This window comes from Myxocyprinus asiaticus, chromosome 8, assembly GCF_019703515.2.
Source record: "Myxocyprinus asiaticus isolate MX2 ecotype Aquarium Trade chromosome 8, UBuf_Myxa_2, whole genome shotgun sequence".
Lineage (NCBI taxonomy): Eukaryota > Metazoa > Chordata > Actinopteri > Cypriniformes > Catostomidae > Myxocyprinus > Myxocyprinus asiaticus.
This window is the reverse complement of record NC_059351.1, coordinates 48,310,788-48,592,500: the sequence shown is the minus strand read 5'-3', so window position 1 is coordinate 48,592,500 and position 281,713 is coordinate 48,310,788. Positions and strand designations below refer to the sequence as shown.

At 37.8% G+C, this 281,713-nt stretch overlaps 8 protein-coding genes across 13 annotated transcripts; 3 read left to right on the top strand and 5 right to left on the bottom strand.

The window, feature by feature from the left end:
• Positions 1-43,058: 43,058 nt before the first annotated feature.
• On the top strand, positions 43,059-100,893 carry LOC127445254 (protein jagged-1a-like). 3 transcript variants are annotated; one of them, XM_051705176.1, is made up of 26 exons: positions 43,059-43,353; positions 43,789-44,097; positions 52,232-52,289; positions 58,643-58,900; positions 59,440-59,500; positions 59,862-59,992; positions 60,808-60,927; positions 68,234-68,347; positions 68,462-68,575; positions 69,117-69,230; positions 70,451-70,497; positions 72,657-72,830; positions 73,033-73,183; positions 80,036-80,200; positions 80,539-80,652; positions 81,157-81,270; positions 81,965-82,078; positions 82,165-82,281; positions 83,960-83,987; positions 84,110-84,195; positions 84,364-84,477; positions 84,587-84,690; positions 86,649-86,873; positions 87,019-87,150; positions 88,212-88,365; positions 92,563-100,893. In XM_051705176.1, the coding sequence occupies exons 1-26, from the start codon at positions 43,282-43,284 to the stop codon at positions 93,120-93,122; spliced, it is 3,750 nt and encodes a 1,249-aa protein (XP_051561136.1). In that variant the 5' UTR covers positions 43,059-43,281; the 3' UTR covers positions 93,123-100,893. The 3 variants fall into 3 exon arrangements, with proteins under 3 accessions (XP_051561136.1, XP_051561135.1, XP_051561134.1); XM_051705175.1 differs by having other exon boundaries at positions 84,581-84,690; positions 92,566-100,893; XM_051705174.1 differs by having other exon boundaries at positions 84,581-84,690.
• A 17,272-nt stretch (positions 100,894-118,165) lies between these two features.
• Positions 118,166-130,040, bottom strand: LOC127445399 (3-oxo-5-alpha-steroid 4-dehydrogenase 2-like). The gene is made up of 5 exons (XM_051705448.1): positions 129,661-130,040; positions 122,336-122,499; positions 121,666-121,767; positions 120,126-120,276; positions 118,166-118,413 (listed from the first exon to the last, which is right to left on the bottom strand). Exons 1-5 carry the CDS (start codon positions 129,933-129,935, stop codon positions 118,347-118,349), a joined length of 759 nt encoding a protein of 252 aa, XP_051561408.1. The 5' UTR covers positions 129,936-130,040; the 3' UTR covers positions 118,166-118,346.
• Positions 130,041-135,921: 5,881 nt separating this feature from the next.
• On the top strand, positions 135,922-145,485 carry LOC127445261 (presenilin-2). 2 transcript variants are annotated; one of them, XM_051705187.1, is made up of 11 exons: positions 135,922-136,043; positions 138,131-138,303; positions 138,584-138,792; positions 139,412-139,553; positions 141,136-141,203; positions 141,876-142,096; positions 142,192-142,290; positions 142,747-142,797; positions 142,899-143,018; positions 143,253-143,368; positions 144,842-145,485. In XM_051705187.1, the coding sequence occupies exons 2-11, from the start codon at positions 138,172-138,174 to the stop codon at positions 144,995-144,997; spliced, it is 1,314 nt and encodes a 437-aa protein (XP_051561147.1). In that variant the 5' UTR covers positions 135,922-136,043; positions 138,131-138,171; the 3' UTR covers positions 144,998-145,485. The 2 variants fall into 2 exon arrangements, with proteins under 2 accessions (XP_051561147.1, XP_051561148.1); XM_051705188.1 differs by having other exon boundaries at positions 135,965-136,021.
• Positions 145,486-148,156: 2,671 nt separating this feature from the next.
• Positions 148,157-150,384, bottom strand: LOC127445262 (protein dpy-30 homolog). The gene is made up of 5 exons (XM_051705189.1): positions 150,330-150,384; positions 149,172-149,212; positions 149,025-149,072; positions 148,681-148,832; positions 148,157-148,371 (listed from the first exon to the last, which is right to left on the bottom strand). The coding sequence occupies exons 1-5, from the start codon at positions 150,337-150,339 to the stop codon at positions 148,299-148,301; spliced, it is 324 nt and encodes a 107-aa protein (XP_051561149.1). The 5' UTR covers positions 150,340-150,384; the 3' UTR covers positions 148,157-148,298.
• Positions 150,385-151,834: 1,450 nt separating this feature from the next.
• On the top strand, positions 151,835-172,507 carry LOC127445335 (spastin-like). Of its 3 annotated transcripts, XM_051705335.1 has the most exons (17): positions 151,835-152,329; positions 156,764-156,847; positions 158,851-158,934; positions 159,824-159,904; positions 160,716-160,873; positions 162,477-162,622; positions 162,730-162,823; positions 163,318-163,392; positions 163,479-163,550; positions 168,748-168,823; positions 168,905-168,996; positions 169,297-169,376; positions 169,466-169,508; positions 169,603-169,682; positions 169,773-169,843; positions 169,947-169,987; positions 171,411-172,507. In XM_051705335.1, exons 1-17 carry the CDS (start codon positions 152,002-152,004, stop codon positions 171,534-171,536), a joined length of 1,731 nt encoding a protein of 576 aa, XP_051561295.1. In that variant the 5' UTR covers positions 151,835-152,001; the 3' UTR covers positions 171,537-172,507. The 3 variants fall into 3 exon arrangements, with proteins under 3 accessions (XP_051561295.1, XP_051561297.1, XP_051561298.1); XM_051705337.1 differs by lacking the exon at positions 159,824-159,904; XM_051705338.1 differs by lacking the exon at positions 159,824-159,904 and having other exon boundaries at positions 152,080-152,329; positions 158,851-158,947.
• Positions 172,508-173,671: 1,164 nt separating this feature from the next.
• Positions 173,672-192,319, bottom strand: LOC127445334 (UTP--glucose-1-phosphate uridylyltransferase-like). Its single transcript, XM_051705334.1, has 10 exons — positions 191,943-192,319; positions 190,322-190,449; positions 185,604-185,711; positions 181,796-181,981; positions 180,222-180,355; positions 179,847-180,144; positions 179,216-179,413; positions 175,656-175,898; positions 175,431-175,535; positions 173,672-175,299 (listed from the first exon to the last, which is right to left on the bottom strand). Exons 1-10 carry the CDS (start codon positions 191,956-191,958, stop codon positions 175,192-175,194), a joined length of 1,524 nt encoding a protein of 507 aa, XP_051561294.1. The 5' UTR covers positions 191,959-192,319; the 3' UTR covers positions 173,672-175,191.
• Positions 192,320-197,166: 4,847 nt separating this feature from the next.
• On the bottom strand, positions 197,167-215,643 carry LOC127445258 (malate dehydrogenase, cytoplasmic-like). The gene is made up of 9 exons (XM_051705182.1): positions 215,437-215,643; positions 209,376-209,474; positions 207,558-207,654; positions 202,733-202,908; positions 202,411-202,533; positions 201,240-201,416; positions 199,740-199,853; positions 199,380-199,469; positions 197,167-197,621 (listed from the first exon to the last, which is right to left on the bottom strand). Exons 1-9 carry the CDS (start codon positions 215,488-215,490, stop codon positions 197,499-197,501), a joined length of 1,053 nt encoding a protein of 350 aa, XP_051561142.1. The 5' UTR covers positions 215,491-215,643; the 3' UTR covers positions 197,167-197,498.
• Positions 215,644-238,017: 22,374 nt separating this feature from the next.
• Positions 238,018-242,528, bottom strand: LOC127445101 (homeobox protein OTX1 A-like). The gene is made up of 4 exons (XM_051704893.1): positions 242,155-242,528; positions 240,060-240,226; positions 239,601-239,752; positions 238,018-239,359 (listed from the first exon to the last, which is right to left on the bottom strand). Exons 2-4 carry the CDS (start codon positions 240,154-240,156, stop codon positions 238,556-238,558), a joined length of 1,053 nt encoding a protein of 350 aa, XP_051560853.1. The 5' UTR covers positions 240,157-240,226; positions 242,155-242,528; the 3' UTR covers positions 238,018-238,555.
• Between the last annotated feature and the right edge of the window lie 39,185 nt (positions 242,529-281,713).

Below are 281,713 nucleotides of genomic sequence, written 5' to 3'. Positions count from 1 at the left end.
AGTCTGAGAAAACAATTAAAATCTGGATTTTCGTTTTCACTTAAACCTGGAAATAAACAGAACATTTTAGAATATACAAAACGTTAAACAAAGAAAATATATGATGTAAAATGAAGAGGAAATATTCATGCCAGCTCGAGTGCATGCTGTCATTTTAAATACTAAGAGATTCTGGAATGTATATTAAAAAGGTGCTCTCAGATTTTTGGATCCTACTGTTTTTAGTTAATACTTGATAACCACAGACAAAAAGATGCAGTTAACAATTGCAGTTTCTTATATATAAATATAAGCATTTTCTTTTTAAAGGTCACACAGCTTTGTTCTCTGTGCATATTAAATATAGCCTAATATTACATCTCAAATATAGGTTATGTACAAAGTTTATATGTAAGCTATGTTATCTTCTCATGAACTCATGTTCTCCCGTTTCTTTGAGGTGAGCAGCAGTGATTTATGCATCAACTGTATTGTGAGATATCACAGTCCCTAAACATAAGACTTTTCCTACTCCACATTGATTTACATTTGGCCTTTGTGTAATTTTTCCTTCCTCTGTTAATACCTGTCACATTGCAAAGTTGATGTTGTTCTTTGTACTTGAAATATTGAGTTATTATCATTCAAGTTGCAGTGGAGTAGAAGTATTTTATATTGTGATTAGAGTAAGAGAACAATTCAAAGGAAATTCGATCATTTGTTTCTGTCCATGGATGTTTGTCCACACGATATTTTTCATTGCCACATTTAAAATACAAAATTAAAACACTTCAATCAATTTACAAAATTGGATTTTCAAACCTAATTAAATGCCAGTATATTTACATCGAAAGATCATGTTATACATTGACAAAACCAAATAAATCATACCTTATTGGTGTGCGATTGTATGTAATATATCATATGAGTAAAGGATGAATTAAGGGCAAAATTCATCTGAAGCAAATCAGCACCTGTACTTTTAACAACCTCGTCTCACTGAATGAATGTCTTTATAACTACACTTTTGCAAACTGACTTTTACGTGCCGCATTCTTTTTTTTTTTGTTGCAGTTTCCTGGTGAAATTAATACTAGAGGTGCTACAACAATTGCGTTTTATCATTTTTACACAAATCACAACTACAATGGCTGATTATGACTTTATAAACACTTATTTTCACACTATTACTTACACACTATGTTATGATATCGAAACATTTTTACTATAACGCATCATTTGAAAAACGATACAGTTTAACACGTGTATTACAGACCCACTTACATTTACACACTTATTCCAATCTGATTAGCTTCTAAGGAAGCTCACCTGATAGAGTGTTGGACTTTACAATCGGAAGACCGCGATTTGAGCCCAGTCAAACACGCAAGCTGACATGTGAGGCAAGAGTATCATAGAAGCGACATGAAATGACGTGGTTGCTTCAGAAAATGTGCTTTTAATGTCGCATTTTCTTTTACAACACTATTAGTTAGGTTTAGGTGTTAGTTTAGGGTGGATGTCGGTTTTGTGTCTACCTCTCATTTGCTTTTAGGACATTATCGATTAGGTTTAGGTGTTGGTTTAGGGTGGATGTCGGTTTTGTGTCTACCTCTCATTTGCTTTTAGGACATTATCGATTAGGTTTAGGTGTTGGTTTAGGGTGGATGTCGGTTTTGTGTCTACCTCTCATTTGCTTTTAGGACATTATCGATTAGGTTTAGGTGTTGGTTTAGGGTGGATGTCAGTTTTGTGTCTACCTCTCATTTGCTTTTATTACACAATTGGTTAGGTTTAGGTGTTGGTTAAGTGTAAGGATGTCAGTTTTGTGTCTACCTCTTATTTGCTTTTATGACACTATTGGATAAGTTTAGGTGTTGGTTTAGGGTATGTCTGTTTTGTTTACCTCTTACTTGCTTTTACGACACTATCGGTTAGGTTTAGGTGTTGGTTTAGGGTATGTCTGTTTTGTTGACCTCTTACTTGCTTTTACGACACTATCGGTTAGGTTTAGGTGTTGGTTAAGTGTAAGGATGTCGGTTTTGTGTCTACCTCTCATTTGCTTCAAGGACACTATCGGTTAGGGTTAGGTGTTGGTTTAGGGTGGATGTCAGTTTTGTGTCTACCTCTCATTTGCTTTAAGGACACTATCGGTTAGGGTTAGGTGTTGGTTTAGGGTGGATGTCAGTTTTGTGTCTACCTCTCATTTGCTTTAAGGACACTATCGGTTAGCTTTAGGTGTTGGTTTAGGGTAAGGATGTCAGTTTTGTGTCTGCCTCATTTGCTTTTAGGACACTATCGGTTAGCTTTAGGTGTTGGTTTAGGGTAAGGATGTCAGTTTTGTTTACCTCTTATTTGCTACTATGATACTATCGTTTAGGTTTAGGTGTCGGTTAAGGGTAAGGATGTCTGTTTTGTGTCTACCTCTTATTTGCTTTTAGGACACTATTGGTTAGGTTTAAGTGTTGGTTTAGGGTAAGTATGTCTGTTTTGTTTACCTCTTATTTGCTTTTACAACACTATCGGTTCGGTTTAGGTGTTGGTTAAGGGTAAAGATGTCTGTTTTGTGTCTACCTGTAATTTGCTTTTACGATACTATCGGTTAGGTTTAGGTATTGGTTTAGGGTCAGTATGTCTGTTTTGCTTACCTCTTATTTGCTTTTACAACACTATCAGTTAGGTTTAGGTTAAAGTTTTGGGTTTGGGAGGTACGTTTTACTCATTAAAACATCCATATAATAATAAAAAAAACTTTACTCCAGTCAGGCTTCCTAAGCAACCAATCGGCCCGGTTGCTAGTGTGGGTAGAGTCACATGGGGTAACCTCCTCGTGGTCGCTATAATGTGGTTCTCGCTCTCGTTGGGGCACGTGGTGAGTTGTGTGTGGATGCCATGGAGAATAGCGTGAGCCTCCACACACGCTAGGTCTCCGCGGTAACACGCTCAACAAGCCACGTGATAAGATGCGTGGATTGACTGTCTCAGACACGGAGGCAACTGAGATTCGTCCTCCACCACCCGGATTGAGGCGAGTCACTACGCCACCATGAGGACTTAGGCGCATTGGGAATTGGGCATTCCAAATTGGGGAGAAAAGGGGAGAAAGTCCAAATAAAGAAAAAAAAAATATTTAAATCAAAATGCAACACCATTTCACTTGCTTTTAGCGCCCCCAGCTGGACAAAATTTGGTGGGAAACTGCAGCGGAATGTGTAATGATGCACATAATTTAGCTTTGCAAAAATGTTGCCATGGTCACGTAATGTTCCTCAAACATAACTCTGAATTTCAATAAATTAATGCCACCAACTTGAAAAACTTTGGCAGATCCATTGATAATTTTGCCTCAGTATTATTCACTAGTAAACACAAATTAGATTAATATCGGACTGGCTCTCCCCCAACATTTTATGATGTTTGACAATAGATTTATGACAATAATGCATACTAGATGGTGAAATCGTATGATATTGTAGGACTTGGCTCGTACAAAAAGAAATGACTTTTACACCAACCAATCAACAAAACTCATTTCAAATTGCTACAATACGTATAAAAACGCTTCTTCAAAACCCAGATTTTCCCTTTCTTCTGTGATTCACAATGATGGTGATTTACCAGTTAAAATCAAATGACCGTGACTTTCCTATTAAAATATTTTTGGGTTTGGGTTAGGGATTAAACGTAGGGAAATTTGTAATCATTGTTTGTTGCTTTGTTTATTTTTCTCTATATGGGAGTAAAAGTTGTACATTTTTTATTGAACAAACTTGTAATATTATTACAAGTCGACTTGTCATGAGACTGAGTTGGCACCTCCTGACCCTTGGAAAATGTTCAGCGCCAGGCAATCAGATTAAAACTGATGAGTCATTTAAATGATTTATTTGCATTAACACTCAAAAATGTGCATGGAAGTCTCCACATTGCATTTTACATGCTCTAAAACATTTAAATATAAATCCTATGTATTGTTATATTGGTCTAAATAAATTAAATTGATTACATTTAATTCTTCATTGTGGAAAATATGTGGAAAACATGCCTTGATTATTTTGTCTACATTTTCTGTATTTTACTTCTTGCATTGAATAATAATAATAATAATAAAATCACTCTTTTAAGCCAATTTGGAACAAATACATAGACAAAATATTCAGGTTAAAAGCCTGAAAAATGTTGAGCTATATATTTTTAGCTATATCGCCCAGCCCTGTTTTCTGTGTTTCTCTTTTTTGTGCAACAAATCTTCATACTATCCTAACAGTCCTGTCATGGTGTCACGATTGGGAGTTGTTTTGTTGTGAGTGACTGCAAATGCATTCAAACCCCAAAACCTCTAGGATCCTTTTCAAATCCCCCAGCGAGCAGATTGGCCAAAGTCAATTTGAAGTCTATTACAATGAAATGCTCTTTATTGAGATAAAGGATGAATTAGCCAAACTAACTCTTTTATTCACACCCTCTCTTTTTCTCGTTATCCATCAAGTGGCATTCATTGAACTGAATAGTAAGACTCACGCCTGGGAACCCTGGCGCTTTGAGTGAACACATGGCATGATAATAGGGGGTTCTGTATTCATAGGCTGGTCAGTTCCTGCCTCTTGGTATTGTACGAGGGCTTTTTCAGGGCTGCGTGTGTGTGTTGTGGTGAAGGAAAGGGTGGTAACAGTGTTTAGTGAAGGGTATTGTTGTATTTTTTTATTGAGAGCTTTTATTGTTAATTTCCCTGTAAGTGAGAAGCAGACAGCTTGGCTGCACATACCAGGTGCATTTTGTGATATAGACACTCCATAAAGTCTCTCGATGCAACCCTTCCTTTGCATGCCTCATTGTCACACTCTTAAGGAGTTTCTGTGTGTGTCTGTGTGTGGTGAGTGCATCTTATAAAAAGTCTTGGAACCACTGAGAACGTAGTAGTCAAATACTTTGCTCTCTTACATACCCCTTTTCCACCAACAGGGTGCCAGAACTAGTATCCAATCTGAAACCGTTCAGAGTAATTCCATAGAAGAAAAGGTGTTCACTGTGAATTCCATAACAGTAGGTTGAAAGTTCTTCAGCTGAAATCGGTCTCTACTTACCAAAATTCAAAGCACTGCCCCCAGTGGCCGAAGCTGGAAGTGTTGTTGAATGTATGGTCACATGTGAGCTCCAGTTTCCGGGTAAAATGTCCACAGAGTGGTGCCGAAAGTGAGTTTAAAAGTTGTAAATGATGCAATGCAGTCAACAGAAATGCATATTTTATTAACCAGACACCCTACCCAAACCCCAACTCTAAACCTAACCATCAGGGGAGTAAAAACATAAACTTAGATGGAAAATGCAACATCTTCCTCATCATTATGTGAACGCGATAACTTCCTATGGGACAATGGGATCTCTGAAGCTGCTTGGGCATCATCCTATTTTACAACATTGCATCCGGCCCTTTAGACAGCTTTGTTGGTTATGATTCAACCATTCAACATAGTTTTGTACCATCAAGTTTTGTGTTGCATTTTGAACTTTTATTAATTTAAAAACTTCACCTGATGCAGACATTATCCAGCACCTGGCTCCTGGTTCGAGACCAGCTTTTTTAAGGGGGCCAATGTGGAGCAATTTTTTTCCTGCCTTAAAAACATGATCACACAGGAACTCGACATGTTGCTACCGAATGTTCCAGTACCATGACATTGACCCCATTCTGTCAGGTCAGACCATTATAAAACAAGAGCTAACTAACAAAAAGACAGCCTGGATTTAGCTAAATCTAGCCCCGAATGTCTCTCTTTCAATTTCCCATCTACTTAACCTCTGTCTATCTCTCCTTCTCTAACCCTTTCTTTCTTTCTGACATCCACTGTTCATTCATACAACAGTAGTGACCTGTGTTCACCACCAGTGAATATCAATAAAGACCCCATCACTTTTCGCTGCATTTGCCTATAAGAAAAGCAGCTCAAAAAGTAGCTTTCTCCAGTCCGAACCCTCCCTGCCATCTGTGCTGCAGTTCTCCACCCTCTTGCGCATGGCTGAAAGGGATAATAGAGTCTTGAATACGTTTTGAATTTTTCAGAATAGCCCGTCCCTCAATATCTGCACCAGCATCTGTCCACCACTCCATTGATGTGCTCGCTGTATTTACTCTACTCAATTAAGCCATTATTAACTCCATTAGTAACAACAGAGCCAATCGGTGGTCATACTGTTGAAAACTGCCAAACAATAGAAACGGATGAGGGCTCTTCAGTCACATCTTCAAGGGGAGGAGGTCTCTATTCAGAGGAGTTGTGCCCAGCGCCCGAACAGCTGCTGATAATCTACTTTTGCACTGCTTGCCGTGTCTCTCTTATTGTTGTGTCAAGAGTTTCAAACAGGTGTTGCTTTAATTAATGTAGCATTCATGCATAAAGTCCTCCGACAGTGAAAAGAACAGCCGAACAGATATGCCATCACACTGGACAGATATTCTAGGAGCATCAATGACTTTAAATGAGGTTTAAATGAGACTGTATGCAAATGCGACCACCATTTGCACTGAAATGAGCGCGAACAAAAATGCAGTTGCCTTAAAGCCAGAGGTAAACCTTCTTGCTCAGATGTTTGTCTTTCATATCTCACAGGATTTACTGGAGTTCTAAGTCATGCCAGTTAAACTGGAACTTGCCATTTTGAGAACGTTCTTGCCATTTTTGTTAACTTGAATGGATTGTTGGCCTTCCGTGACTGAGACATATTTATGAGCTTAGAATCACAGAGACAATCAAATGTATATGGATAAAGAACATGTTTGTGACTGGAGCTGCTAAACAGAGAAAACAGACAAATGGATTCATGGACTGCAAAACCTCAAGTCCCCTTTCCGGCTAAATGTCCAGACCGCATCCACCCTCATTGAGATTTTTTATTTTGTTTTGCTCCTCTGTTTGTGTATTTGTTCATGGTTTGATTAGTGGTGTCTTTGAGGGTACTCTGCCTCCTCATTGGGCAGACAACATACTTTCAACATCATTTCAACATCAGTTGGAGCCTCAGAATTGGTTGACATGCTGGAAATGTTGAGTGTTCCTGTAGCTCTACCGAACATTTGCTAGGGAGCTGGTGAGCTGATAAAATGTATTCCTTGAGTGCATTGGAAGTAATTTTGGAATAAAGTGTCTGCCAAATGCACAAAGTCTAATTTTGGATATCCATATTTTGGAACTTTTTATCCATAAAGTGTTCCCATTCTAAATGTTTTTAACAGTTTACAACTTTGGAGAGCCTGAACTCCTTACAAAATATGTTTGACTCCTTAACCTGAGCACTAAAAATCCACTGGAAATGTAAATGTTCTGATATATGACACTTGAACTTATTTTCCTCTGGGAGTAGATACTAAAGGTGCAAGTGAAGAAAGAAAAATGAAATAAAGAATGAAAATGAAGAGGAGAACAATCACTCACCGGAGGACCTGAACTCTTGCCAATGTGTGGAGATGGTGCATGGCATATTGAGGGGAAACTGTGTATTCATTGCAGCTCTACATTAAGAAATTATTAACATAGCAAGCCACAGGAAAGACCTTCATCCAATATTCAATCAGTGTAGAGGATTAATTGATATTTTACCTTAATTGTCAGTTGAGTCATGTGGAAACCATTTTCCAATGTGCTTGTTTCTTCACCTTATCGAGAATCAGAGGTGATTTTTTTTTTGTAGAGGCTACAATGGGAAACAGGTTTGAATGGTTGTTGGACTTCACGAAATCCCGGACTTCATAGAGCATATTCACCTATGTACTTCCTGTGTTGCTTTGTGACTTCCTCTTATCTTGACATATTAATGTGGTTTTGGATTGGGCAGTCTAAACACATGCTATTGTTTTATACTGGTTGGAATGTTAGTGCTGGTTTTGCCTCTTATATTTCAATAAATCATTTTAATAATATCCTCAGAGGCTAATGCTATTATTAGACCAGAAACATACTTTTTGCAGACGCTAATGCTTTGCCAATGAGATGCAAACAGGCAGTTCATTGAACATACTTAACTCTTGCATTCTTCAAGAGGTAACAAACCTCAGTATTTAAGGGGGCGAATGAATTAACAATGAACAATATAAAATTGTTGTACCACCATGACAGTTTTGACCTGAAAGAGAAAATTTACTGTAGAAGAAGACAGTTTACGCTAATGCTGCTAGTGCCCCTGGTGGCACCACTGAGTGTAAAGTGTGCATGCAAAGTGTATTTGTATTGTGTTACAAACTGCATTCTGACAAATTTTGAAACGCAACAATGCAAAAATTTGTAAAGCTAGAAGCTTTTGCATTGACATACTTGTGTATAGTATGTAGAGTATGTGTCACTATTATTATTGCTCATACTTTGGGTTAGGGATTATTTAAAACCCCTAACCCTAAGGGCCAAAACATACTCTACACAAGTACATGAACACAGATCCATCTTGTAACGCAAACTCGATTTCACGCATCATTGTGTTCTGTAATGTGTCAGAGCACAATTCAAAACATAATGCAACTACGCATTGCATTCTTGCCACAAGGGCCGCTAAACTGATACAAGTGTGAACTGTCCGCTTCTATGGTGAGTTTTCACTTTCAAGTAAAATACTGTCATTGTGGAGCAACAATCTGAAGACAGTATTGCTTAGCAAGTATGTTGAAATTAAGATATTTACAGCAAATTACCTGAATAATAGTACATCCAGTTTAATGTCACAGTCTTTTGAAGGTAACTCTATCACTCTATTGAGTACTGAAGTTTGCTCCCGCCACAACAATGCAAGAATGCACGTTGAGCAACTAACTAAAGCTACCAGTAAGCTGTAAACAACCACCCAGAACACCCTAGCAACCACATAGAAACCCCTTGCAAAAATTGAGAGTTCATTGCAAATTTCCAGCAAACTCACCACAAATTCGCCTCTGATCATTTTAACATGCAAATGAGTTTGCTGCAAACCTGCGGTAAATTGCCCATTGTTGCCAAAGGTTTGCATGTTCGGTAAAGAGCAGCAAACTTCTGGCAAACATTTGCGGCGAATCACAAGCTCAATTGCATGTGAAAATAAAAAGTGCCAAATTTGCTGCAAATTTGTGGCAAGATGCGAGCTAGTTTGCCAGAACTCTAGATTTTTTGTAAGGGACGAGCTGAAAAAAAATGCTAAGCAACTAACCACAGGCTAACATCTAAAACCTCTCCTTGCTGACTCTACACACAGGAATCAATTTCCATTTCCATGAAAGTTGCAGTCTCACTCTGTCTCTCTCTCTCTTCCCTGAGGCCCATGTTGTCCTGAGCTCTTTCGGACAATAGGAGGAATGTCCAGTTCTTTCTCTGGCTCAAACAGAGCATCAGCAGAGGAAGTGGCCTCATTGCGTTCAGCCTCAGGCCACAGGCAGCAGCTTCCCCATCTAATCCCTCTCTCATCCTCCACTGTCTTCCTTTCTCAATCTCTTTTTCCATCAATCCCCCTCTCCCGTCCTCATTTGTTCATCTGCAGCCCTCTGTTTTGGTAGAGGTGGATTGTTTTGACAGCATTTTGCTTGCTACATTACAGAACCAATGATGGGCTCCCACTTTGTGTGTGTGTGTGTGTGTGTGTCTATTTCTCTAAATTTCTGTTTCTTTCTGAGTCATTAAAGGGGTGAATCTCACAAAACCTGTCAAGAACATGTCCAGATCATATTTAACACCAAAATCAAAAGAAATGAGAAAATTAATCATTACAATTTTTGTGACTTTATATAAATATACACTATGTGTGTGTTTCTGTGCAGAAGTGTAAAGTATTTATGCATCATGGTAGTATTTGTACATACATTCATGTATTTAACTATCATTAAAATCAGTGGTAGGCCTACTAAAAATGGGTTTCTTTACGCAAAAAAAATAAAATAATAAAAAAAAAAAAAATTCTTTCAACTTTGGGGTGAAATATGACCCCAAAATTCTTAATACCACAATGAGTCAGTACATTAAATCAATGGTGATTGCCATTACTTTAATTTTGCGTTATAATAAGAGTGAAGTGTACTTAATTGTCATAAAAATAATGTCACAATGCAGAAAATCCAATTGGATTATTTCCTTATTTTTATTTTGGGATGAAATGTGACCTAAATATGTTCTTGACAGGTTTCGTGAATGAATTTGAGATTCAGCCCTAAGGAGTAGCATGTTTACTTATTGAATTGCCCTGATGGCAGAAGAAAAACTCCCAAAACTCTGACATCGCTGGGAACAGCCTCACACCACTGGAAGGATTAAACACGCTTCATCGACTGCAAACAAGCCAGAGAAATATTTCACATTTGTGTTTTTCAGGGCCATGGTTGCTTTATTTTAGTCTAGATATTTGAGCTAAAGACAGTCAATTCATGACTCTATAAAGCCTGATAAGATGACTTTAATAATGATTAAGGTAAATATTATTCTGTTTGGTAAATTGCAGCATTCTGCATTTAAATATTTTTGTTTAATGACCATTAAACTGTAAAATTGATAATTTTCCCAGACAACTGATTTCCTATAAAGCTGTTTTAATTTAATGTCATTCAATTCATGATCTCTTCTCACCAAGTAATTTAGACTCGATATATACTGTAGTTCTAACAATAATACAGTTACATTTACAGTAGTGTGTTCTATTCATAATGCTAATAAACCAGAAACAGATCTTATTTTTAAAGCTAAACAATGCTTAGTAAATGTGCGTTAATTGCTGGAGTAAACTGAGCTGTTTTTAAAGGTGATTATTAGAAGAACATTCCTGTCTGGGGTCTGTGTAGATATTTTCAGAATGCAAACTGAAATCACACTCTGCAAACTCCGGCAACATTTCACAGTGTGCAAGGAAAATACACACAGGTATGTCTGCACAAACTAAGACCCTCTTTCACAGTGTGCAGAGAAAGACAGATATAGAGGTACACCTTGCTGAGCAGACAGAGACTCCCCTTCACAGTGTGCAGAGAAGATAAAACGCACACACATAGCCCATCCTGTCAAGTATACCACAGTTCATCATTTCTATTAGTTCAGATCTATTAGCATTCCGTTTAGTTTACTACAGTGCGAAGGTTATTATCAAAAATCTAAGATTTCGAGAATAAATTCATACTACTTGGTTTGTACAAAAAAGTACGACTTTTATTCCCATAGAGACCAACGAAACAACAAACAGAATTTCAAATCGATACAGTACAGGTATCAACTTTTAGCTAGCTCATTCCTTATTTATTCATGCAATACAAATTATTGATATACAGGGCTGGAATGGGATTCATTTTCAGACTGATATTGAACTGACATGAATGGCAAGTTAAAAAATGGCAATGCTTTCACTCTAGCACTATTGGTGCGAACCCGAGTTCGAATGAAAGTTTGGTTCATTTAGGTGGTGTGAACGCTGTTTTCTGAACTAGGGTGCACACCCATGAACCGCACCCGAATCCGCTTGAAAAGGTGGTCTGGGTTACGGTGTATGTGAACTCTGGTGCAGTTCGCTGCTAATATGTACGCAATCGTACCAAATCGTGGAAGTGAACCGCTATTGGTGACATATAATTTGTGTCTTTGCAGGCTCCCAATTGCAATTATTATGTTTTATTGAATTTCTCATATCTGCTTGTGTCCAAATAAATTACCTTCCAAGAGCAGCTCACATTCTTCACATCTCTTGCAATCCTTACAAAAAATCTAAACTTGCCGCAACTTTGCCGCTTGTTATTTTCACATACAAATGAGCTCATGATTCGACACAAATGTTTTCCATGTAGTGGTGAACCTCCGGCAAACATTTGGCAACAATGGACAATTTGCTGCAAGTTTTCCGCAAAGTTCATTTGCATGTGAAAATGATCTGTGGTGAATTTGTGGCAAGTTTGTGGCAAATTTGCAGTGAACTCTCAATTTTTGTAAGGGAATGCATCCGCAAGCTCGTGGCAGACAAACACTAATATTCTTCACATCATTGCACATTCAATGCATCCGTGGCAGACAAACATAATTGTCATTTTGTGCATGTAAAGTTTGATGGTAAATCCGAGTTGAATAACATATTAATAACATAGCGAAGTGAAATCTTCTTGAGTTGTTGCCTAGTTACAGTGGTAAACAGTGGTAAACTAGGCAACGACAATTTAAGAAGACATGGTTGTTATTAAAGTATTCATCTCTTTAGATTTACCACCAAACTTTTCATGCATAAAACGGCAATTATGTTTATGTGTTTTTATGCTTATTAGAGTAGACTATTGTATCATTAGCTTAGCAACATGCTAATGCTAAACCTAAATCAATTGTGAGTCAAGTCTTGTGTGCACTTCGCAAAAGAAGCGCCATTTGTATGACGCACTGCAGAGTTACAACTTTGAGTTTCTGCCTTCAGTATGTAGAGGTAGATCCTTCCAAATCAGTCACTTATAAGTTCTATTTTAGTTAGGATCAGTTGGGAAAGCTTAGCTTTCTAAGCTACAAGCTTGACTACTGGTAACTTAAAGTAATAAAACCTCACTCAAGCTAGTGTGGTAAATGTGAAATGAGGTCAGGTAGGCGGCGTCAGTAAACGTGACATTAGGTCAGCCGTCTATATAAGGTGACGTAATTTAGAGGGCGACTAGCCAATTGAGCGAGTTAGTACCACGTTTCAACAGTGCAGGGGAATTAAAATGCGGTAAGTTTGAATGTGTTATGCTGAAAGCATTTCCTCGATCATGAGATTGTGTGGTGTTTTAAAGACTGTGTTTTAATTAATCATTTGCAGAAGCACCATTGTTTGAAGCTGTCGGTACTTGAGACTGACATTTTGTGGAGACGCTAATTGTTTACAGAAACCTGGTATTTGGCCATTGCTGGGATACTTGATTCTAAATGAATCAATGCAGGTATAGAGTCTTACATGAGATGTATGTTTTAACTTATAGTGATTTTTGTATTTTGACTTGTTGCTTCTGTATAACAGTAAAGTGGCGTGAGATTGCGTTTTCAAGGACACAATTTTGCAAGCCTCATCCATGGTTCAGGTATGAATACTCTTGCGAATAGTAAATGTTTAAGTAGTTTGATCCCATGATTGTTCTTATTAATTTGTAGGGGAGTTTGTCAGCCACTGTTTGTCTTTTGCCTCTATATTTTTGGTTGATTAGACTTAGCGCCCAGCGGCGCATTGTAAGCTTTTGTGTTTTGTATTTTATTTTCTCTTGTATTTGTATTTTTATTTTATTTTGTGTATTTTTGCATTGTATATTATTTTTTGTAATTGTTTTTTTTTTTTGGTTTATTGTTGTGACTAATACGTTTGTACTCTTGTTTTTTTTTTTTTTTGTGCAATATTATTGGGCAGTGTGCAATAATTCCCATGACGATTATCACAGTAGTGTGCTGGTTGCAGTGTATCACGTTTAAGGTGATTGATTAATTTTGCGTGTGTACTTGTTTACGGTTGAAGTATTGTGTGTACCGGGTTTAACATTAACATTTATAGGGTTTACAACTTGCCTTGCCTATGTGTATTCCATTAGGCCTTTTTTTATATGTATATTGATGTGTAACAAGAAGAAATAAAGTGTTACCTATATTTTTTTTACACCAGCGCCCACTTTTGTCCTTTAATTAGGATATAGAGTAATTATTTTATTGACCTACGGCACATCTAGATATTATACCTGTAAATGGTACAGTACTGATACAACATATTTTACCCAATATTTGTGTGTGCTGTGTATTTTTATGCCTATTAGAGCAGGCTATTGCATCATTAGCTTAGCAACATGCTAACATTAAACTGTATTGAAATCAATTGTAAGTCAAGTCTCCCTGGTGTTTTACATGAGTGGTATTTGTATGGCACACCGAGGCCACCACCACACTAATCTGTTTTCATTTAAAAAATCAGTTTTCAATTACCTAATGTCATCATTTTCCCAAGTATGGTAATGGAGAGCGTTTTTTTAAATGCTCTATTTTTGGTGGAGGAAAAGTTGTTCTAGTGTTGATGAACGTAGCGAAAAATCAATGCATTAAAAAAACAAAAAACATTTAAGTGTGGACCAATGTAGAGCTTTCCAAATCAGTCCCTTATGAGTATCTATTTCATATAGAATGCTGCCTTAGAAGGTAGCTGCCTATGTAGGCTGTAGAGAGTAAGGTAGGTCACAAGATTTTGGAACAGATTACATACAGTATTCTTACAGTTCATCCACATGTGATTTTATAGCTGTTGGAAATATGTTCTTCAGGAAAATGATTTTGAGTTTGAATTCTGTGACATTTCAAATGATGATGTCAGTGCTCCAGTTTCCAGGGGTCAGGATACCATCCCATAGTGAGAATGCAAGAGGTTGCCATGGCGATCAATATTGCACAGCCCAGAGTCATGCTGAGCAGTTTCTTCCTTTGTGCCGCGTGCAGCGCGTTTTCCCTGCACCCGTAAACACAGTTGTATTCAATTAGCAAAGTTTGCTTTGCTCTTTGTCTGTCAGCCTCGATATTGCCCTCTATATTCTCTCATATTTTCCCTCGCTCTCAGACACATCCAAACACAAAACACAAAACACAATCACAATCGCATAAAACAATGTGAAAACTCAAAGCGTGACAGCTGTGGGCAGCAGAAGAGTTGTTTGATATGTGTGTAACGTTAAAAGCAATCTAAATCATGGTCATGTGGTTAGACATTCCTATAAGTGTGTGTATGTGTCAGTGAAGAAGGAAGAATTGTGGTTTTGAGGAAAAAAGACTAGACTTCCTAGGATGAATCAAATCAGGCAAAGCTCAGCGTCTTTCTAAACCTTTTTCCCTTTACCTCTTCTTTTTGTCTGTCTTTGTGTGTGTGTGTGTGTGTGTGTGTGTGTATGTATGTGTTTGTGTGTGTAAAACAGCCATCCTTTGTAATTAGTGTGTTATTAGTATGAGGAGTGTTTGAAGCTGAACCCTATGCCCTGGGCATCATCACAGTGGGACTCTAAAGCAGATATGTTTATACCAGAGTACAACCACAGTGTGTGTGTGACGGGATACTTTGTCGCCTTAAGAAACAAACAGACCAAGTAAAAGACGCTGAAAGCAAAAGAGAGAGAAAGACATGGATTTAAAAGAATAGTTCACCCAAATACGAAAATTCCAAACTTGTATGCCATTATTTTGTGATGAATCTCTATCCATCTCTTGTCCATTCGACAGTTTATAGTGACCATGTCTAACAGCATCCAAAAAGGCACATTAAAAGCACCATAAAAGTAGTCCATACGACTTTCGTGTTATATTTAAAGTTTTGGTGATGTGGGTGTGGCCAAGCGAGGTCTGTGGAGAGCGAGGCCGGGAGACGAAGAATGGTAAGGATTGACACCTGTGGGAAATTATCTCTAACAGCTGTTCTGTGTTACAGTAGCCTAGTTTCCATCCATTTTTCATGCTATTTTGTTATCGACAAAGTGAAAATGCCAAAAAAAATTTTTTTTTACATTTGCCGTCTTCTACCTGTTTCCATTCAAATGGCCTTTTATCAATAAAAATGGTGTGCGTGATGACGTCATGCCTAAAAAAAACCCACTTTGTCGCATAAGTTTTGGTTTATCGCAAAAGAAATCTGCCCTTAAGCCGTTTCCATACAGAAATGTGTGTTTATCGCTAATTGTGTACCTTTCGCCTCCCAGATGTCCCTAATTTTTTGGTAAAATGAGGAGAGTATTGAGACAATTCATTGAAATTAGACAGCTTACTGTCATTTTAATTCCACAAATAAATGCAATCAGAAGAGGAATTGCAATCAAAAGGGAGCTGTTGCCCTATCTCAGGTTGCCACCGGTTCCGACCCGAAAGCAAATCATCATGGCCCTGTTCAAGCTGGCATCCTGCACCAAGTAGTGGGGAAATTTTCGGTCTTAGTATAAGGACCATCCATCGATGTGTATATGCTGTGTGCACAGCTATTAAAGAAACATTTATGCGGTGTAATATCAGGGTTTACATATGATCCATTCCTGATATTCAATAGGCTATTTTGAACAATCATCTAATTTAAAGCATTGCAATCACAACTGCATTATGTCCCGCATATTTGCCCAGCAACTTTTAAAGATCAGCTGAACTTGATTGTCATCTAAAATTAATTTTAGCGTCATAATGCAGTTGACATTTTCTGAAGAAGCTCAGCAAATGCGATCCGAGGTAAAGTTTTCTGAAAGTGAACTCAGCACTGGACAAATAGATCCGATAGTTTATAGTCTTGAAAAAAGTGTAGAACATTCTGAGAATGTCATTCAGCCGACTTTTTTCATCTACAGAACAGGGTAAGGCTAATTTAAGTTTGTGTAAAGAAAAGGCATATATAGGTCTAAAAATATTATTTTATTCGTTTAGTAATTTATTTAATTTTATACAGGGAATTTTGCCGGCATTTTTTCAAAAGTAAGCTATAATTTAATAAAATTGGGCATATGTTAGTGTTCCAAAAAAGCACACTGAAGATTTTCTCCTAGTATTGTGTATTTATTTTTAATTTAAAACATCTTTGTGCACAGAAATATTTTTATTTTTATTTTTTTAATATTGTGGGCTAATAACTGCTGTCTATTATTTTGAATGATGTGGAAAAGCAACTTTAATAAATAAACGGATGGCTACCGTAATTAAATAAATCACACACAGTAGCCATTCATTTGTGCATGATATGAGATATTTGTGTTGGCACTCCTTGAAGTGTCATGTTTGCAGCATCGGATCTATATGCTGTTAAGATCAATCCATAATCACGTACAATATATTGGCTTTTAAGGATGTATACCTTGGCTGTGTCTCGTTTGGAAGGCTGCGTACTCTGGAGGTCGCATTTGTTGGCCGCATACGTCATCGAAGCTGTCTCGTTTCAGAAAAGCGAGTAGGACACTTTGAATGCAGCCTTCGAATGTGACCTTCTTTAACAGGAATTCGGAGGATGCATGAGGTGTATCCTTCGTGGGCTCTCACAACCCACAATTTTTTGCTTCAACGGAAATGTCTAAAAAAAATGACGCCAATTTGCCCATAAATATGATGTTCAAACGCAAGGAACGTTAATTCCCAAGTTGAAGTACCTCAGTAGATGGGTGCAGAGTATATAATATGCATAGTTATATTAATATATAATTAAAATAAAGTATTAGACTAAAAGTACACCTGTAAAATCTTTACATCATTATAACTCTCCTAAAATGTACCTCATGCATTCCCTTCCAGAGGGACTTTGTTCCCTTTTCACTCAAAGCGCTCCCGCTTGTTAAAGAGTGGCGTGCTGTCATAGCAACCATGTTACCTACGTTTCCGTTTGTCCTACGAAGGCCGTCTCATTAAAACGCGGCTTGTTTAAAGGAGGACACTCGGTATACTGCAGCCTTCAAAGGATGCGCCCTACCTAGCACGCAGCCTTCGAAATGAGACACAGCCTTTGTCATCATGATCAACACAGGCTAACCATTGGGGTAAATTCTGTCACGTGACACTACATTTTTGCGTTAATGCCAATTTTAGCAATAATTTGCTTTTCCATCAGATTTATTTTGATGCGCTAAAACTTTTTTGCAAAAAATCTTTGGATGGAAACGTAGTTGAGAGCTGGAGAGGTATAAAAAGGGAGTCCAGACCGCCGGAGGAGAGAGAGAGAGAGAGATGTACGCAGCCGAATTCTTATGTGTGTGTGCATTTGTTAAGTTGAAGACCAAAACCGTTTTTGTTACACTGAAAATTGTGTGAAAATAAACACTTACCCGGCCCTCACTTCCTCGTTGAGAAGAAAGTCAGAGACCTTGTCACAGTGGTGCCGAAACCTGGGAATTTGAAGGAAGTTACGCCGTCATGGAGTCCTCGCCCTTCGCCGATCTGATCAAGACCCTCGCCAGCGTCCACCAAGTCTTCTGAAGCCATGCAATAGCTTTGTGTGAGGAACAGATAAAAAGCTGTTAGGGGGGCCTGGGTAGCTCAGCAAGTAAAGACGCTGACTACCACCCCTGGAGTTCGTGAGTTCGAATCCCAGGGCATGCTGAGTGACTCCAGCCAGATCTCCTAAGCAACCAAATTGGCCCGGTTGCTAGGACGGGTAGAGTCACATGGGGTAACCTCCTCGTGGTCGCTATAATGTGGTATGGCGTGAAGCCTCCACACGCGGTATGTCTCCGTGGTAACGTGCTCAACAAGCCATGTGATAAGATGCGTGGGTTGACGGTCTCAGATGTGGAGGCAACTGAGGTTTGTCCTCTGCCACCCGGATTGAGGCGAGTCACTACGCCACCACGAGGACTTAGAGCACATTGGGAACAGGGCATTCCAAACTGGGGAGAAAAAGGGGAGAAAAAACAAAATTTAAGCTGTTATGTGCTGAAAATCTCGCCCTCTGCCATAGTGCTCAAGTCTCATTTGCGGTGTTGTGATGATGTCAATGTTTGATGTCAGTGACACAAAACGCTCTTGGTTCTTTAGTGTCTTATAATCATACAAGACTAGTTTCAGTGGAAAGATGTGTGGAGCCTGATCTCATGAAAATTATGTGACTGTGGTGACATTTTGTTCAAAATGAAATTATGCGGTTCCTTACACGTATCATTGGAGTGCCGAGGTGAAATGTCCACTGAGTGGCGCTAAAAGCGAGTTAAATTTTCTCCCAAACAGATGAGTTTTTTAAGGTTAATACTCTACCGAGTTTTAAATCAACAAAACCTAAACCTAACCGATGGTGTCATAAAAAGCAAATGTAAGATGAAAATGCAATTACTGAAGCAACGTGTCATTTTGTGGTGCTTATATGACATTTTCAGCTCATGTGTCGACTTCCTGCTGTATATGTTTTCACTGTATTCTTCATAATGTGTCCAATTGTATTTCATGAAAGAAAGTAAGTAATATGGGTTTGGAAAAACATGAGGATGAGTAAATGATGACTTATGATTTTTTTGTGTGTGTTTAACTTTCAGCACGTGTAGTGTGGAACTCACTCAAAACACACAATATCAGTAAGAGGAATGAGTTTTATGTCAGTATTTAGAACACATAGACAGTGGGATACATTATGTGAATCTTTACATGTTTTTTCTCTGAGCTTTAGCAGAACCATCTGCGGTGCAGACTCTCTATTTCTTTCTCCATTACACATGTAATTGATGCTGATGCCGGACCTAAAAAATGTCTCTGGCTTCTGCCACATCTCACCATTAAAAGTAATCTCATTTAGCTGCTCAACATATGCACATTGCTGTGTGAAAAGTGTAGAGATTTTATCAGTTTGACTAATAGGAGACATTGGTTTACCATGTTTAAAACATTATTGTATGAGATTTAAGCTAAGCCTAGAGAGTCTTTTCCGAATACAACCTAACTGTGCAAGATTTTATGATTAGTTGCATTTTATTTTTTTGCACTTAGCATGGTTTTTTCCTGCTGTCAGTGACCTTAGCAGAATAGACCTGTGTACCATTTATGTGAGAGAACCAGTTAAGAACCATTGCTTTAAAGGAATATTTTGCCCAAAAATGAAAATTGTCTCATCATTTACTCACCCTCATGCCATCCCAGATGTGTGACTTTCTTTCATCAGCTGAACTCAAATTAAGATTTTTAGAAGAATTTCTCAGCTCTTTTGGTCCATGCAATGCAAGTGAATGTGTGCCAAGATTTTGAAGCTCCAAAAATCATATGTCAGCATAAAAGTAATCCATAAGACTAGAGTGGTAAAATCTAAATCTTCAGAAGCGATAATATAGGTGTAGGTGAGAAACAGATCAATACTCAAGTCCTTTTTTACTATAAATTCTCCTCCCTGATCAGTCAATCTCCACTTTAACTTTTACTTTCATACTCTTCTTCTTGTGTTTTTGGTGATTCACATTATTCATGCATATCGCCCCCTTCTGGGCAGGGAGAAGAATTTCTAGCAAAAAAGGACTTAAATATTGATGTTAAATATTGTTTCTCACCCACACCTATCATATCACTTCTAAAGACATGGATTAAAACACTGGAGTCATATGAATACTTTTATGATGCCTTATATGATTTTTGGAGCTTCACAATTTTGGCACCCATTCACTTGCATTGTATGGACCAAAAGAGCTGAGAAATTCTTCTAAAAATCTTAATTTGAGTTCAGCAGATGAAAGAAATGTATTTTTTGGAGCGTCAAAATATTGGTACCCATTCACTTTCATTGTGAGGACCTACAGAGCTGAAATATTCTTCTAAAAAATATAATTTGTGTTCTTCAGAAGAAAGAAATTCATACACATCAGGGATAGCATGAGGGTGAGTAAATGATGAGAGAATTTTCATTTTTGGGTGAACTATCCCTTTAATGAATCCAAGGCAACATCCACACTAATCTGTTTAACTTTGAAGACTCTGTTTGTAGTTTTTCAAAATATTCTGAACCAGACTGATCACACTATGTATTCAGTGTCAGTAGGTTGAAAGTTCTGCTGCTGAAATTGTATAAATATAGCTGTAATTTATGTTATACAGTCAACAGGAATGAATATTTTATTAACCATATGCCCTAGCCCAAACCCCAACCCTAAACCTAATCATCAGTCAGTGTTGGGAGGGTTACTTTTGATATGTATTCCACTACAGATTACAGAATACATGCTGTAAAATGTAATTTGTAACATATTTCATTAGATTACTCAAGGTCAGTAACATATTCTAAATACTTTGGATTACTTCTTCAGCACTGGTAGATTTTTTCACTTGTTTTGACTATAAAAACTCTGCCAGTACAGTAAGACTAAATACACATGTTAAAAATACATTCTCTGAAAAACCAAAATATCTTATGCAGTGTTGTTTCTAAAACAAGATAAATAAAACTGATCTTGTTTTAAGGATTTTTGTATATTTTTACAGGAAAACAATACAAAATTATCATCAAGAATACGATTTTCAAAGGTCTTACTAGAAAAAAAGAAATTATGATCCAACGTGAATTTTCTTCATAATAAAATATGATCGTGCCTGGTAACATGTGCATGTAAAATGGCTAGAAATAGCATTTTAGCTTAGCGTAAATCTGACAGTTTACACAAGGTTTATTTCTATTTCTTCTGCTCCAAACTTACTTCAAACTTACTTCTCTGTCTGTTCGTATGAATGTAACACATAATAAGAAAGTGTTTCACCGCTGTTCAAATGCACTTTGGATCACATCATTTATATGTATAAATGTTTTCCATCTGAAAGGACTAAATATTAAATGAAACAAATGACAATAAAATGCAAAGTAATCTCTTCAGTAATCAAAATACTTTTTGAATGTAACTGTATTCTAAATACCAATGATTTAAATTGTAACTGTAGTGGAATACAGTTACTTATATATTGTATTTTAAATACGTTACATGTATTCCGTTACTCCCCAACCCTGTCATCAGTGTAGTAAAAATGTTATCTTACACCCTGTCTACACTGGGTGTGTTCGTTGATGCGGTTTGAAGCTCCGTTTCAAAAAATGAGAGTTCATGGCAAATTTGCCTCAAATTTGCCACTGATTATTTTCATATACAAATTAACTTTGCGGCAAACTTGTGGCAAATTGTTCATTGTTTCCAAAGGTTTGCTACAGGTTCAGCACTACCGGTGAAGAGCTGTAAACTTTTTTGCGAACATTTGTGGCGAATCTCAAGGTCATGCTGTATACACTGGATTCATCGGAGCAAGCTTTCTGAACCATTTATTTGTCTTGCTGGCAAGAGTAGCGCCAGCACGTGCAGCACAATATGGAACGGGACATTTACACCATTGTGCCGCAAAAGATGCTTTTAGTGTAGACATCTTTATTGATTATTATAGGAACTATTTGCTTTTAACATAACGCTCGTGTCCAGTGTAGACAGGGCGTTAGAGCGTAAATGCAACCTGTGAATCGCACTCACCATTGTTTATGTGAATGTGATTACTTTCTGGTTCTTATGGGACCAGAACCCAGTCATACATCAGTAGCGCCAGATGGGAATCTGATAGTAATTGAATTGGAGCAAAACTGTATGATGGTGGATGGTGCTTATCAGTAATTTTGCAGAATCTGGTTAATTTCAGAGTACATTAACTTTTAGAAGCAGCATGTCCACTTCCTGCATGATCATGTTGTCCGAACAAAGCCTCCACATTTATGGAAAAATAACTGGCTGCCACTTTCTTTATCACTTTCTTTTGACATTTACTGTCACAATAATTGTGCTGACTGTAATTTTATGATCAGTTTATCATATTCTCTTGAAATACTGGAAGGACACCACAAAACAGTGACATTTGACCTTTGTTATGTGACTGGAAGAGGGTTCCAGGGTCATTAGCCTGTAGTAGGGCTCTCCGCTCTGCTTAGTGCGTGTGTGTGTGTGTGTGTGTGTGTGTGTGTGTGTGTGTGAGAGAGAGAGAGAGAGAAAGAGAGAAAAAGAGAGTAAAGTGCACCGAAACGCCACCAAAAACCAACATTTACACTCTCGGATGAATCAGTGTGTGTTAGAAAACTGGTGAAAACTGCCCCATCATGTGTGTGTGTGTGTGTGTGTGTTAACTCCAATGAAGATACATCCATCCTTGCAAAATCAGACAAAAAAACAGCACTGAGCACAGCTGTTGGGAGTTACTCAGGCAAAGAGAGAAATGGCACAAAAGTAAGAGAGAGGGAGGTAAGATTAATTTGTCTTGGTAAATTGAACACATGGTGCACCAGATGTGTTTACAGTTCATGGGAGTTGCACAGTTGGAATTCAATTTGTGTGTGTGTATTTTTGATTTGCGCTACACCTTTCCAAAAGCCATTTCCTTAGTTGCATTCAAAGATGCACAATCTACAAAAGAATGCAAACACTTTTCTCTGCAGAACCCTCTGATCGAAGCTGATGTTTCAGTTAAAACAGAACATTGCATCGTCTGCAAAGAATATTTCTGACCTCAAAATCTTTTCAGGGAAATACACTTTAAAGACCCCATGAAACTGTCAACATGATCACACAGAAAATCGATATGCTGCTTCCAAATTTTTATGTACCCTAAAATAGACCCCATTCTGCCAAATTACTGACAAGTTCCATGGTCTGTGTACCTTCGGATAATTCGTTTTTTTGTTTTTGTCTTCAAAATGGAATAACCAATAAAGCGTCCATTTACTAGTTTTTCATCTAGAAAAAAATTAGCAAAATTGAGAAAACACTGATTGGTCAACCTGCAGTGTCATCTGCTCTTCCTCAGTCTTTCTTTCTTCAGAATAAAAGCCCTTTTACACGGGATGTGGCGAACACTAAATCACCACAAGTTTATCGCGTAGCCAACATTGAGGATAGCTTTTTGTTTTTTTTTTACAGTCAATTTGGGTACTGCCGGAAAGGACTTGATTTTGGCCAAAATGTCTATCTTTTATAGCCTAACGTTTTTAAGGGAAAACTTAAAACTTAACTTACTTATGTGTGTTAAACAGAACAGAGTAAGTAAAGAAGAACTGCGCACAACTCAACACCCCGACAATGATCTTGACACTTGCTGAATAAAGACTAGAAATCAAAAGGTTTCAAATTCATTCATTTCATTCATTCATTTCAAATGAATGAAAAAAAATAGAAAGAGAGAATAAAATAATAATACACGAATAATGAGGGCTGAGCCCCTACCCTCAAAACATCACATGGTCCAAAGCTTTTATATCCTCTGTACTCCTAAAAACAATGTCGATGCCCTGCGAGGCTTATTCACATTCAGTGAACATTTATATTTCCCTTGCAATTATTGGCTTGATTTAATTATCATTAATAATAATAACAACAACAACAATGACCAGATAACAAAGTCTATTTAGTTACAGTTAGGTCTGTGCACAGCATCCCAATTCATAGTCTTGCTAATTTTCCTTTTAAAAATAATAAAGCACTGCCACCCCATGCCGCGGTGACAAAAACGAGTTGGTGCGTCCAGTGGTTGTGGGATCCAGGTGTCCATTGCTTGATGAGATTTAAATAAACATGCAGCAGTCAGAAGTTTTTCTGAGAAATATTTATGTTCTTCATTAGAATGAATAGAATCAATCTGCAAAAACAATCGACAAACTTTAACTCTAGTAAACTCTGATTCTATAGTTGGGGTAGAGGAAGAACAGATGATGTGTGCATTGACCAATCAGTGGAAATAGGAGAGTCAGACTGGCCCACATGTGCAAAACAAATAATCAAATTATAATCTCAGTTTATATGCATGAATGAAAAATGTGTTTTCTCGTTATTGGCTTCGGCCACTGGGGGCAGTGGTTCGAATTTCAGTTAGCGCAGAACTTTTAATCTCCTGTCTGCGAATTTACTGTGTGATAAGTCTGGAAATCATTAGAAATTTGACGAGCACAGTTTTCTTTCCAGTGTTGACATATTTCCTATTGAAACGGCAAGTTTGGGCGGACCATACTGAAGGGCTTATTCTTTTTTTCTTTTTAAAGCCAATAGGCTTTAGGTAAAGTTGTGCTCAAAAGTTTGCATACCCTTGGAGAATTGGTAATATAGGTACCATTTTTAAAGAAAACATGAGTAAGCAGGCAAAACACATTTCTCTTATTTCTTATGGGATTCATATTCAACTGTAGGTTAAAACAGAATGGCACAATCATAAAACAAAACATGGCAACAATGAAAAAAATGAAATGACCCCTGTTCAAAAGTCTTCATACCCTTAGTTCTTAATACTATGTATTGCCCCCTTTAGCATTGATGACAGCGTGCAGTCTTTTGTAATAGTTGTCTATGAGGCCCCAAATTCTTGCAGGTGGTATAGCTGCCCATTCGTCTTGGCCAAATGCCTCTAGGTCATGCAAAGTCTTGGGTCGTCTTGCATGAACCACACGTTTGAGATCTCCCCAGAGTGGCTTGATGATATTAAGGTCTGTGATGGCCACTCCAGAACCTTCACCTTTTTCTGCTGTAACCACTGGAGGGTCAACTTGGCCTTGTGCTTAGGGTCATTGTCATGCTGGAAAGTCCAAGAGCATCCCATGCGCAGCTTCCGTGCAGAAGAATGCAAATTGTCTGCCAGTATTTTCTGACAACATGCTGCATTCATCTTGCCATCACTTTTTACAATTTTCCCCATGCCTTTAGAGCTCACACACCCCCAAAACATCAGTGAGCCACCACCATGCTTCACAGTGGGGATGGTATTCTTTTCATTATAGGCCTTGTTGACCCCTCTCCAAACATAGTGCTTATGGTTGTGACCATAAAGCTCTATTTTGGTCTCGTCACTCCAAATTACAGTGTGCCAGAAGCTGTGAGGCGTGTCAAGGTGTTGTCGGGCATATTGTAACCGGCCTTTTTTGTGGCATTGGTGCAGTAAAGGCTTCTTTCTGGCAACTCGACCATGCAGCTCATTTTTGTTCAAGTATCGTTGTATTGTGCTCCTTGAAACAACCACACCGTCTTTTTCCAGAGCAGCCTGTATTTCTGGCTGTAATTCTTCTGGCAGTTGTGGCTGAAATCTTTCTTGGTCTGCCTGACCTTGGCTTGGTATAAAGAGATCCCAGAATTTTCCACTTCTTAATAAGTGATTGAACAGAACTGACTGGCATTTTCAAGGCTTTGGATATCTTTTTATATCCTTTTCCATCTTTATAAAGTTCCATTACCTTGTTACGCTGGTCTTTTGACAGTTCTTTTCTGCTCCCCATGGCTCAGTATCTAGCCTGCTCAGTGCATCCATGTGAGAGCTAACAAAGTCATTGGCTATTTATACACAGACACTAATTGCAATTTAAAAAGCCACAGGTGTGGGAAATTAACCTTTAATTGCCATTTAAACCTGTGTGTGTCACCTTGTGTGTCTGTAACAAGGCCAAACATTCAAGGGTATGTAAACTTTTGATCAGGGCCATATGGGTGATTTCTGATATCATTATGATTTAAAAAGGAGCCAAACAACTATGTGATAATAAATGGCTTCATGTGATCACTATCCTTAAATAAAAATGCCATGATTAATCATATTTTCAAAATCAATGCCACAATTTCACAATTTCTGCCAGGGTATGCAAACTTGAGCACAACTGTATGTCACAGCCATGAATCTATTTGCTAGTCTGTTGCAAATCATATAAGGGGGAGGGACATTCTCATTCTAGAGATCATTTGATTGGACTAAAATCTAGTACAAGATGTTCCATCAGTACCCTTACGAAAGATCTAGAGTTGCCGCAAACTTGCAGCAAATTCGTTACTCATTATTTTCACATGCAAATGAGCTTTGCGGCAAACTCTTCATTGTCACCAAAGGTCTGCTGCAGGTTCACCACTACCAGTGAAGATATGCAAACTTCTGCCAAACAATTGCGGCGAATAGCAAGCTTATATTCTTGTGAAAATAATGAGTGCTGAATTTGCAGGAAGTTTGCCAGAACTCTACATTTTTTGTAAGGGTATTTTTAGTCTGTTTTACTCGTAAATTTTAAATGCTGCATAAGTCTGCAAAAAGTTCAATTTGTGGTGTTTTATGTGTACATTAGTATATAGATGGCTTTAAAGCATTAATATACATTAGTTTATAAGCTCTGTCATATATTACAATTTAATATTGAAATGCAGTGCTGAAACAGAAATAATTTCACAAAAGCATTCACTTACATTGTAGAGTTGCTGTCTGCTATCTTTAATGTCGACACACTATTTCCAGCGTCGCAACTCGGGTACAATTATCTGGAATTTACCTGGAGTTTATCAGTGGTAAATATGACTTTGTTTGGTCATTCTCCTTACAAAAAAATCTGATGCAAACTTGCCGCAAATTTACCACTCTGTTAGTGGTAGTGGTGAACCTGCAGCAAACATTTGGTGACAATGAAGAGTTTGCAGCAAGTTTGCCAGAACTCTGGATTTTTGTAAGGGTAATGTGCTCATGATGCAACTCATAATTACGATATTTCCTATTCTAGAAGGCCGCATAATTCAGTGGCTAAGTCTGGCAGAAGTTAGCAAAACAGCTAACGTTACTTACAGCACTTTTAGTATCTCAATTGATTTTCCTACACAGAATTAGGATTCATTTGAGAGCAAATGGAGACTTTTGCTGATGAGAAAAAGACACCAGTAGTCTCAGAGTTTCAGAAGAGAAAATCTACAATGTCTGTTTTGTAACGCACTCCTTTTTGTCAAGAGTAAATAAAGATCTTCAGTATGTGTGTGTGTGTGTGTGTGTGTGTGTGTGTGTGTGTGTGTGTGTGTGTAATCGAAAACAGCTTTGTCAATTCTCATGCAAACTGAATTATGGGGCTATTTACAGAAAACACAAAAAAACACAAATACACTCAATTAACAAAGTGGTGGCCTCAAACACATGATTTCAGGCCCATAAATACGTGTTTGTCACAGCTGTTGAGTCTGCTCATTCTGTCATATGGTAACAACTGATGTATCCACCAAGTCGAAATTAGTGCAACGATAGTTAGAACATCCATGGAATAACACAATTCCATTAAAAACGTGCATTTCACATTGTTAAGAGCCCTCTAAAAAAATCGGTTACTGAACTGAATTTTTTGCAATTTATATATTTCTTGCAAAAATTTACTTTGTTAGAATATTTGGCTATTTTTGAATAGGCATCAATGGGAAATTTTTTTGCATAAATGGTGTAGTTATGGCATTTACCAGAAGGGGCAAACTGCCTATGCTAATGATGTCTTTCCAAACTGAACTTTTCCTTTAATGCTAACAACTGAGGTCCAAAATCACATGGTTTCAAACGATCCTTGAATTTAATGGGCAATGGCATCTAGATTTCTGGCTAATTAAACTTCTTAGCCGATGTTTATATTTCCCTGAACGCCCGTTGATTTACCTGCACTGGGTGACTCACACCCAACAAACATGTTGGGCACAAGGAACGGAAACATCTGGAGTTGACAATGCAACACAGACAGGCTTGCAGATGCCCCTATGAAAAAATGGTACCCATCATCTCTGATATCTTCAAGAGCTTCATGATTAACCAATGAGTTTAGCCAGAAGGAGGATGATGCATCTAGGTTCTATTTCAATTATTAGGTTCCTTAGAAGGCAGCTGCCTCTAGGCAAAAGACAGCAAGGACGTTCACTAGGTTTTGGGACAGCCAAAGGATGAATTTGGTTCTCAGACTCAAGACACAATCTTGGGTATTTGAATGCAAACACTTGTAGCTATGCAAGTTCGATTTCCTGTGTCACTGCATTTCAAATACACATTGCATTCTCAGTGGTGCTACATTTAAATAGAACCTTGATGAGCAAGTTAGTTAAACCTCAGTGGCCCATTTCTTTACATTGATTTTCTTTTTTTCACCTTGAAAGTATTTTTAGGAAGCCACTGATTATAAAATCTAGATTTTTAAAGGAATATTCTGGGTTTAATACAAGTTAAGCTCAATCAACAGCATTAGTGGCATAATGTTGATCACCAAATAAATTCATTTGGATTTGTCCCTGCTTTTCTTAATAAAAAAGAAAGAAACAAAAATCTGGGTAACAGTGAGGCACTTACAATGGAAGTGAATGTGGCCAATTCACAAATGTTAAAATACTCACTGTTTCAAAAAGCCCAAGATGTAAACATTATGCATGTTAACTTGATTTTAGTGTGATTTTATCGCTTACTAAGCTTTCTGTGTAAAGTTATATTCAATTTTACAACTTCATTGCCATGACGATTTCACACCGTAAATTCTAAAGCCCTAAACCAACTATGAAAACAATTATTTAAACAACTTTATAGCTTGAAAAATACACCAGTATTAACAAGAATTCATGTAGGTGCTTCTAAAAAATTATAAGCTTCACATTTTTGCCTTTAAACCCTCCAGAAATTGGCCCCTTTCACTTCAACTGTGTCTCAATGTATCCTTGATTTTTGCTTTTATTTTATATATATATATATACACATATATATATATATATATATATATATATATATATATATATATATATATATATATATATATATATATATATAAAAAGGGACGAGTCAAAAAGATTTTTTCATGGTAATCAACATAATGCCAAAAATGCTGTCGTTTGAGCTTTACCTGGAATATACCTTTAAGCATATTTGTTTTGGGATGAATTTTGTGTGACGATAGCAAGCTGTGACATTCAATATACAATTATTTCCCCACTTAAACTATTATTATGATACATTTCAGGGTGTCATTTACTTTTATGTGTGAATTTTCTCATTTATTTATATTAAAACATATTTAATGTAAGATTTTATTAACAAAGGTATTAAATATTTGCTTTAAACATCTGTTGCAATTTTGACATTTCATTTTTAGCTAGCAACCTCAATAATAACAAATACGGTTTAATGGCACAGACTATTGAAGGCAACTCTACTTCCACCACCGTGCGTTTGCATACTTGCGTAAAGTAGCCTATGTTTCTAGCTAAAAATGCCCTTATCTGTTGGGAAAACACAGAAAGGCAAAACCTCAAGCAGATTTAAATCACTTTAATAAAAGGATGGCTACAGCAATTTGATAAAAAGACATCAGTGTTCAATTAATTATTATAACAAAAACTATGGTTACCATGGTAAATTTGATAAGGGTTAAGGTTGCGATCCATCCATTTTAAAAAGGATTGATTTTTCCTTGCATACGTAAACCTTCTAAGTAAATATATTCATGCATTTATGTATTGTTAATTTGAAGACCACGTGACAGGTCACATGATTATTCTCACTCTCATCCAGATGTGTGTTTTGAAGTTGCTGCAGTGCTGGCTCTGGCTTCAGAGTGCGAAATGTTTTCCTAAAACATCATGGAAGGAGAAGTTTAACTCTCTCACAGGCATGTGCAGCCTATATCTCTCTCTCTCCACCACCACACACACACACATTATTAATTTACACATTTTCTGGTAAATTAATAATGATTGCTATACCCTAAGCCAGAGCAGAAGATTAAAATTATTCAAAATAATGCATTTGGCAAACACTTTTACCCACATCTAACAATGCATCCAGGATATGCATTTTACCAGTATCATGCGTTCCATGGGACTCGAACCCATGACCTTGTCATTACAGTAAAGCAAAACAACATGTGAGGACAAGAGGGCCTCACAAATATAGCAAAAGAAGTGCACACACACACACACACACACACACACACACACACAATCAATAATGGCAAAAGCTCAAACCCTAAAAAAAAATTCACTCTCGTTAGGTTTACTGAATCTACCCTTGTTCATATTACTCAAATATGCATGTAGCCAAGTGAACTCAATTTTGCTGAGTTGTTTCAAAGTAAAAAGTATTACTTAAATCCATTTCTATTGAGACAACATGAATATTTTTTGTTTGCTCTGCATGGGACTCGATAGGGAGAGTAAATGCTAAATTAAGTTTTATTTTATGTGTTTTTATGCACAATGAATATAAAGAGGGATACTTGTTAGTGTTTAATGTTTTGTTATGTTGAGATTTAGAAGAGTTTCTTTTGTAATTTTGGGGGTTACCATTATGGTGAAGAGTGGAGCTAGAGCTTAGGCTGAGGACTGAGAAGATGGTGCATGATATTTAATGTGCTTTTTATTGAGCAAATACTGTGATAACCATAGCGTTGTCACCAAAATGCACTCTGCAATGCTTCCCACTGGTATATATTTAGCACGCGAACGTTCACCATCATTAGCTAGTATATAACAATTAATAGAATAATTTAAGTTACTTTGACATGTCAATTTAGTTGAGTTTACCCATTTCAATTAGGTTCCCTCTTCACAAAGTAACTGAGTTGAGATTGACTATAATTTTAAGTTATGAAAACTCACACATGTGGAACCACTGTCCTCGACTGAATCAAGTTCAGCCAAAGAGTTGTTTATTTGAGTGACAGATTCTATATTCATTCACAAATGTAATGCAAGGGTTGACTGTCCTGCAAGGATTGTGCCGAGTGTTAGTGAATCATAACGTCTCTGTTCTTTTATTTGCTCGTTACTGTGTAATAAGTCAAAGCATCCCACCGAGCACAGCTGCACAGCCCGCTGTGCGGGGTCTCAGCGCTGCTCTGGATTGAGCCAGTCCCATGTACCTCTTTGATGGGAACGTATGCAAGCTTTGCACCAAAACATCTTGAAACAAACCTTGGCCTTCGCGGCATGCTATCTTTTTACCAGGTCACAGATTCAGCAGAGTCTCATGGGAACAGCACCTGATGTGAAACAGACATTAACCTCATGTCCGACTAGTGGATAATGTTATTTGCTTGTTCAACACGATTTAGAGACAAGGATTTGAGCTTTTAGATCAACAACTGAAAAAAAATCTTGATGTTCAACAATAATCTACAGTATATACAGTATATATATTTATATATAAAGTACATATACTGTATATTAGATTCAAGTATTTGATCTGAAATGGCTTTAAAGGGGTCATGACATGCCCTTTTATTATTTTAATATGTTCCTTGAGGTTTACTTGTAATATTAGTAAAGCTTTTTGCACAAAAACAGTCATATATTGGTAAAACATGATTATTTTCCACCTTCATTCTGACCCTCTGTCAGAAACGCTTGTTTTATGTGCTGCTTCTCCTTTAAAACTTGACAGTAAACGTCCACTGTTATGATTGGCTCTCTGCTATTGACTGATCTGTTATCTCACTGCTCACTGCAACTGGGCGGGGCTATGGAGATGCTAAGGTAAAGTAGGTATTGAAGTGTTTGCTGGATTCCATCTCTCAGATAACGTTACCTAGTGTTGCAGTTTGTTGTTGCTGTTGAATAGCGGAAGAGAATCACTGAGGCAAGGCTCTCGAGATCGCGCATAAACGTCACATCCTTTGGATTTTCCCGGCAAAACCGACCCGCTCCTTTTGCATGAAAATCAGTCTACAGGCTTTAATAGGCAACCTAGGAAGTCCGAGAAGGGCTCATTTTTAGAGCTGCGTTACAAGCCGTTCACACATTGGCAAAAAAAAGGCGAATATTACATGAAAATTGTTACATATTGCACATTTAATCGTTTCGACCTCAGTCTGTGGGGCGCAGTGCCCCTTGATCATTTCACTGTCTGTCAGGCCGGGGTGTAAATTAATTGAGTAAAAATACTTAAGTATTTGTAGCACAGAGGAGGGCGGGGCCGGGCCGGGCCGGAATGACTGTCCGGATGCTGGGAACGGCCGCCGTAAACAAGGCAAGGAGGGACTGGACTCCCCGACCGCCTGGAACGATGGAGCCGCTGCCAGGAGCGGAGGAGTGCCCTGCTGGCCACAAGAAACACAGAGGAGTCGAGGGAAGACCACCGTCCGCGAGGGGAGGAGGGAACCGACTCCCCGACCGCCTGGAGCGGTAGGGCCGCTGCCAGGGGTGGAGGAATGTCCCCACGGGCCGCAAGAAATGCGGAGGGGTGTTCTGTCCGCTGGGGGTCAGAGGTTTGACTCCGGTCCGCCCGGGGAGGAGTGGCTGTCATCCGCCTAAGAGGGTGGAGGAGTGATTGAGGACCACGCGGAGGCGCATCAGAGAACCGGTGAATGAGTTTCTTTTTCTCTCTCTCCTCTCTCTCTCTCTCTCTCTCTCTCGCTGTTGCTCCGTGTTGGCCTTTTTTTTATGTATTTTTTTTTTCCTCTCCTGTCTCCTCCCAGGTCGAAGAAGGTGGGGATGAAGGCACGCCCCCCCGGAGGGGGGGGGGGGGGGTATACGTCATGCCAGGGGCAACACAGGGAGGAGTGTAGTGCGGACGAGGGCGGGGCTGGGCCGGAATGATGCATGCCCGGACCCCAATCAGCCTGATGAGGCGAGCGATGGATAAAGGCGACCAGAGACGGCAGTTCGAGAGAGAGAGAGAGAGAGCTACAGGCAGCTGTCCTGTGTGTCTGTTTGTTATTTGGCTTTTGCTTTAAATTCACTATTAAATTATGAGTTACACCTTCAAGCCAGTTCTCACCTCCTTTCCCTTTTAACCCCTTTACAGTATTATACTTAAGGATTATTTTTGGGGGGATTTGTACTTTTCTCGAGTGCAATTTAAACTTAATACTTGTAGTATTACTTAATTACATTTCCAAAGAAAAAAATTGTACTTTTTACTCCTTACAATTTTATTTAAACTTGAAAAGTAATCACTACATTTTTGCAGATCATTTTCTTACTGGACTGAAGCCGCCTTTTCACTGCATCTGACAAACAACAGATGACAGACTGACAGAGGTCAGTCATTTCAAATGGAGTGCAGCACAGCGGCTGTGTGGAGTTCCGACCATCTGCAGAGGCAGAATTTCGGATCTGATTTGAGCTTCGGAAACGTTGAAATGTTTGTGAGACTAGACCGTATGTGACCACCCGACGTAATGTGATGTATTCATTCAAAACTATGAGCATGAAGTGAGAAACACTGATGCTTTTTGTCCTTAGCTTTTTTCTAAATGCCTGCTACTTCTACAGATTGGACAGTTATGAAGTTAAAGATAATCATTCACATTGCAAATATATATATACAGTATATAAACAAAAGGCTTTTGTAATTAAATGTGTACATGCCATTTATTTCTACACTTGTTGTCATATTTAAATCATATCTATGAATTTCTATTCCCTATTTGCTGAATTATTATTGCTGTTGTTGTTAGGCAACTATTAATTATAATAATAACTATAAAACCAGCAATGATAATAATGATAATAATCATAATAAAAATTATGGAATCTGAGTACATATTAATTATACATTTTATTGAATTCATCCATCTGCTCAACAGCAAGGTTTATTAGCAAACCTCAGAAAACAAATCACAAAACCAACAAAATTACTAACTTTCTTCAAAGCTTATTTTGAATTTTTTTTATCTTTCTCTATGTCTCAAGGGGCTGGGTGCTCTGACATCACAATCCGTGAGTGCTTTCTCCCATACAACGAACATGTTGTAACTGTGGCAACATTTTTGCTAAATAAAATAATGTGGTTCGTTACACATCTCAGGGCAATTCCGGAGTGAAATGTCCACTGTGTGGCGCTAAAAGGGAGTGAAATATTATCCCGAACAAATGAGGTTTTTAAGGTTAATGTTCTATCGAGATTTAAATAAAAAAACCTAACTACCCTAAATCTTAAACCTAAACATAACTGATAGTTTCATAGCAAATGTGACATGAAAAACAATTTCTGAAATAAACACTTCATTTTGTGGTGCTACTATGATAATTTCAGCTCACGTGTCGACTTGTGTGCTCTTCAGGTCCTTTGTATCGCATATGCAATACTCTTATCAGTTGAGCTACCGTACAATTTGATCACACTCGAACAAGCTTGTAAATGTAGTTGTTTATTTAATGCAAACATTATAATTAGTCATGCATTATAGTAAATGTGTTTATATGTCATAAGATAGCATTGTGTGAGGAACAGAGCAAAAAAGAAGTGTTTATGAACTGATAATTTGCTGTTTTACTCATGATTTGAGTGAAAGGGGATAAAAGTAATTGTTGGTTTAGCGCCTCTAGTGTTCATTCCACTAGGAAATTGCTGTGTTAAATACAACAGGCCACATAAAAATCATTTCACAGAAATGTTGTTATTGTAACATGATTCTATGACCAGGTTTGGAATGCCACTGGGGGAGAAATATGACAGTCATCAGAGACTATAAAAAAGTGACTTAACAAACCAATTGAATTTAACAACATTCTCTCTCACACATCTCCTTTCTTCTTTTTATTCAAGCTAGGAAAAAATCCTAAAAAACAAAGTCCTTTTAATACTTCAGTACAATTTAATGTGAATACTTTTTACTTTCAATCAAGTATGTTTTTGGCTAGATACTTGGACTTTTAATTGAGTAAAATTTTCACTCAGTATCCATACTTTCACTTAAGTATAATTTCGGAGTACTTTTTACACCCTTGCGGGGTGGGGGCATCAGAAGTTTCAGGGGGAGCTTGAGGCAAAGAAATTCACAGTTCACACTAAGCCATGATTAATTAAATCTGTCAGTGAAAGTGTCCAATATCAGGGCAGTTACTGAGATTAAGCGAGTAGTTTTCAACTAGTCATGTGATTCCAACATGGCAGCCCCCATGAGGAGACCCTCTCCATGTAGAATACAGCATTTATAAGGTTACTGATTTGACACTTCATCTCATGTGAGTGGTCATGATTTTATACATAGGTTTTAAAATTATAATTAATTTATTTAGGACTAAAAATTAACACGTGCACATTTAATTATCTGAATTAATGCATTTATAATGTATATTATATTTATAATTATTTAATAATTATATGTATATGAATTATTATTATTACAGGGCCTTTTTAATTTGTTTAATTAATTAGCATATCATGTAATTAATTCAATTAAAATGTTAAATCGACTGACAGTCCTAGTGGTAAGAGAATAAATAGTGTCAATTTTGTGTCCATGCTGACTTTAAGGTTACTTTATAGTAAATATAAACAGAAGTCAATTAGAAAGCTAAGCAAATATGTGTTTGTGTGTGCCTGTCCACATTTTCAAAAAGAAAGGGCTTGTTGTCCAACTTGTCAACCATGTGAACTTGCCCCATCATACAGTATGTTGCATGTTAAGTGTCATAAACCATTATCTCTTATCATACAGGTATGTCATACTACTTGTTGTGTTTGTTTATTTATTCTGTGTTCTTTCGTATATTTATCTTGCATTGCACAGCATAACATTTTTAAGCTGTGTCTTTATCATTTCCTTTTGTTTGATAGGTAATCTGTCTTATCTTTTGTTTTTATTATAGGCTACCTGCATGTCTCTAACAAAGTTATGTGTAAGAATGCACCCAGCTAGTTAAAAAAAATTCAACCGTACACACTTTTTCTGTCATGGTTGGGAATTTCCTTTGACTGGACTTGACATTTTCTATCCCCTATTCTGCCAATATACACTATATTGCCAAAAGTATTCGCTCATCTGCCTTTAGACGCATATGAACTTAAGTGACATCCCATTCTTAATCCATAGGGTTTAATATGACGTCGGCCCACCCTTTGCAGCTATAACAGCTTCAGCTCTTCTGGGAAGGCTTTCCACAAGGTTTAGGAGTGTGTTTATGGGAATTTTTGACCATTCTTACAGAAGCGCATTTGTGAGGTCAGACACTGATGTTGGACGAGAAGACCTGGCTCGCAGTCTTCGCTCCCAAAGGTGCTCTATCGGGTTGAGGTCAGGACTCTGTGCAGGCCAGTCAAGTTCTTCCACACCAAACTCGTTCATCCATGTCTTTATGGACCTTGCTTTGTGCACTGGTGCGCAGTCATGTTGGAACAGGAAGGGGCCATCCCCAAACTGTTCCCACAAAGTTGGGAGCATGGAATTGTCCAAAATCTCTTGGTATGCTGAAGCATTCAGAGTTCCTTTCACTGGAACTAAGGGGCCAAGCTCAGCTCCTGAAAAACAACCCCACACCATAATCCCCCCTCCACCAAACTTCACAGTTGGCACAATGCAGTCAGACAAGTACCGTTCTCCTGGCAACCGCCAAACCCAGACTCGTCCATCAGATTGCCAGATGGAGAAGCGTGATTCGTCACTCCAGAGAACGCTTCTCCACTGCTCTAGAGTCCAGTGGCGGCGTGCTTTACACCACTGCATCCAACGCTTTGCATTGCACTTGGTGATGTATGGCTTGGATACAGCTGCTCGGCCATGGAAACCCATTCCATGAAGCTCTCTACTCACTGTTCTTGAGCTAATCTGAAGGCCACATGAACTTTGGAGGTCTGTAGCGATTGACTCTGCTGAAAGTTGGCGACCTCTGCGCACTATGCGCCTCAGCATCCGCTGACCCCGCTCTGTCATTTTACGTGGCCTACCACTTCGTGGCTGAGTTGCTGTCATTCCCAATCGCTTCCACTTTGTTATAATACCACTGACAGTTGACTGTGGAATATTTAGTAGCGAGGAAATTTCACGACTGGACTTGTTGCACAGGTGGCATCCTATCACAGTACCACGCTGGAATTCACTGAGCTCCTGAGAGCGGCCCATTCTTTCACAAATGTTTGTAGAAGCAGTCTGCATGCCTAGGTGCTTCATTTTATACACCTGTGGCCATGGAAGTGATTGGAACACCTGAATTCAATTATTTGGATGGGTGAGCGAATACTTTTGGCAATATAGTGTACTTTAAAACCTTCATGTACACACAAACACAATTATTTCACAATTAATTGTCAACAACAAGGACAACTTACACTACAGCTGCTTTTAAAGAGCAAAAGTGTTTCGTTACATGTTTTAAAGGGAATGACAAAGTCTGTGAAAGCTCACAGAGATTTGAAATGTGTTGCTCATATGGTCCTGTAAGTATTTACAGTGCCAGGCCTCTGTAAAGCTATTTAATCTTCAGAAAACAAAGATGGAGTTGCAATTAGTTGCGTTTTCCCTTCAAACAAACTCCAAAGTCTTCCTCTGCATGCACTCAAATGTTACTGATCATTTTTTTTTTTGGCCCAAGATAAAGAGGAGCTGAGTCAGCAGACCAGAGGAAGTTCATTTCCATCAGGTGGTGGTCCATTCGCAGATGCACAGGTGCTTATACAGAATTGATCTCTGATCAGTTCACCTGGATTGTAAATGTAAAGCATCATTAGACCACAGCAAACCTTGATCCATATGTAAAATGAAGAGTCTCAATATCTGAGAGCTGACTTGGGACCTGTGTAAAACCATAGAGTCTGCTCATTTTAGGTCAGTTTTTTGTGGCAGAACTGGCAGAATATCCAAATAAAAGATCATGCTTGGAATGCTCGTCATTCACAAAGTTCTACATACCCAACCCCTTTACATTTATTTTATAATTGACAAATATTTGTTATTGTCAATACAATAATTCTTAATTTAATAATTCACTTGCATTGCATGGACCCACAGAGCTGAGATATTCTTCTAAAAACCTTCATTTGTGTTCTGCAGAAGAAAGGAAGTCATACACATCTGGGATGGCATGAGGGTGAGTAAATGATGAGAAAATCTTCATTTTTTGGTGAACTAATTCTTTAAAGTAATAGCTCAGTCATAATTTAATATTCTGACATAATTTCCCAACCCTCATATTGTTCCAAACCCTTGTGACCTTCTGTATTCTGTGGAACACAAAAGATGTAAGACAGAATGTTAGACAGAATGTTAGGGACTGACAGTCTCGATCACCATTCACTTTCAAAATATATCGAAAAAAACACATTCACTGAAAGTAAATAGTGACTCAGGTAAACATTCTGTCTAAGTGTTGCATGGAAGACAGAAAGTCATATGGGTTTGGAACAACATGATGGTGAATGATGACAGAATTTCCATTAATAATAATAATAATAATAATTCTGTAGTACATGTTCAATGTGTATTATGTAATGGAATATAGGAGAGTTAACGTCCATTATGTCATTTGTGAAAGTAACGAGTTACTCACTACTTGAGTACTCTTTTAATTGGACACTTTCTTACTCTTACTCAAGTAATTATTTATGTTAGTACTTTTACTTCTACTTGAATAATTATTTTTTTAAAGTAATTGTACTTTTACTTCAGTACAGTTTTTGGCTAGTCTACCCACCTCTGGTTACAAGCTGCCAATAAGAGCATAGTACTTGCAGCTCCAATCAACAGATTTTACAATGTTAAAATCCATTCTGCAGATCCTTTGAAATGAGTTCTGGCTCAATACACACACTGAGAGAGGAGCACTTGCCTGGTCTAAAACAGTAATCTATTTATCCATTATATTTATCTAGAAAAGAGAAAAAGAAAAAGTAGTGGTTAAGGTCTAGTAGCCATTTTAGCACCCACACTAAAAAAAACAACTCTTTGGCTGAACTTGATTCAATCATGGGAAGTGGTTCCACATGTTTGAAAAAGTTTTCTTAAATTAAAATTATCGTGTAATTTAAACTTAAATGCTTCGAGTATAGGGAACCTAACTGAATCAAGTCAAATTTGATATGTCAAAATAACTCTTTTAGTGACATGCTAGTGACAGTAAATATTAGCATGATAAATACATGCTGGTGGGAAGCACTAATGAGTGAAACTTGGTCACTATGCTATGGTTAGCACAGCAGCTGCTCAATGGATAAAGCAATATGTGAAATACTCCACATTTATTGGTCCTCAACCTACACTAAAAAAAAAATTATGTGTTAGATTTACTTAAAATATGATGTAGCATTTTTACATCACACTTTTTAATTCAACTTATTTTCATTTATGTCAGCACAACAAGAAAACCTTTGTTAGATATACTCAAATGTATCAGTTCATTCACACATTACATCACTGTTTCTTCTTAATTTACCTGGATCTAAGGAAAGTAATAACCAAGGTCAGACATTAAACTTAGAAGTTTAAAAGCTAGACTTCAGCTATGCATATTCACATGCGCAAGGAAAAACTGCATGGATTGAACAGGATCCAAGTTGACCACTTATAGAACACTAATCACCCTAATGGTGACTACACAAAACAGCCATACACAGTAAAACAACATCAATAACACTAAAAAGAGCTAACATCTTTATGAATTCTTAATAACAACTAATTAAATGCCTACATAAGTTCATTTTGACCAAATAAACATGCTTAAATTATTCAAGCGCAAGAGCTTTTTGGTATTCACCACAAGTGAATCAGTTCTGTACTTGATTGTTTGAGTTCGTAGTACTTAAAATCTTAATTTTATGAATTTGGAAGCTAAAGAAGTTCAAGGAACTTACGATAATTCATTTACTTTATGTAACTTTCTAAGTTCACCTTAAAATGTAAATTTTGTGTTGTACACAATGAAAATTAAGTAAAGCTAAAAAATATTATAAATATGTGCATTTCTGAGTAGAAGCTATTTAATTTTAAATGTAATAGTTGTTGAGCTAACAAATAACCTTTTCAATGTAGGGTAAGGCTCCACTCTTCACCATGATTGTAACCCCCATAATTGCAGCATAACAGAAATTATTTTAAATCTCAACATAACAAAACATTTAACACTAACAAGTCTCCCCCCTTACATACATAATGCACAAAGATACATAAAATAACACTTAATTTTAACATTTACTTTCTCTTACATCAAGTCCCATGCAAAGCATGGTGGAAGTAGAAATTCTCTGCCCAGTTTCAGTTAACCAAGCAAAAAATATTAATGTTGTCCCAACACAAATGAATTAAGTAAAGCTGACAAGACACTTTTTTAGTTGAATCAACTCAGTTAGTTTAAATTCCCTTGGTTATGTTATGTTTTTGAGTAATATGAACAAAAGAGGATTGAGTAAAACTGAGAATAGTGAAAGTTCATTTTTTGAGTGCATACACATACAGTATTTACTGTAGTTATATGAGAGATCTGAAGGACAGTTGAGCCATTTCAGGTCTAATATGTGACGTTACTTGCTCATTAACTGTTCTTTTTTTCATCTCTCTCTCCCTCTCATTCTCACTGATGTGTTTCACAACACTGCTCCTGCAGGGAAATGACATGCAAGTCACAGCAAGAAAGTAGAGGAGAGACTGTGGGAACTTCTGCTCATACACAAACACACACACATGCACATAAACATTAAATGAGCGTGAGATTACTGTGAAACATCTCAGTTATGAATGATCAATCTCAAGAATGGAAAGGCAAATAGATGCATAAACAGACCAACAAGACAGACTGATAAAGTTTTTCTCACAAGGGGGAAAAACTAAGAAACCCTTCCCATCAGTCATGGATGAACAGATAAGACGAGATGATACAGGAAAGTAAAAGTGCATGCCTGATGAAGCATAAGGGGGAAAGAGTTACATACTAGTGACTAGCACAGCAATGCTGGCTGCTTGACAACATACTGCAAATCTGCCTGTGTCTTCGGGACCTATTATGTTGCAAATAACTGTTTCGAGAATGTGTGGGTAATACTTTATGATGTTGCCACATTTTTGAGTTCTGAGAAATTGGGAGAGTGTGATATTACTTGATAAAAATCCTTGATAATGCTGCTGAATAAACAGCTTGAATCAGACTAATCAGGCTTGTCTTAGCTTGTCTCCCAGCCTGATTTTGGGCACTTATCAGCTAGTCAAGATGTGAAATCAGCTGGCCGACCAGCTAGACCAGCTGAAGACCAGCTTAAACCATCTAAGACTACAAAACCAGCATCTTGGATGGTGTAGGATTGTGTAGTGTAGGATTGTGATTCCTTTCCTAGAAAATACACTGAATTTCTATGTATTTGATTAGCTACATACTGTAAAAGATCAGAAATGATAATTTGTTATATCTAATTATTTATTCATGAGATAAGCATCAATTATGTAAATGAAACAAATCTACTCTTTATTCTAGTCTTTATCTCTTTGCTCTAAGTCAGGACCCAATCTTTGCCTCACGGCTTCCTTTCCTTGTCTTCAGTTAATGAAATGCTGTTCATGCCATCCTGTAAAGGTTAAGGGGGCGTATCCCAAGGGGAGGAGGTGGGCGGCTCCCTATTAGGCCTGTACCATAATCTATTCATGACAGCTCTTAAAGGGGAGTGAGACCCAGCTGCTCTAATTTAAAAATAAAGCCCCTTCTTTTCCTCCATCTCTATTTCAAAGGAGATCCCCCTCCCATCTTTCTCTTCCATCCACTAACCCCCCCCCCCCCCCCCCCCATTTCTGTCATGTTCTTTTCATTAGGGACTTTTCTAAGACAGCCCAGCATGGACTGGGAAATGATTAACTGCTTCACGTTTGGAGCTGTAAAAAGAGAAGTTTGTCGTTCTGAGAAAGACTTCTCCGAGCAGCTGCCATTACAGGCCCATGAAAAGACGGGGGCTGTTTCTGTGCTGAAAACAATGGGGAACTACCAGGGGTCCTGTGTTGTGATATTCATGGTGTGTGCTCATGAATAATATATGCATATTAACAGGACTGTCACAATGGCAGCTTGTGCCAAAATGTGTTGCGAATGAACCTCATTAGAATGCAATCAAGCTAAGTGCTAAAATGCAATAAGGCAATGGCATTAGGTCAGAGAATGATGCTTAATGTGATTCGGCCTGACATTCTTCAGTGTGCAGACATTTTAAGATAATGTCTGTGCAGGCTAATGGGAAAAAATAACAGTAAGAGGTAATGTTTATGCTATTAGTGTTATATGGACCTTAGTCAAGGTAGGTACCATTTTTTATTTTAGCCGAATGGAAACAAGGCTGAAAGACAGACATATGCTGCATCAGAATATGCAAACTTCTCTACTATATAGTATGCCAAAAAAAGTATGCCAATGGAGTAGGTGTGTCAGAATCCTCAGTATTCATTAAAGAGTGGGCAAGAAATACCCGTATGACCTACTACATCCAATGAGATTCTGAAGCGCCCATCCACTGGACACTTTGCATAATCCCACAGTAGATGACGTCATTCAAAATGCTGAATTAAAAAAAAAAAAAAAAAAAAAAACAGTGGAGAACCGCTGTAAGTGTGATATATACCAAGAATGATGTTCCTTGTGCTTATATTGTGCTTGTTTAACAAAACCAGAGGAGATTATTTTCGCAGTTATTAATATAATAGCTATTCAGTCTATGCTATAGGTTGTATTGTTATGTACCAGGGTGTCTATCGTTCAACTAACTAAGCTTTCAGATATACTGTATGTCTTTCCAATGGACAAAAAACTTGGGGAAAACATGGACTTTGAAAAGTAGACATAGGACCTCACATCCCTACAGCCTTGTTTTCATTTACGTAAAATTAACTATGGTGTCTACTATGACTAAAGTTTATTAATACTTAGTCTTCCCAAGATATATTTATTTATTTATTTTCAATTTTATTTGGACTATTTTGAGGTGATCTTGTGCCCTTATACCTCTTAAATTTACAGTGGCACACATACTTCAAGAAAAGGAAACTACGTTAATTTTTATTATTGTTAATTTTGATGTCGTTGTTTGTTTTGGATTTAATATTCACCAGATATAAAAAAAAAAAAAAATTAGCCACAAAAATTGCTTTAGAAAACAAGGGGGGTGTCGTTTCCATCTATAATCCCGCCCGCTCATGAATATGCAAGTATCCCAAGTGTTGACCACGCCCCCTACCTCGGTGAACGCGCTGTATAGATGGAGCTTTCGTCCGATTGCATTCGCAGCTTTTCTCCAACCCGTGGTCATTGTTGTAAAACAGAAGGGCAATAAAAGAATAGAGTGGCGGATAACAGAGCCTCCGGAGGGGCATCAGGGAATCTCTTTATTGGATCTGAGCATTTCTGTCCTTGTGTATGTGGCACTATATGAGAGCCGTGTGTCGGCTGAAGTTGTAATTTCGCAGCGAACGGTCCGCACAGACAGAGGAGACATGATTCGGAGACGGAGTCCAAGTTTTGCGCTGCTGTCCGTTCATGTGCTTTTGCGGTGCCTGTGGATGAGGGTACGTGGGGTTTTGCTTTTCATATGATATGACATGACGACAAAACTGCTTATACAAAGCAATCAGAGCATTTAAAATGAAATAGATTTGAGATCAATGAACCTTTAGTTAAGTGGATGTTCCATCCAGAGAGACTGTCTGTTTGTCCTGTAGCTCTAAAATGGGTCTCTGAAATGTTTTCTTGGATTTTCTCCTTTTAAGAGTTTTAAACGGTTTTAGCAGGGTTTTAAAACTTGAAACAAATAACTGAATTTTGCATTAGCTAGATAGATAAATAGATAGATTGTAAAAATATACAAAACAACATAGTAGCCTACACATACGCAATTACACCGATTGAAATATTGCACTATTATATTCCAATAATATCATTCTTATTTATTTATTCCATAGGACAGAGACTTATTCACTTTTTTCCGTCTTTTGTTATTGCAGGTATGTGAGGCATCTGGACATTTCGAGTTGCAGGTCTTGTCAATGCAGAATGTGAACGGAGAGCTGCAGAACGGCGCGTGCTGTGACGGCGCGCGGAACGCGGCGGACCGCAGATGCATCGCGGATGAGTGCGATACGTTTTTCCGAGTGTGTTTGAAGGAGTATCAGTCACGGGTGTTCTCGGGAGGCCCGTGTAGCTACGGAAGCGGATCTACTCCCGTCATCGGTGGGAATAATTTTTCTGTCAAGCCGCTGGCCGACACGAAAGATAAATCGAGGATTGTGCTGCCCTTCAGCTTCGCGTGGCCGGTGAGTTGAACAGAACGCGCTGTTTTGTTTGCCAAGTAAAGTTGGGAAATCGTAATCTGATTAAACAGAACTCAGTAGGATTAAGAGACCAGAGTTAGTCCTCTCATTTAATGCTTCAGTGAATATTTCTCACGGTGGGTTTATTTTTGAACGTTAATTTCTGTAAGTTTTGTTTACAAAAAGCTGTTGGATATTTCCATTGTTTATGCAAACACATGTTGAACTTTTGTGACAACATGCCCCACCTGTAGGGGTAAGTAACAATGGGATCCTGCTGCTTGCTGAATTTACTTAAAATGAACTAAAGCAACGCAATTCCACAATATTTGGTCGATTTCATTGTGTTCTATCCATTTAAATTTGTAAAATGGAAGTTTACTTAATCCATTTGAGTTGCGACTACACAAATACTTTTTGTGGTGTTAATGTAGCATTGATGAAACTATGGATTCCCCTGCATGCTTTGCTTGGGACTGGATAGGGTAACACTTTATTTTAACGTGTCCTTGTTAACATATTACATGTATTTACTATAGTAATAACAGTCAGTTATGTGTAATTACAAGCAACTAACACTAAACCAAACCCTTACCCTACCCTAAACCTATAGTAAGTACATGTTAGTAATAATCAGTTATTACTTGTGTAATTACACTGTAACAAGGACACATTAAAATAAAGTGTAACCCTGGATGGGAAGAAAAAGTGTTGAAATTACGTGTTATTTTATGCATTGTTGAGCAAGATGAGAATAGGAAGTGGTTTGTTAATGTTAAAATTGGTATTTAAAAAGAGTGTCTGTTATGCTGAAGTTTTGAGGGTTACTACTGTGGTGAAGAATGGCGCTTGTGCATAGGTTGAGGATGCTTGTGTTCTGTAAGTTGGTCCAACATAAGAAAATGTATTAAATAAACCTTAATAAATTGAGTCTGACTAATCTAAGAAAGTTGAATTAAAACTACTATTGCACATTAATTTGACCTAATCCAACTAAATTATATTGGGTCAATGAAACTGACTTAATCTGAGTGAAATATATTAAATTACTTGTAAAAAAAAAAAATCTACAATAAAGTAAGGGTAATGACTTCAAAATGCATGAAACAGCAAAAATGGAAAAGGTAACGTAGCCTACCAAAATATCATACCATTGAAACTGTTATTAACTGTATAAAATTACAACATATAAAACACATGTGACAACTTGCCCTAATAAAAAAGGATAACTTGCACCATCTTGACATTTATGTCAAATCCCCTTGCCCTGCAACACAGTTGAACCTTTGGGTTAAAATCTAGTTAACCTTGACAGCTTTTAAAAAATCAGATGAAGCTGTACTTTAAGTTTGGAGGATAGAATTAACAAAAAAATTTTTTTAATTTAAGACAGTTTTGGATTGGATGTTTGAAACCAACACACAAAACCACTGCTAGAGACAGCAAAAAATGTGTAATTGTACTTTTGACCCAAAACCTTAGACCTTGCCTTTGATTAGCGCTACCTTCCATGAGGCATCACATTCTTTTTGTAAATACACAGTTGATATTTCAAAGGATGCTGGATTGCTAACAAGCCGTTGTTTTGTGAGAGCCGGTTCTGGCATCATTCATGCTCTCTGTACCATCGCATTCTTCTGTGATGACGTTCAGGTTGGACGGGGGTTGTGTTACCCCAGTCGGCCCACTTGGCCAATATCCTCTCAGAACAGCGGGGCAAAGCATTATAAAACACTTGTGTTTATCTCCAATGCCTACTGATGGACATTCAGAGGCTGTTTTACACACAATGGCAACAGGAAACTGCTCTCTCATAGGGCCACCATTGATCATTTTAGGGGGTTTTATCTCCCTATCTCTTAATAGCTTTGTCTCAAAACCTAATGAGCTGCCTACCTAGATAACATTTATGGGCATCATAAGCGTGTTCCGAGTCAGCAGCAGCATGCCTGTGATGCCCAGAAATGCTGTCTTGGTTGGCAGCTCACTAGCTTTTGAGGCAAAGCCAAGAATTTAACCTTCAAACCAAGAATTCGTTCAGATTAGGGTTTTTTCAATTGCTGATGCTGATAACTAATGCAGATATATACCGTGAGTGATATAGGCTAATACAATAGCAGATATACACATATTCTTTTTTTGTTACACAATATTTTCTTGAAATTCACAAAATGTTTGAAATAGAAATCGTGTATAATCCACTAACAGGGCTGTTGATTGAGTTTGGGACTGACACAATAAAGAACCGGAAGTGAATAAAGTTATTGACAGATGTAGATAAAGAGCACTTTTACATACATGATTTAACATCGATTATGCTAAATAAGCCGACAACATGTAAGGTCATGTAAATGCCTTAAACTGTTTTCCTTTATTGGGGTAAGGTCATAAAAGGTTTAAGCATAAACCGTTCGTCACATGTAGTTTTTTGCCCATTACCCTGCTTTCATGTTTCACGTTGAGGCCGACCAAAAGTGGATTTTGCCAATACCGATAACTATGGTGGAAAAGGCAGATAACCGATTAATCGGCTGATTTTAAAATCGATTTATTGAAAGTCAAAAAATTATTTAGTCTTTTCTTACTATGACAGGCACAGACAGAGGCTACAAGAGTCCAACATGGATTTAATCCCAGTTAAAGTTTATTGTTCAACCAAAATCACAACAATAATAAAACAAAAAATTAGATTTGGTCCATAATGCAGGACTTTTAACTGTAAACAAGCCTGAAATACACCGGGGACTCTTATTTTGAAAAATCTGTGCACCCAGCTCATACAGACACATAAGGGAAACAAAACATGCACTCTTATAAACACCTACAATATATTACAATATAAACACTATGAAGTAAAGGACAACATATAGGCTAATAAATATAGACTAACGTCATAGGCAAATGTAATATAGGCTAAGTATGAGCAGTATTTCTTTAACCGTAGATTATCAGCGGTCTGGTAATAAAAATCTAGGGTTAGGGTAAACATTTTTTACTTTTTTTTATAACCTCATAAAAAAGGAATACTAATAATAAAAAAAACCTATTGGTAACTGCTGGCTTTGATATTTGCTTTGATAACCGATAGTTCCAAAAAGCAGTTTTACCAGAACCGGTAGTTTCGGTAAAACCGATATATATTAGTCGATCTCTAGCACGTACGAATGTTTACGTTAGTTTTAAAAAGCAACTATAGGCGCCATTTTATCGGTAAAACCAACATATCAGTCGATCTCTAGTGTGCACAAATGTTTACGTTTTGATGTCAAAATCGAAAAAATAACCAGATGATTTCAAATCACATGTAAATTTGATTTTCTTACATTGTCGAATTATTTGAATAAGCTGATTTTTGGTAGTTATCAGCGTGTTGGTATACATGTAAATGTGCTCAGTGTCAAAATGGGCAAATATTGCCGATATATCGGCCAGGCCAAAAAATATTTTTCAAAAAACATTTTTGCATGATTAACAAAATGTATAATCCCTTATGTCATTTCCAAAATGTTGTGGTAAATTTCCATAAATATTGTGTAAAAACAATAATTTCAGCAAATTTAGTATATATCTCATTTGCTGTCATTAAAATGTGTTATGAATCAGCCATCAGCCACCCTGCTCTCTAGAAATCGGCATCATCCTTTGTAAAACCTATATTGGTCAACTTCTGCTTAGGACAGAACATCTTTGAATGCCAATGGTGGAAATGTTCCATGTTTACTTTCACAACTCATCAGACCGTGGTGTCAATAAGAGGTCAAACCAGTTAGTCTGATATTCCAATCAGGCAAGTTAGCTTGGCAGCTGGGCCTCAAACATTTAACCCCCTGCCCATGTCTATCAGAGCAGTCTAGACCTGTTTCAGAGCAGCTCTGAATGGAGATTAATTAGACATTGTCATCTTGCATGCTTTCTTTTGCGTCACAAGTCTACCTAGCAATTGAACTCTGCTCAGGCTGCGATGGTGGATTGTGGGACGATGGTTCAACAAAGCGAGTTTACAAAGAAGCTGAGGGGGACCTTTGCATGAGTTTGTGTGCTCAGATCCATTTGTTGTTCATTTTCGCATCATCAGCAGCAGTCGGGCCTTTATGAAGGAAATGCAGTGTGTGTGTGGATGTTTAGGGTGGTTTCTAGGTAACCAGCGTCCTTCTGTTAGTGAACTTGGAGCAGCTGAAGATTAGAGAACTTCTTTATTCTCACTGCTTGTAGATATTTCCAGTTTCTCTCTTATAAACAATTTTATAAAAAAAAATTCTTTACTGGTTCTTTGCAGGATCTTAGGTTTAACAAAGAAGCCTCGTCCCAGTAGGTTTAGCAAAGAAGCCCATTTTAGCAATGTGGGGTTCTTAAGTAAGCTATCAGGGTCTTTGGAGATTAATCAAGCTCTTGTTGTTTTATTATAGGTTCTTCAGATCAGCATATTGGTTTCTGGGTTCTGTATTGCATCAGTGCATAGTTGAAGTTCTTATGTGGCATTTTTCATTTATTAAAATGTTTTGCTAAAAAATACAGTATATGTAGGTAAATATTATAAGGTAAGTATTGTAACATATTATGGATGGGCATTTTCAAGTAAATTTGTAGTCGAGTACTCTAACACCCTCTTGCATTTTAATTTACTCACATATCAAGTATGACACATATATTTGGTTTTATTCACAAATGTTACCAAGAAAGGTTTCGAAATAAGATAACTTTAAAAAAGCTATGCTTTTCTTTTGGAAAAAATAATTAAATGAACAGTAGCTGGGGCTGAGTTGGATTTTACCAATACGATAACCAAGTTGGGCAGTACCTGCCGATAACCGATTAATCAATCGATAATTTTTAAAATTGATACTGAATGAGAAAATAACTATTCAGTAAAATAGTGCTGAACTTTATTACAAAAATAAACAGTACTGACTGAACCATGAAAATGTATTGTACTTTTTTAAATTAAATAAATATATAAATATGAATATTTATGAAGTAATATGAAATTTAAAGTCAATTTTAAAGTCAGCTGATTTTTAAATTGACGTTGTTTCCTTAGTCCACAAGAAGGCGCAATAAATACATAAACCATTCAGCACCGTTATATTATTGAATAGAACATTCCTATCTTGGCTGTTAAAAAAAGAGCATTTCATTTTCAACTAATGTGCATAAAATAAATAAATAAAAGGTTTTAATCGGTCCATATTCTCAAATGTTAAGTCAAATGTAAAATGAGGGGAAGAAACGCTTCAATTGACAGTTCACATGGTGTTACACTTGCACTGATTCCTACTACTCCAGACTCAAGCTTCATAATAACAGCGAAATACCACATTGTTTTTTTATTCAGTATAGTTGTATGTAGAGTAGCAATATTCACAGATAGCAGTGGTATTCGGTGGTGAAGCGGCTCAGACTATGAGCCCAGGCCAGGGGCTGTTCAATCAGACGAAACACAACAGAATGGAACCGTATGCGAGAATCTCGAGACACACATTTCCAAGTGGAACATCTTTCCTGACAAAGCATTTAAACAACTCATTGCTTAATCTGAGAAATGCTTATAAGAGAGCAAAACGCAACAGCCAGAGAGTTCCACCAACCGTAAGGGGCTGTTCACACCGAACGCTTTTGCAACCGTCCATTTGTTTTTCTTTGTAAACGCGCGCTAGACAAACGTCTTTGTTTCCCTTTGTTTTTGTTTATTCAGCGTCTCATGCAGGAGCGCTGTTTTTTAGATGATGTGTCTAATTAGAAAAAACTTTAAAAGCATATTGAGACACCTGCTTTCTGTTAAACTGTATTTGTTGCACTGTGTGTAGCCTTTTTTAGCGCAAGAATGTGATCGATCTGAAGTCATCGTATTACAGTGAGGATAAAAAAAGTTAATTGAAATCAGATGCGTTTCTGATTTGTTTATACGTTTCTCTCGGCTGCATGAACATATTAATTTGCTTTCTCACGTCACTAGTTTTAAATATGCAACTTAGCTGACTAACAAATGCATAAATGTGACCAGCTGGATATAAACTAATGCAAATAGATGCTAATATATGGTAACAATTGTGACATTTAAACATTTGGGTAGGACTTTTGGGTGTGTATTTTTGTCACATTGTTCTAACCGCTTGAGGTTAGCTTTGATGTTAGCATCCTCTCAGCCTTGTCGGCAAACATACTTCTGTTCTCTACTAACGCAGCATCTAGTCAACAAATTAATTACTTTATAATGATATGACAGCGTGTACTGTAGTGTACTGTATACATACCTTTTCGTTGTTGATGTTTTAAATCTGCATCTGAAGTGTTCCGCTCCATGCAGGGTGTAGTCTCACGTGTGAAAACAAACAGCACAAGGCATCAGTGAAGTGATAGTTTTTATTTCTCCTCTAGAGGCTGCTCTCATACTGTATAACAGTGGACCCTTCCCAGCCGCTCCAGCACCGGACACAACAGGGAAAAACTATTGGTGTGAATGTTTGCCGATAACCGATATATCTAGAAATCTGTTATTGGTGCCGATTAATCTGCAAAACCAATATATCGGTCGACCTCTAATCCACACAACTCCAGTAGATCAATTAATGTCTTCTGAAGCAAATCGATAGGTTGTTGTAAGAAACAAATAATTAAAACTTTATTAACTTTAAAAAATCACTTCCTGCCAGCAGTCGACGCATCACTGACGTAGGTGCTATGTCGTGTTCATGCGAGGAGTCGGAAGTGTGCGCTTTGTATACAACAGAGGAACGAACATCACGTGAGAGTTAGTTCATTTCAGACAGAAATACAGCACTGGGCGGAAGCAATGATTTACAGTTAAAAACGTTTTAATTATCAATTTGTTTCTTACACCAACCTATCGATTTGTTTCAGAAGACAATAATTGATCGACTGGAGTCATGTGGATTACTTTTATGCTACCTAAGTTTTGGACTGTCAAATAGCCAGCAGCATGATGGCACCCATTTACTTACATGATAAGGACCTACAGAGCTTCAACATTTTTGTAAAATATTAATTTATGTTTACCTGAAGAAAGACAGTCATAAGTGAATAATGAGAGAATTTTCCTTTTTGGGTGAACTATTCCTTTAAGAAAACTCGCCCATTTACACCATTTTAGGGCAAATACATAAAAGTCAAGATATACATTGAAAAAGAACATATCTTTCAGTGTGTGAAGTGTGTGTTGTCCAAGAGGTGCTTAATGACTTTTTCACTCTCTCTCTGCTTCAAAACTCCAATGTGTCACTTTCGAATGAATCTTGCAGTCTTGCTCTCTCTCTGTCTCTCTCTCTCTCTCTCTCTCTGTGCACAAGTTTGAACTTTTGATGGCCTGAGTGCAATACAGCCCAACCCTCAGCTTATGCCATATACACTCGCTTGACTTCACCTTCATCATTTGTGTGTGTCTGTGTGTGGATGGATTAAACCTCATAAAGAGCCACAGATCCCCCAGACTGCAGAGACAGGAGGAGCAGACATTATTTGTGTGTATGTGTGTGAGGTCAGCTCAATGAACATTAATACAGTAGATCTTTCTGATCCGTGTTCCTTGGTCTGCCTTCATCTTTTCTTCACTCTTTTGTCCCAGTGCTTAGAATTCTGTTTTCTTTCACATTGTTTTCCCCTCTTTCCCTAAAGGTATTTTTTTCTCAGACTTCATCTTACATCTTGTCGAGGTATTTTCTCATGCATTCTTTCTCTCTCCTGTCTGTCCTGTTTCTTATCTTCAGTGCTGACAGGGGGGAGAGAGAGAGATAGTAAAAATAGTTCAGTCTGTTGATAAAGAAGAGAGTGATGGGCTGAGAATCATTCACTCAGTTGATAAATGGTAAAGTATCGTGTCACAGTCACTCTTTAACTCAGTGACACCTTGAGTGTTTGATTTATAACATGATTGTGTTTTCATACTGAATATCAGCTGATCTGAGCACAGCAGCTCTGGGATGAGTGCTAAGAGAATATTATCTATAAAGCATTTCACTGCAGTAAACGTGCACATATATGTCTCTGTTACACCCTCCTATAAAGATATATTCTGTAACTGTAATTCTGTAAATTCTGTTCTAAAACTGGATGTTTGTGAATGAATATAAGATATTATGCAGATTGTGGCAAGTGTGTTTATGTGTCTGTCTTTGTCTTTCAGAGATCGTATACATTAATTGTGGAGGCCTTGGACTTCAACAATGACTCAAGCACTGGGAGTGAGTGTCACACACACACACACACACACACACACACATACACACACACTCATGCACGCACGCACACACACAAACACACACACACACACACATGCGTAAAAGTTGGAAACTTGGGGCATCGTTTAGTATGTTTTTGTTTTTTTTAAGCGATTTGAATTATGGGGACACTAGAAATGTCCTCATAAACCACATTTATAGCATAATACCCTTGTAATTACCAGTTTGTAACCTAAAAAAATGTCCTCGTAAACCACCCATACCCGTACACACACACACATACACACAGCTAAGTGGGGACATGCCATAGGCTTCTATTGTTTTTAAATAAAGCTACAGTGCTGTGAAAAAGTATTTGCCTCCATCTTGATTTCTTCTGTTTTTGTGTATATCTCATACTAAATTGTTTAAAAAATGCTAACACAATCTAACATAAAACAAAGGCAATCTGAGTAAACACAAAATACAATTTTAAATGATAATTTAATTTATTGAAGCAAAAAAGTTATCCAATACCAACTGGACCTGGATGAAAAATTATTTGCCCCCTTAGTTACTAAATCCCCAAATTTATGAAACTGCATTCATAATGGGGTTCAGCTGGACTAGACACACCCAGGCCTGATTACTACCAGCCCTGTTCAATAAAATCAACATCTAAACAGAACTTTTTCAGCAGCATGAAGTTGGCTAAAAGGTCTCACCCAATAGCACACTATGCCAAGGTCGAAAGAAATTCCAGAAATGATGAGGAAAAAGGTGATTGAAATACATCAGTCTGGGAAGGGTTACAAAGCTATTTCAAAGGCTCTGGGACTCCAAAGAACCACAGTGAGAGCCATTATCTCCAAATGGAGAAAACTTGGCACAGTAGTGTACCTTCCCAGAAGTGGCCGACCTTCCATAATTCCTCCAAGAGCACAGCAACAACTCATCCAGGAAGTCACAAAAAAGCCAAGGACAACATCCAAGGAACTGCAGGCCTCTCTCGCATCAATAAAGGTCACTGTTCATGACTAAAAATGCCATCCATGGAAGAGTGGCAAGGAGAAAACTGCTAACCCAGAAGAACATTAAGGCTCATCTGAATTTTGCCAAAACACACCTTGATCATCCTCAAACCTTTTGGGAGAATGTTCTGTGGACTGATGAGTCGAAAGTGGAACTAGAAGACAGGGGTCTCGTTACATCTGGCTTAAATCAAACACAAAATTCCACAAAAAGAACATCATACCTACGGTTAATCATGTTGTGTGATGGTGTGGGGATTCGTTGCTGCTTCAGGGCCAGGGACTTGCAATAATTGAAGGAAACATGAATTCTGCTCTCAACCAGAAAATCCTAAAGGAGTATGTCAGGTCATCAGTCTTGAGTTGAAGCTCAAGCGCAACTGGATTATGCAGCAAGACAATGATCCAAAGCATAGGAGTAAGTCCACCTCTGAATGGCTCAAAATAAGCAAAATTAAAGTTTTGGAGTGGCCTAGTCAATGTCCTGACTTGAATCCGATTGAGATGCTGTGGCAGGACCTTAAGCATGCAGTTCATGCTCGAAAACCCTCCAATGTGGCTGAACTAAAGCAGTTCTGCAAAGAAGAGTGGGACAAAATTCCACCACAGCATTGTGAAAGATTCTCCAGTTTTCAGAAGTGTTTGGTTGCAGTTGTTGCTGCTAAAGGTGGCACAACCAGTTATGAAGTTTAAGGGGGCAGTTACTATTTCACATGTGTGACATAGGTGTTGGATAACTTTTTTACTTCAATAAAAAAATATATATATTTGAAAACTGTATTTTGTGTTTACTCAGGTTGCCACTGTTTTATGTTATATCTCGTTTGAAGATCTAAAACTTTTTAGTATGAAAAATACACAAAAATAGAAGAAATTAGGATATTAACATTCTGAAAATTCTGAAAAGGAAGACTCACCATAATGCGTAGCAATGCCAAACAAAGCATTCTCACACTAAACGAAAGCTAAGCGTACATCGCGAGGCAAACGCCACACGATGCACGCAACAGGTGACAAAAACAAGACAGGACACCTGTGTGAGAGTTCGGCCACACACACACACCCTATACCTTAGACCGAAGTGACCGAACCTCAGCACAACATGAAGTCAGCTCGCGACCTGGCAGCGCAGTGCAAGCACGATGCGATACGCACCCGTGTGCTTGCTGCCAAGATGACATAAGAGCAAAAAACCACAATTATTATTATTATTAACTTTCCTCAAGAAACTTAACATCTTCTCAAAGCAATGCAACAAAGAAAATTACACATACATGAAAAATTATCCATAAATAAACTCCTAATTAGGCTCTTTGTGTTTTTAGTAATCTATATAAAGAAAATATAAAATATCTAATGGAAAACATGGCTGGTTTATTTCCTGATATCAAACATTGTTTGAACAGAATTTTAGATGTGTATTTTAAAAACCCTCATGACATCGCCAGAAACCAGAATGAGTAGCATCACTGGATTACAAATGAAGGGACTGGGATGCCTTCAAGATCCGCGCGCACTTGCGTGTTTCAGACTGCGTGCGCAACACTCACACAAAACACAGCTGATCGTGTTTGGATGGGAGGCATGTTTGGAGCGCAGGATGAATGTCATTGAATTTGCTTTGACGGTCGCTCAAGTGAAATTTCGAGACGCAGAAGTGCATTCAGTGACATTTTTTCTCACGTTCTAGACATGCTTTTCATCTAATAACATGTGCAGCTGTCAGTGAAAAACCATGTGTACCCAAATGTACCCAAAGGGAGGTTTTGTCCAATTTAGCTTACTTTTGGGTACAAATGTGTCCCCAAACTATAGCTAAGTAAGTGCACACACAAACACACTAGTTTATGAAACAGCAAAGCCTTACCAATTAAATTACTGTTTCGGCTGTTTTAAAACGTTTCCAACAACATACTAGGAAAAGCCTTCACATCAGGAATGCAACTATGATGCCTTAAAATTCTGTCCATGTAGACAGCTCACTAGGTTTTGGACACTATTAAAAAAAAATAACTGTCAGTATAGAGCGCAACAGTGCTGACCCACTTTGTCAGCCATCTTAGTTCCAGAAGTATTTTTACCATAAAGTTTTTCCATATTGATTCCATTCAATCCTCAATAAAAGAGTTCTAAGTCATGAACCAAACCAACCAGCTCCGAGGTGTATCACAACATTACACAATACAAAACAAAGTATTTTATCGGACAAAAAGATGAAGGTACAAGACGGTGTATTTAAAATCATAACATACTTAATAACCTGTAGTAAGGACTGTAAAGAGATGGACCAATGAAGCAGAGCTGGAACTACAAGCCTGCTTTGACTGCACCGATTGGAGTAATTTTGAGGCTGCAGACACCAATCTGGATGAGCTCATAGATACTGTGACATCATATATCAGTTTCTGTGAGTATTTGTGCATTCCTACTAGGACTTATTTAACATTCAACAATGACAAACCATGGTTTACAGCAAAACTCAGGCAGCTTCGTCAGGCCAAAGAGGATATTTACAGAAGTGGGGATAAAATCTTGTACAATCAGGCCAGAAACACACTGACAAAAGAGATTAGAGTGGCTAAAAGAAGCTACTCTGAGAAGCTGAAAAACAAGTTTTCAGCTAACAGCCCTGCATCAGTGTGGAGAGGCCTGAAAGACATTACTAATTACAAGACACCATCCCCCGACCCTGTAGGGAATCAACAACTGGCTGTTTTACTGTAGATTTGAAAAGCTCAGTCTAACACCCCACACCCACTCTGACATTCACCTCACACAAACATCAACATCTCCTGCAATCACACTCCTCCCCCCTCCTGCTACTCAATCTGCACTTAAGATCTGTGAAGAGGATATGTGCCAGGTATTCTGGAAACAAAAGACAAGGAAAGCACAGGGCCCAGACAGTGTTTCACCCATTTGTCTAAAATCCTGTCCTGACCAGCTGGCCCCCATCTTCACACAGATCTTCAACAGATCACTGGAGCAGTGAGAAGATCCCTGCTGCTTCAAATGCTCCACCATCATCCCTGTCCCAAAGAAACCTAAAATCACAGGACTTAATGACTACAGACCCATCACTCTGACGTCTGTGGTCATGAAGTAATTTGAGAGACTGGTGTTGGCCCACCTGAAGGACATAACTGGACCCTTTCTGGATCCGCTTCAATTTGCTTATCGAGCAAACAGGTCTGTGGATGATGCAGTCAACATGGGATTGCATCATATCCTGCTACATGTGGACAGACCAGGGACATATGCAAGGATCCTTTTTGTTGACTTCAGTTTGGCTTTCAACACCATCATCGCAGCTATTCTCCAGACTAAATTAAACCAACTCTCTGTTCTCACCACTATCTGTCAGTGGATCACCAGCTTTCTGACAGACAGGCAGCAGTTAGTGAGACTGGGAAAATTCACTTCCAGCACCTGTACGATCAGCACTGGTGCCCCCAGGGATGTGTGCTCTCCCCACTACTCTTCACCCTGTACACAAATGACTGCACCGCTAAGGACTCCTCTGTCAAGCTCCTGAAGTTTCAGATGACACTACTGTCATCGGCCTCATCCAGGATGACGATGAGCCTGCATACAGAAGGGAGGTTGAACAGCTGGCTGTCTGGCTGTGCATTCAAAACAATCTGGAGCTGAACACGCTCAAAACAGTGGAGATGACAGTGGACTTTAGGAGGAACACCCCAACATTGACCCCATTCACTATTCTGAAAAGTACTGTGGCGGCAGTGGAGTCATTCAGGTTCCTGGGCTCTATCGTCTCACAGGACCTGAAGTGGGAGACCCACATTGACTCCACTTTGAAAAAGGCCCAGCAGAGGTTGTACTTCCTTCGCCAGTTGAGGAAGTTCAACCTGCCACAGGCGCTGCTGATACAGTTCTACTCAGCAGTCATTGAGTCTGTCCTCTGCACTTCAATAACTGTCTGGTTTGGTTCAGCTATGAAATCGGACATCAAAAGATGGATTATTGTTTGCCCCCTGCCCTCCCTTCAAGAACTGTACAATAAAAGAGTGAGGAAAAGGGATGGAAAAATCACTCTGGACCCCACTCACCCTGCCCACTACCTCTTTGAACTGTTGCCTTCTGGTCGGCGCTACAGAGCACTGAGCACCAGAACCGTCAGGCACAAGAACAGTTTTTTCCCTCAGGCTATCCATTTCATGAACAGTTAAACCTGCCCCATTGATCAGTAATTATGTGCAATACACAGTTTAGTCTATTTATATTTATCCAACATATCCTAACTCTCCTGCCATTACATTCCCTTGCACTATCTGTATATAACAGATTTGTATTTGTACATACGTATATATACACCGATCAGCCACAACATTAAAACCTCTTAATATTGTATAGGCCCCCCTTGTGCCGCCAAAACATCGCCAACCCACATCTCAGAATAGCATTCTGAGATGCTATTCTTCTCACCACAATTGTACAGAGCAGTTATCTGAGTTACCGCAGACTTTGTCAGTTTGAACCAGTCTGGCCATTCTGTGTTAACCTCTCTCATCAACAAAGAGTTTCCATCTGTAGAACTGCCGCTCACTGGATGTTTTTTGTTTTTGGTACCATTCTGAGTAAATTCTAGAGACTGTTGTGTGTGAAAATCCCAGGAGATCAGCAGTAACAGAAGTACTCAAACCAGCCCGTCTGGCACCAACAATTATGTTTATAACTTATTGTTAATAATCAATTCCCCTATGGAAAAAATGTATGAGATTTTTACTTCTGGAACCAGACTGCCACACTGTATTGTAACTTAAAATGCTGCCTGCATAGTCAACTCACTAGGTTTTAGAACAGAGCCATTCATTTTTAAAAACAGCAGGCAATATTCATTGTAAGCTGTGCAGCATGCTGTAAGCAGTACATTAGCAGAAATCAAAAACATTACACTTGTCCACCTTTCTCTTTTGCACTGGGGTGTGATATTTCCAGCATCATACCGGTGTGTGAGGGTCTGTCTCTCTCTCAGGTAAACAGAGAGTTAAGCTAACAGTGGCATCTCAGGTTTGGCAGCCTGATGCCTGTCCTCCTGGATTTCTGAGTGACAGGTTTGGGTCAAGAGCGAAACCATGCGCCACACACACTTCACACACTCCTCTCACAATTTACAACTCTGCGGCCAAATACCTCACCACTGTGCTGGATTTTGGCCTGCCCTGAAAAATTACTATGGTACTCCTCTGCTCAAATGAATGATAGTAAACAAAGAATATTGTACACACTGTCCTTAAAGGGATAGTTCCCCCCCAAATTAAAATCATTTACTCACCCTCAGTGTTGTTCATAATGAAACCAATTATCTCACTCTCTCAACTGTAGGTATGAACGGACAAGTAATTGAGAAAGCAGTTCAGTCCGGCATGATCAACCCAAACGGTCAATGGCAGGTCTTGAAAAACAACGGACCGGTGGCTCAGTTCCAGTACCAGATTCGGGTCACCTGCGATGAACACTACTTTGGCTTTGGCTGTAATAAGTTCTGTCGGCCCAGAGATGACTTCTTCGGACACTATACCTGCGATCACAACGGCAACAAGACCTGTCTGGAGGGCTGGGCCGGACCAGAATGCAACACCGGTAAGGGAGCGGGACCTTGACAGAATATCACATCGATATGCTGCCTTGAAGTGCACCTGAGAAGCTGTATGTCCGAGATTATGAGTAAATTGTTCCTTGACAAGCCACAGTTTCAAAGTTTTCCACAACAATGTGTATAGGAGAGATTACAGAGATTATCGAGTTCATAAATGAGGTTGGTCTGTTTCCATTGAGCACACCAAAGTTTGCATTCGTTTATATAGCGAAAGTGATCAGATAAAGACTCCAGTATCACAGTTCCAAATAGTTGAATTTATATGAATGTTGTTATTTAAGATCATCGCTATCACAAAAAGGCTTTGACTTACACATCCCATCCCATCCATACTGTCTCGTGTATAAACAAACAAGAGGAGTGGAGGGGCAGGGAAATTACATCATGATCGCAGAGTGTGTGTATGTGTGATGACGTTCATAGTGACTGCAATAATGCAATGAGAGAGAAGGTCACAAAGATGGTACTGATAGCAGTAACAATATTCCTCTTTATCTTCTGTTGTTTTCTCTAATTTTCTCAGCAATCTGTAAGCAAGGCTGCAGCACTGAGCACGGCTCCTGTAAAGTGCCTGGAGACTGCAGGTAAAATACGGCATTTATTTACACACAAAATGGATTTTATGTCTCTAACGACAAACAAATAAAAAATCCATCTTCTCTATTCCAAAACCTAGTGAGTGACCTACATAGGTAACATTTTAATATTGTAATACCATTACTTAATACGTTTGTTTGTGTGCTGTGTACTTTATGCTGATTAGACTTTTAGCTTGTCTATATGGAGTTCTCTAAATCAGTCACTCTTTAGGTTAGGATGTTACCTTAAATATAGTTGCCTGTATAGGCAGTAGACAGTAAGGCAGCTTAATAGGTTTAATCTAGAACAGATTTCCTGTTATGCTTCACAAAACCGTGTATTTTAGGTGGTGTTATGTATTTACAGATGTTTGTATGGCTGGCAAGGAGAGTATTGTGATCAGTGTATTCCTCACCCTGGCTGTGTGCACGGCACCTGTGTGGAACCCTGGCAATGCCTTTGTGACACCAACTGGGGAGGGCAGCTCTGTGACAAAGGTATTCTATTCTATTCTATTTTGTGCTTACTATTCTATTCTGTTCTAATGTAATCTATTCTGTTTTGCTCTATTCTGCTTTGTCCCTTTTATTCTATTATGTTCTATTTTATTCTGCATCACCCTTACTATTCTGTTCTGTTCTTTCACATTGTGTTCTATTCAGTTCTATTATATTTGTCCTTTCTATTCTATTCTGTTCAATTCTATTCCATTCCATTCTATTTTATGTTCTGTTCCATTCTGTTTTGTCCTTTCTGTTCTGTTCTATTCTGTTCAATTCTATTCCATTCTATTCTGTTATGTTCCATACTATTCTATTCTGATTTGTCCTTATTATTCTGTTCTGTTCTATTCTGCTTTGTCCCTTTTATTCTGTTCTGTTTTGTCCTTTCTATTATTTTGTTCTGTTGTTATGCTTCGTTCTTTTCTGTTTTATTGCATTCTATTCTATTCTGATTTGTCCTTACTATTCTGTTTTGTTCTATTCCATTCTGCTTTGTCCCTTCTATTCTATTGTATTGTATTCTGTTCTATTATATTCTGCCTTGCCCTTACTATTACTGTTCTGTTCTGTTTTGTCTTTTCTATTCTATTCCGTAATGTTCCATTCTATTTTATTATTTTTGTCCTACTCCTTACTTTTCTGTTCCTTATATTATATTCTGTGTTGTCCTTTCTATTATTCTGTTCTGTTCCAGTCTATTGTATTGTATTGTATTTTATTGTATTGTTTTCTATTCTGTTCTGTTATGTACTGATCAGTTTGTCCACCTGGAGTATGGGTAATTTGTTTTAACTCTTTGTCTCATGTAGACTTGAATACCTGCCGCACACGACAGCCCTGTCTTAATGGAGGCACCTGTAGTAACACAGGACCAGACAAATACCACTGCGCTTGTCCTGACGGCTACTCTGGACAGAACTGTGAAAGAGGTAGGTCACACACACCTCACATTGGAGAGCCATAGACAGAAGGAGGGAGTCACTGAGAGATTGAAGGGGGAAAACCAAGACGTGACCCTGCCTGACTGTCTGACTATCTGTGAACTCGAAGACTAGACTATTTGATACAGATACAACAAATCTGATTTCACATTCGATTTAGGGCGCTTTATTGGCCAAAGAATTGCAGAACAAGTGTAAAAATATAGCTGCAAGCAGCAATGACGGGCCCAAGCACCATGGGTCCATTTCCACTCGGTGGCTTTCAGAAAACAATGCATAATTTAATAATAATTTAATTATAATAATTAATTTATCACACATTATACATTTGCACATATACAGTGAAATTCTTTTTTTCACATATCCCAGCTAAGCTGGGGTCAGAGTGCAGGGTCAGCCATGATACAGTGCCCCTGGAGCAGATAGGATCAAGGGCCTTGCTCAAGGGCCCAACAGTGGCATCTTGGCAGTGCTGGGGTTTGAATCCCTGACCTTCTGATCAGTAACTCAGAGCCTTAACCACTGAGCCACCACTGCATGATGGTAACTCAACAATAACTCAACATTAATGTAAACTTTGAACCTAATCATACAATGTGTAATAGATATATGCCACCATTCCAGTTTGACTACAACTTCATGTAATTTAACCCGTTGCCATGACAACACTATTGAAGCTATCAAGCATCCCTTCAAACTTTTCCATCAGCAGTGTCTAAACAATTTTGAAGCGATTTGGGTAAATGTAAGAGGACTATTTCAAAGTCTGTTGTAAGTGCCACACTTCCTGCTGCCAGTTGGTGGCACTATGACTGTGACCCACAATAGCCATATCCATGTGATTAGCCCCCAAGAAAAAACGTACAACTCAATTTTGATCTAAATCACACAATGCACGCAGAAGATATGAGACACTTCCTGTTTCCCTATTTTTGCCATTCATTTAGTGCATCGCCATGCAACACCATTCGATATTTAAAAATCTGTTAGCAATTTAGCATCTTCGATATCTATTTTTTTGCTAACTGATTAATTTGACATTTTTGCTATAATTTAATAATAATTATTTATTGAAAAAATATGTAGATCTAAAGATTATATTGTAATGAAGTCATTTACCATTTTTATTTATCCTTAAAATGGCTTTAAATTAAATTAACAAATGTAATTCAAGGCATTAGGTGTTAAGATAGTCTAAGTAGATTTTAACATGAGCACAGAAGTCATTTAGGCTTGTAATTTCGTTGCAATTCTGTGGCAGTAGGTTTCAAATTCTTTTATTGTTGCTTTTTCTCTGTTCACTGTCAAAATAAATGAAGTACATTAATTTTGAATCTGCATTCGTTATTCATATGCACAACTGTTTAAATAGCCTCTAAATTAATGTTGGGCAAATGAGGACATTAATTAGGTTACAACACTGCATGTTTGCCCATAGAATAATTATTAAAAGCAAAAATGACCAACTGGTTGCCAACAAACAACTATTGATCCATGACATTGCCACAACGTCGTCATGACGGACTGGCACTGTTCCAAAGTTATGTTGTGGCAACAAATCCAGGAATGTAACTTTTCCGTTTGTCACAATGTAATCAGTTACATTGCCACGATGAAAATTACAGTGCAGTTAGGAAATGGCCACATAATTTGGCTAGCTGGGATTACAAAATGATGGAATTTGCAATGGCTTTTCTCAAATTTTGCAATGCAATTTGCTGCATTTTTTTGGGTTGTTTTGCAGTAAAAACTCACAAATCATCATTATATACCTCTCTAATTGTGTTAATTACATTGTAAATGCAATTACATGTAAATATTTTAGTGCATAATAACTGAATATTCAGTTAGCAACCAAAAAAACAAAAAAAAACAAAAACAAATGCACACAAAATACCATGCATTTAGGTGAAACCTGTGGGTATTGGAAGACCCTTAGTTATTTTTGTATTAAAATGTTCTGCCTCAGAGAATGCAAGAAAACTTATCTAAGGTTAAAATAGATGTACAATAAATCTGTAAACTAAAAACACAAATGAGGATTCAATAATTAGGCCTGTTGCCATTATTACATTGTCTGATATTTAAATCTAGTATATGGCCATATACAAACAAATACAATTACAGTTCATATTTGAGCATTTATGTACTCATTTAAATTCCACAAGTGTTTAAAAAAAACATGTTACATATATGAAAATGGTCATTTTTATCATATTGTCAAATTCTGTATATTGCATATATCTATATAATTGAAATTTTTATATCAGTAAAAACATTTATGCACATTTACTTTCCACATACAAGTGTTCAGCATATATTGCCATTTTCAGATTCGTAGCCTGCTGTATTAAGTACTTCAAATTCTAATTACATTTTATTACACAACTAATGGGGATTTTAAGTAAATGTTAGGGATTCTTTGTATAAATGCAGTTTTTGTGTCTCATTCGCAGCACGCAGGGTGAAGATTAAACGTCAGCTGTGATGTATGTGTGCTGTCTGCGGTCCCATGAAAGTTTAGAAGGATTTTGATTGTGAACGCTAAACATAGAGGAGACACTTGAAAAGCCTGAGCTGCAGAAAAAACTGCTGACACTAAACGACACTGATAACATCCACAACGAACATTTATCATAAAATTCAAAATAACACATTCCAGCGCCGGATCGGCAATCAAAACATACACAGATTAGATGAAATAGAAACTCCATCTCAAGAACTGGAGATATTCCATATGGATTATGCACATACCTGATGAACGCTATTTCAGAAAATGCTGAGGACATGTCTCAACTGACAGCAATATATAGAATAATCATTCAGTGAAGACTTGGAAAAAAAAACCTGAGATATTAATCTCTTACCTCTTTTTTCTCCATATATTTGTCCATATTGTCATATTATTGTGTGGTTGAGGAAATAAGCTCAAAAAACCTAAACCCGTGAGTACCCAAACACTGCACATGCGCTTCAGCAGCAATTACGCGATTGGCTGCTGCTGTTACCCATCACGCCATCGGCCACTGCTTTAACCTATCACGCTATTGACCACTGATATACTTTCATGTGATTGGCTGCTGCTGTAATCAATCACACAGTCAGTCTGTGTAGTCATCTGAGTTGAGGAAGTTCGACATGAATAAATCCCTACACAATGTCAACATCTTACATTTATATCTTATACAATTGTATACTTATACTGGGGTGGCAGATGGGGTGGCAATGCCTTTTCTTAGGGTGGCATTTGCCACCCCGTAGATCCGCTTACACAGTTACTATGGAGATGATACAAATGGCAGCTGTGCATTTGGATATGTTGTGACTGCTTCAGGCTTTTCAAGCATTTGTTTTGCTGCTGTCAAACATGAAGGAATACGATGAGATTCCCTCAGATTTAAATTTTTTTGCAGAAGATTTGCGGGAATTATAAAAAATGGCAAGCTACCGCAAATAATGCAGAGATTTGTTGAATTTGCAAGATCGCAAAATCGGCCGTGTCTAGAAGGGATCCCTATTTCGTCAGTTTCTCACACATGCGCAATCTGTTATGTATAGTCTGTGTAACTGCGTTCATCAGTTACCTGTGTTTATCAAAAGAACGACATATAAAGTTAAAGATCAGTTCAAGATGGCTAGCAAAATAACAACAGCATGCTTATGATACACGGCGTTTGAAGTCACACAGCAACGATGAGCGCTAGTAAAAGATTATTTTAAATGGTCTGCTTTGATAAAAAGTTATTCTTGATGATCAATTCAAGTTCTAAAATAAATATTTAACATAATACATTTGATAACTTCATCTCTATGTGTGCTATTGTCGGTCATGAGATATTGTAAGTCAGTGAAGAAGTACCCACTAGATTATTATCTAATGGTAATTAATTCGCTCATTGCACAAGAGGTTTAGGGTTCTAATCTGCCCATATGAAACTTTATATTTTAATTAACAAAGATTGCATCCGCACCTCAGTGGATGTATATCTTGAGTGGGGACACATTTGTTTGCATTTTTCAATGGGATTCGACTGGAAAAGCGCACAAACTGCGGAACTCGCAGCAACGAGGAGCTCTTGCCGGCATTCTCAATTCCTCAAGTACATCACTGCGGCACATATGTTGCTATCTTCTTAATACTGTATAATTAACACTTATGTTGTTTAAAATTAAAAGCAGTTCATGAGCATGCCCTTGTTATTTTGCTAGCCATATTAAACGGATCTTTAACTTTATACTGTATGTCGTTCTTTTGATAAACATAGTTAAGAGATGAACGTAGTTACACATACTTAGACTATACATAACATCCGAAAGAGGAATCCTTTCTAGACACAACCCACAAAATCCTGGAGGTACTGAGAAGTGGTATTTTGGGAATCATTCAACAATGGAGCTTGGCTACCCTCTATTGAACATTTCTGGTGCTGCGTCTGAACAAGTTAATTGTCAATCAGAACTAGGTTAAACATATGGCTTTGATTTTCTAGTATTTTTACATTTCAGTTAATATTTTTATTATATTCTATTTACATAAAAAATAAAATGTTTGTGCTGTACATTTTCATTACTATAAACTTATACTTCTGTAGCTTTTTTATTTCACTTTAAAAACTGCTTTCACTTGCACAATAAATTGCCATGGCAACAGTATATAAGATATCAAATATCCCTTTACAATTTTACATTAGCAGTGTCTTGACATCATTCTAAAGAATTTTGAAGCAATTCATGTAAACACAAGAGGGCTAATTCAAAGTCTGAAAAAACCCATAATAGCCGCATAAATGTGATCAGCCCCCATTACCAAACATACAGCTGAATTTTCATCAAAATCATAAAATGCACACAGAAGATATAAGGAACTTCCTGTATCACATTTTTACCCTTAATTTATTGCGTTGCCATGGCAACACCGTTCAATATATCAAAAATCCATTCGCAATTTAGCATCTTCAATGTCTTGGCATAATATTGCCTAAGTTTGGTGCCAGTCACATGAATCCCCTAGGAGGAGTATTCAAAAGTTCAGGACCTGCAATTTTCAAAATGCACATTCAGTCCAAAATGGCCGATTTCCTGTAGGGTGGAGCTAATTGCTGCAAGTTGTCCGGCTTGATGAGAAAAATATATATAGCAAGTTCGGCGACCATAGAAGAAACGGTCCCCACCACTTTTGTCAAAAGGTGGTGCTACAGAGCTTCCCAACCACACCCATGTGCTAACTTTTGCCTTGGCCTAATGGCAGACAACTCTGATATGTGTGCAAAACATCATGGAAATTCAAGCATGCCAAGTACCTCAAAAACGTGAATATATACGTAAAAAGGAATAATGACATTTAATGCATTGCCATGGCAACACTATTTAAGATATCAATAATCCCATTAGAATTTTAAATCTGCACTGTATTGACACTATACATTTTTTTAAGCAATTCAGGTAAACATAAGAGGGATATTTCAAAGTCTGTTAAATGTGCCACACTTCCTTCTGCCAGTTGGTGGCACTACGAACATGACCCACAATAGCCACATCAATGTGATCAGCCCGCAAGGCCAAACATATGGCTCAATTTTGATGTAAATCACATAATGCACGCAGAAGATATGAGACACTTCCCTTTTCCCATTTTTGACATTATTTTATCGTGTCACCTTGGCAACACCGTTGGATATATCAAATATCCGTTTGCAATTTAGCATCGTCAATGTCATGGCATGATGTCGCCCACATTTGGTGCCTGTAACATGAAATCCCTAGGACGAGTATTTCAAAATCCAGAGCATGCATTTTTCAGACAATCCAAAATGGCAGACTTCCTGTTGGGCACATTCAGTGCTTGGGCCGTAATAATTAATAATTGTATGTATTGCCAAAGAAATGCAAAATAAAAATTTAAATAACAATAGTGCAATGGAGTAAACTCGTAAAAGTAAAAACAATCGTGTAAACTGAACAAAAATAAAAATAATAGAAAACACCCGGCAATGGCTGGTGAATTTGAAAATGTACTGCCCTTAAATATTTCTTACCTTCCATGAAAATGTATTGGATAATTTTTTTTTTAAATTTTTTATCATACTTTATTTATTATTATTAGTAAAATAAATGTAAAATAACAATAGTGCAATGGAATAAGCAAGTAAAATATAATAAAAGTGTGAAAATAAAATATAATAAAACACCAGTAGAAAATTTACTGGCCTTAAATATTTCTTACCTTTAATGAAAATGTATTTTGAGTTATTTATTATTATAAATTGTAATTATTTTGCATTTATTTATAATATTTATAATTATTTATAATAAAAATTGTTTAAATGGAGTAACAGTAAAATAGAAAACAAAAGTAAAATGAAAATAAAATGGTCTAAAAATTCAGTTAAATAAATAAATAACACCTGGCAATTGCAGGCAAATTTAGAAAATTTACTGGTATTTTGGATTGTTTGTATTTTGGATTATTAGTTTTATTTATGATTATAAGTAAAATCAAAGCAAATTTACAATAGTGCAATGGAGTAACAAGTAAAATTGTATCAAATAAAATTGTAAAAGAAAACACCTGGCAATGGCAGATGAACTTAGAAAATGTACTTGCCTTAAAATAATAAAAAATAATAATATTTCTTACCATCCATGAAAATATATTAATTTAATTATTATAATAACAATAGTATAAATGGAGTAAACAAGAAAAAGAAAAGAAAAACGTAGTGTAAAATGGAAAAAAAATGTCATTGTCACACTCAGTGTGTCTTTTCTGAATCAACACAAATGGCACTGTCTTTGCAGAGCAAAATAGATGCAAGAAAGAAAAGACCAGTCGCAATTCAGTATGCAAGTGGTTTCTGTACACACATTATGAATGACAATGATGAAATTTAATACTTAAGTTTTAGGGGTTAAGAACAAAACCTAACCAGAATGTTTGAAGAATATCAATACAGTGCTGAATTGCAAAAACTGCAACAAGAGTTGTTAAAAGTGATAAAGATGAAAAATATGATATAATATGCTAATAAATGCAAAAATAAAAATATGTATAGTAAAATAGACCTGTCAGCAAGTCAGGTCACTCAAGATCCCTCATATTGTGGCAGGCAGACACAGATTATATTCCAAGAACAACAGTCTTTGAGTTCCCCTCATAAGGCCAGTTTTTCGTTGCGTGGCTCAAAATGTGTTTTGTCTTGAGTAGAACTTTTCCTCAAAAAATGCAGCTTTGTCTCAATTTTGCTTTGATCACAATGTGGGCACAACATCATAATATCTGTCTCTCTCTCTGTAGCGGATAACGCCTGTCTGTCTGAGCCGTGTTTGAACGGAGGCAGTTGTGTGGAGTCCAGTCAGGGATTTGAGTGTCAGTGTGCGCCTGGCTGGGCCGGACCATCCTGCAATATCAGTAAGCTGTCTGCCCTTGTAATCTCATATATGTCTCCTCTAGTGTTTTAGATGAGATCTCAACAATATTCAAACCTGAGATATAGAATTTTCTGGGTTTCCTACTCTTCCTCAGATGAAGATGACTGCAGTCCAAACCCATGTAATCACAGCGGCCTGTGTGTGGACTTGGTGGATGGATTTAAATGCATCTGCCCGGTTCAATGGACCGGAAAGACCTGTCTCATTGGTGTGTGACCCCTCTCTGCGCCTCCTCTTTTCCAAGCAGTGTGCCTTTTTTCCCTGTCTCCCTCTTTTTTCTTTGAGTCAGCGTGTTTTTGTTCAAAAATCCAATTACCGTGGTAACCAAGTCAGCCTTGGAGGAATTTAAGTAAGAGACCACCATATGACCCCCACCGCTGTTTTGTACTAAAATGCATTTACAGTCCATTTATACATATACATATACCCACACACAGTGTAGCAAATTCTTAAAGGGATAGTTCACTCAAAAAGGAAAATTCTGTCATCATGTACTCATTGTCATCATTGTTCCAAACCCATATGACTTTGCAATGAAAGTGAATGGTGACTGAGGCTAACATATCCTTTTGTGTTCCATGGAAAAAGCAAGTCATACGAGTTTGGAACAACATGAGTGTGAGTACATGATGACAGAACTTTCATTTTTGCTTAAACTAGCCCTTTAAGAAATGTTTGGCTGTAATTTAATTTGGCTGATTAAAATTTAGACTGTGCTCATGCCATTTCATTTTGACGTTTTGGCATAGATGCTAACGAATGTGAGGAAAGCCCATGTGTCAACGCTCACTCCTGTCGAAATCTGATTGGTGGATACTTCTGTGAGTGTCTTCCAGGTTGGACAGGACAGAATTGTGATAACAGTAAGTATCAGACTTGTGATTTTCATCTGGCAAATGATAAAACAGGAGAAAAAATCCCATAGACTTACAGTATGTTTAAGGAGGGACTCAAGCCATATTTTTCTAAGCCAGACTTGGGCAAGTAAAACCCTAGCAACCACCTTGCAATGCCTTAGAAACCACTCAGAATATGCTAGCAACCACATAGAAACTCATAAAAACCACTCAAAACATACTAGGCTAGTAACTGTATAACAACACATTAAAACATGCAGAACTTACTAGTAACCGCTTAGCAACATGATAAAAACACACAAAACATGCAAGTAACCGCATAGTAACATGCTAAAAAAACACTCAAAACATACTATTAACTGTATAGCAACACGACAGAAACACACAAAACATGTTAGTAGTAACCGCATAGCAACATATGCTAAAAAAACATTCAGAACATACCAGTAACAGCATAGCAACAGGCTAAAAAATACTCAGAACATACTAATAACTGCATTGCAACATGCTAAAAACCACTCAGAAAACCCTAGCAACCGCATAGCAACATGGTAAAAAGCACTCAGAACATAGGCTACTAGCAACTTCATAGCAACATGCTAAAACCTCTCCGAACATACTAACAACTGCATAACAACAATCAAAACATTCTAGTAATTGCATAGTAACATGCTAAAAACACTCGGAACATACTAGCAATCGCATAGCAACATGCTAAACTACTCAGAACATACATGCTAAAAACCACTCAGACCACCCTAGCAACTGCATAGCAACATGCTAAAACCACTCAGAACACCCTAGCAAATGCATAGCAACATGCTAAAAACCACCCAGAACATATTAGCTCATTTAAAATATAACTCGTAATATCCTAGTAACTGCATAACAATGCTCTGGCAACCAGCCACAACAGCAGCAACTGTTGTGGTGTGCAATTATCTGTATTTTAAGATTTGGAATGTGGTTTGTCAGAGTTGGAATCTGTTGGAAACTGTCAAATTAATAAATATTTTGGCTAATTTGATTATGCTTTTAGCTACCAATGAGAGTATAGTACTTTCATGCCCATGTAACACATTTTACCATTTTTAAATCCATTCTGTAGAATTCCGCAGATTTTTTTCCCTCCAAAAGCAAAATTGCTCTGATTTGGAGCCCAGTGTTGCTTTCTTGGCATGATTTATGAAATGTGAAATGATATTGTGATGGATTACCCCCCATAGATGTCATCGACTGCCATGGCCAGTGTCTTAATGGAGGATTGTGTAAGGTAGGCCCATTTTCTTCAACGTTTCCATCGTTTTTGGCAGAAGTTAAAGACCCCCCAGACTTTATTTCTCTCTACCCCTCCATTTTGATCTTTCCCCCTCCATTCTTATTTAAAAATAGCAAAAGCTGAATCATGTGTTAGAGAATGAAACAAAAAAGTGGTCAGAGAGAAAGAGCGGCTGTGTAAAGATATCAGATTACTATAAACATTCTTGTCTCCCGCCCTTGTCTCCTATTCTTTGTTTTTTCCCCCTCATTTGTACTGTATTCTTCCCTTGCTCTACAGCAATGTAGGCTGATTCTCAAACAGCTGGAACACATTAGAACATTGTCTGAGGGAGTTAGCAATGAAAACACCGCAAGTAAAATCCTAATTAGTTCCAACACTCCTGTGTTTTGATCTAATGCAGTGTGTTGTAATGCACCGCATAGTTTTAGTCCCTTATTCTGCAAGAAAAAATAGATTTACTAGGGGTAGGTGGTACGACAAAAATGTATATCGCTGTATGAGTAATTTTGGATCATGGTAACTGTAGTTATTTTTTATGGAGATTCAGTTCAAAATGTTCCCTTTCGATTACGGTTCGCTCAACATTGCTTCAGCTGACGCTATGGGGAATTCCTTCTCCAACATCCTAGATGAAACCCTTGTACAATAATGGCAATTCTAAAATTGGCAATGTTGTTTGAGGCTCCGCCCTTAAGGCGCGAATCTGTCCTATATAAGCAGGCGCGAAAACACCATTTCTTCCGAATTTTCTTCCTTCAATACAGCAGTTCATCTCAGAAGCCCTCTACATACTTTGTCATTGTCGAAATACATGAGCCAGCGGACAGTATCTTCATGAGTTCGGGAAGACTCACCACTTCCTTGCAGTGTTCCATTGGACATTTTCTACCCCTTGCTGTAACGCTTCGCTGGTGAACGGGTCCTCGCTTCTGCAACATGCCTTCTCCACACAGTGCTTAGGCAGATAGATTGTATCCTTTGTTATATTAAGTATATATATTTGCAGATATACCGTATATCAAAAAAGAGCCGCTTATGTGTTCACGTCTTTTTCAAGATGTCATTCCGTAAATGTTCCCTAAGCAAGCGGCACATACCGCCGTCAGACGAGCACCAAATGCACCCTCCCACCCACCTCTTCTGTGACTCCCGAGGGAACACATGAAATGGCACGGCGGGGCTGCAAGTTTCAGCTGGATGAATTTGAGGTGGATCTCGTGCAAGCCCCACGAGCCCCTTGATCTCCTGGTAATGCGTCTTTGCCAATACAGAATGTGCGTGATGAGCTTCGGCCCACTGCAGGAGAGCACAACCTCGACACGTTCAGTGGTTCTGACAATGGGGATGATGCTATGTCCCTCACAGCATCAGACACTGGCGAGTGGTCCATGGAGGATGTCGCCACCCCTTCCCACAGCGAGGGTGAGGAGTGTGCACACACCACAGGCAAGGAGATGCTTTGCGTCCTTACTAGGGTGGTCGAAGACCTCAGTCTTGCATGGTACCCTCTGGAAGAACTGGGAAAAGTCTTGCCTGGATGAGCGGTTCCTGCAGTCTGGACGTCGTCAAGCAACCGCGTCCTGCAGATCTGCTCCATTTTTCCAGGAGGTTAAATACAAACTGACCAAGACCTGGCATGCGCCCTACTCAGCACGCACGCACAACCAATCTGCCGTCCTCACCAGAGTGGACCATACAGATGAGAAGACGACCACACTGATGCAATGTTGAACCGTAAACTTCTCGGTTACACATGTAAACTCAGTTCCCTGAGCTGAAGGGAACGAGACCCTGCATAAGCTGTTCGCACTACTGACTCAGAGTTTTTTGACATATGAGTGGTGCGCCCTTTGTCCCTCAGTCAGAAAATTTTGAAGAAATGGTGATTTCACACCCGCTTATATAGGAAAGCTTTTTCGCCTTAAAGGGCAGGGCCTCAAACACCATTGCCAATCTTAGAATTGCCGATATTGTACAAGAGTTTCAACTAGGTCGTCCCCATAGTGTCAGCTGACACAAAGTCTCATTCCCTTCATCTCAGGGAATCAAGGTTACATGTGTAACTGAGATGGTTTATATAATAATAACCATGTGTAACCATGTGTCCAGCCCTAATTTCCACATTCTCTCTCCCACTGTCTGTCTTTCAGGATCTGGTAAATGGATACAGGTGTCTGTGTGCGCCAGGCTTTGCAGGTGAACACTGTGAGAGAGATGTTGACGAGTGCGCAAGTCGACCCTGCCATAATGGCGGACGCTGCCAAGACAGTGTCAATGGATTCCAGTGCCTCTGTCCACCTGGTTTCTCAGATGTTCTGTGTCAGGTGAGTAATACACACACTATTGCGTGCACATACACTAAAACAATGTCATGGGGTCTTCAATAATTTAAATCAATCAGAACTGTTATTGTATCAACACTCATTCTATGGGGCACAATATGGATGCCTTATGGAAACGTAGCCTTATTTGTCTTTGTTTTGTCATTCAAAGATTCAGTTATATGTGTTGTGATCTTGACTTAAGCTGGACATAGACTACTGTGAGAGCGGCCCATGTCAGAATGGAGCACAGTGTTTTAGTTTGGCCTCAGATTACTACTGTAAATGTCCTGAAGATTACGAGGGCAAGAACTGTTCCCAGCTTAAAGACCACTGCCTCACCACACCCTGCCAAGGTATGTTACCCTGTGGGTTTATGTTTTACATTTGCATTTATGTATTTTATCCAAAGCAACTTGCAATGCATTCAAGTCATACTGTACATTTTATCAGTACATTGCATTCCTTAGGAATCAAACCCATGACTTTGGCATTGCTAGCATCATGCTCTACCAGTTGAGGAAAAGAAAATTGTTGACTATTTGTGTATCATTTTCATCCAAGTTATGCAGTTGCTAAAGTAAAGCATTTTTGAAGAGGATATCATCTCTAATGTAATCATAATATAAAATTATCTAATATATGTACTCATTATCACTCATTAGTATACACATTTGGGTCATAATATTAATAGAGTGCAACAATCACAGCACACTTTCTAAGCAGTCTTGTTTGCGAAAGCATTTTTCCCATTAATTTTCTTTTATTAAGAATTAATTATCCCATTAATTTTTCCAATTAATTTTCCAATTTATTTAAAAAAAAAAAGTCTTCAATAAACAATTATAATCCATGAACATGCTTTGACTTAAAGCAAAAAATTAAAAATAATAATAGTTAAATTAAATCTGAAAAAAGTCAAAGGTAAAACACTCATGAAAACATATTTTTTGAGGGAATAAACATTGCAATGTGATATTATCATATCAGAAAAAAAAAACACAATATAAATTAAACAGATGCACAGGTGGCTGTAATAACCTGCCGGGCATTATTGCCTGCCACACCTTCACCAATGCCTTCAGCCCAGCTGCGGGGTCATCATCCAGGAGCCACCTATCTTCAATGTTTTGCCCCATTAATCCCAGAACATCTCCTGGTGGTGCGGCAGCGGTCAGGGACATCTCCCTGCCACCCCCCGCAGCTGGATACTAGATCCCCTCCAATACCTCTCATCCTTGTCTTCCCATCCAGACATCCTTCCTTCACAAATTACTTGCAGCCAGGTTTCTATATGTCATAACACCTTGACACGACCATACGTGCCAGCCCATTGTCCAACTGGCACCGATATGCATACTTAGTGCCCTACTGGCACTGGCACAGTATCTCTCAATAACTCTGTGCCACCGGTTCTGTATGGCATACTACCTCAGCACAAGCCCTCACTACATATCACCCAGGTTCCCTATTCCTCAATTTCCTACTTCTGAACCCCCCACATTTTGTCCTTCCTTCTTAACCATAGCCAGAAACTCCCTTTCTCAGCTTCCTCTGCCAAAGACTTTTTTAAAGCTGCTCCTACGATGCCAATGTCTCTAAATATGTGCTGCATTGATGTTCCCATAAATCCTCAGCACCCAACCTCCACAGGGTAGGTGGCAGTCCTCCATCCATTTTCCCTGTACTCTGCAGCCAGATCAGCATATTTTAGCTTCTTCCTCTCATAGGCTGTCTCCAGACCCTCTTCCCATGGAACAGTAAGCTCAATCATTACTATTTTCCAAGCTGAAGTTGACCACAACAGTCCATCCGGCCTCAAGGAGGTAATGGCAACCTTGGTAGGAAATTTTAGCTGCTGGCCAAGGTCGACCATCATTGACCAGTCACTTCCAGGCGGCAAGCTTGATCTGGCTTCCCTCTGTGCTGCGCCTTGTGCGGCACCTCCCTTTTTAACAAAATCAACACCCTGCCTCTGAGGAGCATGGTTGCTTTTGTTTGCCTTTACTCTATGCACCTCTAGGATATCTGCCAGCTTCCGCAGGACCTGATCATGCCGCCACTTGTACCGTCCTTGTGCCAGGGCAGTCTTGCACCCAACCAATATGTACTGCAAGTTGGGGCCTCACAGAGGGGGCAACTCTCTGGTAGGTTATCATGGATGGATCTTATTAAAAAACTTTGGGTACCTTCCACAGGTCAGCCCATCCTAACACTCTATCAGATGTCCCCTCCCATATGGTCCAGCACCCTTGCTGCTGCTGGCTGACTGCCCTAAACTTATACCCTTCCTCTTCCATCCTAGTTACTTACGTAAATACCATTGCTTTCCTCTGTTTTCGGGAGGCTGCTGACCACAGTTTGGGAGCCACCCCCCATCCAAGGCCTTTTCTTCCTGACTGTGTTCTTCCAACTATCTCTTGATGCTTCAGTCTTGAAACAGCCTGGTTTATGACCTCTTCTGCCTTCCAAGTTCTGCCTGTTTGGACTTGGACTTGACCTGCCCTCACTGCCTGGTCTGTCGATTCCCGTAACTCCAAAACAAGCCTGGTCTTTTCCTGCTTGTAGCCCAGAGTGAGTGATTTTAGAAGCAGTTGTAAAGCATTTCTTCCAAACAATGCTATATCTGAGAGACAACATGGCAGGCCTTGCCACTTCCTGATATAACTGTTAGCCTTGTTGTCTATCATTGCCAATGCCGCTGCAGAAATTTCACACATTTTTAGTGGCCACATCAGGCGAAGATGAAGTGTAAATTGGTAACACCAAACCTTGAATTTGCCTGGGAGATGACAGTTGTCTATCTTATCCAGGCCCTCTTTCAGTCATGCCATGTGTTTGTCTGAAAGATTTGCTGTGTATTCTCTCCCTAAACTTCGAATAGGTTGCACTGCCACAACCAGGATTGTTTCCCCCTCCACCTCAAATGAAATCCAATTGTCACTTACCTCCTTTCTAATAGAAAGACTACATTATTTTGTTGGCTTAATCTTCATTCTGGCCCAAGCCAATAGCTCTTCCAGCCTTTTCAAGAGCCGGTTAGTACGTGCAGCAGTCTGGAGGATGCTTGTGACATCATCCATATAACTGCGCAGAGCTGGCAATCTCACTCCAGATTGTGCATGGATTCCTTTGACCATTTGTCTTGCACCAATTAGGATGATCTCGAACGCAGCTGTGAACAGGATGGGAGAGATTGAACATCCCATTGCTATTCCTTTTTCCACTTGCTGCCATCATGTTGTGTAGTCCTGTGTTGCATGACATATCTTCAGGTCCCCATAGTAGCTGTCTACCAAGCTCCTAATACACTCTGGTACATGGAAAAACTCCAGTGCATAGTGAACAAGCTGGTGTGGAACTGATCCATAGGCATTTGCCAAGTCCAGCCAGACTACATGGTTGTTTTTCTTATCTCTTTTGGCAGCTTGATACGCCTGCCTTCTGGCAGCATGTGTCTATGTATTCATTCATCAGGAGGTAGTCAGACATACTCCTTACTAGCACCGAAAAAAAAAGCTTTCCCTCCACATTTAATAGAGCAATGCTCCTAAACTGACTAATGCTGGTGGATCCCTTCTCTTTGGGGTATGAAGATGGCCCTTCACCACTCCTCGGGTATGCACTGCTTGTTCCAGGCAACCCTCAACAGTCTCCACAACATTTTAATAACCATGGGGAACTTCTTATACAGCTTGTATGGTATCCCATTCAGGCCTGGGGATGAAGTTGCCCTGGCTTTTTCTACCACCTGCCTCACCTCACTCAGCTTAGGCGGATCTATGTCAAATTCCACTACTGGCTCTACTGGCCATGGTACATATCCAGGGGAGCCAAGTTCCTCTTTTGCCATCACCTGCTTCCCACTCCTCTTTTCTTCCAGCAGGTTTCTGGCAAACTTAAAAGGGTCCTTGATGAATTTCACCCTTTCATGCTCCTTCTTTCTTCTCCGCTGTCATATTCTCTCTGCCCTTCTCAAGACCGCTAATCTAGCCCTCATGCCATCCCACAATACCTTCAAGCCCTCCTTCTCCTGGTCCTCTGCCTTCCTCCAAGCCTTACAAAGCTGCCTCCACTCTTTCACATGCTGAAGTGTCTCCTTCTCTCTTTGACCCATCACTCTGGGACCACTCTTCCTTACTACTGTTTCACCAAATCTACCTATGCATTCTTCATACACAGTATCGCTAAACATATTAAGCTTGGCCTCCACCCTTCCAGTATGGGCGTTCTCCAAGGTGGAGCACAGGTCCTCATCTAGTCTGCTCCATGCATCCTTATCATTAGATCTCAGCCACTTGATTAGCCTCCTTCTCCCTGGTTTCTTCTCATTGTCATTGTAAAAATATTAACTGTAATCATTGATTAGAAGTAGTGGTTGACGATATATCGCCGAGGCCGATAAATCGGCTGATATTCTGATTTTTTTCATTATCGGCATCGGCCAATAAACTTTCCCGTTTGGCCGATTTGTTTCTTGAGGGCACCGAAAATCAGCTGCTTGCATGTGAAGTGATTGAAATGATCAGTCACAGTTCATTTTGTTGTTATGTGCCATCGTGTTACGACAATAATAGACCGGTGTGCAACACAGTCTCATTTAAACGGTCCGCATTTCAAAGCCGCAACACACGCATTTAAGCTCATAATGTTAAAATACTTGCCTGTATCATTCTCCCTCTCTCTCCTCAACAGTTCCCTGTAACTTTTAACTGTCTTGCCTAAGGATAAAAAGGCAAATATTAATTAAACTAATATCATATACCATCTGCAAATATGCGCATATCTCGTTCAAACAGATGTAATATACAAACCTCACAAAACATGAGCAGATCCAGCATTCTGTGGAGCGCTTATTTATTTACCTCTTAAGCACGTATTCTATCAGCCTCTCCTCAGCAGTTCCCTGTCACCTTTAACTTTCTTTTCTAATGATAAAAGGCAAATATCAATAAAACCTCTATTATATACCTTTTGCAAATATGCAGCTATCTCATTAAAACAGATGTAATTCACGAACCTCACAAAAATACAGCTTTTTCTTCCCGTCAAGCGCTCATCTAATATCTTCTAATATCTAATATCGAAGTGCGTATTCTATCAGCCAGAGTCAAAACTTCAGGATCAGGATCAAAAGTTCCTCTGATTCACAAATCATTACAGTCACTCCGTGACAATCCAAGCAGGCGATCCAGGTAATTTAAACTGTCAGGAGATTGCTGCTCGTGCTGGATCCACACGAGTGCGTGAGAGCAACTTCAAAGTAAATGCGTTTCACAGGTAAATGTCTTATTCACTATGCACTGTATGTACAATTGGTTTGATTAGGTATTTTTTGAGAAAACGCGATCGCTAATATGGACATGCCATCCATGGTTGCTGGACTACTGTGAGTACTGTTATTTTATTTTTCCTAATATATTAAAAATTTCTTCATGTGCAAATAAATTATTAAAAGTTGATGACTAAGTCGAAATCATAAGAAACTGCGATCTACCATTCAAAATACAATATTATTTTTTTAGATTCTTTTTTACAAAGTTAAAGTTTTGTGTGAAATTGAGTAAATATAGTGGTAAATAAGAGTTTATTAAATTTTTTAGCAATTTTATGTTTATGTTAGTTACTGTATTAAATTGTGTGAAATATCGGCATTGTATCAGCCTATCTGCCACGCTGCTATCCGGATATCAGCATCGGCCATTAAAAACCCATATCGGTCGACCACTAATTATGAGTATAAAATACCATATATTTGGAGATGTTTTTTTTGTGTGCAAAATATTCAAACTTATACAGATAGATAAGTTTGAGAGTGTAAGGAAACTGACCAGATTAAGTAATTTGCAATATTTTATACAGTAGGAGCGATTCCTGTTACCACGTTAACAGCGACATCTCTAATTGGTGGATATCTCTTCGGGATTATGGGTAGTGTAGTTCTTCACCAGAAATTGTTTAATTAAACACAATTTATTTAATGAAGTTGAAATCACACTGACTTCAGAAGCATTTACCATTTTTTAACACCCTTTGTGGTCATGGTTGGTCTGTCTTGAAATGCTCATATGTTATTGCTAAAACCAATTTCTCCCTATAAAAAATGAAAAGGATTTCTGCTTCTGGAACCCTACTGGTACTCTCTATGTACCATTATTACTAAACACTTGACTAGTTGGTATACTGTCAATGATGGATCTCCATTGCAAATCCATGTTAGTCCTAGACTAGAAGTCTCCTGGTGTCTATGGCTTTATCGAGTGCTAATCGGTGCTCTCAGACTCCAGACCTCGACCCTCATGTGCAGGTTGTAAGATTATCTGGATGGCCACATTCTGAGGTTTTAATGAGCACTCGAAATAGACGTCAAGTCTTTTTTAGTCGTAAGGCTATCCCCTGTCTCAAGGCCTCGGTATGTTTGATGTCATGCCATTGTGTAAGGCGTAGTGTTTAGCGATCGCTAACTCTACTTTATTGGTCTCCATGGGCTGTGTCACCATAGTAACAGCTAGGATATTGTTACATGATGCATTTGCAAGCACAAAGTGAGCTTACCGAGACGGGGAAAACCCTGTGCTAACTTATTCTTAGCATGGTGCTAACTGCTTCTAGCATAGCTTTCAGTAGTCTGGTTTTGTATTTAAACTCCCCAATACAGAGTCATGGAAATGAATAAAAGCTTACAAAGTCATGGAAATGTGATAGTTATGCTCAATTCTAAAATATGTTATCAGCTAGAAATGGCTTTTTTGAATGCAATCTCTTTAAAATTATTTTTAAAAATCATAACAACTGGAAAAGTTATGGAAAGGTCATGGAAATTCATTGTTTATAAGATGTAGGAACTTTCCCTGCTGTAAATTCCAGCTTCTTATGGTAGCTAGCCGGTTTTACATTGTTTCTGGCTGGTCCAAACTGGTCATTTGTGGTCAAAAGCTTGTCCAAGCTAGTCTAGATGGTTGTTTGCCTGGTCTGCCAACCGTTTGACCTGGTTTTAACCTGGTAGACCACTTCGGACCAGCAATAACCAGCTTTCATGTCCCAAAAACCAGGCAGGGTTACCTTTTAAGATGGCATACATTCTATCATTCTGTACGCAAATTTTTGCAGTCGTTCATTTGGTGTCTCGTCTAATCTGCTTAATTTGTGCCAAAATAACTTGGCAGATCTATCTTTATTTAACCCTGTACCTCCTCCCCTTTTCTCAGTGATTGACAGCTGCACGATTGCCCTGGCGTCTAACAGTACTCCAGGTGGCATGCGACTCATCTCCTCTAATGTGTGCGGTCCTCACGGGCGCTGCCGAAGTCACACCGGCGGACATTTTAGCTGTGAATGCCAGGAGGGATTTACCGGAACGTACTGCCATGAGAGTAAGTGCAATGTGCTGTTGATTCGACAACCACTGCACGTTAAATTTCATGACACAGCAAATTTTACTTTTCCAAGTCAACTGTAAATTCATCCAAATGAGTTTTACGGTAGCAGTGACCCATTGGAAAATTTTGTTAATTTATGTGTAGAAAAAACTATTCTGTCAATGGCATAAGAGAACTCAATTTAAATGATTTTGCTTCTTATGTAAATTTATTTTGTTTTAAGGATGGTAGTTAGATATTTTTACTGGAAAGTAAGACAAAAATACAAAAAATTAAAATTTAATTTTTAATTACCACTTTGTCTCACTTTGTATCTCTGTGTTTTCTCTCAGATATCAATGATTGTGAAAGTAGTCCTTGTCGTAATGGCGGTACTTGTATTGATAAAATCAGTGTGTATCAGTGTATCTGTGCTCATGGATGGGAGGGACCCAACTGTGAGACCAGTGAGTACATTTCTCCCTCTTTAAAAAATGAAGGATATTTCATCAATTCAGTTCAAATGGAATTTATTTTATCTGTCACTTAAGGTTGCATTTCAGTGAGGATGCTGCCTTTGAAGGCAACTGCCTACAAGACTCAGATTCCATGTTTTTGGGGGGTGGGGGGTGCATTATGATCTTTAGGGTGGCCAAGTGGTTGTCTCTTCATCCGACCAGGAGGGGGTGTCAGAAGTTTCTGGGGGGCATAAGGAAAATTAAGGGGGGCAACAGTCCCCTCCCAGCCCCCCCTTAGACCCGGCCATGCTGCCTTTGTTGTTAGCAAACAGCAAGGCAGCTCACTGGGTTTTGGAGCAGAGCCATAATTAGTTATACTGACATAATCAGTGATATAATGACACAATGTGAAGAAAAAAAAATGCTACTAATGAAAGGGAAATGATAAAAATGTATTATATTTTCTTAATTGCATTATATGTAGCACTTAAACATTGTTCATTTCCTAAACAGACATTGACGACTGCAGTACGAACCCGTGTCGTGATAGAGGTGTGTGTCGTGATCTGGTGAACGACTTTTACTGCGAGTGCGAAAATGGCTGGAAGGGAAAGACATGTCACTCACGTAAGCACCGCCTCCTCATTTACAAAACATTATCTTTGCTATCTTTCATTGGCCGATATAGCAAAAAAAGTATTTTTAAGACACATTCGATATCTTGTGATTTATGTATTTGCTCTGAAATGGTTTAAAAGGGTGAATTTTTTTTCAATCATAAGCGCCATAATTTTACCCAAACTGCCATTGTAACCTATTACAATTCAGATGTTTAAAATAAAAAGTAAAATACAGTGAAAATCTATTGAAAAATGATCAAGCCATGTTTTCCACAGTTTTTAACTAAATAAATACAAGGATGAATGATGTTCAATAATTTTTTAATACCAATATGTACCAATTTTGTTATATATGGCAGTAATTAACATCAATATTTATCTTATTAAAATATAAATAAAATATTTTATAAAACTTATATTGTATATTTTAACTAAACATTTTAGACACCCGAGAACAACTGAAGAATTGAATGATGATGCAAACAAATCATTGAATCACAGTTTTGAATTGATTGAAATGAACAGTTTAAAGTGATTCACAGGAATTAATTGAACCAACTCTAAAACCGTTTTTCCTAGTGAAATTTAAAGATACAAGAAAATATCAAGTCTAATAACACACTATATATCACAATATATGGGCTACACCTTATTACCAGGGATCCATTTGTCTGACAGCAGATTGATTCTCTTGTTGCTAGGTGAGAGCCAATGTGATGAGGTGACTTGCAACAACAGGGGCACATGTTCTGACGAAGGCGACTCGTTTAAGTGCATGTGTGCCCCGGGATGGGAAGGCACTACCTGTAACGTAGGTGAGCAGCTTAGAACTTGAATTACAATTTCTTTGAGTTAAGCCCTGAATGAGTTATAATAAAATGCTTTGCCCTTAATTCTCTAGCTAAGAACAGCACCTGCCTACCAAACCCTTGTGAAAATGGAGCCACATGTGTCGTGCGAGGAGACAGCTTCACCTGTGTCTGCAAAGAAGGCTGGGAGGGGCTCACCTGCAGCCAGAGTACGGCAAAACTTCCTGTTGCACTTCCTTACTACTTCCTATCTTCTGTCTACTGTTTCCAACTCTCACCCACTTCTTAAGGTTCTCTTCCAAACAATATACAGTACATACTGGATAGTTAATTTAATCTTTTCTTAATTCAGTTGCAGGACCTGATAATGCATTCAGCTACCCATAAGAGTGTAGCTTAACACAGTTGCACCAGGTTTAAATCCATTCCAAATTTTACCCCAAGATCAGTGTAGAAAATATATATATATATATACAGTATAAATATAAATATACTATATATAATATATATATACACCATATACAGTATATAGAATGTGTATATATATATATATATGTATGTATAATATGAAATTCTTTGTTGCATAAAGAAAATAAAGTCTACATTTAGGACCATTAAGATTTTATTGTATTACAACATTATTTTCAGGACACTTAAGCACATTTTACAACCCAATTCAAATTACTGGAATGCATCCGGGCATTTTTCTTTAACTAGTAAAAGTAAACCCATTGTTTTCAATGATGATTCTCATAACTGTAACACAGTCATTTTCTTTACCGTATTAAAGTTAAAAAGATGCTGTTTTACAATGATTTCTTAAAATGAAAACCACTGAAAATGAAAGGCAGTACCCTACCAAGGGTGTTCGACTATGATGTATAAATAATATATTTAAATTATATATATATATATATATATATATATACACAATACCAGTCAAAAGTTTTGAAACACTTATTATAATGTTTTGTTTCACATTTTAGAATAATAGTAAAGTCATCAAAACTATGGAATAACATAAATTGAAATCTGGGAATTATGTTGTGACTAAACAAAATAAATCAAAACTGTGTTATATTTGAGCATCTTCAAATTAGTCACCCTTTGCCTAGAATTTGCAGACATGTACTCTTGACATTTTCTCAACCAACTTCTTGAGGTATCACCCTGGGATGCTTTTTAAACAGTATTGAAGGAGTTCCCATCTATGTTGGGCACTTATTGGCTGCTTTTCTTTATTATTTGGTCCAAGTCATCAATTTTAAAAAAAAATTGTTTTTAATTAAATTTTATTTTTATAATGAAATAAATTAATATGGTGGCACAATTATATTTTTGTCTACAAAACTAATATCAAACATTTAAGCATACGCCTTCAGATCATAAGATCATGAGAAACATTCCAGTCAAGTGTTTCAAAACTTTTGACCGGTAGTGTGTGTATATGTATATATATATATATATATATATATATATATATATATATATATATATATATACATATATATATAAAAAATTTAATTTTTTTTTACATTGCAGTAATGACAATATAATATGCATTGCAATAATGAGAATTGGGGGATAAAATGTGCATAACTGTCATGAAAATAATTTCACTATGTAAAGAATCTTAACAGTCTTCATTTGCTATATGCAAAATATAATTTATATTTGTTTCTTTTGATTTCGGAATAAAATTGGATTTTTTCTTGACAGGCTTCGTGAGAATCTATGTAATACTAGGCGCATAATAGGCAGTCATGCATGTAAATGTGTATATTTCACTTGGCAAGATGAAAAGTATTTTTCATATATGATGGTTTTTGTCGCACATTGTTCTGTAGGCAAATACCACTTAATAACAAGCTCCATTTCATTTGACAGATTCCAATGACTGCAACCCGCAACCATGGTAAGCCGACTCTCAAACAAAATTTGACTTAGAAATACACTTACTTTCTTAAATCTTTGTCAATACTTGAAATGTTGTGACTTTTGACCCCTAATCTCACCATATGTGCTGTCTTTGTGCAGCTACAACAGTGGTACATGTGTTGACGGTGATAACTGGTACCGATGTGAGTGTGCCAGTGGATTCGCAGGGCCGGACTGTCGCATCAGTGAGTGTTCAGTGCATTAGAAATGTTTTGCTCCACAGCTGCATTGCTCAGCTAGGCTACACTGCAACACAAATGACTGATGAATTAACATTAATATAAACAGTCATATGAATACATATGACGGTGATCTTAGAATAATTGTCAAATTGTTTTTGTCTCACCCCACAGACATTAATGAGTGCCAGTCATCGCCCTGTGCATTTGGATCCACATGTGTCGATAAAATTAATGGCTATCGCTGCCTGTGTCCACCCGGCAGAACTGGGCCCAGATGCCAAGAAGGTACATGGCCCAGAATTCCCATTATATATGCTTGCTGTTCATTTCGGATGAATATTACAGTCCTTCCATTATTGAATGTGACTGATTATTATTTGTTTCCCAGTTACAGGACATCCATGTGTGGTCGGAGGTCGGATTGCTGGAGATGGAGCAAAGTGGACGGAAGACTGCAATACCTGTTACTGTTACAAGGGGATTGTGTCCTGTACTAAGGTATGTCTAAGTTCAGTTAACAAGAACTAACAATGAACAATCCTTTTTCAGCATTTTTTAATCTTTGTTCATGTTAAGTTGTATTTTTATTAACTAACATTTACAAAGATTTAAAAATGCAGTAAAAATTATATTGTTCACTGTTAGTTTATGATACCTAATACATTAACGAATGTTAACAAACAGAATCTTATTATAAAGAGTTAACATGAACATTCTGTCATTTTTTATTCACCCTTCATGTCATCCAAAACCCGTATGACTTTCTCTCTGCAGTACATTGCAAATAAACAAAAATAAATTCTTAATGAGTATTTATTTCTTGTTTTCGAATAAAAATAATTAAAAACTAATGCCGTCAATCAATGAAAATTTTTAATCAAATTATTTACATATGCCGATAAATTAATAGAAATAATCACATTTAATCGCATATTAATATTTACTTAAAAAATAAAATAAATAAAGGTAAATTACTAATATAATAATTTATTTATTTTTTTCTCCCCTTTTCTCCCCAATTTGGAATGCCCAGTTCCCAATGCGCTCTAAGTCCTCATGGTAGCGTAGTGACTCGCCTCAATCCAGGTTACGGAGGATGAATCTCAGTTGCCTCCGCGTCTGAGACCGTCATGTGGCTTGTTGAGCACGTTACCGTGGGGACGTAGTGCGTGTGGAGGCCCACACTGTTCTCCGCGGCATCCACGCACAACTCACCACGCACCCCACCGAGAGCGAGAACCACGTTATATCGACCACGAGGAGGTTACTCCATGTGACTCCACCCTCCCTAGCAACTGAGCCAATTTGGTTGCTTAGGAGACCTGGCTGGAGTCACTCAGCACGCCCTGGATTCAAACTCGCGACTCCGGGAGTGGTAGTCAGCGTCAATACTCGCTGAGCTACCCAGGCCCCAGTAATATAATAATTAAAATAATTATAAATATAATAAATATTTTAATTCAGATAATTCAAATACATTACATCATATTGTAGCAACAGACAAGTAAAGCATTTCGACAATACTAAAAGTGTCTTTAAAAGTAAAAAAATAAAAAGCCCTCCCCCCATATCATTGAACATTACCTTATTATTGACCAACTTCACCCTGCTCTATTTTTAAATGTTGGTTTAAGTACTTCGTTTTGTTGTCAGACGGATGTTTTGGAGCACCTCACTTTTTGTTGCGTCACGTCTCACTTTTTTCTCTAGTCATAAGCGCTTAGTTTTAGGATGCTGTGTCAAGTTAAATGTAGTTTGAAACTTTTAAAACTTTTTAAAAAAAGCATCTCAAGACTCTGGCATTCTCTTGTGCTCAGTCCAGCTGTTTTTGAGTGCAAAAGCACATCTGTGGAAGGTTGTTTTGCCTGTTGCTCTCGTTGGTTTGATGACGTGTGTTGACTGTACAGCTGGAGTTGCGCTGAATGCCCCCTACTGTTTCATGGTGGTAGGAAAATTCCTGATCATGGAATTTACGTACAAGTCAGGGTGTAATTGCCGGGCAATCAGGGCATGATTAATTGCGTAAATTTTTTACGCGTTATTTTTCATAAAACTAATCGTAAACTAATGCATTAAATTGAAAGCCCCACTGAAAACCCCTAAAACAAGATACATTTACTTTAGAAGCAAAATTGTTAAAAATATTTTGACTTGTTTTCAGATAGCAATATATCCTTAATATAAGTGCACTATCATATTTTTATCACTTGTTTTTAAAAAATATGCCAGTGCAGTAAGACAAAATACACTGGTTTTCAGCATATATTCTCAGAAATTCTCAAGTCTTAGTATCTCATGTAAATTTATCTTGATTTAAGAATATTTTTAATGGAAAACATTTTAAAAAGACTAATTAAAAATGTCGTTTTTAACAACATCATCGTTCACTTTAATGCACATTTGCAACCCTTATTTAAATTCATTATTTCACACTTACAATTCCTTCTGCTCTTCAGCTTTGGTGTGGCCCTAAACCTTGCCGTATGCTTGGCTCTGGGCGAGGTGACTGTCCACTGGGTCAGCTGTGTTTACCGGTACGTGACGAACAGTGTTTTGTGAAGCCCTGTTCATCACAGGGTGAGTGCTGGTCTACTCACCGCCCTGCCATACAGGCACGGTGCCACCCAGATAGCAACTGTGCCAACGTCACCTTTACTTTTAATAAGGACACTATGCCACAGGTGAGGAGACTCACCTGTCTCAACTCCGCAGTTCTAGCATGTGTAATACACCAGCCCATAAAGTGACATTAAACAATTTTCAAATATCCATTTAGGATGTGATGGGTATATGTGTTGATGTGTATTCTCTTTTTCTCCTGATCAGGGAGTAACAGTGGAGCAGGTGTGTCGTGAGTTGAGGCATCTGTATCTGGCCAAGAACGTTTCGGCTGAGGTTTCCATCTCTGTGAGCTGTCAGCTCTCTTCTACCGCCAATAACGAGATCCATGTGGCTGTTGTAAGTAATCTTTCATGCATATATACACTCGCTGCACAGTAAACGTCCAATGACGTCTGCTGCATTCACTGGGTGTGGTGAAGTAATGTTTTGGGGTTCAGTATAGCACCTATGCATAGATACACTCATACTGTATACACTCTCTGAAAGGCTCTAACCCCATCTTAGTATCTTAATATCAATGTTTTTTTTTAGCATTATCAAGAAAATGCCATGCATTAACTGCTTCAATGCAATAACAGATGTTTGAGTTGTAAAATGCAAAATTGTTTTGGTACACTTTGCAATAAGGTTCCATTGGTTAAAATGAGTTAATGCATTAGATTTCATGAACAAACAATGAACAATATATTTTTACAGCATTTATTAATCTTTGTTAATGTTAGTTAATACAATTTAAATTGTTCATTGTTACTTCATGTTAGTTTATAGTGCTTTAACTAGTGTTAACGTATACAACATTTGATTTTAAAAAAGTATTAGTTTATGTAGAAATTAACATTAAAGGAATATTCCAGGTTCAATACAAGTTAATCTCAATCGACTGCATCTGTGACATAATACTGATTACCACAAAAATTCATTTTGACTTGCTCCTCCTTGCCCCTCCCAAAAATCTGGGTTACAGTGAGGCATTTATAATGGCAGTGAATGGGGACCAATGGAAATGAAGTGCTTCACAGTTCTGCCTTTAAATCCTCAAAACATTGGGCCCCATTCACTTCCATTGTAAGTGCCTCATTGTAACCTTCATTTTTGCTTTTCTTAAACAAAAGGAGGGGCAAGTCAAAATTACATTTTGTGGTAATTACTATTATTCCACAAATGCTGTCGATTGAGATTAACATGTATTGAACTCGGAATATTCCTTTAACCAAGAATTATAAATGCTTTAAAAGTTGTTCATTGTTAGTTCATGTTAACTGATGTAATTTACTCATGTTAACAAATGGAACCTTATTGTAAAGTGTTACCAATGTTTTAAATCAGATTTACTTTTAAGCTGTTTACTGAAACAGATTGCAGTTGAATTGTATTTTAAAGCAAATGTTGTTTTGTAGCATGTAACAGAGGATGGCATACATGGCCGAGTGCCTGTTAAAGAGATCACAGACAGCATCATCGATCTGGTGAGCAAACACAGCGCTAACAGCAGTATCATCGGCTCCATTGCTGAGGTCCATGTGCAGGGCAGACAACCACAGAACCCCAACGGTGAGAAACCACAGGAAGTTGTTAAACAGTAGAGGAAATAGTATTTCACACCGCAGCAGAAACCTCCGTTTCCTGATAGAGGGAACGAGACGTTGTGTCGATGTAGTGACACTAGGGGTCACTCTTGGGAGCCCCAAACATCTCTGCTTTTTGAAAAAAGGCCAAAATAAAGTGGAATAAAAGGAGCTGATATGCAACCACTTATTCAGGTTTTGTGCTGAGGAGCCGAGACAAGGTCCCGGCCATTTCAGCGGGTAGTTCAGCGTTGTGGCAAGAGGGACACAACATCTTGTTCCCTCCATCAGGGAACGGAGGTTGTGAAAGTAACCAGGGCGTTCCCTATCTGTCACTCACTTGACGTTGTGTCGATGTAGTGACACTAGGGGTCCCTATACAAAACGCCACAACTAGCTGAACTGTGTTACGTGGACTGGCGGTGCGAGACGGGCAGACTGCTGTGTGCCTCGTTGTCAGCACACCAGGCCATCACGTAACCTGAGCATAACACATAACACCATTATGAGCGTCGAACGGTCCTTCGGGAACAAGTCGACTGCCCAAAAAATAGGGACAAGCTAGCCCAGCCGTGGCCTGTTTTCCTCTTTTTACTCCCTAAAAAAAGACAGTGGAACTTGTTAACCGACTGGGGCCATAAATGTCTACATCGGGGGTTGTCACTCCCAGGGGAAGACACCGCGGAGACCACACCCCGCCCGGAGTTTGAGTGGAAATACGTCACATGGTCTTACCGAGTCTTGTCGGAAGTGTGTCATGTGGAGAAGTCCCATGGTAGGTCCTACCCGAGGGGGGAGGAGTTTCTACAAACATGGTGACTGGGGGCAGAGGGCCTCTGCCCAAGCAAGACGCAGTTTACCGACAGGGAAACTATTTAGCGGAAGATATCACATGGTGTCACCTACGGGGAACCACCACATGTGGAGCACCTACCTCAGTACAGGGCCTAATTAGCACACGTACTGGGCTGACAGCGAGTTTCTCCGCAAACTCGTCTTCCACAGAGCTAAGGAGGAAAGTCATCCAGGGATCACAACTTGTGAACAGGACTGGGAGTCAAAAGCGCACGTCTTCACCTTATGGGAGGGGCCAGCTGTCCCGGAACTTACCTGTTCGGACCTGACAACACACGGGACGAAACTGGTTCAACCCGGAGATTATAGAACCTCGCAAAGGTGTTGGGTGTTGCCCAGCCCGCTGCTCTGCAGATGTCTGCCAAAGAGGCGCCACTGGTCGGGGCCCAGGAGGCCGCTACACTCCTAGTAGAGTGGGCTCATAGCCCCATGGGGGGCGGCACGTCCTGGGCATGATATGCCATCACGATGGCATCAACGACCCAGTGGGCGATCCTCTGTTTGGAGACAGCGCTTCCTGTCCGCTGTCCACCAAAGCAGACAAAGAGCTGCTCGGAGCTTCTAAAGCTCTGTGTGCGATCCAAATAGATGCGTCAAGCATGCATCGGACACAGCAACGCCAAAGCTAGGTCTGCCTCCTCCTGGGGCAGCGCTTGCAGGTTCACCACCTGATCTCTAAACGGGGTCGTGGGAACCTTGGGCGCATAGCCCGGTCGGGGTCTCAGGATCACGTGAGTGTAACCCGGACCAAACTCCAGGCACGATTCGCTGACAGAGAATGCCTGCAGATCCCCTACCCTCTTGATGGAAGTGAGTGCAGTCAGGAGGGCAATCTTCAAAGAGAGTGCCTTAAGCTCAACTGACTCCAGGGGCTCAAAGGGAGCACCTTGTAGACCCTGAAGGACTACAGAGATGTCACACAAGGACATGATTTCCTCCTAGCGCCTCTTACGAACCTGATGATCAAGTCGTGCTTCCCCAAATACTTACCATACACTGCCTCGTGATGTGCCGAAATGGCAGCTACATACACCTTCAAGGTGGAGGGGGACAGCCACCCCTCCAGCCTCTCCTGCAGGAAGGAAAGCACAGATCCGACTGCGCATCTTTAGGGGTCTTCATGTTGGGAAGAACACCACTTAGCGAACAGACGCCACTTCAAGGCATACAGGCGCCTCGTAGAGGGAGCCCTATCCTGAGTGATTGTGTCTACCATCACGGGTGGTAGGCCACTTATGTCTTCCACATCCCGTCCAAGGGCCAGACATAGAGATTCCAGAGGTCTGGTCGCGGGTGCCAGTGGCACCATAGGCCTTAGCCATCAGAGACAACATAAACCTACAGGCCCTGGATGGGAGCTTCGGGCACCCGTGCCAGGTGGTGGCGCTCTGCGGGTACAAGTGCACCACGACTTATCCACCTGGGGAATCACCGAATACCCCTTGGCCACCCCACCATCGAGGGTAGTGAGAGCGTGGGAGCTGAAAGATCGGGACCGGGTAGTAAAAGGTGCTCCCCACGATCTTGTCAGCTCCTCATGCACTTCCGGGAAGAAAGGAACCGGGGCGGGGCATGGCCGTGAGCGGCGCTCTGGGCCCAGGAACCAGTCATCGAGCTGTGAGGGTTCAGGGGAGAGTGGAGGGTAGCCCGACGCTCACGGCTGCCCAGGAAAGCACGTCCGTCATCTCCACGTCGGCCTGAGACTGGGTGACCACGCCTGAAGGGGGAAGCCCAGCCGAAGCCTCCGTGTCAGAGTGGACGAGCCCGCTCTCCGATGCTGCGCTCGATAACTCATCGTCTTCACGGGCCCCGAATAAGAGGTCGAATTCGCCCTGAGACAAGCCAGCGGTCTCATCCGAGAGCCCGACCGGGGCAAGCAAGCGTGCTGAGGAATGGGAGGCGAGTGAATGACAGATAGGGAACTCTATTAGGTCCTTTTTAGAAAGGGTATCAGTTCATTTTCAGTTCAGTTTCAGTTCATTCACACTATTGTTTTTTGTTTTGTTTTTTGCAACCTGGACCTATACAATATTACATTAATAATAATATGAAAACTGAAGGATTACCTTTGAATTTCTTTGTATTTGACAATAAAAATTAATCGTGTCATCTACACAGACACAGAATAAGCTTCTCATCTTCTGTCATTAATGAACATTTTGAATGACAAACATGTCAAAATAAAGTAAACCCTTTATTTTCCTTTATTACAAGTTAAACTCAGATGACAGCTTTTGTGGCATAATATCCATTACCACAAAAATTAATTTTGACTCGACCCTCCTTTTCTCTAAAAAAAGCAAAAATCTCGGTTCCAGTGAGGCACTTACAATGGAAGTGAATGGGGCCAATTTTTTAACATTAAAATACTCACTTTTTCAAAAGTGTAGCCACAAGACATATGTGTTAACATGATTTTAGTGTGATAAAATAGCTTACTAACCTTTTCTGTGTAAAATTATAGCCAATTTTAAAACTGTGTTTCCATGGGGGGCCTGGGTAGCTCAGTGAGTATTGATGCTGACTACCACCCCTGGAGTCGCGAGCTCAAATCCAGGGCGTGCTGAGTGACTCCAGCCAGGTAGCTCTCGGTGGGGCGCGTGGTGAGTTGTGCGTGGATGCCGCGGTGGATGGCGTGAAGCCTCCACATGCGCTATGTCTCCGTGGTAACGCGCTCAACAAGCCACGTGATAAGATGTGCAGATTGACGGTCTCAGACGTAGAGGCAACTGAGATTCGTCTTCCGCCACCCGGATTGTGGCAAGTCACTACGCCACCACGAGGACCTAGAGGGCATTGGGAATTGGGCATACCAAATTGGGGAGAAAAGGGGAGAAATAAAAAATCTGTGTTGCCATGACGATGTCAACAAACCTTAAAATGACTGTAAAAATTACAATTTGAACAACTTTACAGCTCAAATAATACATGAGTTTTAACAGAAGAATTAATGTAAGGGCTTTTATAAAATTATAAACTCCCTCTAAACCCTCCAAAAATTGGCCACATTCACTTCCATTGTAAGTGTCTCACTGTAACCTCAATTTTTGCTTTTTTTAAAGAAAAGGAGGGATGAGTCAAAAATGTTTTTTTGGGTAATCAACATTATGCTACAAATGCTGTTGATTGATAATAACATGCATTGAACCCATTTAGAATGTGCATTCACAAGTACAAAAACACCCTTTGTTGAAGTTTATTAATGAATGATGAATAAATGAAATTGATAAATGAATTGCTCTTTTTGTGAAACCAAAGAAGGGATCTCAAATTTGGCCTGCTTGTTTATTATTAATTAGTTTTCAATTGTTCTATCTTTGTCGTTCAGTAGACTACTTGGTGCCACTGCTGGTTTCCATAGTGACCGCAGTCTGGGTTTTGGCCCTGGCGTCGGTGTTCCTGTGGTGCGTGCGGCATCGACGCAAGCAAAGCTCCGGCCCTATGCGGATCAACCCTGTCGTGCCATTTTCCATGGGAACCACAGAGGAGAGCACAGTAAACAATGCTCGTGAGCACCTCAATCAGATAAAGAATCACATTGAGAAGAACATGTCTAATGGCAGCCTGCCTGGGAAAGAGCAACACTGCGACGACAAGAACACAATCAACACCAAAATCAGGACGCATTTCTCGGAATCCACCAGACTAGTGGACGAGGATTCTGATTCCAACAAGCGACTACAAAAGGCACGATTTCCACGTCAGTCCGCCTACATGCTGGTAGACCGCGACGACAGGCTAAGCTCCAATGGCACGGACGTAAAAAATACACACTGGATGAACAAACGAGACAACAGAGACCTGGAGTCGCAGCAAAGGCTCCCAGATTCACAGCACAGAGACCTGGAGAAACAACACAGCTTGCACAAAATGGAGTATATCGCATAGCAGCTAATCGCGAGGAGTGGTTGGTATGGTAACAATCGCGACTGACGTTACTGCCGCAGAACGTCATGAAAGGTCAAAGGATAGCGAAGGTGGACTGTATTTGTTTTGATGTTGGCCCTACGTCCCGGTGCAGTGCGCCACAGACTGGTTGGTTTGAATTTATGTGCGTCAGTGTCAGAAGAATTTGACTTCTTGAAGTCATCTCCTGTGCAGAAACACAAAATGAGAACGAGAACGTAACTGGCCAAAAGCCACTTAATTGGGTGAATCTCAGAAAAATACTGTATGTCTAGATTAGAATTCACTCCAATATTCGAAATAAAAAAAATTTAAAAAAAATATTTTGCTTAAAGACAATAAAGCCTATTTTTGTATATTTTTGCATTGGGACATTATTTTGACGTTATTTCCACAACAATTCGCCACTTTGAGTGTTTTTTGTAATTTCCATTATTCTCAATGGTAATTCTCATTAGGTTTTCATTACTGTAATACATCTTACATTAAAAAAAACTGGTATTAATTCAACAACTAATACCATGATGTATAAAAATATTTAAATAATAAATCATAATTAATTTCACATTAGGTAATGAGAATGACATTTTTATGCATTATCGGAATTGTCCTAAACATAGGCTTAATTTTTTCTTTTGGTTTTGGGGTAAAATATATGACTTAGGCATTTTCTTGACAGAGATTCACCCTATTTGTTTTACTGAACTGCATGTGCAAACTGTATTAGCACATGCTATTTCTTTAGTCATTTGTTTATTCTGTAGAACTTGCACCACAGATAGCAAAAACTCTTGTGAATCAGTTCCAAAAAATTTATTCTTGAAGATTGTATTGAACTCCCATTTATTGGGTTCACGACTGGATTCTGTTTCCCCGCTTTTGCCAGCAGTTCATTTTTATTTATTCTGTTCTTATTCTATTCATTTTCTACACTCTTTTTATGAATGAATTCAAGGCAGACAGGTCATGCTTAGAAGTATTGTTGCTGTCTCTGAAGAAATTAACTGCCAATGTAGATTGAGGTCGATGTTGTATAAATCATTTTGTACGTATTTTTGAATTAATCATTGTGTATATTTGATTTTTAACTTAATAAACAAGAGCCTAGCATTTTTGTTTTTATTTATATACATTGTTTAGGTTTGAAAATGTGCCCTTTATATTTTTGGATGAAGATATCATCTTGTATTTCCTTAATGCCAAAAGAATAGTTTATTTTTAAAAAATAGTATGTTTTTATTTGTGTCTGGATCTGAAATACAATGTGCAATCTATGTTTCAAAAATGCCTGCATGGCTTGTTTTTGTAATGTCCTGAGATGTAGACTAGATAGAGGTTTTCTGTCTTGATTTGATACACAATTTGCCCGTTCAGAACCATTTCTACACTTAAACAAACTTTGTAGTTTTCTGATTAAACAGTATTCAAATCAAATGTAACCAAACAGCCTAAAGGGAACAAACAGTAATGTTTGCCTGTACAGTTACATGAAATATGAAGAAAACAGAACTGAATGTGATAAAAGAGACAAAATGATAGCAAAATAATTTTTATTTTAAAGCAGTTTACATTACAGTTGGACTGTAATGTTCTGCTGCAATCTTTGTGTTACTACTGCCATGTCTTCCTGTTCTTTGTTGAGTTTGTTGAAAATTGTGTTTTTCTTTTGTTATTCAAAAAAAAAAAAACACTTCTAAAGCAGATGTTTTCCTGGGGTTTTGTCAAATCATTCTCAATTTTGTGCAGTTATTTACATTTGGATCCCTTAAATCAAATACAATTTTACTTCAATGTTTTGAATTTAAGAATTTGATTTTTCTTTTTAACATTCCAGTTCCCTGTCGATTCAGTTCACTCAAAATTGCCGTAAGCACTATGGGGAAGACCTTCTAGACGACCTTGTTGAAACCCTTATACAATCATGCCAATCCTCTGATTGGCAATGTTGTCTGAGCCCCCCTTCAGGTATGCAGTTGGCCTATATAAGCGGGCACTCAGTCACCATTTCTTCAGAACTTTCTTCCTCTTGGAACCCTTTCTGTTCTGTCGGCAATATACACTTAAACTACTATACACTTGGAACTTCTTAGCGAGACGCGGACAGGACGACTCGTTGCCTGTGCTCGGTGCCTGCACTGAGAGGCTTTCAGCTTCCCTGTGTTCCACTGAAGAGTTCTCCGTATCGCCATCGAAGACGCTCTTGGTGAACAGGTTCTTCGCTTCAGATGCTCGTCGTTGATCAACGCGGCGCTTCAGTGAAGACTCCTACCTACTTCCCACAGCGTTCTGCCTGGAGTTACTGTATCCTTTTTTTATATACAATATTAACTAAAAGAGCCGCTTGTGTGATACGCGTCTTTTTAAAGATGTCGTTCCGCAAGTTTTTCCTATGTGAACAGCACATCCTGCTGCCTGATGAGCACGAGAGCTGTGTTCACTGTATGGGCTGCGCCCACGCACAAGCAGCACTCATGTAGACAGACTGCCCTCACTGCGAGGGCATGAATCTCCGGACATTGTGCTCTAGGATCAACCTCGTTCTGAGGGAAGATCCAGCCTCTCATGCCCTCCCACCTGCCTCTTCTGTGTTAAGTCCCAAGGGACCACATGAGGAGGCATGGCGGGGCAATGAGGATGACCTGGAAGAATTAGGGGAGGATCTCGTGCTGGCGCAAGCCCTGCAAGCCCCCGAACTACCGATCCAATGTCCTCGCATGTGCAAAATGCACGTGATGAGCTCTGGCCCTCTATTGGAGTGCACTGCCTCATTATGTTTGGTGGCTCTGACGTTGGGGATGATGCTGTGTCACTCGCAGCTTCAGGCGAGTGGTTCACAGAGGATGTTGCCGCCTCTTCCCCCAGCAAGGGTGAAGAACGTGTACCCTTCGTGTCCTTGCGAGGGCAGTTGAAGGGCTCGGTCTTGATTGGTCCCTTCCAGAAAAACCAGAAAAGTCTCGTCTGGATGAATAGTTTTTGCAAACCAGCCGCCGTCAACAGACCGCGGTCCGGAGGAACGCACCAATATTCCCTGAGGTCCATGCGGAGCTCACAAAGACCTGGTGTGCGCCTTATTCTTCGTGCATTCAGGTCGGAAGTGCTGCCATTCTCACTAATGTGGACCACGCCAATGAAAAAGGCTACTCAAAGCTTTCCCCAGTGGAACAGGTGGTTGCAGCTTATTGACGTCCGCACTGGCTGGAAGAGCTTATACAGCAGCGGGCCAAGCTGGTTCAGCATTCCACAGCATGTCGGTGCTCCAGGTTTTTCAAGCTAACCTCCTTAAACAAATTAATGAACAAGACTCCGACACAGAGCTGTTCAAAGAGCTCCGCACCGCTACAGATTTGGTGCTGCAAGTCACAAAATCTACCGCTCAGGCCATCAGCAAAACGATGAGCAACCTGGTGGTTCTGGATCAGCATATTTGGCTAACTCTAATGGAGATGCGTGATGCAGAGGAAGCCGCCCTTCTCGACACCCCAGTGTCGTACAACAGTCTCTTTGGCAACGCCATAGAAGGCTTTTAGGAGTGCTACATCGCGGTGCAAAAGCGGTCTAAAGCGATGAAACACTTTCTGCCAAAGAGAAGCAGCACTTCCCCTTTCCCAGCACGATCTAATTCCCGTCAGTGCCTGGCAAAGAATCCATCTCTTGCTGCCCCAACACAGCCGAAAGCTAATACTAAGCCGTTAGTGAAGCCACGCAAACCATGGCCCAGGTGTAAGCACCCGCCGTCTCAGTGCGAAAAACTCCGGCCAGGCAACAGAAACGTTCCTGACATGCCAAGCCCTGTGAAGAGGAGCCCAGAGCTTGCTGTTATTCATGGACCAGAGCCGAAGAAGGCTCGATTCGAGGTGCAAAGTGTTTCTCCCCTCTTCCCCAATACTGTTCATCGGGAACAGGGCATTGTTCAAAATGTTGCTTCTGTGTGTATTTCTTAAACAGAGATTGTTCTCACAAAAGATAAAAAAGCACCCGTTGTACAAACACGGGAGGCTCACACATTCTCCGAAAAAGGGCCATTTCCTCTTTGTGAATCATGCACCCCACACATTATGCTCAATATCTTCCCTATGGTGAGCGGCACTCTATCTCCTATAGCGAGCAAATCAATAAGCCCACTGTCCTACTGCGCGAATGCGTGGCGAACCCTCATGGGCGTGTCAAACTGGGATTTAAAAACGATCGAGCATAGTTATACAGTTCAGTTTGTATGCTGGCCACCTCGCTTGTTAAGCACAGAGATTCGCAGTCTCCTCGCAAAAAACGAGATAGAGACTGTCCCAGACTGCGGCACACACAGCGGGATTTACAGCCGTTATTTTCCAAAGAAGGACGCCAGGCTTCGGCCCATTCTAGATCTAAGACGCTTGAATCGCGTGCTTGTGAAGCACAGTGAAGCACAGTTCATCGGTGATGAACACCATTTTACAGGCTAGAGCACCGTCCACGAGACGCCTCTATGCACTAAAATGGTGTGTGTTTGCAAGTTGGTGCTCTTCACGTGGTAAAGACCCGGTGAATTGTGAATTTATTAACGGCCTTTAGGGCTCAGGTGGTTCGTTTGCAAGCCTTCTTTCCCCCACCATTTAATTCAGATGAAGAGCAATCTATGCATATGTTATGCCCAGTGAGGGCATTGCATACATATGTTGAGCGCACCCGTCAGTTCAGGCTGTCAGATCAGCTCTTTATTTGTTATGGAGGATGAACAAAAGGAATGTCCGTCTACAAACAAAGGCTCTCCCACTGGATCGTTGATGTGATCACCCTCACTTATGAATCACAGTGTGAAAATTGCCCTATTGGTGTCAAAGCGCATTCAACCAGAGGAATGGCCTCTTCATGGGTGTGGATTCTGTATAGAGTGCTTCTTACATACAAGCAGATAAGCCCAAACCCTTATTACAGGCAGGCTACCAACTATAATCAACACAGAAACCTAATTATATGCTGTTGAACTACCCCTTTAAAAGTCATACGTACTCCCATAAGAGATAAACCTACTTTTCCAACCATGTTGTGAGAGGGTTAATAAACCATACTGTGTATATCTATATGGTTCATATAGATCCCAGACTACATTCATTTCCATCTGGCATCTGCCATGTGAGACTATTCATATACAATTTTATAGGACTTATAAGTCATCGGCCTGTTGCCTGTGACTGCTTATGAAAATTTCTGTTTAGTGTTAGAACTCTGGGAGTGTAATGTCACGTAGTGCAGCGTGATGGGATACCATTCTCCATAGTGCTTACGGCAATGTCGAGTGAACTGAATCGATAGGAAACGTCTCCGGTTACACATGTAACCTCGGTTCCCTGAGATGAAGGGAACGAGACATGCCAAAGCTGGGCACACTACTACAGAGTTTCATACGAGTGACTCACTCTTGTCCCTCAGCCAGAAAATTCTGAAGAAATGGTGACTAAGTGCCCGCTTATATAGGCCAACTGTGCCTGTAAGGGCGGGGCTTAGACACCACTGCCAATCAAAGGATTGGCGTGATTGTATAAGGGTTTCAACAAGGTCATCTAGAAGGACTTCCCCATAGTGCTTACGACAATGTATAGTTCACGTCACCTCAGGTTAATACTGAGGTTACATGTGTAAACGAGACGTTTTCTGTGTATTTTTGTGTCATTGAAAAGTGATTTTTCTTAAAATATTTGTATGAAGCAAACTCATTGGTGTGAATCACAGTCTTAAACTTGTTGATTATTCAAAAAACATGGCCCCCACCATCACAGAAAACCTGGAAATATAATCGAATTTTAAAATGTCTTGGAAATTTCTTAATTGAATATATATTTCTAGTTGTGCACTGTTCTAAATTTTATATATATATATATATACACTACCATTCAAAAATTTTGAAACACTTGACTGAATCTTAAAAATCTTTTGATCTGAAGGCGTATGCTTAAATGTTTGAAATTAGTTTTGTAGACAAAAATATAATTGTGCCACCATATTAATTTATTTAATTACAAAAATAAAATGTTATTTAAAAAAAAAAAGTTTTTGAAATGGATGACTTGGACTGAATTATTAAGAAAAGCAGCAACTAAGTGCCCAGCATATAGATGAGAACTCCTTCAATACTGTTTAAAAAGCATCCCAGGGTGATACCTCAAGAAGTTGGTTGAGAAAATGTCAAGAGTACATGTCTGCAAATTCTAGGCAAAGTGTGGCCACTATGAAGATGCTAAAATATAACACAGTTTTGAATTATTTTTGATTTTTTTTTTGTCACAACATAATTCCCATATTTCCATTTCTATTATTCCATAGTTGTGATGAATTTACTTTCACATTTTATTCTAAAATTTGAAAAAAATAAAGAATGAGTAAGTGACCCTAAACTTTTGAACAGTAGTGTAAGTATTCAGACCCTTTGATATGACACATGAAATTTAGCTCAGGTGCATCCCATTTCTCTGGATCATCTTTGAGATGTTTCTACACTTTGATTGGAGTTCACCTGTGGCAAATTCAACTGATTGGACATGATTTGGAAAGGCACGGGCACTGTCAATATAAGGTCTCACAGCTGAAAATGCATATCAGAGCAAAAACCAAGCCATGAGGTCAAAGGAACTGCCTGCAGAGCTCAGAGACAGGATTGTGTCGAGGCACAGATGTGGGGAAGGCTACCAAAAAATTTTTTTTTTTTTAATTCGGCTGCATTGAAGGTTCCCAAGAGCACAGTGGCCTCCATAATTCTTAAATGAAAGAAGTTTGGAACAACCAGGACTCTTCCTAGAGCTGGCCGCCCCCCAGCAATCAGGGGAGAAGGGCCTTGGTAAGAGAGGTGACCAAGAACCCAATGGTCATGCTGGTTGAGCTCCAGAGGTCATGTGTGGAGTTGGGAGAAACATGCAGAAGGACAACCATCACTGCAACACTCCACGAATCTGAGCTTTATGGCAGAGTGGCCAGACAGAAGCCTCTCCTCAGTGCAAGACACATGAAAGCCTGCTTAGAATTTGCAAAAAAGCACCTAAAGGACTCTCAGACTGTGAGAAACAAGATTCTCTGGTCTGATGAAGCGAAGATTGAACTGTTTGGCCTCAATTCCAAGCATCTTGTCTGGAGGAAACCAGGCACTGCTCATCACCTGCATAATACCATCCCAACGGTGAAGCATGGTGGTGGTAGCATCATGCTGTGAGGGTGTTTTTCAGCGGCAGGGACTGGGGGACTGCTCAGGGTTGAAGGAAAGCTGAGCGCAGCAAAATACAGAGATATACTTAATGAAAACCTGGTCCAGAGCACTCAGGACCTCAGACTGGGATGAAGGTTCACCTTCCAACAGGACAATGACCCTAAACACACAGCCAAGATAATGCAAGAGTGGCTTAGGGACAACTCTGTGAATGTCCTTGAGTGGCCCAGACAAAGCCCGGACTTGAACCCAATCAAACATCTCTGGAGAGACCTGAAAATGGCTGTCCACCGATGGTCCCCATCCAACCTGACAAAGCTTAAGAGGATCTGCAGAGAAGAATGGCATAAAATCCCCAAATCCAGGTGCGCAAAGCTTGTTGCATCATACACAAAAAGACTTGAGGCTGTAATCGCTGCCAAAGGGGCTTCAATTAAGTACTGAAATAAGGGTCTGAATACTTATGTCAATGTGATATTTCAGTTAACAAAAATCTGTTTTTTGCTTTGTCATTGTGGGGTATGGAGTGTAGATTGACGTGATTTTTTCTTTTTTTTTTTTTTAACCATTTTAACATAAAGTTGCAACATAATAAAATATGAAAAATGATTAATGCACTGTATGTATATTTGTGTGTGTGTGTGTGTGTGTGTGTGTGTGTGTACCCAAAAAATACAATTCTGTCATAATTTACTCACTCTCATATCATTCCAAACACGTATGAATTTCCTTCTTATGTGAAACACCAAAGCAAAAGTTAAGCAGAATGTCCGAGCTGCTTTCTTCCATTCCATGAAAGTGGATGGTAAATAGAAGCTGTCAAGCTCCAAAAAGACAAAAAAGCACCAGAAAAAAACATAATAAAAGTAGTCCATACAATATGTGTGATATGTTCTAAGTCTTCTGAAGCCATACTATAGCTTTGTGTGAAGATAAGACTGAAATTTTAATCATTATTCACTGAAAATCTTGCCTGACACCATTCACTTTCATTCTATGGAAAAGAACAGCTTGGATATTCTGCTATAAATGATTCATTTGAGTGTAGAATTTTCATTTTTGGGTGAACTGTCAGTTAAAATGTATCAAAAACGTATCCATACAAACTGCATTTGATCTCCTGTGTATTTCTGTCAATCTTGTGTATGTTTTCTGTGTTTACACAAAATTACATTTCAGACCCAGGGTCTGAACGCAGGTCTGATGTGATGGACACAGCGTAACTGGTCGCAACAGGGTCCACATTGTGTGTGTCTAGACATTCAGCTGAGTGCGGCGGGATGGGCGACCATGTGAGAGAGGTTATGAAAGCCCTTCACACACACTGTCTCTCTCCTGTTCTGGGAAAGTGGCAGATACACTCAAATAAACGGCATGAGATGCATTCGCTCAACATGTTTGCAAAGGTATCGCACAAAGAGCATCTTCTTCTAGACCTACACTAGATAAAAAGATATTATACAACTTGATAAAACCAATAAATATTCAAAATGATAAATAAATAAATATACTGTTCAAATAGTAGTATGGTAGTTGTATGGTAGTATGCTAATTCAAACACAGCCTTTGATTTTATGGGCCGGGCAAAGGAAAGGTCTCTGTTATAATGTGAAACTTGACATAGCTGCTTGTTTCAACATTAATGACTTCTTCACATTAACAAATTTGTCATGGTAACCAGACTCAGTTTTCCCTTTAAAACAACACAACAGCATTTTCAGCTGCCTGGGCTGAGGTGATGTAGCATGAGCTTCCAAAAGGAGTTTAATGTCATTTTTTTCTAAGAGAGTATTACAGTGATTTAGAAATTGATCTGTGTGTGTGTTATTATTGTAAGAAGAGTATTTACAGAGCAGGACATTTGTACATTTAATGCTAGGAGATGCTTATACTCAAATTTAGCCTCAAAAACATTAGCTTTGTACCAAGTGAGCTTCTAAGGCAGCATCATGGAACCTCATAAGTGACTGATTTGAAATGTTGTACATAGGCAGCAACTCAGTGCATCACACAAATAACTTGCACGCACAGGATGATTTTTATTCTAAAAGAAGTTAGCATGTTGCTAAGCTAATGAAGGATACGTGTAATGTTGCCTTAGAATTCCATCAAAAGAAAGTATCTTAGGAGGCAACATTATTATGCTGTCTAACTTTTGGAACAGGCGTGTTGGGATTGCGACTTTGAAACCTTAAAATGCTGCCTATGCAGGCAGCTTGATACTGCAATCGAGCCCTTCGACACTTAAAGTATCATTAAACATAATGTAGTTCAATCTAATTCAGAATGAACTCAGTTTTACACAATATTTATGTGTCCTATGTATTTTTGTGCTAATCAAGAGTTTCTGGCTTGGAAACATCTGACAGTGGTATCATAAATTGTGCTTCTCTGGCTCTGGCTTCTCTCCTGCACATTTTCAGGCTGGTCCAGTTAATGCACATTCGTGTTTTCAAATTCATCCCAAAGTATAGTAGTTTTTATATATACACTTGCGTATTAGTACAGCTGAGCGCTCTAGCCTGTCAAAGTATTCTCCACTGGACCATGTACGCATGGAATATGCATGGCGATGTCTGGATTCGAAAAGCTGATTGGCTCTTTTACCTGTAAGATGGAACTTCCTTTTCTATATACAACACATTGACTGTTTCAGTTTCTCCCATTCTTTGGGCTATTCTCTGCTAACAGTCAGTGCTTTTGGTACTTGCATTATTTAACAATGCACAGGTCTCTCTCAGACACAGTGACTTGGTAGACCACACACACACACACACACACACACACACACACAGAGAGAGATGCATACAACGTGAGGAGCAGGGGCAGAAACATTTTCCTAGTCCAACCGCACCTTGAGCAGATCGCATTTACTGTATTGATCCAAAACTTTGTTCCGCACCATGACTCAGCCTGTGTGTGTGTGTACAGGTTTCACTATATTTGTGAGTGCCACATTTTTTAAAATGTCCTCACTAATATAGAGAAACTTGTTGAAAACCCAATAGTAAGGACATTTTAGGTGGTCCTCACTAGTAAAAAAAGGCTCATAAATCAGCCAAATCTGGTTTAGCTTTAAATCTACTGATGTGCACAGGTTTCTGGGAGGGTTAGTTTAGGGGTAGGGTTAGGGGATAGAAAATATAATTAACCTGCTATGAAATCAATGGAAGTCTATGAGATGTCCTCACTTATATAGTGAAACAAACCTGTGTGTGTGTGTGGGCGGGTTTGGGTGGTTATAAACTGGTAATTACAAGGGTATTATGCTATAAATGTGGTTTCTGAGGACATTTCTAGTGTCCCCATAATTCAAATCATTTAAAAAAAAAAAACATACTAAATGATGTTTTTTTTTTAATGTAAAAATGCAGAAAGTTTTTTGTGAGGGTTAGGTTTAGAGATAGGGTTAGGGTTAGGGGATAGAATCTAGTTCATTCAGTATAAAAATCATTATGTCTGTGGAGAGTCCTCATAAGGATAGCCGCACCAATGTGTGTGTGTATGTGTGTTGGCCCTCATAGATGATGCTGTCAAATTTCCTTTTGACTGAAGAATGTGCAAAACAAATGAGTTAAAGAGAAAGACCAGCAGCCTCCCCTCAGGCTTTAGTCAGCATTTCACACTCAAGCTGCTTTTAAAATGGTTTATTCACAGTCCATAGAGGCATTTTCCCACAGATTGTCTACTGATTTGCACACACGTGTCCTTTTGTGTAAGGACTAACACTGGGTGATTATTATATCTTTTATATATTTTGAAGCCTTTTGACAATATTTGATGTATACTATATCTGGATATTATGCATTTAATTTTTGTTAAATTAAATAATCAAGGTGTGTTTTCCACAATGTTTCTCACTGAATGATAATTTATTAACCTATATAGCAACACATTTACAACAATATTTACTTCTATTTTTAACATATTACGTAAATGTAGAAAGACCAACTTTGATGTTGCCTTGACAAAACCTTTGTCTGGAGATAGATAGATAGATAGATAGATAGATAGATAGATAGATAGATAGATAGATAGATAGATAGATAGATAGATGGATAGAAAAACATAAAGTGTGATAGATAGACGGACGGACGGACGGACGGACGGACGGACGGACGGATGATAGATAGATAGATAGATGGATGATGGATGGATGGATGATAGACAGATAGACAGACAGCAACATTTGATGGCAATAAAATTAATGTCTTAGCACTCTCATGCATTAAAAGTAGCACCTTTTAATGCTTTAGCACAAGCTAATAGCACATGCTAATAATAATAACGCTGAAAAAAGAAAAAAGAAAACACATAAACACATTATAAACACATACCCAGTGACACTCTCCTGTTTCCTCTTCAGTTCCTTTAATCACTGAAACATGAGAGTGTTTAAGTGAGGACATAAAAAACAACAGCCAAGAGAGAATTTGGCCTTCATCTATATATTCCTGTGTCATGGTCTTTAAAGTCTCTTTTATCTGAGTTGTAAACAAAATCTTGGTCTTTGGTAACTGAGACAGGAAGTGTGTGATCAAGTCGAGTTGGCCGATGGAAGACAGTATCTAGATTTTTGAGGTTTAGCATTAGCAATTAGCTTATCTGCTGAGGCTGATTGGGTTTTTGATGTTGTAGGTATTTCCCACAGTATCATATGCTTGATATAGTGTTGCACAGGGCTACTTAAAGACTTCACAAGTGATTATTGGCAAAGAGTTTACAGTGAAAAAATGATCCTATTGTGATATTTCTGCTCTGAGATGGTGTATATAAAACCGGTTTAGTAATGCTGAGAGTCCAGAGATCACTCTCTGTGGACTCAACTCTGCTCAGTCACCACTGGGCTGTTTGTGTATTTAATCTCACCCTACAGCGCAAACTGTTGACAAACCACATACTATTGCGGTAAATGAGGAATTTGGGTCAGGCACAGGTGAAACTAACAGCCTGACCTGTTTAGACCCTTTGAAGTTCAAAGACTATGTGGCCAAAAGTCAAGATTCCCCATGGGCAGATGCACTGGGAAGCACTTCGCACACGCACAAACTCATTCAAACAACATTGTATTTGTCCAGCAATTGTCATATACTGTATGCATATAATGCCAAAGTAGAAACGTAAAGATGACTGAAATGTAAAAATATTGTCTGTGGCCGGTATTGTCGGATTAATGGAAAGAGCACTTTTCAGAAGGAAATATGTTCTTACTTTCTTTTCTATACAGCTGGTCACCGACTGATACTGCAATGCAATTGTTTACATTTATTTTTCCCCAAACCGGTTTATTATTGTGGGATAATTCATTTGTAATAAACCCACCCCTGAACGGCACATAAAAAACAAAATTTACGTTTATTCGTTGCTTCTCATTTTGGTCAGACTGATCTTTCCTGTCTAGGTTTGTGGTTGTTGGCCAAAATAATCTGCAAACTAAACCAGACTTTATGCCGATAGTCAAAAGTCTGGCTATGTCAGACTAGTAGTGCTTTAGCAAATCCTTAGAGAAGAGAGTAGTCAAAAACACACCAATTCAGGGTGTAAACCTTCAGATGAGATGCCCCCATCAGCCACCATAATTTTTGGTGATAGCGTATTCCTGTAATCTTCACACCCTTAATCATTTCTGTGGTATTTTTTGAGGGAGGAACGTTTTTGTTCAGTTTTTGTTCTGATGCAAATGCAAAGATGATGACGATAAATCATGTTTTAGTCAACCTGTGCGGTTCAGTTCCCAGAAAGAAAAAGACTACAAGAGTGGGCGAGAGAGGGGGGAAAGGTACACTAATGTGTCTTCTGTGGAAGCAGTCTGGGAAATTGCCCCAAAGTAATAATATGGAGTTGCAAAACCAGGTGTTACACACACACACACCCACCCCTTCGGAAGTGGCAGTCACTGGATAAGAATGAGGTAAAGTAATAATACCTCAACAACGCTGACTAAGCGTACACTCATAAACACATGTACATGCGTACATAAAAGATCTAACTGTGAGAGCAGTATTGTGATGTGTTGTAAATAGTTATTATGTTGGCTTGAAAAAACCAACATACTGTTCTAACCTTTAGCCTTATTAGGGTTTTTCCAAAATCTCTAAGCAATGACTAAAATTATTAAATGTAACTCCTAGAGCTTTCAAGCCATTTCCACCAGTCTCGGCACAGACCTTCAGACTTTTCTGTCTGAGTGTGATATATCTTTTCTGACTAATCGGGCATATGGTTTTCCCACAGCGGGTGATCAAAAACAACAAAAATCCCTCACACCCTGTCTACACTGGACGCTAGCAGCATGTCGCATCAAAAGCAAATAGATCCCATTATAATCAATGCAGCTGTCTACATATGAAGCATACGTTGTGGCGCATTGTGCCATCAGCAAACGGATGTCCCATTCAATTTTGCTCTGCATGCTCTGGTGTTACTCCTGCCATCAAGAAAAAAATGGTTTAGAACGATCACTTCAACGCATCCAGTGTAGACAGCCTCAAGTTGTTGTGGAGTGTCAGACATTTTCAGTGTAGACAGCTTCACTGATTATAGTGGGATCTATTTGCTTTTGACGCAACAGCCAATCAGATTGGAACTGATCATTTAGCCAGCGCTTGCCATTTTTGTATGCAATATGCTCAACAAAATACAATCACAAGCTTTCACAGGAGACGCAGGAGTACAGGGTACTGATTCCAGATGTAAACAGAACCACTGTGTCTACACATGCCCAGAGAAAGCAGCTGCTGATTGGTGGACTGGCCTGAGGGAGCAGCTTGGGCATGTTACTGTAACACAAGCTAGCTTCCCACACTCACTGTGTGTTCGTGTTGTGTGTGTCATAGATTACTGCCATATAGCCCTGAGCCTCTTACAATTAGCCTACTTAAATTGTTATTACCCTCTGTCATTCCTACAAAACCTGCCATTTCTCTTTTCTCTCTCATTATGGCATGGGAAGATGTCGACAATTTTAACAGAGAAGAAAAAAAGAGCGATATGGATCTCTATGAAACTCAACTCAATAAAGCTTCCCACCAGCTATTGGGAAATAAACAGCACCTTAATACAGGAAATAACATTGACACATGTTGACACTTGCACTGTATGATTTTATTTATGCATTATTTCTTCTTTCATTTTTATTCATTTTAAGAAATTTTTAGTTAAACGTTATTTTTTTTCTTCTATTTATTATGTCTATAATAAAGATGTGTATGAAATGTGCCATATACTCTAAATAAACTTGCCTTACCTTGCATTACTTTAATCTGAAAGAACAGTAAAAGTAGGATGGTAATACGTGATTCCTAACATACCCTGAGAATACACTGACTCTAAATTGCAAAATACAGACAGCCACTCCCTCTCATTTATCTCTATGTAGTAGTGTCTTAGAGTAAGTGAATCTAGTACAGTACAGATGTCATCTTTACACATTTATGCACATGTAACTGGTCCAGCTTTCCGCTCAGAGCAGGATTCGAACCGGCGTCAGCCGGCATGGGAGGCGGGCGCGCTAACGAGGAGGCTAAAAGCTACAGTTGCTAGCATCAGTCGCTAATACGCCTCTTGAGGCCAGGGGAGTGAGGTTTACACATACCTTACAGCTATCACGTACCAGCTGGCTCCCGCTACACACACACAGCAGGGGAACCTGGCTTGCCCTCAGTGGAATTATTTGTGGTGTCACAGTGTGTGTGTGAGTACGAATTCCCATGGGAACTGCAGAAACAGCGGCCTGTTTTAACTGCGTGTTTACTACACAGGCTAATTAAAGAGAAAGCGCAGTGTCGAAATGAGTGGATATGTCGGTCTTCATTCACAAAGCTCACTCAGAACTAGATTAATCCCAAAATTGAAAGTTCTGTCATTATTTGCTCATGATCATTTTGTTCTGAAGCCAGTATGCTTCTATTGTTTCAGTGGAGCACAGAATTGTGAGGGTGACTAAATGATGACTCTTATTTTTGAGGGAACTGTCCCTTTAAGCTTGCATTACTGTAGACTATAAATACTGCTGCATGTCATTGCGGTAACATGAACATGCCAGTCAATCTCACCCCATTCTTGTCTTTCTAGACCTCTTAAAGAGTTGCACATGTTCCAACAATGTATAACATATTTGGAACAGGTAAATCTGCTGTCAGTTGCCTATGAGTTTTTTTTTTTTTTTCTCCTGTCAATCCTACAGTAATGCAGGGAGCATGTCAGTGAAACTGTGTAAAATGATCCTACTTTGATTGTTGGAGTATCACATCCTCCAAATGTTCCACACCCTGTCATTAATGTTTTTAAACAGATAAAAAAAAAATCTTCTTAAAGTGGATTTTGTCAACATTTAGGAGTACACCCGCATATACAGGTGCATCTCAATAAATTAGAATGTCGTGGAAAAGTTCATTTATTTCAGTAATTCAACTCAAATTGTGAAACTCGTGTATTAAATAAATTCAATGCACACAGACTGAAGTAGTTTAAGTCTTTGGTTCTTTTAATTGATGATTTTGGCTCACATTTATCAAAAACCCACTATCTCAAAAAATTAGAATATGGTGACATGCCAATCAGCTAATCAGCTCAAAACACCTGCAAAGGTTTCCTGAGCCTTCAAAATGGTCTCTCAGTTTGGTTCACTAGGCTACACAATCATGGGGAAGACTGCTGATCTGACAGTTGTCCAGAAGACAATCATTGACAACCTTCACAAGGAGGGTAAGCCACAAACATTCATTGCCAAAGAAGCTGGCTGTTCACAGAGTGCTGTATCCAAGCATGTTAACAGAAAGTTGAGTGGAAGGAAAAAGTGTGGAAGAAAAAGATGTACAACCAACCGAGAGAACCGCAGCCTTATGATTGTCAAGCAAAATCGATTCAAGAATTTGGGTGAACTTCACAAGGAATGGACTGAGGCTGGGGTCAAGGCATCAAGAGCCACCACACACAGACCTGTCAAGGAATTTGGCTACAGTTGTCGTATTCCTCTTGTTAAGCCACTCCTGAACCACAGACAACGTCAGAGGCGTCTTACCTGGGCTAAGGAGAAGAAGAACTGGACTGTTGCCCAGTGTTCCAAAGTCCTCTTTTCAGATGAGAGCAAGTTTTGTATTTCATTTGGAAACCAAGGTCCTAGAGTCTGGAGGAAGGGTGGAGAAGCTCATAGCCCAAGTTGCTTGAAGTCCAGTGTTAAGTTTCCACAGTCTGTGATGATTTGGGGTGCAATGTCATCTGCTGGTGTTGGTCCATTGTGTTTTTTGAAAACCAAAGTCACTGCACCCGTTTACCAAGAAATTTTGGAGCACTTCATGCTTCCTTCTGCTGACCAGCTTTTTAAAGATGCTGATTTCATTTTCCAGCAGGATTTGGCATCTGCCCACACTGCCAAAAGCACCAAAAGTTGGTTAAATGACCATGGTGTTGGTGTGCTTGACTGGCCAGCAAACTCGCCAGACCTGAACCCCATAGAGAATCTATGGGGTATTGTCAAGAGGAAAATGAGAAACAAGAGACTAAAAAATGCAGATGAGCTGAAGGCCACTGTCAAAGAAACCTGGGCTTCCATACCACCTCAGTAGTGCCACAAACTGATCACCTCCATGCCACGCCGAATTGAGGCAGTAATTAAAGCAAAAGGAGCCCCTACCAAGTACTGAGTACATATACAGTAAATGAACATACTTTCCTGAAGGCCAACAATTCACTAAAAATGTTTTTTTTATTGGTCTTATGATGTATTCTAATTTTTTGAGATAGTGAATTGGTGGGTTTTTGTTAAATGTGAGCCAAAATCATCACAATTAAAAGAACCAAAGACTTAAACTACTTCAGTCTGTGTGCACTGAATTTGTTTAATACACGAGTTTCACAATTTGAGTTGAATTACTGAAATAAATGAACTTTTCCACGACATTCTAATTTATTGAGATGCACCTGTAGATGTCGGCAAAGCAAAAACACATGTGCTTGTCTGAATATCCATACTTCCCTACTATATAGTATGCCAAAAAATACAAAAACAGAATGCCAATGGAGTAGTATGACCGAATCCTCAGTATTCGGTGCGGATCGACTGGACATCCTTTGGGAGCAGAGGCGACGTCACATTAAAAACGCTGGATTTGAAAACAAACAAACAAAAAAATGCTGATGAACTGCAAGTCAGATGGCTCTTCTCAACTATAAGTGATGTACAGTATATACCAAGAAAGTAGTTCCTTGTGCTTAAATGGTGCTTGTTTAACAAAACCAGAGCGGATTATTTCCACGGTTGTTGTTCTCATGTCATATATTAGGGTCACGGGTCAACCCACATCCCCAAATGAAGTATGTCTGAAATCTATTCATACTACTAGCATGCATATCTAAAGAATATAGTGTTTTACTGGCCGAGAAGTGCGTCCTTCATCTAAAACAGTACATACTCTGGCAGTACGTGATTTTGTGCGTAGCTATGGACTCAAAGCCACAAAACCAGAACCCCTCTGCCAAGGGGGAGCCTTTAAAGCACAACTATCGTAATGTGCCAGTACACTGGCGAAGAGGAAGGTGGCAACTCTTTTTGAATAGATGTCAATTGAGGATATGCTTTAGTACACTTTTTGTGAGGAACAGCTCATCACTTAATGAACTGACCACCCGTCTGCTAATCTTCAACATGTTTTATACTAAACAACTAAAACTTCTGAAATGAACTATGTGTGGAGTTTACTACGATAAAATTGCTGTTTTATAAGAGAAGTCATGGACAGTTAGGTGATGGTTTTCGGCTCTCCCCATTTATTTGTATGGTATCCGCAAACGGGGACTTACTGTCTGTCGTAACACGCTAGTTATGCTCTCTCCGTACAGATGCAGAGGTTTCTCAGTATAAAATTATTTCTTACAAAACTCCAATTTTGATTTCATGAGGTCTTTAAGGGTTTGGCTTTGACTAGCCTGACAAACTAGGCCAGGCTTATTCATCATTGACAATATTGAAAGTAAAATGAGGGACTGCCAGCTTCAGCTTCTTTTGACTGAGTGACTGAGACTGTCAGTCATTCGGTCTAAATTCTTTTGTGCTCCACAGAAGAAAGAAAGTCACACATGCTTGTTGTAACGACATGAGGGTGCGAACATGATGACAAAAATTTAACTTTGGGTGAACTAATCCTGTGAGGAACATTGTGAATGAAGCTATAACACAAGTAAGCAGCTCCCTCTGCTGGCCTTGGTGTGGCAATTTTAAATTACGCTGCAAAGAAATTTAACCAAAGAAAATGATTTGTTACAAAGCACAATTATAAAAGTCGCCTGTTAAAATTGGGGGAAAAAGCGCTTTTCATATCGTTCGATATCGTTGTGCATTTCAACCCCCAGTGAGCAAGGCAAAGGCGACACTGGCAGGGAAAAACGCCATGAGACTAATGCTTTAATCATATAGTAAATTTTTTGATGCAATTAAATCATTTTTGTTTATTTTTTTTTTATTTTATTTTTTTTATTTTTTTTACCGGTATCAGTCAATTAAAATGTTAACGTTTAATGCATTTTGCTTAACATTTTAAGTCAGGATTATTATCGGTAACCTAAGTCTCCATCATTAGGATTCAGGACCCAAAATGGTCGCAGCGTGAGTGGAAATAGATTGCTGAAGGTGAGTGTTATAATCATCTAACTTAAAGGACTATGGAGTTTATAAGTTCGTATTTAACACTTTATCACCGTACAGATACAGACGTATATTTAGTTTGATCTGTCTTCATTTCAAACCCGTTTATTGAGAATACGCGTGAACGTGTCACAGTATGCATACATAAAGGCTCACCGGGGATAGTTGTCACATTTTTATTTCAGTTAATATTTCTCAAGGTTGTTTTTTTTTTTTTTTTTAATTATTATTATTACTGTATAGACACATACTATATTGATTGCAAATAAAACAGCTAAACTTAACTGTCAGATAGCATATTGATAGTTAAAAGTAAAAAAAATAAAATAAAAAAAATGCAACACGAAACTATGAATCAAAAACAGTAAAAATGGACAGAGATTGTATAAATTAAAATTCTCTCATCGTTTGCTCACCCTTCCATCCCAGATGTGCTTGACTTTCTTACTTCTGCTGAACACAAATTAGTTTTTCTTTTCTTTTTTTTTTTTTTTTTTTTAAATATCTCAGCTCTCTTGGTCCTCACAATGCAAGTGAATGGTGACCAAAACTTTGAAACTTCAAAAAACTCATAAAGACAGCATAAAAGTAATTCATATGACTCCAGTGGTTAAATCCATGTCTTATGATAGGTGTGGGTGAAAAAATGATCAATATTTAAGTCCTTTTTGTTTTTTGTTTTTTTTACTATAAATCTCCACTTTCACTTTATTTTATTTTTGGCAATTCACATTCTTCGTGCATTTCTCCACGTACTGGTCTTGACCAGCCCAGAGATTTATATTAAATAAGTATAGATTACTATATTTGTTTCTAGCGTCTGCTAGAGAAAACACATATTTGTGTAACTGGACTTTTGATTCAAGCCTTATTGTAACTGAGATAGAGCACATGTGACTTAACTGTGTGATTACCCCAGTTTCAAATATATCGATGTAAATATTGGTACAAGTCCCAACTTATTTAAACTTTAATCCATTTTTAATTACTTTTTTCCCTTTTAGTTCATTTCAGATGGTCCTTCGGTGTAATAAATGAATATTTTCTTCATGTTTGTTTTTGTCTGTAGGTATGAGCAAGCTCAGGAGTTTTTGGCACAATTATAAAGTGCTTATTGTTATGGGCTCTGGCCTTGGGTTGGTGCATTGGGGTTGGTATACAATAAAATCCAATCCACTGCTGAGGAAGAACAGGGAGGAATATATTCCTGAGCCAGGCATTGTGTCATACGTTGCTCCGTCCCCACTGCCTCTGCCCTTGCCGAGCAAGAAGAGAGAGGTCAAAGCCAAGGAGTAAGGTGGGAACAGTTTTACATTCCCTGTGTGAACTGTTAAAGGAATAGTTCACTCAAAAATTAAAATTCTCTTATCATTTACTCAGCCTCATGTCATCCTAGATGTGTGACTTTCTCTCTTCTGGAGAACACAATTGAAGATTTTTAGAAGAATATCTTTGCTCTGAAGGTCAAACAATGCAAATGAATGGCGAACCAAAACTTTGAAGCTCCAGAAAGCACATAAAGGCAGCATAAAAGTAATTCATATGACTCCAGTGGTTTAATCCATCTCTTCTGAAGCGATCTAATTGATTTTGGGTGAGAACAGGTCAAAAAATAACTCCTTTTTCACTGTACATCTTGCTATTGCAATATATAGTAAATCCCATGATCGATCTTGTACTCAATGTGCAACCCTCCACTACAGTGAGAGGAAGCCACTTGCATTTGCAACAAAATTACACGCTTTTCGGCTAAAATTTATATATTTGGCAACTGGCTGTTAAATGTTTAGATTTCACTCACCAGTGATAGTGTAGTTTAGTTGTGAAGTATTCAGCAGCGAGATCCTTTCACTGCATGTTTAATGTGAAAGTTGTTCCATGTAATGTGTGTCCAAAGACGAGATTCACATGACCCATTTGTCATTGAATAATGTTTTTTAATACTCTTTCTGTTTTTTACAGTCAGCTGTTGATCAAAAACAACAAAAAAGAAACATTTAATTCTAACCAGGAAAATGAAATAAAGCCGTCTCTCGTTAACATACTCTCAATTACAGATGCTCTTTACAGAAATGCTGGTTTTCTTAAAGAGACGGTACAGTTTTACCACGTGTTCAACAAATGTAAATACCTGTAAATATTACAAATTATGCAACTGAACAATAAACATGTAGCAAAAAATTATATATGCAATATAATATCATATTAATTGATTGAATACATTGATTTGTTCATTTTTAAAAAGCTAAAATGTGACAAATGATGAAAAACAAATTAAATATTATTAGTAAAAATAATATTTTTGTAATGTACCTAGTTAAAAGGTCCCTTATACAGCAGTAGCTAGGAAAAAATTTCTTTCATATGTAAGCAAACGGGATATTATAACTGAATATATTTTCATCTGTTCTCACCCAAAACTAATTGGATTTCTTCAGAAGACATGGATTAAACCACTGGACCAGTACCGCCGCTCTGTATATGCATATTTCACATCTGCGTAGGGCACCAACTCCTTAGAGGGGCACCATCTTACCCTAGACCCAAGAGCAGTCATGGAACACAGGCGATCGTCTCGCAGCTCACACCACTTCAGATTATCGGACCCACCACCCAGTCTTCTGAAACTTCATGTAAACCAGAACTCTGGTTTCCTTACGCCGCTTAAGGGATTAAGAGAAAGCGGTTTGACACACCCAGGTTTCTCCCGGAGAACGCGGCCTAATGTGGCTATGTATACACATAAGCAGTGTTGTTACAGGTTTTTGAGGAGTGTGCATGTGCGTAGAATAGACTGGATAACAAACGTCATAGGATGGAGCCCAATAACATGTCAACACAGCAGAAAGAATTCCACATTTCTGGGGGTACAGTGGGAAAATCACATACACTATAAACTATACTCATTTATACACACCAATGTAAAATATCGACTGTCCCTCACGTTCATGTATATGCGCTCATACATTGTTGGGAATCCCAGAGTTTAACGCAAAAGGGAAGCCCCACTATTGCAGCGCAATTCCGCTGGAGGTCACGATAGAAAGTGAAGGAAACAAACACAGCAACAACTCTGGAATGTCTCAAAATGAAACTAAGCAACAGAGAAAAAAATAGCGAAGTCTTCCCCGGATGCCATGTTTGTTATTTACACAAGAGTCATGGGGAAATGACGTTGCTGTGGAGAAAGCTGCTTACTGACCGAGCCGCATGTATATGGGAGTAAAAAGTACATCACTTGTACAGTGCATGTAAACGGGAAAGCCAGTTTCTCACAATAACCTTCTTTCTTTCAATAAGCCGCTTTCTGGTGTCCGTAGTCACTAAGGAAAGTTCAAGGAAAATTTGATATGACCCCTTTAACTTATTTAGAGTTAAGTGTGTGTGCTCTGTTAATCAGTCACTCTGGTCCAAGTGTCAACATTCTGGTCGCTTACACAAAAACATGAATGAACACACGTGCTGCTTTTCCTCTGATGAGCTTTGTGTGGCTAATCTTATCTTGCTTTGAAAGTTACAGGTCATTTTTTTGTGAATGCCAAGTTATGCAGATATGCCATTTTTATGGTTGAATAGTTTTCTATTTGTACAGGTCAAAATTGTCCTAGATTGTGTTAAAAGCACTTTAAATCGAAACTTATAATGCATTGTAAGGCTTTTTTTTTTTTCTGCTGGCCCAATCGAAGACTACTTCAAGATCTGCTTGGACAATTTGCACTGGCCTAACTACAAAAAATAAATTCTAAAATAGTTTTATTTTCAGCAGCACATTTTATATATCTGTCAGAAATAGGGCTGTCACATTTATGAAATTTGGCTGGCCATTAATAGTCAAACAAATGCGATTATGTTGATTAATTGTTTGTTTTAGGGCTTTTGCGATTATGACAATTAATTGACATATAGATTGTTATACTCTATAAGGTGTATGTGTGCTTCATACATCTGAAGAAGTCATTTATTCATATTTAACTTGGAATCATATAATAAAATAGGTATATATGATTTTATTTCTTTAAGGCTTGAAAAACTTATGAATGACAAGAAAAATATCAAAATATTACCAAATGTTTCTCTTTTTAGTCCACTTTAGTCTTGGTCCATTTTAGTGCAATATCCATTTTTTTCCACTTACAAAAATTTCACTTATGTTTTTCCCCTCTTTCTGTGGCTAAAATTGGCATATATAAATTTCCAGAAGGTACATGCTCGACTCAACTGCACATCTTAGCACAGAAACTGATTGTGTGGGGTAGTACACGCTTATTCATTACGTGCGATGCACGTCCCGGGACACGGGAACAGATTTACTGTACGGAGAATGAAGACTTCACCCGCAAGCAGTTGAAACAGGTGTGGGAGAGATACGGGAAAGCTGCTGTATCTCTTCATCTCGCCCAAAAACACTCACTCACTGTCATCTGAACCTGTGTCAAAAGCGAAACTGAACAAGAGAGACCCAGCGTGTGCGCAATAGAAACTGAACAGCAGCCAGAGAAAATAATAGTTTTGAGATTTTAAACTTCAGCAAATTAAACTTCAGCATTCAATGTTTCAGTGTTGGCTATGTAAGTTTCTCTTGCCAATAAAGCTTGATCATGAATTGAATCTGCTCATTGTATCCTATTATTTAAATAAGTCCACTGGAAAACAGCAGAAGATTTTGTTTACAACTATTAATTACAGTATGTCCACTGATTTTATAGCATGTATAAGCATATTTGTATCAAAGATTAATACCTGATAAAAAAGTCTAATTAACTCTTTCTGCAAAAACGGAACATTTTAACATGTACATATTTAAATAAATTAAATGATGACTAACCAATCTCTTGCAAGTTCTTTGAGACAAAGTATACAGTAAATATATTTATGATTATATTTTAATGTTTGTTTTAATGCACCATATATAATGATTAATTACAGAGAACTGTGCGATTAATTAGTTACAAAAATATCGATTCACAGCCATAAATATATTATTATATTATAGAGAGATCGATCACTATAGATCATTCTAGATTGACTTCATAAATGATCTCCAGGGCGAATGGGTTCTAGGCTGGTATTCCTGCTCTGAGACAGTAGCTGTGCTCAGAATGGAATACTAGCATACTGCTTACTCTGTGCTTATGCAATATACATTGAATGTTCAAGCCATTTTATTGTAAAATGTGTTAAATGTTTTCTTAGATTTTGATGTAATTTTATCTTTGCACTCTGGGTGGCGTTTGGGCATAACAGATGTGTTTAGGTGAGCACATGAGAAGTCAGGTGTTGTTGGCTGGGGTTGCGCACCAGGTTTTGACCATGAACTCTGTGAATCATGAACTCTGTGAACGTGATTGTGAAACGATTTTGTGAAGTTTGAACTGAATGTGGAATGCAGTTGTGAAACATGAAATGTGAACTGCAAATCGTGGATACTGCGTAAATCAGATTTTGCATAAACAAAAACTGGAACACTGGAATGAAACTTAATTTGGAATCCCAAAAATTCAGAAACCAGTCACTCAGCTGTCTTTTGAAAGTCGACCGCAACACTGCTCTGTTTTTCCTAACCTCATCCCTTCCATTCCGCAGATCTTAAACCCCCGTCCTCTACTAAAGATGTTTATAGTGGACAGCAAAGACAGAGAGGATGAGAAGCCAAAGCTGGCTCAGCAAGAACTGGCTATGGGTTTGTGGTGGCGTGTTTCTTGGTATCCATTTTGGCATATGGCTCCTGCAAAAGGCAATGAAGAGTTTGGTGTGCTTGGAACAACAACTCAAAAGTAAAGCCATCCCAGAAGAATAACAGGAAATGAGAACTTTTAAGTGAATATTGTTCAAGGGATGTTATGGGGCTGTGTGTGGTTTCTCACCATTATTAAAGTGCTTTATTCTCTGCCTGGTTTCTGATGAACACATATGAAATGATGCCATATATGGAAATTTTCATGAGAAATCTGAAATTAAATCCATTGCCTAGAAATGCAGAGTCCATACAGCATTTACTCAGAGCAGAACATGGGGTGTCATATCGTTAATTTGAAACAATGTACTGAAACGCTTCAGTTCGGAGGACTTTGAACATCAGCATATGGTGTGCGTTTTATGTTTCCTGAGAACTAATGACACTCGACTGTTTATAATTATTAATGGATGATTAATTATTTTATGACAAATGCTTGCTTGGATTTGGATATATGTATAATTGACCATTCTCTGCAATTTATAGTTGTAAACAAAGGGTTTTAATGGTGTACTTAAAAAATAAATACAAAACTTGAACAATATAACATCAGCACTTGCCATTCCTATTTAGCTTTGTGGTTAAACTTTTGTTGAAATGGAAACTTTGTCGTTGATTTCCCTTTGACCCTGTAAAGGCGTTAGCGGCTCTCTGACTTTGTTATAGCATGAAGGGGATCACAGCCTTTCTTGATTTGGGGTAATCTTTAAATTTCTCCAAGTAATACCTGTAAAAAAGACAATTGGGTATTACTTAAATTTGCTGGATTCTGTACGGATTCAGCTGTGAATGACCATTTATATAGAAATTTAGTCTATATGTAGTTAGGATCTGTTCCAAAACCTAGTTACCGTAGCTGCCTTACTGTCCACTACGTCACTAAATAGTCCATAAACAGAAGCATGTATCGTTAACGGAGAGGCCAATCCCAAATGAGAGAAATAATGGTTATGAATGTTTTTAATCATGAATGGGTAATTTTAAATGGATAGTTCACCCTAAAATGAAAATTCTCTCATCATTTACTCACCCTCATGCCATCCTAGATGTGTCTGACTTACTTTCTTCAGCAGAACACAAAGATTTTCAGAAGAATATTTCAGCTCTGTAGGTCCATACAATGCAAGTGAATGGTGACCAGACCTTTGTAGCTCCAAAAAGCACAAAAGGAAAAATAGATGTAATCCATAAGACTCAAGTGGTTAAATCCATATCTTCAGAAGTGGTATGGTTTGGGTGATAACCATCAAAATACAATTTTACTCTAAATCTCAACTTTCACTTTTATATCTTAAAGTCACAAGTGGTGCCTGTTTAGATTCACTTTCACATCTGAAAGTGAAAGTTAAAGTAGAGATTTAGAGTAATAAAAAAAAGGAGTTAAATATTTCTCACTCACACCTATTATATTGCTTCTGAAGGCATGGATTTAACCACTGGAGTCGTATGGATTACGTTTATGTTTCCTTTATGTGCTTTTTGGAGCTACAAAGGTCTGATCACCATTCACTTGCATTGTATGGACCTACAGAGCTGAAATATTCTTCTAAAAATCTTGCTCAAGAAAAAAAGTCATACACATCTGGGATGGCATGAGGGTGTGTTAATGATGAGAGAATTTTCATTTTTGGGGGAACTATCCCTTTCAGTAGAAAGTGAACTAAACAAAAAAAGAAGTTACCAAACGTAACAACAAAATAACAATAAAAATGTATGTAAAAACGGTGTAAATAAACTTGCATACAGTGAAACCATGCTAGGTCATTAATAATTCAAGCCCAGTGCATTCTGGGAACACCAGCTTTGAAAAGTTAGGTAAAATTGTGGCATTTTATTTACCTTTGAAACTGACTAAAATTTGTGAATAAATTTGACATGGTTTTTTACTATAGGATTGATACACGATGACAATGTAAAGATAACAAACAATCATATAAGCTAGAGCATATATTTTTACATGTTTATATTTAATACAAATGTAGAATTTACATAATACTTTCAAGTTCACACTTTAACTTATTCGGTGTAGAAAATACTTGATCCTTGAGTTATTTTTACTTTACCACAATATATATATATATTTGTGTGTATGGAAACCTGATTCCTCCGCATAAAAAAAAAAAAAAACAGCCACAAGTCATTATTTTAAGATAGTATGTCATTTTCTTTGAGTTAGCATCTCAATATTTTAGTATCTAAGTATCTCAAATAATGAGATATCTCAAAATATTTTGATACTCAAAATAATATCTCAAAATAATGATGCTAAAAAATGAAATACTACGTAACTCAAAATCATGAGATACTGAAAATAATGAGATACAAATTCAAAATAATGACCCTTGAACTGGATTTATTTATTTTTTTTTTCATCTGACGTGGCGAAACTTGCTTCCATACACTAAGTTTAGGAACAAAGCTCTAGATTTTGTACAGCACCTGTGATGGTGGTAGGCTCGTGGCCCAATGGAGCAGATGGTAAAGACAGCAAAGGAGAACGCAGGAAAGGACCAGGTGGCCACAGCGTATCCACACCATTCAACAATCTCCCCAAAGAAGTTAGCACCAGAGACCCACTCAAACATTCCTCCTAAAGATAAAACAACAACCATATTCAAGGTTGATTAATCGGGGAGCATGTCGGATGTGTGGTTTCTAGTAGTAATAGACTGATATACCATATTGGTGAGGTCAATAAACAAGACGATATCTGGCGATTTTGAGATTGTTGACATTAGATGACAGCTGTGTTTATGTGGACGATAAACAGAACGGTGTGAGTTTCAAAATCCACCATTGTCAATATCAATAGATAATGCACACTTTCTGTTTTCAAATAGATTTTTGAGAGCATTTTGAATGAATATTGTATAAAACAAATGCCCACTAAATGGAAGTAGGGGAATTATGTAGTGATCAAAAAACAAAGTTACTTAAAAAATATCAGTTACAATTCACAATAAGGTTCCACTCATTAACATTACTTAATGCATTAGGTATCATGAATAAACAATTATTATATCATTTATTAATCTTTGTTAGTTAATAAAAATACAGTTGTTCATGTTAGTTCATTGTGCATTAACTAATGTTAAAACAACTTTTGATTTTAAAAATGTTTTAGGATATGTTGAAATTAAGATTAATAAATGCTGTAAACGTATTGTTCATTGTTTGTTCATGTTAACTAATGTTGTTAACTGTTAACAAATGGAACCTTATTGTAAATTGTTACCAAAATATCTTATGTTTAGTCACAGTATTACGGAGCCCCTTAAAGAAGGAAATTTATTTTCTGAAATAGATTCGCACTTCCTCGCAATAGTCTGCCTTTCCTTGAAATAGTCTGTGTTCCCTTGCAATACGTTTTGCGACCTTTGCAATAGTCTGCGTTTCCTCAAAATAAGTTTTGCATTCCCTCGCAATAATCTGCATTCCCTTGCAAAAGGTTTTGCGTTCCCTCAAATAGTTTGTGTTCCCTTGCAAAAGTCTGCGTTCCCTCAAATAGTTTGTGTTCACATGCAAAAGTCTGCGTTCCCTCACAATAAGTTTTATGTTCCCTTGCAAGCGTTTGCGCTCCTTCACAATAAGCCGTTTGCGCTCCCTCGCAATACGTTTTTGCATTCCATCGCAATAGTCCATGTTACCTCAGAATACATTTTACATTCCACAGTTGTCTTGAGTTCCCTTGCAATACCTTTATCCATCCCTTATGAAAATTAATCCATTCCTTACTCTGCCTAGATTAGCTCTGCATAAATGCTTAATTGTCAAATAAAAATGGCACAATGCAAAAAAAAAAAAAAAAAATCAAGGGTTACAAAAATAGGCTTTATTTTCTTTAAACAAAAAGAAAAAAAGATTTCTTTGATTTTGGCTTGAAATGTGAAGTGTTTTTGTGAGATTCACCCGTGTTTCATAAATGAGTTTGACAGAAAAACATTAGAAGCAACTGAGCCATTTAAAAGTAAAAACTGACCTCTTGGGATTTTATAGTTGATCTCTCCTGGTTTCCTCAGGTTTCGTAAAATGTAGTCACTGTGGATGTTGATGGCCATTCCTGAGAAAAACATCAACAACCCTGGAGGGAAAAATCAATTTCTAAAGTTAGTTGAATTGTTAATTTAATTGACTATTATTTCTGTGATTTGCCACCAACAACATTTAAGTGATTCTATTCAAAATTGATAATTTGCACTACAAATCAAAAGTTTAGACACACTTGAATTTATGACCTCAAGTCTTATGCTTAAATGCTCGAAAGTAGTAACAGACAAATAGTATTGTGCCTAAGAATCAATTCCTTTAGAAAACTACATTTTATTTTTTAAATGGATGACAGATAGTGAAGTAGAAGCAGACATGTGTCCTTCAATACTCTTTAAAAAGCATCTCAGTATGCACCTCATGAAGTCGATTGAGAAAATGCCCAGAGTGTGGTGAGCTGTAATCTAGACAAGATTAGATTTATTTTGAACATTTTTTGGTCACTGCGTAAGTACCATACCTACATTTGCATTATTTCATAGTTCTTTACTCTTATTCTAGAATGTGGAAAATAGTGATAATAAAGAATGAGTAGGTGTGTACACACTTTTAAAGGGTCTAGTAGTTAACTGGTTTGTTTAGTATAGCACCAGTCCATGTACCTATTACAAAGCGTGCATCCCTGTGCCATTCTGTGTTGTACTGAGTGCAATGCAGCATATAATGTCCCTGCAGAAAGCCGTTTAGAGAGCAGAAGACAACTGCAGACACCACAATATGCAGAGGAGAGGATCTGCCTTTAGTCAGCAAGGAGTACACAAACGTCCTGCCGGAACAACAAAGAGTATGATGAAACAGTCACAAAACAAAGCAGTTGTGTACATCTGTGTATAATGTTTATTTGCACTTGGAAATGAGGAAAGTGCAGCTGTACCAATCCTCTGAGCAGCCCTCATGCTGTCTCAGCACAGACATATGTGATATATTTGCAGGAAAATACTGTTTAAGATATTTGATTTGATAAAATGAATAAAGCTTGGTAGTATTTCCTGTAAATCAGATTTCTTATAAGGCATTTGCTTGAAAAAAGCAATCTCTGAGCAGAACCGGTCACCTGTGATCACCATCAGGTACAAGCTGATTTGAAATGCTGTCCAACTTACTGATGCATGCTAAACCTTAAAAACCTAAACATTAACCAAACTTGGGGTCTGTATCTTTGAACAACATGATCACATGGGAAGTCAGTATGTTGTTTCCGAGAGTTCCAGTACCCTAGGATCGGCCACATTATGCTGATTCACTGACAAACGCAATCTCCTATCAGACATTTTTGCATCGGCTCCAGCGTTTACCTCCCCCTGTGGTGCAACTTAAAGCATGTTGCGTCAGCAGTGTGGAAGACCCGGGTTCAGATCCTGCATTGAAATCAGGAAGTAATTCCATTTGCATAATTAGTGACTAGGTCAATTCAGAGGATCCTTTTGTACCTCACACATTACATTTTTACTTTAGTTTTAGGGTTTGGGTTGGGGGTACAATTTATAAAATATGCATTACTCTTCACTGTATTACAGCCTGTAAAGCTGAAAACAACTCGCTTCACAACTCGCTTTTGGCGCCCCTCTGTGGACACATGCCCATACTCCCAACAACACTTACTGTTTTGGCCACTGGGAGCATTGTTTCGAATTTCGGTAAGCACAGAGCGATTTCAGCTAAAGAGAAGTCAACCTACTCTTTCTGATTGGGAGATCAGTCTGCTTTGAAAGAACGTTCAATTTGGATTACATGCAGCTTGTAAGCCAAACATATAAAGACCCTGGCATCTTTGAAATGCTTTGCTAGTTTTACTACAGATTTTTACTAATCATTGGCGGAGACCATAGACATGAGTGTGTAGTGCTATAAATCAGTCATCGCAAAATTTTCTTACTCTGTGTTTTTGTCTCGTTTTCTAGTAAAAATATCTAAACATTTAACAAGATACATTTACTTGGGAGGCAAAATAACAAGATATTAAAGAAATATTGCAGGTTCAATACAAGCTGAGTGCCAGTGTTGGGTGTAATCTAATTACAAAGTAATTAATTACTGTAATCTAATTACTTTTAAGTACAAAAAGTAGTGTAGTGCTTTACATTTCAAATTCTTGTGATCTGATAACAGTTACTGACTTTCAGTTAAGTTGATTACCTTTAATTGCTTGGGTTACATTTCTAAAACACCATATACTGTATGCAGAATAGATTTAAAAAGTCAGTTACATTAACATCAGTTACATCTGTTTTAGTTTTGTGACAGCTGAAGTGCGTGCGCCCCCTAACGAGTCAATTAACAAAAAGGAAATATAGACATTGTTTTGAATTCGTTGAGTGGAAAAACAAAAGCTTTTCTGTGTAAATTGTTTTAGGAAGTAACTTAAAAGTAATTAGTAATGTGATGAATTTTTGGATTAAGTAATCAGTAAAGTCAGTAATCTGATTACAGTTTTAGAAAATTACTTTTTTGATTAACTTACCCAACACTGTTAAGATCAATCAACAGTATTTCGACTCGCCCCTCATTAAAAAAAACAAAACAAGGCGCTTACAATGGAAGTGAATGCAAAAGGTGTTTTAAATTGGTAAAAAGAAATAGTGACCAGTCACAGGACCTAAGATATACGAGTCATTCTACGAAACGGGTGCCATTTCTACTTTGCAATTTTCAAAATTTTCATAAAGAACAAACTTTTTTTTTTTTAAACTTACAACTTGAAAGATATGTTAATCGTCCAAAAAAAAAAAAACATATTTTCCCACCTCAGGCACAAAATCCTTATTAATATTATCCTTTTTATTCAGGCAAGGGAGCCTTTCTTGTACCACCCCGTTACGGACAATATGTACGCCATTAGAGTAGTAAAACAAGAAATAGATTTTTAAAATCTAATGTTTTCCTAATAGTAAAATGTCCCTTTTTTTGGAAACCATCAATAGAAAGTTTGTAATTTAATCAATTGTTTTATTCTTAGATTTTTAATCTTGAAATATGAATTCGACATTTCAATGGCCTCATTGTTTGTACTGAAAAAAAAACGAATTCACATAAAAAAATACAAATAAAGTTACATTTATTTGATTAGTCCACACAACAAGAACATCATTCAACATTAATTTATGTAACATTTCATTTCCTTTCCATAAAATTTTAAGAAAATGACCCTGTGACGGGGTGGTTCACTGTGACAGGGTGGTATGGACAAAGTGTTTCTCTATATGATCTGCTGGTTTTAAACTTTATAAAACTGGGGGAGGGGAAACATTAAAATTGGAGATGTAATGGAAAACTTTGGTCGTGCTCTGAAAAACTGAAAAGAGCATCATAACATTGACTGGGAGAGTCGCATCCACACATCCCTCTGGATTTCCATGTGGCGGGATGTCACAGGCTGTGGTGCTTGAATGATTTCGAGCACATCACCAAAGAGATACCACAGGAAGTCATCTCTTGGAGGCCAGAAGAACCTGTTGGCACCAACACAGTGCATACATTTTACAAGGACATGTGTTTCATCTGTATCCATGATGATCCCAGGATAAAATTCATTGTCGTATTTAAGCACGCACCACTTTCCAATGAGATCTCCACTTTCCCAAGGAATTGCTTCTGCTGGCACCTTTTGGGCTGTCTTGTTAAAAGTGAAATGATGTGTGGTGAAGCATTGACATCTCAGCTGCTTTTGCGTGGAGCACATGCAACTAACTTCCCGGTAAAGGATTTCTCCTGGAGTGAATGTGACCACTTAGTGGGTTTTCATTGTGGATGGCACTGGTGGAATCTGGCCTGGCATCTTTTCCATTGCCTGCTCCACTGCTTCAGATGCTACATAAAACAACTTAACAGTTGTAGATGTTTCTGTGAGGGCCTTATATAGCTTATGGGCATCAGGTATGTCAAGGCCGTTGGTCACCAGCTTGTCCGCTGTTCTTTTCAGGGTTCCCCCAACACCGTCGGGGGCCCTCTTGCCATGGCTTGCCTTTCAGACCTCGTCTTGCGAGCTCTGTGCTGAAAAGGAAGAAATTCCCTTTCTGTTTGTATTGGGTACATGGTCCATCAGTCAGAAAGTGTAGAACAGTTACATGTGGGTATGTGGCTTGTAGATAATTCAGCACCGGATTAATGTGCTCCCATATAGCTGGGGGGCTTTTGTGTTTGGAGGGTGACACTTTGCTAAAACAGATGGGCTAATTTTCACCACCTATGTACAAAACACCAGTGTGCAGAGTAGCTTATTGGAGCCAAAGTGGACAGCTTGAATCTCTGAGCTGTATTTACATGTGTAATTTTCAGAGAAGTCAATGTGGATCACTGCCTCCTCTTTTGACAGGTTCTTTTTCAACTCTCTGCAGTAGGAGTACTGTTGATTTATGTTGAATGTGTGTCTTTTGAATTTATGAAGAAGAATGTGGAATAACTCCACAAGATTGTCTTGTGTGTCCTCCATTGTTTTCTTCACTGTGATCTTAACAGTGGTAGGACCCTCCCTCGCATCTTCCCTTGCTTTCTCTGCTGTGGCCCATTTAGTGAATGCAACCTTTGCCGAGCCATCAAATCTGGAGAGCTGAAAAGTCTTGTCTTTGCATTCCTCGCACTCATCATACATGCACATTTTATTGGAGGTGTCACAGGTTATCATTTTAGTTAAACCCTCGAGATCTGAAGTATCTATGAGCCTCAAATTATGCAACTTCTCAATGACAAATCTGAGATTTTCATGGATCTTGCACAGACATGTGTTCCGTTCAGAGAGAGTGGGATGTACAACCCAAAATGGGCGAAGCTTACAGAAAAGGGAGTATGATATGTTGTTTGTGTTTTCAGTGAGAAATTTTTTGTGAAGATTTTTCATTGTGTCAACCAGAAACCTTTTCTGCTTCTTCACCTTGTTCCTGGTAATTGTTTGTTTTCGTCCAGTCGTTATCCGACTGTTGTCATCTCGGGTGAAGAAGGTTTTGACTTTGGACTTGAAAGCAGCAGTGAACCTGTTTGTGGGATTTCTGTTGGTGGAACAGAGGTCTTCACTCCGAACACTGCGACACTTCTTTGAAAATCCGAGGGCATTTTCGGCAAATCCTTGTAGCCTGTACTTCTTCACAATCCTCCCCGCTATTACCTTTGCTATTAGTTGTTTTTCTTTTTCTTTTCTTGCTTTACAGTACTTATTCTTTATGTCTTCAGTCAAGGCTTCATGATAGATGGTGCTTTCACACTGGCAGTTTAGTTCGAAACACAGCACGGTTTGCATGAAAAATTGGTAGTGTGAAAGCTGTCATGCGGACCGGGGAGCGCACCGCGGTACCGAACCCGAGACTACCTGTAGGAGGTGGTCTGAGTTCGGTTGCAATGGAACTGTAGCGCGATTCGCGTGAATGTGAAAGCAACTTGGATTCGGGTGCGCACTCGTTCAGGAAGTAACCTGCACATGCGTTTTAGCCGATGACGACATCTATCTATCTATACACCTTATAAATACTATATATAAATACTATTATAGGTTATAAATATAGGGTATAATAGGAGATGACAGTGGCGATAACTTCACCTTGGACACGAGCGTGAGTAAGCGTGCAGTGTAAATAAAGATGCAAATTAATTCCTTGCAATCAGCTGTCTCCTAAAAAAAAATGCTGTTTGCGAGCAGCAGCAAGCCGCCTTCCCCTGGACATGTGTCGTTCACTCTGCTGTGCATAATGGCACCAAAATAAAAGAAATTTAAAAAAAGTATGATGAGTCGCGTTGTGTTCTCCATGCGTGTTTGTGATGAAGTAAGATGAACGCAAATGGACCGGGGTTCGATAGAATCAAGTGAGTGTGAAACCAGACCAAAGCTGCGGGGGGCACCGGGAACAATCGCACTCGGAATCGGACCGCAGCAAACGTGACCAGTGTGAAAGCCCCCAGAGTAGTGTTTTTCTGATTTTGGAGCTTACTCTGCCTGTCTTAGTTAATTCATTTATTTTTGAACGAGGAGAGTCATTCTTATTTAAGCGCTTATATCATTTTCTGTATTTGTCAGTGCGTTTTCTTTCCTTCTCTAGCGATTTCTTTAGTTTTTCAATTTCTTTGCATAGTGTATCCCTGTTCTTCCTGGAAATTCGCTTTCCTTCTTTATGTTGCCTGAAATAAAACAAAAATCTACTGGTAATTTAGGGGTTTAAGTCATGTACACCATATGTAAAAACAGTTACTCATCAATGATAGGCCTGCTTCTTATTTTCTACATGTGTCCATTTATTTATAACCCTAACTGCGCATTACCCTGACCTTGAAGATCGTAACTGCTGCTTTGACTGTTGGACAGGATCTGGACTCAGAGCAAAGGTGTCCAGACTGTGCTTCCTAGCCTCTGCTTTCTCTTTTCTCTTCTTGTTCTGCTTCCTCCACTTTTTACACAGCTGACGCTTCCCTCGCTCACTTAGATCACTAATCTTCTTCTTTTTTCCTTGCTCTACATCCCGTCTCCATCTCTGACGCTCACTCTCTAGATATTTTTGCCTACTCTCAGGATCAGCATCCCGACGTGCACGGCATCGCCGTTGTCTCTCAGCAGCTCTTAATGGAGATATGACGGAGACAGATCTATCTGCAAATGTTATAAAATGTAACATTCTTCATTAAACACCGAGAGTGAGTGAGTGAGTGAGAGTGACATAGTGAGTGAGTGAAAGAGATAGTGAGTGAGTGACATAGTGAGTGATGAGTGACTGAAAGAGATAGTGAGTGAAAGAGATAGTGAGTGATGAGTGTGTGAGTGAGTGAGTGAGTGAGTGAGAGAGAGTGAGTAAGAGAGAGTGTGAGTGAAAGAGATAGTGAGTGAGTGACATAGTGAGTGAAAGAGATAGTGAGTGAGTGAGATAGTGAGTGATGAGTGACTGAAAGAGATAGTGAGTGATGAGTGTGTGAGTGATATAGTGAGTGAGTGAATGAACCAATCAGGGTTAAGTTAACGGAAAATAAATTGATTAGCCTATATTAGAATCCTTGATTTCACACATCCTCACATTCAAATGGGAAGCAGAACCACCCCATCACATCCCTTACCACCACGTCACAATAAAACATGTGACGGGGTGGTATGTGATGGGGTGGTAAATTTCATCCCAAAATGGCCGCAGATCTCACATGTGGTCAAGTTCCTCACCTAGCATAAATGCATTCAATCTGAAATATAATTTTCTTTGCATTAATAATGTAAATTTTTTTAATAAAAAACAGTTTTCCCTATCTATTTTGCATGACGGGGTGGTTGGTTTGAGCTTGAGGGACCCTGCCTAACATGAAAAAGCAACAAATAAACAATGTAAAAGAATGCTTTTGTTCTTTGTGGCTACAAGGCTAAAATGATATCACTTCTGCTTTGTGATGTCATTTAAAGCAACAGTACATTATTTATAGATCAAACAATTTAGTGTGAGGGGTGGTAAGTCAAACTGAGGGACACACACAAATCATAAAATATTGACAAAAAATAAGGTTTATTTTGAATAAATATATCTTATGTAAACAGGGACATACATATAATCCTGAAAATAATAAATGTTTGAAAAAAATATATAACTTATTTGGTGATATTTTAGATGCAAATGTCATGTTGGTCAACACGGACATGTGAAATTGGCTATGTACTAATGAAAAATATTAAAGTATTTTTTATCATATATCATGTTAACAAGAACACGAATGAATAACTTTAAGCTTTGGAAACACACTTTGGGACATTTTTTGTGCCTTTTGCATCTCATCAAACGTTGTGGACCCAAATGGCACCGGTTTCATAGAATGACTCATACACTTCCTCATACATAAGTGTACATTTTAACCTAAAATCTTATAGAAGAAATTCCATGGACATGTAATGCATCAGCTATGTCCACATTATGGAAATAGACAAAATATTTTCACTTTATGCGCATTGAACATAATACGTGAATTGCCTCATTACCTTTGAAAATAGTGCAGGCAGAAAGTCCAGAGCAGTAAATGTTGTCCCATTCCCGGGAAACATTCCGTTGTCAACAAAAGCAGCACCGGAACTAAGAATGATGGAAGCTCCTGGATAAACCAGCCTGGCTTGGCCGGCACCATCACGCACGGGGTGTTTGTGTCCACATAGCGCCCATATGGTGTGTGTGTGGTCATTTGCCGCAAGAGGTAAAGCAGTCCCCCGACCACAAAAGTCCAGCTGCAGTAGTGAACTGTGTTTTCCTGGCAAATCATTGCTCCTGCTGTGAGATTTCAAAGTGACTGAAGTACCCCTCTGCATGTACCCCTCTCCGTCTTTCTCTCTCTTTGTCTGTAATTGTAACGAAGGGACCACCCTTATGGAAAGCTCTCGAGTCCCTCCTGGATTTTATTGGCTCTTAGTATGTGCAACTGAACAAATGAACTGTGATATACATACACATAAACCTGCATCTGGCCTACTAGGTAAGATCAACAGATAATTAACTGATCTGAATATTAAAAGAACCACTAAAAATGTACCAGTAACAAGTTCATTCATTTAGGCCATATGTAGTTTGAATACTTGAATGGTTGCTGGAGTCTTACAAGGCAGTTCAGAGTGGTTCCTTCTAGCTAGGGCATTTCTAGAAGGACACACTGTTTTCTCTATTAGGAAAATATGCTTATTCAGAACCACACTGGAAAAATAATTTTCTTAATTAGTACTATGTCTTGTTTTACAGTTAAAAAAAGGGATAGTTCACCTAAAAAATGAGAATTCTTAAAGGTGCACTCAGTAATTTTTTAATATTTTGCCTTGGACTTACACTGACACCTAGTGGCATGAGTGCAGCATCATTCAAATGCAAGAGTTTTAGTTACTGATGTCCAGGCCGAGACAGAGTCTGTGGACTTTTTTTTTTTTTGCATATTCTGCACTGATTTTTAGGGAAACTCTGCAGAATTCTGGAGATTTAAACATAGCAAAATGTATTAAATGGACCTGAGATTACTACACTCTTATTGGTAGCTAAAAGCATAAGGAAATTAGCCAAAATATTTCATAAACAAACATGCAAGGGATGAGGAATGCATAGAACTTTTATGAATGACAGATGTTGCAATTCTGCGGTAATATGCGGAGTAATCTGCTGAGTGTTGTAGTCAAGACCACCTAAACCGAGACCAAGTCAAGACCAAGACTTTGAGGGGTTGAGACCAAGACCAAGGCAAGGGCGTGTCTGAGTCAAGACCAGACCAGTGCGAGTCCCACAATGCATGACACACTTACGATAAAATGTGGAACATGCAAACCATAGGCACTCCTCAAATTGATCTGAAAGATCCACATTCCCATAAAAACACCCACAGAAAACAAATGAAGATTCCTATTCGTTCACCTCTTTTATTGCCACTTTTGTGTATGTGTGTGTGTGTGTGTGGGCAGGTTTAAGTGGTTTACAAGGACTTTTTTTTAAGGTTACAAACTGGTAATTACAAGGGTATTATGCTATAAATGTGGTTTATGAGGACATTTCTAGTGTCCCCATAATTCAAATCACTTAAAAAACATACTAAACTATGTTTTTTTGAAAATGTAAAAATGCAGAAAGATTTTTGTGAGGGTTAGGTTTAAGGGTAGGGTTAAGGGATAGAATCTATAGTTCATACAGTATAAAAATCATTATGTCTATGGAGAGTCTTCATAATGATAGCTGCACCAACGTGTGTGTGTGTGTGTGTATCAGTGTACCATGAGAAATGTCTTGATAAAATAATCTAAAGGCATTGTTGAGGTGAATTTTATGTGTGTGATTTTTTTTTGTTTTCTATGAGCAAACAAGCTGAATTCAACTTAACCATCTTTATTCAACACTCCTTTTCCAAGTTTTACCATCCACCTAAAACAATAAAAATTTTGTGCAAGCATTGCATCAGGTTTTATGGATGACTCTTCCCCTAGAAACCATCATTAAGGACAGAATATATCAAACAGTTATTCAATACTTAAGTCTTCACTTTCCTCTGTCTTTTCTTAAACAATATAGTACTTTTTTTTTTTTTTTTTTTTTTTTTAACCAACAAGCCTTGTATAAATGTGTGCAATTTGCTAACCACATAGCTAAATCTAGAAAATAGAACAAAGAATGCCAAACATAAGCAAAACAGCCTATTTAAAATGTACAATTTTCATATAAGTGGTTGAGCATTACTCGGTCTGCACTCTCTGCTGTCACCTATGTAAGGGAGCGTTACCGCGGCGTATTGCGTTTATGTCGGAGCTGACATTAACTGACGTTGATGTAACCTGGGTTGGGGAGTAACGAAATACATGTAACGGGATTACGTATTTAAAATACAAAATATAAGTAACTGTATTCCACTACAGTTACAATTTAAATCATTGGTAATTAGAATACAGTTACATTAAAAAAGTATTTTGATTACTGAAGAAATTACTTTGCATTTTATTGTCATTTGTTTCATTTAATAATTTTCGTATTGTTTTCCTGTAAAAATATCTGAAAATCCTTAAAACATGATCAGTTATATTTATCTTGTTTTAGAAACAACACTGCATAATATATTTAGGTTTTTCAGAGAATGTATTTTTAACGTATATTTTGTCTTACTGTACTTGCAGAGTTTTTATAGTCAAAACAAGTGAAAAAATCTACCAGTGCTGAAGAAGTAATCCAAAGTATTTAGATTACGTTACTGACCTTGAGTAATCTAACGAAATACATTATAAATTACATTTTACAGCATGTATTCTGTAATCTGTAGTGGAATACATTTCAAAAGTAACCCTCCTAACCCTGGCCACGGCACACTTTTTACGATTAAAAAATCCCATGGCACACCACTATCCCACATAACCATCATCAATAGTTTTCCTTTCCAAGAACTTGTCCATGTTTTCTAGTGTGCGTGAATAGTAGTAGCGTGATCTCGTAATGTTTGAAATTTGGCAATGCAAAAAACGCAAGTAACGTAGGTACGCTGTATAATGAGGTCAGAGATGCTAAGAGCGCTAATTGGATAATGAAAAAACAACAAATTTGTGTCTTTTCCAATTTGTAGCTTTGTTCTTGCAAATTAATTCTTGCAACGGCACAGCAAATACAATTATTATTTTTTATTCATTTATTTATTTACTGTATTTTCTGGAAATAAAGTCGCACCTGGTCAAAATCACGTTGTTGACAGAAGGAAAAAAAACACATAATGCCTCCTACACACTACACGACTTTCAAAGACGTCGGATTGTGGTACCATTCATATTACACATCTGTCTGTCTTGTCATGGAAGTCGTAGGGTTTTCAAATTACACGAGGAATTGGCGACGGGGATGAACACATTACAAAACATTTCACTATTGACGAATCCCCGACAACTCTGCCTGGATTCCAAATTACATTTCACAACAGATTACACGCGAGAAGTGATACGAGAATTACACAAGATCATGTGTGATTAGACGTTCTCGTGCTTGTCCGGGCGGGGTTTTGAAAATGGCAGACCGCAAGAAGCTTGCGATACACTTTGTTTGTGCGCTGATTTACAGCAAAAAAGTAAAAAAGATGGGGAATGGTTGGAGAGACACGGGCAGCAAGGATTGTCTGTTCTGCAGAGAAACTTGGAGGTAAATAAGAAATGTTGCAATGAACGCAGGTAACTGTCTCCTGGTGTTTTGTTTTTTTGTTTGTTTTTTTTTCTATTTAAATGATTGCAAAAAATTACATGAATGTTGCAGGTTCATCAGGACTCCTCCCATTGAAACTTTCCGTGCCCCGTTTCTTGCTCTCTCATTGGCTGTAGGTCAACGCTGCAGTTGTATTCAGTCAAAACACATTTCACATTGCGCGATTTGGAATCGCAGACAGGTCCAGATATTTAACATACTAGATATCTCGCTAACATCAGCGACGTGTCGGCGCTTCTCTCAGATCGCGTCTCTGATAATTCATACATTGCGTTCGTCGCTCACGGGAGCGAGCTCTGATTTGCCTATGATTTCGGGCTTTAGTCGGCGATCTCCACAAAACTGTCAGCGAGTGAAAATCAGGCCTAAAATCGTGTAGTGTAAACTCGGCATAAGTCGCACTGACAGAGGTTGGATCCGGCAGGCACTAGGACCCGAGAGCAGCCGCCCGGCCTCCATTCACTGGTTCAGATGTCAAACAGGCTTGTGAAGATTACAGTAACTCAGAATCTACACATCAAATCACAGTGTTTTTGGACTTGTTTAAAACAGGAGAATTTTCTTTTAGTAACCTTATGTAACAGTTTCTCATATTCTCTTTATGTTTCATGAGAATCATGACAAGTAAGCCACATAATGCCTCCTACACACTACACGACTTTCAAAGACGTCGGATTGTGGTACCGTTCATATTACACATCTGTCTGTCTTGTCATGGAAGTCGTAGGGTTTTCAAATTACACGAGGAATCGTTCATAACATCTGTAACTCTATGCTGTGCACAAATAAACAGCTTTTAGTCTGTGAGTAAAACAATACACCTGTTGTATTCTATTAATTCATTCGGTTCAATGACTGAATGTTTTTACTACAAGTGTGATGATGAAGCATCATTTTGTGGGCATCAGAGGAGTTGCGTTTGACAGCGGACTAGAGTTTATTAGAACAATAATGTTATGATGGACAAAATATTTAAACTGGCTGCATAAAATACTTGGTAATGGAAAATATACTGAATTGGCAACTTTAAAACTCTTCTAACATCTCTATGCCTTCATTAAAATACCAGAAAAAACTGTATTTATTTATTTTGAGGAATCTGATCATTTTCCATGGCACACCTGACAATCTTTCACGGCACACTAGTGGACACAGTGGTTGGGAAACACTGGTTTAGGTAGCCAAATTGTATTACAGAAGATTTGGCTGACATCTCTCAGACAGCCGCAGTTTCTTCTCCTGTCTCCCACATTCACGTTCTTGGAGTGCATGTGCAGAGGGGTGGGGAGGGGTGACAGCCGTCAACAGTAACACAAATTTCAAATGAGAAATGAGTCAAATTATTGCTTGCATTTGAAGCAGGAAGTTTTACATCCAATCACAGTAATGATGTTAACAAATAAATCAGACAATGCACAGGCAATTTAGTGATATTGTGCTGTTGTGGACTTGACCGGTCTTGAAAAAAAAGTCCACTTTGTCTGAGACCGAGACAAGACCGAGTAAAAATGCGGTCGATTACGAGACGAGACCTTCAAAAAGTGGTCAATCTCGGGCACTACAACACTGGCTCTGCGTGCACAGATTCGTCTAGGCCTGCTGATGTCATTGTAGAAATTCACTATTCACAGTGAGCCACGATTAATAAATCCATGTGGGAAAGTCTCCAATAACAGGGCGTTACCTGAGATTAAGCGAATTCGGCTAGTCATGTGATCCTAACATGGCAGCCCCCATGAGGAGACCCTCTCCAGGTAGAATAAAACAGTGTTTATAAGGTTACTGATATGACTGGAGGCTTCATCTCATGAGAGAGCTCACGATTTTATACATATGATTCAAAATTACTATTCATTCCTTTAGGAGTAAACTTTTTAAATGTGGAAAAAAATACTAAGTGCACCTTTAAGAGTAAGATTTCTTGCAGTGTTGGGCTCGCAACACTTTAGTACTGTCAAATCAAATTAATATTTCCTTGTATTTATTTGCTAAGTAGCAACAGTTGCTTATATCATATGTATCCGTATGTGTATGTGTGTGTGTGTGTGTGTGTGTGTGTGTGTGTGTGTATGTATATATATATATATATATATATATATATATATATATATATATATATATATATTTGTCTATTGTGTATTCTATATACACTTTTTTCTTTTCAATATTTATCTATTTTTTATTCAATTTTAATTATTTTTTAAAAGTCTTGTTGCTGTTTTTTGTATTGTTATACACTGGAAGCTCCTGTCACCAAGACAAATTCCTTGTATGTGTAAGGATGCTTGGCAATAAAGCTCATTCTGATTCTGATTTTGATTCTGATATCCAATTTGTGTGCTAGTAAATGCTTTATTAATGTCAACACGCACAATTTGATGGATTTTGCTTGTTTACGTTTACAAACCACACATAAATTGGCTACTTAAGCAAAATTAGACTATAAACGTTAGTAATGAAATATTTGTCAGGTCGGGGGCAAGACTTTACAGTGAACATTTTCCTAAAAAGAAAACAAAGACGTGTCAGGTGACGTCACACGCGTCGTGCATCACGTGGTGAGGATCAGCTGATCGGCATCACTTCCATATTGGAATTCACGATGTTTTGACGGAGACTGTCTACAAACATCACCGCCGGAACATTTTTCATGTAAATTATCTCACATTTAAAGGTATTTCTGTCTTCCCTCCTGTATGCTTAGGGATATGTTAGTTTACTTTTTAACAGGGACTGCGTAATATACGTTGTATTGTTGATAAGCCGTCATAATGCCTTCTTTGAGAGGGTCTGGAGAACATTATTAGAAACGTCACAATTAATTTATAACAGGGGGGAGCATTCAAAAATAAATGTTTAATAAAAATGTCTGCGTTCGTCCCAGAAATTATCATTAATTTTAAAGATTCATGCTTTCTGTGTTTTTCTAAATAATCCACATACAAAATACACTGTGGCACTTTCGTGGTATGGTGATAGTAATACCATACCACTATAGATAACACTGAGGGTTGTACAGATATATAATTTTGTTGGCGATATTGATAGCTGATCATAATTTTTTCTATGGCCGAAAACCAATAGTATATATAGCAGTTATTGTAATTTGTTTATGATACTATAAAAATCTCTTATTTTGTTGGTTTGACAAAGCCAACATACTGTTCGTCTACCACTTTTGCTTAGGGTTTTTCCAAAATCCCTAATCCAAGACCAAAATTAACTCCTAGAGTTTTTAAGCCACATTGACCAAACTCGGCACAGACCTTCAAACTATTCTATCTCGTTTTCCTATATCTTTTTTTAACTGATCGGAATAACCAGAGAATACTTAGCTGAGACGGGCCACTTCCATTTAAATGAATGGGAGAAATTGGAACGCCCAACGGATGTAGATAGGAAGTCCCGCCTTACAGGTAAAACAAAAGTCAATCACCTTTTAGACGTCGCCTGTCAATCAACTCGCTAACGCGCGTGCGCATTATCTATACAAGACGGGAAAATTGCGTGTTTTAGCGTAATATGTGTTAAAGAAGCACAATTTATGATTCCAGTATCATCAGATTTTGTTGCTGATTTGAAATATGTTCTTTGATCGTAATCTTGACCAACCGTTTTTGAGATTTCGGTGTTTCCCCGTTCAAGTAGATAGGAGCTGCACTGTCATGACTGGAAATAGTCTCCCGAGAGCGTTCCAAAGTTGGCCGCCGAGTGGACTGACTTGCTAGAATGACTTTGGAAAAACGCACAGCGGATGATCAAAAACCTGAAAAATCCCCTAGAGTTACATGGACAGAATGTTCAAACGGACCAATGGAATGCTCGTTAATTCAAACTTCAACTGTCAAAAAATTATAATGTAAACAAACCCACAAAAGGCCTTTGATCTGCTTTAAGTTGCTTTGTCCGCCTGTCTTTAAAACTGTTTTCAAAATGAAGCTCCAACCTACAATTTTACATTCTTAAAGTAAAATCAAACATTGAAAGTTTTTCATATATGATACAAAAGATGGATAACAGTTTATTACTTTTGAAAAAAAAAAAAAAAAAAAAATGACAGAAAAATGTACTGTTTAAATTTATTTAAATTTATTATTTATTATTTATTATTATTATTTGCTTCCAATATGCAGAGACTGATGTTGATAATTTAAATAAACAATGCTATTGGCCGATACCGATGTTGTCAACTATATATTGTGCATCCCTAGTAATAATGTCTTAAATTGTTTTTGTTTTTTTATGATTGATTTTTTCTAAATATTTGTGTGTTCTGATCTGTAAATCATTTTGAGCAATTTCTAAGGTTCTATACAGATTTGACATGTTATATATAAACATTACATATGTTAACAGCTTTATTGTATATATTATGCCGATATTCATTCATTATTATGTATTACCATGGTACTATTTGATTACCATATTCATATACACTCAAAAATAATTTTACGTTTTACGCATTTCAATTTAAAACAAAATTACATAAAATCTTAAAAGTTCTAGGATTTTTTATTTTTTTTAATTAAAGTCTTATTAAATGTTGTTAAACATTACACAATTCAGTTTGATGGAATTTTGTTATGAGATTTAAAGGTGTAAATCTTAAAAATAGGCTAAAATATTTTCTTTAGTGTACTTTGGTACTTAAATGATACTTTAAATGGCACTTCAAAGAATACCATGGTATTTCCGTCTTGGTAGTGTCCAGAAAAACATGGTATTAACACTGTAGTATCTTTTACATCTGGCATGATACAGTTTGCAGCTTTTGGCATTTTGGCTTCTGTCGCATTCTCTTGATGAATACCTCGGACAGTGAAGAGGACTCTTACAACGAGAGGTCCGCTCTGGTCCAGTCTGAAAGCCCAACCGTACCCTCGTACAACCAAGATCATGACATGTCTGTCCCTCAGGACACAGAGCCCAAACAGGTACATGGACATTAATTCTCCCTCCTCTTTTGACCACAGTGGAGATGTCTCACTCTGCTAAAATTAAAGAGTTTTTGGCACTTCAATGAATCGTTCAGAAGGGGTTCACAAATCGGTCCAAATATGAATGTTTTCTAAAAATCCTTATCAAGTAAATACAAATGACTAATAATGTTGTGGAAATTCAGTGGTCAAAAAGTGTGGGAAGCCTGCACTACAAAACCTCTGCATCAGCATTTCCCATCTTCATCATCCTCTTCCTCACTCTTGATTCCCACAGCGACGGCCGGTCAGCTCAGGGTTGGGTGAGGCAGGACAGGTGGAGAGAGAGAGAGCGGCCACTTCTGATGGAGAGGAAGAAGAGCTGACCCTCAAATATGGAGCCAAACACGTCATCATGCTCTTTGTCCCTGTCACGCTCTGCATGGTGGTTGTCGTGGCAACCATAAAATCCGTCAGTTTCTACACGGAGAAGAGCGGACAGCGGCTGTACGGGCTTTGTTTTGTTATTTTGCCATTTGTTTTGTACCTTAAATGCCAATGTATGCATAATGCAATATAACGATGACAAATGAAAGTACACAAATCTATTTTCACTATATTTATTCAAAATTCACTCAAATTGATTTGAATATGTCAGATTTTCTGTTTGCGAAAATGATTAATTGACAAAGATTTTGGTTGATTTTGGAACATGAGCGAAATACGCCAAGTAGGCGTAGTTATCGGTCAATGCGTTGATCTCAAAATGGCCAAATGTATCGATCTGTTGCTACTTTTTGTCTCTGCGTTTTATTTGCATTTTTCTAAAGACGTAAAGAAATGTTCAAATTTGTCTACTCAACTTACCTTAAAGGTAAAGTGTGTCATTTCTCTGGCGGCATACTAATGCACCAGTCCACAATCTGTTTGTTTGAGCGACCAGACTGACCTGGATATAACAAAATCGACTTAGCCAATAGTGTGATTTTTTTGGGCAGGGTTACCTGGTGGGAGTGAAACTTTAATAACTGTTTGAAAACAGTTATTATTTTTGCAGGTACACACTTGAACTTTTAAATAAGAGGAATTTAAAGAAGTAAAGTCATGGTTTGTGTTTGTTTTTCAGCATATATACTCCATTCGAAGAGGACCCAAACTCTGTGGGCCAGAGGCTCCTGTTCTCCTTCCTCAACACCCTTGTCATGATTAGTGTCATTGTTGTTATGACGATAGTACTGGTGGTGCTTTATAAGTATCGCTGCTATAAAGTGAGTTTTTACTATAACTACAATACAATAACCAGGCCCAGAAGAAATCTTCAGACTTTTTTCTTGTTTTCTGCATTGGGTTTTTGGAGGGAAATCTGGGTTTTGAGGTTAAGTAAGGTAACAATGTGTGTATATATATATATATATATATATATATATATATATATATATATAAAAAGAACCACACTTATTGGTTGTACAAAGCACTGTCATATTAGCCAAGATATTTCAAATATAAACATTTTTGAATATAAACTTTGTGAATAATGTGTTTCAATTCAGTGGAAATCTGCAGAACTTTCTGCAGAGTACTGTGGATCGCATTACTATATGATTAAAATAATATAACTAGACAATTATGTTCAAGTTACATATTTTGAACAGTGGTCGACCAATGTGGGTTTTTCAATGGCGATGCAGATACCGATATCTAGAGAGGAGGATGGCTGATAAATGTTGCTATACATAATATAATTTAACAAAAGCAAATCAGATGTACACAAAAGTTCTTAAAGGGATGGTTCACCCAAAAATGAAAATTCTCTCATCATTTACTCACCCTCATGCCATCCCAGATTTGTATGACTTTCTATCTTCTGCTGAGCACAAACAAAGAATCTTAGAAGAATATCTCAGATCTGTAGGTCCTCACAATGCAAGTGAATGGTGGCCAGAACTTTGAAACTTCAAAAAGCACATAAAGACAGCATAAAAGTAATCCAAACGACTCCAGTGGTTTAATCCATGTCTTCAGAAGCGATATGATAATTGTGGGTGAGAAACAGATCAACATTTAAGTCCTTCTTTACTATAAATCCACTTTAATTTTTGACAAAATTTTTTTATTTTTTTGCCGATTTGCATTCTTCGTGTATATCGCCACCTACTGGTCGGTGCTGGTGATTTGTAGTAAAAAATTACTTAAATATTGATCTGTTTCTCACCCACACCTAATTATATCACTTCTGAAGACATGGATTGAACTACTGGAGTTGTATGGATTACTTCTATGCCGCCCTTATGTGATTTTTGGAGCTTTAAAGCTCTGGTCACCATTCACTTAGATTGTATGGACCTATAGAGCTGCGATATTCTTCTAAAAATCTCTGTTTGTGTTTTGCAGAAGAAAGAAAGTCATACACATCTGGGATGGCATGAGGTTGATTAAATCATGAGAGAATTTACATTTTTGGGTGAACTATCCCTTTAAGTGAAACAAACTCTTATTTTATATAATATTTACTCAATTTTGCTTAAACTTAAAACAACAACCTTGAAAACAGAAATTGTTTATTATCCATTGACAAATATATTGGTAGATTTTGGAACTGACACAAGGAAAAAGTAACACTTTGGTTTATCAGCCTAGCAAACACAGTTATCCTGTTTTATAATATCGGCCTATAACTTATTTTTAGATAATGCTACATTATCTACATAGTTATATTATCTAAATTAAAATATTGTTTTGCTCCTGAAATATGCATGCATTATTTTTGAACCATCTTCTACAATGTGCAGAGTTTTGATGGTCTTACCATGTCTAACCATTTACTCTGTTACTCTGTGTGTGTTTGTGCAGTTTATTCATGGCTGGCTGATTCTGTCTTCTCTGATGTTGCTCTTCTGGTTCAGCTTCATGTATCTAGGGTAAGATGCTGCTTTTGTATCATATTGCTGTGTAACTGATCTTCCTTTCGAAATGGCTTAAAAGGGGGATTTCTGTAAATACAGTGAAATGTGCAGTAGTGTGAAAAATAAGAAAGTTTTCCACAGCTTTCACTTTATGAACACAAGAAAGAATGTTTAACTCTCTTTTTTTCATTTATGCAATACATAGTAATAAACAGCTGCTGTATATTTATCTACATATATTTTTTTACTAAAACATTTAAAAGCATGTAAAATGCCATGTGGAGACTTTAATGAACATTTCTGTGTCATTATGATGCAAATGAATCATTGAACTGACACAACTGAAACGGACAGTTTGAAAGAATTGATTTGCTGAAATGAATAGAGGTTTCCAACTATTTCAGCATTTTAATGAGGTTGTTTTTGCTACAGTTATTAGTAAACTTCATGGCCAAATAAAAAGCACATTTAAACCAGTGTAATATTCATCAGCATCAATTTCAATAAATGATCTGTTGGATTTTCATTGTACAATGAACTCTTGCATTTCAAAAGATCACAGGAAATTGTATTCCTCGTGATATGACCCCTTTAAAGCAGACCTATTCCTATGTGTAAAGATTTAGTTGCTTTGAATGTGTTATGATAATACTTTTATAAAATGTTGCTGAACGCTTTGCTTTTCAGAGAGGTTTTTAAGACATATAACGTGGCCATGGATTACCCAACGTTAGTGATGATCATTTGGAACTTCGGCGTTGTGGGAATGATCTGCATCCACTGGAAAGGCCCTTTACGGCTGCAGCAGGCTTACCTCATTGTCATAAGTGCTCTCATGGCGCTCATATTCATCAAATACCTGCCGGAGTGGTCGGCATGGGTCATACTGGGAGCCATCTCTGTTTACGGTACACTTACCTGAAGGTCGAATGGCAAACCTTATGAGCAACGGTCAGTGTACTTGTTCTCATGCTCTTTTGCATTTGCTTTTTTGGTCTTACAGACCTGATAGCGGTGCTTTGTCCAAAAGGCCCATTGAGGATGCTGGTTGAGACCGCTCAGGAAAGAAACGAGCCAATTTTCCCCGCACTCATATATTCATGTACGTACAGAAAAATGAAACCTAGCACTCAACAACAGCATGCAACAAGCAATTTTTCTTTCCACACTGAATGCAAAATTGCTACGCAATGTGAAAATAGCCAAATCAGAAGACATTTGATTAGTGCTTTTAGTTGATTACATTTTTAAATCTCGATTAATCGCATCATTTTTCACAGTTAATCGCAATTAATCGCAGATTTTCAAAGTGCTGAAATTTGACTCTACAGCATACAGTATATAAAGTACTTTTCCTGTCAAAATGCATTTATTTGCTTTATTTGATCTGATTTACATGGAAGAGATAGCTTTTATCACTTTATCGCATCAGATAAGCCAACTTGTCCTGGCATTGTTCAACTCTTCTGTTTCCTCTTCTGTTCCTTCAACTGATTTGAAGGAACTCTGCTCAAGATGGGTCGTGTGTACTAATAAAAGCACTGTTTGTCTTTCTCAGCGGCCATGGTTTGGATGGTTGGAATGGCTGATAATAGTAATCAGGATTTAGGTCAGTGAGTATTTTAGGACTTATACATAGAAGACCATGAAAGTGAAATGTAATACCATTTAACCTATATTGGGGTGAATAAACTATTGTTGTCGTCTCAGCTGATGAAAGGCAGCACACTGAGGGTGAAGCCCGTGCACAGGAAGGGGTGGAGTCAGACGATGATGCGTCTCAAGGAAGGAGGCAAAGGTATTCAGCAGAAGAGGACCTTGAGGAAGACCGTAAGTGGTTTCCATGACTACAGCCTCAACTTTCCAAAAGTCATACCTAGAAATGGGAGAGCTTGTGTTGTAAATAGGGCTCATATGTATGCAATGTCCTATGACAACCAGGTAGACCCATTAAAAAAGTCCTTCCCAAGCAATCAAGGCAAACGTAACAAACAGGTTTTACATCTTACCATTCAAGTACAACTAGATGCATTCTGAAAAGCTTGTTGGTTGACCTTCTCACAGGAGGGGTGAAACTGGGGCTTGGAGACTTCATATTCTACAGTGTTCTTGTTGGAAAGGCAGCAGCCACAGGAGGAGATTGGAACACCACACTGGCGTGTTTCGTTGCCATTCTCATTGTGAGTATTTCAGTTAGCTTGTCAGATTCATCAAGGCCAAGATTGTTTTTAAGGCCTTGTGTAAAAATGAGTGATAGACCAATATTAGCCAGGCCGATTAATTGGCAATTATGAGATTATTTGCATCATCTGGTAACTGTACCCAATTCGAGTAACAGAAGTCATTCCACTTAGTGTCGGTTACAATATGTACCAACAGTTTTGTCAATGGATAATGTGCATTTTGTACTTTTGAATGTTTTTTTGTTTTTTTTTTTTTTTTTTTTTCTGCCCTTTACAATTCCCAATGCACTCTAAGTCCTCGTGGTGGCGTAGTGACTCGCCTCAATCCGGGTGGCGGAGGACGAATCTCAGTTGCCTCCACGTCTGAGACCGTCAATCCGCACATCTTATCATGTGGCTTGTTGAGTGCGTTACGGCGGAGACCTAATGCGTGTGGAGGCTTCACGCTATTCTCCGCGGCGTCCACGCACAACTCACCACGCGCCCCACCAAGAGTGAAAACCACATTATAGCGACCACGAGGAGGTTAACCCATGTGACTCTACCCTCCCTAGCAACCGGGCCAATTTGGTTGCTTAGGAGACCTGGCTGGAGTCACTCAGCACACCCTGGATTCGAACTCGCGACTGCAGGCCCCCACCCTTTTGAATTTTTTTTTAATGAATTTTGAATAAATTTTGTGTAAAATAGTTGTTCATTTAAATTCAGCAAATTTTCAACATCTTATTTGCTATCATTAAATTTACTACAAATAAACAAAAATAGAAAGCATCCACAAATAGTTTTTTTTTCTAATTAAATTGAGCTATTTCTATAAAAAAAAAAATAGTGAATCTTTTGAAATAAAATATGATTGTATTTGAGTATATTATTTGAGTAAATATTGTGTAAAATTGTGATTCATTTCAATTCAGCAATGCTGTGTATATCATATTTGCTATCAATTAATTTGCTATAAGCATAAAAAAAGACTACACTTACAATATTGGGTAAAATAGTCAGTTTTGTAATTATATTGAGCTATTTATAAAACAGTGAATTTTCAGTAAATATTGTGTAAAATAGTCATTCATTTAAATTCAGCAATTTTGTGTAAATCTCATTTGCTATAAATAAGCATACAAATAGACAGCACCCACACATATTAGGTAAAATAGTCTGTTTTCTTTATTATAGTGAGCAACTTTTTATCTATACATTTCGGTATGAATTATAGTTTATATATAACTGCTTCCTCAACCATCTTGGATGATTTTTTTCACTGAGATCATTACAATGCTTTGTGGGGTGACTTTTATTGCAAATGATACATGCTGCCTTAAAAGTTTGCCAGAAGAAGGTATCTATCTATCCATCTTTCTTTCAGTATTTGCAGGATTGTGTTTATGATTCCTTGAAATACTGTCTACATAGAGAGCTCACTAGGTTTTGGAACACAGCTGTAGTCTCTGTTGTTTGGTTGTTTTGCAGGGACTGTGCCTGACGCTTCTCCTGCTGGCCATTTTCAAGAAGGCTCTGCCGGCTCTTCCCATATCCATCACATTTGGCCTTGTGTTTTACTTCTCCACAGACAATCTGGTACGGCCCTTCATGGACAATCTGGCAGCCAACCAATACTACATCTGACAGAAACCCTCTCAAACTCTGAGGACTCTATAAGAACACAAAGAGTGCCCTTTAGATATTGTTTAAATCAGATTCAAACTTTTTTTTAGTTCTCATGAATCTGAGCTGATTTCAGTCTGATCAGAGAAGCTGTAGGTTAGGGACTGAAATGATGAAAATGTACCAAAACAAGCAATGTCAGTCGCACATTACCATTTTGGTCTGTACTGAGCAGCTCTTTGGAATGTACAGTAGTTTACTATTTATGTTGTACCTCCTGACATGGTAAATGACTGTGTGACCAGCATCCAGACAGGTGTCGGTGAATGGTTTTGGTTTCATAAATAACAATGACTTCTAAAATATGAAGGAACAGAATGCTGCTAGACTGTCCAAAGAAAGAAGCCATATGTGGCCTAATCCAAGCAGACGCTGTTGTGTGTCAAAGTACAGTAGACTTGCCAGTGGTTACAGTTTCAGTGTGTAATAAACTAATAACACCAATTTGATTTTGCTTTGCATAGTTTCATTTTTAGGATTGCCAACACTGTGGCAGATAAAAAAGCCCCATAAAAGTGTGTAGCATAGATTCACTGTGATTTTGCCAAGTAGGACATGTTTCTGAACCAACATATTTATTGGTGCTGGATAGGGCTGGGGGACGTATCAAAGATTCACAATGATATTACTGGCGATTATAAAATTAAGCATTCTTATAAACATTGCAATATTTTAATGCAATTTTATTTGGCCTTTAACCTTCAAAGCAGTGTTGCATTTTGGTTGCAGTTAGGTTACATCGCAGAACAACATTGTTAAAACGTTTTTAGAAACCACACCTAAAATATGAAGGAACAAAAACTTAAGTTTATACATATAAAATAAAACTACCTGGTAGGTTTTCAGTACACTTAAGAAATATTTAAGCCTATTTTTAAGATTTACGCATTTCATTTCATAACAAAATTCCATCAATTTAAATTGTGTAATGTTAACAAAATTAAATAAGTCTAATTTTTGTTTTTTTATTAAAGATAACTTGAAATGCGTAAATCTTAAAATTATTATTATTATTATTTATTTGTTTTGCCTCAAAATATCAATATAACATTTTTACAGCAAAAAACAAAACAAAACCAAACTGCAGTGTTTGTGGAACTTTATAAGGTTTTAAAATAACATGATAAACGTAAAAACATTAATGAAAATAAAAGTCAAAATAAAATGTATTTTAAAAATATATATCAATTTATAATTTCCCACTTAATTTAATTTGATTCAGGAACATGGCCTACTTGGTAAAATTATAGTCTTATTATTACTTAGTAATATTTCTTTTTAAAAATGATTATTTAAATAGTTTTTTTTTTTTTTTTTACATTTTTGATTACGAAGATGAAAGGCACGTTTACACATATCAGTTTAGACATTTGACCAGGTCTTTGTCAATTTTTTGTAATGAGTACACTGGGAATGATGAATCTCAACAGTCTGTTTACATCTAGAATAACTTCTAGACTGATCCAGGGCCGGGATGCCAGCTCATATTAGTTGTTGGTGCCTTTGTCATTTTTCTGTGCCATAGAAATCGCTAAAGAGCGCACAAGAACCAGAGCATTTGTGGCATAGATTGCAATATGTTATCGACACACGTGGACAATAGAAGTTAGTTTACGAGTTTCAGGTCAACAGCAATGTGTTTTATTCTTATGTTTAAGATTTCCCTGCATTTTAGATTTAACCCCATTATCTGTAAAGAAGCATCTAATTACATCTGAATACAAATACATGATCACAATCATAATATGAATTCTCTCTTATTGAAAAGTTAATCAAGTGCTCAGAGATTGAGCTCAAATTAATTCACTGTATGAAGATACCCTCTCAGCTTTTTAAATCTGTGTTCATTTCTATTAACTGAATGACTGCTATCACGCATTGTTGTATCACTTTAAAGGGATAGGTCACCCAAAAATGAAAATTCTCTCATCATTTACTCACCCTCATGCCATCCCAGATGTGTATGACATTCTTCCGCAGAACACAAAGATTTTAAGAATATCTCAGCTCTGCTGGTCCATACAATGCAAGTGAATGATGACCAAAATTTAAAGCTCAAAAAATCACATAAAGGCAGCATAAAAGTAATCCATAAGACTCCAGTGGTTTAATCCGTGACTTCAGAAGTGATCCAATCTGGTTTGGATGAGAACAGACCAAATTACAACTCGTTTTCACTATAAATCTTGACATCAGTCTACTTGGTGATCATGATTTCAAGCTAGGTTACACTTCCCTAGAGCCATCTAGCACTCTGCGCATACGTCAAGCACTAAGAAAAGTAACCAAGCTTGAAATCATGATTGTGCCTAGAGACTGCAATGGCACAATGTACAGTGAAAAAAAAATATATATATATATATATTTTGGTCTGTTCTCACCCAAAACTGATTGGATCACTTCAGAAGACATGGATTAAACCACTGGAGTCGTATGGATTACTTTGATGCTGCCTTTATGTACTTTTTGGAGCTTCAAAGGTCTGATCACCATTCACTTGCATTGTATGGACCAACAGAGCTGAGATACTCTTCTAAAAATCTTCATTTGTGTTCTGCAGAAGAAAGTAAGTCATACACACATCCTGGATGGCATGAGGGTGAGTAAATGATGAAAGAATTTGTATTTTTTGGTGAACTATCCCTTTAAGGAAACAGACCTTTCATGGATCTTACAGCTGCTTTAGTTTGTTCTTTAAAACCAATGTGAGTGTTTATACTGAAGAAATTATATTTACTACAAATTAAAATTTGTATTGTTTTTCTAAGTTTATAGTTTAAAGGAATTGTTTTCCTCCAGTTTTTTTTGTTTACAATTGTCATGTACAGTGCTTGGTGTCACGTGTAATAAAGTATCAAGCAAATTTATCTGAATGAAGGAATTTTTGTACTACACATCCATCATATTTCATGTAATTATTTTTTAATGACCTGAGCCAGATTCGAAGTTGGGATACTAGCACATAATCATCACCGTGCAATGCATCAGAGTGCATGAATAACCAGCCAAACCTTCGTCTTTGATGAAGTTTGTTATATTTCTCTATTTTCATGTTTTTTTTCCCCCTTTAAGTTTACCTGCTCAGCAATCTGTGAATTACCCATTAAAACATACATCTATGCTTGAACATGTTTATTTGAGCTTAAAAAAAAAAAACTAGAGTAACATTGGCAAACAAACAATCTGAAGAGTGACACCATTAAATTTAAATTCACAACAAAAAACTAAAACACAACTCTACAAGTGTTCCTCCACGCTGTCTTTAATTCCGCTCCTCAAACTGGGACTTGTTCTTCAGTAAGAATGCCGCTAGAAACTCTATTGGATTTGGAGGCCTGAAAGAAGACAAAGAGACAGATAGCAAGATCAGAGACATTGTCTCAATTCAAATTGAATTTAATCCAAAGGTGCAATAAATAGCTTTTTACACCAATTAACCATAGGTTTACATCTTTTTTTAATCTCAGATTAAGGCCACTTTTAACCCTGGGTTATGCACTGTTTCACTTGTAATTTGGAATGGGGATTAGTCGTTTTTTATCGAGTATTTTATAGTGTCATTTTAAGAGAAAGAAAAGGTCTATAATATCAAAATGTAAAAACTGGTCCCTTGTGTTTGGAAAAAACGTATGGCTCATGCACACCTTTCCTTGGCGAGAACTGACAAGCCTTGCAGGAGGATAGGAACCACAGTCTGATCCAGATACGCTCGTGTAGGAAGGGTCTGGAGCGTCTGAGGGTCCACCTTCTGTTTGGTGACTTTCTCTGCAGTCGTTTTCTCATTTTCAACTATTCTCTGGAGAGACACATACAAGCGTACGAGTTCAACACAATCAGAGAACAAAAGCCTCATTCACACTGCATCATTCAAGACTGACTGTCCAGCTTGCGGAAGTGGAGGGGGGTACCGGTCTTGAAAGTTTAAAAATCCCTGTTTTAAAATACATTTTTTATGCATGCTGAAACCGAACTTCCACTGATGTTCTACCTGAATGTTTTCAGTGAGACCGTATTCTGCATGAGGATTTTCTGAGACCTAAAAATTAACAAGAAGCACATTAGTAACAACTGATAAAGACAAACCAATAATAAGTGGCCTGATGGCTACTTAATGATTTAGTGTTGTGATACTTACAGGAGTGTGTCCTTCCATGCTCTGCTCAGCATCAGTGTGTTCTGTAATCAGATTTTATAATGTGAATAATGACTTAAGTAAAATTACATTATAGGAATACTCCAGGTTCAATACAAGTTAAGATCAACCTACAGTATTTGTGGCATAATGTAGATTACCACAAGTTTATTTTGAATCGGTCCTCCTTTAAAAAAAAAAAAAAAAAAAAGCAGCAGCAAAAATCGAGGTTCCAGTGAGGCAGTTACAATGGAAGTGAATGGGGCCAATTTTTGGAAGGTTTCAAAGCAGGAATGTGAAGCTTATTACTTTATAAAAGCACTTACTTTAATTCTTCTGTTAAAACTTGTGTATTTTTGAGCTGTACAGTTGTTTAAATGGTCATTTTACAGTTTTATGGTTTACAGCATTACATCGTCATGGCAACGTAGTAGTAAAATTGGAAATAACTTTACACAGAAAAGGTTAGTAAGTGATTTTATCACACTAAAATCATGTTAACATGCATATGGTTTACATCTTGTGGCTATACTTTTGAAACAGTATTTTAACGTTTACCGATTGGCCCCATTCACTTCCATTGTAAGTGCCAAACTATAACCCAGATTTTTGCTTTATTTAAAGAAAAGGAGGGACGAGTCAAAATTAATTTTTGTGGTAATCAATATTATGCCACAAATTATGTCGGTTGAGCTTAACTTGTATTAAACACGGGATATTCCTTTAAAGTCACATTTTGTCAGTTCACTAAGTACCAAAAGTACCGTGACAATGATATAAATATGAAAATCAGTACCATGGTATTAACATCTGACAAAATAACTGAAACATGGTAGCACCACAGAACATTTTATAAGTTTGTAAGGTTATTCACCAGGTTAAGGACCCATAAACAGCACTATATTGCACATAGGTGTGCATTTGTGCATATAAAGTCACAAGTATGATTTCACAGATCTTGCTGCAGTCAATGGCGGGATTCAATGGGCCATTCAAGAAACGCTAACTGATGGCAATAATATAATGAATCAGACTCATCTGAAGAGCTATAAAACTCAATACGGCATATTATCACAGATGAGGTCTAAAAGCATAACAAATGTAAACTCTACACAATCTATGAATGTAAAACACACCACAAAGGTGAGAGACACCACTCACCATCCGCCATAGTTTGTTGTTGGTTTCGACGCTGTTGACGTAGCGCATGCGCAAAAGAGCCGCTAGAATTAAGCGAGAGTGAGCAGCGTCAAAGTGTCTCTAGCAAGTCAGTCCACTGTCGGCCATCTTTTGGAACGTTCTCGGGAGGCTATTTCCAGTCATACCAGTGCAGCTCCTATCTACTTGAATGGGGAAACACCGACATCTCAAAAACGGTTTGTCAAGATTACGATCAAAGAACATATTTCAAATCAGCAATATAATTTTACATTACTGGAATCATAAATTGTGCTTCTTTATCATATTACGCTAAAACACGCAATTTTCCCGGCTTGTCTAACTAATGCGCATGCGCATTAGCGAGTTGATTGACAGGCGATGTCTGTATCTAAAAGGTGATTGGCTCTTTCACCTTTAAGGCGGGACTTTCTTTCTACATCCGTTGACCGTTGGGCGCTAGAGCTTGTTGGTTGGGCGTTCCGATTTCTCCCATTAATTTTGATAGAAGTGGCCCTTTTCTGCTAAATACTCTCTGGCAGCGTTTGGCGGCCCGGACGATGTGAAATCTGTCTGATTATATTTATAATATTTAAAGTCTTCACTCTGTATTTTCAATTCATTGGCTTTTAAATTAGCTCAGTATCATTATTCAGATGTAAATATTGTACAGATTGCTGCTAAAGCTGTACAAACTGTTTAAACAAATGGTATAGACCAAAAAAAAAAAAAGAAAAAAAAAAGCGAGGATTCGACTTTCTGAGCCGCAAAGCGCCCCCTTGAGGAAGACATTTCGTCTCACACGAATTTATTTAATTGTATTTCTTATTTTATTTCATATTTCTTTCTATTTTTTCTCTCATTTTATTTTTTAATTACAAGAACATGATATATTTACATACATACATATACAAGGAATACAAGATATTAAAATGTGCATTTAGAGCAATATTAAAAATAGTCGCCCCAAAAAGATTTCCCAAAAATAATAGTTCAAATGTATTTTTTTAATCTATTTTAATTACGATTATTATGATTATAAACATAATACAAACAAAGGTTCAGTGAGCACTGCATAGAAATAAATAAATAAATAAAATAAAAAAAGGGTGTGCTTTTGATGTTTATTTATGTATGTGTATATATACTGTATGTATACATTATAAGTATATATATATTCCATTATTTTATTTGATGAATAATGTATAGGTGGTGGTGGAAAAAAATTATCCCACACATAAAAAAAGAGAAAAAGTAATAAATAATTGTGCTTATTAAAAAGAATGTAAATGGGATGTATCGAATGGATAAAGTACAATAAAGTAAAAATTAAAAATAAAAAGGAAAAATGCCAAAGAAAAAATAATTTATTATAATTAAAAACAAATATATACATGAAGTAAAATTAAAAATAAAATAAATAAACAATATAAATGCTCAATCAGAAAAAAAGTAATCGTGCTCATACTAGAAAAACTACGACATCATTTGTCGCCCAGTGAACTCAAACCTACGTCATTAACGTGAGACCGTATTCACCAAACACACAGCAACTTCCGCAATCGCTGCGAACGACAACAAACCGAAGAACCGGAGAGCCGACATCACCGAGAAATAAAACTCTTCTTTATCAAACACTCGGTCAGTTATGGTATGGAGAGCCCGAATCGGGTGAATGAGTTCTGGAGACGGAGCGAGACACAGAGGATCAGCGCGTACGGGAGGACACACCTGCGGACAGGTTTCTGACCGAACCGGCTGCGCTCCGCTGGACCAACTGCGCTCTCTCATCCGAACCGTGTACTGGCTCCCGGTGTCCCTGCTGCGGGCTCTCCTCCTGCTCCTCGTGTGGCTGTACAGTCCGATCCACCGAAGCATGGCGGCCAAAGCTAAAGATGTCGGTTCCGAGGGCTGCGATAACACCGGAGAGCAGATCCGAAACTATCACAAACAAGCGTTTGAGTTCATCTCTGTGGCTCTACAGATCGATGAGGATGACAAAGGTATCAGCCTTTATTACTGCCTTCATTGTTTTCAACTGTGTGAAGTTTACTTTACTGAAGACTTGTATGTCTGTTAACATAAAGTGCCTAGAAAATACCATAGTACTTCTATGTTTTTTTATTTTATTTAATTTTTTTTTTTTTAATTTTTTTGGAACATGTAGGCTACTATGATGGTAAACAGTAACCAACTTGAAATTACCATGTAAATATATATATATATATATATATATATATATATATATATATATATATATATACATTTTACGACGATACCGATTGTTTTTATCTTCAGTGGTATATGAATATAGTACTCCCTCTTTACCATGGTTAGACTAAAACAATTAAAATAATGTGCATTGTAAATGTTTTAATAATAATATTTAAATGTATTATTAACTAATGAATCTATTATGTAGATTATGTATGTAAATGTAGATAAAAAAAAATAAAAATTCAAACCAAGATGAGAATACAATGGGATATGAGCATAGTAAGCATTCGGTACCTTAATATTCTTTGAAGTACAATGAAACATTTTTGTTGTTTACGACGATACAGATTACTTGTCATTTTTAAGTGTTGAATAATCAATAAGCAGAACAAGTATTTTAATGAATGTTTAATTTCTGCTTTTTGACTTAAAAAAATAGAAGAATAATTAGTAAACAACAATAAAAATAACATGCTTTCTGAATGTTTTAATAATAATAATAATATTAATTTAATTATATAAGGTACCGATAAACCGTTTTGGTAGAAAATTGTAATAGTCAGAAGTTAGAAGTCAGAAGTTTACATACACTTTGGTTGAAGTCATTAAAACTAATTTTTAACCACTCCACAGATTTCATATTAGCAAATTATAGTTTTGGCAAGTCGTTTAGGACATCCACTTTGTGCATGACACAAGTAATTTTTCCAACAGTTGTTTACAGACAGATTGTTTCACTTTTGATTTACTACATCACAATTCCAGTGGGTCAGAAGTTTACATACACTAAGTTAACTGTGCCTTTAAGCAGCTTGGAAAATTCCAGAAAATGATGTCAAGCCTTTAGACAATTAGCCAACTAGCTTCTGATAAGAGGTGTACTGAATTGAAGGTGTACCTGTGGAAGTATTTTAAGGCCTACCTTCAAACTCGGTGCCTCTTTCCTTGACATCATGGGAGAATCAAAAGAAATCAGCCAAAACCTCAGAAAAAAAAAATTGTGGACCTCCACAAGTCTGTTTCATCCTTGGGAGCAATTTCCAAATCCCTGATGGTACCACGTTCATCTGTACAAACAATAGTATGCAAATATAAACACCATGGGACCACACAGCCATCATACCGCTCAGGAAGGAGACTCATTCTTTCTCCTAGAGATGAACATAGTTTGGTGAGAAAAGTGCAAATCAAACCCAGAATAACAGCAAAGGACCTTGTGAAGATGCTGGAGGAAACAGGTAGACAAGTATCTATATCCACAGTAAAACTAATCTTATATCACATAACCTGAAAGGCTGCTCAGCAAGGAAGAAACCACTGCTCTAAAACCACCATAAAAAAGCCAGACTACAGTTTGCAAGTGCACATTGGGACAATGATCTTACTTTTTGGAGAAATGTCCTCTGGTCTGATGAAACAAAAATTTAACTGTTTGGCCATAATGACCATCGAAAAAGAGTGAGGCTTGCAAGCCGAAGAACACCATCCCAAACGTGAAGCATGGGGATGGCAGCATCATGTTGTGGGGGTGCTTTGCTGCAGGAGGGACTGGTGCACTTCACAAAATAGATGGCATCATGAGGAAGGAAAATTATGTGGATATATTGAAGCAACATTTCAAGACATCAGTCATGAAGTTAAAGCTCGTTCGCAAATGGGTCTTCCAAATGGACAATGACCACAAGAACACCTCCAAAAATTGTGGCAAAATGGCTTAAGGACAACAAAGTCAAGGTACTGGAGTGGCCATCACAAAGCCCTGACCTCAATCCGATAGAAAATTTGTGGTCAGAACTGAAAAAGTGTGTGCGAGCAAGGAGGCCTACAAACCTGACTCAGTTACACCAGTTCTGTCTGGAGGAATGGGACAAAATTTGGCTACCCAAAACTTCTGACCCAAGTTAAACAATTTAAAGACAATGCTACCAAATACTAACAAAGTGTATGTAAACTTCTGACGCACTGGGAATGTGATGAAAGAAATAAAAGCCGAAATAAATCATTCTCTCTACTATTATTCTGACATTTCACATTCTTAAAATAAAGTAATGATCCAAACTGACCTTAGACAGAGAATGTTTTCTACGATTAAATGTCAGGAATTATGAAAAACTGAGATTAAATGTGTTTGGCTAAGGTGTATCTAAACTTCTGACTTCAGCTGTAGTAATCATTAAGTCCATGGTTGGACTACAAATATAAAAAAAAATAACGTCCATTGTTAATATTTTAATAATAATAATGAAATGTATGAGAATAAACCAATTATGTAGAAAAGTGTAAATATCTGTAAAAAATTGTGGATATCTGTAAAAACAATCATTCAAACCATAATGTGAATACTATGGTATAAGAGTATAGTAACCATTCAGTACCTTTGAATTTTTTTTTAATGATAAAAACAATTTACCAGTATATATTTTTTAATGTGTCCAATTATAAGCATAACCGATTTTTTTATTTTATTGTTTTATTCCTGCATTTTAGTTAAACTACCAAAAAAAATAAAATAATAATAATAATAATAATAACATGCATTGTGAATGTATTAATAATAATAATTAGGTCAATTTACTAGGTATTGTTGAACCAATTAGGTAGAAAAGTGTGAATATCAGTAAAAAAAAAATAAAAAATAATAATAATAAAAAATTTGAATAATGTGGTATATGAATACAGTAATCAATCAGTACCATGGTATTACCATCTGATACTGTACAATGGTACTGCCATAATATATTTTTGTAAGGCTCTCTTGTGTTTTGTTGGTCTCTGGATAAACAGGAATTATTATACTACATCGTTGCAGCACTGTAAATTGTCCTAGATGTTTTGGTTTGGATTGGTTTTACTTTCACTTCATCTGTTCTGGAAGATTTGAGCTCAGCTCCAATGTTTGACAGTGAACGACCACGTTCAAACAGTATTTTGCAGCATGGTTTTTCAAACTCGGCCCGAAAAGCTTACCATCAACTAGTCAGGTTGATCTGGGCCCATGTGGCTGGTAGTCCATCTGATCTACCATCTAAACCAGCTTGAAGCAGCTAATGACTATAAATAGCCTGCTTTGACCAGATAGAAACCATGTCAAGTTGGATTCTCTTGCAAAGACTTCATAGTCATGGTCTTTAATGTGAAAAGAGCTTTGACTCTTGGCAGTTTAGACAGAATTCTCTAAGATGATGATCTGACGTGGGATCAGATCTTGGACCTCAGCCATTATAAACCCGAACTCAAAGCTGTCTTGTGGTCAGTGGCACAGTTCAAGCCCTGATTTGTGTGATCCCTGGGATCAGTACAGTGGAGAGGCCTGATTCAGGTTGACAGGGATTGTCTACGTCAGCAGTCCAATGGAAAATGTGGCCCCCCTGTGCCGGCACTCACTCTGCTACGAACACGAGCTGTCTCATTTTTTTGCATACGTGTTATCATATTTTTGTATCATTGCATAGTATGCTGATAACAGTAGAAATTTCACCTGACAACCTGTTAATAACATGAAGTCATATTTTACTCCAAAATAAAAAGAAATTATTTTTAGCATGAAGATAACGCCTATTTTAACCCCCCTTTACAGTTATTCATTAAATAAATCATAAAGTATTTATACATAATTTGTCTTACTGACTGTTTGTATTATAATTATTTTTACTGTATTACACATAATAAATACTACAGTGTTAAGAATGTTTTTTTTTTTTATGAAAACAAAAATTAAGGATAAAAATACAATCTTGTCACAATGCTAAAAATCTTAATGTTTTTGTGAGATTCACTTTGTCATATCACAAGATTATGTGGCTTTTCACTCTGTAGTGTCATTGTGTAGATGGTGAGAGATGCCAGCACTATCAGTAAACAAGTAACTCTTTTCAAAAGATTCATCGACTGACTCTCTGTTTGGTCATGCCCTGAGGCATATGGTTGGACCATGCATGACTTTTAGCATGTACTGTTTTGTTTTAAATGTGTCTTTTCCAACTTGAAGGCCTTTCATCTGAAAGCTGGCCTATTTTTTTTTGGAGCTTTAAAATAGTGTTTTTTTTTTTTTTTTTTAAATGCCCAGTCTTTGATGTGTAATTTATTGGAAAGATTTACAATGGTACTTTGCAACCCTGGTGTGCTGGTTAAGGATTGCATGAATAACATTCTGTATTTATAATCCATACCTAATGGAGAATGAGTGTGTATTGTGTCTAACATTGTATGTGATGTTATAGGTGATAAGGATCAAGCGGTGCAGTGGTACAGAAAAGGCATCGCTGAGCTGGAGAAGGGCATCCGTATCCAGGTCACTGGTACTGGTGAGATAATTCAGTCATATTGATTTCCATTAGGGTGTAAACAAACTGCGTCATGTGTTTGAATTACACTAGCTTGTGTGTAGTTAAAATGAGTTCACTGTTTATTCAAAGTCTGCATGGAACCTGGATGATATGCTTCCATTCAATTTCATGGTATTTCAAATGTTTCCAGAAACAGTGATTGCACGAGAGTTTTGCACAGGAATTGTAGTATTGGTTGTAATTGTACTTCCAAAAAGTTTTTAGTCAAGTTAAATCAACATGAATTCAAAATTGACCCTATTTACCTTCTTAATGCACATTCTTGGCCTTGTTGTGTATGATAAATCAGTGCACGTTATTCTAAATTGAAAAAATCGAAATGTTATCAAAATGTTATAACTTCTGAAATAATTTTCCTGTTTGGCTGACACCACCAAGCCCTCTTAATTTTTTAACTCCTCCCTGTTTCCATTCCGGTATGTAACACACACGATTTGTGATCAGTGTTGGGTAAATTACCCAATAAATGTAATCCACTAAAAATGGCTAATTACTTCTCTACAATTGTACTTGGATTACTTAACTGATTACTTTATCTGACAAGTAATCACACGAGTAATTACTTTACATTTAAGTTGCTTTCTAAAACACTTTTACAGAAATGTTTTTGTTTTTCTCTTAACTAATTCATTGTTGCACGCAAGTCATGCACTTAACCCAGCACGTTTCTCCATTACATTTACTCGTTACACCCTTCAGCTTTCTCCATTACAATTACTCATTACACCCTTCAGCTGTCATAGAAATGCAAACAAATGTACATATGAACATAATTTGTGTTTTGAAAGCAACCCAAGTAATGTGCTTAAAAGTAATTAACTTAACTGAAAGTCAGTAACTGTAATCTGATTCCAAGAATTTAAAATGTAATGAGTAACACTACTTTGGGCTGAAAATTAAGTAGATTACAGTAACTAATTACTTTGTATTCATATTACTCCCAACAATGTTCGTGATCCAGAAATGGGTTAAAATGGGTTGTGATGAGGGTTTCATGTTGACTTTAAGTAGGGCTGGGTATTGACACAGATTTGCTGATTCCATTCGATTCTGATTCACAAGTTCTCGATTCATATGGGTATATTTAAATTATAATGTCCCTTTTGCTTACATATGAAAGAAATTCTCTCCCAGCTAATGCTGTTTATTATACAGGGGGCCGTCTAACTAGGTACTTTACAATCATATACCACAATTTTACTAATTATATTTATTAGTTTTTCCTCATTTTGGTCACATTTTGGCTTTTTAAAAATGAACAAACCATGTATTCAATCAATAAATAACGTATTATATTTCATATACTATTTTTTGTTACATGTTTATTGTTAAATTGCATAATGTGTTTTATTTTCAAGTATTTACATTGATTTGTTAAACACGCCCTAAAATGGTACTGTCTCTTTAAGAAAACCGGCATTTCTATAAAGAGCGTCTGTAAATGAGTGCATGTTAACGGAAGACTGCTTTATCTCATCCGTGCAGTGCCTTATTAGAATTTAATGTTTATTTTTTTGCTGTTTTTGATCAACAACTGACTGTAGAGAACAGAAAGAGTATTAAAAGAGACATTATTCAATGACAAATGGGTCGTGTGAATCTCGTCTTTGGACACACGTTACACGGTACAACTTAATCTCAACATGCAGTGAAAGGATCTCGCTTCTGAATACACCGCCACTATACTACACAATCACTGGTGAGTGAAATCTGAACATTTACCAGCCAGTTGCCAAATATATCCATTTTATTTAAATAGCACGAAATTTGGTTGCAAATGCGAATTATTTTTGCGCATAGAGTAAAAGATCGATCTTGGGATTTAAGAATTGATATCATGATTTTTCAAATGAAGATCGCGATGCATCGGAAAATCTATATTTGTACCCACCCCTACTTTAAAGCTAGATGAAGACACATCTGTAGAGCTTAATAAAAGGTCTTCATCTGGCTGTTTTTAGGCGAGAAGGCTGACAGAGCCAGACGACTTCAGGACAAAATGGTCAGCAACCTCAACATGGCCAAAGACCGACTGGAGCTTCTGGGTAAGCAGATACAGTGAGTTCAGGAGGACATCTAAAAAGATTGAATTGGTTAACGTTGTTGTGCTTCAGTCTGGGGTTTTAGCCAGCTAAAAGTTTTATCTTCTATGAACGTTCTCCTAACGTTCCTATCATGTTATGAAAACATTATTTGTAAGTTCTGGGGATGTTCAAAATGTTTGTAACGTTTTAAGAACGTTTTTTCTTGGTTAGAGGAATGTTCTTGAAACATTGTAGTAGTACAGTGTAGTAACGTTTAAACAACATTCCACTAACGATGTACGAATAACGTTTTCATGCAGATGTTTTGAGAATGTTTATCAACGGCAGAAAATGCTGAAGGAACATACTATTAACACTACTGCAAGAATGTTTGTTTCAAACTTTGAGAGAACTTTTAGAGAACGTTAGCCAAAAGTTCTGAGAATGTTCCCAGTTAGCTGTTTAATGTTAGTTTTAAGTGATCCAAATCCATTTTTATGCATTTAATAGTGAAGTGTGTAATTTCTGCACATCTAGAGACACCAAACAGAATTGTAAGAATAGTTAGATTTTGAGTGGTGATTGCCCATGCAAAACTTGCTGACACAATGTCAGGATGTTGCTATGGGACTCTTAAAAATGACACACTTTACCTTATTGGATCAACTATTCTTTCTAATATATACACAAAACATGCAGAGTTCCTATCTTAACATTCCTCTTTCCATATATTACACTTTGCATGTGTGTTGTTGTTTTGAATCAAACTGTCCTTCCTTGATTTGGGAAGGGTTTGGCATGTTTTTGTGAGATTCACCTTCTCAAATCCCTGCTCATCTGCTTTTTGATCCCTTCTGGTCTTTTTGGTTACTCTGTACTCTCTTCTCTGTCCTGTATTGCGATCAAAAAGCCAAACTGCTTCCAAAGTCCCCAGTAGAGGGCTGCTCTGACCCCACTGGCCTGTCCTTCTCCAATGGGAACCTGCGGCCAGGTGGGTGTTTCATCTGGGGTGGATTGGGAGATTCTGGCAAGTGTTCTGTATGCTGTCAGTGGGCGATCAGAGAAACTTATAGTTCTCTTTACTCTGCTTTGCCAGTTTCTGTTTTTTATTCGTTAATTTTTCCCCTGCGTCCACTTAAAATATTAGTATTTAAATTGGTTTATTTTTATTTTTTGCACCAAATAATTGTTTTTTATTTTTTATTTTTATTTTTTTATAATTTTCCACATTCTCTGTAACTCTTAGAATTAAACTGAAGTTTTTTTTTCGTTTTTTTTTTCGTTTTTTACAATTTTCCACATTCTCTCTAACTCTTAGAATTAAACTGAAGTTTTTTTATTTTTTATTTTTATTTTTTTTATTTTGTATACAATTTTCCACATTCTCTCTAACTCTTAGAATTAAACTGAAGTTTTTTTATTTTTTATTTTTATTTTTTTTATTTTGTATACAATTTTCCACATTCTCTCTAACTCTTAGAATTAAACTGAAGTTTTTTTTTGTTCTGAAAGTTACAGTATATTTTCATAGTACATCAAGCTATTTATTTCAAAAGATCAAGGAAAATGTATTTCATTGTGATATGACCCCTTTAATAGATGTCGGTTAAATTGTGCTTTTGTTTAATTGGAAATGCTTGCACACAGAGGCGCAAAAACCATATGTGGAAGGTATGCAATGCATAGGGGTGCCACGGGGGGGGGGTTGTAGCAAGGCACTTATTTATGTATAAAGAGGTTAGTGCATGGAAAAGAGTAACTTTTTTTGTGTATATATATGCAATATGTGTTTGTAATTGCAGGCAATGGAGCTGTTTCTAAAAAGACTCTCACATGTGCAAGTCAACCCCATCTATGGCCCAAAAACCCACCCAAACCTCACAGTGCCCCTGTAACTGCCCTACGCCGCACACCTTCAACTGGTCACACTGGCAGGATCGGCACTCAGAGCAATCAGAAGGTTAGTTAAGTAGGGACCAGACTTCAGGTCACGGGCACATTGTTACCAAAAGCTAGGTGATATATTAAATATTTGCAATATACTTGATGTTATTTCGTTCACAGTATAAGAATTCTCTCATCATTTACTCACCCTCATGCCATCCCAGATTTTTATGACTTTCTTTCTTCTGCTAAACACAAATGAAGATTTTTAGAAGAATATTTCAGCTCTGTAGGTCCATACAATGCAAGAGAATGGTGGATTGAACTTTGAAGCGCCAAAAAGCACATAAAGGCAGCATAAAGCAATCCATACGACTACAGTGGTTTAATCCATGTCTTTTGAAGCACTTCAATCGATTTTGGATGATAACAAACCAAAATATAGCTTTTTTTCACTATACATTTTGACATCAGTCTCATTGGCGATCATGATTTCAAGCTCGATTACACTTGCATCATCTAGTGATTTACGCATGCGTCAATCACTTGGAAGTGTAATTGAGCTTGAAATCATTTGCATTTTTTATTTAAAATAATTTTTACTCAGAAGTCCTAAAAGAATCGTCAACAGAACCGTTAAAGAACCAGAATTGTTAAATTTCTTACGCTTTCCATCAAGAGTGTGGCAGTTGGCCAGTTTTGCACACTTTTGGCAGTTTTCCAGGTTTTGCTTTTTTTTGTTGTCACAACTTGCAACCACGAGAATGCTAATAGGTATTTTAATAGTATCTCTGATTTAAACCTCATAAAAAAAATGCAAATTTGTGTAGATTGATTCATTTTGTTTCAATAAGTCAGAACAACCATTTGTTTGCGTCATCACTAAAATCTAAATGTGAGTCTCTCTGTGTGACGTTTTACATGTTTAAAAATGTACAGTATTTAAATAAATATTGGGTAGCTCAGTGAGTAAAGACGCTGACTACCACCCCTGGAGTTGCGAGTTCGAATCCAGCACGTGCTGAGTGACTCCAGCCAGGTCACCTAAGCAACCAAATTGGCCCGGTTGTTAGGGAGGGTAGAATCACATGGGGTAACCTCCTCGTGGTCGCAGTGGGGCGCGTGGTGAGTTGTGCGTGGATGCCGCGGAGAATAGCGTGAAGCCTCCACACGCGCTACTTCTCCACGGTAACGCGTTCAACAAGCCACATGATAAGATGCGCGGATTGACAGTCTCAGATGTGGAGGCAACTGAGATTCGTCCTCCGCCACCTGGATTGAGTCACTACGCCACCACGAGGACTTAGAGCGCATTGGGAATTGGGCATTCCAAATTGGGTAGAAAAGGGGAGAAAAAATAAAAATGAAACTGATTAATCCATACGATTTAAGTAAAAATAAATAGAAAGTATTAAAGAGCATATTTTCTGTCTATTCAAACATGTTACCTCATTTTACTTAACTGTATTCCACAAAAATCTCAATTTTAAGACCTGTCAGAGCAAATGCATAAATATAGAGATATATACTGAATATTAAGGCTGTCAAAAGGCTGAAAAATATCATACAATTTAGCTGTATTTCCCAGCCCTATTATTAGACTGCAAGAACTTACATAGACAGGAATAGACCATGTAACTGACCTGGAACTCTTTGTTGTGGTGTGTTTGGTTTTGTAGGGTCCCTCCACAAGAGGTGCTAACAGACCTAACAGTAAAGCCAGCCACGCCCCCACTGCATCACCTCAGAAGAAAAGAGACATGAAGAACTTCAAAAATGTGGACAGCAAGCTGGCCAACCTTATTCTCAATGAGATAGTGGACAGGTAACATCGGATCACCCGCTGTAGTCATTATACATGATTTTTAGGCACACCTGGAGCTTTGAAAATGTTCACATTTTAAGATGAGCATTTGTGTGGGTTTGTTTCAGTGGGTCTTCAGTACAGTTTAAGGACATCGCAGGGCAGGAGTTGGCAAAGCAGGCCCTGCAGGAAATCGTCATCCTGCCTGCAATACGTCCAGAGGTCTTGTCTCAGTTGCTTACAGTTGCGGAGCAACGTCGAAACAACATATCGCATTAATACTGAATTCAGCTGATGAATGGCTCATCCAATCTTAATTCAGAGTTGTAACTGAATCTGTTTTATCCTAATTTGAGTCTTTTGTTTTTAACTCCTCTTTACAGACTTTTCATTTAATATGTATAATCATTTGGTTTGTGTTCATCAAGTTCCAAATAGAAAGAAAAAATGGTCAAATGAAATAAAGGCCTGTTCATTTATGATGTATTTAGTTCACACAACATGGTAATTTAATATGTAAATATAGTATGTTTTTCATTGAATTTCCAGCAAAAATACCTAGATATATAAAAATCATATTCAGAAATCTGCAAAAAACAAACAAAATTGCACTCTCAGTATTTAAACTACACGTCTGGTTTGAGATTAGTAAACTAATTTATAAATTACATACATTACTTGTTCATAATAACTTTTATTTTTTTGGTTATCTTCAGCTCTTTACTGGTCTTAGGGCTCCTGCAAGAGGTCTCCTTCTATTTGGCCCCCCTGGCAATGGGAAAACTATGCTGGTGAGACACAAAATAACTCTTTGTAGGTTAATATTTGCATATACTGTAATAAGAACAAAACAATATTTTTTCCCATTTCCTCACAGGCTAAAGCGGTTGCGATGGAATCTAACGCCACCTTTTTCAACATCAGTGCTGCCAGTCTCACCTCTAAATATGTGAGTGATGTGTAGATTTTTGTATTTAATATGTACTTACAGTGCCTGGCAGATACTTAAGAGCCTATGATTGGATCATTATTGCAGTGATTAATATGTTTCAGCTGGCAACAATTCTTTTAACCCTAACTGATGCAGTGTGTAGCTTCTCATTTCTTAAACAACCATGTCGGAAGACATATCCCATGGTCGTGGAAAAGATGTTACTGTGTTTCAGAAGGGACAAATTATTGGCCTGCATCAAGCAAAGAAAACAACTAAGGAGATTTGTGAAATCACTGTAATTGGGTTAAGAACTGTCCAACGCATTATTAAATCCTGGAAGGATAGTGGCGAACCGTCAGCTTTGCAGAAGAAATGTGGTTGGAAAAAAATCTTAATGGTCGTGATCGGAGATCACTAAAACGCTTGAAGTCACATCGTAAAAAATCGACAGTAGAACTCACAGCTATGTTTAATAGTGAAAGTAAGAGCATTTCCACATGCACAATGTGACGAGAACTTACAGGATTGGGACTAAACAGCTGCGTGGCCTCAAGAAAGCCACTTGTTAGTGAGGCTAATTGGAAAAAACGACTTCAATTTGCTAGTGAGCATAAAGATTGGACTGTGGAGCAATGGAAAAAGGTCATTTGGTCTGATGAGTCCCGATTTACCCTATTCCAAAGCGATGGGCACGTCAGGGTAAGAAGGGAAGCACATGAAGCGATGCACCCGTCATACATAGTGCCCACTGTACAAGTCTCTGGAGCAGTGGTGGAAAGAGTACTGATATTTTTTACTTTAAAAGTAAGAAATAATTCACTTGAGTACAAGTAGATGTACTGAGAAATATTATGACTCAAGTAAGAGTAAATAAGTAGTTTGCCGAAAAACTACTCAAGTAATTATGTTACAAGTTACTTTATGAAAATTATATTATATATAGTATATACACTTCCATTTTTAGAACACAAAGACATTTTTGTTCTTGAAAGAAATTCAATGAAGCTGTCAGCTGAGGACACGTGAGTCGTCTATTTCTCAAACTAGAGACTCTAGTGTACTTGATGTACTTATCTTCTTGTTTAGTTGTACATCTGGTCTTCCACATCTCTTTCTGTCCTTGTTAGAGTCAGTTGTCCTTTGTCTTTGAAGACTGTTGTGTACACCTTTGTATGAAATCTTCAGTTTTTTGGCAGTTTCAAGCATTGTATAGCCTTCATTCCTCAAAACAATGATTGACTGACGAGTTTCTAGAGAAAGCTGTTTCTTTTTTGCCATTTTTGACCTAATATTGACCTTAAGACATGCCAGTCTATTGGATACTGTGGCAACTCAAAAACAAACACAAAGACGATGTTAAGATTCATTTAATGAACCAAATAGCTTTCAACTGTGTTTGATATAATGGCAAGTGATTTTCTAGTACCAAATTAGCAATTTAGCATGATTACCCAAGGATAAGGTGTTGGAGTGATGGCTGCTGTCTAGATTTGATCAAAAATGACTTTTTTCAAATAGTGATGGTGCTGTTTTTTACATCAGTAATGTCCTGACTATATTTTGTGATCAGTTGAATGCCACTTTGGTGAATTAAAGGACCAATTTCCTTCCGAAACAGCGAAATCTGTACATTATTCCAAACTTTTGGCCGCCAGTGTATGTCCAAGTATTTTGGCTATTAAGGTTAACATAATGTACAAAACTAATATAATGCAATATCATAGAGGAGGAAATTTATCCTCTATAATATTGCAGCAATTATCCAGATATGGAATTAGATTTTTAAGCAAACTGTTATCAACTCCTACATGCCAACTGAATAAAATAAGGTAAAAATAAATATTTCACACAGTGTTTAGTGAGAGATATGATTCACTCAAGCACTAAAAGTGGTTGTTCTGTATATTTATTATTGTATTACAGTTGTAATAATAAAGTCTTTATTAACATTATGGTTATTTAACATACTGAGATATTATTATTAATTAAATTGTAGCATTTGTTACATTATGTTTTGTGATTTCTCATACCTTCTTTATATAACACCCATCCCTTGCGCTCATTTGGCCTCAAGCGGGTGAGGCTTTTCAGACAGATAAACAGCAGCATAGGGCAGAGAAGTACAGTACAGCACCATGCGCGAGAGTGTTACCCGCTAGGACATTTTATTTGGAACAAGAGGGGCGAACGGTTATGGAATTTAACACGGGGGTACAATACCGAACTGATGCGGATTGATAGAAGCGGAGAGCCCGTCTGTGTGTGCAATGATGTGAGGAACCGGACGGGAAAAAAATAATGTTCAGTGAAAAGTCAAAAGAAGATCGCAATGTACACTACCGGTCAAAAGTTTTGAAGCACTTTTTCTATAATACATTTTAGAATTATAGTAAAGTCATTAAAACTATGGAATAACATAAATGGAACTATGGGAATTATGTTGTGACTAAACAAAATCCAAAATAAATCAAAACTGTGTTATATTTTAGCATCTTCAAAGTAGTCACCCTTTTGCCTAGAATTTGCAGACATGTACTCTTGACATTTTCCCAACCAACTTCTTGAGGTATCACCCTGGGATGCTTTTTAAACAGTATTGAAGGAGTTCCCATCAATGTTGGACACTTATTGGCTGCTTTTCTTTATTATTTGGTCCGAGTCATCCATTTCAAAAACATTTTTTTTTTTAATTAAATTTTTGTTTTATAATGAAATAAATTAATATGGTGGCACAATTATATTTTTGTCTACAAAACTAATTTCAAACATTTAAGCATACGCCTTCAGATCAAAAGATTTTTAAGATCATGAGAAACATTTCAGGCAGGTGTTTCAAAACTTTTGACCGGTAGTGAATGTAAATGTAACTATATCATATTATTAATAAAACATGGGAACTCATTGCATGGGCAGTTTTTACCCCCATATTTTGAATATTTTTGTTAATTAAAGTCCCCGTACATTTCTGACACTATTGGCATTGCAAGTAAACAAGATATCCCCACATATATGTCAAACTACATTGTGTTAATGTTTGATGCAGTTAAAACATTGCCTACCTTAAAAACAAGTGAAGTTTGATTAAACGTGTTCAGACGGTTCCTCGTACCTGAATGAATGGCTCCTTTCCAGAATAAAATGAAATATGCAGAAAATCAGTGTTACAGTTCTTGTATAGTGACAGGGCAGAAAGTCTTGAAGCTAGTGAAGAGAGGACAACTGCGGCAGTTTACGCAAGCTGCTGTGCCCTACGGGCTTCCGTAGTGCCGCGCACAGTGCGTTTCAGTTTATAAACAGATTTACCGCTTATAACTTTCTTCTTCCCAAAAATGCAGAAATATTATGTATTTTTTTTGTACTTGGTAACTGTGGTGAAAATTAACTGTAGCGAAGTTAAAAAAAAAAAAAAATGTATAAACTTTTTTTTTTTTCTCTCCAATTTCGAATGCACAATTCCCAATGTGCTCTAAGTCCTGGTGGTGGCATAGTGACTCACCTCAATCCGAGTGGTGGAGGACGAATCTCAGTTGCCTTCGCGTCTTAGACCGTCAATCCACACGTCTTATCATGTGGCTTGTTGAGTGCGTTACTGCGGAGACCTAGCGCGTGTGGAGGCTTCATGCTATTCTCCACGGCATCCACGCACAACACACCACACGCCCCACCGAGAGCGAGAACCACATTATAGCAACCACGAGGAGGATAACACAACATGACTACCCACCCTAGTAACCGTGCCAATTGGTTGCTTAGGAAGCCTGACTGGAGTCACTCAGCACACCCTGGATTCGAACTTGCGACTCCAGGTGTGGTGGTCAGAGTCTTTACTTGCTGAGCTACCCAGGCCCCCCGAATACTTCATTTTTAATCAACTCAAGTAAAAGTACTATATTTATACTTACAAAAAGTTGAAAAATTTGAAAAAAGTACTCAAGTACTGTAACAAGAGTAATTCATTACTTTCCACCTCTGCTCTGGAGGCAGTGTTATGATCTGGGGTTGCTTCAATTGGTCATGTCTAGGCTCAGCAGCATTATGAGTCAATAAAATGAAGTCAGCTGACTACCTAAAGTACTGAATAACCAGGTTATCCCATCAATGGACTTATTCTTCCCTGATGGCATGGGCATATTCTAGGATGACAATGCCAAGATTCATCGGGCTCAAATTGTGAAAGAGTGGTTCAGGGAGCATGAGGAATCGTTTTCACACATGAATTGGCCACCACAGAGTCCTGACCTTAACTCCATTGAAAGTCTTTGGGATGTGCTGGAGAAGACTTTACGGAGTGGTTTGACTCTCCTGTAATCAATACAAGATCTCAGCCAAAAATGTATTCAGCTCTGGATAGAAATAAATGTTGTGACGTCGCATAAGGTTGTCGAAACAATGCCATGACGAATGCGTGCAGTAATCAAAGCTAAAGGCGGTCCAATGACTTTTGGCCAGGCAGTGTATATAAGGGTATTGTATATGATATGTCCTATATTATAAAATGGATAGATCTGACAGTGACTGAATGAGATGCATTTGAAGCTGTTATAAAATTCTGATAACACACCTGTGACCGCACATTCGATATTAATATGCTATTAATATATTCATTCAATATTAAAGTTCGCCAACTGTATTACTTGGCAGAAGAATGCTTTATTCTGATTATTAATAATTAATAAACATAACTATTTATTATATTGGCTTGACGGAGCCAACATACTGTTATTCTACACACTTAGTTTACGTTTTTTCCAAAGTCCCTAAACCAAGACCAAAATTATCAATTGTAAATCCTCTAAGAGCTTTCAAGCTACATCGAACTGGGCACAGACCTTCAGTCTGTTCTGACTTGCGTTGCTATGACTTTTTACATTTTTGACGGAATGTTCAAATGGGCCAAGACTATTCAAACTCCAGCTGTCAAAAAATTCAAATGTAAACAAAACCACACAAGGCCTTTAATCTGCTTTAAGTTGCTCTCTCTCTCTCTCTCTCTCTCTCTCTCTATCTATCCATCAATCCATCTGACGGTTGGTAAAGGCTTTGTCAAACCAACCTCAAAGTTTGTCTTGGCTTATCTAGTTCAACATTGGTGTCTTTTATCACAATGCTATTGCCTGTCTAAAAACATCCCTTACATATGGTAAAATCTCTATAACACACTCATATATTCATATATTTGCGTTCATGTTTTTATATGTTTGTGTGCATGCAGGTGGGAGAGGGTGAGAAACTGGTTCGAGCTCTTTTTGCTGTCGCTAGGGAACTGCAGCCGTCAATCATCTTCATCGGTGAGAACTGTCAGTTAGATTCATTCGTGCTTCAGGACTTGTGTGTTTCTGTATATGTGATTAATGTTGATTTTGCTGCAGATGAGATTGACAGTTTGCTGTGTGAGAGGAGAGAAGGGGAGCATGACGCCAGCAGAAGACTCAAAACGGAGTTTCTCATCGAGTTTGATGGAGTAAGTGGACTGGACTGTGAATTATTCTTTAGAGTCAGTTCTTATCAGTGACTGGGTCAAACTGGTTCACAAATTGGTCTAAATGATTCATTACAGTATCAGTTTTAATGATTCTTAAAAGTCATGGAAAGTCATTGGTTATAAGTGTGGGAACCCTGTAAATATTCGGTATTTACATAGAAACAAAAGGAACTGTGCTTGATCACTTGTCAGTCAGATGATCAGATGAAGTGGGGAATTTATGGCCAGCGTGAGCTGTAAAGTGGACCAAACCTTATACAAAGAGTGTGTGTGTTGTAGGTTCAATCAGGAGTAGATGATCGAGTGTTAGTAATGGGAGCCACTAACAGACCTCAGGAGCTCGATGAGGCTGTTCTTAGGTACGTTGACCTTTGACCTGTATTCTTGCCACTTTTATTCTACACCCTCTGAATGGATTGTGAATGGCTGTTGTTCTTTGTGTTCACAGGCGATTCGCTAAACGCATTTATGTGGCTTTACCTTCAGAGGAGGTACTGCGTTCACACACTGTATTAATGGTGTTAAGGGTTGCCAATTCATTAATGAAGAATACAGGCACTAATCAGTTGTGTATGTGTGCTTCAGACTCGTTTGAAGCTGCTTATGAACCTCCTTAGTAAACACGGTAACCCTTTAACTCAGAAAGACCTGAGTCAGTTAGCAAGGTAAAAGCCAGCACCATAATTACGCATAAGCAAATGAGACTAATTAATATTGCATTTAATTTGAATGAGGCCTGTGCGATGTGTTTTCAGGATGACTGATGGTTACTCCGGCAGTGATCTGACCTCACTGGCTAAAGACGCAGCTCTTGGTCCCATACGAGGTGTGTTTGCATCCGATACAGAGATTTTATTAGTGCAATGTTAAGTCATGAAAAGTTGAACATTTTGTTAAGTAGTCACATCCTGTTTTCCTTTTCAAAACAGAGCTGAGGCCTGAACAAGTGAGGAACATGTCAGCCAATGAGGTAGAGGATTTGTTATTTTTACATCTGACGATTAATACACCTGTTTCTTAAAGGGAAAGTTCACCCAAAAATAAAGATTCTGTAATCATTTAGTCAAACTGATATCATTAGAAACACATTTGATGATATTTATTCAGCGAAACACAAAAGGAGTTAGCTGGCAGAGTGTTCACACTGCTCCTTTCCATAGAACAGAAGTGGATGGTGACTATGGCTTTCAGCCTCAAAAAAGGATGTTAAAGGGATAGTTCACCTAAAAATAAAAATTCTCTCATTTTCTCACCCTCATGCCATCCCAGATGTGTTATGACTTCTTTCTTCTGCAGAACACAAATAAAGATTTTTTTTAGAAGAATATCTCAGCTCTTTAGGTCCATACAATGGAAGTGAATGGTGACTAAAACTTTAAAGCTCCAAAAAGCACAAAGGTGGCATAAAATTTATCCATTTGACTCCTGTGGTAAAATCAATGTCATCTGAAGTGATCCAATAGGTTTTGGGTGAGAACAAACCAAAATAAACTCACTTTTTCACTGTACATCTTGCCATTTCAGTCTCTTGGCACGATCATGATTTCAAGCTCGATTACGCTTCAAATTGAGCTTGAAATCAAGATCACCAAGGAGACTGCTGATGTCAAGATCTATAGTGAAAATGGAGTTATAATCTGGTCTGCTCTCACCCAGAACTGATTGGATGACTTCTGAAGACATGGATTAAACCACTGGAGTATTATGGTTTGCTTTTGTGTGCTTTTGGAGCTTCTGGTCATCATTCACTTGCATTTTATGGATCTACAGAGCTGAGATATTCTTCTAAAATCTTTGTTTGGATTCTGCAGAAGAAAGAAAGTCATACACATCTGGGAAGACATGAGGGTGAGTAAATGATGAGAGAATTTACATTTTTGGGTGAACTGTTCCTTTAAAAGTAGTCCAGATAGCTTATGCCATTATGCGCTATATATTGCAAGTTTCCTGCAGCCATACAAAAGCTTTGTGTGAAGAACAGACCCAAATTACGTTGTAATTCATTACAAAATGTTCCCATCCACCACAGCTCTAAAATCTTGTTCATGCTTTTGCACATTCAAGCAGAAGTTTTCTCACAAACTTAATTTTTGATTAAACTGTTAGTCTTCACTGTGCTTAACACCTTGGCTATGTTTGGAATAGCATACTACTTTTACTATTTTTTCTGCATATAGTATATACTGTATACTTTGCATAGAAATGTATAGAAATAGTATATATTATAGTAGTATAATAGAATGTGATTTCAATGATAGATGTTTATTGCTAATAATGTGTACTTGATTACATACTATTTGTAAAAAAAAATAAAAAATAGCATTATGCTAGTATTGCATTTTTAAACATAGAATGTTTTTCTCAAGTTCTCTTCTTTCCCGGCTCCTGTTCAGATGAGGAACATCCGTTTCTCTGATTTTGTTGATTCGCTGAAGAGGATAAAGCGCAGTGTCAGTCCTCAAACGCTGGATCAGTACGTACGCTGGAACAGAGAGTATGGAGACACAACGGTCGTATGACATCAACACAGGCATTTGTGATCTTATGCTCCTACAGCACTATGGAAGGAAGAGAACATTTCTTTTTAATGAAGACAGGGAATAAAATTTTATATTTGACCTTTTCTAAGACTTCTACCTTTTCAGTTGAGACATTTGTAGCTCAGAGTGACAACTTTGACTGTTTTGATTGAATTACTCCCAGAGCTTGAGATCTCAAACGATATGGACAAAAAAGCATGATGAAACAATGATGTGAGGTGCTTACCTGCATTTTTTTTTTTTATGTTAAATTGTGCTTTTCTACAAAACTGTGCTCTTTCCTTTTTTTTGCACCCTCCTTGATTCATATGTGATCTGTAAATCATTTGTGAACAACAGTCTGTAGTGTTTCTGTGTGTTATATGCAGATGCATTTGTTCCTTAATCATAATTTTATTGGTTGATGTGATTTCCTCCATGTAACTTCAGATAAACCGAATTCTCAGACGGCTGTTTTGTGGGACAGAAAATGATTTTTGTTGTAGTCTGATGGGCATTTGTAGCTTTTTGTCTTTTCACAGTCAAACGACCCAATTACCCTTTGTGATTTACCCCCTACTAGCACTATTTTAATACATTTAGGTCTTTGTTTGATCATTAAATATGGCTGACGGTTTCAAATGCAGTGTTTGTAGCTGCCGTGGAATTAATGCCAAAATGCATCAATGGTTGAATCTCATGAAACGAAAGAAGTCCAGGTTTAAATAACATTTGGTTTTTTGACGAAAATGAAAATGAAGACTTTTCGTATAAGTTGTACTGTTGCTCAAAGGGATAGGTCACCCAAAAATGAAAATTCCCTCATTTACTCAGCCTTTTGCCATCCCAGATGTGTATGTGTGACTTTCTTTCTTCTGCAGAACACAAAGGAAGATTTTAGAAGAATATTTCAGCTTTGTAGGTGCATTCAATGCAAGTGAATGGTGACCAAAACTTTGAAGCTCCAAAAAGCACATAAAAGCAGCATAAAAGTAATCCATACGACGCCAGTGGTTTAATCGATGTATTCTTAAGCAATCCAATAGGTTTTAAGTGAGAACAGACCAAAATGTAACTCCTTTTGCACTGTAATTTCGTGACATCAGCAGTCTCTTTGGCGATCATGATTTCAAGCTTCCTAGCACCATCTAGTGTTCTGCATATGCGTCAAGCACTAGGAAGTGTATTCGTGCTTGAAATGCAATAGCAAGATTTACAGTGCAAAAGGAGTTACATTATGGTCTGTTCTCACCTAAAACTGATTAGATTGCATCTGATGACATGGATTAAACCAATGAAGTCGTATGGGCTACTTTTATGCTGCCTTTATGTGCTTTTTGGAGCTCCAAAGTTCTGATGTGAGGACTTACAGAGCTGAAATATACTTCTAAAAATCTTCATTTGTGTTCTGCAAGTCATACACATCTGGAATGACATGAGTAAATAATGAGAGAATTGTAATTTTGGGGTGAACTATCCCTTTAACTTGGTGTTTATCGTTCAGTCAACATAACACTAAGAAAAAAACATCTTTTAAAAAAACGCAGTAAAAAAATAAATAAATAAATACACCAAAAAAACACGGATTAGATTAGATGTGATCCAGGAGCTTTGTACAGTGCGTGCCATCGAAGAGACTAGTCTATCTCTCACAACTTTATTCCCTTCAAAATATAAATATGGCGCTACTGTGAAAAAGGCTTATAACGGGTCTGGAGATATGCTTCTTGATAAATTAATGCTTAAAATGCAGCTTTTGATCTCTTGATCAGAAACCGTTCAGACTGCAGTTATATTTGGATTACAGCCACTAGAGGGCATCAGCTGTTGAGACTGTATATGAAAGTCTTCCTAAAACCTGATAACTGGAATCAAGATATTGTTAGATGTACAAATGTTTTTCAGGCACTTTATCAATTTTTTTAAATGTATGCAGTGTTACATTAGGCAATGATTTGATTAAATTGTAAAGTAAATGACACGTTTTTATAAATGACTTATGTTATACAACTTTCTTCCGCTAAAAAATGTATTAAAACACCTTAAAAATATAATAATTTTATACTCCCTCAAGTCACTGGGGAGTCCTGATTGTTGAATAAAATAAAAGACCAAAAACCAAACCAGTCTCTCCCTAAAGGGGAAAACTGTACTTTAATTTCTTAAGTGAACAGACATTCAGCACAGCCTTCCCTATATGAATATTCTAATCTTAAAGGAATAGTTTACATAACAGTGAAAATTGTCATTCAATCTTCCCTATGCATGAGTTCATATAACAAATACATAACACAATTCCATCCAGCTGAATTGTGTATTGTTACAAAAACTAAATATTTAGTATATAAATATATAATAACATTTTATTAATATAATGTTGTGAAAAATGACAATTCAATTTGATGCATAACTCTTAAAATAGGCAAAAATATTTGAAGGAGATGTTTTGAAGAATGTTCACACTGCTCTTTCCATGCAACAGTTCACGTTGACCATACGTGTCAAGCTCTAAAAATGGACAAAAAAACACCACAGAAGTAGCTTATATAAATTGTTTGCTATTTTGCAAGTCTTTTAATGCCATATGATAGTTAACTTATTCTTGAGATAGAGGACAAAACGTCCTAAAAGTCCTCTTTATGTTAAAAATCAAGAAATTCATGTAAATAAAAATACTGAAAAAGTTAAATCTAAAGGAAATGTGTATACTCAGAGCATTTATTGCTTATATATTTTTTAATAATTTCATTTGATTTTTTTTTTTAATTAAATGCATGCATTATACTTGGAAGCACATGTAACTTAACCTGTCCTCAGCAAGAGGTCACAAAGTTAAACTGCCAAACAAAGTGTTAAAAAATGCAACAGATTCATAAATATCAAATGAAAGGTAGGGATCTGTGAGGTATCAAACAATACATAAATTAAACTTTAAATTCATAATTATATGAAAATATATATATTTTTTTATATGTCTGACGGAGTTGACACAATTTAGCATTTTTATAAAACCTGTTTGCTAACTTTTTTCGTAAGCAGAGACCTTTGTCTACAAATTAAATTAATTTTAATCCATTTCAAATTAATTTAGTTAATAGATTTAAAAAAAATGTTTGTCCCTTATCTCAAGAATCAGCGAGTTTTGTGTGAGGATCAGACCAAAATTTAGGAAGGTTTACAGATCACTGAACTGTTTTTGTATTTCAAAAGAGCTGCATGAAGATTTTCCTTTTGTATTTCATGGAAAAAATGACAGCAAATAGGTTTGGAATTACACAAGGGTGACAGAATAATGACAGAATTTTTATTTTTGTGTGAACTATCCCAGTTTAATCCATAAACCCCGAACTGAAATGGTTTTTATCCCTAATCTTCAGTTTAACCATCACTGCTTGCATAACAACAGCACCAAAACCAGCAGCAGTCTTGTTAAAGTTACATCAGAATAAAAGTCCTTATAGAAATTAATAGTCAAAATTACTTTAACTATATTTTCTTAAGGGATATTAATGGTAATCATATGGATATCCTTTTTAAGGTGACACTCATACTGTATATCTGACACACACACACACACACACACACACACACAGTATATGCCCAGTAACAGTCCAGGTAAATTGTTGTGTAACAGTTGTGTTTGGTTGTGAAGGCCTCAATGGTCCAGAATGCGCAGGTTTCCTGAAACGATCTTGTTCTCCAGCATCGCACCAGCTGGGATATCAATTCTGTCTCCATGATTAGCAATAATGATAACAGTACCCTGTTGTATAGAAAAAAATATGTTCATACTGAATAACCTTCGTAAACAATGTTGGGTTATTCAATCCATAATCATTGCATCCTTATTGTATAGCTCTCATTTATTCTATCTTCATTCCTCGACTTTCATACCTTGAGAGTGACTTGTTTTCCAAAGGTAACGTCTCCCGATACAGTCAGGTGATCCAATTCCAGCATGTCAGGAATGCTCTCAAACCTTTTTAGGAAGTCCCGAACCTATAGAACACACACAAACACACACATTTGTCAGGTTTAATATTTAAAAGCTGCCAGCCACTGAAAGGATGAATTCCTTAAAGAGACAGTATCCTATAAACCGATTGGCTCAGTGCCTACCTTTGTGAAGGAGCTGCCCAGTTTGACATGAGGTGTTGTGGGAAATTCTCTCTTGGGGCTCATGGTCAGAGACCCTGCATCCATGCTGTACAAGTTGGACATGACCAATAGGAGGTCAGAGGTGGTTTTGACAGGCAGGAACCGGCTGCGAGGCACGTTGATACCCAGCACGTTGTCAAAGCTCTTCATGGCAGCACCCACCGCAGTCTCCAGCTGAATCACATTCAGACCGCCATCTAGAGTCTGACACAAACAAACATTTCAATTAATTTAGAGCTCCTGGAATCACAGAGGAACTGAAACAACAAGCAAAACCAAGCGAGATGCTCTCGGTCATTTTTGCCCTCTGGTGGGCCACTTAACAGGCGATGCAAAGCTCCCCTCTCACCCTGGTCCCCAGTGCGCTGCACACCCTGCACTCCACTGTTTTTAATACAGTTATGCATTAGCATACAGTGCATCCGGAAAGTATTCGCAGCGCTTCACTTTTTCCACATTTTGTTATGTTACAGCCTTATTCCAAAATGGATTAAATTCATTATTTTCCTCAAAATTCTACAAACAATACCCCATAATGACAACATGAAAGAAGTTTGTTTGAAATCTTTGCAAATTTATTTTTATTAAAAAAAAAAATCACATGTACATAAGTATTCACAGCCTTTGCTCAATACTTTGTTGAAGCACCTTTGGCACCAATTACAGCCTCAAGTCTTTTTGAGTATGATGCTACAAGCTTGGCACACCTATTTTTGGGCAGTTTCTCCCATTCTTCTTTGCAGGACCTCTCAAGCTCCATCAGGTTGGATGGAGAGCGTCGGTGCACAGCCATTTTCAGATCTCTCCAGAGATGTTCAATCGGGTTCAAGTCTGGGCTCTGGCTGGGCCACTCAAGGACATTCACAGAGTTGTCCCGGAGCCACTCCTTTGTTATCTTGGCTGTGTGCTTAAGGTTGTTGTCCTGTTGGAAGATGAATCTTCGCCTCAGTCTGAGGTCCAGAGCACTCTGGAGCAGGTTTTCATCAAGGATGTCTCTGTACATTGCTGTGTTCAACTTTCCCTCAATCCTGACTAGTCTCCCAGTTCCTGCCGCTGAAAAACGTCCCCACAGCATGATGCTGCCACCACCATGCTTCACTGTAGGGATGGTATTGGCCAGGTGATGAGCGGTGCCTGGTTTCCTCCATACATGATGCTTGCCATTCAGGCCAAAGAGTTCAATCTTTGTTTTTCATGGTCTGAGAGTCCTTCAGGTGCCTTTTGGCAAACTCCAGGCGGACTGTCATGTGCCTTTTACTGAGGAGTGGCTTCTGTCTGGCCACTCTACCATACAGGCTTGATTGGTGGAGTGCTGCAGAGATGGTTGTTCTTCTGGAAGGTTCTCCTCTCTCCACAGAGAAACGCTGGAGCTCTGTCAGAGTGACCATCGGGTTCTTGGTCACCTCCCTGACTAAGGCCCTTCTCCCCCGATTGCTCAGTTTGGCCAGGCGGCCAGCTCTAGGAAGAGTCCTGGTGGTTCCAAACTTCTTCCATTTACAGATTATGGAGGCCACTGTGCTCATTGGGACCTTCAATGCTGCAGACATTTTTCTGTACCCTTCCCCAGATCTGTGCCTCGATACAATCCTGTCTCGGAGGTCTACAGACAATTCCTTGGACTTCATGGCTTGGTTTGTGCTCTGACATGCACTGTTAACTGTGGGACCTTATATAGACAGGTGTGTGCCTTTCCAAATCATGTCCAATCAACTGAATTTACCACAGGTGGACTCCAATCAAGTTGTAGAAACATCTCAAGGATGATCAGTGGAAACAGGATGCACCTGAGCTCAATTTTGAGTGTCATGGCAAAGGCTGTGAATACTTATGTACATGTGATTTTATTCGTTTTTTATTTTTAATAATTTTGCAAAGATTTCAAACAAACTTCTTTCACGTTGTCATTATGAGGTATTGTTTGTAGAATTTTGAGGAAAATAATGAATTTAATCCATTTTGGAATAAGGCTGTAACATAACAAAATGTGGAAAAAGTGAAGTGCTGTGAATACTTTCCGGATGCACTGTATTGCTAAGCTAACAATGGGATACTCTAATTAGCATAAAAATACATTGAACACAAAAATATTGAGTAAAATAATCAATTTTTTAATACATTGAACTCTATACTTTTCAATATTGAATTGTCCTTAATGGGTCTCACCAAAATTTTCAAAAGATGCAGCCCAATTGGGCGTGATCAGCAGCGAAGTGAGGGTAGAAGGGGAAGTGAACCCAACAACTGTCTGATCCAGTCACTTAGCTTTATTTCACTAATGCAGTTAACAGCATCAAAGATTCTCACAATTACTCGTAACAAATGCACAAATAAATTATACACTGTTTTGTAAGCTCACAATACATTACTCACACTTGTAATTTATATCTGTAATTTAATATGCAAATAAATGCCAAGCCATGTACTCTGTATTGAAAATATCTGAATGTTTTTTGACACTTTAATAACTTCTGAGACTTATTCCATGACGTTGATTAACAAATATAAGTGCTTAGATCGGTTAACACACTCACATTAAGGATGGATGGATCGATAGCATTTGTGTCTGGGACAATCAATGTAAACCGCATCTCAAACGAGCACCAGTCAGAGACGGTCCACCTCACCGCATGTCTCGAAACACTCACATTAATAAATGTGTGCTGCGCAAACATTTAAAAGGTGTTGCCTTTAACTGGAACCCTGACCTGTCCCTCTGTCAGCCGCAGGTTTGCACACTGACAAACCTGCAGCGCTCACTTGTCAAAGGGTAAAGACCACGCGTCTCATTCTCATGAATAATACAGAAAACACCTGTGAGGTAGAGATGCTGAAATTCAATGGAAAGCTAAACCATGTACGTCATGAGCTGTGACGTTGACTCGATGTTCATTTCAAACCCAGAAGATGAAAATAGCCAGAAAAATCCCCAAATTAACACTTTTCCTCTTGAAATTAAAAATAACGAATGTTGACATTCTCTTCCCTTGTGTGCAAGACTTATACTGTATACCTGTTAACATGTGTTGTAGTGTTTCATGACCCTTTAGAGGACAAATGTGATGCTGCCATAGAATTTGGACAAAAAGATCGAGTCTGGCGTAAGCATGTTACTAAGCTAATGACGGGATACTCCAATGAGGATAAAAATATACTGAATCGAACACAAAAATATTGAGTCAAATAGTAAATTTAACACATTGAACTCTATACATTTTAATCTTAAATTATCCTTAAAGGTCAAATGTGATGCTGCCATAGGATTTGGCCAAAATGAATGAATTTCAAAAGAGTTAGGTGTTAGCATGTTGCTAAGCTAACAATGGGATACTCCAATAAGCATAAAAATCCATTGAACACAAAAAATATACAGTAAAATAGTGAATTTTTAAAAACAGTACATTGAACTCAATACTTTTCAGTACTGAATTGTCCTTTAAGGACACATACAATGTTGCCTTAGAATTTGGCCAACACATTTAATTTTAAGAGTTTGGCATTAGGATTTTGCATGGGCTTGTCACCTTGGGGTTCACGATGATTTCCATGTCCATTGCGTTCTGTTCGTGAAGTCTTTTAATGGCCGGCAGGCTGATCCACAGATTGTTGGTGTTGAAGATCTTGAACTTGGTGACGGATTTAAACTCGTCTACGTGAGCTTTGGGCACTTGAGCGATCTCCAGCAGCCTGAGTTTACCATCGTACTGAGTCAGCGTACCACCCTGAAACAAATAACACCAATAAGCATTAAAGGTATAGTTTATAATAATTCTGGAATTTCGTCATCATGTACTCACCCTCATGTCGCTAATGGTACATTTATTCTGCTTTTTTGTATTTTTTTAAACTTGACAGCCCTTGTTCAGTGTAAGCTTTAATGATACAAAAAAACTGCTAACCTTCTCCTTTTGTGTTCCACAAAAGTAAGAAAGTGTTACAGGTTTGGAATGACATTAGGGTGAGTAAATTATGATAGAATGTGTTTATTGTCAATTGTTTTATTTTAATATGACAGAACACATTTCTAAATAAATTCTCTGTTTTGAAATTTCCTAATCTTTCATCCATTCAGTAATGTTCACTTCCTCTGAACATTCCAAAGACAGCGGCAATAGTAAAACTACCTTGGCATGGTAACCTCTCGCTCCCTCTCACCTTCACGTCAGCTCTCGTCTTATCGGTGACCTCCATGACGAATTCGCAGCGTTTGCCGCTTGGCTGGCTCACCAGGTGGTTTAAGATGTGCAGGTCCACCGTGGCGCCCAGATTATCGATGTTGGACACAAAGATGTACTCTTTCCCTTCCACGATGAGCTTGTCCAGCACACCGGAGTTGTAAAAGCTGGTGTAGATGTCTCCATGCCCAGGTGGGTACCAGGCTTCTGCGTTCTCACCCGTCAGCCCCATGTTAGTGGCCACGGGCAACAAAGACTCCTTATTGATTCTGGGATACCTGTATCGAAAGGAGTGAGGAAAGGTTGAACACTAAAAAGATCTCAGAGCTGTAGCCTAGTGGTTAGAGTAGAGTACCTGCTCTGGTTGAAAGTGTGTATCTTGACACGGAGATGTGTGTATTTCTGCAAGATCTTCTTGGTGTCCTCATCTGTGTTAAAGGAATTCATCAGCACAAGGGGAACATCTGCATTATACTTCTTATTTAAATGCTGAAAGACACAGACAGACAGACAGAGACAGAGAGAGAGATATTTAGCCAACCAACTCATCCAAAGTTGAACATGGCCAGAAATGTAAAACAAATCAGAGGTATACAATAATTTACAATTATATCAAGAGTTGCTAGTTGGTGGTGGGGAGTTTGATTCATTTCACAGTCTTCTGAATCCGTTTACCAAAGAGATTCATTCAGATTCATTCACTGATTCATCCAGTCACTATAACTGCATATTACATATTTACACCAGTAGGAGGTGACAAATGTCTTATACATGTTATAAGTCAGTCATTGAATCAATGATTCACACCTGATTCCTTAAAAAAACAAACAGAGAGTTGGTCATGAACAAGAACTATTCATTCACTTAAAAAGTTTGTTCAAAAACACTGATTCGTTCACAAGCAAGACACTACAATTGCTAGTTCATAATGGTTAAAAACTGCCGAACAAATAGCACTTCTCCAGAGAAGGCAATCAGGTTTTACTGATATTATGCAACTTTGGGGTAAACTGTCATTGACACAGAGGGAAAAATCTTTATCAAGGTCTGAAATGGCAAACAGGCTCTTACATCACCTTAAACAGATCACATATAAGCCAGAGAAATGTTTAAACCCATGTACTTGACTCAGAAGTAGATAAACACTGCTTGCCACATCACCCACTTTCCAAGTTCTACACAATACTATCATTCAGTTCTCTTAAATTGTAAATATTATATGCAGAAACTCATACATGTATTTAAAGCATTTATAATACTATTCAAAAGTGGCTTTAAGAGGGCAATATATTGTTTATTTTCGTATAATTGAACCTAAGCCTATCATTGGCCTATAGTCCCCTGCAATCCATTTTGCAAATGAATTAGTCAATCTGTCCGAGATTTATTATAAGACTTTTCTAAGGACACAATGTACAGACAGACGCTTTTGGAGCATCTCACTTTGCTTATGTGGCATCATAAAAAAAATTTTAGGTTGCTGTGTCAAGTTAAACATAGTTTGAAATGCAGAAAAACACATCTGGAGATCCCTGTATTCGGAACTGCGCTCCACCCAGCTGTGTTTGGACTCAAGAACACGTTCTCATCTTGTGCTGGCGCTGTCCAGCTGCGCGTTGCCTATACAGATGGAGTTTCGTTTACTGCCCCCTGCTGAAAACAGGTGGTGTTTCAAGCTTGAATTGCCAGATGACAGAAATATTCCTTTTTATGTTCCGGCAACATGATTTATTTTGTAAATTTTTTAACGTTATTAATCACACTCAGCCCAATAAAAATACAGTAAAAAAACTTCAGTGAATCGGGTACTAAAAACATGAAGAGAGAGTGTGTTTAACTAAATGACGCTATCGGTCATTTGTACAAGAATTCATTCTTAGTGAATTCCCCTGTGACTGTGTGAACGTAGCCATTGTAATGATGTAACACCTCAATCTGCTGCACAGTCAGGTCCAAGAACGTGTTTTCATTGCGGACACTGATGAGACTCTTGGGTCCTTTGCAGCCCATGCTGGTGCCTAGACCTCCATTGAGCTTCACCACAGCGAGTTTATTAAGACTGGACGCCACATCGGCAGGAAGACCCTTCAACTTGATCTTCTCATAGGGCTGGATCTGTAAAACAATGAGAAATAATGAGGGAGAAAAAGAGATTTGAGAGCTGAGTGAGAGAGAGATTTAGCAAGATATATTATTTGTTAATAACTGTTAATAAAAGGCCAGATAATATGGCTTCAGAAGACTTAAAATATAGTACATGAGTCTTGAGGACTACTTTCATGAAAATGTAATGGTACTTTGTCCTTTTTTGGAGCTTGGCAGGAAAAATCACCATCCACTTTCACTGTATGGAATAGAGCAGCTTGAACATTTGTCAAAACATATTTTGCTTTCATGAGGGTGAGTAAATAAAGACAGAATTTTAAATGAAGCTGTAATCCTTTAACCAGTTGAAGATTAAACACAGAGCTTTGGGAGATGGTCAGAAACAAGAGACCTTACAAAATAAATATTACTCTAAATCAACGGCCAGTTTATATTAAATATGAGCTGCTTTGATTTCTCTCAACTTGGGTGTGGTGTGCTTTCATTATATGAAGTAGATGTACTGTAAAATGTAGTTTAGCTCACCTGAGACCTGAACACAAATTCTTCTCAGATGAACAAACCATAAATCAAAATTGGGCAAAGTGGTCTTGTGCTCTGAGTTTCATCACAGCAGCAACTGTTGGATTTATTTGACCTCTGTCAGGTTCAAAAGTTCAATGTCCAAGGACACTTCCCCCAGGAATTACAAACTAAATGGATATGATTAACTTAAAAGGGTAATTTCATATGTATTTTTATCATTTTATTTGCTTTAATGTTGTCGAATAGAGGTAGACTGATATATTGGTTTTACTGATTAATTGGTGCCAATCGTTGTTTTTTGGAACTATCGGTTATCTGTAAAAATCTATACAAACAGTTGTCGATAGATATTTTTCCTCTGTGTCCGGTGCTGGAAGATTCTACAGTTAAAACGGCTTGATTCTACGGTATAACAGCAGCCTCTAGGGGTGAAATTAAAACAATCACTGGCTGAGTTCGGAATAGCATAATACCCATACTACTCTTAATACTTCTGCCATATGCATCTATAGCAGAAATAGTATGAGTAGTATGGTAGTACGCAATTCCGAACTCCACTGACACCTTGTGTGGATTTGCTATATCTAAATCTTTCATTATTGACAAAAATATTTTTATTCTCACTTCATTGCATATTTTGTTATTTTGATTAGATCATAAAATGTTTTAAATTGAAGCATGGGCATGCAAAGAAACATGCAACTATATGAAAATGTGCCCTGTCAGCACAAAAGTGTCTATCTTCAACTTCATATCTTTTTATCAGATTTTCATATCCTTTTCTCCCAATCTGGAATGCCCAATTCCCACTACTTAGTAGGTCCTCTTGGTAGTGCAGTTACTCACCTCAATCCAAGTGGTGGAGGACAAGTCTCAGTTGCCTCCGCTTCTGAGACTATCAATCCCCGCATCTTATCACATGGCTCGCTGTGCATAACACCACGGAGACTCAGCATGTGGAGGCTCATGCTACTCTCCGTGATCCACGCACAACTTACCACGCACCCCATCGAGAGCGAGAACCACTAATCGTGACCGCAAGGAGGTTACCCCATGTGACTCTACCCTCCCTAGCAACTGGGCCAATTCGGTTGCTTAGGAGACCTGGCTGGAGTCACTCAGGACACCCTGGATTCAAACTCGCGACTCCAGGGGTGGTAGTCAGCGTCAATACTCACTGAGCTACCCAGGCCCCTTCAACTTCATATCTTAAAATAAAAAGAAACCTTATTCCTCAGTAAACCTTATCTTGTGATTATATACAGTATATATACACCGATGAGCCACAATATTAAAATCCCCTGTCTAATATTGTGTAGGTCCCCCTCGTGCCGCCAAAACAGCACCAACCTGCATCTCAGAATAGCATTTAAAAAAAGCATCCAGTGAGTGGCAGTTCTGTGGATGGAAACGCCTTGTTGATGAGAGAGGTCAACAGAGAATGGCCAGACTGGTTCAAACTGACAATGTCTATGGTAACTCAGATAACCACTCTGTACAATTGTGGTGAGAAGAATATCATCTCAGAATGCTATTCTGAGATGTGGGTTGGTGCTGTTTTGGCGGCACGAAGGGGACCTACACAATATTAGGCAGGTGATTTTAATGTTGTGGCTGATCGGTGTATATATATATATATATATATATATATATATATATATATATATATATATATATATATATACATATATACATACACACACACACACACACACACACACAAAATCCTATGTCTGGTAAAGCATTGTAAAATGGCCAAGTCTCTGTTATTTAAAAATAAAAGTCCCTGGTGTGTCCCTGGTTTCGGGCTTGTTTATAGTTAAAAGTCCCATGTTATGCACCAAATCTTCATTTTTTCTGATTAGTAGTTGGATTCTGGTTTAACAATAATGTCGCATGAGGAATCACAAAAAATGCTACACACAAATCCATTTAAAATAGAGGAAAGGTTTATGGTGGACCTTAAAATAAATCGGTAAACATTGTATTGTGCAGGACCCAACAAATACAGGGAGCAAAGAAGAGGTAAAAACAAGTTATATGGACATTTTTATTTAGCATGATTTCCTACATGAAAATTTGGACTGTTGGTGGCGCTAGAGAGTTTGAGCAACTAGCCCCAAAACTGGCTCCAGTAATATTGAGATGCACATTAAACAGTGTGCCAAATTGCACATCCTTTTAACATATGGGCTGCCATATTCTCAACATACAATAAACATTTATTTAAGAAGATCAAGGAAAATGCAATTCCTCATGATATGACCTTAAAAAAAGAACACTCAAATGTACAGACGTCCAGTAAAGACTAAATGAGAATGCGACTGGCTCAACGATTTTGCTCCAGCATGCTTGGCCAGGCAAACATTCAAATACGCTTCAAGTTTTCCTCTGGAGAGCAACATTGTGCAGATTTGAGACATTAAACCTCATCTTTGAATCAAAGGCCAAATATAAGGTTTCAAAGTGCCTCTCTCTCCTGACTCCACCCCCACCAATGTGGCATAACAAAACACTGAAGATGTTGATTGAGAAAACAACGTGATGGCTTATTAGCCCCCTCCACAAAAATACACACTCTCTCAAGCAGACCGACCAACCATCCAACCAATCAGCACTTCCAGAATGTGAAAAAGGATGATGATTGAAATATAAATGAGCCATTGAGAAGACGCCATACACTTAAGCACTGATCTAGAAACAGTTGTGGCGTTTATTTCGTCCTGGGTTGAACAAGTCTCAGGTTTACAATGTGCTGTAACCTGAGTTTTACAAACGGCTGTGTGGTTGAATAGAAATGTCAGCCAAGGTTGTGGGATGCTGGAAGTGTCATGCTATTCATAGTTTAACCTTCAGCGTGTGAGTATTTGTGGATAGGTCGTGGGTTATTTTGGTGACGGGACCAGCAGAGAAATGTCATGGACATGAAAAACTGGCGACAAACTCAAACACCTCCTCCTTCCACTCTCTTTCTTTTGTTATTTTGACTCACTCTTTCTCTCTCTTTTAAAGACCACATAAAATTTGCAGATATCATTTTTAAGCTATTTTGCTTAGCCGTATTAGTCACACATTGAAGCAATGCATTCATATTGATTCGTCTTACCGAGTCTTCGGGTGGTCTCTGGATCTTGGCCCAGTCTATAGAAGGTCCCTTCTCCTGAAGGAAACGGTGAAAGAGCTTCTTGAAGCCCTCAAAGTCCTTTCTGGAGATCTGCAAGAGACACAATTCACACAAATCAGTCATTACTGTTCACTTCACAGTTCATTTTTAGTACATTCTTTGGTGGTGAGAGGTGTTGAGCTCAACATAATTTGTGTTATTTTGCAGCCAACAGTAAAAGAGGGTCCTAGAGAGTTGACTTCTACACTGAAAACAACATGTAAACCCAAGACACACACTAAAGCTCTCTGTCTCAGTCTATTCTAAGGGGCTTCTCTAAACAGGCAAACATTCAAAATGGTTTTGGAAAGCTGTCAAGCCTCAACAGAACAATGAAAAGACACTAAGGTACTAACAATCCAGAAAATTACCACAGTGGAACTTAAACTTTCACACACACACACAAGCACATATTTTAATAGGAAGTATTACTCATATTTACATCACTTTTTTAACAAAAGTGACCCACGAGACTTCAATTTGAGTCAGGCTACAACAATGATTCTTCTTTTTAAGACGTCATGTAAAAGCTTTTGTCTGACAAAAAGACCTAGATAATGCTTATTGTAGCTCGGCTTCATCCAGCATGTATACCCATTAATTGGACCACAATTGGCCCAGACTGATCTCATGGTAAGTAGGTTGACTGTGTTTACCGAAATTCAAAACACTGCCCCCGGTGGCCAAAGCATTAAGTGTTGTTGGGCCTATGGTCCCATTTGAGGTCCATTTTCCGGGTGTAATGTCCACAGAGGGGCGCCAAAAGCGAGTTGTGAAGCGAGTTGTTTTCAGCTGTACAGGCTGAAATGCAGTGAAGAGGAATGCTTATTTTATAAACTGTACCCCCGACCCAAACCTCAAACCTAAACCTAACCATCAGTGGTGTAAAAACGTTACTTTAGAGCGAAAAATGCAACCTTTGAATCATGTTCATCACTGATTATGCTAACGCAGTTACTTCCTGGTTTCAACCCATGATCCAAACCCAGGTCTCCCACGCTGCTGACGCAATGCGCTTCCAGTTGCACCACAGGGGAAGGTAAAAATGCTGGAGCAGATGCAAAAAAGTCTGATAAGAGATGGCGCTTGACAGTGAGTCAGCATAATGTGGCCGATCCTAGGGTACCAGAAGTATCGGAAATAATATGCCAACCTCCCGTGAGATCATGTTGATTGGCCTTGGCATTTCATGCATGCACCAAAAGACAAAGGTGATGCGCAACGCGTATATACACTCCCTTAGCTGACGTTCTTCCTCCAAAAATTTTATTACGCACCATGTCATGTACACTTCAACATCCTGTAGCTTGACTATGAAAAAACCCTTTTTCGTAACCCATTTTTTGTAGCTCGAGTATAACTGTTAACGTACAGACTGCATACATGTTTGGGACGATGACCGCAACAGATGTCTGAGAACAAAAGTTAATTACCAAGAAAAAAATGGTATTTTGACATTTCTATAATTATTGCGCAGTTCTCTGGTCAATTGTGGCATTCTGTGGTCAAATATTTTTGTATAATAAATGCTAAATTGTATAATTGGTCATTTTCCCAGGCAACCAATTTCCCATATATTTGTGTTAGCTTTACGTCTCTTGTATCACTCTGCAATCTCATCTCACATAATAAACTAATTTAACTCAAATCAGTGTACATTTTATGTCCATTTATTGATTTATTTGGTACATTCTGTATATTACGTAGTGAGAAGGATAATGTACAGTCATCCGGTCATTTACGAGTTCACTGGTTCATATAGTCCTGGAGCGCATTAAGGTAAACGGATATGGCATGCTGTCCACAATGGAGAGGCTCAAGTAAGGGACTGGCATTGAGCTCTAAGAATGAAATCTATGGGGTACTGCACCATAGTAAAGTTCAAATACACACTGTTTTTCAAAGTATAGACAAAACACTTAGACATTATATACTGTATATATCAAAATGCGACTACAATTATTACAATGATACTTCCATTGTTAGTTTATTACAGTAAAAAAAAACTTTGTCTTTAAAAAGGTTGGATTTTTTTTTCTGTTCTAATCAAATGCATGTTACAGATACTGTCCGTAGAGCTTAACGTATTGAACACTGAACCTTCCTACAACTGCTTATCAAATTAATAAGGTTGGCTTAAAAAAAACATCTGACAGAGTTACTGAAGAGAGATCAGTCGTATCCCTAATTACAAACACTGTTCACTATACATGCATAATTAATCCTCTGAAGAGTCTCCTTTGACCTTTATAATAATTGTTCTGAAGTTGCATCATGCGAAGACAGGCAGTTATAAAGACAAATCTCTTTGGTAAGGTCACAGTTTAACGGGCATCATGTGAAATCTAATTAGAGGGGCTAACTGCAGGTTGTGTGTGCAGCAACTGCTCACACAGAAATGCTCAAATGACCTGCCAGTTGAACTGCGATGCACCTCACTTATCTCTGCCTGCATCACCTTGGTCTACTGATGGACTACACTCTTAAAATGGAATACATAGACTTTCAATCAACTGCCAACAAAAGCCTACATCAGCCAAATAACAAAGGATAATGTATCTATGTGAACTTCTGCAGTTAATCCAGGATGAACTTCAAGGACATTAGTCGTTACTCTTACAATACATACAAAATCTTTGTTTAAACAATAGCCCTTAACACTTAGTTTACTCATTTTAAACCATGACTTGCACTATACACAAAAAAACGAATCTTGGCATTATATTCATGTTGTTTAGCCAGAGGGGAACTGGCCCCCACAGTGAGCCTGGTTTCTCCCAAGGTTATTTTTCTCCATTAACCAACATCTTATGGAGTTTTGTGTTCCTTGCCACAGCCGCCTTCGTCTTGCTCATTGTGGTTATAATACAATTATTATTTAATTATTTATTAATTTTCATACACAATTTATAATCATATTTAATCAAACTGCACAATGGTGACACTAAGACTTTATAGATTTTACAGTTTCATTTTTTGTTAATGCATGATTTTCTGTAAAGCTGCTTTGAAACGATGTGTGTTGTGAAAAACGCTATACAAATAAAAATGACTTTACTTGACATTATCAGCAGTTTTATTGTTTGTAAGTTCATTTTACTACCCACAGACATCAGAATAAACACATCTCAAACTCAGCTGAATGACGTTACAGTGTTTTCCAGCATAGGCTGTGAATGTACGTAAGACTCAGCTCAATTTCTTAACATTGTTACTTTTGTAAAAAAAAAAAAACAAAAAAAAATTACAACAATTTTACATTAAATTTGAAGCAGCAAACTTTTTGCTGATGCTTTTAATTTAAACAAAAGTTTATGGGTCAATGCACTCAAGAATTGAATTGTGTAATCTTTAACAAAATTAATACAACTTGAATAAATGAACGTTTTATTAATTTAATTTTGTTAAAGATTACAGAATTCAATTTTATGCAATTTTTTTATTAAATTGATATGCATAAATCTTAAAAATAGGCTAAAATATTTTTTTTTTTTGTTTGACAAATAAGGACTTCCAAATTGTTTTCCAGTTTATCATGTGAATGTACATAAAACAAAATTGTAAATTAAAAAATATGTAATGTTGCAATACAAAGAAAAAAAAAATGTACCTCTTGAAAAATAGTTCTGCATGTGTTGAAATTTGAAGATGCCGAAAACGAGAAATCTTTTAAAAATATAGTATAAGACATATTTGTCAAGTTCTTCAAAATGTTATCTTTGTTTATGTGGGTTTTATATATTTTTGAAAAACGTTTGTCATCTTCAACAATTTCAAAATGTAATGACCCTAAAAAAGCACTAAAATATTTTCCATGCACTCTGAATAGATGAGTGTACACTTCTTAATCAGTATTGTCAAACATGTATCAATCAAGGTATTTTTTTTTAACAAATGCCATGAGTTTTTAAATGATGATCAATATTTCCCAATACAACTAGTATTGTTTCTGTTTCTTTATTTCTGGACAGTTACACCACCTAGCCATTTTATTACACTACAGGAATATTAGTGTCATTTCCCTGTATCACATTACATTGCACTACATTGTCATGGCAAAGTTGTTAAATTGGATATAAGTTTACACAGAAAATGTTAGTAAGCGATTATATCACACTAAAATCATGTTAACACACACTTTGTTTACGTCTTGTGACTATACTTTTGAAACAGTATTTTAATGTTTACAGATTGGCCCCATTCCCTTCCATTGTAAGTGCCTCAATGTAACCAAGATTTTTGCTTTTTTTTTAAGAAAAGGAGGGACGAGTCAAAATAAATTTTTTGTGGTAATCAACATTATGCCACAAATGCTGTCGATTAAGCTTAACTTGTACTGAACTCAGAATATTCCTTTAAGTCCAATTAAAAAATGTTCATCATAGAGAAGCAGTAATCAAGTATGACTTACATTTTTACTGTTTTTTTTTTTGTATAATAGATCTGGACAAAAAATTATTGAGGTCATTGACTCAATGTCAACAGCATGTCCTCATTTAAATAGGTAAACGTGTCTGTGTATGCGTGTGGTTATATATTTGGGGCATCTGTGAGCTGGGGGCGGACGTGACATAGACATGCAGTAAAGGACAGCAGCAGCACTAGTGGGACATGTTCGTCACCTCCACTGATCACGTAGTTTACAGAGCAGCGGGTCTTACCTCCACCTCCGGTGACTTAGCAGTGGCCAAGAGTTTCTCCAGCTCTGTGTGCATGGAGCTCTCATGCTGCAATCTCTGCTTCTCCTGAAACTCCGTCATACCTGCACTAGGTCCACCTCTATACAGATCTGCACATAAAAACAGGGAAAGCACGACAGCATTATTGTGATGACATTACAACTGATTATTATCATCCTGAGAGTTCAGGAATAGCCTGATTTATTCTTCTCAAAGAGCTTGCATGTATAACTTTTATTATTATGGCTTTAGATTTAAAAAAAATATACTATGAAGAGGTAGACCGATATATCTGTTCTATCGGTTATCTGCAAAAATCTATGTGGACTGTTGCCGATATTTTTGCTTTTATTCGCTGCTGGAGGATTCTACAGTATTACAGAGGCCTCTGTAGGTGAAATAAAAACTGACACTTTGTGAGGATTTGCTGTATCATTGTTTATTTTATTTTTTTTTCTCCCCTTTTCTCCCCAATTTGGCATGCCCAATTCCCAATGCACTCTAAGTCCTCGTGGCGGCGTAGTGACTTGCCTCAGTCCAAGTGGCGGAGGACGAATCTCAGTTGCCTCCGCGTCTGAGACCGTCAATCCGCGCATCTTATCACGTGGCTTGTTGAGCGCATTACCGTGAAGACATAGCGCATGTGGAGGCTTCACGCTATTCTCCGCGGCATCCACGCACAACTCACCACGCGCCCCACCGAGAGCAAGAACCATATTATAGTGACCACGAGGAGGTTACCCCATGTGACTCTACCCTCCCTAGCAACCGGGCCAATTTGGTTGCTTAGGAGACCTGGCTGCAGTCACTCAGCATACCCTGGATTCGAACTGGCGACTCCAGGGGTGGTATTCAGCGTCAATACTCGCTGAGCTACCCATGCCCCTGGATTTGCTGTATCTAAATCTGTCATCATTGACAATATTCATCCATTTTTTTCCCCATTACTTCAATGCATATTTTTTTTTATTTTGATTTGATAATCAAATCAAGTGTTCCAAATTAAAGAGAGGACATTAACGTGACTTTATGGAAACATGCCCCATCTGCACACGTGTCTCCAACTTCTTATTTTGTGAATAATAATAAACCGTATTCCTCATTAATCCTCATTTATTCTTGTGATTTTGGTTGCACAATAAACTGCATCTGGTATTTTATTCATTTTGGACTCTTGTAGCCTCTTTGTTTGTGCCCATCACAGTAACAAAATACTATTATCGGTTATCAGCCTTTTCCACCTTATTTATCAAAATCGGCAAAATTCACTATCGGTCGACCTCTAAGACCATGTCACACCATGGTACATTGCTAAAACTGCTTGAAATTTCATGTTAACTACCCAGATTACCAGATTTTTGCTGGTGTTAAATTAAATAAATTAGGTTACATCAGCCACTTCCTCACAAATTACATAAACAAAAATGCAACAAAAAGTAGCCTAACATCTTACTACCATGGCATTTTGGAAATGTACCATGGCAATACCGTGCTATTCTCTGAAATACATTGGAGAAGCATGTAAATACCATGATATTACCCATCTGATACCATCACTATACATGTTGTAATTTTTTTGCAAGGGTATAAATAGACCACTTACCAGCGACAAAAGACATGATCAGGAACTTTTGATGGAGATTAAAAAAATTCTAATATATAATAATCCTGTATGGGTGTCGGTCCAAATTGAACTCAATACTGTTTGTACGGCTCTTTTTCTTTGTACTGTTCTGGATAAAACTACAGCTCCTGCAATGTAGAGGAATCAGTAACAAAAATAATGCTTTGAGAACCTCCTATATACTGAACAAGACTCAAGTGCTCATCCGAACCGAACCCGACAACCTCTCTACAGCCGCCGGTCACAGTGGGTCTAAGCGGGTGACGGACTGTCATGCACAGGACACCCGATCAGGGCTTTGTAACGCACTGCTGCAATGACTGAACCGCTGATGGAGATGCGCAGAGAGAGAAAGAATGGTGCAGCACCCCTTTAATAAACTCCAGCACTGCCCACCCATCCCGTCACGACCACAGGACAAAGTAAATATGCTCTGAAGCGGGGGAATTATTAATTGCTTCAGGATGTTGCACATGCAAATGATGAAGTGCAACATGCACTGGACACTTCAGGGGCCGTTCAAACAGGATGCGTTCTTGCATGCAGTCTGCGTTTGCATCACATGCGTCACATGGACGTCTTTGGCCGTTGCGTCTCGCACCACGACTGTTGAGTTTTTAGACGGCGTGCCAAGTTCAAAGCAGTTCAACTTTTAAAAACGTGTCTCTTAAGATTCATGCGTTCTGTTTTTGAAAGTTAATGCTAAAAGGGGTCGTTCACACTAAAAGCGATCTAGCGCTAAAAAGATAGACGCAACGCATTCAGAACGCATGTGTCTTGAGACGCGTTTTTTACTGTTTCTTTAACTTTGACACGGCGTGTGAAAAAAGTAGCGCTACTGCGAGAGATACTGAGAGAGGAAAAACAGGACGCGGTTAAGGACGTCCTCTCGAGTGTCGACGTCCATCCAGATCATGTTTACACAGAAAAACAATGGTAAAACAGCACAAACGGACGCAAAACGCTTTCGATGTGAACGGCCCCTTAGTGCAACGCAGAAGTGTGTTGCTGACGGACTATACCTAAAGTCTGTAAAATAGTTATTGTACATTTTCATATTTTGTCCGCCCCCTAAAATATTTATTATTCTCATTTCTAAATGGGTGGTATAGGCAGGGCCGTAGCTAGTGGGGTGGAAAGTGGTAATGATTCTAGGGGCCCACAGGTCCAGGGGGGCCCCACAACAAATTCTAAACTGTATTTTTTAATAGGAAAGGGGCCCAAAGCAATACACAGCCAGGGGCCCCAGAAAACCCAGCTACGGCCCTGGGTATAGGGGCCTAAAATATAATTTTTTACAAAATGTAATATATAACATTTTGATCACGACAGTGATAAAATTGACAGAAAGTCAATCAAGACTTATGTTTTAAGATGAAAACACACTTATTAGTATTCCTGGTTTTTTACGGTTGTAATTAAAGTCTCATAACTACCCATGTTTCTAAACGTTTCACTTTTTTACAACTTCAGAGCCCAATTATGAAGGACATTTATGCCCTGATGAGACAGTGAAGCATTTGGACTTGATATATAAATACACAGTATACAATGCCAGAAATATTTTACAGACCTTAGTTTTGGGAGTTTGTAATGCAGCAGCAGCCTTATCTGCTCTTGCACGTACTGACCTCTATATTGTTTTCCTCATTTGTAAGTTGCTTTGGATAAAATGCATGTAAATCTAAACAAAGTTGCAAGCTTTAAACCAAATGACTGTCCATTTGATTATCTTTTTATTAAAATAATATATTGGTATGTGGTGCAAATCAATAGGTAGATTTCTTATGAATGATATTCATTTTATTTATTGGTCACATTTATCTTTTGTTACAATCCATTAATGCTTAATTAATTAATTAAGCGTCTCTTCTTTCATTCTCATTATGCATTATACAGACAATATAAAATAATTTAATCTTGCAATCCAACAGATAGACAAAAAAAGTGTGATGCAATGAATTCTTATCATAGGAATCATATATATTTGTGTTTTTCCCCCTAATATTTACTGGTTCACTGCAGAAGTTGGCTCAGTAAAAAAATAACATTGTCAGACTTGTTTTATATATTTTTTTAATTTTGTGCAATTTAAATGTGACAACATGTCCCTGTCTCTCTCCATCCCAGATGTGTATGACTTTCTCTCTTCTGCAGAACACAAACAATGATTTTTGGAAGAATATCTCAGCTCTGTAGGTCCATACAATGCAAGTAAATGGTGACCAGAACTGTGAAGCTCCAAAAAGCACATAAAGGCAACAAAAAAATAATCCATACGACTCCAGTGGTTTAATCCATGTCTTCAGAAGAGATTTGATAGATGTGGGTAAAAAAACAGACCAATATTGAAGTCCTTTTTTACTATATATGTCCACTTTCACTTCCACATTCTTCTTCTTCTTTTTTTTTGTTTTTTTGTTGGCATTCTTCGTGCATATTGCCACCTATTGGTTGGGGCTGGACAAGGGTGGAGATTTTTAGTGTAAAGGACTTAAATATTGATCTCTCTCACACCCACACCTATCATGTTGCTTCTGAAGACATGGATTAAACCACTGGAGTCATATGGATTACTTTTATGCTGCATTTGTGCTTTTTATACCTTCAGAGTTCTGGTCACCATTCACTTGCATTGTATGGATCAGCAGAGCTGAAATTTTCTTCCAAAAATCGTTGTTTGTGTTCTGTAGAAGAAAGACAGACATACACATCCGGGATGGCATGAGGGTAAGTAATACGAGAATTTTTATTTCTGGGTGAACTATCTCTTTAAAGTAATTAATCGACTAGTCAGTTGATGTCTTGTTGTTAGGGTCCCAAGCTTATTTTAATAGTCGAATTCCCGGTAAATATGCGTCTAAAAAAAAATAAAAATAATAATAATAATAATAGGCAGACGCAGAAGCACTTAAACTAATAAAAACGCGTGTCCCGAGATCAGTGCGTTCCGTTCTATTTCTAGATGTTTTTGAACGAAACGGGGACATTAACACGGGACGCGTTTCTTGCGTTCCGTCTGTACTACTTTTTAATTGTATGTCTCGGAGGCTGTACACTTGCGTCACACGGACGTCTTCGGTCTTTACGTCGCGTTTCGCGTCATAAGCAAGGCGTTTATAATAAACACTGTGACCATTATTATGATTACATGTCAGTCACTCTATCACCCCCTGTAATAGTGCTCAAGTGCTAAATACCTGAAAACAAATTCTACCCCTGATAACTTCACTGTAACGCACGACTTTTTGCCTATTTTTTTTTTTTTGTTTTTTTTACGTGTCTCACTGCCTCTGCGTTCAAGCGGTTTTCGAACCCAAGAGCGCGTCTTACTTGAACAGCCCCTTACTGTCAACAGAACTAGGGGCTGTAAGATTAATTGATACAGTAACTCTGACTCACAGCTTCTTCTGCTTTAACACAGACCTAACGGACTGCTTTGCTTGTCCAAACAAGCATTAAAAACAAAAGCATGGCCACAAAAGTAATAGAACAGCCTCCTGTCTAGCTCTCATGAACTTTAACATATAAGAACTCCAAGGACAACTGACAAGCAAACACAAGGACAGTGCACAGATGGTGGGATTTGGGGGGCTGGGAAACTATAACACTCAAACACATCTAAACAGCAGACAGGCTTGCTTGCACACTTTCCACAGCCCATGCGAAGGTACTCACACGTTCACACTGCACAGCACGCTGTTTCACGGGCGGAAGTGTCGCACGAAATCGAAGTATAGATATGAAGTTTGTCCACGCACCAATCAGAGTAAAGGGCGATCCGGCCCGACCAATCAAATCGCTAACATCCCGTTCCATTTCTCACCGCGTTTGCAAGCGGAAACAGTGTGGATATGTGAAACAGCGACATCTTGCGGTCATTTGTGCTCCTACAATTAGATACACTTCAACTAATGAGACTTTCCATGGCGTTGCAGTCCTTCACAATTAATGCATAGGATTTAAAAAAATTTTTTTTATTAATTGCTCTCAAAGACAAATATCTATCTCGAAGGTTATAAATTTAAGCCTATATTTATACAGCTGAGCAGAAAAGTATTTATTCACTAGTTTAAAAAGATTTTTTAAGATTTTATAAATTGCCATTACATTTCCAGGCCTGGAAATCTTAATTCAAAAGTGAAATACATTTTTTTTTTTTCAGGTTTTCCATGATTGTGGAAACCCTAGATAGAAAAGTAAACTGGTTTATCTTGGTCCACAATAAAGTGTTAAACATGAGACTCGACTGAAGCTCCAAGTTTCACGCAAATGAAAATTCTCTCACCATTCACTCAACCTCATACCATTCCAGATGTGTAGGACTTACTTTCTTCTGCAGAACATCTCAGTTCTGTATGTCCATACAATGCAAGTGAATGGTGGCCAGAATTTTGAAGCTCCAAAAAGCACGTAAAATTAATCAATAAAACTCCAGTGGTTTAATCCGTCTTCTGAATCAGTCTAATTGATTTGGGGTGAGAACAGACCAAATTATAACTCCTTTCACTGTACATCTTGCCATTGCAGTCTCTAGGAACAATCATGATTTCAAGCTCGATTACATTTCCTAGTGCTTAATGCATTTAGAGCGCTAGATGGCACTAGGAAGTGCAATCAAACTTGAAATCATGATTGCCAAAGAAACTGCTGATGTCAAGATTTATAGAGAAAAAGGAGTTATATTTTAGTCTGTTCTCACCCAAAACAGATTAGATCAGTTCAGAAGACATGGATTAAACCACTAGCATTGTATGGATTACCTTTATGTGCTTTTTGGAGCTTGAAAATGTGGTCAGCATTCGCTTCCATTGTATGGACAAACAAACATTATATTGCCACTAAAATATCTTCCTTTGTGGTCTGAGGAAGAAAGAAAGACAAGTTTGAGATGGCTTAAGGGGGAGTAAATGATGAGAGAATTCAAATTTTTGGGTGAACCATTCCTTTAATTACAAAAACAAAAGGTGGAATTGGGATTTTCCTAAGATTTGTGATTTTGTTTATATATTTTTGTGGAATAAATGAACATCCTCCTATAGAACTTTAGTTTGGAGTTCCATTATTAAATATCTGTAGATACTCGCAGTAATCCCATGTTTAAAAGTATAAAACATCTCCTTTATTCCTGAATCCAAATATCCACTTATTAACATCATGGTTTTGTGTGAGAATGATGCATAATCCAAGTGCACAACAGAGATTCATTTTCATGTGGTCTTTATTTATGGATGACAAATTATTGTTATTTTGGTCAGGACAACTACGTGCGTAATTTGAAATCAATGGACATTTTCTCTTTCAGGTGTTGCCCCAGGCACTCAAAACAGAGGAAAAGTTACATTGCAGACGTTTCTTGTTTCATTGTTAACTTGTAAAGTGGAACACACACGCACGCACATTCCCACATGTATATTATAAGACGGACATCCACACACACAAATGGTCAGCTGTGGAATCTACAGGACTTTACAGTCAGGGATTTCTGGACTTGGAAGAGTCTAAAGGCTGCCGTGTTGTCGTGGATACATCGAGTTATGCCCCGAGGAAGGTAAGCGCCGTATCTCTCTCCTCTACCAGCTCAGCGGCGGTGGCGTCCATCTTGCCACGGGAGAAACCGTTGATGGGGAGTCCGTCAACCACCTTCCAGGTCTTATTCTATTGGGTTCACACAGACACAGAAATGCTGAGTATTGCCAAAGAAAATTTAACTTTTAGACCCAATGCTGTGATTTCACCTGGGAACACATTTAATCACATTTAATATGCTGCATTAGAGGTGAGAAGTATGACCAAAATCGTATACGGTACAAGTCATATTTAAGGCTGTCAATCGTTTAAATGTTGTACATGATATGCTGATTAATTAATTGAATTAAATGCAATTAATCACATCTATCAATATTTGCAGAGAAAGATATACAGAAAGTATAATTAAATAATTACATTTAAATATAATATACTGTGTGTGTATATATATATATATATATATATACATACATACATACATACATATACACACACACACACACACACACACACACACACACACACACACACGTCACAACATTAAAACCACCTGCCTAATATTGTGTAGGTCCCCCTCGTGCTGCCAAAACAGCACCAACCTGCATCTCAGAATAGCATTCTGATATTATATTCTTCTCACCACAATTGTACAGAGCGGTTATCTGAGTTACCGTAGACTCTGTCAGTTCAAACCAGTCTGGCCATTCTCTGTTGACCTCTCTCATCAACAAGGCGTTTCCATCCGCAGAATCATCCATGCGATTATCTAATCAGCCAATCATGTGGCAGCAGCCTTGTTGATGAGAGAGGTCAACAGAGAACGACCAGACTGGTTTGAACTGACAAAGTCTACGGTAACTCAGATAACCACTCTGTACAATTGTGGTGAGAAGAATATCTCAGAATATTTTATATATATATAAAATATTCTGATATTTTAATTATTAGAATTTATATTATATATAAAAATATTATATTTAAATAATTGTATGTGTTTGTGTGTATGTATATATAATTAAATCGCACTGAACAAAAAGTGTTAAATAAAAAGCCTTAGAAATTTTATATCATGGTAACATTATGAAACAAATAGTTATTTTTGCAAGAAATAAAATACAAATGTATAATGTCAATACATAAACTCACTTTTATGGGGTCAGTTGTTGGTTTAGGAATTTAGTAGGCCTGAATGACTTGGACAAAAAAATCAGATGGAAATTATTTTGAAAAAAAAAAAAAAAAAAGCGACTGATTTGAACTGTGACATGATTATTGACATATAAAGGTGCACTCAATAACTTTTTGCTCGTGTCATCTTGGACTTACAGTGACACCTAGTGGTGTGGATGCAGCATCATTCAATATCAATAGTTATCAGTTACAGATGCCATTGTAGAAATTCACTATTCACAATCAACCATGATTAATTTACTGTAATCCAGCAGTGAAAGTGTCCAACAACAAGACGGTTACTGAGATTAAGCGAATAGTATTCAGCTGGTGGCAAAATGGCAGCCCCCATGAGGGCACCCCTGCCCCATGTAGAATAAAAGAGCTCATCTCATGTGAGTGATCATGATTTTACACGTATGATTACAATTCAATTCTTTAGGATAAAAACTTTTTTTAATGGGGGGGAAAAATACTGCGTGCACCTTTAAGATAAAACCTAGTAAGTGTTTCCTTTTGACCAAAATAATTAATGTGCAAACATGCTCTACTGCCAAAAGAAATAGCAGCAGCGCCTGCAGACTATTTATCTATTTATTAATCGCAGTCTTTGCGGTTTGAAAATTGAACTACGTCATATAGCGATTTCGATTTTATTTCGATTAATCGTTCCACCCAAGAAATGACAAATTTAACATGTCAGTGATGCAAACAAACCTTGATCTCAACAGGAAAGGAATACATGAGGTCATCAGGAACTCCATAGGAATTACCAGATGAAAAGACGCCCATAGACACCCACTCGCCCTGATCAGAGACAGAGAGAGATTTATTTAGCACTCAATAGTCTGCTGACTCCAAGATGTTGACATTTGACCCTTGTGTTCAAACTGTATTCTAGCGACAAACAGTACCAGGCTGTTCTCACAGACAATTATGACCAAAATTGCATTTTAGCCATTCGTTTCTACACTGAAAATGAGTATTCTATTGCAAAACTGTTTCTGAACTCAACCAGAAGCTGAAAGTCCAGACACTCATTGGATGTGTAAAATGCTCGTGGATGTCCATACTCACATCAGGAGTGCCAAACCAGATGTCCCTCATGTGGTCACAGATGGCTTTGGCAGCTGACATTGCACTGGAGAGCTTCCTGGCCTTGATGACAGCTGCACCTCTCTGCTGCACCGTCTGATAAAGAATGAACCATGATAGATCAATGAAAAGACTCACTGAACAGGAAATGAAAGCGATAAAATCCAAACTTTTCGTGCCATAAATTTAGTCATCAGCACAATACATACAGCCATTTTTTTCTCCCTGCTCAGTTAATGGCTTTAACAACTGGAAAAGCACTTCCGATGTGTTTAAAAAAAACAACAACTTTCAGTCGATGGGACGGGCTCTTGTGGTCTCGTCAAATTACCAATGAGCTTCATCTCACACTGGAGAACTGACAAGGCGCTGTGCTTTGATCTGATCTGAATGTTGTCCTTGACGAACACAAAGCGACATATTACAAACAGCGATCGTAAATCGTCACCGTGTTTTTCTGACATTCTCCTACATTTAAAGTGATAGTTCCCTCAAAAATGAAAATTCTCTCATCATTTACTCATCCTCAAGCCATCCCAAATGTGTATGATTTTCTTTCTTCTGCAGAACACAAATGAAGATTTTTAGAAGAATATCTCAGTTCTGTAGGTCCATACAATGCAAGTGAATGGTGACCAGAAATTTGAAGCTCCAAAAAGCACATAAAGGCAGCATAACAGTAATCCATACGACTCCAGTGGTTTAATCCATGTCTTCTGAAGCAATCCAGTTTGTTTCGGGTGAGAACAGTCCAAAATGTAACTTCCTTTTCACAGTACATTTTGACATCAGTCTTCTTGGTGATCATGATTTAAAGCTCGATTACACTTCCTATGGAGCCATCTAGCGCTCTGTGCATGCGTCAAGCACTAGGAAATGTAATCGAGCTTGAAATAATGATTGTGCCCTAGAGATTGCAATGGCAATATGTACAGTGAAAAGGAAGTTACAATTGGGGATGGAATGAGGGTGAGTAAATGATGAGAGAATTTTCAGTTTTGGGTGATTATCTATTTATAAATTGTATTTAAGAAAGCGGAGGTGGAACGGTCAGTTTTTTTTATGCAGATCCTTTTTGTGCATAAGCTGAACATTTTACTTTTTATAGCAATCCGTGAATGGACAAACAAACAATCGCACAAAATCACAGGGTACAGTTACCCCATGAATCGCATCCCATTTCAAACGCTCACAATAGTTAATGTTCGAGGGATATTTCTGTTGATATTTCGGAGAACATCAAGCGAAATGGAATCAGAAAGAAAGTTAGAGGGAGTTGGTTTGTCGGTCACCTCTCCATTCTGACTGGAGAGAAAGATTTCAACAAGACAGTTAGTAGGCCAATAAATCTTTTTGTTTTAAAACCCTTTGTTCAAAAGATCAACACTAGAAACAGGAATGTAGAATATTTTCGCCAAGAAAACCTAATACGGAACATTTTACAAAAAGAAACATAAGTGGTAGCGAAGATCTTTGACTTACGGAGATAAAGTCACCCTTCAGCCAGCTTTCATCATTCACCGCATCAAAAGCTGCCATCTCCTTTCCGTGATGGTTCACTGTAGCGTGGTGGACATCTGGGTACTGAGTGGAAGAGTGATTGCCCCAGATAATCACATTCTTCACACTGTCAGAGGACACCCCAACACGCATCGCCACCTGCAGGCACGGAGGAAAACTGACAATGAGCTTAGAGCCTCTTCTCAGAAATGGGCATTTATCATGACAAAGCTACCTGGAAGAAGAACTAACAGTCTGTCAAATAAAACCGATTAAAATTATACGTTTTCTTTCGTAGCTCACCAACATCAATTCACTACAATATAAACTATCAAAAACATAAAATGGCTATACATTTGGGTTGGGCAATACAGCAAAAAAAAAATCTCTATTTTTACATCCTATTGACAATATTTGATACTCTATATATGTGTGTGTGTACATATACATAGCCATATATAGAGTATGTGTGTGTGATATATATATATATATATATATATATATACACATACATACATACACACACACACATACATACATACATACATACATACACATACACATACACAGTCATGGGAAAAAGAAAGTACACCCTCCTTGAATTCTATGGTTTTAAATATCAGTACATAATAAAAATCATCTGGTCCTTAGCAGGTCTTAAAATTTGGTAAATACAACCTCAGATGAACAACAACACATGACATATTACACCGTGTCATGATTTATTTAACAAAAATAAAGCCAAAATGGAAGCGCATATATATATATATATATATATATAAAAATAAAAAAACACACACACACACACACACATATATATATGGCTATGTACACACACATTCCAACAGCTTAAAGCAAAAAGTAAAATACAGTAAAAAAAAATCTACCAGTCAATGCGTCTTGTAGGAAGGTTAATATCCAAATAAAAGCGCATTAAAATCATTGCAATATTCAAGATGTTGCCTAATTTTATTACTTGCAAAATCATTGTAAATATATTGTGAATATTCGAAATACGCTGTGCCCAATGTGGGAGCCACTGTGATTGAATATAAAGAAAAGCTCCATTACCTGTGTCTCAGGAAAGCACAAAGATCAGACAAACGGAGATAAAGAGTAATGACTGAAGCTGAAGAGACATTGGGTTTCAGACCTGAGAGCGAGCCCTGTTATGGTCCAGACGGGTCAGGCAGGAGAAGTTCTCCTTAGGAATGGAGGGAGCAGATTTGGAGGCAATCAAACAGTTGGTGTTGGCTGGGTTTCCGACAACCAGCACCTATGTAAAGAAAAATATATGTTATATACGTTCAATATGTTATTTGTTAAAAATCGGTTTCACTTTGGAAAAAAATTCTTAAACAGAAAAAAATCCCTCAAACAGATTCCAGTTTAGCCTGTGAGCTCTTGATTACCTTATACAACAGGCACTACAGAAATGGATTCATGCAGCATTAGCGGTTGCATTTAGTTTTCACCTTGACAGTCTTCTTGGCGTACTTTTCCAGTGCTTCACCTTGGGTTTTAAAAATGGCAACGTTAGCCTTCAGCAGGTCCTTCCTCTCCATGCCCTCTTTTCTGGGCATAGAGCCCACCAGGATGGCAGCATCAAGATCTTTAAAGCCCACTTCAACTTTATCAGTGGGAATAACCTCTGTGGAGGGCCACAGGGAGAAACAAGGGGGAACAGAGCGACAAAGAGAGTTGAAAAGGATATTTATAGACTATTTTATACATGTTTTCTGGTATATTGAAATGATAATTATGGTAAACTTCCCTAAAACTCTGAAATCTCATTCGTGACTGCACATTCAATCCTGGTACATTGATGATACAAAGCAGAACCGAACAACATTTCATTTTTGGGTGAACTATAAAGAGATACTATGCAAAGCATTATCACTTAAATTTAATTTTTTATTTTTTTTTACAATTTTCTATAATTAATAAGGTTTAATACATTTTAACTTCTCTTAATTACATAGTTTTAATACATTATATTATAGATTTTTTCATTATTCATATACATAGTGCCAAAGATTAGCAATTTTTATAGCAGTTTTATAGCACACACACACACACACACACAACTTTCAAAATAACTTTTTAATCCACTATTCAGTATAATTAACAGTATGTGCCAATTAGGGCTGTAAACTGGGCTGAGAAACTAAATTTTTGACCATATTACCAAAATTCAAATTTAATTTGAAAGTCACCAGATTGTTAAAGGGATAGTTCACCAAAAAATGAAAATTCTCTCATCATTTGCTCACCCTCTGCTGAACACAAATGAAGATTTTTAGAAGAATATCTCAGCTCTGTAAGTCCATACAAAGCAAGTAAATGATGACCAGAACTTTGAAGCTCCAAAAAGCACATATAGGCAGCATAAAAGTAATCCATATGATTCCAGTGGTTTACTCCATGTCTTCAGAATTGATATGATAGGTGTGGGTGAGAAACAGATCAATATTTAAGTCCTTTTTTTTTTTTAAACTATAAATCTACACTTTCTCAGCCCTCCTATGCATGTTCAATAGTGAACAGAGTTCTATTTGTTTTTTTTAACAATTCACATTCTTCGAGTACACAGACACCTAAAAAAGGGAGGGATAAAGCAAAGGAAAATGAATAAATAAATCATATTTGCACAACAGCCCAGAAGGTGGCGATATTCACAAAGAATACGAATTGGCAAAAAAACCAAAGAACTCTCGTGAACACGCATAGGAGGGCTGTTTGAAAGTAGATTTACAGTATAAAAAAAAAAAAAAAAAATGAATAAGTAAAATAAATATATATTGATCTGTTTCACACCCACACCTATCATTTCTCTTCTGAAGACATGGATTAAACCACTGGAGTCGTATGAAACTTTTATGCTGCCTTAAGCCCTATTCGGATGGCAATTGTTTCTCAGGGTGACATCTGTAAAAGTAAATTTCATGGCTCCTCTGTGATAAAATTAGTGTTCGGATGACAATTAAATTGCGGGGGACGAGCGAGACTTTTTGTCGATCACATGATGGAAAATGAAACAATCCACAAACTGTATCCTCTGTATTTGCGTTTAAATATGTTTGGAATTACACTAAAATGAAAATAAACATTTTAAAGCATGAGGGAACCGCTCTGCAAAGCGCTGCGGATATTTACGGTGTACATTTTCATGTACGGAGCAAGGCAAAATTCTTGCGAAGAGCAATTATATGAATCAAGAAACTGCAGGGACAAGACTGTTTATCAACGCAGCCAAATAAATCAGTCAATAGAGGTACGCATGTTTCGTCACCCGCATCACCTCCGTTGTGCCACTTGCGCGTTCTCTTCTAAGCGCGTGCAAAGAGATAGAGAAGCCCACATATCATGGACAGTAAAGATGGTTAAAATGATATTTGAGGAGCTATGGTAAAAATGGTTTTCTTATGTTTTATCTATCAACATGACAGACATCATTTGGAATTATCTGTCAGTGTTTAAAAGGTCGAGGTGGAACTTTTCTGGGACTACTCGACCCGTATAAACGAGTAGTCTTGCAAGCCCTATGTATAAATGTATTTAGTAAACATTTCTACATTAAAATGTGATATTACAATTGTATTACATTGCTGACATAATAATGGACCATTTAAAAAGTTTACGTGATCTGGCTCTCGTTTTCCTTTCCCTTCTACTTAAGAGTTCCCACTCACTGTGGTGGAGCGGCGACGTAATTTTATTATTGTGAATTATTTAAATAAATTTCTGTTACACAATCCTGCAACTTTCACAACAATCTATTAAAGCCAGAGCTGTTACCACGCACAGCGCAAACATACGGCACTTAGCAGTGGTCAGAAAGGATTTCCAAAACGGCTTTTGGATTATAAACTCAGAGATGTAGATTCGGACAGTTATTAAATTACCACACGACCTTGGTGTTTGTGAAAAAACAGAAGGTAATTTGGCCGGGAATTTTCTCACGGGAGGTGGGAGAAAAGCACTGACATTTTGGATTCGGATGGCAATGAAATCACTGACTACCCCCTGTAAATGCTGGAATTACCTCACATCCCCATTTAAAATAATTTCCATCCAAATAGGGATTATGTGTACTTTTGGAATGGACCTACAGAGCGGAAGTATTCCTCTGAAAATGGTTTGTGTTCTACAGCAGAAAGAAAGTCAAACACATCTGGGATGACATGAGGGTGAGTAAATGATGAGAGAATGTTCATTTTTGAGTGGACTATCCCTTTAAATAGACGTTGTTTCCTTGGTCCACAAGAGGGTGCAATAAATACATATAAGCCAAACAGCAGTGTTATATTATTGCAAAGAACATTCCTATCTGTTAAAAAACTGCACTCCATTTTAAACAAAAGTGCATAAAATACAATTAAAAAAATAAAAAGATTTAGCCAGTTCACATTCTAAAACATTAAGTAAAAGATCAAATTTGACTAAACTCGGAGGTAAAGCGGCTCAGACTATGTTCAATCCGACGGAGCACAACAGAATGGAACAGAACACGAGGATCTAATGACGTACATTTCCAAACTCCTTTCCTGAAAAAGCGTTTTAAACCCCATTGCTTAATCTGAGGAACACTGATAAGAGAGCAAGACGCAACAGCCAAAGACCTCCAACTAAGGGGTGTTTCAAACTGAACGCTTTTGCGTCCATCAACACCGTTTTCCAGTTGTTTTTCCTATGTAAACATGCAACAGACAGACATTTTTGACCATTTCATTGCATTTTACAGTTTTACAGCATCTCGTGCAGGAGCGCTGTTTTTCAGATGCCGTGTCAAGTTAAAAAGAACACGTCTCGAGCCTTTTTTTAGCGCAAGAAAGTGATCGGTCTGAAGTTATCATTAGTGCTTGGCACACATCCAAAATTCAAGTGCATAGTTTTAGCATTTGAATGTGCGCTTTTATCCTAAATTCGACGAATATTCAAATTTGAGCCCTAGCGCCAATCAATACAGAATTAAATTGTTCTAGGGTCAAAGGAAACAGTACTTTTGAGCCCAAGTATAATTTTGTTTGAGCAAGTGAGGACAGCAGGTGACTGGATGAGTGGCATAATTTGCTCCTATCATGGTCCAATCAACTAAACTGCACACGCAAACATTTTTGCATCAACACTGACTTTATCATGTTTGTACCTAGAGTACAATTTCTCTGGAGGATGTGCTGATGTCCTAACGCTTTCGTCTCATCATCATAAATCATTTATCAGGCTGTCAATATTTCCTGAAGTTGCTTGTTTCGTTGATAATCGTCAGAATGACAGTTAGAGAAAATCTATTTATCAGAGTGGACCTTCAACCATAGCTCAACTTTTGTGATACAACCTGTCCTTTGGACTCCTCCCCTCCGCCCCCCCATTGTTGTATCACCTTCACGTTTCTGACTATGAATGGCATCCTTTAGTTTGGGCCAATAAGATGACTTGAGGCTGGTTACACCTCCCCACTCATCAAAAACAGTGTACCAAACAATCGTTCTGTGCTGCTCCTGCAGAGCTATTCTGTTGAGTCATGCTTGCTCTTGTGCATTTTAATACATTCAAGATGTGGAGAGAGCAAGCTTGACTATACTGTAAATAAACCAAATTGCAGAGATAGAGGAGCCAGTCAAACCGGCTTTCACTGGAGTCTAATGACAACTGATCCAGGCATATCTACCCTAACCTGATTTTGATATCAAAGTGTAATAAGTGCAAAACTGATTAAATCAAGGATCACTTCCTTCTTTCATTCAGTCACACACTGCATCCCTGAAGCAATGATTTCATCTATATTTTTCATTTGCTTAATTCTGGGAATAGTTCACCCAAAAATGAAGATTCTGCCATTATATACGTACTACCCTTGTGTCGTTCCAAACCCACATGCTCTTATTTGTTATTTTCGTGGAACACAAAAGGAGATATTTTGAAGACTTTTCTTAACACAGCTCTTTCCCATACAACCCAGTTCATAGTGACTACTTCTGTAAAGCTCCAAAAAAAGGACAAAAAAACACCATAAAAGTAGTCCATACAAGTCTAAATATTCCAAGTCTTCTGGATATGAAGAAAATAAATGTTAGTCATTACTCACTAGCAGCAAAGTGGAAGATTCCAAGTGAAAAACAACCTCAATTTTGGTCTGTTCCTCACACAAAGCTATCGTACGACTCCAGATGACTTGGAGTACAGTGTTTGAGCTACATAAACTACTTTAAGTTGTAAAGAGCTTTGAGACTTTAAATTGTTATTGTATGGAAAAGAGGGAAACAGATCTGGGTCAGGCACAGGAGTCGTAACCCTCACCCCTCAGGAGTGGAAGAGCACAATCCTGCAGTTCCATGACGACGCCATCCAGCACGGGCAGCATAGGAGTGATATCCAACAGAACCAGGATGATAGGCTGAACAAAAAGAAACATGATACGTTACATGGCATCAGCCACAAAACAGGCTATGCTAAGAGTTGGATACTTGATTACTACTTGCTGGACACTGCGCAGTAACACTATATCCTATCTGCCATTTATTTTTATTTTTTTTAATTAAGTGAAACAGTAGGCACTATGCAACATTTCAGTAGTATGCTGGACTGTTGTCATATAACCACAAGTGGCTTACGGTTATTTTATTATGCTGGCTTGACAAAGTCAACATACTGTTATTCTACAGACATTATTTAGGGTTTTTCCCCAAATCCCTAAACCTAGATAAAAATTATTAATTTGTAACTCTTAGAGCTTTCAAGCAACATCCGCCAAATTTGGCACAGACCTTCAGACTGTTCTGACTCGAGTTGCTATGTCTTTTCTGACTGATCGGAATTACAGTTTTCGTACACCAAACTATCAAACCCAAGAAAAAAAAATTGTATAGAGTTACGTTGACAGAATGTTTAAACAGAAGACTACTCAAACTCCAAATGTCAAAAATTCAAATGTAAACAAACACAAGGCCTTTAATCTGCATTAAGTTAAACTCTCTTTCTTGCATTTTTCTCTCTTCTATCTATCTATCTATCTATCTATCATTCTTTCTGCCTGTCTTTATAAATATTGTAGTAAATTTATACTTTGTAATGTTATTTTGCATTTTAATAACATTTTGCGTGCAAGTAGCTTGATGTTTGGTAATCTTATCAAATAATTAATTTAAATATGGACTTAAAAATTACCACCATGACATCGCCATGAACTACATCATCTGGCAAAATTTGCAGTATCAGTCCTAAGGTCCATAAGGGTATGTTCCGAAAGGAAAACTTGTTCACTGCTTACTGCACGGTATATATGGTGCGTTCACATCATGTCAGAATTACCGTAATTACACATTTGTCTGTTAGATATGCCATTAAATTATGCCATTGATGCCTGGATAATTAAAAAGAAAGAAAAAAAAACATTTTGTGAGAACATATAGAGGTGAATTAATGTAGTGATAAACATTTTGCTGTTATCAACAACAAAGCCGTTTTGCCGTTGTAAGTGTTGCCATAGAAACAAATAACTTACAAGATCTGAGGATGTGAATTGCTCCGAGTAGAATCTACAAATTTAATTCTGTGAACACACTTTACTTTCTAAACAAACTATTTTTTTTAAATAGTATTAGAAACATGAGTCGCATATGCAACGAGTAACATTGCCAAAATAGAATGCTACACTGTTGTCACATGATCTCACTGTTACATGTCTAAAAAATAAATATGTTAATTCAGTTTTGTCTAAAAATGTCTTAACTTTTGGCAGTCTGATCAAAAAATGAGTCAAAACAAGATGTTAAACTGTTAAAAATAAATTTGAGGTCAAGTTGAGTGCATTGCATTGTGGCATTTAGTATTCCAGTATGCTTTGGTGTATACTGGATATTTTGACAAGTGTAGTATGTCATCCAAGTATTCTGTGCATACTGCGCACAGTATACTATACTGCAGAAATAGAAAGACTTATATGCGAGACTGCTATTGAGAACATAAACACTAATACATGCCTAACAGAGGGACCAAGAGAATCACATATTTGAATCACATATTGTTATATAACACAAAAGCATGCTTCAAAACCCTCGTTCGGTTTTTTTCCTCTAGTGTCCCGTTACGCAATAACACATCCTGTCGCAGTCTTACCTGGTCCTTGCCGAATACATCTCCCTTGGCAATGCTGTACAGCAGGGAATACGCGATCTGTCCGGCTGCGCCAGTCACCAACACACGGATCGGTTCAGCCTGCAATGAGACACAAAATCAATCAAGTATGACGTCATCGCGAATCAAGGCCCATCTGAAATGTGCGTTTGTCGTAAACGTCAGAGGATGCATATATATATATATATATATATATATATATATATATATATATATATATATATATATATATATATATATATATATATATATATATATATATATATATATTTTTTTTTTTTTGTGTAAGTGTATGATTTCCATTTGGTTATTGTTTTGGGAACCAACTCCAAACGTTCAAGCAACGTTCTTTTAGTTTATAACCAAAAGCCAACATTGCCTGAACGTTCTGAGAGGCAAACATTGTTCGTTGGGTAGATCCACGATTGAATGAAAAAGTGATGCAACTGATGCCCCGAGCGACGTGAGTCACGCGACACATTGTAGCGACGATTACGGCAATTTGGAATCTTACTTCGGCATTCGAATTTCAGCTTCCATTAATCTCCTAATACAAATTCTACAACTTTTGCAACAAAATAAAATACTGCAAACAATGATGCCTCCTCGTAGTTACACCCACTCCACAACAACAACAACGGAAATGCCCATATCCACTCGTTCACAAAACGTCTTCGATATTATTCGATGTGAATCGTTACGTGGCTCTCGACCGCAGATTTCAGATTCTAAAATTCATCCGAAAAGTGTGCCCACCATCTTATGCACAAAACGTTGCAAACTTGATTAATGCTACACTATAACACAGTACTAAAATATATGGATCCGAATATCTCACCATCTTTCAGTTGTGATTGTGCAGGTTGAGATGTGCGCCAGAGATGTGCTGCTCTACCACTCAGACTGAACGGAGAGGTCACCTCTGTTCTTGAATGGAAATGTCATACGGTTTGCAGAGGTATAAAAACAGGACGTACACTGGGATATGTAGTTGACGTCTCAGTGACTGCTGCTCCCCTCCACCAACCAGCTCTCAGAATGGAACACACTCCCCATGATCGTCCCCTCTGACGTCAGCGCTTTCGACACGCCCACTCCACTGCCATATATGGGCAAATAACCCTGTATAAAGGTCGAGTTTAGAAATTCTGCCGTTGTGGCGATAGGTTTAGTTTCCTGATTGGTTCATGAACACTGAACGCCAGTCACAAACATTAATTTATTATAGATCTTATCACTGACCGATTTGTTTTGCCTGTTTGTACAAAGGTGCCTCAGTTTTTTCCTGGGAGGCAGCAGATGTCCTAACCCCCGCCACCGCCTATACCTGCCAACACTCCCGATTTTACCGGGTTTCTCCTGTTTTTCCACCCCTCCTCCCGCTGTCCTCCCGATTTACAATTTCTCCCGATAAACTCACGATTTTCCGCATCCACACTTTTCTCATGAGGATGTATTAGACCTCGTTGGGTTGTCACCCGTCCCGTAAAATACGGGATCGTCCTGTATTTAAATATGAAATGATGCGTCCCGTATCGAATCAGTACGGGGCATGAATTGTCCCGTAAACTGGTCAGATGGAGTCACGGCAAAATCATTCCAGACTGTTAATTTAACACTGATATAAGATGGAAATTTTTCATATGGTGGGTAAGGGGTCATCTGAAAAGTTCACACATTGTGCTAAAACTGTGGATTTTTTTTATTTTATTGAAAAACAGAAGGGTTCATAAATGTTCAATAAGATGTACAAAATTACACAGATCCAACAATGTATGAATACTATCACTGAGTCATAAATACAAGAAGGTGAAGGGGGAAAAAATTACTAAACTAAACTAAAAAAAACAAAAATAATAATAATAAAAAATACATATAAACCAACACAAGGACAGCATAAGTGCAGCTAGAACAGAGAGAGCCTGCCACAGAATCTTGTGGCCTGTTATAGCTCATGGAAAAACTCTCTGGATGCATTATTTTGTTACTAAAAATGACAGAAAACTAAAAAATTAAAAGGTCTGCATTGTCTTTTTATGCGCATGTGGAGTTCAAAAGTGTAACGGCTGTGTCACACGATATGTATGCAGTACATATTTTTTTCAGTGCCTATGTTAACAGGTTAGAGCATTCAAACCGCACACGGGTGCAGCACGGCAATGCGTTGCAGGAGCGGTGCAGAAGAAGCAGTGCAGCGATCGTTTCCGCACCAAGTCTATTTTTGCTGTGCTGCGCACGCTGAATTAAAGTGATAGTGCATTGTTCGTGGTCAAAATGAACATGGATGACACGAAAATGTAACAATTTCACCATAAATGCATATAACTAAAGTCTACTGTTTCACAGTCACCATATGACTTTCAGCACTGGGTAAAGCAAAGAAAACCAAAACACACTATTACCAGGAGTTGCAAAAATGACAAATGCGATCAGAAGTATATCTAAAGATTTTTTTCATGTGAAACACACTATATAGCATGTTATATGGTGTGTGGGGGAGGGGGACAATCGCATCTCAGCAGAAAGCGGCAATCACGTGACAGGCTGGTGGTCGGAGAACTACGCCTTACCTCACATTTGGAAAAACAAGGCGACATAATGGATGACACTCGTCTCATTGTGGAGGTGGAAAAAAACACAGTTCTTTATGACCCGCAGGATTTCTTGTTCAAAGATTTGAGTGCAAAAGGAAAGGCATGGGAGGCAGTTTCCTCGGCTGTTGGTGTGGATGGTAAGTTTTAATTTAAAATGATTGTGATATTACCTTTTCACATAAGAAAAGTACCATGTTTAAATTTATTGCCACTTGCTTGAGCAATTTAATACATAAATCTATATAGAAGTAATAAATGGAATATTACGTTGTTTATATTTATTGTGTTTAAACGTGAATACGTCTATCAAAGATTTTATTACTGTACTGTGTTGCTCTAAACTTCATTCAAAGTCCTGTCACCCTCCACCTTCATGTCCTTCTCTGAATGTGTGTTTTTACACCACACAAAATTTTCTGTTGGCTGTTGCTACATTAAACAATTTAGATTTTTCAGCGTCCTTCTCCGTTACCTTCTTAGCAACAGATACAGCACGATAGCCTTTCTTCTGTCAACAACTCGTACTACATGCAAAACAACGAGAATCACAATGCTGAAAAAGCCTTTTCAGTAACTTTAACAACGTTTGCATTTAAAATCAAAATAATTGCGAACTACTTATCCATTGTTGTATTTGTATACAGAAGCCACAGGTTCAGTTGCGCACTGCAAACGCGTCTTATGTGAAAGCACAATCAAGCGCGTGCTGCTTCTGCTCTGCCTACGCACCGCATCTGCACTGCTTATGCACCTCTATGCATCTAGTGTAAAATGGGTGTAAGACGACATTGAAAATCTAGGATTTTTTTTTATTTTTTACCTATAACAAAGTTATAGACATAGGCGTCATTGACAGGTGGGACGGGTGGGACATGACCCTACCACTTTTTGCCTTTGCCAATTTTGTCTCCTCCACTTTTTGAAATAGCTTTCATCAGGTAAGTGTCTAAAGGCAGATTTACACGAGACGTGGTGAGCGGCAGGCTTTGCTTGCGATTTTGCTGCTTCTCGTTTGTACAGGTGTTTTACATTCACACGAGAAGTGTGTGAAACGCACCAGTAGAAGTGCAATAATATCACCCAATACTTCAGCTCATTTACTACATCTATGAGGCAATACCTGTAAATATTGTATTAGTTTTCATGTAAGTGATTGCACTTAAATAAAATGCCACTTATTTTTTTCATAAAATGTTTATAATTATAAATATTGTAATGAGCTATTTTTTAAATTAATGTAAAATTATAGTATCAAGGCTAAACAATGTATTTGTAAATATTGATGCCGTTTTGCCACCTGTCTCCACATTTGATGAGTTTTTTTAATGACTAAAGAAACAGACTGAATGTTACTTCATATTTTTATTGGAAAATTTGTATATTATAAATGACATCACGTCAATAATTAAAATGGGAGGGCTACAAATGAACATTAAAAATCCACAAAACACTCTACCAATAACCCGCCTGGGCAATTGTATTTTCTGTTTATCTAAAGTTGATGTTTCAGACACCTGTTGCAGAGGAGAAAATTAAAGTATAAGGTCCACATTCATCTATTTTCCAAACATAAGCTATACATGTTTCCATAATCTATTTTCACCTGGTACACGACTTGTCCACTCACAGCTTTCCATGAGGCTGTTTTCCTATTTATGTCTCTATAAACGCTAAAAGAAATGTTATTTGTCAGGAGGAAATTCAGCAACAGAGGGTATATTCGTTTCCATGTAGTTTTTGACAACATAAAAGCTACATGTCATTTGATTGGTTGTGAATAAATTGAGCTCTGATTGGTCAGTGACAAGCGGCAGCCGCGGAAAGATAAAATATTTTTATCTTGCGCGGTGTGCGCCGCAAACAGTCGTGCACAACAAAGCGGCAGGACATTGACTCAACCAATGACTTAAGTTTGAAAAAGTTTGAAAAAGCTCTTTGAAACCAATGTTTATTTTTGCATTTACGTTTGGTGGTGCTAGTGGCGCAGAAATTACACGCTTTAAATATGAACAAAACCAGTCTGAAAACACAACAAGCAGGCATGTTGTTTCCAGGAGTTCCAATACCCTAAACTGCCACATTATGTCGACTCACCGACCAGCAGTATCTTATCTTAAAGTTATCAAGTTCACATAATCGGTGACAAGCACGATTCAAACGTTGTACTTTTCACTCTGTTAAATTTTTACTTCACAGATGGTTTGGTTTAGATTTTGGGTTTGGGTTGGGGGTTACAGTTTATAAAATCAGCATTCCTCTTCACTGTATTGCAGCCTGTACAGCTGAAAACAACTTGTGTTACAACTCGCTTTTGGCGCCCCTCTGTGGACATTACACCTGTAAAATGAAGCTCAGATGTTCACATATGTCCAAAAACACTTTCTGAATTTCTCCACTGGGGGCAGTGTTTCGCATTTCTGTAAGCACAGACCAATTTCAGCTAAAGAAAAGTCAACCTACTGTTTCCGATTTCACTGTGAGATCAGTCTGGAGTGTGAGTGTGTCTAGAGGAGCTGTTTCATAATCTTTTCACACAATGCCTAACCCTAGGTTAAGATCTTTTTTTTTTCTTTTTTTTTTTTATAAGTTTGAAAGAGGGTTAGCACTCTTAAAGGAATGATTCACCCAAAAATTTGAAATTGAAATGTTGTCATCACTGAGATTTGAAGTCTTTGTATAGACCTTATTTGATTTTGGATGGGAATTAAAATATATAGGCATGATCTGAGCTAAAGAAGAATGCTTTATGATGCCATCGTTGTCAGATTTAACTGCTAATTTGAAATATGTTCTTTGATCGTAATCTTTCTTGACCAACCATTTTGAAAAATGTTCATCTTTCCCCATTCAGGCAGATAAAAGCTGTACTTTTATGCCACGTGTATCCATTGAAAATAGCTGCTTGAGGGAGCGTTCCAAAGATGCCTGCTGAGTGGACTGACTTGCCTTAGAGGGGACTTTGCTTGGAGCATACTGCACCAGTCATATGGACTACTTTTATGGAGCTCTTTTGTTCTTTTTGGAGCTTGGTAGCTTTTGGGTGAAGTATTCCAGGGTTATGAAACCTTGTTCCAGAGCAAGTTCGCACCTTAGCCAAGTTAACATTACATAACATGCCTTGGAAAGGGTGGAGCAGCTCCAACGGAACGGGTACTATCCATGGTGCTGGACTTGAAGCATAGTAAATTATTCATCAGAGTTCGCTGCCCTCCACCGCACTACGATTTCACTTCGTGCATTATAAATTAGACTAATGCATGGCAAACCAACATGCTACAGTCAAATCAATCAACCAGATATATGACGAATTCACTTGCATTTACGGTAAGACAAAATACGTAGATGCAGCAGGCTAGTATTTTGGTGCAACCGATTGTTTCAAAACCGTATGCACGGTCAGTCATTCATGGTGCATCGTACGCTTCCGTTGTCAAGGAGAGGCGTCTTACCTGCGCCGATGCCGCGCGCACCACCAAGTACATAGCCGACAACAGGGTCAACATATTCGAGCAGTTTGTCCTTCGAAGTGTCCAGTCGAGGCTTTTCCCCCCAGAACGTAGAACTAAGGGTTTTGGGACGCGTTCAGATGCAGAGCGACGTTTCTGGTAACCCGCTTCGCTGCTGCCCTTGTATGCGTCGCGTGCGTCCACTGTTTTTACTATCCGTCACAATTCGACAGTGTATGTAGTGAGCTAATGAGCTTTGGGAGACAAAAATAGCGCGACATCAAGTAATCGTTCCGTCATTGCTGATTACAGGGCGCTAAATGGGGTGGCGATGAACAGAGCTGTACAATTTGGGGGTGACGTCAGTGTGAAGGATTGATGCTGCAAAGCTTATCTGACTGATTGAATAAAAACATCCCTCCGATAAGTTCCGACGAGCCACGGTTCAGTTGTATAACCTAAAGAAATTCAAGTGAATTGGACAAAAGCTCTGAGTAAATGCAAACCATTTGGATTTGTTAGTTTTATGTATTATACAATAAAAATAATATTTTGTGGTGAAGTAAATATAGCTGATAAGATTGAATAAGTTAGTTTAAGAGTGAACAATATTAAGTTAATTCTACATTTGTAGTCAGTTCAAACATGTAAAAATGAATGCTCTATAAAGTGAATAGTATTTATGATTTTATTATTTACAATGCGTAATAATGTATCAATCCTAAAGTATAAACCTTGTGATATTTATTTGCTAATTTGAGTAAATTTCACAGGTAAATGCACTTCTGTGAAATGTTAATGTCATCATGATGAATGTTGTGTCTATCGCCATTAAAGCAAGACGAAGCAGTCTAATAGACTACATAGCATTCATTAAGCCTCCCTGTGGAATTATTTTTTTTATTATTATTTTAATATGTTCCTTACTCATTTATGAGTAAAGTTTTTTTTTTTTTTTTGCACCAAAAACAGTCACAAATTTGTGAAACATGATAATTTCTCACCCTCATTTTGACCCTCTGTCAGAAACGCTCGGTTTTGGTGCTGCTTACTGGGCGGGGCCACGGAAGTAATAAGGTAAAGTAGGCGTTGATGTGTGTTGTGGAGGCCCTCAGATGCAAATGTCTATCACAGTGTGACATCACAAAGGAGGAAGTAGACAAAGGGCGTTTTTACAGTTTAGTTTCAACAAATGCTCTCTTTGCAGTGAGGAGGAAGATTTGAGTTCTGACCCTTTCAGTATGTTTTTATAATACAATGACCTCTTATATTTTAAAAGATCAAGCAACATTTTATTCCTCATGTCATGACCCCTTTAAAATGCTAGTACACTTTAAAAAGCATGGCTTAATTCAGTGCTACATTGTTTGAGTAAAATGTACAAACAAAGTGTGTAAATTGAAACAAAGTAAACTTTACTTGAGAATTTCTAGTTAAAGCCACCAAGAATTGTGTGTAGCCTTTACTTGAAAATATGGTCTGTTATATTGTTACTGTATATGTTTGTCTTACTTAATAATAAGCATTGAATTTACATAAGTTCCCATTTATTCTTTCAGTTCTTTTCACTATTCTGTTCATTAAAACAAACCAGTTAAATTAAGTCCATGTTGTTACATGCATTTGTTGAGTAATATGAACAAGGAAGGATTCAGTAAAACTGGTGATAGTGAAAGTTGTTTTTTTACATTTAATACATTTAATGTCCTCGTCAAATAGGTCTGTCTTTAAATATTGACTCACGTTCATTTTTACAGATGGAAACCATACAAGTTAGTTTTCTTTTATCACAATACCATAATTAAATGAAGATAGGGTGAAGTTTTAAATAATTTCACACTCTGGTTTTGTCAAAAACGTTACAGTGTGACTTATGGAGTGAAAAACTTTAGTTGATTAAGACATATTCCAAGACATTTTCTTTATTTTTTGTTTCTCTAATAGAAATGTTTCAAACAAGACATTTCATCTTGGGAATAAGATTGTTTTATGGCATCAGCATTATTTTCCATACTGTGTCATCATCCACTAGGAAATGACATACTGTAATTTTGGTGGGAAAACAAAATGGTACAAAATTTGGTGCAAAATGGCACAAAAACAGACATGTCAGCCTCAGGTGCCACTTTTATTCATTTCTAGGGTCTCAAAGTGGTTTACCATATTTTTGGCTTGTATGTAAACACTCGGAATGAACCCAGATCATCTCAGAAGTCCACAGTGCAGCTTGTTTATAATGTGCTTTGTGAAGGCTGTGAAGTGTTCCAATATTACCTTAATTTCACATTATTGTACTTTTGAATATATTTGGCTTTTTTAAAATTATTATTATTATTTGGTTGCCAGATTATTCCAGTGTGGTTATCAAGGTGTTCAGAGTTTTTCTAGAGTGTTGCTAGATGGTTGCTAGGGTGTTCTGGGTAGTTGCCGAAGTGTAACACTTGGGGTTAGTGGTTTTTTCCGATCCTAACCTTAACAGTAGTAATAGTGATTAACTCTTTAGTCAATACAAGACTAGTCAGCCCAGGCCCAAAGTATCTATCGACTCATCAGTGCAACCCCAATACTGCAGATTATGCTGTAATCAGTACAATAAAGTGAAACAGTGCCCGCCCACTTATTCAGCCATCCGGGTTCCTAAGTATTTTCCCTATTGATTTCTTTCATAGACTTTTCATAAAATCCTTCATAAAAGTGTTGTAAGCCATGTACTAAACCAACTAACTCAGAGGTAATCACAACATCACAATTTTTTTTTTTTTTTTTTTGAGGCAAAAAAGTATTTTGAAATCGGACAAAAAGACTAAGGTACAAGGCTGTGTACTTACTGTCTTTCATGAGGTCACGGACAACAATCCCATGAAGCATTGTGAATGATGTATTTGAATAAAAATTGATGGGAATATATGAAATAGATATAATTGCTGATTATAAGCATAGATAAGTTTATTGCAAAATATTCTGATATGTACAAACAGATAAGTAGTTTAAGGGTGAAGAGACACCGACTCGATTACATCAATCACAGTGGTTAGGGGAGTGGTCGCTCTGAGGCACGTTATGCTTTTATGAAGGATTTTATGAAATCTTTATGGAAGAAATGAATGGGAAAAATACTTCCAGAATCAAGACAGCTGAAAAAGTTGACGGGCACTGTTCCACTATTTCATTCCAAACACGTTGTTCAACTGTGGGCCACAGGATGGCGGCAAAGTACTTTCCTCAGAGGCACGTGACAGCCTTTAGGAATTTTCATGCATTACTGCCTTCCACCAGAAGAGGACGATATAGTGTGACCAGAAATGCATTTCTTTAATCATCAAAGAGAGTGTACATTGGACATTTGTGCTTGCTTTCAACACTTTCCATTCAAAATATTGTCCATTCAACGCCAGTCAAACTTATCTCAACGTTTTAAAGCATGTATTTTCAACAGATCATTGAGTTACCTTGCCTATGCCCGAGGATGAGTACTGAAGACAGCATTCCTCACTCAGCACATCATTGACAGCTTATGCTTCATTAGAAAGCCTAGAGCCACTTTACACAAGTAACAAGCCATAACCTGCCAAACAACCTACTTATTTACTCATTCACAAACCACTTCATCATCACCTGAGTCGCTTTAACTAACGTCATTTTGTCTGGACAACAGGAACAAAACCTTTGTCGCCATTGATTGACAAGTTGAAGAAATGTCTCAGACTTTCTCACTTTTCTTCTGTCACTGAGAAATGCCCAGAAGAGAACTGGAAGAGCTATTTTCAAAAGTTAATGGGTGTTAGTGACTGTTCCTGTTCCCTGCCTATAATTACACTAGCAGTGACATGGGTTGTCAGTAGTGGATTAAAGCAATGAGGCATGTCAGGAATGCAGTTTTTTTTTTTATTGTATCTGAAGAATCTGTTGCGTTTACATATATGCACTTAAAACATACTACATAGACAGACATCTAAAGGGGTGTTCACACAAGACAAATTTTTGCAGGCACTTAACGTCTTTCCTGAGGGCATGAACAACAATACCATGAAACAATGCAAATGACTCAATTGAATGAAAAACTATAGACATGTTACATTTTAAGTTTATTACAAAATATTCAGATATATACACATACTGTATATAAGTAGTTTGAAAGTGTAGGGCGACAGACCTGATTGCGTCATTTGCCATGCATAATGCGAATGGCCAGTCGCTGCAGAGTTCATTTGGCGCACTTTGTTGGACACAATAGAGCGCAGCAGTCGGGTTCCAGCAGTAAAAATCCCATACATTTTTTCCATAGACTAATTTACTTTTACCGATAAATAACAAACCTTTAAAGACAGACCTATCGTGAGCTCAGAGGTTGTGCACTGATGGCATATTCTTCTGATGAACCCATCAGTCTGCGTTATTTCAACTTCATAGTTTAAAAATCAGAGTGTTTAAAAGCAGAGTTCAACAACTACTACACTACCCATGGTCCAGCAGAGAAAGATCCACCAATCAGAGAACTGCAGCCAAGAAAGCCCTCCAAACAAGCCCGGAGGCGACCGCCCACGCCCATGAGGTATTGTGAATGAGGCAAACACCCTCAAACTACTTAGATATATATATATATCAGAATATTTCTCAATAAACGTAAATTATATAGATTCTATACTTATAATTAACAACCTTAAATCAATAAAATTTATAATTAACAACCTTAAAATCAATTCTATATATTTTCATAGGTTTATATTTGATTACGTCATTCGCAATGCTTCATGGGATTGCAGTTCATGCCCTCATGAAAGACGGTAAGTACATAGTCTTGTTCCTTTGTATTTTTGTCTGATTTTCAAACACATAACAATGTTTGTAATGTTGTGATTAAGCTCGGAGCTGGTTGGTTTGATACATGGGTTAGAACATCTTCATGAAGGATTTCATGAAAAGCCTATGGAAGAAATAAATGAGAAAAATAATTCTGGACCCAGACGGCTGAAAAAGTGGGTGGGCACTGTTTCGCTCTATTCTTTTTTCTCTGTTGGATCATGGGTAGTGTAGTACTTCAGCAGATATTCTGCTAATAAATACATAAAAAAGTTTAAATAACGTAATAAATGGACTGATGGCTTCAGCAGGAGCATATACGATTGATTAACAACCTCAGAGCTCACGGCAGGTCTGTCTTTAAAAGTTTATGTTATCGTTAAAAATCAATACACATATGGAGAAAATTAATGAAATTTTTACTTACAGAACCAGACTGTTGCACTCTATTTAAGTTATCTATCTGTCAGGTAGTAGCAACATTAAATGTGTGGTTTAAAAAAAAAAAAATAAATAAATAAATAACGCTAACAGTACCTTTAACGTAAGAATGTGTCCTGTGTGAACGGTCCTCAAATAATTTTCTTAATTGAAAAGCACCATTATCAGAATTTTAACATCTTTAAAATACAGTTTGTGAAATTCAAATACAAAAAAAAGGAAATTTTGGATTAATTTCAGTGATAAGTGATTTATTTCATGCAAGCTTCTTCCTATGTATCATAATGGATAGAATGTGTTGCCGTGGAGATCTGTCAGAACTGTGGGCATTCTATCCTTGACACACACTTGAACCCTGATTTTGTGATCAGGCTTGTGATTGGTGGGTTTATCTAGAGCGCAGCATGACTGGAAGCTGCCCCACGAGCTGTACATGAGCTGTTTGTGCCGTGACCCGATGACACTCTGTTTCCTTAACTTACAACTTTTCATCTTATGTGGTTCAGTCCTGCTGCTAGAGACAGCACAATAGCTCTGTTCAAAAACCTAGTGAACTACCTTGCTGTTTATTGTCTTCTAAGCATTAGGCAGCATTCTGTCCGATATGGAACCTCATTCAGTAGGTGAATGATTTAGAACGCACTACATAGGCAGCAACATCATAGTATTGACACTTTTGGGGGAACTCAACCTACAAATGTCTTCCTTGTGGTTGAAGAATTTGAACACGGAAACAATTCTGCACTTCACCTTTAAATCAGTTAGACTTAAATTTACCAGCATCTAGAGGCAGGCCATGTTTACTCTCATTTGACATGGTTCTTTTACTTGCTTTAGAATCACTTTTACCAAAGAGTTCATTCAAAGGTAATATGTGCGATCAGTATCTTAATATGGGTAAGCACACACAAATACATTCCGACAGGGATTAACAAACAGAAGCGGGATTCGTATCTTCATCTGGATTATATCATAGAGTGACTGATAAACCGATAGTAAATGTCCATGGAACACAGAAATAATCGTTCCTGGGTTTATTTTAGATTGGATGTTTTCGATACTGCATCAGACACAACTCATGCAGACATCTCGATGTCTCAACGTCAGTGTTGAAATTCCTGCTTTCACCTCTAATGACATGTTACCTCTAATAGGTTAATATGTGAGACAAATTCACAACTGTAGAATGACGTTGAATAAAAACTTATCAGGTTATTACTGTCTGTCACCAACTGACTGGTTGCCATTTGTTGGTATTTTGATCACAAAGTACAGACACAAATCTTGTTTTTTTACAGCACTGAAAATATAAAGTTTGTTATTTTCTTAAAAACAGAATGTATTCTTCTACACATTTGCTGTCATCAGAATAACATGTGTGTGTGTGTGTGTCAAAAGCTTATCTGACCTTTAGCCGGAACATGAACTCTTCGACTCATCATTGGCACTCAGGTGTCAGAGAAGTATATTTTTTGACACACACACATGCTAGCATGTAGCCATGAATACACGCACGAACATGCTCACATGGCAATACATACTCACACACATTTATAGAGTCAGAAAATAACACAGGCATTGTGCAAAGATGACCAAGAGGGACAAAATGCCTCCAAAATGTAAAGTATGGAGTCAAAATAGGGTCAAAATGTCATATTTGTAACATCTGATAGTTATTTTAATTCTAGGCTTAGTTATATGATTGAACAAACCAATGAATGAATGAATGGACAAATAAACTAACTAACAAACAAACTAACGAACAAATGAACAAACAATTATCAGCAAACTATCTAACTAACTAGTCAGAAATTAACACATGCATGGGGCAAAAATGCCAACAAAGGTGACAAAAATGCCCCTGAAATTGCCCAAATTATTTGTCAAATCAAGTCATTTTTATATGTATAGTGCTTTTCACAATACACAAAGTTTCAAAGCAGCTTTACAGAAAATGTTTGCTTAGTCATAGGCATAAAGTTAGTATTTGTAAATAGTAGTTAATGTTGTTTTAATTTCATTGGTAACCATCTAATTATTCAGATTGTAAATTTATTTTAATGAAATTATTGAATTCCTTAAATAATGACAAAGAGTGATTTTATATGGTTAGAAAAAATGATACCCTCATAAACATGAAAAATGCTCCTTAAAATCAAATCCAAGAGTTAAATATTGCCCCTTAATGGAAAAGTTCATTTTTGACAATGATACACACGCACTTACATACTAAGAGCTGTCATGTTGTTCTTATTTTGTTCGACAGAGACACTTGACAAGCCACTAGAATATTTTTAAACACTTGCTCTCTCTCTCTCTCACACACACATACACGCTGTGCACTGGCGCCGCTCTGTCCCTGTGCAGGGCTGAATTGAGATCCAGTGCCATCGGGCGCGGTTGTACTGCTCAGCTTTGTGTTCTTGCCCTCCTCATCATCCGTTTCTTTATCTCCTTCGTGTCTCTTTTATTCTCATCTCCCTTCCTCAGGGCCCTGCAGAGAGTGACACATACAGAGGAACAGTAACTCTAGAAGGGAAATTAGTGTGACGCAAATTGTGGTTGGATGTCTTTTTTTTTTCAACATGCAGGAGCACTGAAGTGATCAGTCCAACAAGCAAAACAACCCAGCCAGAGACTATTCTATTCTATTCTATTCTATTCTATTCTATTCTATATAACTTCTCCTTGAGCTTCCAAGCTACATCCACCAAACATAGACACTTAGCCTGTTCTGACTTGGCTTGCTATGTCTTTACTTACTAATTAACAAACAAATGAACTAAGGAATGAACGGACAAATTAACTAAGGAAGGAACCAAGAATCAAATCAGCAAATTAACTTTAGAACCAACCAACCAACCATCAAACTAACCAACCATCAAACTAACTAACTAATGATTGAACAGTTGAACTAACAAACTAAAGAACTAGCAAATTATATAATGAACAACAGAATGAACTAACAAACTACTGAACAAACCAACTTACTAACTAATGAACTAACAAACAAATTAATGAACTAATGAACTAACTAAATAAAAAACAACTAATGAAACAAACTAACTAACTAACAAACTATTAACAAACTAACAAACGAACTGAAGAACTAACTTACGAACAGACTATCAAACTACCAAATGAAAGAACGAATGAAAAAAATTTATGAACCATCGAAATAACTAAATAACAAATCGAAGTAACTAACTAACAAGAACAAACAAACGATCTAGATAACAAATGAACAAACTAAGAAATTAATTGATGAACTAACTAATGAACTAACAAATGAGCAAACTAACTAACAAACAAATGAATAAACTAACAAACTAATAAACAAACCGCAAAGTAACTCTCAAGCATTCGCTTAGCAACCACCCTGAAAACCCAAGCAACCGCTTAGCAACCACCCAGAATACCCTATCAACCACTGAACAATCATTTTGAATTCCCTCAAGAAATTGCATAGCAAATGCCTAGCAACCACCGAAAACACCTTAGCAAGCAAGTAGCAAGGTATAAAGTAACAAACTACACAAGACCTACAGTATAAAACCTTCAAACTGTTTTAAACTTTCAGGCAAGGCTTTTTCAAGCTAACATTCAAAGTTGGTCTTGACAAACTTTCTGTTTCTAGTTTCACTCGTTTGCAGTTTCAGTGTAAGAAGGATGAATGGAGTTGACACACTTTACCTGGCAGTGCCGGCATGTCTTCACTGTGCCAGCACAATGTCATTCAAATGTCTGGGTGTGTATTCCTCCTTAAGACTTCAATACTCCTCTCATCCAGGGCTTTGTCAGCTGTTTCCTCCTGGCAAGAGATTTATTTATATCCCAGTGCTGAACAATGGTAAGTAGTACTTCAGGCATGGACAAGGATTAATCAAAATGTTTTTAATTTAATGATTCAAAATTAGTCTGTCAAAAAACTGAGTGGTGAGATATTCTAGTACAGGTGAATTGAATGAATGGTGTTTGCCAAGGCAATCATCGCCATTATTATTGCACTTTTGACTTGAGCCAGTAAGAAACCACCTAGCAGCCACCCAGAATGTCTTGGCAACTTTTACCAAGACATGGATAAAAACACACTTTATCAGTGACTTATTTCTCATACCACCAATTTGTTTTCAGTAAAAATATCTCTTAAAAAGCTCTCTTAAGGGGATGAGTTTAATGTACAGACAGATATTATCAATTGACGTTAATCAAACTGCAAGATTTGTGCCATCAGATGTTTCATTGTTGCTTAGAACAACTGCAACCAATCAGATTCATCGGCATCGCCCTTGTCGGAGTGAGATTTGAGCGTATCCAAACACTACAATACAAGGCTTATGAGGGCCATAATCCAGATTAATGTTACAGTGATCGTCAATTGAAGAGATTGTTTTTTGTAAATGTTTTGTTTGTTCATTCATCACAGGGGATCAATCTCATTTTAAAACATATATTATTAGTCCTCTGATGCTCATCTCTTCTGCTGGCATTGTGGCTCTTTCTAATGGCTAGATAGAATGATAGAGGATTAATCTAATCTATATTGAGGTTAGACCAGGATCCTGACAGTGATAAGGCTTATTCACTCCCATTGTGGGCTATAGATCTTGAACGAAATCCCTTAAAAAACTTATTAGTGCTAATAAACAAAATTGAATAGCAAGAGAGAGGAAAAAATACATTATAAACAGAGAGAAAGGGTGAATCTCACAAAATCATGCCCAGGTCCCATTTATATATACATATATTAGATAACTATGTATTATTATTATAATTATTATATATTAGACAATTATCAGTAGATTTTTGACTATTTTTGAATCATTAGATTAGATTATAATATGCAGTATATATTAGATAATTATCACTAGATTTATCATAAAAAACTTATTTTTTTCCCCGTTTTACTTTTAATTAAATTCAGAATAAATTAAGGGAAGTACAACAAATACTACCATAATGTATAAATACTTTATAATTTAAATAAAATCTACACTTCATGTTACAGTAATGAGAATGAGATTATTTTACATTACGGTAAGGAGAATTTGGGTAGAAATTGTGCTTAGCTGTCATGAAAATAATTTTACAATGCCAAAAATCCTAATGGTCCTACAATTAAGCTTAATTTTCTTCTTAAAATATGTAATTGCTTAATTCTTAATTCTTTTGATTTTAGGGTATATATGACTAGGTTTCACGAAACAGGTTTCATGTTTCAGGAATATTATTTTTAGTGCATAATCAGTATACGTTATTTATTCTTCAAAAATGTTGATTTGTTTTTCTAACTGTATTTTAACTAGATCAGAGCTGTGTCATAGTCGCTTACTCTAAAGGTGTGTGTGTGTGTGTGTGTGTGTGTGTGTGTATCTCTCTCTCTTTCCTCTTACACAAATATCTAATTAGAGTGTGTGTTGTCAAACGGCTGATCTATAGCATGAAATCATCTGAGCGGATCGAAGGCCTGGGAGAAAGACAGAGAAACAGAGAGAAAAGAGACAGAGACTTCAGTCGACTCCAGCTGGGATGGTTGTTTTCATTGTTGCTTGTATTAGCTGTAGTCTAAGCCTGTTTTCTGCTTAGAGCTTCAGCTTTTACACTAATGTTATTGCGAGCTCTCACTGTGCTTATCACCTGCTCTGATTACTGAACCCAAACACTTGTATGATGCCCATAAAAACTTCACTTCACTATCATCATACATTTATAAAACACTAATCAGCACTGAAAATGGAAGTAAACGCTGTGACAGAAACACAAAAGGATTTGAATTTAGAATTTAGAACAGGCCTATTTGAGTATGGTCCATTTTTGATTACTCATTATATACTTTATATATATTTTAATATTGTTTTATCTTGTGTTTATGTATCCTATATGTATATATACACTCATGGAGCACTTTGTTCAGAACACTATAGTCTTAATAAAGTGCCAGACGTGGTCCTCTACTGTTGTAGCCCATCCGCCTCAAGGTTCGACATGTTGTGCATTCTGAGATGCTATTCTGCTCACTACAATTGTACAACATTTGTTAACATAGCCTTTCTATCAGCTCGAACCAGTCTGGCCATTCTCTGTTGACCTCTCTCATTAACAAGGCGTTTCTGTCTGCACAACTACCGCTCACTGGATGTTTTTTGTTTTTGGGACAATTTGGAGTAAATTCTAAAGACTGTTGTGTGTGAAAATCCCAGGAGATCAGCAATTACAGAAATACACAAACCAGCCCATCTGGCTCCAATAATCATGCCATGGTCAAAATCACTGAGATCACATTTTTTCGCATTCTGATGGTTGTTGTGAACATTAACTGAAGCTCCAGACCCGTATCTGCTGATTTTATGCACTGCACTGCTGCCACACGATTGGCTGATTAGATAATCACATGAATAAGTAGGTGTACAGGTGTTCCTAATAAAGTGCTCGGTAAGTATATATATATATATATATATATATATATATATATATATATATATATATAGATATACTGATCAGCCACAACATTAAAACCACTGACAGGTGAAGTGAATAACATTGATTATATCATTACAATTGCAATGTTTAAGGGGTGGGATATATTAGGCAGCAAGTGAACAGTCAGCTCTTGAATTTCATGTGTTGGAAGCAGGAAAAATGGGCAAGTTTAAGGATATGAGCGACTTTGACAAGAGCCAAATTGTGATGGCTAGATGACTGGGTCAGAGCATCTCCAAATCGGAAGTTCTTGAGGGGTGTTCCCGGGATGCAGTGGTTAGTACCTACCAAAAGTGGTCCAAGGAAGGACAACCGGTGAACTGGCGACAGAGTCATCGGCGCCCGAGACTCATTGATGCGCGTGGGGAGCGAAGGCTAGCCGTCTGGTCCGATCCATAAGAAGAGCTACTGTAGCACAAATTGCTGAAAAACGTAATGCTGGCCATGATAGAAATGTGTCAGAACGCACAGTGCATCGCAGCTTGCTGTGTATGGGGCTGCGTAGCCGCAGACCAGTCAGAGTGCCCATGCTAACCCCTGTCCACCGCCAAAAGCACATACAATGGGCACATGAGTGTCAGAACTGGACCATGGAGCAATGGAAGAAGGTGGCCTGGTCTGATGAATCACATTTTCTTTTAGATCATGTGGACGGCCGGGTGCGTGTACGTTGTTTACCTGAAGAGATGGCAGCAGGATGCACTATGGGAAGAAGGCAGGCCGGCGGAGGCAGTGTGATGCTCTGGACAATGTTCTACTGGAAAACCTTGGGTCCTGGCATTCATATCGATGTTACTTTGACACGTACCACCTACCTAAAGATTGTTGCAGATCACGTACACCCCTTCATGGCAATGGTATTCCCTGATGGCAGTGGCCTCTTTCGGTAGGATTACGCACCCTGCCACACTGCAAAAATTGTTTAGGAATGGTTTGAGCAACATGACAAAGAGTTCAAGGTGTTGACTTGGCCTCCCAATTTCCCAGATATCAGTCTGATTGAGCAACTATGGGATGTGCTGCACCAACAAGTCCGATCCATGAAGGCCCCACCTCGCAACTTACAGGACTTAAAGGATCTACTGCTAACGTCTTGATGCCAGATACCACAGGACACCTTCAGAGGTCTTGTGGAGTCCATGCCTCGATGGGTCAGAGCTGTTTTGGTGGCACGATGGGGACCAACACAATATCAGCCAGGTGGTTTTAATGTTGTGGCTGATTGGTGTGTATTTATATATATATATATATATATATATATATATATTAGTATTTTGCTTTTACTATGAAAAGTGCCTTTACAATCTATCTTTAAAGGCACTATATAATAAGTTTAAAATGATTATAATAGTATAATAACACTATTATTACAGCACTTGCAAGGCAGCACTGTATTGAAATTCCCTTTATATTTTCCACAATGTTCTGCAGTTATTTCAAGCTCTTTGACATAAAGACTACATTCAAATTTATTTTCGAATATAACTTCACCATTAGGTGCACTATTTCTAATAATGTAAAACTTTGTACGTTTAGAGGAAGTGACTAAAATCTTTGACTTAAACTAACTAAAATGTAACCAACAGTGATGATGCCATCATGATTTCTGCATATTGAGCTGTGATTAGTCTTCAACTTCAGACACTTTTAGCATGGTGGAGTTCTAGAAAGTAAACTTTGGTTAAATTTTCCACACTCTCAATATTTAAAAAAAATTGTATTTGTCAACTAACAACGTCCATCAGTGTTTGTTCAGGCATCACAGGAGATTTATGCCATTTTTGCTAATAAATAATTAAAAAAAATTTCCAGCACACTCAAATTCTTTATTGTGTTTAGAACTTTGCAACGGAAATGACGGTGATGAAAATTATATTTTTAATGTTTTTGAAATATAATGACCACTATTTCAAATCACTTTATGTATCCTAAATACACAATAAAATAACAGTTTCACTTTCTTTTTTTTCTTCTTTTTTTTTTTGCTTTCATAAGTTATCTCAAGGATACTCTACACTGACACTTTTGCTGACTTGGTTAACAAATACACTTACTTTAAAAACAAAAAACTTGAGTGGGGCAAATTGTTTGGTGTGGTGGAAATGATGCCACAACTATGGCAATTTTTTAAAAACTGCCATTATTTTTGAAAAATTTATAGAAATAATTTTCACACAATAAATATAGAAATGGTTTATGTTTATTTTGCTCTTTGTTTAGATTATCAAAGTTTTAAACATGTAATAATTTGTATTTTTATAATGAATTTTCATAGTCTGGGCATTTGAAAATTACCAAAAATAAATGATGAAGGCCTGTAAAAAGTTTACAATTCAGTTTTAATGAGACCTCTATATAATAAAAAGAAAAATAGGTGAAATCTGTTATAGTAAAAATCAATTCATGAAAGTGCCCGAAGTTAAAGAAAATTCTATGTATATATTGGATTTTACTATCAGTATCTGTCACTCTCTCTCTTTCTCCCTTAAACTTTCTAAATATAATTTACTTTAATCTTTAACACTGTTCTTTTGCCGCTTTACAAGCACCAGTATTCACCTTCAGGGCATCCGTAAATTCCAGCACTTACAAGGCACCAGTTTCCTTCTGGATATGCAAAATTTGCGTAATTTTACAATTAGCTAAAAAAAAAAACCATCATTTGGAAGGCTTGAGTACATATCTGACTTACTACCAAATTTGAGATGCATCCTTATCTAGTCAAGTTGCTCAGGGACAGGGCACTCATCCAGAGCTGCACATCTTAGTGGGTCAAAGCCATGCAAACACTAAAGTTAAATAAAACACAGCAGATTGCCTATGGGGAAGCCAACATGGAATTTGTTACCATTTAATAAGTTTTACCAAATTTAAATCCATTCCTTAGGATTCTGTAGATTTTCCCTCACTGAAATGTGACAAAACTACCTATGGGTTGTACTTAAACACAAACTTTCACTGTTATCTTTAACACACTCATGGAGAAGAATCCGAAGTTAGCAACAGTTCCACTTGAGCCCCTCTGAGAGCACCACTACGGTGCGCCCAAATTGAAAGGGAGGGACAAGGACCGCTAAGCATGAAAAAGGATAGAAACGAGGAAGAGAGAGAAAGAAAGCATGAAAGACGGAGAGAAACAGGGAGGTCGGCACCCTTAAAAGACCCCATCCTGCTCTCTTAAGGAAGATGAGAGAGCGTGAGTGATGATGGAAGAATAAAGAAGAGAACAAATTATTAACACCCCACTGACCACTTTAAAGAGGACAAAAGGAGGGAATGAGAGAGGAGTAGACACTAACGTTTCACCGCTTCACCCACCAGGGTTCCCACCTATTTAATTTAGCCACTGTCCAGACCAGTGTGTGAGTGTGCTTTACTGAAAATATAGGTGTCTGTATTAGCATCGACCATCTTCTATAAACATTATCCTTTCACATGCAGCACTTTTATAGAGTTTGGATTTGTGCTAGACTTGTTTAGCTAAGAGAACTCTTCCTTCACAGTTCCTATAAAAACAGGGTATGCATGCCACCATTGCCACATGGAGGGGTAATTGTTGGCAGCCGAGGCAGAGAGATTAATATTACACCATAGATATTTATTTCTTTTAGTTGTTTATTTTAGAAATGTTAAAGTCCCTTGCATTTTAATGCCAAATTACCAGTAAACACTAGTGCAAATAATGACATGATCACATGGGATGTCGGCTTGTTGTTTCCGAGAGTTTCGGTACCCTAGGATCAGCCACATTATGCAGACTCACTGACAAGCGGCATCTCCTATCAGACATTTTTACATCGGCTCCAGTGTGTTTACCTTCCCCCATGGCACGACTTGAAGCTCATTGCATCAGCAGCATGGGAGACTCAGGTTCAAATCCTGCTTTGAAATTAGGAAGTTATCTGGTCACATATTCAGTGATGACGTGATTCGCAGGTTGCATTTTCCCCTCTAACATTACATTTTTACTCCACTGATGGTTAGGTTTGGGGTTTGGGGTGTGGGTTGGGGGTACAGTTTATAAAATATGCATTCCTCTTCACTGTATTACAGCATTTACAGCTGAAAACAACTCGCTTCATTACTTGCATTTGGTGGCCCTCTGTGGACATTAAACCTGAAAAAAAAACAAAAAAAACACCCAACAACACTTACCGCTTTGGCCACTGGGGGCAGTGTTTCGAATATCAGTAAGCACAGAACAATTTTAGTTAAAGAAACGTCAACTTCCATCTGCAAATAATGCAGTAAATACAGTAAACGATGAGGTGGTAATTTGCATAATTTCTTAAAATAATTTATTATACACACATACTGTACTGTATGTATGTGGGTGTTACTTCAACTGCGGGCTGTGGACTTCTAGAAAGTAGTCTTGTTAAAACATTGTTCACACTCACTACTTTTTAAAATTTCATAGCTTACATTTTGTGTCCTTAATACACAAAATAAAATAAAAAAATTCACACTATTTGCGTAATTTGGCAAAATGACAGCTTGATTAAAAATGACGCCCAATAAAAATATTCTGCTCACAAGTGATATTTACCATGAATTTTCTTTGTTTCCTTCAAACATCACTTATCTCATATTTCATCTCAATCATGCTCTGACACTTTTGTCAGCTTGGTTAACAGGTACACTAACCGGGGGCCTGGGTGGCTCAGCAAGTATAGACGCTGACTACCACACATGGTGTTGCAAGTTCGAATCCAGGGTGTGCTGAGTGACTCCAGTCAGGCTTCCTAAGCAACCAACTGGCCTGGTTGCTAGGGTGGGTAGAGTCACATTGGGTTAACCTCCTCATGGTCGCTATAATGTGATTCTCACTCTCGGTGGGGCACGTGGTGAGTTGTGTGTGTCTCTGCGGTAACGCGTTCAACAAGCCACGTGATAAGATGTGTGGAGTGACAGTCTCAGACATGGAGGCAACTGAGATTTGTCCTCCGCCACCTGGATTGAGGTGAGTCACTTCACCACCACAAGGACTTAGAGTGCATTGGGAATTGGGCATGCCAAATTGTGGAGAAAAGGGGAGAAAATCCACCCCCACCCCCCAAAAAAACAAACAATGGATTTATAATGGATTTTCATAGTTTCATATTGAAAGTCTGGGTCTAGGACAAGGCTAAAGTCAAAAGTTGAATCTATGTTTAAAAGGCATTTGAAAACGATGAAGGCATGATAAAAAGTTTCCAATTCAGTTTTAATGAGACATTCATAGAACAAAAAGAAATTTTTGAAGAAAATTTAAAGTTGAAGAAATGCCCATAAATGTAGAAGCCCTTCAAATTTTCATGCCAAATTACCTCTTCTAGTAAACACCAATGCAAATGATGCAGTAAACGGTAAAAGCAGTAACCTTACACAGTAACCACCTATGTATACTGTATACACACACATGTACACACACACACACACACACACACACACACACACACATATACAGTACATACACTGTTAAAACTTCATCAAAATCTCACTAAACACAACTAATTATGTTTGATGTAGGAGTGTATCAACCGCTCACCCTGTCTAAGCACCTTTGATTCCTGGACCAGAACTTCAGACCTCTGAGATTCTGCTCAAATATTCCCACCCAGGACCATAAATAGTCATAGAATGGGTTTGAGTGGCCCTCCAGACCTGAAACCTCAGGGTTTGTTTATGCTTGGCCAGTCTTAATCCCACAGCTCTCTGCTGTTGCCCTGAGCTGTCACTCAAAGTCTGACAGCACCCAAAGGCTTCAGGGAGATCCGTTTACGCACTTGCTCAGACATGTATCACAAAGCAAACACACAAGTTCAGCTGTAAACACATTTGGGGTGTGTAGAGGAGAGCACACATTCAGGGGGCAGGGTTGTGGCATGCTGGATAAAGTTTCAAACGTCAGTGCATGTGTCTTCAGAAAACACAAACAGATTGAGGTCGAGGAAGAAGTGGCAGGAGGGATGTCTCAAAGTTTAGTCATAAGGGTGGAATTACATTGCCTCATTTAGCCACTAATATTGCCTGCACATCATGTAAAAAAATCTAAATCTTTCTCATCTGTGCCCCTCAGTAAAGTCTCCACAACGTTTGGACAGACAAAAGTGTGCATTGACCGACATTAATCTAAAATGTTGTTTAAATCTCTTCTCTGCAAGAACTTCGCAGCAATTTAAGGTGAAGTGTGTAATTTCTGTGCCACTTGTGTCACCAAATGGAATTGCAATCTGTTTCAATAGACATAACAACCAGTTTGGGGTGAAGTAATTACTGTAATCAAATTACTTTCTCAGCCTGATCTCATGAAAATTACGTGACTGGCAACATTTGTGCAAAATAAAATTACGTTGTACGCTGCAGTTTCGAGGTGAAATGTCCTCTGAGGGGCGCTAAAAGCAAGTTAAATGTTCTCCCAAACAGATGAAGTTTAGTGCTCTGTGGAGTTTTAAATGAATACAACCTACATCCCTAACTGAAAACCTATAACCGAAACCTAACCAACAGTGTCATAAAAAGCAAGTGTAAGATTACAGAGCATTTGAGCGATAGTTCATCCAAAAATTTAAAATCTCTCATCATTTGCTCACTCTCATGCCACCCCAGATGTGTATGACATTATTTCTTCTGCAGAACATAAAGAAAGATTTTTAGAAGTATATCTCAGCTCTGTTGCTCCATTCAATGCAAGTGAATGGTGGCCAGAACTTTGAAGCACCAAAAAGCACATAAATGCAGCATAAAAGTAATCGATACGACTCGATTCAGTGGTTAAATCCATGTCTTCAGAATCTATATGATATGTGTGGGTGAAAAACAGATCAATATTTAAGTCCATTTTAAATATGTATTTTTATTTTTTCTCCACATTCACTTTCACATTCTTCTTTTGTTTTTTTATGGTGATTCACATTGCATATCACCACCCACTGGTTGTGGCTGGTCAAAGATGTATATTTATAGTAAAAAAGGACTTTTGGAGAACTATTGTTCCTACCAACACCACTTTGTGATGCTGTTTGAGAATGTTCGTTGGAACTACGGTTTCGGGAAACACCAAATCATTGAACTAAACCAATCAGCCACAGCATTACAACCACCTGCCTAATATCATTTAGGTCCCCCTCGTGCCGCCAAAACAGCTCTGACCCGTCGAGGCATGGACTCCACAAGACCTCTGAAGGTGTCCTGTTGTATTTGGCACCAAGACGTTAGCAGCAGATCCTTTAAGTCCTGTAAGTTGCGTGGTGGGGCCTCCATGGATCGGACTTGTTGGTGCAGCACATCCCATAGATGCTCAATTGGATTGAGATCTGGGGAATTTGGAGGCCAAGTCAACACCTTGAACTCTTTGTCATATTGCTCAAACCATTCCTGAATAATTTTTGCAGTGTGGCAGGGTGCATTATCCTACAGAAAGAGACCACTGCCATCAGGGAATACCGTTGCCACGAATGGGGTGTACGTGGTCTGCAACAGTCTTTAGGTAGGTGGTATGTGTCAAAGGAACATCGACATGAATGCCAGGACCCAAGGTTTCCCAGCAGAACATTGCCCAGAGCATCACACAGCCTCCGCCAGCCTGCCTACTTCTCATAGTGCATCCTGCTGCCATCTCTTCACCAGGTAAACGACGCACATGCACCCGGCCGTCCACACGATCTAAAAGAACACATGATTCATCAGACTAGGCCACCTTCTTCCACTGCTCCATGGTCCAGTTCTGACACTCATGTGCCCATTGTAGGCACTTTTGGTGGTGGACAGGGATTGGCATGGGCACTCTGACTGGTCTGCGGCTACGCAGCCCCATACACAGCAAGCTGCGATGCACTGTGTGTTCTGACACCTTTCTGTCATGTCTATTACGTTTTGCAGCAATTTGTGCTACAGTAGCTCTTCTTTGTGACTGGACCAGATGGGCTAGCCTTCGCTCCCCATGCACATCAATGAGCCTTGGGCACCCATGACCCTGTCGCCGGTTCACCGGTTGTCCTTCCTTGGACCACTTTTGGTAGGTACTAACCACTGCATACCGGGAACACCCCACAAGACCTGCTGTTTTGGAGATGCCCTGACCCAGTCCTCTAGCCATCACAATTTTGACCTTGTCAAAGTCGCTCAGATCCTTAGGCTTGCCCATTTTTCCTGCTTCCAACACATGAAATTCAAGAACTGACTGTTCACTTGCTGCCTAATATATCCCACCCCTTGAACGGTGCCACTGTAAGGAGATAATAAATGTTATTCACTTCACCTGTCAGTGGTTTTAATGTTGTGGCTGATCAGGGTATATTGGTAACGATGGAACTTGCTTTTGGGAAACGCACCCAAGGTTGAATTTTCTAGTTATGTTATGTATTTTAAATTCTTGTAATCATATTATTTTATGTTCTTTACATGGGTTCATAATTTTAAATTTAAAATAACATTATTTATGTAATGGTCTTGTATTACCCTGCAGGGCTTTATTTTGCTATGGACCAGATGACCAGGTGACTGTTCTGTACAATTGATTTAAGTTTTATTTGATAAATGATTTGATCTGAGAAAAAAGTGATACGAGAGACATGAAACTTGCACAGCTGTGTGGAAAGACAAAAAATTCTGCATAATTACGATAGCAAAATAAATAGTCTTATTAACTTTTAGATAGGAAAATGTTTATGTCTTTTGTTGTTTATGTCAAAGATGTCAAACTGTAGGGTATTCAAATGCAAATTAATCTGTCATTTGGTAAGGTAGCCAAGGTAAGCATATGCCAACACTGACAGGTTGATTTACAATCCATCATCCACAAAAAAAAAAAAAAAAAAAACATGCAAATTTAAGGAAAAGAGAGTACAACACAGATTACATTTAATATGGTTTCATTTGCAACAAGGATAAACGTGGTTTGTGTTTTGTGTGGTGAATTATTGACTGCCCAAAGCATGAAACTAAGTGACGACCAGTAGTGGATTTTTCTGATACTGATTACTAATGGTGGAAAATGCTGATAACCGATTAGCCTAATTGGCCGATAGTTTTTAAAATCGATTTACATAATGTTTAAAAACGTTCTTAGTCTTTACTTACTATGACGGCACAGGCATAGAGCCTACAAGAGTCCACAATTAATAAAATCCCAGATGCAGTTTATTGTGCAACCAAAATCCCAATAAAAAAAAATAAAAAAAGATTTGGAGCATAACGCAGGACTATGAAACCATCAAAAATCAAATTACATTTCTCAAACTATAAACACTACTTCTGCTGTTGTAAATGCATTTACAAAAGCAACAGTTTTCTCATTCAGCCTGTGTCATGTAAATCATTTTACACAGGTATTGTTGGGCCAAGGCAGTAATGTTAATATTAATCAATTGCAATATTGGATTAAAAAGAGATGTTTGTTTGCCTTCATATGATAAACTAATTTGATACCGTGTTGGTTGGTTCACCAGTTGATGTCCAATGTAAAATTTGGGTTCTGAAGCAAAGTTCAGAGGCCATATAGTGCCCAATGGGAATATTATGCAGAATTACACGTGTAAATGAAAGGGAGATGATGCTAAATGGTAAAAACAGGTGTTTGGATTACTTCGGTCCAGTTTAACCAGACAAGAGCATGCTTAGAGATTAGTTGAGTTTGTTTGATGTATTTGTTCCAAATCCCGCGATGTTTACGCCATGCAGGTTCCAACCAACACAGCGGGATTCCACTGGGCAAACAAGTAAACACCGCCGTCACATTTGTGTAACCCTATTTACCCAGCTGCATCGCAAGGAGCTTTGAGGTAGCTGTTAATTAAAATCGTGATTTGCCTTTTTTTCGTTGGATAAATAATTTCGCACATCGCTATGAGCCACTAATCACTTGTCCGAATGCCAATACGTGCGCATCAGCGTGTTGATATGACTTAATTATGTTTGAATGATTTGCGAGCTTGTCTGTTTGTCTTATTGAGCATGAGCCACCGTTTAGTTCTAGCCAAAACTAACTGTTTTATTCATTTATTTAAACAAATTGCATTCTGATGCACACGAGCAATTCGCTGGACGGGGCACGCTTGTCAAACCGTAGACGTTCTGTAACGTTTTATTGTGATAATTGTGAGAGTTGTTTATGAAATTTCATAAAACGGATATGACTCTAAATTCTGATTGCATAAGTGACAGTGATTTTGCAAATGCGTTCCTTTTATGAAACGGCTGCAACAGCAATATGACAAAAAAATACATCAACGTTCAATAAATACATTTATTACATTAACCTGTGCATTGTTTGCTATATGTAGGCTATTAATATTAATGATTGGAATTAACAATATTCAGCCAAGTCGCCTATTAGTTCGTTAGTCTCAGGGGCCGTTCACACCGAAAGCGTCCTTGCGCTTATAAAGAACTATACGCGTGTCACAAATGGAACAGAACGCAAGTGTCTCGATACGCGCTTTTAACAGTTTAAGTTCTTTGGAACGTTTTTTGCTGGATTACAGGGTTTAAGGCGTTACGTCGTCATGGCAACGAAATTGTAAAATTCAATAGGCCTCTAACTTCAAACAGAAAAGTTTAGTAAACGATTTTATCACACTAAATTTATGTTAACACGCATGTTGTGTATGTCTTGTGGCTATGCTTTTGAAACAGTGAGTATTTTAATGTTTACGGATTGGCCCCCATTCACTTCCATTATAAGTGCCTCAATGTAACCCAGATAAAAGAGAGACAAATCGAAATAATTTTGGTAATCAAAAACGCCACAAATGCTGTCGATTGAGCTTAACTTGTTTTGAACCTAAAATATTCCTTTAACAGGTAAGACGTGTTAGATTTAAAGAAATAAAAAATAAATACAAATAAAAAATCCACAGTCTCAAAAGTTAAGACCACCATTTCTTTATTTTCAACTTGACACTTTTGAAATGAGAAACAAATTGGCTCAATTTTAAGCTTATGTTTATTAAATGAACACAAATGAAAATGTGTTTTAACATCTCACAGGTGCTACCTTGTCCGCTGTAAAGAACATTTTATAAAATTATTATTGCCTTCATTATTTGAAACCTCAAGTGTCTCCAATCCCATTCATTCAGTGTGTCATGCCAGGGAGTGCATGATTTCTTTAGACATTTCTAAAGAAATATTCTTGTCTGTCCAATTAAGACAATCCATCTCAATTTTTTGGGAACACAAGGAATGTTTCTTGAGGAATAGAAGTTTTTATTTTCTTAAAGAAATTTTGGTAAGGGCCAAAGCCTTGTGCCTATAGCTCTTCTGAGTCATTCCCCTGAAAGGTGGAAAAGCTTGGCACAGAAAGTCACCTCACAATGTCATCTTCCAGCACCCTGTGGTGTCCAATGTAGTCTGTATTGTTGTGGGATGAACTTCTCCAATGGAAAACAAACAAGCAATCTTAAGGAAACAACAGTCCTTACAATACCTGAAAACGCCAGGCTGCCTGGTCTTTGTAGTCCAAGAGGTCTGCCGCTGCAGAGCTGAAGTTAAGTTTCCATGACGATGCCACGGCAGCTTGCTCTTTGTAATCTTTATAATCCAGACAGTCTGTGGAGCTGAAAGGCAGCCCTGAGCCACCGTAACCCTGGTGAGGGTGGTGCGGGTGTGGGTGCCCGCTGCTCTGCCCAATGTGCTGAGGGTGATGCGGGTGGTGGCTTGTCACGGCAGTGGTGCCCGCCATGGTGCTCAGCTGTGTGTGATGGGCGTGCGGGTGGTGGGCATGGCCAGGCATGGGTGCCAAGTAGGAGCTGCAGTCCATGCCTCCAAAATAAGAGGCAGCGTTCGAGGTCGGGTAGCCCTGGGCATAGCTGGGAGCTTGGTTGTAGGGCATGGGATATGACGGCACTCCTGTGGTACCCCCACTGCCTGAAATAGCCCTCTGCATGCAGGATGCACTAGCTGGGGGGGAAATGTCAGGGAGGGAGGGTGGAGCGGGTAGGGGCGAGACTGGAGCGGGACTCCAGATGGAGGAGACAGGTGCTGTTCCTGTGGAAGAGCTGCTGATCAGACCCACTCCACTAAGACCAGAGGGGTTGGAGCCTGAGGAGGATGAGGAGGACGAGTTGTTACTGGAGACCGCGGGAGGAGTGAAGTGGCCACTGCTTTCTGACCCCAGGCTGTCACGGGACGGAGAGGATTTCTTTTTAGCTGGACGGATCTTCGAACTGCTGCTGCTCTGCTGTTGTTGCCGACACTTTGCCCTTCTGTTCTTAAACCACACCTGTCAATACACATGTTCCACAATTAAACCCTCAGAAGGTCTGCACCATAATGATCTGTCCCAAGAGCTAATGTTAGGACTTTAAGACTTTCCAACTGAAATGGAAATCAGTGTGTGTGCATCTGTATACTATTGCATGATTCAACATCATTTAAGCAAATGTGAAACCTGACCATGTTTGCTCATTAAACCACTAAAATGCGTATGTACTGGGCCAGAATAGTTGCTCAAGGACACTCACCTGTACTCTTGACTCTGGCAAATTGATTTTCAGTGCCACTTCCTCACGCATGAAAATGTCCGGGTAGCGTGTTCTGGCAAACAGATTCTCCAATATGTCCAACTGGGTGCGAGTGAAAGTGGTCCTCTCTCTTCTCTGTTTTCGGGGATTTGCTGCAGCAGGGAAGACAACCGAAGTTACTATAACATTCTTTTTAAATCAAGTCTAAACTTTTGTTTTGTTTTTTTACACTTGAAAGATTTTGCTACACAGAGGCACTTCAAATGCAATATAACTTGATAAAAAAAAAAAGCTTTTAAATCATATTAATATAGCTGTGCATTGATATAAAATGTCATGGGACCTAAATGTACTTTGATGGTCCTTAGGAAATATATATTTTTTCTAAAATGTATTGCTATGTTCTTTTGTGTAAAAACTCATGGTTTAAATGTTTATCTTCCAATGATGTATGCTTACCCGGGTATCCTACAGAAGGGTGAAGGAGGTCCATGGTGGCCCCGCTGAGCCCCAGTCCGTTCATGGCATATGGGGCCTGTTTGAGGTATGACATCATCGTAGCTTGAGCTTAGGAGGTAACGGCGCTCAAACAGCAAAATTCGGATTCCTCTTATCCCGTGAGACACCTGCAGCAAGAATCGATTATTAAAAATGTGTTTTGTTACAAATATATATATATATATATATATATATATATATATATATATATATATGGTCCTCTATTTGATCAACTTTAATAATAATAATAATAATAATAATAATAATAATAATATATATATATATATTATTATTATTATTAAATTGTCAAAAAGAGGACCATATATATATATATATATATATATATATATATATATATATATATATATATATATATATATATATATATATAAATTGTCAAAAAGAGGACCACAAAAATGTAGGCCAATGCTATTTTAATAAGTTAAAAAGCATGGTACATATATAGTAGGCTATAAAATTACATGCAATTGGAGCTACATTACATAATGCAGAAATTGTTATAATTGTTGTTACAAAACTTAATTATAATAACATTACTAGACGTCATGCTTAAAGGAAAACGGCCCTCTAGTCACTAGAGTGATCAGTCGGAAATATGACTAATGTCTTTAATGATCTCTTTTTCACACTCTTCACAAGGGCTTCAAACACTAATAGGCCCACATCATGCCCTGTTAAGCGTTCTTGCTGGATGCAACACCGCAAAGCGTTTGATCTTTGCTTTGTGCTTTGTGCAAAATACTGGAATTTACTTTATGATCGCTTAAACGTAACAAAATTATAAAAAAGCACATTTAAAGGTCTAAAAAGCTCAAATATAAAAATCTGTTATAAAAGAAAAAGCAAAAATATGTATTCAAATCCAGGCCTCCTTCTTACTAGATAAATGACTAAATCATCTTGTAGATTAAATAAATAAATAAATAAATGTGGCCTTACATATTACGCTATGTTTAACTTGTAACAAATAGCTTTTTATTTGTGGGCGATAATATAATGCGTCGTTCAGCGTTTCGGGGCAGCAACTTTAAATAATAATAATAATAATAATAATAATAATAATAATAATAAATAAATAAATAAAAATGCATCGAACAACAACAACAGCCTAAACGAACAACAACCAAATTATTTTCCAAATATTCTGTATTAACGAAAAAGTTGAGCTTTAAAATATTTTTTTGGGAATGAATGGGTGTTTTTTTTCTTTCAGAGAGGGCCCTGAACGCCGGTCGGGGATAAACTCGTGGGTTTATGCGCTTTTGGAATTATTCGGATGGACCAAACTTTGTTTCGCTTCAATTGTTGTGAGGCAATAGTACAAATGTATTAAGACAAAAGTTTGGTAAATGACACGTTGCGCTTTTTCTCCACTCCTCATGCCTATGAATGGCCCCATTAATCCCACGCTGAGGACAGATAACACGGGCCTAAAGACTCCACTGTAATTACACAATCGAGGTTTAACTGTATGTAAATGGTCCGTGAGAGTGCAAATTATTCTCCATAGCCATTTAGATTAGACCCAGAGGGGACTCCATTTGCAGAAGAAACTTTATCAACTAATTAAACGACAAAATCCCCCAGACCCAAACTCTACTTTTCTCCGTGCACACACACCGGCTGGCTACTAAGCAAAGTTTTACGGTAATTATCACAAATGTATGTGTATTGGAATTGTGCAATTATGCCCTGAACGAAACAACTAATTTAAACAAAATATGTATCATTTTAAAAATATATTTATCCAACGAAAATTGTGTTTTATGTCCCTTTAATTATTTTCCTAAAACAACATGCAATATTGCTTACAGTTGATAGCGTCTAAAATAAAATAAGTACTTCTGAACTAAGCTCTTGCAGCAGAATATTTAATTTGGGAAAATTTCCGACAGTTATTAAAAATAATTTATTATTTTATTATAGCCTATCTTTACAAAGAAATAAGACTTTACTCTGCAGCATACCCTACCTCCACATTTCGATAATTAAAACTCGCTTGCCATAACATGTACAGGTTTTTTTTTTGCTTTACCTCTTTATTCTTGGTCTTCTGTTGCCTACTTTTCATTGAGATCCGTACAGAAAATCCACAGCATCAACAATCACTTTTGGTGACAATTCTTGACTCCAGCTGATTGTTTGAATCGAAGGAAACGAATTAGCCACAAACTTCAGAACTAGTTCCCAATTTCGGCACAAACTCTGTTATCAAGTCGCACTCAATCAAATATCGGTTTCCCCCGAAAAGTCAATACATCAAGGTTGGTATCCACGCGTAATGTTTAAGTGACGGCCAGTGCTGACGGATTGAGATTGATCACCTTCTTGACGCCCTGTCCGAGCAAAAGACACCTGCGGAACCGCCCACCGCAGCCAATCAAAAGTCTCTCCTGCCATAACAGACGACTGGTCTAGCCAATCACGAAGGAGAAGCGCCTATTAACTCCACCCTTTTGTAATGTGACGAAATATTAACCTGCCTTGTGAATGTGAAAGTCTTTCGGAGAGTAAACTGTTTGAATACACGCACAATTCGCGCCCTATTTTGAGCACACTGTAGGAAAATAAACGTAAATTAATATAATTCGTAAATTGATTAAAATACGTCATTTTTAATGACCAAACCTATTATGATTGTCAACATGCATAAAATAACTTCTAAATTTCAATGCAAAAAATATGCCCATTTGAATTATGTTATGTGATTCTTGAAGTAATCCGTTTCTTTAAATCAAATCGTAAAACAGTTTTTTTTAAGTAGGCTACACCTTTGAAACGAAGCTATAGAAGTTTTGTTATTTGTCAGGCATGCGCCCTGTTTAATCTACATTTTATTAAACAATTAAACTAATTTTCAATTCACTTAAAAGTGTGGTTCCATTATTATTATGATTATGATTATGATTATTATTATTTACCAAGGGTACAACTTTAACAAGAGTGATTTTAAGAATCAGTTCTTCCTAAAGAGGGACTTTGAGGCCTACAGAAACGAGAAAGTCCATAGAGAGATTGAAATTACTGATCAAAAGTAGTTTTTATGAAATCATACGCTGTATTTAGCCTGCTTTACTGTATTTAGTAAGGCTATACTTCAGTAGCCTACAGTATAAGACCTGCTATAGGCTAATGATGATAGATGAGATACCATTACAGCTTTTAAGCCAGAAAACACAGCACGGATTGCTAGAACAATTCCCAACTTTGCACGCACGAAAAGCTGTTAAAGACGGGAGAATCGATCCCGTAAAAATCAAGATATCTAGTGGCACTAACCTATTGTCGGAGGGGTATGTGTAATCCCAAAATGCAGTATAGTTTCCTGAGCTGTATAAACCCGTAAAGCCGCGGGATCAGCCGGCCTAAAACGAGTGTGTGTGTGTGTGTGTGTGTGTGTGTGTGTGTGATTGGTCTCTTTTTCCAGGCGGTTTGTCGTGCCTCTTGTAAATTGTCGGTGCTTATTAAAACGATGGTGCATATAATCCCCTGTAAATCCCAGAGTTGTCAGAAAGCATGAGCACCAGGACAGGTTTATCTTTCACCTCCACTCACTGGGGATTCGGTAAAAAAGAGAAAAGAAACGATTCGGTTTAACACCTGGAGTTCATGGATGTGTGGATCTGCAGGTACTTTTCCGTGCGGTTCTTTGAAAACATAGTAAACCTGGAGTAAATCTGCCTTTTTGAATATGAACTAGGTAGGCCTACTTATTTGACTAACTACTAATTTTACGCTACTTTCCTCAATTGAATTAGACTTTTTTGTGTTGTATAGATTTATTGATAACATACGTTTAAGTCGAATTTGAAGTGAATCTGTAAGGTATAAATTGAGTTAGTTTAGTTTAAGTTCTTGTACGGAGGAGTTGTATTCCTGTTGAAACTCGAAATTAAAAATAAAGGCGTTTTCTTGAACAAATCTGGATTTTTTTCTGTGTATTTGTTGTTAGTAGACGTGATCTAAAGATTCACTTGTCTTACATTTTCCAACTATTTTGTGTTCTTATGTTGTTAAAGTACTCAAAATGTTTTGTTTTAGGTAATTCCTTTATAACTTGATTTATGACCACTTTAATTTAGATTTATTTAAACATTTAGGCTTAGTTTTTACATAATTTGACACAACATAATTTTAATTTTAAATTTTGTAATTTCGATTTTTCAAGGTGATTTTCAAGGAGATTTTTTTTGTTTGTTTTTTTAGATAATTCAAGGTGTATCTGTATGTAAACCTGCCCAACTGATTAATCTCAATTATGAATTATATCAAATTATTTCTGTTTCCATGAGAAATAAACATTGCCATTTAAAAAGTGTTTTTGGACTCTTCAAATCTTTCCTGAACTGAAATAACATAATGAATGACACATCTTCAGCTCAGACATGTCTCAGATATTTGTTTGCTTTGTTGTGTGTTCACATGAAATAACCAGGTCAATCCACCTAAAAGTTATTCAGCTCAGGCATCTGAAGAACACAGCCCAGTGAAAGAATGGAGAAAGACCAGAGCCTAGACAACCAGAGAAAAAGTTGTAAAAAGCAATAATTACATATACCAAGACTTCTCAACCACGGTGGTGTCATGGTGTTGGCCACACCAAAATGGGCAAAAAACAAACAAACAAACAAACAACCTTTTTGTTATGTATTACACAGAATAATAACATACCCACTTGTGCAGTTACATACATTTAAGAAGTTTAATACTTGAAAAGTTTACTTAAAAAGAAATGTGCAGATATCGGGAAGACACAAGGAGCCAATGAAAACTTTGGACTGAATAAACATGCCACAGCAGTAATCATTTCTCTTATAGGAGAGCTCACAAACTGATCTGAGCTTTTGTTCAAAGGAAAATAAAACAGATTCAGAGTTTCATCAGGCTCGTCAATGCAATCCTCCTACATCTTTTCAGCTGATCTTATTTCAGAGTTTCTAATTTAAATCCAAGTAAATGTGACAGCTGAGAGATAAAAGTTCAGATCAGGACTATTATCTGAGACATGTACCATAGGCACCCAACACCCAACCTGAACACTAAACATTATTCAAAGAACTCATTTTATATTGTCTGAATAAAAAAAAAATAAAAAAATTTGGTGTGTTAATTAAGAGACAGAATTCACGAGTAGCTTATTTGAATTTCATGTGTATGTTTAGAGTATGTGTTTGTGCTGTTATTAATTATTTAATTAGCATCAACAATTAAAAGTTATGAATTATCCCCACTCATTGACGAAAAGACGAAAGACAGCTGTTTGATAGATAGACAGACAGAGAGACAGACAGACAGACAAATAGATAGACAGACATACAGACAGACAGACAGACAGACAGATAGACAGACAGACAGACAGACAGACAGACAGATAGACAGACAGACAGACAGACAGACAAATAGACAGACAGACAGACAGACAGACAGACAGACAGATAGATAGACAGACAGATAGACAGACAGACAGACAGACAGATAGATAGATAGAGCAATACATAGTGGAACTTGAAAGGTGATTACTGGAACTTTAGATCTGTTAAGCAGTAAAAATGCCACATTTACCTTGATTACATGACATGATGACTGAGAGTAAAAGCCAAACACTCGCTGTGAGTGTGGACATGAAGATAATAGAGAAGAGGGGAGAGCAGGGGAGTGTGGAGCTGTCAATCAAAGCACCGGGGTCCAGCCCCCCTCATTAGGAGGGTAAATAGAAGGGAGGAGTGATGAGAGATCGAATGAGAGAAACAAGACTCAGGAGGAGAAACCAGATACACAGCTTAAACACACACACACACACACACACACACACACGTTGGTGCAGCTATCATTATGAGGACTCTCCATAGACCTAATTATTTTTATACTGTACAAACTATAGATTCTATCCCCTAACCCTAACCCTACCCCTAAACCTAACCCTCACAAAAAACTTTCTGCATTTTTAAATTTTTCATTTAGTATGTTTTTTAAGCGATTTAAATTATGGGGACACTAGAAATGTCCTCATAAACCACATTTATAATATAATACCCTTGTAATTACCAGTTTGTAACCTTAAAAAAAAGTCCTTGTAAACCACTTAAACCTGCCCACACACACACACACACACACACACACACACACACACACACACACACACACACACACACACACACACAACACTACACCACAATAACAAAGTACAACAATTTACTAACAAACTTCACCTCTACATTAGTTTAAGTTCTATAAAGTGTCTTTGCTACTCAACCATAATTTTAAAGGAACAGTTCACCCCAAAAATGAAAAGTCTGCCATTACCTGCTCACCTATATGTTGTTCTTTCATTTTCATGCAGCTCTTTCCCATATAACAGTTCATAGCTCTAAAAAGTACAAATACCATAAACAGCACCGCAAGAGTTGTCCATACCATTCGTACACCCTTTTCCAAGTGATCTGAAGTCATATGATAGCTTTTGTGTGAGGAAATGTATTCTTACACATAACATAACTCTCAAGTCTCACTCTCCAGTTTGCATATTTGTACTCACATGTCACATTCATCTACGACACGCGAGAACTGTGACATTTAGTGACATACCAGTTTTGAATCTGACTAACCTAATCTCATACAATGAACGTTACTGTAACTAAATTTTTTGCAAACTGAGTTTTACGTGCCGTGTTCTACATTTCATTGCAGTTTTCTGGTGAAATGGACACTAAAAGCACTGCAACAACTGTGCGTTTTATACACCTTCACACAAATCACGAGTACAACGGCTGATAATGACTTAATAAACATTTATTTTTCGCACTATTACTCAAATACTGCTATGTTATGATATCGAAACACTTTTACTCTAACGCATCATTTGAAAACGATACATTTAAATGCTTGTATTACAGACCCACCTAAATTTCCACACTTATTCCAATGTGTTTAGCTTGTGCTGTAGCTCATCTGAGTTTTGGCCTTTGGATTCGGCAGACGAGGATCAAGCCCAGCCAAGGATGCTTGAAATGAAAGTGAAAGTAAAACGAAACTGCAATAGAAGCGACACAAAATTATGTGGTTACTTCAGTAAATGTGCGTTTCATGTCACATTTTCATTTTAAAACACTACTGGTTAGGTTTAGGTAAAAGTTTTAGGTAAGGGAGGTACGTTTTACTCGTTAAAACATCCGTCTAAAATTCACCTTATAAACCTTTTCTGATTACAACATAATTTTACTCGCTTTTGGCGCCCCCAGCTGGACAATTCACTGGGAAACTGCAGCCAAACCTGTGATACAGCACTTCATTTTGTTTTGCAAAAATGTTGCTATGGTTACGTACATTTCGTGAGATCAGGCTGAATCTGAATGAGATTTTAGAGCTTCAGTGGTGGTGAAGATTATCAGTGAAAAGCAACTTAAATTTAATTCCCCAAAGCGATTGTATCAGAAGCATAAACATTCTCTTTTGTGTGTGTTTTATTAGAAAAAAAGCATATGGGTTTGGAATGACATGAGGGTGAGTAAATAATGACAGAATTGCCATTTTAAAGAAACTATTCCTTTAAAAGTCAAGTTCATCTCTGTTAGTCAACCTCTTAGACATTCCACCAAAATATACAGTCTCATAATATTTAAACTACATTTCAACACCTGCTAACAAACGCAAGAGGTCCATCCAAACAGGAAGAGCACAAGATTCAGTTGCCGACGTGAAAAGAGAAACAGACTGTAGAAAACTACGAGTGTTTCTTTTCTGCTGCCTCTTTCTTTCTTTGCGAAGACTCACGTTATAACTTGCATGGCTGACATAATCTCTCTCTCGCTCTTTAACAATGCGGTTCACTGGTTACCATGTGAAGCTCACACAGCCCCACAAGAATGTGCAGGATCAGATCCTCATGACCCACCCAATAGAAAAGAGAGAGAGAGACAACAACAAAAAAAGAGAAGGATTAAGACCTGCCTACAGGACTGAACCGAGAGGAGAGGGGAAACAGAGGGAGAGACTGATTTAAAAATGGGTCTATTGATAGACAGTCTCACTCAAAACTAGTTTCCAGTGAAAGGGAAATGCCATCTTGGCTGTTGTGATACTGATCCAGAAGTGTAAATTGCAGAGAGCAACTAGATTTGCATTTCCTAAAGGAATAACAGTGCTTGCAAAAGAATAGTATTAAAGGTTTAAGTGTAGGTTCGGCATAAATGAAAAAGTTGCAAAGTTGCATCAGTCACTTGGCCGTCATGACACTCAGCACGTCAGTAATAAAGTGTGCACTGTAAAGGTGGCTATATGGATAAACAGATGTTTAACACTCTGTCAATGTAAATCAAAAGCAGATTATCAAGATGTAATCATACATTTAAAAAGTTCATTAAAATGAAAAGTTCTACATTCACAAATAACAAAAATCGCACATCTAAGGTACACCGATATTATTAGAGTTTTGTCATGGAAGTAAAATAAAATACATTTAGAATTGTCCCCTAAAAATGACTATTTCAATCAATTAAATGATCTAACTGACAGTATTTAAGGGTGAATGACATGATGCTCATTTTTTTGGTCTGGATCTATTATGTAATTTAAAACTACATTAAATTTCACACATAACAATTTTTTGAATAAACATCAACTGTAATGAACATGTTTTCAATTTCTGAGTTCAAAGTCATTTAGCTATTTTCCTTGGGGCTTAAGGAAATTAGCAAAAAAAGTGGTGTAGTGGGGGTCTGGGTAGCTCAGCGAGTACTGAGGCTGACTACCACCCTCAGCACACTCAGCACACCCTTCGAATCCAGGGTGTGCTGAGTGACTACAGCCAGGTCTCCTAAGCAACCAAATTGGCCCGATTTCTAGGGAGGGTAGAGTCACCTGGGGTAACCTCCTCGTGGTCGCAATTAGTGGTTCTCGCTCTCAATGGGGCGTGTGGTAAGTTGTGCGTGGATCGCGGAGAGTAGCATGAGCCTCCACATGCTGTGAGTCTCCGCGGTGTCATGCACAACGAGCCACGTGATAAGATGCGGGGATTGACGGTCTCAGAAGCGGAGGCAACTGAGACTTGTCCTCCGCCACCCATATTGAGGTGAGTAACCGCACCACCACGAGGACCTACTAAGTAGTGGGAATTGGGCATTCCAAATTGGGGAGAAAAGGGGATAAAAATAAAATAAAAAATAAAGTGGTGTAACTATACGGAGACAGCATAATAAAATAGAATAAAATAAAATAAAATGTTGGCGTAAGCAGTTTGGAAGCATTTGTCCACCAAATCAAAGTGAGGTGGTGTAACCGACATAATGGTAGCCATTCTGTTGCCATGTGACAGAAAATAAATAAATAACTAAAAACAAAGAGGACCCATCAAGACCCTCGAACACCATATGTGAATTACTTTTTTTTTAAACTTGGGTACATTTACATGTAAAGAAATTATTCTCAAGCAAAGAAAGTATTTTAATAACTTTTACTTGATGGTTACACTACTTGGCATTTTAAGTCATTAAATCATTTTTTGTTTTTGTAAATGCTAAAAAAGTTTTTCAAAAATGTATGACATCAAGATTAGATTACTTAAAACATGACACGTATTTTAAACCATCATCTCAGACAACATTATTTGTGAATGATCCTTAATTATATACACTATAAAGAATGTGCAGTTGTTACATTAAGGAACTATTTCAAAAAAGTTTTTTCTCTTCTGGTGTAACCAGTCAAGTTGATTCAGTTATGTTAAAAAATAAATTTGTGTAACATTTGAAGATGTTACAGTTTTGTAACATTGCAACACTGAGTTAATATTGAGGCTAATAGGTCACTTGCTAATACAAAATAACCTTCTGAACAAGCAACCATGTGCAAAATCATGAGCAAATGCCAGTCATTTCCTCCTAGTATGTTATCCACCAAAGATCCAAGTTAATCTTTGTTTCATAATCTCATTACTTGATATCACACCAACAGATTATGAGAGCCAATCTCCTAATTACCATCCAAAGAAATACAGCATTAACATGAAAGGAAAAAGTTCAGCCGTCTGGTCATCAAACTAATTGCAATCTATTGATTATGGATCTGAATCTTTATCTTGAGCTCAGTGGATTCACCATGGCAACTTGCAGGGTGCTGGCAGGTTGCCATACAAACGTCAGAATCGATGAGATGGAAATGGACTATTTAAAAAGCTTGTGCGACATATGGACAAATCCTTTGGAATAATGCTTTTGTACAGGCCCCCGCACAAAGTATATTGGGCCAATTCTGCCCCGCTATTGCTGTTTATAATCAGTGGCCAATGTGTTTTGGCTAGGTTAAGCCGGTTATTGTCACCAAAACATATGACGAATTCAGATAACAAAGACTGGCGTTTATGTAATCAGTGTTTTGTTCTCTAAATTTTTTTAAATCCTTGAGAGTCCCAAGGCAATTATCCTTCAGGAATAATGCAATTGCTAGGTGTCAGTGGGCAATGCCTAATGAAAACCATGAAAGTGACATATCTACATATCAGATGTATCAAACAGAGAGAGATATAAAGACAAACTGATAAATGACTTAGCATCAAATCATTACCAAGACTGAAAAGTCATAAATGAGTTATTGTTGGGTTTGCTTGTTTGTTTGTCTCACAAATAAATACTTAGTAATCTCATATAGTGATAGACCGATATAATGGCCAATATTTGGGGATTTTGAGATGATCACATCGGCTGATAACCGTGTTTGCTTGGCCAGAAGTGTTACCTAGTCCTTGTGTCAGTTTAAAAATCAACCAACAGCCTTGCAAGTAAATAATAAACCATTTCTGATTCATCTGACATTTTTAGTGATTTTTCATTAAATGTTGTGCAGAATAATTGTGTAAATTCCATGCAAAACTGTGTACATATCACTTACTATCATTAAACTGTACTTTGTATATACCTATCTGCATTATATCGGCCATAGGTCACCCTGTTCAATATCGGTATTGGCCATAGAAAAACTAATATCGGTTGACTACTTGAATACTTATCTCAAATAAACCGGGAAGCATCTAAAGTAGGAACACACCGATGTATTGGCCACCGATATTTATTGGACAATTATTAACCAAATTAAAACCAGTGATATTTCGGGCATAAACATGAAAACACACATATATATATATCTATATGTATTTATAATTATGTAAATTTGCTGTGCTGTATTAAGTTTATAATATTTTTATGTGTAATATAAAGAAATACCTACCAAAATAAATGAAATCCGAAAATTAAAGCATGTAAAATATGAATTTGTAATTTTTGTAATTGTAAAATTGTTTTAGAAGTGCAAGTAACCTTTTCCCCCAACATAAATTGTCATATTATATATATATTTTAAATCATTTCTATCTTGTATTTATCTTTCATTGTACCTCTCTTAAATTTGTTGCCAGTCATGTGTTCAACAAATCATGTTCAATGGAAATTATTTATTGTTAGAAAAATTAAATAGCTTCTGTACCCCTTTGTACATATATTTTAAAGCATAATTCCAATGCAAAACAGTGATCTGATGACAAAATAATGTAAGGGGCAAAATATCGGTATCGGCCTATAGTTTTTTTCAAATCGCATCACTTATCTAAATGTAAAAAAGCGTTTAGTCATTTGGCATGATTTGCTCTCTCTCTCTCTTACTATAGAAAGACTTTTTCAAACAAACAATTTTAATGGAGATAATCTTGTGTTTACTTGCAAAATAGTAGCTAGTAGTAAATGGGCTAATACAAGCACTTGCAGCTAAAACATATTGACTGCAGATGGATTACTTTAAGGCAGCTTATAGGCTATTTGACTACTGGACACTTGTGAACACTTCTATCACATTTATGCATGTGTGCTTGCACACACACTATACATAAAATGGTAAGATATTCACTTACATGAAGCCTGTATTTATTAAGACAGATGAGAAGCCCTGCACCCATATGTGAGTAAGAGGAGGAGATCAGTCCTTCATAACCAAATATGGCGGTGCCATTTCCTAAATGAAAAAATAAAAAGGAGAATTCATTTGACTTGACATTTTTTTTGTACATATTTTCCGGGCAGGCAAGTGCTATTAAAACATAATCAGTGAAAACAGTTCCCAACCATCCAGAATCTTTTCGGCTGTTTTTAAAAACATGTCTCGATAGATTCCCTACTCTTGCGAAGTAGACATATTACAGGGATCCGACTTTCACTTAATCTGCAAAGCTCTCGAAAGCTCCTTAAAAAAGCTCCCTCTAAAACTTCAGTGCTTCACAGTCTTTTGTGCATCTGTTTTATTGCGCTTCACCCTGTTTGCTTAAGATAACAAATCTGCTGCTCACCCTCAGGGTAAAGGGAGCATTACAAATTAATCCCAGCTTTAATAAGTGCAGACTAAGCCCAAGTTTTCCCTCTGTAAGAAAGAGAGAGATGGAGAGAGGGAGGGTCAGTGGGGAAGAAGAAGAGGAAGAAGGGAAAGAAATATATTAAAGCCTGTGATCACAGCCGGCTTGTCTTGTTTGTCATCCTCTCTTTTTTTATTTAATCCTTTGCTCTGTAATCCAATTTGTCTATCGGAGTTTCGGCAGGGCCTCGACCTGCCCCATCCACCTTTAAAATGCTTCCGTTTATTGTCTAAAACTATATTTCCTCTTTAAACATCTGCTATCCAATTTAAACCTTGAGCACGTTGTGTTTGGTTGCAGTTCTTTACATGTTGTCATTTTATGATTATTTGTGGGTATAGTTGATATAAATATTTCAGCCAAAAAAGGCAAAAAGTTGATTAAAAATGGAGAAAAGGGGTCTATATAGGACCCTAATGTATACACATTCCTTTACACAAGTGGTGGCCAAAAATATTGGCACCCTTGGTAAATATGAGCAAAGAAGTCTGTGGAAAATATGTCTTTATTGTTTATCCTTTTAATCTTTCATTCAAAATCTTCACAAAAATATATCCTCTAATGGATATCAAACAATTGCAAACACAACACAAGTTTTATCAAAAAACTAATATTTTTGTCAAATATATGTGTGGCACAGTTATTGGCACTACTAGGAATTCTTATGAGTAAAATATATCTGAAGTATATTCCCATTCATATTTGACATTTTTTAGTACACCTGGGTGACTAGGAACATGAAATTGTTCAGCTATGACTTCCTGATTTAGAGGGGTAGAAATATGAACACACAAGCCAAATTCCCTTAGTCATCAATCACAGTGGGTAAGACCAAAGAATAAAGTTATGGCAAAATGTTGTTGAGCTATAAGAAAATAACCAAAGCATTGAAAATACCCATTTCCACCATCAGGGCAATAATTAAGAATTTCCAATCAACTGGAGATCTTAAGAATTGACCTGGAAGAGGACGCGTGTCTTTATTGCCTCCAAGCACGGTGAGGAGGATGGTTCAAGTGACTAAAGAATCTCCAAGGATCACAGCAGGAGAATTGCAGAAATTAGTTGAGTCTTGGGGTCAGAAAGTATCCAAAACTACAATCAGACATCACCTACATCACAACAAGTTGTTTGGGAGGGTTTCAAGAAAAAAAGCCTCTGCTTTCATCCAACAGCAAATTCAAGCATCTTCAGTTTGCCAGGCACTACTGGAACTTCAAATGCGACCGGGTTCGATGGTCAGATGAAAAACAAAATTTAGCTTTTTGGCAGCAAACACCAGAGATGGTTTTGACTCACACAGAGAGGTAGCCATATAAAAAAGTACCTCATGGCCAAGGTTAAATATGGTGGTGGATTTAACGTTGTGGGGCAGTTTTTATGCCAAAGGTCCTGGACATCTTGTTCGGATACACGGCATGGATTCTATCAAATACCAACAGATAAAAAATCAAAACCTGGCAGCCTCTGCCAGAAAGCTTAAAATGGGCCCTGGTTGGATCTTCCAGCAGGACAATGATCCAAAACACACATCAAAATCAACACAAAAATGGTTCACTGACCACAAAATCAAGGTTCTGCCATGGCCATCCCAGTCCCCTGACCTGAACCCCATAGAAAACCTGTGGGGTGAACTGAAAAGGAGAGTCCACCATGTGGACCTCTGAATTTGAAGGATCTGGAGAGATTCTGTGTGGAGGAATGGTCTCAGATCCCTTGCCAGGTGTTCTCCAACCTCATTATGCATCATATGAGAAGACTCAGAGCTGTTATCTTGGCAAAGGGAGGTTGCACAAACTACTGAATAAAAGGGTGCCAATAATTGTGCCACACATATATTTGACAAAAATATTTGTTTTTTGATAAAACTTGTGTTGTGTTTGCAATTTTTTGATATCCATTAGAGGATATATGTTTGTGAATATTTTGATAAACAATAAAGACATATTTTTCACAGCCTTATTTGCTCATATTTACTAAGGGTGCCAATATTTTTGACCACCACTTTACATTTTTATGAATTGACTGAAAATCTCAATGTTGATTAAAGGACGCATTATGCATCAATGTGAGCCATGTAGTTATGTACACATCCTTAAAACTCTAACAACAGAAGTTAAAGAAACATCAAGGTCAATCCGACCTCAAATCATAATTTAATTATTTTTATTGATGATTTTCTTCCAACTGTGATCATTTCAGATCAGGACTTTAAATGAATATGTAACCAAAAAAGCGAGGCAGTTTTAGTGAGGATTTGTATTTGTTGTGGCAATGGGAAAGCGTGCGAGTCAGGATAACGCTGGATATTCACTCTGACATGAGAGCGAGAGAGGATTAGAGATCTTGATTTAATTACTCTGAGAGGATGAGTGCTCCAAGCACACTAACTTAAGAGCCGCGCTGGCCGCTAAATGAGTAGAAAGGAGGAAAAGATGGAAATACTGCTAAGGAATGGGCATCCGGAATACAAATTATGTGTTTTAACACACTGATCTCACAATGAAATCAGAAACAGTAGGTTGACTTTCTTTAGCTAAAATGGGTCTGCGCTTACCGAAATGCAAAACACTGCCCCCAGCGGCCAAAACGTTAAGTGTTGTTGGGCCTATGCTCATGTGTGAGCTCCATTTTCCAGGTGTATTGTCCACAGAGGGGTGCCAAAAGTGAGCTGTTTTCAGCTGTACAGGTTGTAATACAGTGAAGAGGAATGCATATTTGATAAACTATTCTAACCATCAGTGGAGTAAAAATGTTAGAGGGAAAAACGCAACCTCCGAACCACACTCATCATTGATTATGCAAACGGAATTTCTTCCTAGCTTCAATGCTGATGCAACAGGCTTCCAGTTGCGCCTCAAGGCAAGGTAAACACACTTGAGCCAATGAAAAAATGTCTCATAGGAGATGCCACTTGTCAGAGTGTCAGCATAATGTGGCCAATCCTAGGGTGGCAATACTTTCAGAAACAGCATGCTGACTTTCTGTGTGATCATGTTGATCCTAACTGGTCTCGCCGATATCAACATTTGTTTTCTATGTTTCTTTAATTTCTAGAATCCACGGGGCATGTTATCTGTACAGGTTTCCCGATTTGATTCAATTCCGGTTCACAAGCTCTCAATTCGGTTCGATATTGATACAACTTGATTCGATTCTGATTCATTTTGCTTACATTTAAAAAAAATTCTCTCTCAGCTTATGCTGTAAATTAGGGAACCTTATAGCTTACGATTGTGCATTATGAAAATATTAATTAAAAAAATGATAAAAAGGGCCTATACTATGCAGTTCAGTTGTGGGTATAATAATCAACACAACCAACGTTTGGATATTTGATCATCTGCAACAAAACTGTTAGTCTCATAAATTAGAAATAAAAATAAAACAAACTAAATCAGAACAGTTTGAAGGACTGTGCCAAGTTTGGTGGAAGTGGCTTGAGAGGTCTATGAGTAATTACAGTCCGAAATTTTTATGGGAGTCTTTTGGATTTTTGATTGTTCCCGATATGAAAACCTTAAGTCTGATCAGTTAGAAAAGAAATTGTAGACTAAGTCAGAACAGACTGAAGGTCTGTGCCAAGTTTGGTGGATGTAGCTTGGAAGCTCTATAAAGAGTTACAATCAGAAATTGTCATGCCAGCATATTAACTACTATTCAGCTTTGGAATTTACATTGGCTATCTAGAAACACTGCTATCTAATCTTGAGAAAATGTCAAAGTGTTTTTACTGTGTTATTACATGTAACTGCACAGTAATTACATGTTCATTCTTTACTATTAGACCTCACTGTCTAAATATTGCATCATAGATTGGAACCAATCAATGCAGAACAACAACACACAACACAACAAATGAAGGCTCTCAAGTACTTAAATTTTCTCTGAGACAGGAGCCACACATACAAACACAAAGCCAACAAAGCCAACTGGGCTCTCTCTACTCAGTAGGTTATAGAATGCACAGAGGGGCATAACAGATCCTCATAATCTCATGACAAAAGCTAAAAGGTGTCCTCCTGTTCCGTGAGCACACTGAGTGTATGATACGTGTGGTCCCCCGCGGCTCTCGCCCTCTGTGTCAGAGATCTCAAAGACACTGGGACGGAAACTGCTGAGTTTCCAAGGAATTCTCATCTCCCTGTCCACCCTCCGCTCTTCTACAAAAGTGCTTGATGCTTCAGATATCGCAAGCGGATTGTGGGGGAGTCCTTTTGTGTGAGGGTGTGCAATCTGCCTTCCTTTTCAGAGGAAAGCTCATGAAACACACTTGTGGATCCATTTAGGAGTGTGTAATGTCACTGCCTTTCAAGTGAAGTACTGTATGTCATTCTGAGGGAGAAGAGAAAAAGCCGCCCTTCGTTTTCTAGTTCACATCCAACTGCTGCGGTAAAGTCGGTGTGGTTTACACTAACTAGGGCTGGTAAAATGTGAGTGTCAAAAAAAGAATGTGAGAGTCAGCTGGTAGAGATTAGAGAAAACTATTTGTTTTATAATATACATTATGAGACTTGTTTTTAACTCAAGTTTTAAATAATGTGACGCTGTTTTTGCACTGATGCCGGATCTTTTGGTTTGCGTTCATTAAGTTCCAAGTAGAAGAGAAAATAATAAAATGAGATTCCTTGAATTTCGGTGTGTTCCTCACATATGACTTCTGAAAACTTAAAATCTAGCACATGAGTTGTGTGGCCTACTTTTATGGTGCTTTATTTATTTATTTATTTACATTTTTGGGACTCGACAGCATCCGTCCCCAGTAACTTGTATTATGTGGAAAAGAGAGCACACATCAGAGAGCTCTTCGAATGCAGCACGTCGTAGTTTTGACTACTTTTGCCATTTTATTTATTTATTTTTTTTATAAATTGCTGTGATACATTTTTTTACAGTATATTAGGGGTGCACCGATCGATCGGCCACTGATCTAAATCATCCAGTCTTTGTCTTAAGTCTGTGATCGGCATTCGGCCAATCGTGCCTAGAATCAGGGCCAATCTTTTTTGCAGCATGCAGGGAATCACGCATACACTTCTACTCTAATGAATGAGCACTTTCTCAGCCCTTGATGCATGACAGTGTGGTCTCTGGAGGGTGAATTGTTGGCAGACATGCTGTTATTCAGATGAATATGCTGGTTTGTTTTTTTAAAAAATGTAAGAATTTCACGTGTATGAATATTTTGTTGCCCATTTTCTGGAGTCATTACGGTAGTAATTCTGACTCGCTGCACTGTGAGCATGAAGAGGATAAAGAGACTGCAAACGGTTATAAAAATGAATTGAACAACAAATAAACATGCTTATACAAATCTGAGTATACGTGATGTAACGTGAGTCGTGACAATCAGACATTGTGTGGAGCGATAGAGACTGTTTGAGTGATCATGAGCACTTTCAGCTTCACTCCCTTCAATATGCTCACTAGCGGTGTCAATCAAACATACACGCTCTCTAGGTGCTCTCAATATCTCTTCAGTCACTCATCTCAGCGCTATTCTGTGAGGATCCCAAGTTAAATCAGATTAATGTTGGTCACATTACCACTAATCACAGCAATAACATTTTAACCATAACGGCACCGCGTCTTCACACATTTGCTTAATAATTAGTGATTTGTGTTACAGCAAAATGCCAAAGACAGTAAACAAATCAGATATTAATGATTTCTCACTGGAGCAGTTTTAGAGCTTGAATTGGATATATTTTTATTATTTTTAAACGTATCTCTGCTGTGTGTGATGCTCTCATGGTTTTTACTGCTTATCAGTATGTCACAATGACCATTTGATATTGACAACAGAACTATTCATAACTGTTTCAAAACAAATAAATGTTAGCAATTCACAATTAATATAATTTTAATGTAATTTTAGTAACTTTATAAAAAGGTTCCATTCGTTATCATAAGTTAGTAACATGAACAAACAATGAACAATATATTTTTACAGCATTTATTAATTATAATGTTAGTTAATAAAATTACAGTTGTTCATTGTTAGTTCATGTTAGTTCATTGTGCATTAACTAATGGTAATTAATACAACTTTTGATTTTAAAAATGTAATAGTACATGTTGTAACAAACATTAAGTTCATTAGTTCATGCTAACTACAGTAATGTTGTTAAATAATGTAAATGAAACCTTTTTGTAAAGTGTTACTGTAATTTTACTGTGTGGGGCATAAACATATAACTGCACACTATAACTTGCAAAAGTGTGGCAAAGGGCACTTTAAAAAAATCCGAATCAGCATCGGCCGAGCTTAGTGTTAAAAAAAATCAGAGATCGGTATCGGCCTCAAATTTCCTGATCGGTGCACCACTACAGTATATTGTTACAAAACGGCAGACTGATCACATTAATATATGGCATATGTAGCTATTTGAATGCTGAAATGTAAAATATGGAAGTTTTGACATCAGCTAAAATGTAAATTTTAACGTATTTATAGCTTTAATAATCATATCTAATTCAAACCAATCCATCACAGAATATGGCATGACACAATTGGTCCCGAGACACACGAGAGCCAATGATAATTTGCCACCAGTGCTGTAAAACCTGTGACGTAACGCTTCTTGAGGCAATTTTTGAATTTTGAAATCAATGCTGGAGTTTACTTTTACGCTGTGGCAAATGGAGATGAAGATCGTTGAATAAAAGGCTTAAATTTTGAAAAAATAAACACACACACACACACAAATCACGTTCTCACTCCCAAGTAGTTCATTCTGGGTGTATTCTGAGTCTTACTATAATTTTTTGTGAAGAACAAACCTAAATGTACGTTTTTAGTCACCGATCACGGTCACACGGCATCCACCGTAACATATCCTGCACAAGTTTCGTTATGACATATTACAAATTTGCCGCCTCAAGCGTTATGACACAGGTTTGACAGAGACTCAGCGATTATGCCATTGGCTTTCGTGTGTTTTTTCCCCTTTTCAGCAAACTACTGTTTTAAAAAACGCACTGAAAGTCTGTATAAAATTCACTAATGTTTTTTAATTGGGCTTTCCTTATCGTGCCCATGTGCTAACTCCAAAAAGAGCAAATTATCACATCTAATTACTCAAAGCTTCTTTTTTAACATGCTCTTAATCTCTAGGGAGAGAACATTTTATACAAACAACAAAAACGGATCGTCTCTTTTGCCATTTTTCTGCAGATGTCGTTGGGCGAGACGAGGGCGAGCTTTTTCTCGCCTGCTAAAAAGACAAACCCTGACCAACACCAGATGTTACTGGACTGACCAACATTGAGGGCAGTCAAAAGCAGGTGAGGAGGCAGGGAGGAGGGAGAGAATAAATTAATCACTCGCTTTTCTCTCTCTTTTTCCCCTTTGATGGAATTAAGCTCACTCGATTCTCAACGATCCGCCTTGCTGTGTGAATGTCTGTGCATTTTAAAATAAATTCCCCTTTTTTCTCTCTTTTTGCTGGCACCCCCTCCACTCTCTGTCTCTCTGTCTCCATTCCTGGTGGGAAGCATGAGGCCACCCAGAGGAGATGAAGGACAGAATGAGATAGAGAGAGAGAGTGAGAGAGAGAGAGAGAGAGAGAGAGAGAGAGAGAGAAAGGAGGAGAGAGAGGTAATCCTTCCGTTGTGTTGGTTTGCGGGCCCCTGTCCTTTACCCCCACATTATCCTAAAAAAAATGCTCTCTGCACCCCCCCCCCACCCTCCCCTTCTCTCCTAGTGTGTCTGCATTAACATACAGCAACAATGTGTGTTGCACAGGACTGATTAGTTGTAGGGGGAGGTGTTTGTGTGTATTTGTTAGGGTTGGGAATCAAGAAGCGGTTCTTTTGGCACCATCACAGCACATAAAATGCAGCCACTGTAGTCCAATTTGCGAATGACTTTTATGAACCAGTAATCTTTTGAATGGGTCTTAAAGACTCCCGGATCAGTCTTGAACTCATGAGTTATCAATCTGAACAGGTCTTGCAACTCAAATGTGTTGAACACATCCGTATGGGCAAAAGACTATTCTTTGAAAGGCTGAGCACTTAATTGTGTGTGAGACATAAAGGCACTAGACTGATCTTACAATGAAATCGGAAACAGTAGGTTGACTTTTCTTTAGCTGTAATCGGTCTGTGCTTACTGAAATGCAAAACACTGCCCCCAGTGGCCAAATTTGTTGTGCATATGGGCGCATGTGAGCTCCATTTTCCAGTCGAAATGTCCACAGAGGGGCGCCAAAATTGAGTTATGAAGCGAGTTGTTTTCAGTTGTACAGGTTGTGAAGAGGAATGCATATTTTATAAACTGTACCCACAAACCAAACCCCAAACCTACCTAACCATCATTGTAGTAAAAATGTAATGTTAGAGGGAAAAATGCAATCTCTAAATCACACTCATCAGTGAGAATGCAAACACAGTTACTTCCTAGTTTCAACATAGGATCTAAACCCAGGTCACCCACGCCACTGAAGTAACGTGCTTCCAGTCACGCCACAGGGGATGGTGAACGTGCTGGAGCTGATACAATATGTCTGATAGGAGATGGTGCTGGTCAGTGAGTCGTTAAAATGTGGCCAATCCCAGGGTATCGGAAGTATCGGAAACAACATGCTGAATTCCTGAATGATCATGTTGAAGATACGTGGAAAAACAAAGTATACTTAAGCCTTAAATGCCAAAGTATAATTCTGCATATCTTGCGTACAGAATATGTGGGGCAAATTTTGTCATCAGCACAGTACCCACAGATTGTACGTGTTCGATTGATACGTGATTGTAATTTTTCAAGACACGTGAATAATAATAAATAATAAAGAGTTAACGCATCAGTCTACTGGCTGGTTGCTCATATGGCACTGTGTGATACACATTCTGTCACGAAAAGTTGCTGAGATGAGGCGGGAGATGTTGGATCTATTTGCAGGCTTTAATAAACATGATGACAGTGAAACAAACAAATGGGATCTCAAAACAACAACAAACAAGAACTCAAAAAGGAATGCAAAAACTGAAGGGTATTTATACAAACAAGAGCAAATGAGGGAATGGAAAACAGGTGAGAACAATGAGGAACAGAAGGCAGTGATGAGGGCATGATGGGTAACGTAGTCCGGGGGAAACACTTCAAAATAAGAGTCCTGGGAAACACGAGGGAGACAGACTGTGACACATTCAGAAAATATTTTTTGTGTAATTTATGTTTGTGGATCAGTCACCAGAAACTAATACATTACCATTGACTCTAACATTTGAAATATCAATAATGCTTCAATTAACTAAAATAAATCTCCATGTATGCATTTTAGTGTTTGTGGGTGTGCATATACTGTAAGTGGGAATGTGTGTATTGGCTTAAAGACTGCAAACATGGCAGTGTCACCAAATCTATAAAACAAATACAAACACACACACACACACACACACAAACACACACACAAATATGATGTCATCTTGCCAGTATGTACAAGTAAAAAACTAAGAAGGCGTTCATTAAATATCAATGAAATATGGAGAAAGTTAGGAAAAAGTGTGTGTGTGTGTGTGTGTGTGTGTGTCCATCTCAACAATTAGTGTTGGAACAAATCAGTGTAGTGTCACATTACTCATGATTATCCTCAAACACACACACACACACACACACACACACACACACACACACACACACACACACATTTACTTAATTAAATAATCTCATACTAAGGCATCTTAAGCTAACACCATTAACTAATGTTGACTCAAGTGTATAGGGAATATCCCACGACCCATCTGGGAATTCTGCTCTACTAAATCCAATTGGTTGTAGGATGAAAGAACCTTAGGAATGGGAATTGTCAGGAAATTACCGATTCTTGTTCCATTTCCAGTTCCACTTAATGAATCTAGCTCCATAACTGTTCTGTTAACAATTATTTCAGTAGTTTAAAAAAAAAAAAAGAAGGAAAAAAAATGCACAGTTCTTGAAAAACAACTCATATTGCATTAATTACCCTCAGAATTTTGAGATAATTTCCAATTTTAACACATTAACAGAAAAGTAATAAATCAGAAATAAATTGTTTAAATTCTTGAAAAAACAGCCAGTTCACATTTATTTTATCGAACAACTTTACTGTTAATTACCTCTTTGTTTGTTTCTGGATGTTATGTGTGCCATGTTGGCAAAGTGACATACATTTTATGTTTATATTTACAGTTTGATTATTGCATTTTTATTTGTTCTGAGGGGTGAACCTCTTCAGAACCATTATGCATCATCAATTTGGCAAACAAGCTCAACAAATCATTAAAGAAAACCTGATATCAGAATCTTTTAGTTTCAGTTAATTTCAGGCCATTTTTAACACCATTTTCTCAGTCCTATCAAGACATTCACGTGTTAATCAGCAAGCCCATGTCAGTGGATGTCCCTCAAAACACAAAACAAACACAACAGCCACTAAAGAAAACAAGAGCGCTGCAGTTTGGAGAGCAGAAGGGCTTGTCTTTATCAGGCCACAGGTAAGAGCGTCTGCACCAGTTCACATATGAATGGGCCTCTAATTAGCTGCATATCTAACAAACATCGAGAGCTCAGTCGAGATAATGATGCACCATTTAGCAGAAGGCCTTTGGCTAAGGCTTCAGTTTAGTCAGGATATCCTGAGTGTTTGTTTATCTGATACTATAATGAAGAGGGAGTTGGGGAATGAGGAAGAGAAAGAACATTTATAAAAGGTAGAAAAGGAGAAGTGTTAGCATTTCCCTTACAGAAAGGTAGGCTATTGTGGCCGTAGCAGTAAGCTTGCCAAGCTACGAGATACTCAGAATTTAAAGGAGTTAAATTACAGTCAAGCCTTTGTTCAAACTGTCAAAACCTAGTTAGATACTCGACAAGTTACTAATAAAAATATCAAACTACATATTTAAGCTATTTATTTATTAGCTATTTAAGGGGTCAGCATCTTTTTTAAATGCATAATTACCAAATGGGTGGAATACAAAATGATCAACAGCAACATTTAACTAGATATTTTGCACACAAAAAAAAACAAAAACAAAAAAAAGGACGTATAAGTGTAGCACTGGGATCTTATGTATGGGAATTCAGCTGAATTGTTTGAACGAACTGATTTAGTAAAATGAATTGGACCTCCAAACGCTACATACTGTATTTGAGAGGACATTCAATGACAATGTGTTATTGGCTCGGCTGTAAATGTAACAATAAATAGTGATGTAATGTAACAAAAAAATTACACTATTTTGAAAACAGCTTAGCTACTGCCACTAATGAAAAATACAGTTTACCCCCTTGCCCAACCAAATAAATGTGATACAAGAGACATGAAACTAGCACGGCTTTAGGAAATTGTTTGCCTGGTGCAATGGTCAATGATACAGTTTAGTGGTCAATATTCCACATTATTTGACCACAAAGTGCAATGATTATCCAACCAGAACCAAGTATTCCCGAGCGCTGTGTAAGGATCATACTGTACATGTTTTATTGGGCTAAATCAGTTGTTACTGTGGCATTTTGACGAATCAGTCTAAGATCCAGGGACGAAAAATCAAAGTGAGCATAGAGTCCAGTCACATGGACGAAGACTCTGCTGAGTAAGAACATGCACTCTCTTAATGAATGCATGTTTGCCCCCAGCCTTTCAGATCAGCACCCTGAGATACACCTCCCACCTCCGTCGCCCTGACCACCTGCCCTTCCTTCTTTATCTCCAGATTTCCAGACAATGCCCAAGGGATCCTGATGCCTAATCCTCTCCATCCCTCCTCTCTCTCTCTCTCTCTCTCTCTCTCTCTCTCTTTCTTAATCCATCCCCCCATTTCTATGCCCCCCCCCCCCATTACCCAGACTCCCTCACATTCTACTTTGTTTTTTAAAAGAGTGTTTGGGCATGTAATGGCAAAAAAATTGCCTAAAGTATGATGGCAGTTCTTATAATTGACCGATATATCCTTGTCAATGGATAATGCACATCTTCAATTTTCAAGTATTTTTAGAGAATTTTAAGTAAATATTTTGTAAAACAAAGAGTGTTTGTGAATGTGATGCCAAGAATTGTCTAAAATAGGATGATGATTAGTGACAGACCGATATTTATCGGTCAGTAGAAACTGGTTGACTCATATTTTAAGGGGAAAAAAATCCATATTGGTTGATATTTACTGAATAGGCCATTTTGACATTATTGGTATCGGCTTATAACTGCACCCAACTGGCCGATTCTCAATAGTTGTCACATAGTATCAGCTCCAGAAACTATGGACAGCCTTGTCAATGGATAATGAGTATCTTGTATTTTCAAGTATTTGGACAGAATTTAAAGTAAAAAATCTGTAAATAAGAGTGTTTGCATATGTAATGTAAAGAACTGTATAACATATGATGATGATTAGAGATAGACCAATATGTCAGCCAGAAGAGATTGGTTGACCCATATTTTCAGTCAAAAAAGTCCCATATTGGTTGATATTTACTGAACAGGCCAATTAATCAGAGGATATTTGGCCATTTTGACATAATTGGTATCGGCCAATAACTGCACCAAACTGGCCAATTCCCAAAAGTGGTCATTCCACGTTGTGTAAGCTCAAAAACAACCAATAGCCTTGACAATGGATAATGTGCATATTGTATTTTTAAGTACTTTTAGAAAATATTCTCTAACATAGAGAGTGTTTGGGTATGCCTAGAACTGTCTAAAATATGAATACAATGATAATGTTGATGATGATGATTAGTAATAGACTGATATATTGGCCAGTAGAGATTGGTTGATAAATTTTTTTGGTGAAAAAAACAAAACAAAAACATTAGTCGATATCTACTGGACACATCAATTAATCGGACGACATTTGGCCATTTTTACATTATCTGTATCAGCCAATAACTGCGCCATACTGGCTGATTCCCAAAAGTAATTCCGTGTAGTGTCAGATCCAAAATCTATCAATAGCCATTTGCTTTTTTCAAATATTCCAGTGATTGGAGATTAAGGGTAGCCTAAATATTGTGCAAAATCAGAAATTTTGTGTGCATCTTATTTGCTATCATTAAATTAGCTATCACTGAATTATATTAAATACTTATTGGCTACATCGTCCACCCTGCTCTTTAGATATAGATATCGGCATTGACCTTTAAAAAACCTATAACAGTTGACCAATAACCTCCAATTATGATGAACATACAATGGAAGCAAAGAATTAGTATTTCTATTTTTACAACTTTTTATTTATTTATTTGTAAAATAATTTTTATGCCCCTTTTCTCCCAATTTGGAATGCCCAATTCCCATTACTTAGTAGGCCCTCGTGGTGGCGCGGTTACTCACCTCAATCCGGGTGGCAGAGGACAAGTCTCAGTTGCCTCCGCTTCTGAGACTGTCAATCCACGCATCTTATCACGTGGCATGTTGTGCATGACACTGCAGAGACTCCCAGCATGTGGAGGCTCATGCTACTCTCTGCGATCCACGCACAAATTGCCACGCGCCCCATTGAGAGCGAGAACCACTAATCGTGACCACGAGGAGGTTACCCCATGTGACTCTACCCTCCCTAGCAACCGGGCCAATTTGGTTGCTTAGGAGACCTGGCTGGAGTCACTAAGTACACCCTGGATTCGAACTCGTGACTTCAGGGGTGGTAGTCAGCGTCAATACCCCATTTTTACATCTTAAGGAAAATTCCTTTTCTACTTCTACTGGCAAAAGCCGACTTTTCTCTGTTGCTATAGAGTTCTATATACCAGATCATTTCTATAGTAACAAAGCTCGGACCAGAGACCCCCATGCCCAACCAAACTGAAACATATAGACTAAATCTAAACTAAATCTGAAGAGAAGAGCAGGGTCCTGTGAGAGACTAAATCATGGATTCCTCATGAGTACTCCTTTCCGTTCAATCAGTGGATTTGGACTTCAGACTCTTAGTATGTCTGTCCCCGACTAATTCTTGAAAGATTATAGCAGTTATCCCATTTGAGTTGGTTAAGAACGCCATTCTTATGTAAGCCAAGGCATGGGCCAGGTCAAAAAGACCATAGCAATGATTACAAGCTGAAGTCCAGTGTAAAGCTTGGCAGAGTAACATTAATGAATGGTAAGCTTCTTTGGCCATGTGCTCCCTAAAGAAGGTGCAGATAATACACTTAAGGCAGGACACAGAGTTGTTTGTGTCAAAGCCAAGGCGGCATTTGGCCGCCCCGCTCACGTAGTGGGGCTTATCACCAGACGGACAAACAATGTGACATCATTTAAACGGAAGACAGCTCTGGGTTTAGGAAAGACTCCAATGGCAAGTCACATAACAGAGGCTTTATTAAAAAGCAAATACTGTCATTGTCATGTTTTTAGAATCTTTTCCAAATGTCTAAAGCAAGTGTTCTTTAAAAACACGAGGAATAATACATTTTTGTATGAAGACCAATTGATTTTCTTTTTTTATTCCCATCTATCTCAAGTAAAGTTTTCTCACACACACACACACAAAATATAATTCTGTCATTATTTACTTACACTCATGCCATTCCGAACATGCATGCTGTTATTTTTTATGTGGAACACAAAAAGAAACATTGAGGAATTTTTATGCAGTTCTTTTCTGTACAACGAATTTATGTTCCACAAAAGACAAAAGATCACACTAATCTCACAGTGAAATTTAAAACAGTAGGTTGACTTTATTTTTATTTTTTCAGCTAGAATCGACCTGTGCTTACCGAAACTTGAAACACTGGCCAAAGCGTTAAGTGCCGTTGGACGTATGGGCATGTGTGAGCTCCAGTATCCGGGTGTAATGTCCACAGAGGGGCGCCAAAAGCGAGTTATGAAGCGAGTTGGTTTCAGCTGTACAGGCTGTAATACAGTGAAGAGGAATGCATATTTTATAAACTGTACCCCCAACCCAAACCCCAAACCTAAACCTAACCATCAGTGGAGTAAAAATGTAATGTTTGAGGGAAAAATGCATCCTCCTAATTACGCTCATCACTGATGATGCAAATGCAGTTACTTATTGGTTTCGACTCAGCACCCGAAACTAGGTCTCCCAGACTGCTGGTGCAACACGCTTCCGGTCGTGCTGCAGGGGAAGGTAAACATCTTGAAGCCAATGCAAAAATGTCTCATAAGAGATGGCACTTGTTAGTGAGTCGGCATAATGTGGCCGATCCTAGGGTACCAGAACTCTCTGAAATAACATGCTGACTTCCAGAGTGATCATGTTGCAGAAGACACCATTAAAGCACTATAAAAGTAGCCCACGCAACTCATGCATTACATTCCAAGTGGTCTTAAGCCATACGATAGATTTGTGTGAGGAACCGACTGAAATTTAAATTGTTATTCACTGAAAATCTTCTCTATTACTCAAATCTCATATGCGCTAGCATTAAGATTCAAAATGTGACACGTTTGTTCGAATGCAGAATAGAGAATGAGATAAAATAACAGCGTACAGGTTTGGACCGATGAGCTTTTCCTTTATCAGGCACTGCAGAAAGTTAACGCAGTTAATGATGATTTTAGCACTCAAGTCAGTGGAAATCTAAAGAAACAAATCCTCATTACTGTAGTTGACTTGTGCCCTCCTCAACTCATTTATGAGCAGAGTTAATTAGCACCTATGTATCAGTATAAACATCAGTCAGTTGAGCAATTACCATCTTTGTTGTTAATGAAAGACCACACCTACGTCTCTTACTCACACACTCACATGTATCCAATACCACAAGAATCAACCAGGTGACTGGAGACTGGACATAAAATTACAACAAAATCAGTAAACATTATACTGATTAATTCACTTTACCACTTTAAACATGGGTTTAACTTTATCTAGACTGGGTTGATTGACTGTGAAAAAACAATAATATTTTATCCACCTTCTGGGATTTTTTGAGTAACAGATACTAAGAAATATACATTTGAACCTATAAAGTCATTCCAGTTCTGGATGTCTGGATGATAAGTTTCATTTTAAACAGTGTTGCAGACAGCATGCATTGCAGCACGAATAAATTATATGGTACCATTACATGCTAAAGGATTTTTTTTTTTTGTACGAGTGTACATCCATATATAACTATTTCTTTTTATATCTTCAAAAGCAAATATTGCAGTTCAATTTATATTAAAAAATATGAAGTCACATAAAATATACCGTATATTAAACAAAAATATGAAAATGAAAGTTAATTTTGTTGTTTATTAATTTGCTGAATTGCTTGAATGAGACATTTTGCATGTAAACAAACAAATTCTTATGGCTAAATAACAATAAACAGTAATGTTAATGGGAAAATTATTTAAAATCTCAATTTATCATGTTTCCTTGACTTTTTTACTCTGCTCAAACAGCTGGCTGATAACACTCACACTGATGTCACATACACTGATGTCACCGGCCAGCCGTGAGGAAGTGTCCTCTTGCCATAATGGGGCCAGTAATGAAAAAGCAGTTAATCAGGGTTATTCAGAGCTCTTGATGAGGTCATTAAAATGTGTCATTTCAAGCCAAGCCGTTAACAATCACCAATCAACAATCAGTCACTTAGCACGTGATAACAAGGCTTGTGGATTCACACCTGTGAAAGAGGACGATCACCAAAATTAAACAGATGTGGACAAGTGAAGGAAAACAGTTGTCTGCCAGCCAAAACAAATTAACAGATGGGAGGAGGTGACATCAGACACAAAAAGGTTTAGATTAAATATTCTGTTTTCAAATACATACACAAAGCTGCTTGAAATGTCATTGGGCACATCTTTTAAAACTTTTAAAATATATGTTTAACATATTTTTAATTTTATTTTTTTCTGAAGGAAGCATAAGGATTTAAGTTCACTTACTAGTGTGCATGGCACATAAGTGCTTTAATGTTAATATTTGATGGTATTTAAGTTTTTGTTTCTGTGTAAAAACACAAAATTAAATTGTATTTTTAACTTTAAGTATGGAAATTAAAGCCTTCATTTAAAATGTAATTCTTAACTTGTAGGATTATAAATTCTCAACTCTTTTAAAACTAATATTCAGTAAAATCAGCTATTTAATTTTTCTTTCATTTTAGTGTGTTTTACGAATTGATACATCTTAAGATTGGACAACAAGGGCAAAATCAGGCAAATATACAATTCATCACACAATCAACTCAACTAGGAATGCCTGTCCACCTAAATGTGTTGTTAATTCTCTTCAAGAGACCAACAGAGAGCTACAATTATCCACCCCCTCTCCTTGCTGACAGTCCCAACACAGATAACTAATTAGCTACATTACAGTCATTTACATTTTAATGCATTGTTTACTGCCATTGTTTAGGAACACAATGGGGAGAATTGCAAATGGTGAGGACTGGTGAGACTCAGCTAATAAAACTGGCCATACACTGCCCTACCCTCAGGACAAAGAGACAGAGAGAGAGAACTCGGACTTATAAATGGGACTATTGATAGTCGTTTAATTGACTGATATGAGTGTTAATGAACTAGGCCTAAGAAGCACGGCTTGTTAATGTGTTCAGAATAAAACTGCTTGATGCTTGAATCAAGTTCAAATGTGTAGTATTCCAAAAGACCAGACAATTTTGTGACTCATTTCCCTCTTAAACTCAATTTCAGATAATATTCCAAGAATTCCAACTCAAATGTCCATTTCTCTCTTATTCTCTTTGATATATGTAAGTCTTTAAATACACGATATAATGTGCTATATATGTTACAAATGCTTCAGTAACTGTGAAAGTGTAAAGGATGAATCTCTTGAAAACCAGTCAAGAACAAGTACTGGAACATTTCAGAACAGTCAAGAATATTTTTCACCCCATAATAAAATAAATTACAAATCCAAAATAATAAAAAGAAAGAAACAAGAAATTATATATTGCTGAAAGATTTTCATTAGCAACTAAACACAATTTTCCTACAAATTCTCATTAGTGTAATGTAAAAAAAACTATCATTTAGTAAAAAAACTGAAAATCTTTGCTTTGTATTCATTCATATGAATGAAGCATATGCCATCACAGCAGCCATCACTCCAACACCTTATCCTTGAGTAATCATGCTAAACTGCTATTTTGGTACTAGAAAATCACTTGCCATTATATCAAACACAGTTGAAAGCTATTTGGTTCATTAAATGAAGCTTAACATTGTCTTTGTGTTTGTTTTTGAGTTGCCACAGTATGCAATAGACTGGCATGTCTTAAGGTCAATATTAGGTCAAAAATGGTAAAAAAGAAACAGCTTTCTCTAGAAACTCATCAGTCAATCATTGTTTTGGGGAATGAAGGCAGAAGATTTCATACAAAGGTGTACACTACAGTCTTCAAAGACAAAGGACAACTGGCTCTAACAAGGACAGAAAGAGATGTGGAAGGCCAGATGTACAACTAAACAAGAGGATAAGTACATCAGAGTCTCTAGTTTGAGAAATAGACGACTCACATGTCCTCAGCTGACAGCTTCATTGAATTCTACCCGCTCAACACCAGTTTCATGTACAACAGTAAAGAGAAGACTCAGGGGTGCAGGCCTTATGGGAAGAATTGCAAAGAAAAAGCCACTTTTGGAACAGAAAAACAAAAAGAAAAGGTTAGAGTGGGCAAAGAAACACAGACATTGGACAACAGATAAATAATGTGGATCTTAACCCCATTGAGATTTTGTGGGATCAGCTAGACTGTAAGGTGTGTGAGAAGTGCCCGACAAGACAGCCACATCTATGGCAAGTGCTACAGGAAGTGTGGGGTGAAATGTCACCTGAGTATCTGGACAAACTGACAGCTAGAATGTCAATGATCTGCAAAGCTGTCATTGCTGCATGTGAAGGAGTTTTTGATGAGAACTCTTTGAAGTAGTTTAAGAAGTTCTGAACATTTTTTTTCAAATTGTTTTTCAAACTGAGTATACATTGTGATCAGTTGAATGTCACTTTGGTGAATAAAAGTATCAATTTCTTTCCATAAGTGCAAAATCTGTACATTATTCCAAACTTTTAGCTGCCAGTGTATGTGTGTGTGTATATATATATATATATATATATGTTTTTTTTCTTTACGGGTGAATTTTACTCCAAAATCTAAACAAAAGCAGATTATTGTGTCTTGAATCATTTATGTTCAATATTCAGAACATTATGCTGTGCTAACTTTATAATTAGTAAAGTGTATTGGCAGTAGAATTGTGTTGTTATTGCATGCTAATGTGAGGTATTCTCTGTGAGGATGGTTCTGGTTTTAAGTCATGGGGTTTTCAGCGCGAGGCAAGAGTTAGAAATCAGGTATGTGTGGAATGCTGGCGACGGCACTAATCTCTAATCCCCATTTGAGTGCAGTCACTGACGAAACCTGGGTCAGTTACTCTGACTGCCTATCTGTGTGTGTGTGTGTGTGTGTGTGCGCACACTTGTGAAAGAGAGGAAAGATGAGGAAGAGCAAAATTAACAAAATTTGACTTGGCTTACCTGTTTCCTGTACCTGTCGCTTTTGCTGACCAATGTTTGAAATGGAACATAACTTACTGAATATTGTGTAGTATATACTGCACTGAAAACCCTAATAAGTTTACTTTACTCAACTGATTGAGTAAACTAGTTCCCTCAATTTAATTGAATAATGGCATCTCCAAAACTTGGGTAATTAAGTTCACTTAACTTGGTGTTGAACTCAGCTATTTAAGTTAAGGTAACTAGATGCAAGTAGACTTTGCTATTTAAATGTTGGTGTGTCTACTTAATAATTTTAATTGAATGGACTCAAATTTAAGTCATACAATAATGCAGCTCAAAAAATGAAGATTATAACTAATTCTAAGTCAATCATTAAATAATCTTATTTCTCCACAGAAATGCATATATACTTGTACTTCAGTTGCACATGCACAAGGAGAACTGAGAATGTGTTAAAGGAATATTCCAGGTTTATTACAAGTTGAGTTCAATCGACAGTGTTTGTGGCATAATATTGATTACCACAAAAATTAATTTTGACTCGCCCCTCCTTTTCTTTAAAAAAACAGGAAAAATCTGTGTTACAGTGGGGCACTTTCAATGGAAGTGAATGGGACCAACCGGTAAACTATTTCAAATGTATAGCCACAAGACGTAAAGAATATGTGCCTAAACATGATTTTAGAGAGATAAAATCGCTTACTAGCCTTTTCTGTGTAAAGTTAAAGCCAATTTTAAAACTTTGTTACCATGCTGATGGAATGTCAACAAACCCTAAAACCCTAAATGACTGTGAGTTTGAACAGAAGAATTAATGTAAGTGCTTTTATAAAATTATAAGCTTCACATTTCTGCCTTTAAACCCTCCAAAAATTAGCCCCATTCACTTCCATTGTAAGTGCCTCACTGTAACCCAGATTTTTGCTTTTTTAAAGAAAAGAAGGGACGAGAGTCTAAATTAATTTTGTGGTAATCAACATTATGCCACAAATGCTGTTGATTGAGCTTAACTTGTATTGAACCTGAAACATTCCTTTAACAGGGTCCAACTTGACACAGACCACAGTAATGGTGATATCACATGAAACTATTTACGACAAGACAACATAAATAATACTATAAAAGAGCTAAAACCTCAATGAATTCTTAATAACAACTGTTTAGAGGGGCCTGGGTAGCTCAGCAAGTAAAGATGCTGACTACCACACCTGGAGTCGTGAGTTTGAATCCAGGGCGTGCTGAGTGACTCCAGTCAGGCTTCCTAAGCAACCAATTGGCCCCCAGTTGCTAGGGTGGGTAGAGTCACGTTGGGTTAACCTACTCGTGGTCACCATAATGTGGTTCTCATTCTTGGTGGGGCATGGGGTGAGTTGTGCGTGGATGCCGCGGAGAATAGCGTGAAGCCTCCACACGCTCTATGTCTCTGCGGTAACGCGCTCAACAAGCCACGTGATAAGATGCATGGATTGACTGTCTCAGACATGGAGGCAACTGAGATTCGTCCTCCGCCACCCAGACTGAGGCGAGTCACTACGCCACCACGAGGACTTAGAGCGCATTGGGAATTGGCCATTCCAAATTGGGAAGGGGAGAAAAAAAAATCAAATAAAAAAATAACAACTGTTTAAATTCCCCCATAAGTTCCCTTTGACCAAGGAAACAATTAAATAAATCATGTGCAAGGCATTGTGGGTATTCCCTATAGGCCTTTATCACACTTCCGCGTTCGCAGAGCGGAAGCTTCGCCTAGTAGCGTAAAACAACTTCCGCTGCAGTCTGTTTCAACGACAGTGTCCACAGCGCGGAATTATTATGGACTCTTTTATGTACAATTCATCTCAAATACTTAATCTAAACAGGCCTACCTCACCATACAATCATTACTCAGGGATGAAGTATAGAAAAATGGTGTCATGTTGTTTTATTATTTTAAACAGGATGTATGTGAGCAGGGAACACTTCACAGAGTATAAGTAAAACATTTTATTAGATGAATGCAAGAATATAATAGAAACAAGAGTACCTTTACACATTAAAGAGCATTAGAACAAGACAGAGGTATACAGTAAGTCACAAAAAAATAAAAACATATATTCCGATTCTACAGAGTATTTGTGATGATAATGATCACATTGCTTTCATGTACTTATTAAAATCTCCATGTATGACATCAGATCCATTAAAAAATGTCCAAATAAAGAAACCTTTCCATCCCAGAGACCGATTACAGAAAGTAACTGGTTTAATTGTTGTAAACGTGGAGTTATATCCTTGTGGTTTGAGTACGATGACTGAGGAAGCGTCCACTCGCAAGTCACAACCGAATGCAATGTAAATAAAACATAAAGATGAAAATGTCCCAGTGTCTACAACTGTATTATATTTACAATAGTGGAAACAACGACATTAAAACACTTAAAAGCTGTCTCTTCGGACTTGAGTTGAGCTCCTCATGAGCTGAGAAAACTATGCGATGATAATCGCCTCGCTCAGATACTATTACACATTAAAGTGGTAGATAACACATATGGTGAAGTGCTGTGTTAATCCAAAGAAACAATTTAACATCTGATGTTTACTGCCAAGTGCATCCCAGTTGGCTAAATTTATTTAGAAAAACTGCAATCGTCCACAGACAGTTTGATGGGCGGATGCTTGGTTACGCTACTATTCGGAGCATTATGTGACGACACGTGGACTGTGGCCTATAGCCTCAATTTTATTAAATATATCATACATATCTGGAATGGCATGAGGGTGAGTAAATGATGAGATAATTTAAATTTTTGAGTGAACTATCCCTTTAAGAAATATAAATTCAAGGAACTTTGAGTTATAAGCCCAAAACCTGACATTTCAAATAATGCTTAATTAAGACAACTTGATTTTTACAATAGTGACAACATTAGGGTTTACAGTGTGTACTTACTACTTAAAAAAAAAAAAATACTATTTAAAATAGAACACATTATGCAAGAATAAACATTTCAGATACATAGGCCGTTTTTATTACTGCATCCATATAAAATGATGTTGAGAAAAATGGGTGAGGTAACTGGTCTACCACAAAGTGACCAGGCACCAGGGGATTTTAACCGGCAAGACAGTAACAAGAGCCCCTTATTTTTTTCATAAGTGTTGTACGATTTGGCTTTGAGTTTTGACATGGCTTGTGGTCCCCCTAAAGACTTTGAGGATTACGAGGGCCACCCAAGAGGAGAGAAAGCAGAGAGGGGAGAGGAATACATGAATTAGCAATGCAGCTCTATGATCAAAAACCTCCCTGGAAAAACCTAAGATATGGTTGGTGGCCGAGAATATGCCCCCTAATGAGAGGTCATGGGTCAAATGAAACATGCAGCATATGACTTGAAGAGCTTGACTCAATGAGTCTCTCTATTTCTCAATCTGACTTTAACACTCACCCTAACACAAACACTGATATTATGTTGCCTAGTTGTACATATAGACCTGCAGTTTAAAATAATAAATAAAAACAGCCGCTTGTGAATTATGCTAATACATATGGGCCTTACAATTTTATGAATGAGAGCTTTGACGCTCAGTGCTGAAGAAGGCTCATCATTTGCATTATCTGACTGCTTCTGCCCCCTATTGGTCAAATGTGTAACTGCACAGAACTCATGGTTTGGAGATATATAAAGGCTATACGTAAAAATGTACAAGTTGCATTGCATTAAATAACAAAATATCCAACCATGTGGCATTTATATATATATATATATATATATATATATATATATATATATATATATATATATATATATATATATATATATATATATATAATCACTAGCACACTTATCAAGTCATTCACTTTTTTTTTGTTTGTTTTTTTTTTTTTAACCATTTATTGTCAATATTTTAGCAACAAATGCACATTAACATAAAAATGACAAGAATCTGGTTTTAAAATCCTCCTATCCATCTAGCGGCTGCTGTGCTGTGTATGCTTACAGGTTGACTCAAGCTCGTCATCCGAGTGTCTATGGTTCAGTGGGCCGATGCCCTTTATTCCCATCAATCAAATTACACCCATAAATCCATTCCTGTTATTGAGGCCCGCCACTCCTCAAAATCCAATACAGCCAATTCACTCTCATATTCATCCTCCCTTCCTCTCTCTTCTTCTCTGGGTGCTTATGAAAGTAAACAGCTTAGACTGGAAAAAATAATAGTCTGCTGCAGTTTTAGCGTTTAGTGCTCTAAGTTAGTTGTCTAGTAGGCAAAATTATTGATGTAGAGGCCTGTTTCAGATAGTCAGTTAGTTTGTCTGTACCTGTCAGAGATCTTATTAGTAGGAGACGGACCACTAAGAGAAAAATGAATAGGAGAAATCACAACACTCTTTAAGGCGGCAGCAGGAATGGAAATCCCGATTTTCAATTAAAAGAGCCAATCGCCTTCTCGATGGAGGCATCGCATTTTGTTTACTCCATAACACACATACACTAGCTGGACTGGCTAAAAATTCAGTTTTTTAAATGTGGATTAGAAGTAGATATATCGTTTTTAATCATGCCGATAAGTGCTTTTTGGAACTATCGGTTATTTGCAAATCAGTCATCTACGCTGATAGTTTTTTGTTCATTACTTTGTGCTCCTCTGTGGTCGGCGCTGGAGGATTCAACAGTTGGAAAGGCTTGATTCTACAGTATAACAATGGTCTCTAGAGGTGAAATAAAAACAATCACTGACACCTTGTGGGCATTCGCTCTAAATCTTTCATTATTGACAATATTCATCCATATCTTTAATCCTCACTTCAATGCATATTTAATTTTGATTAGATAAACCAAGTGTTTTATATTCAATGAAGGCATGCAAACAAAAATGCGACAATATAGAAACATGCCCCGTCTGCACATACAGTACACGGTGTCTCCAATTTATATATTTTTAATCTGGTGAATATAGGCTATAAAAAGCTAAACTGGGTAAATACTTAAATATAGATTATTCTAACACAGCCAAGTCTTTGTCATTTCAAAATAAGAGTCCCAAAATAAGTAAGCGTAATCCGGGCTTCTTTATAATTAAAAGTCTTGGGATTTGCACAATTAACTGCATCTGGGATTTAGTTAATTTTGGACTCTTGTAGCCTCTATGTCTATCCCCATCATAGTAAGGAAATATATATTTTTTTAAATCGATTTTAAAACTATCAGCCGATTAATTGGTTATCGGCCTTTTCCACCACCTCAGTTCTCGATATCCGCAAAATCCACTATTGGTCAACCTCTAGTGTGGATTGAGCCATAGAAGAAAAATGTATGATACTATTGCTTATACCACATATGCTATTGAGACACAAAGTTAGTGAACAAAGATGTTAGGTCAGATCCTCCCATATTTAAAGATGAAATGATGCATCCTGTATCGAATCAATACGGGACGTGATTTGTACCGTATTTAAGATGGTCAGATAGCATTGAAATCGTGCCAGATTGCTAATTTAACATTGATTTAAGTTGGAAATTTTGCCTACTGGGGGTAAGGGACTGTCTGAAAAGTACACACATTGTGCTAAAACTGTGGATTTATATCTAAATAAATGTTCAATAAGATGTACAAAATTACACAGATCAAACAATGTATGAATACAATAACTGAGTCATAAAAACAAGAAGTGCAGGTCTTGTTATGTGTTATGGGTCAGGAAAGTTCTCATTTTAGCATATAAGTAAGGATATACAGTTTTTATTATTAATAACTCTTTATTGCTAAAACTGTGGAGGATGTAGTAAGGGGCCATGATAGCCCCCCTTTTGAGTGTCCCTTATTGTTCAACATCAAAAGTGGCAAACCTAATGTTAGGCTCGTCCCAAACTGCACACTTCTGCACTATTCTACATCCTTTTGAAGTGCAAGCAATGCGAGTAGTATGTTAACACATAAAATGTAGTACCCAGTTGATGCACGTCTTCAACCATCAAAACGGACTGTGGAATGTTGGACACTTCAGCGCTCGCAGCATGCCGTTCATGGTGGAAGGGGCGGAGTTATCTGGTTGCGTTTACGGTCTGACAAAACAATTGTAAAAAATTTAGAATGTAGCAGCTAGCGTCAGTGAAGACAGCACCTTACAAATGAAAGTTGAATGTAGGGTTGCCACCCCTACCGTAAAATACGTGATCGTCCTGTATTTAAAGATGAAATGATGCGTCCTGTATCGATTCAATATGGTGGGTATAGGACCGTCTAAAAATTCCACACATTGTGCAAAAACTTGCACTCAAGCTAGCGGCATCTAGTCACATGTGTTTGAAATGTCGGCTAGTAAACGGCGAATGCTTCCGTGAAGAGAAAAACCATTAAGTGTTCCATTTGGGATGATTCTACACTTTTGTAATTCATACACTGCATGGCTAAGTGCACAGCACATATTGTAAGTGTATAGTGTATAGTGCGTCATTTGGGACACAGCTTCTGTTGCAAAGATGGTCGTTGAACTGACTTACATTAAACACCAGATGAATTGGCTTGAATTTTTTTTTCTTGTATGATGAGTATATCTGTTAAAAGTCTGTTTTATCAACTTTTAAGAGTGAGCATGGACTGCTAAAAAGATGATCTCATAGCTAACAGAAATGGACTAAAAGCCACAAAACTCAATTTTGATTTCATGGTGTCATTGAAGGGAATTTGGCACATAAGATCCGACACATCCTGGGAACTTATGCCTTTGGAAACATCAGTCCGGTTTCGTGTTCTCGTTTCGGGTGTGGATTTCATGGCACGACTGGTGGACACTTGCCAGGACTGAGCACAGATTTCAGAATCATGTGTCCTGATGGGTGTGTCCGAATATGAACAGCGTAACAGGAGCCGCTCTGCTTTTTTTTTAGTCATATATGAAAAAAAGGCTGACACTCATTCAAGGGCTCAGGCTTTGCTCCACAGTGAGCAGTGCAGGAACGCTTCTAATTAAAAAGTGCTAACGGTTAAGAGAAGGAATATAAACCACCTTTGGTCTGGAGGGGTGGAGCCCTGAGCTAATCCAAGGCCTTGGGCCCCTCTCTCTCTCAAACACACACACACACACACAGAGATCCTTGGCCTCAAGATGTGTATTGATCCTTGGGGTGAGGTACATCGAGAAGTCTGGGTTTGACCATCCCCATTAGGCCAGAGGGCCACACACACCTGTGAGTGAGTGTGTGTATGTGTATGTGTGTAGCACCGCTAAGCCTAGATTAAGCTAAAGTTACCCGTCTCTCTCCCCTCTTGCCATGTCATTCAAACCCTTGATAGCTCGGCGGCCACACGGCACACACAATGCCCCTTTCTGGATGGTCCCTGCCAATGCCATCAGCTCTCAGACATCAAACACAGCGGATTATGGGATTGCAAGAATTCCCAGAGGGGGGAAAGAGAGACAAAATGGAGTTTTCCAGGGAACCCCCTCGGCCCGAGCGTCTTTGCTCAGGAGATTACGCCACAATTTGTTTCCCTTTATTCCGCCATTTTGTCTGACGTTCACCACGCTACCACGGCTGTACTGTAATCCTTGCACTATTACAGATTACACATGGCTTTGTCAACGTGTCTAATACCTGACTGTGAAGGAATTGGCAAGGTCTTAAGGCACTTAACTCCTTATGAAAGTTCATCCAACCTGATGCATGAGCACAATCCTGCTTCAAAGTTCTGGTCACCATTCACTTTCATTGTATGGAACTACAGAGCTGAGAGTTTCTTCTAAAAATCTTTGTTTGTGTTCTGCAGAAGAAAGAAAGTCATACACATCTAAGATGGCATGAGGGTGAGTAAATGATGACAGAATTTCCATTTTTGGGTGACCTAACCCTTTAAAGATGAATTTCCAAACCAACAACCGAACAACAAGAAAAATACAACTTGAAGGCATTTTGTATTTAAGCACACTAACTGAAAACATATGTTACTTTAAGGTTCACTCAGTATTTTTTTGGCTAACTGCTTGACATTATATATAATAATACAAAAGAATTAGTAATAGTAGAATAGTATTGTGCTGGGCACACATTCAAGAGCGTCGTCATTTTGAGATCATATGACCTGATGAAAAGGTCTCGCTTTATCTCAAGAATTCCTTATAATTGGCATTTTTAAATAGCTCATTTCTACAATTGGTAACTGAGAACTTTTGTTTTTGCGTAATGATGCATCTTCACCACTAGGTTTCATCGCAACAAAACATATATTACTGAGTGCACCTTTAAACTTGACAATATTTTCTATAATATATTGTGTTTTGCTCGTCCAAAAAAACATAATTTTGGTTTTGACTTTACAAAAAACTTTGTTCTTCCTTAATTTATTCAGTATGTGCTGTGTGACATAATTAGTCAAGTTAACCTGTGCTTGAAGGAGTATCATGGCTGTAGTGTCCTTCCACTCATGGATTGAGCTTCTGTTGTTGTGTGTTTGTCCTTGAGACAGTCTGCCCTCTGATTGGGGTGAAAATGCTTCCAGAGAAGATGTGACATGCTTTCGGTTTTCCTTGATGTCAAACAAAGAGGAGACAAATGATGGAGCCATTATATGGGCACAATAGAAAAGTGCAATGTTGCACTAACTAAAAACATTTTCAATCCATTGAAAACAAAAATGTTTAAAGCTAAAGAAGTGTGTAATTTCTGCACCACTTGCATCACCAAAAGGAACTGAAAAAATAAGGACTGTTTTCAAACAGGTTTCACGAACACCCCCCATCTTCCACTGGTTGGACAAACAGATGGTCCCATCCCAAACTTGCGCCATTGGTTGAGCCCATGGATCAACTGGATCAATGTTATGATACTGCCACAGAGCCACACATTTGAGGGAAATCAACATGTGAATGGGTTGCTTATAGTAGCCACTGCATATTAAGGTGGGATCTAACATAAAAAAATATACACTTTTTTTTATTTATTTCTACATAACAGAGCCCAGAGCCTACTATGACAAAAGAGCATATGTTATAATTTTCAGTCTCTCTCAACCAATGGTGGGATGACCTTAGTTTGAATAAAGTCAGAGAGGATTAAGAGGAGGATGTGGGGTGGGGGTGTCTCCATGGCAACAGCAGGTCTTTTAGCTGCATGGAAGGTTCAGAGAGTAACAGATGCTGTCTTTGTGGGACATGGGCGGAGGGTGGAGACCTTTTCCATTTTAGACGCCATTGGTCACGTGCCTGTGTGAAGAAAGTGTAACGTCAAGAATCCTCAACAACAACAGGGCCCCTAAACATCATTCTGATATAAACAATTATGAATCAATGTGCACATAAGGATAAGTCTATTTAGGATTAAAGATGTAGTATTTCTCTTCTCAGAGTGTAGATTATAAACTAAGAGCAGTGCAAAGAGAAATCTTCAATTCTAAATATTCGAATACACTCTAATACACATGTCCACACTGATTCAGAATTGTATTGATTCACGCTAATTTATATTTATATCTTTTACACAAGTCGAGTTCTTATAGAGGCAAAATAAATAATTTTTTCAAGAATTTACAAATACAACTTTAAATATAGTGGTTTATATGTTTTTTATTGAAAGGTATTTGTCCCCCAATTTAACCCCCAAAATTACATGACCTTAAACAATTCATCCTTGTCAAGTTCTACTGAAATTTAGTTGACATGAGATATCGTTCCTTTTAATAAAATAAAAGAAAGAATTGATTTAGATAGAAAAATTGCTGTCCCCCATTTTTTTTTTTTTTTTTTTTTTGTCAATACCAAAACACACAAAAAGTCTCTTGGGACAAATGCAAAACTTGG

Bases quoted from the DNA above. Each gene is read 5' to 3' on its own strand.
- LOC127445261 (XM_051705187.1), top strand. From the start codon at position 138,172: ATGAATACCTCGGACAGTGAAGAGGACTCTTACAACGAGAGGTCCGCT. The intron at 139,554-141,135 runs GTGAGTTTTTAC...GTGTTTGTGCAG, and splicing joins ATAAGTATCGCTGCTATAAA to TTTATTCATGGCTGGCTGAT. The intron at 142,097-142,191 runs GTACACTTACCT...TTGGTCTTACAG, and splicing joins GGGAGCCATCTCTGTTTACG to ACCTGATAGCGGTGCTTTGT.
- LOC127445399 (XM_051705448.1), bottom strand. From the start codon at position 129,935: ATGATTTGCCAGGAAAACACAGTTCACTACTGCAGCTGGACTTTTGTG. The intron at 121,768-122,335 runs GTACATGGACTG...TTTTCCCTCCAG, and splicing joins GGATGCACGCTTTGTAATAG to GGTTGTTGATGTTTTTCTCA. The intron at 120,277-121,665 runs GTCAGTTTTTAC...TTTTATCTTTAG, and splicing joins CAACTATAAAATCCCAAGAG to GAGGAATGTTTGAGTGGGTC.
- LOC127445334 (XM_051705334.1), bottom strand. The intron at 180,356-181,795 runs GTGTTACATCAT...TGTGTCTTTCAG, and splicing joins TGACTGTGCAGCAGATTGAG to CATTTAAATAAGAAGTATAA. The intron at 175,300-175,430 runs GTATGAAAGTCG...TCTATACAACAG, and splicing joins GAAAACAAGTCACTCTCAAG to GGTACTGTTATCATTATTGC.
- LOC127445254 (XM_051705174.1), top strand. From the start codon at position 43,282: ATGATTCGGAGACGGAGTCCAAGTTTTGCGCTGCTGTCCGTTCATGTG. The intron at 82,282-83,959 runs GTACGGCAAAAC...TTCATTTGACAG, and splicing joins GGGGCTCACCTGCAGCCAGA to ATTCCAATGACTGCAACCCG. The intron at 84,691-86,648 runs GTATGTCTAAGT...TCTGCTCTTCAG, and splicing joins GGATTGTGTCCTGTACTAAG to CTTTGGTGTGGCCCTAAACC.
- LOC127445262 (XM_051705189.1), bottom strand. The intron at 148,833-149,024 runs GTAGAACATCAG...GTGTCTCTCCAG, and splicing joins GTCTCACTGAAAACATTCAG to AGAATAGTTGAAAATGAGAA. The intron at 148,372-148,680 runs GTGTGCATGAGC...GTCTTCTTTCAG, and splicing joins TCAGTTCTCGCCAAGGAAAG to GCCTCCAAATCCAATAGAGT.
- LOC127445335 (XM_051705335.1), top strand. From the start codon at position 152,002: ATGAGTTCTGGAGACGGAGCGAGACACAGAGGATCAGCGCGTACGGGA. The intron at 163,551-168,747 runs GTGAGTGATGTG...GTGTGCATGCAG, and splicing joins CCAGTCTCACCTCTAAATAT to GTGGGAGAGGGTGAGAAACT. The intron at 168,824-168,904 runs GTGAGAACTGTC...ATTTTGCTGCAG, and splicing joins GCCGTCAATCATCTTCATCG to ATGAGATTGACAGTTTGCTG.
- LOC127445258 (XM_051705182.1), bottom strand. From the start codon at position 215,490: ATGTTGACCCTGTTGTCGGCTATGTACTTGGTGGTGCGCGCGGCATCG. The intron at 209,475-215,436 runs GTAAGACGCCTC...GTCTCATTGCAG, and splicing joins TGCGCGCGGCATCGGCGCAG to GCTGAACCGATCCGTGTGTT. The intron at 197,622-199,379 runs GTTTGTTTGCAT...TGAACCCAATAG, and splicing joins CCTTTCCTGTTGAGATCAAG to AATAAGACCTGGAAGGTGGT.
- LOC127445101 (XM_051704893.1), bottom strand. From the start codon at position 240,156: ATGATGTCATACCTCAAACAGGCCCCATATGCCATGAACGGACTGGGG. The intron at 239,753-240,059 runs GTAAGCATACAT...TCCCTGCTGCAG, and splicing joins CCCTTCTGTAGGATACCCGG to CAAATCCCCGAAAACAGAGA. The intron at 239,360-239,600 runs GTGAGTGTCCTT...GTGTATTGACAG, and splicing joins TGCCAGAGTCAAGAGTACAG to GTGTGGTTTAAGAACAGAAG.